Source organism: Anabrus simplex, chromosome 1, assembly GCF_040414725.1.
Source record: "Anabrus simplex isolate iqAnaSimp1 chromosome 1, ASM4041472v1, whole genome shotgun sequence".
Classification (NCBI taxonomy): Eukaryota; Metazoa; Arthropoda; class Insecta; order Orthoptera; family Tettigoniidae; genus Anabrus; species Anabrus simplex.
This window is the reverse complement of record NC_090265.1, coordinates 1,771,938,908-1,772,227,265: the sequence shown is the minus strand read 5'-3', so window position 1 is coordinate 1,772,227,265 and position 288,358 is coordinate 1,771,938,908. Positions and strand designations below refer to the sequence as shown.

Here is a 288,358-nt window from a genome sequence, read left to right as displayed (position 1 = left end):
AAAATATTTTCACCTTTTCAATACTAAATCAAGTAATGTGGGTTGCATTACGGAAGAAACATTTATTGGAACTAGTTTTGACCTACGGTATTTTTTAAGGTCATCATCAGCCAAATCACAAGTTGCACAATGTATCTGAATAGTTCATAGAAATTGTAAAAAAGACATGAAAACACAGTGGTTTGACACTATAAATGTGAAAAAGTCAAAATTGTTGCATAAATGAATGCATTTAGCTGTTGAAGGAAGAATTCAAGAAGAATAATTTGGGCATTGAAGATTCTTGAGGTTTGTACATATCACTCCTAATGAACTTCTGATATTTGCGCTGCGATGTGTTGGACGTATTGCAGGTCAGGTCTCATTGGTGATCAAAATTTCAGATTATGTTTAAAAATGCATACATCATTGCGTATCAATCAATCAATCAATCAATACTGATCTGCATTTAGGGCAGTCGCCCAGGTGGCAGATTCCCTATCTGTTGCTTTCCTAGCCTTTTCCGAAATGATTTCAAAGAAATTGGAAATTTATTGAACATCTCCCTTGGTAAGTTATTCCAATCCCTAACTCCCCTTCCTATAAATGAATATTTGCCCTAGTTGTCGTTGAAGGATAACAAAGATTCTTGAGAATTACATATCACACGATATGGAGTTCTAAAAGCTGCAAATCATCAACGGTAGTTGTAGAAGTGCTGAGAAAACAATCCATACACATGCAGTGAACAATGTAAAAAGATGGTAAATAGAAGTTATTCAAAGAGATTAGTCCTTAAAAATCTGAAAGTGAAAGTAGTGCTTGCAAGTTTAAAAAATTTTAAAATGGAGGAGAAGATTTGCAGTTCAGTGCAGAAATAAATGAAATAAATAAAGTTGCAAATAATAATAAAAGCCAAATTAGTAAAATGGTAATGGAAAAATAGAAAAATGTTTATAAAGAAAACATGTAATATGTGGCTCACCTTGCGTTGCTAAGTGTTGGACGTATTGGTTAAATTATGTGACGGGAAGCAAGATAAAGGGAGGGAAATGGGGAATGGACGGGGAAAAAGAGGAGGGGTTAATTTAAATGGAATGGAAATGGGGGAAGAAAACAAATGGAAAAGGTAATAAAATATGTAATATACGAATTAATTTGCGCTGCGAAGTGTTGGACGTATTGTATAATTTATGCGAAAGGAAGCAAGAATAAGGAAGGTAAGGAAAGAGAAAATAGGTAGGACAGTTCAGAGATAATTGGGGAAGGGAGGTGGAAAAACGAGAGAGGAGGGACTAATTAAGGTGGGGATGAGGGAATAGGAGTAAACGCTGGGGAAAGGTGCCATGAATAGAATGGAAAATTGATTTTAGATTAGTTAAATTAAAATTTTTAAAAATAATAATCAGGAGGTCAAATAGAATGTTGGTTTTCTCAGAAATGTCATTTAGGTTATAGTTTCAGTTGAAATACTGATCTAAATGTATGAAACAGTTTTCTGTTATATAAATTTCTGTATCTTGCTTTCTGTTGGTAAAATAATGGTTGTAGTCTTGCATGTGTTGACCTACTGCTGAAAATTTGTTGTATCTTAGGGCATTAATATGTTCTGAATATCTTGTGGTGAAACTCCTTCCAGTTTGTCCAATAAATGAAAAATTACAATTATTACACTTGATTCTATAACTCCTGACTTTGAGAAACTGCATTTTTGTTATTTGTTTTAAAGGCTATTTTTACATTGTATTTCTTTAAAATGTTAGTGATTTTGTAGATGTCTTTATTAAAAGTGAAAGTGGAAATGAAGGGGATGTTGGATTTTCATTTTCTTAAAGTGGTTGAGGGGTGATGTCTGTATTTGTTAATTATTCTTTCAATGAAAGAATATTGTAACCATCGGATTTTGCGATGTATTGAATGGTGTTTAATTCATTTTTTAGACATGGGTACAGTGAAGGCTCTGTGTACTAAGCTGTTGTAAGTTGCCCGTTTGTGAGTCTGTGGATGTGTTGAATCATGACGGATTGAAGCAGTTTGAGTGGGTTTTCTGAAGATTCTAGTGTGAATTTAATATGTGGATCAATGTTATTAAAATTGAGGAGAGTGGTAGTAATGTTAACTTTTTTTTTCATCTAAAATAACTAAGATATCATCTACATATCTGGCCCAAAAGAGAATATTGTTAAAGTTTTGGTTGTTGTCAATCTTATTATGTTCTAGGAAATCTAGGTATATATCAGCTAGGATACTTGAGGTAGGCGAGCCCACTGCCAGACCTTCCTGTTCGTAGGTGACTTTATCAAAAGTGAAGAAATTATTATTTACAGCTAATTTTAAAATGGACATGGAATAAAGGATTTCTAATTTACTCAAATGGCTGTATGTATTTAAATTATTTTCAATAATAGGGTAAAGTTTTGATATTTGTATACTGGGATACATATTAACAATATCGAAAGAATGAAGGCAGTGATGAGGTTGGATATTGAAGTTATTTAATTTATTAATTAGATCTGAAGTGTTTTTGATGCATTTTTTTAGACATAAATTGATAATTCCTCCTCAAAATTTTTTGGATAAATTGAGATATTATTTTATATAAAGAGCTTGGTCTAATGTTGAAGATTGGGCGAATAGGTACACCGCTTTTTCCACCTCCCTTCTCCAATTATCTCCGAACTATCCTACCTGTTTTCTCTTTCCTTACCTTCCTTCTTTTTGCTTCCTTTCACATAAATTATACAGTACGTCCAACACTTCGCACCACAAATTGATTCATATATTACATATTTTATTACCTTTTCCATTTGTTTTCTTCCCCATTTCCATTCCCTTTACATTAACCCCTCCTCTTTTTTCCCCTTCCATTCCCCTTTCTCTCCAAAATTTCCCCTCCCTTTCTTTTTCTTCCTTTATCTTGCTTCTCGTCTCATAAGTTATCCAATAACCGAGCTCGATAGCTGCAGTCGCTTAAGTGCGGCCAGTATTCAGGAGATAGTAGGTTCGAACCCAACTGTCGGCAGCCCTGAAAATGGTTTTGGTTTCCCATTTTCACACCAGGCAAATGCTGGGGCTGTACCTTAATTAAGGTCACGGCTGCTTCCTCCCACTCCTAGCCCTTTCCTGTCCCATCGTTGCCATAAGACATATATGTGTCGGTGCGACGTAAAGCAACTAGCAAAAAAAGAGTTATCCAATACGTCCAACACTTAGCAACGCAAGGTGATTCACATATTACATATTTTCTTTATAAAAATGCTTCTATTTTTCCTCTTTTCCACTAGCATTTTACTAATTTGGCTTTTATTACTATTTAAAACTTTATTCATTTAATTCATTTCCGCACTGAACTGCGAATCTTCTCCTCCATTTTAAAAATTTTAAACTTTCAAGCGCTACTTTCACTTTCAGTTTTTTAAGGACTAATCTCTTTGAATGACTTCTAGTTACCATCTTTTCACATTGTTCACTGTGTGTGCATGGATTGTTTTCTCAGCACTACTACTACTGTTGATTATTTGCGGCTTTCAGAAATCCGTATCATGTGCTATGTAATTCTCAAGAATCTTCGTTATCCTTCGATGATGATTATATGCATTGATGTATGCATTTTTAAACATAATCTGAAACTTTGATCACCAATGAGACCTTACCTGCAATGCATCCATCACATTGCAACTAACAGAACTTCATAAGGAGTGATATATATAAACCTCAAGAATCTTCAACGCCCAAATTCTTCTTCTTGAATTCTTCCTTCAACAGCTAAGTGCATTAATTTATGCATTATCCAAAACTTTTACAACAATTTTGACTTTTTCACATTTATAGTGTCAAATCACTGTTTTCACGATTATTTTTACAATTTCTATGAACTATCAGATACATTGTGCAACTCACGACTTGGCTGATGATGTAGGATGTTAAAAGATTTGTTTTGTCACCTATTCAATACATATAAATTATACAATTTATGAATTTATTATTGATTCCACTTGAGACATGTTTCGCCCTTCATTGAGGGCATCATCAGTCAAATTATCTCCTGAAGGCAAAAATCAGGTACCTGGTTAGTAGTTGACATGCACAAATTAATACATATTATTAATACACATCACAAAAATTAAGTATGAGAAACAGTTGTACAATAGTGATTGTTGAATATATAGGTTTATAGAATAAGAAGTCAGCACCAATGCGTAAAATTAAAATAGTAGAGTTCGGCAGTGGTGCTCTGGAGAACAGTTGACACAATCATAGGGAAATATAAAGTTTTAAAAATATTTACATTATAACAATCAAGGGAGAAAGGGTGTAGTGCTCGGCGTCAATGTTCGTAACCAAAAATTAATGTCAATGGTTGATAACTATACAGTATTTACATTGTCCAACTGAACAGTTGAGAATAAGATTTTAAAAATATTTACATTATAACAATCAGGGGAGAAAGGGTGTAGTGCTCGGCGTCAATGTTTGTAACCAAAAATTAATGTCAATGGTTGGTAACTATACAGTATTTACATTGTCCAATTGAACAGTTGAGAATTTTACAATTTATATACATATTTACACAAGAGCAGCTTGGTGAGCAAGGATATAAAAAATCTAGTACCAAGTGCGTCTTGTTGTTTTAAAGGTTGGAAGAAGAATGTAGCATTGACATTTCAGAAAAATGCAGTGGTTTGTCTTAGTTAAAATCACCGGGGGTAGGGAAATATTCGAGGTTTTATATGCATCAAGCTGAAAGTTGTCTGGTCGCAGCACCGAGATCGGTACGGAGACTGGTCAGTGTGGATGGAGACTCATGGGTATTCACTGCGTTTGAATGGCAACAATGATGACAGTTATTTGTAGGTAATTGCTTATTAGGATTATGTTGCGGGTTGAAACTTTCGCTTATTCTTTTAGTTGACTTCTGTAGCTTCGAATGTTATGTGAAGACATCGGTGTGAGATGCCGGTGAGACTAAATTGATATTATTCCGTGGAAAAAAGTATGACAGACCTTGGGATGAAGTTATTGTTTTTTTGTTGCTGGTCTGGTCTGCTTGTGTTGTGAACTGCAGTGGAGAGATTAGAATGTATACAGTAACTGCAGAGTCAGAGCGTTGTAGCTGGGATGAGGCATCTTCTCATTCTGACAGCGAAGAGGAGCCATATTCGTGCCGATGTGCGCTGGTTCTGGCGTGTTGTTGAAAGTTTTATTGTATGAAGTGGAAGTTATCTGATGTATCGCTGAGAGGTAATTGTTGATGAGTATTGGTGCACTATGAAGGAGGCTGATGATGACCTAAAAAAATAGGTTAAAACTAGTTCCAATAAATGTTTCTTCTGTAATGTAACCCACATTACTTGATTTTGTTTTGAAAAGGTGGAAATATTTTACTCTTAATTTTTAATTTAATTGTAATCACAGTTCAATATGGACCATTCAAAATGAAATTCATATATCTTAATCCTACATGTTGCCATCCTGCAGACTGGCATTTGAGCTCTGGTTCACACGCCCTGGCCCAAAATTCATCCGCAGTAACTATTTTGTCCAGCATTTGCTGCTTTCCAGCCCATAGACATCAGTATTTACAATTTACAATCAGCCTTGTCAATACTTAAGAGTTATGTAATGAATTATTTATTTTCACCTAGTAAACCATACATTTCAATGAACTTAATTGTCTTCTTCCTCAATGGTTTTACTCACACTGCCAATATCTCTTGGACCTATTCACTTATTAAAAACACCAATCTTATTTTTAACAAATCTTCTTGTAACTTTTACGCATATTTAGTTCCAAACATCTCTTAGTTAGAGCCTCCGTGGCTCGGGTGGCAGCGCGCCAGCCTCCCACCGCTGGGTTCCGTGGTTCAAATCCTGGTCACTCCATGTGAGATTTGTGTTGGACAAAGTGGAGGCAGGACAGGTTTTTCTCCAGGTACTCCGGTTTTCCCTGTCATCTTTCATTCCAGCAACACTCTCCAGTATCATTTCATTTCATCTAACAGTCATTAATCATGGCCCCAGAGAAGTGCGATAGGCTTCGGCAGCCAGCACAATTCCTATTCTCGCCGCTAGATGAGGGCTTCAATCATTCCATTCCTGACCTGGTCGAATGACTGGAAACAGACTGTGGATTTTCATTTTCATCTCTCAGTTAATTTTTATATGTGCACATGGGGATCCACAGCGGCAACTTTACGTACTTCTGCCTTAAGTCTGGTTTATACAACAGCTGAATACTGCTCTTCCATCTGGCTGAATAGCGCCCACACCAAAAAAAGTTGGCACTGTCCTGAATCAGACAATGCGGATCAAAACAACCCTACTGCACTGTCTTCCAGTCCTTAGCAAAATCACAATTGGCATAGTTTCGATAACAGACAAGTATTAATACAAACTTTAGCAGCAGAAACAGAGACGGCCGTACAAACCCTTCCAGTCGACATTCAGAATGACGTACGGTACGAAGCAAAGAAGAAAAAATTCCCTCCGTAATTTAAGGATTACTGACCAATTCCACAAACACTAAAATTGAGAAGGATCTTCAGCGTAAAATTAGACAAAGTGACGTAGTTATAACAAAAGCTGATAAAGGTTTAAGCTGTAATATTAAATGAAACCGAATACATCAATAAAACGGAAACCTTTTTCACTAACAACAAATTTAAGGTAATTGAGAAAGACCCCACCCTAAAAATTCAAAAGAGTTTGAAAGGGATACTGAAGCAAAGCTCTTTCCTTTTTAACGACCAAGAAATTCAAAAACTCATTAATATGAATCCAGGACTTCCCAAAGCAAGAGCTATGCCTAAATTACATAAAAAGGATGCACCTACGAGGCCTATAATTAATTTTCGGAGAAGCCCCACATACAAAATATCCCAGTTTATTCATAAGTTCTTGACCCAAAACTACGTATTTTACACCAAATCTTCGATAAAAAAAACTCCAAAGAGTTCTGCATAGCTATTAAAGATTTCAAGTTAACTTCATCTCATGTAACAAGTTCCTTCGACATCAAGGACATGTACACGAACATCCCTATTAAAAACACCATTGAGATTATAAAGACGAATTTATTACTTCACAAACGTATCAGTATACCCGAAATAGAAAACATTATAACTATCTTGGAATTCGTTTTGAACCACAATTTCTTTTCTTTAATAATAAAATATATCAGCAAGATGGACTACCAATGGGAGCGCCGGCTTCTGGAATTTTAGCTTACATATACCTCGACTATTTGGAGCACACTCAGATAGTAGGCTACATTAAAGGACGTGATCTCTGGCTTCGATATGTTGATGATACCTATGCCATAATTAATAAGGAAATCAATGACAGTCACAGTATTCTAGATACTTTGAATAATTTAGACCCAAACATTAAATTTACAGCTGAAGAAGAAGAGAAAGGCATACTCAATTTTCTAGATATCCAAACAATTCGGAAAGACAACCATTTCCAATTTAAAATATACAGGAAACCCACTTTTACACCGACCACAATCAAAAGTGATTCTTTACATCCCATCTCATAAAAGAAATCTGCTTATTATATTTCATCAACAGAGCCTTTGAAATTCCGCTAACAGAAACAGACAGAAAGAAGGAATTATCTTTCATTCGTCAACAAGCTCTACATAATGGTTTCAGTTTGAAATTCATCAATAAAATCATTACTAAATGCAAATACCAACAACAAATTAAACTTAAACAGCTTTCAGAAAAAAGAAAAAGGATATGCCAAATTCACCTTTAATAACCCGAAGATTTACGAAATCACCAACTTATTCAAGAAACACAACACCAAAGTAGCCTTCTCAACCAATAACAACACGAAACATAGGTTCTTTAGTCACAATAAAGCTAATAAACTTAAAGATGACGAATTTCAGGAATCTGGTATTTATAAGCTAACTTGTACTCAATCTAAAAAAACTTACGTGGGACAATCTGGAAGGAACTTCTTAATTAGATATCAAGAACACGTCAATGCTGAAAAATACAAAAGATTCTCTGCCATGGGATCCCATATGAAAGAGTCCAACCACAAATTCACCAATATCAGACAGGACCTTCAAATTATCTGTATGATAAATAAAGGAAATCTAATGAACAACCTGGAAAACATCCACATCGTTCTTGATAAATTATAAAACGGTGAAGAGAATCTTAACGAAAACAACGAGCAAAAAAAACATCTTATACGAGAATATTAGTAAATACTTGGAATGGGTAGACATAAAACAGGCAAGACGAACAAGAGATATAATCAAACACGACATCGCAGAAGCACAGCAAAATCTCCCTACTCTACTTCCCTTCTCTCCAGAGCTTTGCATGAACTGTCAGACTGTGTCACATCGTTGCTTCACCAGGTCGCGCTCAAAAACAGACCACCGGGCGAGTTGGCCGTGCGCGTAGAGGCGCGCGGCTGTGAGCTTGCATCTGGGAGATAGTAGGTTCGAATCCCACTATCGGCAGCCCTGAAGATGGTTTTCTGTGGTTTCCCATTTTCACACCAGGCAAATGCTGGGGCTGTACCTTAATTAAGGCCACGGCCGCTTCCTTCCAATTCCTAGGCCTTTCCTATCCCATCGTCGCCATAAGACCTATCTGTGTCGGTGCGACGTAAAGCCCCTAGCAATAAAAAACAGACCCTCTAGACAGCGCAGAATAAACATCTTTTCCAAACAAGAACGAGAGGCAAGATGTCCTGTTATGATGACCTCCATTTTTTTACAAAGGAATCTCCAAAGAATTTTTATTATCTGTGCTTATTGTCCTAATGTTTTTTCTTCTCAATTCTTTCTTTATACAGCTGAAGAGTTGTCTTGAATTCCAACTTTATCTTCATATTGTGATCTTTCCTACTTTTAAAGACACCATCCAAACTTATTCGTCTACTGATGTCTTCCCACGCCATCTCACCACTAAGTGCTCGAAACATGTCCTGTAAGTGCTAATTCATATTCAGTTTTACCTGAGGCAATAATAAAGTATCGATTAGGTGGTTATTTATACTAACTTCTTGATTATACTCATCAATACGGTCATGAAATGGACAACTTGTAAATGCACGAAAGTCAGCGATACGCCGGTGCTTTTAAAATAGGGATACCAATCAGTGAACTCGAGAAAGTGTATAAAGATAGCTTCTGGCTTTCTAATATAATCTGTCGACCATTTCGTGCCCCATGGAGATACAGAGGCCTCAGAGAGTAATGTAATACGGATTTTAACCTGGAATGTGGAAGGTTTAAGAGGAGTATTAAGCAACTCGCCAAGTGACATATTCAGGGACTTTGATATTTGTGTATTAACTGAGACTTTTGTAACTAGAGAACAGAATATTGTGGTACAAGGCTTTTACAACATACTTGCTCCAGCTAAGAAACATACCAGAGGAAGACCATCAGGGGGCATGTGTTGTCTAATCAAGCCAAATTTATCTCCGTTCCATGTGCTAACGACGGACGAGGACTTAGTGGTAGTAAGGACAAGAATAGGAGTCATCATCTGCGCATACTTTAGACCTGATTGCAGCTCAGTAGATATAATAGACAACATACAGAAAGCATTTGATAGTATTACTAACAACCCCAATGTAATTTTAGCAGGAGATTTTAACTGTCATCAAGCAGAAAAACAGATTTAGTTCTGGAATACTTAACTGAAGTAGGACTAACATTAGTGAATGACCGGAAAATGCAAACATACATCTGCCACAACGAAGGAAGCGCAAAAGATTTAGTCCTAGTAAAGGGCATAGAGGTGCAGTCCCAAACACTTCTTACATGTACTGATGGTGCACTGATAAGAAAGCACATTCCAGTGATCACAAACGTGTACTGCAGTCCAGCTCGAGAGACAAGACCTAGTAATGAAACTAAACTAAAGAGATGTCTAAACTTATCTCTCCTTCAGGAAAACTCAAATGAAACTGAGCATATGCTCCAAGAAATCAGAGCAGGAAAGATCGACGAAGCGACACTTCTCATAGAGGACTACATAAAAGAACCGACCGAATCATGGAATGGTAATCGCAAAGCCAAAGAGTGGTTCGACAGTGAGTGCTTCCAAGTAAGGCAGGCAACTTTGAAGAAAATGCGAGTAGCCAGAATATTAATCTGCTAGAAAGGCATACAAAACTCTTTTGAAGGATAAGAAAGCCAGTTACATAGAAGCTCAATATCAGAAGCTAATGAAGGAAATCACGGAAAACCCGTACAAAGCAGTGCGTCCACGCCAACCAAGATTCCCAGCAGACATACCAATGGAGATTTGGGAGGTGTACATGGAAAATATAGTATGTAAACGGGACTTAACACCTACAATGGGAAGAGAAGTTAAACCATGCAGTCCTTTCACTCAAGAAGAAGTAAGGAAAGTGATCTCAAGTCCAAAATCTAACAAGGCAGCAAGCTCAGATGGCCTCTACAACGAATATCTGAAGACATCTCTCCCTTACCTATAAACAGTATGGTTAGAACTGATGAACAAGTGTCTGGAAACAGGAAACATTCCAAATGTATGGAGAAAATCAGTCGTTAAGATGCTGTACAAAGAGAAAGGAGAAGTAAACAAACCAGAATCATATCGCGGATTGGCTCTTGAATCAGCAGCTTTTAAGATTCTCACCAAACTGATAACTCAGAGAATCAGTGGAATAGCAGACCCGCACCTCCCTTATGAACAGTTCGGATTTAGAGCTGGGAGATCGACTCTGATGGCATTGGAATGCCTACTGCAAGATAATCATGAAACAACCAGAAAAAAAGCAAGGCAAAATGTTCGTAATATTTATTGACTACTCCAAGGCTTTTGATACAGTAGATAGAGAGAAAATTGTTAGAAAACTAGAGGAAATCGTTAGTCGTACCTGGCTCACAAGGCTAGTTACCAACATACTTTCAGAGAACTATATTGAAATAAGCGACAATCTCTGCACATCAAGGTGGATCCGGCAGACAAATGGGGTATAACAGGGGGACCCACTAAGTCCTGTGCTGTTTAATATCTTCACACAGGATGCAAGAAAAGAAATTAAGAAGCAAACACGGAAGGTTAACGCGTGCGTATATGCGGACGACGTGGCTGTTGCGTCTGATAGTAAAGAGGAACTATAAGTTGCCATGGACTTTATCGTGGAATGGGCAGAAGATAATAAAATGAACTTTAATGTGAACAAAACAGAATTGGTTGTTTTTAGGAGGGGAGGAAAATTATCTAAAGATGATTACATCCTGTGTAAAGGACAAAAATTATGAATTAGTAAGTAATACAAATATCTGTGGATTACAATACAGGTAACAGGAACAACATTCACAATACACCTTAAGGAGAGAGTCATCGCAGCTATATGAAGCATTAGTGATATTAAACACCTTCCACAGCTATCTTTGGAGACTGCCATGGCTCTGTTTAATACAAAAGTTGTTCCAACAGCCATATATGGTCTAGACCTAATATGGGAACATCTCTCAAAACGACAACTGCAAAAGCTGGAAAGTTTGAAGGCTAGATTCTTGAAGAGAGTTCTATGTGTTTCTAAATATAAATCATCAAGACTAGTATACGTTCTTCCAAAAGAGACGTACTTCATTGAAGACATAAGATTTAGATTGTTACTTTCAGCGACAAGGAGTTACAGGGAGTTGCTACAAGAACTGTAAGCAAAGAGGGCTATGATATGAGATGACTTTTATTCAACTGATGTTATGTTAAGCAGGGATTGGACGCGTGGTGGATATGCTCTGAGGCATACAGTGACCAGGTTTGCCGTACATGGGTTCCACCATAAGGTGTGCAGAACCATGGAATTTCACAAGCCAGGACCGGGTTGCGTATGTGTCTTCTGTGACCAACGATGCGATATATACCATGCCATCGAATGTGTCCGTAGAAAAGGAAGCTTGACACAATTGTGTCAATAACTGATCATGTTTTTCATGCATTGATTGCATTTTATCACTATTAGTGATATATATCTAAGTGTATATATAATGGCCATTTGGTTGCAATATTATTATTATTTATATTCATCCTTCAGATAAATAATTTTAAAAACTGATAATTGTACTGTATGTAGGACTATTTATGCTTCGCCAACTATCATTGAGACTGTGACCAATAATCCTAGCGAATGGCTCTAATATGCTGTAAAATGTTTTATTAAATTTTCTACCTCAACTGCCTGTGCTTGTTTTATCTACAGGTGGGTATGTTGCATAACTTTTTGTGAAAGAACCTGTGTAATCCTTCCATCTGATGTTTGCAAAATATTCTTTAAAAACACTTTACACGCCTTAACTTCAAATCCCTCTTTATTATGAAGATGGTACATTCGTGTTGTTCCTCAATGCGACTCAGTTGTAACAGAGGCATTTGCATATGTCTTAGAGACAACCTTCACCATAGTAAAAATATATGCTAACTGCAGGTCGAAACTACCTAATGTGTAGGAAGAGTCAAATAGACCTTGCTGGTGTTGAGATGAAAAGTGTCAAAAACATTTATTCTTACACGAGCATGCTCCGAAGGTGGGACATTTCTTTGGAACTCCATTTCCTTTAAGATTTATTTATTCTTCCCCCCTTTCAATCGCTTTTCTCTTTGAATGTTCCGTGCCCACAGTTTTTCATTCTGGACTTGTTTTCTTCCTTGACGAGGTTCATTTACATTATAAGTACTACGGTCTCCCTCCAATGCATCCGTGATTTGATGTAGCTGGTGTAGTATCATTACGTGTACTGGATAGATTGGGCTCTAATAACATGATACATAACTTGTCCAATGTAATACGTGTACTCTGGCCGGGTGGGCAAGGTGTAGATTCCACTTCTGAGTTATTGATATTAGTTTCAGTTCCAAATATTTCTGCAGTGGAAATATTTTAGATGGGTACTTATCCAGAAATTTTTTATATCAAGCATGCACAGACACACGCACACACACACTCTCTCTCTCTCTCTCTCTCTCTCTCGCTCTCTCTCTCTCTCTCCTGAATAGAGTGTAGGCCACAGGCTGCCGTCACACGCTGTTTGATGTACCACCGGCCTACTCCCTATTCATAAATGGAGCAATAGTGGCCTATGTGGCATGTGTATGTTCTGTTTATTATGGACCTGCACAGTGCTTAAGAAACTATTATATTCAACCTATTACAAACCTATACTAACCTATGCAGCTGGATCGTGGACTACAACAAAATGAGAGGAGAGTAGAATACAGGCAGCAGAGATGAAATTCCTAAGAGGTATCCAGGGCAAGACCAGAAAGGATAGAATTAAAAATGAAGAGATAAAGAAAGGAATTTTGAAACTTCAAGGCAGGATAGAAACAACAAAGCTAATGTAGTATGGGCATATGATGAGAATGGGAGAAGAGAGACTGCCAAAAAAGGTTTTCTCAGAGAAGTTAACAGGAAAGAGACCACGAGGAAGACCCCAAAAGAGGTGGACAGATTCAGTGTAGGAGTGCATAGAGAAGAGGGGAGGAAAACCAGAAGATGTACTTAAAAATGGAGAAGAGTGGTGGAGAGCAGTGGCGGCGCGTGACTTTCATCACTGGGGGTTCAAAAGAAGAAAAAGTTACCTCCACCCCCCCCCCCGACCTCTCCGCTCCCCCTCTCAGCCAGCTTCTCTTCCATCGTGGGCCGTAACCTCCTAAACTAAGATGACATAAGTTCTAGAAATGTGATCAAATACGAGAGGAGTAGAAAATACGGTAGGCCTACATGCCGAGTTTTACCACATGCAAAATAAGAAATAACTGCTTCATTGAAGTCCGCAGAGTCTCGAACAAAGTTCCTTTCAATTGACAACATAGCAAGAGCAATAAGTCTATCCTCGGTCATTGTGCTGCACTAGAAAGTCTTTATTCTCTTCAGGGTAGAGAAACACCTTTCTGGTTCCGATGTCATGGGAATAGTAACAACTATATTTAAAAGTTTTCATACCTTGCCGCTCTATTCTTTGCCTCAATGATTTTTGAGTTAAGTTTCTCTCCAAAAGGTAATTATTCCAAAGAAGGCAAATGAATAGATGTTTAGTAAGTAATGATGTATTTGGGACAAGATATTAATTGGAATTTGACAGTTTAATGTGACTTTTGGTAGTAACGATGCTTTTCAACACTAGCGCTAGTTACGTGCACTATTCTCTGTTGCCTAGTCAAATTCCCGTAAGGCCAACAGATGGCAGGCACATACCCCAACCCCAACAACACGACTAGCTAGTCTTGAGACAGTGGCCTATTGCGCATGCGTAAAGAACAGAGATCCGTTTCTGCGATATCCTGGTCTTGCCTTAGTGCTGGCTTTCGTCCCCCCGCACCTCGCCGCTCCCTTCGCCTACGTACGGACGGAGAGATCGCCTTTGCAAGGGGGTTCATTCCAGACAAGTATCCAGCCACAGACCTTGCGCAGCTCATATGAATTGAAAGCCAGTACGAGTATATTACGCATAGAGGGACTTAGCAAGAGCTTCGAGATTGACAACGGAGTTATGAAAATTACGTAGTTGAGTACAATTTGATATAAACTGGAGGTTCATTGCTCCATTGCGCTATACCAGAAACCGCCACTGGTGGAGAGACAGGCAGCGATGGAGGTCCTTGATTCACAACCCGAAATGGGAAATGAAGTTGATGATGACAGTGCCTAAACAACATCCTGTGCTGCCACATTGCGCATGTTGTCCAAATATGTTTATGGCCATTGTAGAATGGGAGGGTAGGGTATAAAGAGACGCTCTGTGTGAATATTTCAATTTTTTTCCAAAATGTGGGTTAGGTCACTATTGCGATTTTAGCCTCATATGATAGGATGTGTAGTCACGGTAGAAAACTAACAGCTCTTTTCATATGCCCAACCCAATCATTCACATAATGTTCAAGTCATATGTGGTAGTAAGGTAATGTAGAGATCTTTTAATAATGTTTACAGTTTTGATAAATCGGCCTAAGATATATGATAGGATGTATATACAGTACATGACTTAAACATGGCATCATGTAAAACAAATAAGAAAAGTGAAAGAATCTTATTTGATAATGACAGCTGCTGACCCAGACTTAATCATTAACAGGGATTATTTTCCTATCTTTCTAAATATATAATTTTATTTGTCACTTGTTTATTTCCATTTCATTATAGTACTTCAATCCAGTTGTGAATAAGATAAGATAAGATAAGATCAGATAAGATAAGATAAGATAAGATAAGATAAGATAAGATAAGATAAGAAAGAAGGAATTATGAAGGAATTATAAGATTGCAGTCTAGACACCAGTCAAGCCACCATTGCCATTAATAGTGCTATAGATGTAAGTTACATGGCACAAGACAACTAAATGGAAGAATAACATTTTCATTTTTTTACAAACTGCTTTACTTTACAAATAAAGAAGTCTTATACTGTCCTTCTTTTCAATACAAAAATCCCGGTAATAATTATTAAATTAATGTTGTAAGGGTCCACCTTTTTAATACTATCATATGCAATATTTTGAATTACATTACTAATCTAGGGACTAGTTTCGACCTTGGCTGGCCATCTTCAGCCTTAATGTAATACATCTAATAACTAAACACATGCACAAACACACATAAAAACAAATGTACAAAACAACAACTGACATTAAATCTGGGAAGAACTATGTGTAAAATTTGAAAAATAAATAAATTAGGCTCTATATTCTTAGCATCTGGAGTATGCTCATCATCCAGACTCTTTCTTGCATTAATATTCATAGAACTGTTAGTTCCATCACTGCTAATCATTACAATTTAAATTGCAAAACGGGAACTGGTAAATGTTGGTTCTGTAGTCAGATGATCAATCACCAAATCTACTTGAGTGGTGTCAGCAGTATGCAAACCACTGGTCGCCACTGTAAATAACCACCAGCTGATGCAGAACTGCTAGATTAATTTATTGATTTAATTTATTTATTTATTTAATAATTATTATTGTGATCACAATTCAATACGGATCAAAACCATGAAGTTTATATCCTATGATACAAAAATCCAATTATATTAGAAGAGATAATGTCTAAACATGTTTCAGCCTATCTAAAGGATATCTTCAGTAGAAGCTAAAATGTTACATGTACCATATGCAAACAAATAAAAACACTGAAAAATGTGTGGGATTAAAAGATAATGATCATGATTCCTATTAAAAAACACGTGTGAATGTTGAGGTAGAAATATCCTCTTGTCTAAATCTCTTCTGATTAATATAAAACTTGATATTCCTTTTTAAAATTAGTTTTTTAGCATTATATCACCAATAGACATGCAAATTGTTTTACATCGCAACAACATAGGTAGGTCTTATGGTGATGATGGGATAGGAAATGGATTAGGAGTGAGAGGGAAGTGACCGTGGCCTTCATTAAGGTACAGCCTCAACATTTGCCTGATGTGAAAATGGGAAACCATGGAAAACTAACTTCAGGGCTGCTGAGAGTGGGAATCGAACCCACTATCTCCTGGATGCAAGCTCACAGCCGCGCGTCCCTAACCGCCTGGTCAAACTGCCCGGTAATAACATTTTCACAAAATATCCAAACATGATACAGTTGGTAATTATCTTCCAAGGCTAGAGAAACTACAAAGTAGGATTTTTTACTCAAGGTCACAGCTCTGATGGACCTGAGTCTACCCAGCAACCATTGCTCAGCCTGAAGGCCTGCAGATCACAAGCTGATTTACAGTCAATCTGACAAATCCTCTCGGCCATTTTCTTAGCTTTCTAGATCGAGCAAACTATCTTACTATCAGATAGCTCCTCAACAGGGGCAGATCGGGTATCATCTTTGGGAGGAACTTAGAAATGTGTAAATATAATTCTTATTATAATTATTTGAAATTTTTGTTTTAATATATATCACCTATGCCTTCGTTGGCAAGACCTAGTGTTTACAGCACACTATGTCTTCTGGTATTGGCTAGAACAATTTTATTACTTTCATTGGTCTGCAGACGTGCCAAGTCTCTGTATGTATTTTTTCTTATGTTGGTCAAACTGGCTGCTGTTTTTCAACTATATATGCAGAACATTAAAACGCCCAAAAACATAATAAATTCTCTGCGATGAGTAACCACATGAAAGAGACAGGTCAAAAATTTAATACAATAGATCAGGATTTACAAATTTTTAAAAGAATTGAATAAGGTAAGCTCATGACAGAATACGAAAACTTATACATCATCTTAGATCAACATTTTAACAAAAAAGAAAAATGATGTAATAGATAACAAAAATCCTCTTTATGAACAAATTTCAATTCTATTACAAAAACCACTCCTTCTGAATAATACGTTTTGCAAAATATTCAGCACCAAATCAGTAAACACGCCCACCAATCCAACACCCCCCCCCCCACCCTCCTCCCACTGCCGACAACTCCTCATCACGCGCAGCGAATGGGCCCTCAGACACGCCTTCTCAACTCAACCCCCTCCACCAAGACCTCACAAATACAACACACGTAGTAACAGCTCGGCGACTGACAGTTACTCTAAAACTTTTAACGTAAGCTAACATCTCAGCGGTTGATGGGGCAAGTGTCAACATTCTTCATTTAAATTCCACTATTCAGCTCCTTAAGTGCAATTATGGTTATTCATTAAATTTTTCAAAATAACGCTTTAATTACAGAACTCATCATACCTTTGGCTAACCACCGAATGACAACAACGTTCCTTTCTAATACACTCACCTCAACACGCCCAACAGCAAAGAGCCATACCCATTACAAACTCTTACCACATCAAAGAAGATGGTCTAATGACGCCTACAAAGACTTCAATATAGCCTACGGCACTAACATTTCCAACTACTATTATCTCAAAAGGAACCAGACCATATGAAAATTCTCCAATATTTAAAAGGAAATAAATGAAAATCAATATTTTATAACTTCAAGCACCAACGACCATTACCATTGCTCAACTTTCCATAAGTTTAAAACAATATGCCATCTGACAACTAAATGGAATGTGGTTTCTGATTTTTATCTCTAATGTAACATCTTTGAATATGTCATAATCATCAAATAATTATCATGTTTTTAGACTCCAATATTTTCACAAATGTTGTCAAATAACACCACACTACATTTTATATTGTAACAGTGTTTAAAAATCTCCAATACATTTTAAACGACATAGTTTTTAACAGCATTCATAAATTATTTCAATCAGGTACCTTATCTATCCTAAGGTGAAAAATGTGGCTGATGATGCCTACTATTGATAGGCGAAACATGTACCATATAATATATTAATTTCATGTCAACAACTTTGATCAGGAAAATGTCCTAATATTTAAAATTGTATTGTATTGAATAGTTGGATGAATAATAAAACATTCAAGTGTTATTTAATACAAATATCTTAAATTCACATGTAACATACCACTTAAAAGAGCAGCTCTTCTTCTTGCTCTCAATTCTTCCCAGCCCACTCTTTGCAACATTAATGTAACGCTACTCTTTTGTCGGAATTCATCCAAAACAAATCAAGCTGCTCTTTTTTGGATTTTTTCAGTTCTAGAATCAGGTAATCCTCGTGAGGGTCCCATACACTGGAACCATGCTCGAGTTGGGGTCTTACCAGAGACTTATATGCCCTCTACTTTACATCCTTACTACAACCCCTAAACACCCTCATAACCGTGTGCAGAGATCTGTACCCTTTATTTACAGTCTCATGTATGTGATTACCCCAATGAAGATATTTCCTTATATTAATGCCCAGATACTTAAAATGATCCCCAAAAGGAACTTTCACCCCCATCAAGGCGGTAATTAAAACTGAGAGGACTTCCCCTATTTGTGAAACTCACAACCTGACTTTTAACCCCGTTTATTAACATACCATTGCCCGCTGTCCATCCTACAACATTTTCGAGGTAACGTTGCAGTTGCTCACAATCTTGTAACTTATTTATTACTCTACAGAGGATAACATAAAACCATTTGTTATGCAGCCAGTCCCTGTTATGAATTGTGTGAAAATGTTGTTCATAGGGTAAGTTGGTGCATTTCAGTGGGCTTGGCAGACTGATATGTAATAGCAATTTCAGGCTCAATGTGGAGAGCAACGGGAAACTACATCACTCCTCACTTCCCTGGTACACCTCTTTAGTGACGCCTAGGCCATCTATGATAGCGAATGGTGGAACTGTAGAATAGATCTGTTCAAGATGGATGCAACCCGACTAACGAAGCAGATTTTTAATGGATTGGACAACAGACCTGAAGTCTCGGATAAATGGTCCAAGAAAGTACGTAAGGAAGGGCCTCAAGAGCGGAAAGAAATAGAGATAGAAATGGCTGTGGAAGTAAGAAGCAATTGAAGGAACTTACTAGGAAATTGAATCTAGCAAAGAAGTCAGCTAAGAATAACATGATGGCAAGAATAATTGGCGATCATACTGAATGTAGGATGCTAAAAGGTTTGTTTTTTCCACCTATTCAATACATATAAATTTTATAAATTAGGAATTTATTATTGATTCCACTTGAGACATGTTTCGCCCTTCATTGAGGGCATCATCAGTCAAATTATCACCTCAAGGTAAAAAATCAGGTAACTGGTTAGTAGTTGACGTGTACAAATTAATACATATTATTAATACACATACAAAAATTAAGTATGGGAAATAGTTGTACAAAAGTGATGGTTGAACATATAGGTTTATAGATGAAAAGTCAGCACCAATGCCTAAAATTAACATAGTAGAGTTCGGCAGTGGTGCTCTGGAGAAACAGTTGACGCAATCATAGGAAAATAAAAAGTTTAAAATTATTTACATTATAACAATGAAGGGAGAAAAGGTGCAGTGTTCGGCGTCAATGTTTGTAACCAAAAATTAATGTCAAAGGTTGGTAACTATACAGTATTTACATTGTTCAATTGAACAGTTGAGATAATGTTTTAAAAATATTTACATTTTAACATTCAGCGTAAATGTTTGTAATGAAAACTAATGTCAATGGTTGGTAACTATATAGTAATTGTGAAGTTAAGAACTGGTTTGATAGAAGGCAGTTTGGGTTTAGGAAAGGTTACTCCACTGAAGCTCAACTTGTAGGATTCCAGCAAGATATAGCAAATATCCTGAATTCAGGAGGTCAATTGGATTGTATCGCGATTGACCTGTCTAAGGCAGTTGATAGGGTAGATCATGGGAGACTAGTGGCAAAAATGAGTGCAGTTGGAATTGATAAAATAGTGACTGAATGAGTGACTTTGTTTCTAGAAAATAGAACTCAGAGAATTGGAGTAGGCGAAGCTTTATCTGTCCCTGTAATAATTAAGAGGGTAATGCCTCAAGACAGTATTATTGAACCTTCATGTTTTCTTATATATATATAATATGTGTAAAGAAGTGGAATCAGAGATGAGGCTTTTTGCAGATGATGTTATTCTGTAAGGAGTAATAAATAAGTTACAAGATTGTGAGCAACTGCAAAATGACCTCAATAATGTTGTGAGATGGATAGTATTTATTTATTTATTTATTTATTTATTTATTTATTTATTTATTTATTTATTTATTTATTTATTTATTTATTTATTTATTTGTGTCTTTATTAAGTGACGAAGTTAGGGCTCTTGGCCCTCTCTTACACTTAACCACATACAATTTTTGATTTTGATTTTTTACAGTATTAATCTAAAATATCATTGTAATCAATTTCTGTTATTGAGATATTTAAGTCAGATAAGGAATTACAATAATGCAATTAATTAAGGTTACTACTGATGAAAAGCTATAGGATAAATAGAGAGTGGATAATAAAAAATGTATCAACTTATAACCTAAAGAATATACCTACAACTAGCTTAAAGGAAAACTTATTCAAATATAAGGCTAAAATAAGTTAATTGAATATTAGTATGTTACAGTCTGAGTGTACTAAAATCGATGTTACTATGTAGTCTATTTCTACGAACAGTCTATAGCCTTAAATGAGAGTAGTAAGAACGTAAATGAGATAGCCTAAGAACTTAAATGTAGTACGCAATTTTTGGTTTCATTCACTCGTCATTCACTCTTACATTCATTCGAGTCAACTGTTTGTACCCTGGAGGAATTTACGGTAGGCTGTTTTAAATGTCCTAGACAAGCAAGACTTTTTAATATCTTCCGGGATCGTATTCCATAACCATAACAGTAGGCAATGGCATGATAATAAACGGGGTTAAAAGTCAGGTTGTGAGTTTCACAAATAGGTAAAGTCCTCTCAGTTTTAATTACTGCATTGTTGGGAGTGAAAGTTCCCTTTGGGGATCATTGTAAATACCTAGGTATTAATATAAAGAAAGATCTTCATTGAGGTAATAACATAAATATGATTGTAAATAAAGGGTACAGACCTCTGCACACGGTTTTGAGGGTATTTAGGGGTTGTAGTAAGGATTTAAATGAGAGGGCATTATAAGTCTCTGGTAAGACCCCAACTAGAGCATGGTTCCAGTGTATGGGACCCTCACCAGGATTACTTTATTCAAGAACTGGAAAAATAAAAAAACGGCTCGATTCGTCCTGGGCGATTTCCGCCAAAAGAGTAACGTTACAAAATTGTTGCAAAGTTTGGGCTGGGAAGACTTGGGCGAAATGAGATGAGCTGCTCGACTAAGTGGTATGTTACACGTTATAATTCTCATATTTTTGTCCGTATTGAATTGTACATTAAAGTCAAGGGAATATTAATGTTTATTTTATTCAACCTATTCAATAGATAAAGAGTGATTTTAATTAAGAATTAAATCTTATGAAGAAAATTATAGGGTCATGTTTCGCACTTTATTTAAGGGCATCTTCAGCCTTAATCTCAAACCTGAAAGATAATAAATCAGGATCCTGATTGTTCTTAATTGTAGTTCTTTAAAGATAAATTACAATGATAAATGTGAGAATGATGTAGGTATATGCATCGAAAGATGAGCGAGAGGGATGACAGTAGTTAAGATATTCTTATAATAAAGCCGTATAAACAGTCATAATTTATATACTTTTTCGAATGCCATTGTCTAAATATGTGGTAACAAATTGCATATTAGTAGTTCTATAGGAACACAAATTGCTGCGTCCAATCTTGTTAAACGGCGCCCTCTTGTTACAGACATTAAACCACATTTCCCTTTCGACTCTCTATATATAGGGTGCCACAGTTGCATCTTTCAGCTAATATAAACACAGCTACTTACCACTGAGCACTCTTCCTCACTCGTACGTGCTTTAAGAAGACTACAGACTTATCTATTCACACGCGATCAACAACAAACTAACAACTTTAAATTTTATTTTAAAACCCAATTGGAGTGATCAGAAAATCTTTTCATCATTATTCTAAAGTTCAAAATGTTTAAGCTCTAATTTTATTTTTTGATTAACTGTGTTCCATAGAACTTTACAGTTGTGGCTATTTGTAAACACAGCTACTTACCATCAAGCACTCTTCTTCACTACAGACTTATCTCATCTCATCTCATGAGTTTAACAACAAACTAAAAATTTGAATTTTATTTTAAACCCCACTTGGAGTGATCAGAAAATCGTATCTTCGTCATTATTCTATAGTTCAAACTGTTTAAGCTCTACTTACTATTAAGCATTTCCCTCGCTCCTACAACGAAATTTCGGAGGGCGGCAGAATTATCTCATAACAAAAGATTAACTGCCAACTAGCTTTAATATTTATTTAAACTCGACTTGGAGTACTCGGTAACATTTTTCTTTGTCATTATTATAAAGATTGAACTGTTTAGGCTCCAAATTCATTTCTCACTACCCACCGCAACCAATAACATATAAACTTAACGCCTCGCCTAATCCCCCACGTGCCGTAATCTCACATCGTTATAACACCAGTAGCACAAGTGTCAGTCATTTCAAGGCTACCATAGCAACTGATTAACACTATAACAGTCGAAAAGATAAATGAAATTACATACGTTTTTTATTTAACTCACCTTTAGGTTAACCAATTTAACATCATAATTAATGAAGAGGTAAGTGAATTTACACACATCGTTTTTTTCTTTGAACTCACCTTTCCTTCAACTTCATTCCTTAATACGTAAATCTCCTATTATTACAGACTTTAAACCAAATTTCCCTTTCGAATCTATATAAGAAGCTACCCTTTGAAGGTTGAGTCAAATGTTCCACATTTACAATACCAAGATTCTTTATTATCTAATTATTTACATATCATTTTTAAAAATATGATGGGACATGTTTCGTCTAACTTCTAGACATCATCAGCAGAAAAAGTATTTAAGAAAAAGCAACAAGGATAAAGACAAATCAACACACTAAAATAATTCGGGTAGCCGAATACGTCAATTAAAATGGCGAAGAGTGTTCAGGATTGTTCAGAGCACAACACTTAAAATATATTGTTGACATTAAAATTAAAATTGTTCATGTGGGATGATTCAGTAAAAGCTGGCGTTAAAATTCTTTTGAAGGTGCTGTGTTGACATGCAAAATTCTATTGTGTCCGTGAAAGTTTGATAATGTAGTGCACAATGTTAAATCCAGTAGCATAAAAACGATGTGTAAGGAATCCAGTGAGCGGATGTTAAGGTCGTCTTATTGGCATGATGTTGACATTTCTTGCTGAGAAGTTAGGTGGAATATTTGAACATAATAACGTGTGCGGAATGTGCAGTAAAGGGCCCTAGAACGAGAATGATAGCTGTTGTTAGTATTAAAATAGGCAAGTTTTTGTATCTTGTGATATAAAGCAATAAATGAAAAAATATATAAAGAGTGCGGCACATCTGATTACTTACGTTTTTCGCCTGTTCGAGAGCGACTAGTTCAGCGTGGATGATTGGGGCTGACTGGGGGCGAACTATAGAGGTCGTGTATGATGGGAGCTGGTATGAGGGGAAAGTAGGGGAAGGTTGGAATCAATAGGCTGGGAAAGTAGGAACCTTTAAGCAATGCCTCGAAAATTACGTTCGCAGTTTCTGAATTTTCATTCAAATTGTGAATGGGATTACGTTTTTGATCTACATTAATATAGATGTTTTCTAGAACGTTAAGTAAACTGCCCTTATTATGAAAATAAAGAATTTTTAAGTCCTGTTCTATGGAAGTAAAGAAATGACAGGACTCTGTCATATGAGTGCTTATGGCGGAGTATCTTCTGTGTTTAGCGGCATTGATATGTTCCTTATATCTAACTGAAAAGCCTCTTCCGGTTTGTCCGATATAGCTCGCGGGACATTGGTTGCAATTCAACTTATATACGCCTGATTTATTATATTTATTCATAGTGTTGTTAATTTTATGTTGGTTGTAAAAGAGATTAGTGTTACTGTTGACTGTTTTAAAAGCAATATTGATCTTATGTTCTTAAAGATGTTAGTGATATCGTAAATCTTATTATTGATATAAGTGAAAGTGGCGTGCTTATCTGTTTTTCTTTTTGCTTCTCTAAGCGGAGATGAACTGGATTTGTTAGTAACTTTATTGACTATTGTTGGGGTCAATTTTCTGGTTTTAGCATATACGTTCACGAAAATAGATAATATCTGTAGATAGATGAGATAATACAAAATGCAAAAAATCCAAGTTATAAGTCTGTGTATGTCTAGAAGCCACAGCACTGAGCCCAAGGTCACGCGTAAATGACAACACGAGCCAAGTCTTTCGCAGCACATACACAGTACTCGCAGGTATAGCAATCAAAATAAATTCCAAGGTGTCAGCAGAATAGCGCAGAGATTATTTTCTGGACCTTTACCCAGGAGGTATACCGTGGTAGGTGCATAAAAGAAAAAGTGGAGGGGAAGCAGGGATAGCAAAAACGACCCAAAGAACAAGGTTTAAATCACAAGATGTATTACAAGACCACCAGAAGGAAAGAGTTTTACAATCAAGAACACCTCTGATAAATATGGAACAAAATTAACTGTAATTACAACGTTTAGGTGCGTAAGCAAGGATTGGAAAGTTTACATGGAACTCCACAAGGGAAAGTAGATTTTGAAGTTGTAACAAGAATTCTCTAGATTATGTTGGCAATAGAAAAAGAAATTTAAAAGGGCGATGATCAGACTATGAGTAGACCTAATTATAACCCTATGAACAAGACATAATATGTACATCTGGGGAAACACATTATGGAATGACTGGAAATAGCATATCATATGGACAATACCAAAGGGATCTAACAACAATATTTTTACATTAAAAGAGAAAAAGCACCATAATTATACACCATGTGGAAAAAAGTTAACATAAGAGTATTGGCCACTATTACCATTAAGATGGACGAAAGTTTTTGAAAATAGAAAGGAAGTCAACGGAACGTAAAAAAATATGCAAGGAGAAGGGAAAGAATGCAGGATTAAAGGGAATCGCGAGGGTGAGAGAGGGTAAAAAACCAGACTGCTGTGTCTATTTCCGTGTTAATAAAATCACACACACACACAGAGCGTACACAAAGTTCCGTGTCAATGGTAGAGTTCGCCGAAGCACAAGTCCTTTTTCACAAGATTCTGACCAAGTCTGAAGAATTTGTTTAACAAGCGACATGAAGTGCCCAGAATGGGCAAAAGTTCAAAAAATTATGTATGCTAAAGCCTGAAGGACTAAGGAGTGAAGAAAAATCGAAAGTATTAGGAAACCATAAATTACAAATCTGCTCACCCTGCACTAAGATGATATGATGTGACGTAGAATAGAATGTTTAAAATCGCCACGGGCCAGCCGTGCGAAAGAGTTCTTGCTCCCACTGCTTTACATGCACAATGAATACCTGACCGCCGATGGAAAGGCAGCGGCGAGTTATATAGCGGAGCGAAGCGTAATCTGGAATATACGAGAAACAGGTGACGTGATCAAAAGCCGGTGAGGAAGGCGAGACAGCACGCAGTCGCTGGCGAGGCGGATGAGCAGACGGAGCACAGTTTGTCCAGTAGGAATGTTTACGACAGCACGACGGCGAAGTATGCAGAAGGTAAGATGAACATAGTAGCCATGATTTAGGGAGCACGTAAGACTATCCTGTCAATAAAATGCCTGCTAAAACGGCTTTTTCCCGCTATTAAGCGGATGGAGTCGAGTTCTTTTTTACGATTTTCGTTAGATAAGGGGACATGGAAAGCTCTGTGGATCAAGTTATAAAATGTTACTCTTTTTTGAGATTCCGGATGCATTGAATCTTGCCGGATGGTGTTAATAGTTTGAGTGGGCTTCATGAATATGGTATAAGAGAATTTGTTGGAGCTGTTGTTGATAGTAACATCTAAGATATTTACATAATTATTGACTTCCGCTTCGGAAGTAAACTTGATCCATGGATCGACTGCATTCAACTGTTCAAGAATGATATCGCCATTGGAGATGTTGTGGTCTATTATGGCAAATGTATCATCAACAAATCGCGTCCAGAATACAATACCTCTAATTTTATTAAGAATTTTGGAATTTTCCAAGTAGTCTAAATAAATTTCTGCCATTATTCCTGAAGCCGGGGAGCCCATAGGAAGACGGTCCTGCTTATAAATTTTTTCATTAAAAGTGAAGTAGTTGTTGGAGGTTACAAATTCTAAAATATTTAAAAATTATTCTATCTCTTGTATGCTTAATTTTCTGTGTTTTAGAAAATTGTCCTTGATGATCTTTAAAGTTTTTTGACCGGTATATTAGAATACATGTTTTTATGTAAAATGAGTACATTTCTGTTGTGGTTGTAATGCTGGGATTTTCAAATTTATAGTATATCTTCAAGAAGTTATGAATAAATTTAGAAGTTTTGTAAGTTGGACTGTTTCTGTAGTTAAATATGGGCCTTATGGGAATATCTGTTTTGTGGACTTTAGGGAATGCTTTGGCTGTGGGGATACTGGGATTCATATTGATACGTTTATGAGAATCGTGTTCAGTGAGAATAAAGGACGTCTGTTTCAATAGCTGTTTTAATTTCTTTTGAATATTGTTAGTGGGATCTTTTTTTATCAGTTTAAATGAATTCTCGGAAAAGACGGTTTCTGTTTTTTGCACGTAAGTCTCTTTGTTCATAATAACTGTAGCATTGCCTTTGTCCGCTTTTGTGACTATTAGATCATTCTCGTTGATTTTCTGTTTTAACGAGTCTATGGCTTTTTAGGAAATAAAGGAGTTGTGGATTTGTTGAATTCAATTAGATTAGAAAGTTTTTTGCGAATATTGAGTCCAATTTCTGTTTGACTGTCAATTGGCAATAGAGATAGAAGAATTTTAAATATTTTAGAATTGGTAACCTCCAACAACTACTTCGCTTTTAATGGAAAAATTTATAAGCAGTCCAGTCTTCCTATGGGCTCCCCGGCTTCAGGAATAATGGCAGAAATTTATTTAGACCACTTGGAAAATTCCAAAATTCTTAATAAAATTAGAGGTATTGTATTCTGGACGCGATTTGTTGATGATACATTTGCCATAATAGACCACAACATCTCCAATGGCGATATCGTTCTTGAACAGTTGAATGCAGTCGATACATGGATCAAGTTAACTTCCGAAGCGGAAGTCAATAATTCTGAAAATTTCTTAGATGTTACTATCGACAACAGCTCCAACAAATTCTTTTATACCATATTCATGAAGCCCACCCAAACTATTAATACCATCCGGTAAGATTCAGTGCATCCGGAATCTCAAAAAAGAGCAACTTTTTATAGTTTCATCCACAGAGCTTTTCATGTCCCTTTATCTAATGTAAATCGTAAGAAAGAACTCGACTCCATCCGCTTAATAGCGAGAAAAACGATTTTAGCAGGTATTTTATTGACGCGAATCCAGTTCAACTCTGCCTAGAGAAACAAAAAGAAAAATAGATAAGCACGCCACTTACACTTATACCAATAATAAGATTTACGATATCACTAACATCTTTAAGAAGCATAAGATCAAAATTGCTTTTAAAACAGTCAACAGTAACACTAATCTCTTTTACAACCAACATAAAATTAACAACACTATGAATAAATATAATAAATCAGGCGTATATAAGTTGAATTGCAACCAACATCCCGCGAGATATATCGGACAAACCGGAAGAGGCTGTTCAGTTAGATAATATATATATTATGTTATATTATAAGGAACATATCAACGCCGCTAAACACAGAAGATACTCCGCCATAAGCACTCATATGACAGAGTCCAGTCATTTCTTTACTTCCATAGAACAGGACTTAAAAATTCTTTATTTTCATAATAAGGGCACTTTACTTAACGTTCTAGAAAACATCTGTATTAATATAGATCAAAAACGTAATCACATTCACAATTTGAATGAAAATTCAGAAACTGCGAACGTAATTTTCGAGGCATTGCTTAAAGGTTCCTACTTTCACAAACTTACAAACAAGCTTCCACGTGGTAGCTCCCCGCCTATTGATTCCAACCTTCCCCTACTTTCCCCTCATACCAGCTCCCATCATACACGACCTCCATAGTTCGCCTCCAGTCAGCCCCAATCATCCACGCTGAACTAGTCGCTCTCGAACAGGCGAAAAACGTAAGTAATCAGATGTGCCACACTCTTTATATATTTTTTCATTTATTGCTTTATATCACAAGATACAAAGACTTGCCTATTTTAATACTAACTGTTACCGTGGTTTGGTGGATTAGCAGAGGTGAAAGAAGGTGCTGGGATGAACAGGTCTCAACTTACGAAATTAAAGTTAATTTAAAATTTAACAAGGTTATATTTTCTTTTTAAGAGCAAGAAATAACAAATATAACAGGTACACAGTAGCCTAGCCACAAATCGAGAATGTACAATTACAGTGTTACAGGTTTTGGGCTCCGAGAGCCAGACACATAATTCTTGAGCAATTAGCCCAACTTTAGCCAGATACCAGGTTTGACAAAGGGGCAGAAAACCCCAATCATGCCCAGGAGCTCTAGCTCCCTATTACTCAGTAAAGCCTGCTCGAGGCACACAGAAATCAAAATGTTAAGAAAGAGCAACCCGCTCATAACGTTCAAGCCTATCAAAGGCCACACCAAACTCCACCTTCAAGCTGACCTCCAAGCACACAAGAACAGGGGTAAAATTACCCAACCTACTGAGGCCCATTCATTAAAGAAACAGGACAATAACATGGCCCCAAAATACCAACTTGAGAGGAGGCGTAACTTGCACTCCCAATACACCCTTTATTTAAAACCTATTTGGCACTAGGCTGCATATGCAAGGGCTAATCCCATACTAAAGAGGTGACACGATAGGAAAACTTACTACATTACGAAACGAAGAAAAATGGTTGAGAAAACGTAGTCACCTCAAAAACAATATGAAAGGGAGCTCGAGAGGGTTAGGCATTCTCTATCCCAGTTTGTAGTTTAAGGAGATAGAATTTATACCAAGAGTCTATTACATTTTAGAGGAAAGTTACATGATAAAAGGTATCGAACCTGCCCCGAGAGTTAAACTGCTGAGCTAGCAAGAAAAGAAGTTATTAAAAGGCCATTACCTTATTGGTGAACCGCTGCCCGATGAAAGAGGCGCTTCCCGCCCCCTGCTACATAATTTACACAATGATTGAAGTTACTGAAGTGGCGCAGGGACCCGAAAATCAGCAGTTTATATACCCTCGCGGAACATTCGAGACCTTTCATGAATGATAACACCCGCCCACAAGCATTTTATTGGACGACCAAAAGATTACAAGTCAAAACTGAAGAAGACATCTAGGATTGGTGGAAAATTAATTACAAAAATTACTCATTGGTCGAATTCAAAACTGGCGGAAATAGAAGGGTTATACAGCCAACCTAAACAATGACTAAAAGAAATTTAACAAAGAACAAACTTATGCATACTAAAATTCTTCAAAAAAAGTTCTTTCACTTCGCACTAGGGTGCACCATTGTATTTCTTCAGTAGTGCCATCTAGAAGAGAATGTTCACACTTCTCACTACAGAGAAAACAAAAATAAATCGAAAAAGATACAGTTCAGAACTCTTCAAAATTTACAGATAGCGACATCTTCTGATAACCTTTAGAATTAACATGGTTGTTAGAGTTCAGGCTTCCTCCAGTAGAGGAGTTTCAACTGGCGCAAAGTTTGAATTAGCGGCGCGGAGGTGTACCGCCTGGTACACTAACAACAGCTATCATTCTCGTTCTAGGGCCCTTTACTGCACATTCCACACACGTTATTATGTTCAAATATTCCACCTAACTTCTCAGCAAGAAATGTCAACATCATGCCAATAAGACGACCTTAACATCTGCTCACTGGATTCCTTACACATCGTTTTTATGCTACTGGATTTAAAATTGTGCACCACATTATCAAACTTTCACGGACACAACAGAATAAGTATTGCATGCCAACACGGAACCTTCAAAAGAATTTTAACGTCAACTTTTACTGAATCATCCCACATGGACAATTTTAATTTTAATGTCAATAATATATTTTAAGTGTTGTGCTCTGAACAATCCTGAACACTCTTCATTATTTTAGTTGATGTAGGGTAATGGCACTGTATATCGAACACCCTTTAAATATCGAACAGTTCGCACATCTCGTTTCAAAATAAGGATATAGAAAAGTTTACATAACATGTGAGATTTCTAAATTCACCCTTCCAGACTTAGCTTTATATCAATCGATAGGTCGAAGTCGTTACCGTGTTGGCGAGCGCGGGAAAGTCTTAGAACTTTGGACTTGGCGGGATTTTGATGAGATTGTTGTATTGTTACTAAGGTGCAGTGTCCCTGTGATTATCTGTTTTTGTCGGTAAAGCAGTGTCTTCAGAAGGTATCCTTTAAATAATAGGTTGTGTTAACATACATACATGTTTATTATTTTCTTGTATTGTGAGTTTTCACATATCTTCATATTTATTTCTAAAATAAAATACTGTTCGATATTTGACTCCCATTTTCAAATATCGAAAGGACGTTCGATAAATGAGGTTCATTTAATACAAAAACAACCCTTAATATCGAACAGCACTGAAAATGAATGGGCTGTTTATGATTTTAATTTGTAGTACTGTTTTATTTGGCGCCGAAGTCCGGATATCTGTGGTCGTGACTGCTGAGGCGTCTATCTGTAATTTGAGAGGGCCTGAATTTTGAACTTTATCGGGTATATTTAGATTTCCTATACGAAGTCTTGTGTCTGTCTGATGCCGTACGTTGTTCTAATCACTTTATTTAACAATCCTGTCACTATCCAAGGTTTCTCGTCGTCGTCGGCAAATAAAGTGGCGTCGACAAGAGGGGGGTGTGTGGGGACAGTTATCCCGCACTAGCTATTTAAAACTAGAAAGCAGAAAATAATTATTTATTTCCTTAACTAGTGCTCAGTGACAACGTTAAACGACAAACTTTCTCGACGTCAGAAGATTCAGACTGCCCTTGGGCGGAAGCCGTTCTTGAGTCCACGAGAAGAAGAGGGCATTAGTGAATGGGTAATCAACATGGCTAAGAGAGGATTTCCGTTGAAGAAAAAGAATTTACTTGACACTGTTCAGCAAATTGTGCAGTCATCAGGAAGGAGCGCACCGTTTAAGTATGGAAGACCTGGTAAAACCTGGTTCAAATGTTTTATGGGACGGTATCCTTCCCTGTCTCAGAAGAAGGCTGAAACCATTAGTAAGGGCAGGGCTGCTGTCTCTGAAGAGAGAATACGTGGTTGGTTTGCTGGACTGTCGTGCTACCTGGAATCTGAGGATGTAAGTTCAATTATGGAAGACCCAAGCAGGATCTTCAATGCAGACGAGACAAATTTTCTGTTCCATAAGGTTTCAGGAAAGTACCTTGGAGTCAGAGGGGAACAGCTTCAAATTACGGCAACTTCTAAAGAGAAAGAAGGCATAACAGTGCTCGGAAATTTCTGTGCCGACGGGCGTTGTGCCCCAACAATGATCGTCTACAGCAACATACGACTTCAGCAACTTATCAAAGATAGTGTACCTGAAACTTGGATCTACGAGAAAACTGAAAGTGGCTGGATGAAGGCCCCAACGTTCCTGAACTACCTTCAACACTTTAGGTCATGGCTAGAGGTAAAGAAAATAACACTTCCTGTTATTTTATTTCTTGATGGACACAAGAGTCACTTATCCCTTCAAGTCAGTGAATATTGTCACGACAATTGAATAATATTGAACTGCCTTTTCTCTAACGCCACCCATCTTCTGTAACCAGCAGATGTGGGGGTATTTGTACCTCTAAAGAGAGCATGGGAAAATGCTCTTCAAGACGAGAAAATACGAACTCTCGGTGCATCAGTAACCAAGGTAAATTTTGCACCCATGTTAAAGAAAGTTTGGGATGATGCTATTAGGCCAGATATTGTGAAAAGCGCCTTTCGTAAGTGTGGTCGCTATCCTCTAGATCCCAACGCTGTGGACAACAAAAATGTGTTGCAGATATTTTGAAATCCCCGGTGGGAAGGCAACAGCAAGAGAGTGACGAAGGCAGCCCATCATCCCTTTCCACTTCCAATCAGAAGTTAAAGTTTGTGCTTGATGACCTGGAGGAATTCTTGCCTTCTCGCATTCTCGATAACTTCAATGACAAACTAAGACGTGATGGAGAAAAGCAGAATGATGGTGAACCAGATTTGTATGCTTATTGGAAAAGTGTTACAACTCGGTACAATGCACATGTGAAACAATATCTACTAATCAGAATGAAACGATGACAGACAGTTCATCAGAAGATGATGGTGATCAGGGAAGAGATGATTTCACGTGGAATGATTAACGTTTAGAGGTGTATGTACCTTCTCCCAAGAAAGATCTTCCTGGTGCCGTCATTTTGAAGAGTGGAGTAAAAGTTCACAAGCCGAAAATATTGAATGAGCATGAAATTGCTTCGGAACTCGCTTGCTCACCCACCTCAAGTAGTAGCGAAGATTCTTTCAGAGATTTTCTAGCGAAGATTCTTTCAGAGATTTTCTCAAAGTTTCTCAAGTACCAGAAAAACCTCATCAGTTTAGATTAAAGAAAACATACGCGATATCTTCAAAGGAGTACCGGGAAGAATTGAGGAGAAAGAAAAGAAACAAGGAAGTCTAAAGATATGTTCTGTTCTCTGTGGAAGGGTAGAGATAAGAAACTGTTTTTTGTGTGCGTGTGTTTCTCGGGATATTTTAATGTGTATTAATATTGCTTCCTCTACTTTTGTGGTTTATATTTAAGAATCATTCTATTTTGCTCATGTTATTACAATCATATAATGTCTAAAATAAAGTGATTAAAAATAAATATTTCTGTTCGGTATTTAAAACCTTACCGTTCGATATATAAAAATCGTGTTCGATAAATAAGACCTCACTGATCGATATATAACGCAGACCGTTCGATATATGAAGGAATACTACAGTTGCATTTAAAGGCGCCTGGAGCCTACAAATTGTACACTTTAAAAGTTTGAACAAGCCAGTTGCAACCAGGGGATGTTCCGTTAAGGTTTTATAACTATTTCAGAGGCCCTTTCTTCACTGAAAAAAAAAATACTGATCAATAATTCGTAGAGATAACCTTAAGTGTTCGATATATAGTGCCGCAACCCTATTCGGCTACCCGAATTATTTTTGTGTGTTGCTTTGTCCTTGTCCTTGTTGCTTTTTCTTAAATACTTTTGTGGCTGATGATGTCTATAAGTTACACGAAACATATCCCATCATATTTTTAAAAATGATCTGTAAATAATTAGATAATAAGAATCTTGGTATTGTAAAGATGGAACATTTGATTCAACCTTCAAAGTATACTTACGACAATACGGGCTTTATAATGAAGTTCATTTTATGTAATAAGAAGCTACAGTCACATTTTCCAGCTAACATTAACACAGCTGCTTACCATCGAGCACTCTTCCTCACTCGTACGTGTTTTAAGAAGACTGCAGACTTCTCTTCACACGAGATTAACAACCCCGCGCATTCAAAATAAGCGCCTTAATGAACTCCTCTATCGAACAAAAGTGGAGACTACTACAACAGGAACTTAGAACTTTAATTAGAAGATGTCACCACTGAAAAATTAAGTAATTGTCTTGTTGTGAATATTCCTAAAGTGAGTGAATTTCTCCTTGTTTTGTGTGCCATTCATCAAGAAGTTTGGACATTCTTCCACGGATGACACTACCGAAAAACTATGATCATGCACCCTTGTGCAAGGTGTAGGAACTTATAACTTAAAGAAGTTTTGTATTCCTAGGTTTTCCATAAGTAATCTATGTTCATTTATTTTTGGGTTGGCAATACTTCCTTTTCCTTCCACCAGTTTTGAGTCTAGCCAATCAGGAATTTTTGTAATTCATTTTCAACCAATCCCACATTTCGTGTTCAGATTGTGTTAGCCAATAAAATTTAAGAGGGTGTGTCCTGATTAGTCTTGAATGATCTCGAACCTTCCCTGAAGGTATATAAATTGCGGCTTTTCATGTTTCCTGGCCAACTGATCGTCATCTTACTGAGAGCGTGTGTTTAAGCAGGAGGCGGGCGGCCTCTTTCGTCGGCAGCAGAACATGTATAAGGTAATGGCCTCATAAATTACATCTTTCTTGTTGTAGCTACCTCCACAGCTTAATCCGAGGGGAAAGGTCCAAATCTTTAACTATGCAACCTACTTTTCTAAAATGTAAATTTTTTGGGGGGGGGGGGGGAATTAAGCTTTAACTGTTAACCGGGGATAGAGAGTCAAGTACCCTCTTGAGCTCCCCTTCATCTTGGTTTGAGGTGACTATGCTTTGTAACTGTTTTTCCTTCTGTAATGTGTTAAAGTAATTTCTATTCGAGTCACCTCAGTAGTTTGGAAATAGCCCCTGTTTCATCGGCCTAGAGCCCTGTAGATTTTTAAGTTTTCATTATCTTGGAGCGCAGTGTACGCCTCCATTCCTTTGGTGTTTGGTCCAGTTATTTAACCTGTTCTTTTTCCACGAAGGCACCATAGGTTGGGTATTAAAAGCCCCTGTATAAAATTATTTTCAAATTGTAAGTTGTGCCTTGAGAGTCCAGTGATTGTAAGTTGATGTTGCCTTGAGTAGGCTCGGAAAACTGTGAGCCGGTTAGCTCTTTTTCAAAGTTTTGTAACAGTAAAGTGTGCCTTTGGGAGGCTATATATATATATACATACATATCTGTTGTAATTCAGGGAGCACGTGCTCTTGAATTAGGGGATTTCTGCCCTTAACTACTGTAAATAATTCCACTTCCATTTGTAAAATTGGAAAACTAGGGGCTTGAAGCTCAGGATCTGTAAAAATCTCTAATCTTGGACTTTCCTAGTCTTGCGTCAAGATTGCTTTTGTACCTGACATGTTATTTGTTGAGTTGTTGTGTTTTTTGAAAAAAAATATAACCTTCCATTCAAGTTTTAAATTAATTTTGATATTGTAGATAGACCCATTCACCCTGACACCTTCTTTAACCTCTTTCTGCTCCACGGGTATCCCCGTAACAAGTGGTAGCAGAGCGTGGTTGAATGGGTCACAATTAAGCCCTTTTTGTCGGCTAAACATAGAATCCGCGTCAAACTCTAAGAATTTTCTCAGTCACTGGAAATTTTTTTTTCTAAATTTGTAAATTTTCTATAATCATGTTTTGCCCTTGTGAAGTCCTCCATCCTGGGTACTTGCGCAAGGAGGAATTGATTTATGAATTATTTATTAGGAATGTTCAATCTGGAGGCACGGTTGCGGCAGATACCACCAAACTTAAAGAGTAATTAGAATTACCTATTTGTATCCCAAATTTGGGGGAAAAATTGATAAGGCTTTATCCACTATCATCTAGCATCGGTAGTAAGTTTTTTTTGAAGTAAGCGATCCATCTCCTAACCAGCTTAAGAGAGTACAGACTTGACTTCCATTTTTATAACAGGGTTAGCGATCTATTGTCTCTAAAGTTAAAATAAGATCATGCTGAGGAGGCTAGTAATCTTGTTGAACACCTTTCAAAAATGTCTAATAGAGTCAATCAATTGTTGACTGGGCCAGCTGCTCCCGAAACCGACCAAGCCCCTGTGATAAACATTGTGAGTGAGGAAGATTCGTCCAAGATAGTAGAAAGTAGAAAATCTGTAGCAACGCAACAAACATCACCCCCATTGGAAACAGTCTGGTCATCTCAAACAAATTCCACCTTTCTTTTTGAATAATGCTGTATCGGAAGCTTCTCAACCCCCTAGGCCGTCACCAATTATGTCACCCTGTTTTAGTAGTTTGTCCCATCCACTGGCTATGTTACTTAGGGGAATTTCAAAATTTTCCGTAAATTCCACTAATGTCATTTCATTTCTAAGGTTCTTAGTTGAATTTCAGGATCATGCACTAGTGTTTTCCCTTTCTCATTCTCAAATTCTTCAAATTATGTACCCATATACGGTAGGCGTTCTGTCAGACAAGATCGTTAAGGCTATAGCTGATAGATCATCTATAGAAGATTTCCACGCCCATCTGTTGGCAAATTTCATTCCGGCTAGGGCAATGTCCTCTTTAATGAAGTACTATTTCAGGGTGCAGCGACTGGACGAAAATCTTGCAGACTTCAATCAAGATATCAAGTTTTATACCCGAGTGTTCTCTCTGCATTTTTCCGAAGACCAGATTGTGCAAACTATTGTTGAAGGTATCTCTCCACCTTATAGATCATATTTATGTTTTGAGTCTTGTCCCCAAACCTTGGCAGAATTAGAGGCTATGGCTGTCTCAGCCGAACGAGTGCGGTATGCCGACACCTTAAGAATTGCGAAGGAACCCCCTCCATCTTCTAATAATTTTCGGCCCTCACCTCGCCGACCTTTCAACACTCGTAAGTGCTACGCTTGTGGGTCTACGGAACATCTGCGTAACAAGTGCCCAGTGATAAAATCGAGTAGGACAAAGAATGAAGCAGGGTCATCTCAAAGGTGTTTCAAATGTGGTTCGTTTACCCACCTCGCCAAAAATTTCCCTAATGCCAATAGCACCCCCTCCGGCTCAACTTCTGGTGCAACCTCCGCAAACTCCAATAATGAAAAATGACTAGTGTCATCGGCTGAGTCAGCATGTTCATCTTCCCAAGACTCAGCCCCGGTTAAATCCACCGAAAGCTTGGGTCAGTGTAAAAGCTCTTTTAATCTATCATTTGAAGGTCCTAAAGAATGCCTCAGGATTGCGGCGGAGACCCCCGCAATGGTACCTTTTCTTAAAATTGAATTGAATAGTCAACCCATTACCGCTCTATTGGACTCTGGGAGTGTTTGTTCTATTATTTCGGCTGAATGGTATTTCAAATTAAATTCTGTCTGTGAGTTTCCTGATTTTTGTTCATCTTCCGTCCAATGCGTTTTGGCTAACTCCTCTCCACTGGAAATTTCATTATAAACCCCACTTGGAGTGATCAGAAATACTTTTCTTTGTTATTATTCTAAAGATCAAACTGTTTAAGCGCTAATTTGATTCCTTACGCCCTCAACCTTTACAGGGCGCCTTTTAGTAGAATTAACTGTGTTCTCATAGAACTTTATAGTTGTGGCTACTTACTATCAAACATTTTCCTCGCCGCCACAGTGTAATTTGAGAGAGCGGCAGATATGTCTCATCACTAGCTTTAAAATGTATTTAAACTCCACTTGGAGTAATCAGTAACATTTTTCTTTGTCATTATTCTAAAGTTTGAACTGTTTAGGCTCCAAACTTATTTCTAACGCCCTCAACCAATACAGGGCGCCGTTTAACAAGATTCGATGCAGCAATTTGTGTTACCACATTTTTAGACAAGGACATTCCAAAAAGTATATAAATTATGACTGTTTGTAAGACTTTATTATAAGAATATCTTAACTCCTGTCATCCCTCTTGCTCATCTTTTGATGCATATACCTACATCATCCTCACTTTTATCATTTGTAATTTATCTTAAAAAAACTACAATTGAGAAAATCAGGATCCTGATTTATTATCTTTCAGGTTTGAGATTAAGGCAGAAGATGCCCTTAAATAAAGGGCAAAACATGTCCCTATAATTTTCTTCATAAGATTTAATTCTTAATTAAAATCACTCTTTATGTACTGAATAGGTGGAATAAAATAAACATTAATATTTCTTTGACTTTAAGTGGTATGTTCCGAGCTGTCAGTGGAGAGATGGCGTGGGAGGACATCAGTTGATGAATAAGTTTGAGTGGTGTATTTAAAAGTAGGAAAAATCACGATATGAAGATAAAGTTGGAATTCAAAAGGACAAATTGGGGCAAATATTCATTTGTAGGAAGGGGAGTTAGGGATTGGAATAACTTACCAAGGGAGATGTTCAATAAATTAGCAATTTCTTTGCAATCATTTAAGAAAAAGCTACGAAAACAACAGATAAGGAATCTGCCACCTCGGCAACTGCCCTAAATGCAGATCAGTACACTCTGACAGACCTAAGCGCATCAATACAAAGAGCCTTGACAACCCCGTATTTCGAGCTCAAACAACCTTGAATCACAATGGACTGCATTAAGGAACATACTCACTGATACTCAAGAGAATGATATAGGATATTCGAACAGTTCAAAAAAACAAAAATGGATGACAGAAGATATTCTACAGCTTATGGACCAAAGACGGAAAGTGAAACATGTAAGTAAAGTCCAATACCAAGAACTAAACAGGACAGTGAGGAGGAAGTGTAGGGAAGCAAAAGAACTATGGCTCGTGGAGAGATGCAGAGAAATAGAACTTCTCCAAGAGAAACATGACTTGTTTAATCTCCACAAGAAGATCAAGGAACTTCTAGGGAAATATCACAGGCCATGTAAAGCTATACTGAGGGATGCCAATGACACCATTTTGGTAGGAGTCGAAGATAAGTTGAAATGTTGGAAAGAATATGTTGAGAAACTATTTAGCGATGTAAGGCCAGACAAACCACCTTTTATTGGCGAAGGCAGTGAAACGAGTCCAAATATAACCCAAGAGGAAGTACTGTATGCAATCCAACTCCAGAAGAATGGAAAAGCTGTAGGTCCGGAGAAGATTCATGCAGAAACTCTCCAACTCATTGCTGAAGTCCATGGCAGAGGAGTAGAGCTGCTAACTACATTATTCAACACAATATATAAATCTGGTAGAATTCCATCTGACTGGGTAAGATCTACTTTTGTCACCATACCAAAAAAGGCTAAGTGCATCACATTGTGATGATTATCGTATGATCAGCCTAATGTCCCATGTGCTAAAGGTATTTCTGCGTATTATCCACACTCGAATCTACCTCAAATGCGAACACCAAGTTGGACATACTCAGTTTGGCTTTAGGAATGGACTGAGTACTCGTGAGGCTCTTTTCTCCTTGAATGTTTTGACCCAGAGATGCCTAGATATGAATGTAGATGTGCACGCTTGTTCTATCGACTATCGAAAAACATTTGATTGCGTATCTCATGCAAAACTTATTGAGATTTTAAGATCTACTGGTGTAGATGTTGGTGATCTTCGTATCATTTCCCATCTGTACTGGAATCAAACGGCAGAGGTCAAAATAGAAGGAACTACTATTGAGGACATAGCTATACGAAGAGGTGTCCGCCAGGGATGTGTCCTGTCCCCACTCCTTTTCAACATCTACTCTGAAGCTGTGTTCAGAGAGGCTATGGAAGATGTTAATCTAGGTATCAGATCAATGGCTTTGTCATTAATAACATCCGATTTGCTGATGACACGATTGTGTTAGCCAGCAACCCTAGTGATCTTCAAATCATCATAAACAACATCGTGAGGACCAGTGAAACCTACGGTTTATCCTTGAATATTAACAAGACCAAGCTGATTGTATTCTCAAAAACACCAAAACAGGCCTCCCTTTACATCAACAACAACATCGTCCAACAAGTATCTTCTATCAAATATCTTGGAACTCTAGTTAACCAGCATTGTGATTCAAAATACGAAATCTTATCCAGAATTGGACAAGCAAAAAATATGTTCAATACCATGAGGACCTTATTCACCAGCCGAGAACTCAACCTCTAGCTCAGAGTTCGTTTGCTACGGTGTTATGTCTTTCCTGTCCTTCTGTATGGTTTCGAAGGGTGGACGCTTAGCCCTTTATTGGAGAAGCGTATTGAATCTTTTGAAATGTACTTATACAGAAGAATACTCCGAATATCTTGGGTAGTAAAGAAGACAAATGAATAAGTCCTCAACCTCTTGAACAAGAAGAAAGAGCTTCTCATAACCATCAAGGAGCGTACGCTGAGCTACCTCGGGCACATCATGAGAGGTGAACGATACGAACTTCTCCAACTGATCATTCAAGGGAAGATTGATGGGAAAAGATCTGTGGGAAGACGGAGAAATTCCTGGCTGAAAGACTTGCGGCAGTGGTATGGACATACGTCGATAGAAATCTTCCGTGCTGCCATTTCGCGTGTAATCATAATCAATTGGATTGCCAACCTTCGAAGGGAGACGGCGTCATAAGAAGAAGACTGATTGATCTGCCCCAACCAGTCTACTGGCTGAGGACTGAATGTACATACAAATGTATATACATATATCACCTTGCCTACCCCACCCTGAGTTGATTGTGGTTGTTACCTATGGTCTTGCCTTTGGAGTAGAATACCAATCATCATTGTCGTCATAAAATGTGAACAAGGTTCATCAAGGAAACGTAAATCAGAACTCAAATACATTCAGCATTTAACATATAAGCTTACCGGACAAAAAATTAGTCACCCCTGGACAAATCATTACAAGCATAATTTAATACTGTGTAACTCCACCTCTGGGCATGACACCCGCCTGCATTCGGTTAGGAAGCAAGTCCACAAGGTTGTGCAGGTAGGTCGCATCCAGGATAAGCCACTTGTCAAGGATTTGATCACGCATTTTCACCAAAATGCGGGGATGCTGATGTTGGCGTTTTACCCACTATTACAATATGTCCCAAAGATTTTCAATGAGGTTCAAGTCAGGTAATTTTGCAGGCCAATCAATATGTAATAGGGTGGAGGAGTGTTCATAAAACCAGTCACATATGCATCCAACCTGATGACCTTTGCTGTTGTCATCTTGAAAAATTGGGGTATTAATTACATACTCATCATGCAGATGTTGAATGAAAGGCAACACCTGATCATCCATAATGTTTAATTAAACATGCTGGTTCATATTAGAGGTCACCTTAGTGAGCAGACCAAATCCATGATACAAAAAACACCACCAAAACATCACAGACCCACCTCCAGCTTGAACCTGATGTTGCACACATCCAGGATGAAATGCTTCATTTGGCCTTCGGTGCACTTGACAACATGCATCATTAGAATACAGGTAAAAGTGTGATTTGTCAGACCACATGACGTTCCAACAGTCGGCTACTGTCCACGTTCCAACGATTTCTAGCCCATTGAAGATGCGCAGCTTCACGTGCCTGTGTGAGCAATGGCCTCTTGCGAGAATACCGACTCCAAATGTACATTGCATGCAGTTCCTGTCATAATGTTCTTTTGCCAACAGGTTGGGATGGACCTTCATTCACTAACTGCAGCAATTCCTGTTGAGTTTGGAAGCGATTTCGATTCACAAGCTGTGAAACGCATCTCTGATCCCTTTCGACCACAATTCTAATGTTGTGTTTCATGGCCATGTATAGTAAACCACTGTTTGTAGACATGTTGAACAGTCCACTGCGGAATACCAACAAATCCAGCAACTTTGTGCACCATTTGGCCATGTACACAGCCAAACACGATTGCCCCTTTTTTCCATTGTCTCATCCTCACATCTACCCATGTACACACACACTGTCTACTTTGAAACATCAATGCCTCACTGATCACTACTGCCTTACGCTCACATAGAGGCAGTGCATGTGCAGTTGAGCATGCGACTCATTCGCTGCGCCATCTGTCCAGGCTTAATGATCCATCTGTGCATGCTCACTAGGGGGACTAATTTTTTGTTCAGTGAGCTTAGAAATACAATGGAGCTGAACAAAACAGTAATAAGGTTATGACATTTTAGGTGTTTCCTCTATAAAAGAAGTGTTTCATCTAAAGTCTTGTACTGGACTCAACAGAGTGGGATTATAGGGCAAATGCCTGTAAAGCCTCACACCTTATTACTTTTTAACATGCTCTATTAGTGTGAAAAATAATTCTCTCATCAGGAACTTCAATCAATCACTCAATCCTGATCTGCATTTAAGGCAGTCACCCAAGTGGCAGATTCCCTATCTGTTGTTTTCCTAGCCTTTTTCTTTAATGATCGCAAATTGGAAATTTATTGAACATCTCCCTTGGTAAATTATTCCAATCCCTAACTCCCCTTCCTATAAATGAATATTTGTCCCAATTTGTCCTCTTGAATTCCAACTTTATCTTCATATGATGATCTTTCCTACTTTTAAAGATGCCACTCAAACTTATTCGTCTACCATCTCTCCGCTGACAGTTCGGAACATACCTCTTACAAGGAACTCAGTCGAGCAGCTCGTCTTCTTTCTCCCAGTTCTTCCCAGCCCAAACTTTGCAACATTTTTGTAACGCTACTCTTTTGTCAGAAATCACCCAGAACAAATCGAGCTGCTTTTCTTTGGATTTCTTCCAGTTCCTGAATCAGGATTACCATTAGGAATTGCTAGGCGGGCAATAATTCCATTGGGGAGATTTATCTCCCATATGCAGTTATCAGATTGTGCCTTCTATTAAATTCCGAATATCGGGAGTTGCAGGCGTCGATGAATGCAGAGTGGTTCTCGACCCACAAGTGGCCATAGCTGGCCCACGGTCCGACATCTTTGCACTCCGACCGAGCAGAGGTGCATTTGGGAGATGGAGAGGGACTGGTCCCCAACCGTCGGCTGTCCTGAGAATGATTTCCCATGGTTTTCCATTCTCCTGCACTAAAGCGAATGTCGGGATAAATCCCCACATCTTCTCCGAACATCCCCTTCACTGCATCACATCTTCCTGGCCTGGGAGACAACCTTATCGTCTAGGAGGCCCTTCAGGGACTGAATAACTACATTTTAGTAGTAGTAATTCCCAACTCTGGAAGATGTTGGCTTCCTTCTCAATTAGACTACGAATCTCATTGTTAAATCTATATTGACGGTTGAACTTCTTACAAAACTATTTTAATCCTCCTAGTCAATACATATATATTTTTTACATACTTACATACATTATCATTATAGACTGTTATGCCTTTCAGCGTTCGGTCTGCAAGCCTCTGTGAATTTACTAAATGTCGCCACAATCCTCGATTTGCAACTAGTGTTGTGGCCTCGTTTAGTTCTATACCTCTTATCTTTAAATCATTAGAAACCGAGTCTAGCCATCGTCGTCTTGGTCTCCCTCTACTTCTCTTACCCTCCATAGCAGAGTCCATTATTCTCCTAGGTAACCTATCCTCCTCCTTTCGCCTCACATGACCCCACCACCGAAGCTGGTTTATGTGTACAGCTTCATCCATCGATTTCATTCCTAAATTAGCCTTTATCTCCTCATTCCGAGTACCCTCCTGCCATTGTTCCCACCTGTTTGTACCAGCAATCATTCTTGCCATTTTCATGTCTGTTACTTCTAACTTATGAATAAGATATACTGAGTCCACCCAGCTTTCGCTCCCGTAAAGCAAAGTTGGTCTGAAAACAGACCGATGTAAAGATAGTTTCATCTGGGAGCTGACTTCCTTCTTACAGAATACTGCTGATTGCAACTGCGAGCTCACTGCATTAGCTTTACTACACCTTGATTCAATCTCACTTACTATATTACCATCCTGGGAAAACACACAACCTAAATACTTGAAATTATCGACCTGTTCTAGGTTTGTATCACCAATCTGACATTCAATTCTGTTGGATTTCTTACCTACTGACATCAATTTAGTCTTCGAGAGGCTAATTTTCATACCACACTCATTGCACCTATTTTCAAGTTCCAAGATATTAGACTGCAAGCATTCGGCACAGTCTGCCATTAAGGCCAAGTCGTCAGCATAGGCCAAACTGCTTACTACATTTCCACCTAACTGAATCCATCCCTGCCATTTTATACCTTTCAGCAGATGATCCATGTAAACTACGAATAGCAAAGGTGAAAGATTACAGCCTTGTTTAACCCCTGTAAGTACCCTGAACCAAGAACTCATTCTACCATTCTTCTAACTGAAGCCCAATTGTCAACATAAATGCCTTTGATTGATTTTAATAATCTACCTTTAATTCCACAGTCCCCCAGTATAGTGAACATCTTTTCCCTCGGTACCCTGTCATATGCTTTCTCTAGATCTACGAAACATAAACACAACTGCCTATTCCTCTCGTAGCATTTTTCAATTACCTGGCGCATACTGAAAATCTGGTTCTGACAGCCTCTCTGTGGTCTGAAACCACACTGGTTTTCATCCAACTTCCTCTCAACGACTGATCACACCCTCCCTTCCAAGATGCCAGTGAATACTTTGCCTGGTATACTGATCAATGAGATACCTCGATAGTTGTTGCAATTCTTCCTGTTCCCTTGCTTATAGATAGGTGCAATTACTGCTTTTGTCCAATCTGAAGGTACCTTACCAACACTCCGCGCTAATTTTACTACTCTATGAAGCCATTTTATCCCTGCCTTCCCACTATACTTCACCATTTCAGGTCTAATTTCATCTGTTCCTGCTGCTTTATGACAATGGAGTTTATTTACCATCCTTTCCGCTTCCTCAAGCATAATTTCACCAACATCATTTTCCTCCTCCCCATGAGCTTGGCTGTTTGCAACACCACCAGGATGATTTCCTTTTACATTGAGAAGATGTTCAAAATATTCCCTCCACCTCTCCAGTGATTCCCTGGGATCTATTATGAGTTCACCTGAATTACTCAAAACACTGTTCATTTCCTTTTTCCCTCCCTTCCTAAGATTCTTTATTACTGTCCAGAAAGGTTTCACTGGTGCTTGACCTAGCCTTTCCAGGTTATTACCAAAATCTTCCCATGACTTCTTTTTGGATTCAACAACTATTTCTTTCGCTCTGTTTCTTTCATCTACGTACAAATCTCTGTCTGCCTCGGCCCTTGTTTGGAGCCATTTCTGATAAGCCTTCTTTTTACGTTTACAGGCTGCTTTCACTTCATCATTCCACCAAGATGTTCGCCTTTTCCCATCTTTACACACAGTTGTTCTTAGGCATTCCCTTGCTGTTTCTACTACATTATCCTGGTATAATAATAATAATAATAATAATAATAATAATAATAATAATAATAAAAAATTAGGTTTGAGAGATTTCATTATCATATTTTATTCCATAGGCCATGTATTATGTTATGTTATTGTATTATATTGATGTCAATAAAGTAATTAATATGTAATGAGCGCATTATCATAAATATTTTTAAGTGGGAAATTATTTATGTTATTATTATATTAAAATAATTAAAATATTTTTTTTACATCCAATTAAAACTCTTTATAGGTCTTTGGGATAGTATCTTCCCACCTCGTATATATGTAACGGTTTTAGGGAGATTTTTTTCCCAGCTGTTTCAGAACATGCAGTTCTACTTGCTGGTGTAGGAGGACTGCACAGTTTCATTTCAAATTTAATAACCTGATCACTACTGCCACCTAGATCACTAGGTGGGAAGTATATATCCCAGTGGTTCCTAGCGCGCGAACAGTGGTAGTCTCATTGCGTCCAGCTGCAGTGAAACGGTGTTTGTACGAAGGTGTGGAACACTGAAGACAAAAGATTTCTAAAGGCTAGTATATACTTCAGGGATGCAGTTTATCATGTTTTATTCAAGGAGCAAATCTATTTGTGCCACAGATATAATAATGATCCATCAATTGTGTCATTCAGAATACTGATAACATTATCAATGATAATTTCATAGTTTCTCTGCAACTTAGCAAGATGCTATTTTAAAATGATTTATATATTTTTCAAACTTACTAGAATTCGGTATTCTAAAACTGTTTTAAGTTTCTCCTTACGGTGAAAGACAAAGATGTTATAGTCCTTTGAACTTAGCCTGAATTTGGGTTTTATGTAAGATCTAGCCCTAATTTTGTTTGGATGGTATTTGTGCTATTTAGTCCTCCTAATAAGTGGTTTCAAATCATAAACATAGGTAAAGCATGTTTCCTCTAATAGTAGCTTGGTGACCTTGCCGCGGTGGGGAGGCTTGCATGTCCCAATGATGCAGATAGCCAAGCCGCAGGTGCAACCACATCGGATGGGTATCTGTTGAGAGACCAGACTAACGAATGGTTCATTGAAAGGGGGGTAACAGCCTTTCGGTAGTTGCAAGGGCGGCAGTCTAGATGATGACTGATACGGCCTTGTAATAATACTCAACATGGCTTAGCTGTGTTGATACTGCTACACGGCTGAAAGCAACGGGAAACTACAGCCGTAACTACCTCCTGAGGACATGCAGCTCTCTCTGTATGAATGATGTACTGATGATGGCTTCCTCCTGGGTAAAATATTCCAGAGGTAAACTAGTCCCCCATTCAGATCTCTGGGTGGGGACTACACGAGAGGGGGCGATCATCAGGAAGATGGATACTGACATTCTGCGAGTCGGAGCGTGGAATGTTAGAAGTTTGAATCGTTATGGTAGGTTAGAGAATCTGAAAAGGGAGATGGATAGGTTAAAGTTAGATGTAGTTTGTATAAGTGAAGTACGTTGGCAGGAAGAACAAGATTTTTGGCAGGCGACTACCGAATTATCAACACAAAATCAAACAGGGGAAATGCAGGAGTTGGTTTAATAATGAATAAGAAAATAGGGCAGCGGGTAAGCTACTACGACCAGCATAGTGAAAGAATTATTGTCGTCAAGATAGACACCAAACCAATGCCCACCACAATAGTGCAGGTCTATATGCCTACTAGTTCAGCGGATGATGAAGAAATCGAAAGAATATATGAGGAGATAGAAGATTTAATACAATTTGTAAAAGGTGACGAGAATCTAATTGTGATGGGAGACTGGAATGCAGTGGTAGGCTAAGGAAGAGAAGGTAGTACAGTAGGAGAATTTGGATTGGGACAAAGGAACGAAAGAGGAAGTCGGCTGGTTGAATTCTGCACTGATCATAATTTAGTCCTTGCCAATACTTGGTTCAAACACCACAAACGACGGCTGTATACGTGGACGAGACCTGGAGACACTGGAAGGTATCAAATAGACTTCATTATGATTAGGCAGAGATTCAGAAACCAGGTGTTGGATTGCAAAACTTTCCCAGGAGCAGACGTGGACTCTGACCACAACTTGTTGGTCATGAAATGTCATCTGAAGTTGAAGAAATTGAAGAAAGAAAAGAATGCAAAAAGATGGGATCTAGATAAGTTGAAAGAAAAGAGTGTGACGGATTGTTTCAAGGAACATGTTGCAAAAGGACTAAATGAAAAGGCTGAAGGAAACACTATAGAGGAAGGATGGAGAGTCATGAAAAATGAAGTCAGTAGGGCTGCTGAAGAAATGTTAGGAAGAAAAGATCAACTAAGAATCAGTGGATAACTCAGAAGATACTAGACCTGATTGATGAATGACGAAAATACAAGAATGCTAGAAATGAAGAGGGCAGAAAAGAATACAGGCGATTAAAGAATGAAGTGGATAGAAAGTGCAAGGTAGCTAAGGAAGAATGGCTGAAGGAGAAGTGCAAGGATGTCGAAGGCTGTATGGTCCTGGGAAAGGTAGATGCTGCATACAGGAAAATCAAGGAAACCTTTGGAGAAAGGAAATCTAGGTGTATGAATATTAAGAGCTCAGATGAAAAGCCACTTCTAGGGAAAGAAGGCAAAGCAGAAAGATGGCAGGAGCATATCCAACAGTTGTATCAAGGTAAAGATATAGATAATTTGGTTCTGGAACACAAAGAGGCTGTTGATGCTGATGAAATGGGAGACCCAATTGTGAGGTCAGAGTTTGACAGAGCTGTGAGTGACCTAAATAGGAACAAGGCACCTGGAATTGATGACATTCCCTCTGAATTACTGACTGCCTTAGGAGAAACCAGCATGGCAAGGTTACTTCATTTCGTGTGCAAGATGTATGAGACAGGAGAAGTCCCATCTGATTTTCGGCAGAATGTTGTTATACCTATTCCCAAGAAAGTCGGTGCTGACAGGTGTGGAAACTACTGCACCATTAGTTTAGTATCTCATACCTGTAAAATTTTAACACGTATCATTTACAGAAGAATGGAAAAACAAGTTGAAGCTGAGTTGGAAGAAGATCAATTTGGCTTCAGAAGAAATGTAAGAACACATGAAGCAATCCTGACTTTACATCTGATCTTGGAGGATCGAATCAAGAAGGACAAGCCCACATACATGGCATTCGTAGATCTAGAAAAGGCATTCGATAATGTTGATTGGACCAAGCTATTTATGATTCTGAAGATGATAGGGATCAGATACCGAGAACGAAGAATTATCTACAATATGTATATAAATCAGTCTGCAGTGATAAGAATCGAGGGCTTTGAAAAAGAAGCAGCAATCTAGAAAGGAGTGAGGCAAGGCTGCAGTTTGTCCCCTCTCCTTTTCAATGTTTACATCGAACAGGCAGTAAAGGAAATCAAAGAGAAATTTGGAAAGGGAATCACAGTCCAAGGAGAGGAAATCAAAACCTTGAGATTTGCCGATGATATTGTTATTTTATCTGAGACTGCAGAAGATCTTGAGAAGTTGCTGAATGGTATGGATGAAGTCTTGGGTAACGAGTACAAGATGAAAATAAATCAGTCCCAAACAAAAGTAATGGAGTACAGTCGAACGAAGGCAGGTGATGTAGGAAATATTAGATTAGGAAATGAAGTCTTAAAGGAAGTAGATGAATATTGTTACTTGGGTAGTAAAATAACTAACGATGGCAGAAGTAAGGAGGACATAAAATGCAGACTAGCACAAGCAAGGAAGAGCTTTCATAAGAAAAGAAATTTGCTCACTTCAAACATTGATATCGGAATTAGAAAGATGTTTTTGAAGACTTTTGTGTGGAGCGTGGCATTGTATGGAAGTGAAACATGGACGATAACTAGCTCAGAAAGAAAGAGAATAGAAGCGAAGAATGCTAAAGGTGAGATGGATAAATCGAATCACGAATGAAGAGATAGAATGATAGGACACATCTTAAGACACATAGGACTTGTTCAGTTGGTTTTTGAAGGAAGTGTAGCTGGTAAGAACGGTAGGGGTAGACCAAGGTATGAATATGACAAGCAGATTAGAGCAGATGTAGGATGCAATATTTACGTAGAAATGAAAAGGTTAGTACAGGATAGGGTGGCACGGAGAGCTGCATCAAATCAGTCTATGGACTGATGACTCAAACAACAACAACAACAACACATTATTTTGGAACTAATTGTAGGCTAATTACTACTGCTCTGAATATGGAAGCAAAGATTGAGGTCTGGCTGGATGAAATATCCAAAGAACAAGCTGTGGACTCGGAAGGTGGAGACTCTGATGTTGAAGACCATGTCCAATACTCTGGTAAGGAAAAAAAATGGTCGACACACACAACCTTTTATGTTTGTAATTCCTATACAGAGTGTCTTATAGGTTCATGTTATCTTTTACTGGCAGGTCAACAAGTCAAGAAGATGGTGTCTCAAGAATGTTTATTACTTCCTGGACAGTATGATGGTCAATTCATACATAGTGTACAAAGAGGAAATGAAAGAGAAGAAGACAAAAGGTACGTCAAACCTGAAGTTTAGGTCACAACTAATAAATGAACTGATACGGTAATTTTTGAGCAAGAAACGCCCTGGTTATTCCCCAGCGAACGGGCGTGGAAGGAAGGGAAACGGGTCTGATGGACAAGCAATGATCGAAAATACGGTAAGATTATCAGATATCGGCAGCCATCTACCTGAGCTTATAAAAACATATCGTCGCTGTGCACAGTGTAGTACCCAGCAGAAGGAGAAAAGCAGTAACATGAAATGTAATGTTGCGTTATGTAAATCATGCTTTGAATGCTTTCACGAATCATAGTCATTACTTTCAAATTTTTCTACAAACAAAGTAAATTAGGTTTGAGAGATTTCAGTATCATATTTTATTCCATAGGCTATGTATTATGTTATGTTATTGTATTATATTGATGTCAATAAAGTAATTACAGTAATATGTAATGAGTGCATTATCATAAATATTTTTAAGTGGGAAATTATTATCCCACTGCCCATACACAAACATTACCTATCTGGAAAGGTCAGTGGGATAATAATTTCCCATCCCATATTTTATGAAATAAGGTGTAAATCCATAAACTAGTTGTACATCCCTAGTCATACATATATTTCATGTACAAATTAAACATAAAATATATATTTTTTAATAACCCCAGTCTTTTGCCCTATAAAGGGTTAAGATGAAACTTCACACATAAATAGACATGTTTCAAACCAGCACTGGGTCATCCTCAGTAAGACATATATGATGAATTAAAAACATAGGAAACACATAAAAAGAAATGTTAGTTAAGAAGATTTTTAAAAACATGATGAGAGTTAAAATACTGTGAAATGTTGATCGTTGAAACAGTCTTGAGCTGGAAGTCTTTCTGTTTCAATGCTTTTTTGTTGTCCTTTGGTGTGGTCCAACTGGTATCTGTATACTTTTGGCTTAGTTGTGTTCCGACTTAGGCTAATATACATACGCCTTATTGAAGTTGAACCGCCTGATTTTAGTGTTATGTGGTCCGCTTGTATCACCCGTGTTCTCTGACTAAGAGAGCTGGACTCCTCATCTTTATTTCACACTTGTTTGTTTCCAATAGTTATTCTTCTTCTTTAGTTTTGGCCGGCTATGGACCACATTAATTCGAATTCAGCTTCATCTGTTTCTGGGCTTTAATCCTCGTCCAGTACTTCTTCATCCTTCTGCAATCTCCTCCTTTCTTCTGTCCATGGTGCTTGGGTATGGGATCTTTTTCTTTAAACCTTTTCGTAGTTCTGATCCTTGACTTGTAAGCATCCCTGTTACTGATTTCTGTTCCTTGTATTCCCATTTCTTCCAGGTCCTTCTTCACCTCCTGATACCAGTGCACTGTAGTTTTCCTGATCTTTTCCATCTTGAGATATAATTCTTGGTTTCCTCTCTTTCTGTATGATCCATCATCTGTTCTTTGGGGTCCCAATATCTTCCTAAGAATCTCTCTCCTCTAGTTCCAACTTCTTGACCAATCCTGTTTTTATCAGGTTCAAACTTTCAGCTGCACATAAAGCCTCCAGGCGGATCACTGTCTGGTAGTGTTTGAGTTTTGCATTGATAGAGATAGTCTTCTTATTGTACGTGATCATAGTTTATATACCAAGTTCATCTTGTTGATTCTCGACAGCCTCTTTTTCTGACAGGCTATTGTCTATCCACTCCTCCGATATTTGAATTTCTCCACTTTCTGAATCATTTCTCTCTCAACTGTCGTCCATCCGGGTACTGTTTTGATGTTGGTCATGTATGTGTCTTCGCGAAGGAGATCTGTAGATCTGCCTTACTGGCTTCTTCCTGGAGTTGGGCAATTTGGTTCTGTGCCTCCTCTATTGACTGACAGAACCACAATGTCATCCACAAAGGTTAAATGTCAACTCCAACTCCTTTGTTCTTGCATATCATTCGTATACCACATACTCATTGCATTTTGCGGTGCCACTCTAGTCAATTTGCTAAGATTCCAATAGTTATATTATTCTACTGGGATCCTTCTGCGTTTGTTCTGTGTTCAATATCTTTTACCACCTGTCTTTTTCTGTATCTTACGTTTGAAACCACTTGGATGGGACATCTGCACCCACCGTACTTCCCCGACCTGGCGCCATTTGACTTTCACCTCTTTGCATCACTGGGGCATGCGCTCACAGAGCAGTACATCAGCAATTTCGAGGAAGTTCGAAAATGGCTTGAATGGTTTGCCGCAAGACAAGCAGTTTACCTGGCATGCTATTCATAACTTACCTGAAAGATGGACGAGGTGTGTAGAAGCCAATGGCCAATATTTTGAATAAACAAAAAATGAATTTCCCTTGAAAATTACGTGTTTTTTTTAACCACAAAAACTGGCAAAAACTTATGCATACACCTGGTACATGTACCTCAGCTTTCTGAAATTCAAAATAGAAAAACATTTTAAGAATGCTTTGTGAATCATCCCTTCTTTAATCGTTCTCACAGGCTGAGTAGACCTCGAATCAGCCCTCATATACAGGTAATAATCCCTGACCTGGCCAATAATCTTATTTGGAACTTCCGGGTAAGAGGTAGGCTTGCTACCTCTAGAACGCTGGGCCACAATACAAAGTAGGAAATGATGGCTGTATGTGACCTTTATATCTTGCAAGCACCTTACATGGGAGCAAAAAGAATATCAAGGATATTGATGGAACAGGAATCCAAATATTGATACATAGAATGACTTAAAACTCAGATTCCCCATTTCTTACATCTATTTTCACGACGTTCACTCACAGAAAGAAGAAAAGAGATAATATAAATTAATAACTCTTAATGAACATTTAGACCTACTGTTTTCATCAATGTGTAGTTCCACTTTATTCAGAATAATGGTGAACTGTTGGAGCCATTTTGAGGGATATATGTACCTTCTAAAAGAATGACATAAAGGTCTATCTGATGGCTTGTGCTACAAGACAAGGCCCAAGTGTTGTCAGTAATATGCTTGAATAGGTTGTTTTCTGTCTTTTGAATTTAAAGGAAAAAGTAGGACTGGCCATTAAAGAAACTGAAAGAAGAGAAATCAAGCCTGTTTAGATTTCAAGAGAATATTACAATAATCCTGTATGTGCCAAAAGATATAGTACTGCCTTCCCCTTACACATCATAATCAAGAAATTAACAGGGAAAAAGATATATATATAATTTTTTTTGCTGTGCCGAGGTTACAGATAGTGGAAGCCTTTACCTTCCACTCCTCCAAGGGCATCCATGGCTTGTACGGAGATGGCTTTGCTTTGCTATATTTTTTGCTAGTGGTTAACACCACATTAACTCAGAGTTTCAGCGACGATGGTTATGAGAGGCAGGACTGAGAAAGAAGCAGCCGTGACTATAATTAAGGTACAGCCCCAGTATTTGGTGCAAAAATGGTAAAGCACTCTTGGCGGCTTACAGTTTACAGTTACATGGCTTGCACCACATAGCCAACTAAACAGTTGCTTCGAGTGGAGTCAATTTTATTAACACTATGTAAGCAGTACATACAACTGTGAAACCAGCAAGGCAAAGACTTTTATATTTAAAAGCAAAGCTATATCCATACAAGCTTAGAAGATTCTTGGAGGAGTGGTGGGTAAAGGTTGGCACTATCCATAACCTTGGCACTAATTGGGATAGAATTTCCAGCCACTTTTGCACTCAGAAATTAACCTGGTCTTCATTTTTTATGTAGGCTGAGTAAACTTCAGGGCAATGTGCTGCTCCAGAAGTGGAAATCTCCTTTTGTACCATTTTCAGCTTCTTGACAGCTAACTATATTGTAAAACAAAAACTAAAGGTTTCCACCTTTTCAATACTATTTATTGTAACCTTAATAAAAGTTACATATATTGGACAAAACTAGTTTCAGTCTTACTAGAGAAAATCATCAGTCAGAATCAATAAAAGTTAAGACAAGACATGAATTATAGATAAAATTTATGAAGCAAGCATGTGTCGCTGAAATTCAGTGCAAGACAAGTATAAATTTGGATGTTAAACACTCATCACAATCACATGTCTTGTGTAAGTTCTCAGTTTTCTTCCAATTTGAAGAATACACTTCACAGAAGACCAGGTGAAACACCTGAAATACCAGCATTTGAAGAATCTTCTAGAATTCAGTTCGCCAAGCTCGATAGCTGCAGTCGGTTAAGTGCAGCCAGTATCCAGTATTCGGGAGATAGTGGGTTCGAACCCCACTGTCGGCAGCCCCTGAAGAGGGTTTTCCGTGGTTTCCCATTTTCACACCAGGCAAATGCTGGGGCTGTACCTTAATTAAGGCCACAGCCACTTCCTTCTCACTCCTAGCCCCTTCCTGCCCCATCGCTGTCGTAAGACCTATCTGTGTCGGTGCGATGTAAAGAGAGTTGTAAAAAAAAAAAAAAAAAAAAGTCAGTTCAGCTGAAACAAGTGTGAAGAGAATAATGTTGATGGGAATGTGTTGAGATGTTCACTTGTTTCCAATATGGATCATTGGGAAAGATGAAAGACCAAAAGCAAAGAAATAGAATAGACCTGAGTTGTAGAAGGGAGGTATAGGCTCCGTGCGTAGAGCAATGTGCTGCTTCGGGTGGAAATTACGAGAACTACTTGGAGACATCTTAATCAACAGCTCACCATACAAAGCTGGAATGTGTGTGACGTTTACATGCATTTATTCAATCATTTTACAATGCTGTCTTCAGATGGTTATTTTTAATGTCCCAAAGTTTCGGCAGAATTATGTGCTTGTTGTTGGGCGCATTAATAGATACTGTAATACAGAGATTTCCTTCACGACCTCACGAAATGTATTTGAATATACGATGGATCTTAGCAGTAAATCACAAGAAGTAATTCAGGATTAATACATTTTGCTAACTCTTTACAAAATGTATGTTAACTATTTTTTTTTAAGTTAAGAGTTACAAACAAATTCTTATAGCAATGTTATATTTGCAAAGTAAGCTGGAGTAGGACATCTTTTTTAAAGCACTCACATCATAACAGATACAATGTATTCTATTACCATAGTCTTAAAGATAGCCAGTATAATAATAATAATAATAATAATAATAATAATAATAATAATAATAATAATAATAATAATAATAATATACCGTACCGTACTACGGATCACAACCTCACGAAATGTATTTGAAAAGGTAGTAGACAATTATAATTATGGAAATAGGCCTCCATTACACAATATCAATAGCTCACAGAAATACCGCATTTTACACACGTAAACTCCTGTTCTTGCCCCTGTATTTTCAAGCACACTCCTAATGAAAATGAACTGCATGTACCGTTTTAACCACATACCAAACCTCATGTCAATCTTAAATTTCGGGAAGTATCAGGAATCAAGCCCATGCCCCCGATGAAGGTTACTAGTATCGCTAACCTTTATATTACAGAGGTGCACTTGATCATATTATAAATATAGACACATAATAATTTATTGATAACTATGAGGGATTCTGACTTTTTCTCCTCATGCAAAATTTTCGATAGTGTGCATGCGGTTTCAAAATCTGGAATTTCAAATGGTCCAACATCAGACCTGTGCTTTTTATCAGAAAAAGTTCCTCTAATCTCTTCTCGTTGTTGTATGTCTCTTTCCCCGGTTTTGAGATGCGAGGTCCAGATCATTCACAGGATTGATCAGTACGCGAGGTGACATGTTCCGAGTAAACTGCATAAATAACAACAGAAATATACTTACATTTCCTGGAAACTTTTTTTTTACCAAGGCCTCCCTAGCAGCAATAACCTACGTTAACATGATATCCTATTAGAAACAGGCCACAGATATTTTTCTGAAGACAGCATTGTTGAATGTGTACATGAAAATTAATCTCGTTATCACCACAAATAATACATTACTTAAATTACTATGTTGCCTCTATCGTGAAATGGCAGGGTGTCTTATCACATTTGCAGTTATTCACTCTGTTGCTATTTCCTGAGAACTCTTTTTGTTGTAAATTTAATACCTGACCGCTTTCTGCAAGTTTGGAATAATTTGGCCGATTGTTGTGGCATAATACACTCTGAAATCCCACTGTTATTATTTAATCGGCCATGGCAACACACAGTGAGACGACAGCAGATACGTGCGCGGTGATCGCATTAACATACAATGTTCGCCACTCCCAGCGCAACGGTGTATTTCTCCCACCAGCGCACGAAGCCTATAGTGTAGCTTAAGGTGGGGCTGAGGGATGTGGAATGGTGGGTGATTGCTGGAGAGAATTTGGAGAAAAATAAAGAAGAGGGTTTAAAGTCCTTATTTTTTAAAAACTGAAAATAGGAATTAATAGATCAAATAAAGGGTTTGGTTTTTCTAGCATTTCATTAAGGTTGAAATTGGGATTAAAGAATTGATCCCGGTGGATGGAACAATTTTCAAAGATATTAACCATTTTTTAGATTTTGATCAATATTTGTGAATTTATGGTTTGAGTCCATCATATGTTTTCCCATAGCTGAAAATAGATTATATTTACATATTCTAAGTACCTCTTGTCAAAGTTCTACCTGTTTGGCCGATATAGGTGGACAGTCAGCTACTACATTTAAGCATATAAACACCTGATCTATAGAACTTATTATTATTATTAATTGAGTTTGTGTTGTATATAACTGCTGCATTATTATTGTCTGTTTTAAAAGATATTTTTATATCATGTTTTTTGAAAATGTTAGAAATCTGGTGTATCTGTGAATTATTAAAAGTGAAAGTGGAAAATAAGGTTTTGTTAGTTTCTTCTTCTTTGGCGAGGGTAGTGGAAAGTCTATGTCTGACTTTTATTATTCCTTCAATGAAATGTTTATTATATCTGCTGGCCTTGGCTATGTTTCTGTTGGTGTTTAATTCATGTTTAAGATTTTTTTTTTTTTTTTTACATTGGGATATTGAATGCACAATGAACCATGCTGTAGTATGAAGCACATTTGTGGACTTGTGGATGTAAAGAGTCTTGATGTAACTTTTTTTAAGGTTACAATAAATAGTATTGAACAGGTGGAAACTTAGCTTTAATTTTACGTTACAGTATATTGCTCTTCAATACAGAATAATATGAAATTTATTACCAATAATAAGATTCTTGACGAGGAATGGAACCCAGGTCCTTCTGGGTTAACCAAGCACGCCTTTGTTTCCCCAGCTAGGCAGCCCCTGGCTGCTATTACTATTTTTTGTTATAAGAAATAGTGTGGTATTAACATCATGCACAATTCTTCAAAGTAAATCTTGATGACATGAAGAGGTGTGGGTTCATAAAGGTGTTAAGAAAAATGACTATGAAATCTTCTCAGGCAGAGAAAGCACAGTAAGGCTATCTGAAGACTATTTTATGGCATTTTATACTTTTATCATTATGCAATTTTAATGTACTTGTAAAATGTAATATTTCAACCATTATTGTAAAAATCAATAGTCTCACTGCGATATATGTACACTTGGACAGTTCACTATCTATGGATCAGTACCACGATATAATTTTATCTAGCATAACATTTCATGCATTTCACCATTTTATATGCACATTATCACATTACAAATATTCACAACAAAATATTGTTCCAGGATATCGACAAATAATAGTGTACCTTATTTAGGCTGATGATGACCCACACAGGGTCGAAATTAGTCCCCTAACAACTCACTGTAATGTACACATAGGCATTACAAATATTGTATTGAGTAGGTGGAATAAAACTTTATTTAAATTACTGTATATGTAATCTTAATTCAATACGGAACCAAAATGAAATTCATAACCTTGGACTATCTAATTTAAGACGCTAGACTTTTGGCTTTCAGAGGAGCAAGTAATCAAACAATTTGCTTTACGCCGCACCAACACAGATAGGTCTTATGGACCAATGGGAAGGAAGTGACCATGGCCTTAAAATAAGGTATAGCGTGGTGTGAAAATAGGAAACCATGGAAAACCATAAAAGTACTTTTGTAAGATCTGCAAATTTCATATACACCTACCCAGAGAGAATCTGGAAAACGGAATGGATGAAGAAGACCTCACAAATATGGAAATACTGTGTAAACTGTTGGAAAATGAGGAATTAATCCTGAATGTCCAGTTTTTAATGTGATATATATTTGTTATTTATTCGGACAATTATTTTTACACAATAATATTACTCAGAAAGGGAATTTCATTTATTGAATTTTTGGAAATACTTGTCACCTTTAACCTTAAATTTTGAAGTAAAATTTGTGTGCAAGTTATTATATTAAAATATAAATATTTATTGAAAGAACAGAGATCGCAAGTGAATCATTAAGAAAAGTTACGAGCATCCATTTTTCTCTTGAATCAATCATAACCAGCTTGAAAGCCAATGCTAATTTTTTCCACTCAACCACTCTCCTGTTAAGTACATTTTCATCAGTGACTGTTTTAATATTTCTATCAGTAACATAATGTATAATGAGAGATTTCATATCAGTCTAAGGAAGAAAATACTGGTACAGCCCAACCTACAGTAAATTATAAAATCATATGAGAATCAGTCAGACAACAACATCAAACAAGAAAATTTTCACCAATAGGTGACTTCTATTGTGCAGCTCGAAACCTCTGGGTGTCACATAAAATCAGCTTGTCAATCTTATGTTAATTTTAAGGACACTTCCTCTAAAGCATTACTTTGTCAATTTTATATATTTTTCATCTAAACAGTGTTATGTGGCTGAAGATGTTGATAATATACGAAACATGTACCACTTTTGACCATTAAAAATTGCCTTAAGCAATCATTGTATCGACGAGGTGGAAAATAAATTAAATACTTAATTGTGAACCTCTGGGTGTCTCGTCAGAAATTGTATTGATAACCTACGGAGAGCCTTTTAGAACAGGGTTAAATTTATATGTATATATAAACATTGAAGACAAATGAAACCCAGCTCTGCAGACCCTAGTTATATTTGTCATGTTTAGCAACCACATCAGTTCATATTCTCTAAAGTACTTCATATTCACACAAATGTTACCAATTCTCATGGCCTTAAAACACCAAGCAAAACAAAAATGAGCCTCAGTGGCTGCAACAACCCTAAAAATATTAGACAGTTTATTACAAATTGTTGCATTTTAGTTAATGTTGAAAATATATACAGTACGTTTCTTTCTTTCTATATATTCCTAAATGGAACATGAATTAGTAACATTCCTCAGTGTCCTGCACTGTCCGACACATGAACAGGAAGGTATTTCTCCAGGGTATGAAACTTGGTTACAATACTTCTTAAGATCATCAATTTCGTATATCTACAATTTCCCAATTAGAATATCATAAAACCTGAAGAATACACATACAACTAAAGCATTTTTACAAACGAGAGATAAATAATTCTATTAAGTATAATATGGCAGCTGTATACTCATAGTCTTGAAAATGTAATGTCTTGAAAATAGTTCTACTTTACAAGGAAAATAATTCTGGTGTGTCACCAAGGATTTTGTCATCACATGAACATAAAATAATGTTGTTTAGCATGTCTCTCTCTCTATATATATAAGGCAATTATTTGTATGCAACACATTTCAAAGAGAGAAAAGCAAGACACATACCTTACATTTCTTTTCAGACATGACCCTTCGTTATCTTATGTGCAGTGAATTCAAAATATTTGATATTAAAAATGAAAATAGCTTCTGTCTATCTTGGAATAATGTGCAGTTAATAGTATGGACCCATGCCAATAGACTTCATATGTACAATTTCTTAGTCCTCGTGAGAACTGCAATTATAAATATTTTAATCTGCATTAGTTTCCTGTAGATACTCATCTCTTGTACTAAACTGAATGGAAGAAACCTTGAAAAATAATTTCAAGGATAAATTTGAACACACAAATCTTCCAAATCAACAGGTATTTACTGCACTTGTTTATTAAACAAGCCGAACAACTTCAGACTGTTTGACCTCAGTTCTTTACACAGTAACACATATGGGACAGAAGTTAGTTTCTGTCTCTATCTACTCAACTCTACCCACTATTCTTATAAGACTGGCGGAAACCACTTCAAGCTATTATAAAACTTCTGACCCTTCAAATTTTTACCAAGTATGGTTATTGGGCTGGTAGAACCCAATTCTGGACCTCCAAACTATTATAAAAATTGTGGTAACATAAGAGATTTAATTTCAATAGTGGTGGTCTACATTCATTGTCATTAAACACAGCATTAGCATGGTAGAAATTTTATACAGATGATGATCGTCATTTGAAGTGGCCTAATATATAGGTCATCAGCCCAAACTTTATATATTAACATTACATCAAAAGATTACTACTATGGTACACAAGAAATGCTACCTGTAATAATCCTAAGGGTAATTTTCTCTTTACACAGGGCATAAATACTACAAGGAAGTGGCACCACATCTCAAAATCCATGGTATTTCTCATGAACTCATATTACTATAAATTTCTGTACTGTTCTAAAATAATGCTAAATTTTGTAACTCTAAATATATCGCAGGAAGTTTCTTGATGAGTTGAAACTACCTTTGTACAATATTTTACCCAATTATATTAACAAACATATGAACCACTCGCTTAGTATAGAAATCCAATTTTATAGTTATATCAAATTTTAAACAAGAAGTGGTTTTTACAATTAATCATGCTCGTATTCGTCCATATTGACTATATAACTTGAGAAAAAAATATAGAGAGATTAACCACCAAATCAATACACAATATAATCTAAAGAGATTATGTATATAATATATATGGACATGTTTTGGCTCTTTGGAGCCATCATCAGCACACAAACAAACAAACAAACAAACAAACAAACACAAGAAAAGAAATCATGAATGTATTAATGACATATGTCTTGTTCTTTTCAAATGTGTTTATTTATGTGCTATTAATCTTTTTTAAGTGTTTGTGTGCTGATGACAGCTCCGAGAGCTGAAACATGTCCACATATGTAAGATAAATAATCTTTTTAGATTATATTGTGTGCTGATTAGGTGGCTAATCTCTCTATATCTTTTTCTCAAGATTTGGTTTGTCAAAATATGTTGTCAGCAACATTACGTGAAAGGCATAAAACTTTACACTAACTATGCTGGTCCCTGGTTCTGTTCCATCCATTCATATCATGCAACTGCATTATAGTGTATGTGTAACCATCTGAGCGAGCCATTAATAACAAGACAACTCTCAGGAAGAACTTTTGTGGTAACCTTCAAAATAGGTAATTTATATAATTCTACAAGTCATAAAAGGTAAAGCCAAGATAGAACAAGAGGTAGACATTGAGAGAGAATCCTTCAGCATCATCTAATGAGACAGGACAAAAGATCGCAATGATTTAACACCTGTAGCTCCTTGGCGCATAGAAGAAAAATGCATTACAACGGGATAGCAGTAAGTATAAGTTGAGAGGCTACCAACGCATATCATATCATGTAAGACTGGTGGACTAAAAAAGAAATACAAGACAAGGGGACTGAAGCAGTGTCTGATTTACAAGTAATACAATTTGTACTAAATAGCAACATGAAGAACAACATAATTAAGAACCATTTTCCTCATTTCAGTTTCCCAAATTTGGACACTGGGAACTTGAAGCACAATACTCTATGTTACTGGCTTTACGTCCCACTCAATGTAAAATAGTAATAATCTATGAATCAAATAGCAAACATGGAAATGTTACTGGCCAAACATAAAAAACTGTTGGGTTCCATCATAATGTTGAAGAAATGATGGATGAAAAGACTGATGGTGCAAAGATGTTGTTAATAAAAATAAAGAGAGACTTATAGCAGATGGTAGCCAGAACATGAACTTGTAACTAATGCACATGCAAGGAAATGCATGAAAACTGATGGTATTTCCTGCAAGAAAAACAGAAAATCAGTCCGTATGTTGTACTAAATAATTGTTGTTCTTATCCTTATGCTAATATTGTTACTAAATAAGACTGCAGTTAATTTGTTGTACAAGCAAAAAATTCTGAATGCCTCGTTATTTCTCAGGAAATTATCAAGTAAGAATTTTTTATTTCATTCTCTACAGTGCACAGTGGTTTAATTTTGGCAATTTTAACATGAATTAGATTTTTTGCTTACACTTTTTTGTTGACAATATATTTCATTATATGATGGGAGAAATTATCTTTATGCAGTATGAAAGTACTGTACAGCTTAGAAAAACAGCCAGGCACTAAAACAAATCTCCACATGTGATCCTTTCATCTGCATTGCATCATGTTCATAAAGCGTTGTTTTTCATCACACTCATACGCAGAGCTTCTTACATGATTATTACAAACTACAAGAATCTTTGTAGTTTGTTATCAAACATCACAGTATATGCACTTGGAGAATGCCAGTAGGTTTAAGTTTGAACTTTACCCAAGAGGTACAATTGCATGGGGGATCATTAACTACTTAAGATGTTGAGCTATACATTTCAGCATCCTAAGCTTTTTGCATCTTATTAGAAGGAAGTACATCCAGTTTGAATTGGGTGGTTTCCAATTACCTTATACAAAACCAAGCAATTTTCACTTAATCTGTTTGCAAATGTTTATGTTTATGAGAAGCTAATCTTGAAATCCATTTCTAAAAAAACCTTGAATTCAGCAAGGAATTTGCAATATTTGATTAGTAATTTAGAACACTTAGGCTTAATTCATTTGAAGTTCTATAGTTATTTATAAAGCTGTTCAAAAAAGTTTAATTGCATCAGTTCTTGTAGGCAAATGATACAATAAATGTATGGAATATTTAATATATCTTGCTTAGACTTTACAAGGTCTAGTCTGTCCATATACCATGAGTAATTCTTTGCATACTGAGTGCATCTCTCCTATAAATTTGTAATGAATGTAATAAAAATGCAGTTTTTTTAAAATAGTCTGTTTGACTCTGTGGAAATCCTTAGAGGACTGGAAAAAAAGAACTGAATCAACTCTCAAAAAATAAAGGTGCATTACATTATGATCAGCATTTCTTTCTTAATTAGGTACCTACTCAAAGATTTAAAGATCACTAAAACCAATAGTATTACCATCTTTCTTTCATTTTTTCCCCTTATCGGCAAACAGTAATTACGAAGGTAAATTGAGTTTAATGGTTCCACCTTTTCAATACAATACTGTTGTACAGGATTATATTACAACTTGTGGTACCGGTTTTGACACATTTTTTAGTGTCATCATCAGCCTATCACATAAACCGAGCAAGAGGACAAAAATATATATATGTACAATATACCTACATTGATACAATTCATGTAACGAAAGTTCACACTGGTTACAACGCCTTAGCAGCGCAATAGTCTTACATCAACATTACATAAGACTATCATTACTTTTAAGTGCGAACTTTCGTTACATGAATTGTATCAATGTATGTATATTGTTGTATGTATATATATATATTTTTTTTGTCCTCTTGCTCGGATTATGTGATAGGCTGATGATGACACTAAAAAATGTGTCGAAACCAGTACCAATATAAACATGTTGTAACATAATCCTCTACAACAGAATCGTATTGTATTGACAAGGTGGAACCTTTAAACTCAATTTACCTTTGTGATTCTCAGTTCAATACAGAACAACTATGAAGTTTTCAACTCTGAAACAGTAATTAGCTTATTCGGTACATTTATAATGCAGTTTATTTAACATGGTAAATAATCCTGCATTTTCTTTCAGAATGTTCCTATATTAACATCATATTTATAACCAGCAAGTTCTATAATCCCTGATTATATCTCTAAATAGAGTCAACTATCATCCTAACAAAATTCTTATATATTCTATAAATCTCCATCACAATCACAGTGAAACTGTGAGATCATTAGAGTCATTTACAAACTAAACTATTAATATTACAGTACAACATTTGTGATGCACAATAATTAAAACAAAATATATCACAGATATTGATGGTCTGAATGAAGAGAAGTAGAAGTAACTACTGTATATAATATCCACTTATCAGCTGCCAGGCTGTCCCCTACACCCTTCCTTTCATGCATAAGAATAAAATATCCTTATGAACTAATAACCTCTCACATCAACTTTACACCCTCTGGACTGGTCTGACATTCTCCTTCTCAGCTGTAGTAACACTGCCTTTCTTCAAATGCGAAGGTGCCTGAAATTTTGAAAGAAAAACACAAGAATAAAGAAATGTACTCATAACTATGTCCTCTTAAAACAATAATTACCATTAACCATTGATAACTCTGCTCCTACACGATATGTCACGTGAAAGGACTTTGAGCTTTCATGCACCTGCCTACATGCTATACTGTACAGTTTTATGAAAGAACATGATTGTGACCATACATGACACTAGCATATTTGTTATCTAGAATCAAATTAGAAAGATTTTCTAGCAATGCAAGAGACATATATCCTTTCTTATATTAACAAACAGCAGTGAATTATCTAAGAGGAATGGCAGACAGAAAGAACGATATACTGTAATGGGTTTGTACACTACCCTCCCCAGAGAGAATAATTTTTACCAAAATATGTCAACCGAGTCTTCTACAACAGTGCTGACTGGTTTCTACAATTTACAATCTGTTCTACGTCACACCGACCAGTCTCCATTATAAATAGGGTGAAAGACTCGCTCATAGCGGGTTTGGGTGTGTACATTTCAGTGAGCTTGGGAGACAAATATAATAGGACATTGTGGCTCAGTAAGGAAAGCAACAGGAAACTATCTCAACTCTTTATATCACAAGAAGTGCATCTCTTCATCGACATGTAGGGTATCTGCGACAACTGTCAGTAACCCAACCATACCTTGGGCTGAGTACTCAACATATACACATTTCATTTCTATCCCGAATTAGGGAAACAAAATCCAAAAATAAGTGTAGTTACAATTCTGTTTGTTACAAAATAATGTGAAAATGAATATAGGTTAGATAAATAAACATGCTGAAAATTATTTGAGAAATTCAGGGTAGAGTAGTAGTCAAAACATTCATCTTAGTCCTATTGTAACATTGTACACAGGAGGTCCAACAGAAATCCATTTCTCTATCATGTGGTAGAGTAAAATGGCATATCAATATTGGCTTGCAGACACCCTACATGATGTCAAATCAAAATGCCTGCATATGGTAACTGAAGGTTTGAGAAATTGTTGGCCTGTGTACTCGCATTAAGTTACTTTCCATTTTATCTGTATAACATGTGTGATTATGATGTCTATACTGATGTAACTATTTTTAATTAATTAATTTTTCTTTTTACAAGTTGCTTTACATCACACCGACATTGATAGGTCTTTATAAGTCACCACCTTATCAATACAAAATTTATTCACATTCAGCTAGTAAATATGGTCAAGACCGGTTTCGACCCCTAGGGGGTCATCTTCAGTTGACATGCATAAAAGATATATTTTACAAAAACATCACATATAATGATTAAAACTTAAATTAAATGGAACTGATCATAAATGTTGGTATGTATGTCTTGGTTCATTCGAGCTATTGTATGTGTCAATCCTAAGTTTCCCAGCATACAGTGTCAAGGTAAGTAGTTAACTAATATACATCATCCATGAAATTACATGCTATTTTTCATGTTATCACTATCTAATTTGGGTTGTACAATGTGGAATGAGATATACATACATGTGTGTAAATTAATAGTAGTAAGTTCAGTAATATACATTAAAAATTGGTTCTTAATTTACATTAATTGATTATTGATCAGTCATATGAAAATGTAGAATTATTGGTCTGGACACTTGTGATTAAAATATTAGTATGCAATACCTTGTTGGCATGTATCTTAAATACTAAAGTATCAGTTTATAAAGCCTATTATTCTTTTTTATGTCTTGGAATAGGGTTAAACTTTTAAAAAAACTATTTGTTGAACATAGGCATTGGATAATCTTGTTAAATTGGACACATAACTAAAACAGTGGTATGTATATACCTTGTTAAAAATACATTGCATTAACATTATTAATATGTGGTGCTATATATACATTGTTTGGGGTAAAATGGGGTTAACGAGGTTTTCACAACAGTATTTGATTAGTTATGATGTTCCGATATAATGGGTCCGTAAAAATATATAACTATATACAAAATTGCGGTTAGATAAGTATTTGTATAATCTGCTTGCAATTTAGGTAATATTTGGTTGTAATGTCTGGCAATATTTTAGGCAGCTACTGTTGTTAGAGCTATTAAGAGTCTTGAATATATTGATGGAGCATGTTCTTCTTTTCGTGTGCCGTAATATGTTGAGTTGGTGACATTTGTAAGAACGCGTTGAATGTTATGCGTCCTGGTAGGGTGCACGTTGATTTTATCGTAGAAGCATATATGTTGTGAAAACAAAGTATCTGGAAGTAGAAATAATGAGTGTGAAAATGGTATGGTATGGAAGTGTAATAGTAAATCGTATGTCGTTTCACTTACGTTAGGTGTTGGAACCGTGCACTTTGTGTAGCTGCCTGTTGAGATCTGATGCGTGTTGCTCTGAGATTGTAGTTGGCGACGGTAGAGGGGAGGTTTGGGGGGCTGGGTGGAGTGTTAGTAACGGGAGTGGGGTTGGAGGGGAGGAGGTCTTGGGGCGGTTGATTTGAACGTATGGATTTTTGTTTATTAATTCTTTTAAGGTAGAAATCTTTTAGTAAGGGAATTACTACATGAAAAAGAATATTGTTTCTGTCTACGCTTTCATTTAAGTTGGAGTTCGGATTGACGTATTTGTCTAAATTTATGTAAAATTCTTCTATTATACTGAGCAAGGGACTTTTTGGATTCATATTGAGGATTTGCATGTCACTATTAATGTCCGTGAAATTGTGTTTTTGATCGTCAATGTGCTGACCCATAGCTGAGAAGTGTCTGTGTTTGACGGCATTTTCATGTTCATTATATCGTATTAAAAAACTCCTATCAGTAAGCCCTACATAGCTGGCTTGGCAGTCGTTGCATTTGAGGCGATAGACTCCTGAGTGGTTGTATTTATTTATGTTATTAACTGATTTGGAATTGTATAGTATGTTGGTGTTATTGCGTGTAGTTTTGTATACTATTTTTAGACCTTGTTTTTTGAAGATATTTGTTATGGGATGTATATGGTTATTGTTGTAAGTAAACAGTGCATATTCTTTTTTTATCTTTGGTGATTCTGGTGAGCTTGGTTTTCGGTTGGTTTTTTACTTTGTTGATGATCCGGTTTATCATTTCTCTTTTATATCCGTTTTGTTTTGCTATTTCATGGATTGTGTTTAATTTTTTATTTAGATTTTCCTTTGAAAGTGGAATGTTATATGCTCTGTGAATCATACTATAGTATGCAGCTCTCTTGTGAGTATGTTAGGTGGTTGTTATGTCTGGTTATGGATATATCCAAGTAGTTTATGGTGTTGTTATATTCAGTGTCCATGGTAAATTTAATATGGGGATCTATTTTATTTAGTTGTTCTAAGATTATGTTTTCATTAGTATGTCTATTGTCCATGATTATGAATGCATCATCGACAAACCTGCACCAATAGATGATATTTCCTATTTTTTTGATTTCTTGGTGTTCTAAATAGTCCATATATATATATATCAGCTATTATGCCTGATATTGGTGATCCCATGGGTAATCCTTTCTGTTGATAGATATAATAATTGAAATAATTGTTATTGATAGCAAATTGTAATAGTTTTATAAATTCATCTATTTCCAATTTGCTTAGCTTACTATGGTTATAAAGATTGGATTCTATGATAGTAATAGTTTTTTGTGTGGGTATATTAGGATACATGTTTGTTATATCATATGTTGCTAGCTTGTAGAAATGTTCTATTCTTATATTCTTAGTAATACTGCAAAATTCTATTGAGTTTTTTATGGTTTTATTTGCTTGAAAGACATAATGTTTTTTGAGGAATTTTTGTATGTATTTGGATAATTTATAGATAGGGCTTGGCCTGTAGTTTATTATGGGTCTCATGGGAATGTTGTCTTTACGGATTTTAGGGTAAGCTTTAGCTGTAGGTATCCCTGGATTCATGGTGATTAATTTTGTAGTTTCCTGTTCGTTCAAGAGAAAATTGATGTTTTTTAGGAGAGTTTTTAAGTTCTTTTGGATACTGTTAGTAGGATCTTTAGTCTTAATTTGAAAAGTTTCATCTTGAAAGCAGGTTTTTGTTTTTGTTATATATTCCTCTTTATCCATAATGACTGTAGTGTTTCCTTTGTCTGCCTTTGTTACTAGTAAGTTATTTTGCTGGATTTTATTTTTGAGTACCTTAATTTGTATTTGGTTTGTGATTTCTTGATTTTGAGGTTTTTGGGTGATTTTATTGATATATTGTGGTAGAGTTTTTTTAATTTCATATCTAATTTCTTTTTGTTTTTCTTGAGGTATTTTGTTTAGAGCATCTTCCGTTTCAGTAATAATAGTCATGTTTTCAAAAATTGAATTGTTTTTCCAGTTATGTTTCGGTCCCTTGCTCAGTATAGTAGTTTCTTTTTCATTGAATACTGTGTTAGTTAGGTTTTTGAGTGGCGGATGGAATATATGTTGGTTGCTTTCAGTAAGAACGGTAGTGTGTTGTCTGTTCTGTGTATGATTGGTTTGGTTTAGTGGTGTCTTAAGTGCGTTGAGTTTCTTATTCAGGGTGTTCTGTTTCTGTATGGCTATATTTTCTATCTTTTCATTAGTTATTTGTTGGAAGTTGTTCCATTATGTGTGTGGTAGTTCATGTGAGGCTTTAAGGTGTGCTTCATACATTTGTATGTTGAGGTGTTGTTTCTTTCTATACATGAATTTAATTTCTTCCTTAAGCCATATTCGGTTTGTCTTGTTTTGTGTATTTTGGGTTTGATGGGTGCTTCTATGTTTATTATTATATTTCCTAAGAAATTTAGGAGTTAGATTGTTTTGTAAACATTGTTTTAAGAAAGTGATGTTTTTGACAATATTTGTGATCTGAATTTTTAGATTTTGGTATCTGTGTGCTATTTTTCTTGCCTGGTTGGCTTTTCTACGGTTGTTTATAAGTTTTATTTCCGTATTGATGGATATTACGTTACGAAAAACAATATAAATATAAGTCACCACCTTATCAATACAAAATTTATTCACATTCAGCTAGTAAATATGGTCAAGACCGGTTTCGACCCCTAGGGGATCATCTTCAGTTGACATGCATAAAAGATATATTTTACAAAAACATCACATATAATTACATATATTACGGCACACGAAAAGAAGAACATGCTCCATCAATATATTCAAGACTCTTAATAGCTCTAACAACAGTAGCTGCCTAAAATATTGCCAGACATTACAACCAAATATTACCTAAATTGCAAGCAGATTATACAAATACTTATCTAACCGCAATTTTGTATATAGTTATATATTTTTACGGACCCATTATATCGGAACATCATAACTAATCAAATACTGTTGTGAAAACCTCGTTAACCCCATTTTACCCCAAACAATGTATACATAGCACCACATATTAATAATGTTAATGCAATGTATTTTTAACAAGGTATATACATACCACTGTTTTAGTTATGTGTCCAATTTAACAAGATTATCCAATGCCTATGCTCAACAAATAGTTTTTTTTAAAGTTTAACCCTATTCCAAGACATAAAATAAGAATAATAGGCTTTATAAACTGATACTTTAGTATTTAAGATATATGCCAACAAGGTATTGCATACTAATATTTTAATCACAAGTGTCCAAACCAATAATTCTACATTTTCATATGACTGATCAATAATCAATTAATGTAATTTAAGAACCAATTTTTAATGTATATTACTGAACTTACTACTATTAATTTACACACATGTATGTATATCTCATTCCACATTGTACAACCCAAATTAGATAGTGATAACATGAAAAATAGCATGTAATTTCATGGATGATGTATATTAGTTAACTACTTACCTTGACACTGTATGCTGGGAAACTTAGGATTGACACATACAATAGCTCAAATGTACCAAGACATACATACCAACATTTATGATCAGTTCCATTTAATTTAAGTTTTAATCATTATATGTGATGTTTTTGTAAAATATATCTTTTATGCATGTCAACTGAAGATGACCCCCTAGGGGTCGAAACCGGTCTTGACCATATTTACTAGCTGAATGTGAATAAATTTTGTATTGATAAGGTGGTGACTTATATTTATATTGTTTTTTGTAAAGTAATATCTATCAATACGGAAATGAAACTTATAAACAACAATTGATAGGTCTTACGCCAATGACAGGACAGGAAAAGGCTTAGAGTGCGGAAAAAGGCAGCTATGGCCTTGATTAAGTTACAGCCTGGTGTGAAAATGGGGAAACACGGAAAAGCATCCTCAGGCCTGCCGACAGTGGGGTTCGAACCCACTATCCCCCAAATGCAAGCTGACAGCTACATGACCCAAACCGCACAATCACTCTTTTTTTTTTTTTTTTTTTTAATTCAATTTATATGGTATTCATGTGGTTGAACAACATTTTAACAGAGCTTTATAGAACTTCAACCACACCATGGTCTTTTTTTTTTTTTTCTAGTAGTTTTACGTCGCACCGATACAGATAGGTCTTATGGCAACGGACACCATGGTCTAGGGGTAGTGAGCCTGCCTCTAACTCAAAGCCCCTGGGTTCGATTCCTGGTCAGGTCACAGATTTATCTTGAGGGCAGATTCGAGGTACACTAAACCTATATGAGAACAATCAAGGAGCTATTTGATGATGGGAGCAAGACACACATTTCACAACTTTTGTAAGAAATTTAATTTGGATTATCAATTTATTAAGGACATTGGGTTAGCAGCCCTCAAAGGCTCGTTAACAATAGTAAGAAATCACTTATACTCTTAGCTGTATCTCTGTACTATAAGGAGTTCCTCATGGATTTGAAAATTATTGACTGATACAATTTTTATTAAGTAATATGTATGTGGGTATTCAGCCCGAAGGCTGGTTTGATCCTCTACAGCTCCACCAACAGCTGTCATAGATAGCCTAGGTGTCACTGAAGCGGCATACTAGGGAAATGAGGAGCAAGGTAGTTTCCCATTGCCTTCCTCACTGAGACAGAAGTTGCTATTACATATCAGTCTGCCAAGCCCACTGAAATGCATGCACCAACCGACCCTATGAGCGATATTTTCATACCATTCATAACAGGGACTGGCTGCATAAGGAAAGGCATTACTACAATCGCTCATACCTCAGTCACTTTCATATTATCAAAGCCAAGGATAAGACTGAGACAGGTCAATGAAAGTAACAAATTTATTCTAGCCCATACCAGAAGATGTAGTGCACTGTAAACACTACATCCTGCCAGCAAAGGCATATTAAGTAATAAGTAGGCTAAAATATGGTATATCAATCATTTATAGACTTATTTTACACGACCCTTGTAGTTGTCAATAAACTTTTTATGTAAGCTTTGTCAGTTTTTGGCAGCAACCAAATGGGGGAAGAAGAAATAAATGAATTTCTCTCTCGGTGGTCCTGGTCTAGAAAGCCACGGATAACAGCCAAGAGGGCTATGCATCACCTCATAATCTGCAGACCTTCAACCTAAGCAATGTTTACTTGGTAGGTCAAGGCCTATTGGAGCTGTAGTGCCACAGGCTTTTGAACTTTATTCTCATAAAAAATAAATGGAAAAATTATCTTTAGGACATTTTCTGAAAATTTCAATTTCATACTGGGTACATAATATAATTATCGATCAAATACACATAAAGTTCCTAGGGCCCGTAAGTTCAAAATATTGGACCATCTCAACAAATCTATCAAAATGTGAATACTTATCCGAATCTCTGAAGGGACATTCGGACTATGTTACTGGACCTTAGGAAACACATGTAGCAAATGATATCCAGTTGCAAACAAGAGCTAGCAGCTGCTCTTAAATCACTCAAAATATGGGTTAGCTACTTACGTGGGCCGATGACCTTCGATGTTAGGCCCCTTTAAACAACAAGCATCATCATCATCATCATCAAGCTACTAAGTAAGGAATAACATTTGCTATTATTAGTGATATGTCACATCAATGACATTTACATGGATACGTAAATAATAAATCAAATGTTTCACGATTTAACATGCTTTTTCCTTTGAAAATCCAAGTGATCCATTAATTTGGCCAGTCAGTGTAAAAGAGACCGGAGAAGCTCTCGAGAGCATAAAACCAAGGAAAGCTGCAGGTATCGATGGAATTCGGCCCGAGTTTCTACAGCATTGTGGACCAGCTACAATCAGAAGACTTGCCAACATACAGGACTGAATTGTTTATTCTACCTCATTAAAAGTAGGACTAGTTTCAGTCCACAATTTGTACAGTGTTGATTAGGCGGGAAGTCCTAATAAAGTTCTGGTTACTGAAACTGGGAAATGAACACGGAAAATGAAAATCATAAATTATAATTACCAAATTTTTCTCAAACATTTTGGAGACAAGCATCTTACCACCAGTTTTCAAGAAAACCAAAATAATAGCGATCGCCAGGCCAAACAAAGATTTGTCAAAAGCAGAAAAGACCTTTGACTGCATTCCTCATGAACTGATTTGGCATGCACTTAGATCACACAGCATCTCTGAGCAGTATGTCTGCTGGATAAATTTTCTCTATCAAAGTTCTACCAGCGCCGTCTGATACCCTGTTGGAATTTCACTGCCATTCCCCATTCGGGTTGGTGTTCAAACAGAGATTGGCCCTGTCAGTGCTTCTCTTCATTTTGTGTATGGACACAGTCAGTCACCTTGGATGCGCTTGTGAACGGCTGGCTGTTGAGAGAGCTCTTGCATTATTGTAGTGAAAAAGTAAAAACCTACTAAAATTTAAATTTTGTGTGTGCGTGTTCCATTTAGTGCTATTTATATATTGGTGTTTAGTGCTTGTTGGTAGAAATTGGGAGTAGTATTATTTATTTGAATTTTATAATGAGTAATTCAATTGGTGTTCAGTAGATTACGTTTTCTAGGTTAAGTAGGCTAGCTAGGTGTACTTTATTTCGAATTTAGGTTTAGGAAATACTTTAGGTAATAATATTAACTTTTAAAACAATATTTTTAAATATCTGTAGGTTTTTTGGTATAATAGCCTACTTACAAAGGCAGATTATCATAAGGAATTGTAACTCACTGAAATTTCCGCCCCTACTTTTCCGATATTTCGTACAGATATCCGTTCAAACTATCACAAAGGTAATAATTTATTACATTAAATAACACGATAAGCCTGTAAACATCGATGGATAATTATGGATTGTTGACGAATGTTGCTACATGCACATGATAGTTGTGTAAATAAATACAAAGTCAGCTGATCCATTATTCCCATAATTTGTAGTCTCAGTTCCTTGCATACTTTGTACTTCCCACCTTCGTTTATTCATCGAGTAAAAGTTAATAATCAAATTACTATATCCCAATAATATTGCATTTCAAGCCCCCGGCGTGGTTTTGACAGAAATTATAGAAGACAGCCTCTTATTCTCAGCATTTAAGGACACTTTTATTCTCCGTGCCGCGTAGTAGTGAAAATAATACTAATCCACCAGCAGTAAAAGTTCATATAACCACACTTCAGCTGAAAATTGTAGTGTAGATACATTGTAGTATAGATACAGTATATTTAGATAGTGCCGTATCTTGCCTGCTATATTCGTGTGTATCTATTAGAGCGTAGTTCTAATAATAATTTGTCTAAGCATTTAGCTTTGTTGGTAATCATTGAGTACAGCAGTTCTTGCAAATTTCATTTCTGTTTGTGCTTAGTAGTGACATACGGTACCGGTATTCTAACTAGGATACATCTGAAAGTAGTTTAAAAATTACTGTGGTGTACTGTAAAGTAGTATACGAGTAGCCTAATATCCTATCAGAATTTAGTGTACTTATTATTGTAAAATATCTGTGTAGTACTGGTGTAGTAGAGGTATCTGTAGAAACTCTTACTAAAATTCTGTTGTTGTAATTAGGATAGTCTTAATTGCAGTTTGGAATTGTGTAGTTCTTATGTATTCCTTTAGATATTCAGTAATTAACAGCAGTTTTTATCCCGTTAGGGGTTGTAGGATAAAAAATAGAGCACGACTAAGTAGTATTGTAGTGTAGTCGTATATTAATTACCTTATTGTTGTGTGATCTTTGCGTACTATCCCAGACAATATATCCCTCCATTCATTTATTTTTTGCAAATAAGTTATTTTATTTTTATTTTCATTTTTTCTGTAAAGAATGGCTAAGGAGCACGAGTTTACGAACTGTGGGTGTGGCGAGGCATTGAGGGGTATGAGGGAGGAGTTGGAGAGTTTGAGGGAGATAATTAGGATTCTCACAGAAGACAGGAAGGAATATAGGACTCCCTCAAACAATGTACAGGTTACAGTAGGTGTACAAGAGGGAGGGGAAGGAAAGGGAGGAGTTGTAGAAGAGAGGTGGTCTAATGTTCTAAGGGGAAGGAGATTGCAGGCTAAGGGCTCTATTCAGGATCAGAATTCAGGACAGGTGTCTGTGCAAAATCGGTACAAGTCACTCCACGTAGAACAACAGAGGGAAGATGAGGGACAGGGAACTGTTGCTGAGATGTGTGGAAGTAGGAGGAAGGGAAAAGTTAGGAAAGGGAAATGTAGAGTAGAGGATAGGAAAAGACAGGTGGAACAGGGTCATGGGAAGGAGAAAAGGGAGGAGGAAGTAGCTTCTGCAGCTATCAGGAAAGATAGGGCTGACCAGGAGGGGAGGGGATCAAATGAGGTGGGTAGGGTTGAGGCTCTGGTCATGGGGGATTCCGTCGTTAGACACATGGAGAAAGTGTGTGGAGGAAAGGCAACCAGGATAGAATGTTATCCAGGAATTAGGTTGAGGCAGGTGTTGAGGAAAGTAGAAGAGAGGGAGGAGGGGAAGGAGAAGGTGGTAGTGTTTCACGCTGGTACCGACAACGTAAGGCAAGCTGATATATGTAACAACATAGTTAGAGATGCGCGAGATCTGGTAAATGCAGCACGGGTGAAGTTTAAGAAAGCAGAGATTGTTATTAGTGGAATACTGTGTAGGAGGGATACTGACTGGAGGGTGATTGGGGATTTAAATGAGACTATGGAGTGGGTATGTGGGGAAACTGGGAGTGAAATTTCTAGATCCTAATGGGTGGGTAGGAGATAGGAATCTGCGCTCAGGTGGCCTTCACTTCAACCGCAGTGGTACGTATAAGTTAGGAAATTTGTTTGGAAGGGTAATAGGGAGGTACATTCAGGGAAACGGGATGGCCTATGGAGCGGTGATAAGGGAACAGGGAACTGGAAATCAAGTAGGGATGACATGAAATTGTAAGTGTTGAACTGTAGAAGTATTGTAAAGAAAGGAATAGAAGTGAGTAATTTAATAGATATATACTTACCAGATATTGTAATACGAGTTGAATCATGGCTGAGAAATGATATAATGCATATCTGCCAACTTTACAAAACCAAAAATCAGGAGATTTAGATAGGAAAATCAGGAAAAATAGGGAGGAATCAGGAGATACAATTTCTAACTGCTTACTCTACATGTCTTGCGCAATACAGGAGTTCTACGGTATATTATAACACATTGTATCAAAACGTGACTGTTGCTATACGAGGCTACAAAGCTAAAAATTACACTCTCTATTCCCTCGCAGAAAGTATGTGACAGACGATTGGTCTCTGATAAGCCTTCTGAAAATGTATGAACTCATGCTCCACACGTGTGAATCAGTCATGCACTTAGTTGCCATTACTTAGCAAATGCATGGATTAATATATTGCATCACGCGCCCGCGCGATTATGCAGAGTGTAATCTTATATTTATCAAGTAATAAATTAAAATTCGCCAGAATTGTCTCCAAATGGCTCCTAAAATCTCTAGAAAAGTCCCTAGCTGCTATCTTTGATATTCTGTTACTAAATTACTTAAGAAAAGACTACAAATCTGGCGACTAGTCTCTAGAATCGACTAGACTGATGTGAACAAGCATAGCACGTGAGAACGAGAGACTGACAATCGATATATAGGTTTCAATCAAACATCGCACATTCGCGCGCATTTCTCGTTAATAAACGTCGCCATTTCATTTGAAAGCGGCCAATGAGCGAAGGACTTCCGGCCACTTGCGTACAAAGCTGAAATGGCGGGATTTGATAAGAAATTAAGTTCGTCAAAACATAAGCTAAAATCAAGAGAAATAATAGAATAATCGGGAGGCGGCAAAAATGTAGAAAATCGGGAGTCTCCAGCCTAAATCGGGAAAGTTGGCAGGTATGTATAATGGATGCAGAAATTTTCTCACGGAACTGGAGTGTGTATCGTAGAGATAGGATAGGAATGGTGGGAGGGGGAGTATTCATTCTGGTGAAAGAAGAATTTGTAAGCTACGAAAAAGTTAAAGATGAGAAACATGAAATTCTAGGTGTAAGGATCACCTCTAAAGATAATAGGCAACTTGATATATATGGAGTGTACAGACCGGTAAAGGGTAGCACTGACACGGATTCAGAATTATTTATCGAGCTCGATAGCTGCAGTCGCTTAAGTGCGGCCAGTATCCAGTATTCAGGAGATAGTAGGTTCGAGCCTCATTGAAGATGGTTTTCCGTGGTTTCCCATTTTCACACCAGGCAAATGCTGGGGCTGTACCTTAATTAAGGCCACGGCCGCTTCCTTCCCATTCGTAGCCCTTTCCTGTCCCATCGTCGCCATAAGACATAACTGTGTCGGTGCGACGTAAAGCCAATAGCATCTCTCAGAATTATTTGATAAGATAATCAGCTATGTAGGAAACGACAAGGAAAGAAATGAGATTGTAGCGGGAGATCTGAAATTACCAGATGTCAATTGGGAAGGAAATGCGAACGACAGGAAGCATGACCAACAAATGGCAAATAAGTTAATATGGGAAGGACAGCTGATTCAGAAAGTGATGGAACCAACCAGAGGGAAAAATATCCTGGATGTGGTGCAGCTCTATAAAGAAACTGAAGTAATATATGGTATTAGTGATCATGAAGCTGTTTTTGTCGTAGTTAAAAATAAATGTGATAGAAAGGAAGGTCCTAAAAGTAGGACTATTAGGCAGTACCATATGGCTGATAAAGCAGTCATGAGGCAGTTTCTAAAAAGTAACTAAGATCGGTGGAAAACGGAAAATAAAAATGTAAACAGACTCTGGGATGGGTTTAAAGAAATTGTTGAGGAATGCAAAAACAGGTTTGTACCTTTAAGGGAGGTAAGGAATGGTAAAGACCCACCTTATTATAATAGAGAAATAAAAAGAGACTAAGAAGGAGGTGCAGACTGGAAAGAGATAAGAGTTAGAAATGGCTGTGAAAGTAAGGAGAAATTGAAGGAACTTACTAGAAAATTAAATCTAGCAAAGAAGGCAGCTAAGGATAACATGATGGCAAGCATAATTGCCAGTCATACAAATTTTAGTGAAAAATGGAAGGGTATGTATAGGTATTTTAAGGCAGAAACAGGTTCCAAGAAGGACATTCCAGGAATAATTAATGAACAAGGGAAGTGTGTATGTGAGGATCTTCAAAAGGCAGAAGGATTCAGTCAGCAGTATGTAAAGATTATTGGTTACCAGGATTATGTCCAGATAGAGGAGGAGACTACGGCTAAAGAAGTATTAAAATTTACATATGATAACAATGACTTTTACAATAAGATACAAAAGTTGAAAACTAGAAAAGCGGCTGGAATTGATAAGATTTCTGGGGATATACTAAAGACAATGGGTTGGGATATAGTACCATACCTGAAGTACTTATTTGATTATTGTTTGGTCGGAGGAGCTATACCAGAGGAATGGAGAGTTGCTATAGTAGCCTCTGTGTATAAAAGAAAGGGTGATAGACATAAAGCTGAAAATTACAGGCCAGTAAGATTGACATGCATTGTATGTAAGCCTTGGGAAAGCATTCTTTCTGATTATATTAGACATCCAGCAAGATATAGCAGATATCTTGGATTCAGGAGGTCAAATGGACTGTATCGCGATTGACCTGTCTAAAGCGTTTGATAGGGTGGATCATGGGAGACTACTGGCAAAAATGAGTGCAATTGGACTAGACAACAGAGTGACTGAATGGGTTGCTATAGAAAATAGATCTCAGAAAATTAGAGTAGGTGTATAAATGATATGAGTAAAGGAGTGGAATCAGGGGTAAGGCTTTTTGCGGATGATGTTATTCTCTATAGAGTAACAAATAAGTTACAAGATTGTGAGCAACTGTAATGAGATGGACAGCAGGCAAGATAAGGAAAGATCTTCATTGGGGTAATCACATAAATGAGATTGTAAATAAAGGGTACAGATCTCTGCACATGGTTATGAGGGTGTTTAGGGGTTGTAGTAAGGATGTAAAGGAGAGGGCATATAAGTCTCTGGTAAGACCCCAACTAGAGTATGGTTTCAGTTTATGGGACCCTCACCAGGATTACCTGATTCAAGAACTGGAAAAAATCCAAAGAAAAGCAGCTCGATTTGTTCTGGATGACTTCCGACGAAAGAGTAGCGTTACAAAAATGTGCAAAGTTTGGGTAGAATTGAGAGAAAAAAGGAGAGCTGCTCGACTAAGTGGTATGTTATATTACACGTTACGAGTCTCATTATGATAGCCGTATTGGAGTACAGAATGTAAAAGTTTCAAACAAATTTATTTAAAAACCACCATTCCAATACTTTAAAATCTCTAAATCTAAGATACAAATACTACATACATGTTAAAATGGGACATGTTTCGCTTAGGTTTTGTAAGCATCTTCAGAAAAGGGTTTCTTATTAAAGTATAATAATACAAGTTAAAACAGTCATAAAATCTAGTTTATGGAAATAGCAATTCTTAAATGCAAATAAAATTCAATAACGAACTTGTCACAGTATTATATGTACATGGAATGAATACTAGTGTTCATCTAAAAAAGTACACGTTAGTTTTTTGTAGAACGAGACAGTCATAATGATCTGACATACATTTGGATTGTACAGACTGTTTGACATTAGTTAAAATTCAATGAACTTGTCATAGTTAAAATTCAATTGGCCTAATCCTAATAATACGAACGATTTAATCACTACAATTGCCAAAATTGAGTCCAATATTTCAAAACTTCCCGTTGATAAACAATATGACATCAAATACGAAATAAAAAAGAAACTCCCTTCTTTAGCAAATGAACTAAGATCCAAGTCCGATCCGATTCTTGAGAAACAGATACGCGAGATAAAGAGTAAAATTAAGAAGAATAATATAATCGTTACGAAAGTAGACAAAGGTTCCACAACCGTGTTGCTTAATAAAGATGACTACATCAAAAAACCTGAAGACTTCTTTTCTGCTAATACATATTCCATAACAAATAAAGACCCAATCCCTAGGATCCAACGAGATTTTAAGAATTTATTGAAAAATTCGTCCTTTCTTTTACAAGAACACGAATGTCACAAGCTTATTTTAATGAATCCCAAACTACCAACGGCCAAAGCCTTACCAAAAATTCATAAAAACGAAGTACCCGTATACCCTATCATAAACTGCAGAAACAGCCCCACCTACAGTGTCTCTAAATTCTTACACAGTTTCTTAAGTAAACACTTTAAATTTAATAACCTCGCCTACATCAAAAATTCCATCGATTTTTGCAAAAAACTCTCTAAATTTAAATTATAACACAATCATATAATGGTTTCATATGACATTATCAATATGTATTCCATGCGTCCAGGGCATGGAATTTGCTACCTGCGAACATTAGGGACAATCCCTCTCATCGCAAGTTTAAAGTGGCGTGCCGCGAGTATTTGTTGAGTAGATCCTGCTGACTTGCTGGATAATTGTTGAGTGAACGAAAGAATGAATGGGATGAATGAACGGATTATTGCAGTGTATTTTACTTTGTGTATTTTAAAATCAAGGATTCTTTTGTTGTCATTTTTAATATTATTACTATTGTTTTTGCTATTAATATTATTTGTTTTATTTGTATTTGTAAGTACTGTATAAGTTATGTACATGTATACTCGTCTAGTGGTTAAGTGTAAGAGAGGGCCTTGAGCCCTAACTTCGCCACCAATAAAGGCATTATCTATCTATCTATCTATCTATCTATCTATCTATCTATCTATCAATCAAATATACCTATAAACGAAACTATCAACATCATTAAAACTAATCTTTCAAAACAGAATAACTTAAGAAAATTTGAAATAGAAGAATTCATCAATCTACTGAAATTTGTTCTAAACAATAACTTTTTCAATTTTAACGACAAAATCTACCATCAAAAGGGCCTCGCAATGGGCGACCCAATTTTGGGTATTCTTGCCAATATTTTCATGGACAACCTAGAAACGAATAAGATAATTAAAAGAATCAATGGTCTTCAATTGTGGCTGAGATTTGTAGACGACACATTCGCTATCATTGACAAACACCAAAATAACAGTGATAATATATTAAAGTACCTCAATGACCTTGACAATAATATCAAATTCACTAAAGAAGACGAATCCAATAATTCTCTGAATTTCTTGGATTTAAATTTAACAAGGGCTAAGGATAAATTTATATTCCAAATTTACAGGAAACCTTCGTCCGCTCCGTTGACTATAAAGAATGATTCCTTGCATCCACATTTTCATAAGCAGGTGACTTTTTACAGTTTAATTCACAGGGCTCTAAAAATCCCACTGTCTAATGCTAACAGAAATAAAGAATTTGGTTACATTAAAGATCTAGCTGAACTGAACGGCTACAAACCAGATATGGTCAATAAAATTATAGGTAAAATCAAACTAAAAGCCGCTTCAAAATTAACTCCTGAAAAACTCGAAAAAATGAATTTTGCTGCTTTTACCTTTACTGACCCGGCTATATACCGTATAACCAATCCGCTAAAGAAATACGACGTCAAAATCACGTATAAAACTCGTAACATGAATCGTAATATATTTTTTAACTCCAATACTGTAAATTCAATACACAATAAATTTTCGAATTCCGGAATTTATAGACTCAAATGCGCCCAATGTAACTTTACGTACACAGAACAAACCGGACGCAGTTTCAAAACTAGATGTTTGGAACATTACAATGCTTCAAAACATAGAAAATATTCCGCCATGAGCAATCATATGAAGGATACTGGCCATAAATTTACCATGATTGAACAAGGCCTTCATATTATAACACACGTCAACAAAAGTAAACTGATGACCAAGTTTGAAAACGCTTACATTTTTCTAGACCAGCATTATAACATTAATAGTAATCTAAACGATGTTCTTGACACAAATAGCCCATTAATTGAACAAATCCCTAAATTACTCACAGTCTTCAACATAAATACAAATAATTTCATGAAAATATTTAATTATAAACATAAATCTATAATTCGACACAGATTAATAAACTCCAAAGACATAGTTGTAACATTTATTGACTTTAAAAAAGCTTTTTACTCTGTTGATAGGGAAACCCTAGATAAAGTAATCCGTGAATTTGGAGTTGAAACTAAATTGGCAAACCTAATTCGTGAAACACTTTTTTTTTTTTTTTGCTAGGGGCTTTACGTCGCACCGACACAGATAGGTCTTATGGCGACGATGGGATAGGAAAGGCCTAGAAGGAAGCGGCCGTGGCCTTAATTAAGGCACAGCCCCAGCATTTGTCTGGTGTGAAAATGGTAAACACTTACAGACACTATCTCGAAAGTAAAATTTATGGGTGAAGTATCTCGACCTTTCAAAATAAATACAGGTGTCAGGCAGGGCGATGGTCTATCTCCACTCCTTTTCAATTGTGTCATGGAGAAAATTGTAAGAATTTGGAATGAAAAACTGAAAGAATCCAAAATATTGCCACTCATGCTGGGGAAGAAGAACAAAGGTGTTGCAATAAATTGCCTAACATTTGCAGATGACTTTGCCATACTTTCAGAAAGCCTTACAGATGCAGCAATGCAAGTCAATCTCCTTGAAAAGATAGCCAACATGACAGGCTTGAGAATCTCTGCTGAGAAAACAAAATTTTTGACGAATATAAAAAGTGCCCCAAAGTTTTTAGTAATGGATATTGGTCAAATAGAAAAGGTAAAGAAATTCAAATATTTGGGTGAGACAATTCAAGAAAATGGTTTAGAAAAATCTGCTATAGAGGAGAGGATACAAAAGATGGAAAGAGCATACGGTATAACTAAGAATACTTACAACAAAAAGTACTTATCAAGAAAACTTAAAATAAAGCACTACAACACAGTAGTGAAACCAGAATGCCTTTATGCCAGCGAATGTCTAGCACTGAACTACAAGCTTGATAAATTAGAAATATTAGAAAGAAGAATTACAAGGAAAATATTAGGTCCTCTAAGAATTGCAGTTTTGAAAATTAAGAAGTAACAATGAAATTTACCAGAACGTAGAAAACATATCAGAAACAATAAGAAAAAGGAGATTGCTATTTCTTGGACACATTTACAGAATGGATCACAATAGACTAACTAAACGAATCTTCAAGTACCTTTGGGAAAAGAAATCAACTACCATCTGGATTCAAGAAGTCAAGAAAGACCTGGAAAGGAACAACATACGGGAAGAAGAATTATTAGAAAGAAAGATTTTTAGGAAGAAAGTCTTACAAATGGAAGGATTCCAAGGGAGGAAGGAAAAGAAAACAGGCACAAAGTGGACTGAAGACAGGAAAAAGAAACATAGTGAAACAATGAAAGAATACTGGAAGAAAAGGAAAGAACAACTAAGGAGGAACAACTGAAATTGTAACGTGGTCCTTAGAAGGCCGGAACGCAAGAATAATAATAAACATGTCAGCAATTTCCATATCGCAATAGTAGCCACTCCCAAGTCACCGATTCATGCCACACCCCCTCCACCTACTCCTAATGTCCTCAATGCTCCGCCTACCTCCCCTCTCCTGACTCATTCTCCGCCTTCAAAGACACACCCCTACAATATATGTAGCAGTAGAATAACAACTGCCAGATCGTTTCAAACAACCAACAAGACTAGTCACCTCACTGTCAACACTAGGGGTAAGCGTTGTTAAACTTCCACTCATTAATAGAATGTTCTCTATGCTTCAAAACTTATACTTATTTTCTTACACATTTCAGTTTTCAACACGCGCTACTTTGCGAATTCTCCCATATCTAAGGCTTTAGTGAACACCCTATTGGTTGAATCTACGCTAGACAGCTCGCGACTATAATCTATTACAAAGATTATTCTAGAAGAAGACAACACTTCTATACTGATGCTTCAAGTGCCTTTTGACCTTATTACGCAACCACTTGGAGTCAACAACTCTACTGTATTCTATGTACCTGATTCTCAGTCAACAACGCTCGAAGATTTATTTTTCAACATTTTTAATTAATCCACGCTTCATTAATGTCAAACAATCTGTACAATCCAAATGTATGTCAGATCATTATGACTGTCTCGTTCTACAAATAACTAACGTGTACTTTTTTAGATGAACACTAGTATTCATTTCATGTACATATAATACTATGACAAGTTCATTATTGAATTTTATTTGCATTTAAGTATTGCTTTTTCCACAAACTAGACTTTATGACTGTTTTATCTTGTATTATTATACTTTAATGAGAAAACCATTTCAGGGCCTTGACTTAGCTTTAGATTAAGTATGGCTGAAGATGCTTACAAAGCCTAAGCGAAACATGTCCCATTTTAACATGTATGTAGTATTTGTATCTTAGATTTAGAGATTTTAAAGTATTGGAATGGTGGTTTTTAAATAAATTTGTCTGAAACTTTTACATAAGTGGTATGTTCCGAGCTGTCAGTGGAGAGATGGTGTGAAATTACATTAGTAGACGAATAAGTTTGAGTGGCGTTTATAAAAGTAGGAAAGATCACAATATGAAGATAAAGTTGGAATTCAAGAGGACAAACTGGGGCAAATATTCATTTATAGGAAGGGGAGTTAGGGACTGGAATAACTTACCAAGGGAGATGTTCAATAAATTTCCAATTTCTTTGAAATCATTTAGGAAAAGGCTAGGAAAACAACAGATAGGGAATCTGCCACCTGGGCGACTGCCCTAAATGCAGGTCAGTATTGATTGATATCCAGTCATCACCGCCATGGTCACTCGTGTATGCCGATGATGTCCTACTGGTTGCTGAGAAGCATCAACAGATTCAAGAGTAGGTTCAGAAGTGGAATGAAAAACTAACAACCCGTGGACTTCGACCGAATACCAAGAAAACTGAATACATGGAGTGCGCTCTGCAAACGAGTGGAACCATTTAGATAGATGGCCAAGATCTCAATAAAGTAGAACAGTTTAAGTACCTTGGTTCTTTCATCAATGCTGAGTGTCCAGATGCCCATGCACGAGTAAATGCGGCCTGGTTGAAGTAGCAGCAAACTACTGGTGTTCTCTGCAATCGTCGGATACCAATCCACCTGACGTCCACAGTTTACAAGACTTGTTTGCCCAGTCGCTCTGTATGGCTCTGAATTCTGACGAGGAAGAGTCAAGCACGAACAAGCACTTCATGTTGTGGAGATGCGCATGCTTTACTGGTCACTTTACCTGACCCGGCTAGATCATGTCACCAACACAGAAATCCAGCAAATTATGGGAGTTGCCCTGTTTGTAGATAAGATGTGTACGACTCAACTTCGGTGGTATGGCCATATAATACATAGAGAAGGTACATCTATTACACAGATGGCACTTCGCATTATGCCATCTGGAAATAGGCCATGTGGTTGGCCCAAGAAACACTGGCTTGATCGCCTTCAAGAAGACGTGCGCTATGTTATCTTTTTCCAAACAAAGTGCTTCATAGAACAAAGTGGAGATTGGCTTACAAAACAGCAGACCCTTCTCTGATGATGAGCCCTCCTAAGTGTCACAATGAAGCTACTAGGAGGACTATTATTTATAACAGAATTTCTGATAACATCTACAAGCATGCTAGCTTCAGACCTGGGAGAGGATGTTATGAACAAGTTCTTGCACTAGCAACCCATACATTTTTTAGACAAAACACGTTAACATGGCTGCTTTTTTAAATTTTTGTATTGACCTCTCAGCTGCTTATGGCAGTCTGGCGTGAATTCTTCTCAAATTCATCGCTGTCATTCCGTTTTTGAAGCTAACTAATCTTATACATAACATGCTGATGATTCAATGAGCAAAGCACACAAGCTAAACGATGAGCTTCCTCAAGGGTCTGTATTAGCTCCCACTCTCTTCAATTTGTACAGAATCTGGGAGATAGTGGGTTCGAACCCCACTGTCGGCAGCCCTGAAGATGGTTTTCCGTGGTTTCCCATTTTCACACCAGGCAAATGCTGGGGCTGTATGTTAATAAAGGCCACGGCCGCTTCCTTCCCATTCCTAGGCCTTTCCTGTCCCATTGTCGCCATAAGACCTATCTGTGTCAGTGTGACGTAAAGCAACTAGGAAAAAAAAAATTGTACAGACATAACTTACCAGAAACCAAGTCTAGGAAATCCATTTATACAGATGACATTGTCTTGGTATGTCAAGATCAAAGTTTCCCTCAAACAGAATCAACACTTACGTACGTCAGATCTGAAGAAGGTGGATAGTTACTTCCAACCATGCTATCTCCGACTTGACTCTCAAGAAACACTTGTATCTACGTTCCACCTCCGCAATAGACATGTAGATTTTAAGTCAACCATCACACTCAGAGGACAGATCCTCCAATACCACAGCACACCCAAATACTTAGGACTAACATTAGACAGATCATTAACATACAAGACCCACATTTCAAATATTGCTGCCAAGATTAAAACATGGAATAACATACTCCAGAAACTAACAGGCACCTCTTGGGGACCTAATGCTTCCATCCTTCGATCCACTGCTCTGGCTCTTTGTTATTTCATTGCTGAATACTGCTTCTGAACCTGGCTAACACCAAAATTATAGATACCCGATGAAATCAGACAATGCGCCTCATTATTGGTTGTATTTGTCCTACCAACACAAAACTGGCTACTTTTCTTAAGCTACATATCATCACCATCACTAAGATCAGAATACTACTGAAGACATAAAAGAAGATTATAATCAAGGCATGCTTTTCAATCCACGCAGATATGTTAAGAACTAAATAGACTGAAATCTCAGCAACCTTCATGGCACAGGGCAGACAACCTTCTTTGGAGCTCTTCTAGGATTTGGATTAGTAATTAATATTCCAATCTTGTGATCTCTCAGTATATCTCTTTTATTATGTGCATAACTTGTATATACAATTAAATATAAATAAATAAAAAATAAATCAATAAATAAATATACTGAATTTCTTACCTGGAGTCCTAGTTTGATTGAAGGCACTGATTTTCCTGTACGACAATTCTTAGTTAATGATTTCAATGGACTTGACACCTGCTGTGAATTATTCTTATTATTCTTAGAAAGAGCAGCTTGTGTAAGTGTAGCAGGTTTATTAATTTGCGGCAGGTTTCTAGCAGATTTCAACTGTCGCTGATCTTTTACTTGCTGCAGAAAGTCTGCCATAGCAGGTGAGGTGATCTTCACACCATAATCCACAGATCTGGATCTCTCTTGGGCACCAGACAATTTTGTCTGCGGTGACTGCAACGTTACTGAAGGAGATGTCAAAGATGGAATACCATTTACATCTTGTAATGAGACTGCAGCTTTGAGACCGGGTTTTGGTATACCTGAGCTGAAAGCATGTAAAAGAAAACACACTAAATATTAACGAATATGATTTACGCTTTCACAGATCTCAATATTGGAGATGGTACTGGTTTGAATTTATGCTGCGTGCACATCGTTTAACATGGCATAAACCCAAAAGACCAGATGTGTATAATGTCTGAGGCAGAACACTCAGACTCTGGAAACGTCCTCAGCTGATTAGTTAGTTAATCATGTTTCAAGGTTATAAACTTCATAGTTGGTTCCGTATTGAGTTAATATTATACATAAAATAAAATAAAAAATTTCATCCACCTTCTCAATACTTGACAATCATGCCATGTTTACAAAAACATTACAATGTGCTATTAGAAGGTACTAGTTTCGGTCCTATGAGGACCATCATCAGCCTAGCCAAGATACATAAGTGTATACCATAGTCCTAAAACAGAGTTATGCGGTGAGATGAGAGATGAAAAAATGGACTGGAGATGTGGTGGAATGATATACATATAAAATAGTTAAAATATGCACTGTTTTAGATGTAGCAAAGTTATGTTGAACAGTGACAAATAAAATCTTTTGGTATATGTCTCGTAAAATTACAATATTAAACACCAATTATCTCAAAATTGAATAAAATAATCTCTAGTTGATGAATAGTCTAAGGTTGCACATTTAAAAATTGGTTTATGTCTGATTTTAAACAATGTCCAATGTATCTCTTAAGTTCTAGAAGATAGGAAGTTCAACATTGGCGCAGAAGGAATTATTTTGTTCAATAAATCCACAACAGAGGTTAAATGTTGACAAAACTGTGGACATATCTTGTGGTAGATTGAAATCTTGCTGTGTTACAAAGGAGCAATCCCAATTCAATAGGAACCAAATGAACCAGGAGAAAAGAAAGTTTGAGTTAACGCAAGAAAGAATTGAATTGAGGGGACGAGACTGGCGAAAAAAAAAGGAACAAACATTAAGGGCTCACCTTGTGCAATGTGAAACAAGCTTGCCGGTTAAGTGCAACTAACAGAGTGAGAAAGCGTAAAGCAGAAGGGAAGGAAGTTAGTGAGGGGAGGAGCATATAATGACGTACCGGTAAGTGGGGAGGGGCGGGGAAATGGGAAGTGGCTTAAGGCAGGTAGGCGGGAGGGAATATGGTGATGTTTGTGTTGGCGGGGGACCTTTAATTGACTTGAAGAAAGAATTTTGGTCTACTGACTTGCTTTTTCTGAAATAAGTGATGAAAAGATCAAATAAAATATTAGGTTTCTCGGTTATTTCATTGAGATTGTAGTTAGCGTTAAAGTATTGGTCCAAATGTATATAAAAATTCTCGATTAAAATAAGTAGAGGGCCTTAATTAGCTATTTCAAGGATATCCAGGTCTAATTCGATGTTCGTAAATTTGTTATTATAGTCGACCATATGTTGGCTTATAGCCGAAAATTTGTTATATTTGACTGCATTGAAGTGTTCCGAGTATCTTATATTAAAGCTTCTACCAGTTTGCCATACATAACAAATATTAGAACAGGAGTTACATTTAAGCCTGTAAACACCTGATTTTGCGTACTTGTTAACTTTATTAATGTGTTATGTATTATGTAGAATGTGTGTATTGTTGTTGTTATTGGTTTTAAAAGCTATTTTTACACCTTTTTTCTTTAAAATATTAGTGATCTTATGAATTTCGTTGGTGTAAGTGAAAGTAGAAAAGGATTCGTATTTACACTAGGTAGTTCTTTTTTAAGTGTGGTTTTGGGACGGAATTTGTTTATTGATAATACTTTCTATGAAATGGCTGCTGAAGCCATTGAATCTTGCTATGCTACGGATAGTATTCAGTTCAGTATAAAGATCTTTCTTAGTCATGGCTACATTGAATGCTCTGTGAACAAGGCTGTTTTATGTTGCTTTTTTGTGAGGGTGGGGGTGAGCTGAATCTTGTCGAATTGTAACAGCCGATTGGGTGGGTTTTCTATAAATTTTATAGGTTAAAGATTCCGGATGTCTAATAATGGTAAGGTCTAGAAAATTGATCTTTTGATCTGTTTCTAACTCCAAGGTAAATTTAATATGAGAGTCAATGTTGTTTAGAGCTTGAAGAGTGGTATGGGCGTCATCTAAGTTCTCATTTATAACTACCACGACATCATCGACATACCTAGCCAAAAAAAAAGGATATTATCAAAATTGTTGTTGATTTTAGTGTTATCAAGAAAATCCAGATAAATTTCTGCGAGAATACCTGAGGCCGGTGAACCCATTGCCAGACCGTTCTGTTGATAGATGGAGCCATTAAACGTGAAAAAGTTATTGTTTACAACCAATTTAAGCAATGTAATAAAATCTTGAATTTCTAATTTACTCAAATGACTAATTTTATTTAGGTTATTTTCAATGATGGGAATTAAATTGGAAATTTGGATGCTGGGGTACATATTTACAATATCAAAAGAGTGAAGTGAGTATTCAGGTTGCATGCTGAAGTTGTTTAGTTTGTCTAATTCGTATGTGTTTTTAATGGACTTCTTAGATAAGAATTGGTTGTTTTACTTCCAACTAGTTGAAGACAAATTATTTAAAGATTTAGCTAGGAAACAACATAATTTGGAGAATAAATTGGAAAAATTAAAGAGATCAAAATTGTACGGCAATCAAATCAGACACTTTAGCAGACCAGTGGATGATTGTAATCAGTTCCATCCACCTGTAATCAATTTATCCAAAACACCCTTAAGTGAAAATGAAGAAATAATTTTAGCCAAGGGACCCAAGCACAACTGGCCCAATTCGAATACAATAAGTTCAACTGTTACAATGATAACACAATCAGAACTAGCCATCTCAAAAATACTATTAGATACACAAGATGAATTACGATATGAGATAAAAAAGAAGCTCAACAACATTCTTTTTCATAATAATTCACCTAATTTGCCCGCTAACACTAGTAATAAGAAAGTACAAGCTGATCAGAAACTTCTACATGCCCTAAATAAGAAAATAAAAGACAACGATTTAATTGTGACTAAAGCCGACAAAGGCAACACGACAGTAATTATCGATAAGAATGAATATATCAGTAAAACTTCAGATTTTTTCAAAGATGTTTCTTTTTCCGTAATCAAAAAATATCCCACGCAAAAAGTTCAAAGACTCCTCAAACAAACTTTAAAAAACACTTCTTTCCTGCTTACCGAACATGAAAAAAAGTCAGCTCATAAGTATGAACTCTGGGCTTCCTACGGCCAGAGCTCTTCCTAAGATACATAAGGCCGGTGTTCCCATTTGACCAATCATTAATTTTAGACCGAGTAATTTGTACAAAACTTTACAATTCATCCAAAAGTTCCTAAGGAAAAACTACCAATTCTTATCTAAGAAGTCCATTAAAAACACATACGAATTATTAGACAAACTAAACAACTTCAGCATGCAACCTGAATACTCACTTCACTCTTTTGATATTGTAAATATGTACCCCAGCATCCAAATTTCCAAATTAATTCCCATAATTGAAAATAACCTAAATAAAAATAGTCATTTGAGTAAATTAGAAATTCAAGATTTTATTACATTGTTTAAACTGGTTGTAAACAATAACATTTTCACGTTTAATGGCACCATCTATCAACAGAACGGTCTGGCAATGGGTTCATCGGCCTCAGGTATTCTCCCAGATATTTATCTGGACTTTCTTGAAAACACTAAAATCAACAAAAATTTTGATAATATCATTTTTTGGGCTAGGTATGTCGTTGATGTCTTGGTAGTTATAAATGAGAACTTAGACGATGCCCATACCACTCTTCAAGCTCTAAACAATATTGACTCTCATATTAAATTTACCTTGGAGTTAGAAACAGATCAAAAGATCAATTTTCTAGACCTTACCATTATTAGACATCCGGAATCTTTAACCTATAAAATTTATAGAAAACCCACCCAATCGGCTGTTACAATTCGACAAGATTCAGCTCACCCCCACCCTCACAAAAAAGCAACATAAAACAGCCTTGTTCACAGAGCATTCAATGTAGCCATGACTAAGAAAGATCTTTATACTGAACTGAATACTATCCGTAGCATAGCAAGATTCAATGGCTTCAGCAGCCATTTCATAGAAAGTATTATCAATAAACAAATTCCGTCCCAAAACCACACTTAAAAAAGAACTACCTAAATACGAATCCTTTTCTACTTTCACTTACACCAACGAAATTCATAAGATCACTAATATTTTAAAGGAAAAAAAGGCGTAAAAATAGCTTTTAAAACCAACAACAATACACATATTCTACATAATACATAACACATTAATAAAGTTAACAAGTACGCAAAATCAGGTGTTTACAGGCTTAAATGTAACTCCTGTTCTAATATTTCTTATGTAGGGCAAACCGGTAGAAGCTTTAATATAAGATACTCGGAACACTTCAATGCAGTCAAATATAACAAATTTTCGGCTATCAGCCAACTTATGGTAGACTATAATCATAAATTTACGAACATCGAATTAGACATGGATATCCTTGAAAGAGCTAATAAAGGCCCTCTACTTAATATAATCGAGAATTTTTATCGAAACACTTTCAATGTATTAGGTCGTGTTACGTACATGTAGTACGTGTTGAAGAGATGTTAAGTACAGAAGAAAAATGGCCAGCCGGACACCAGTGGGATCCGAACCCACAACCTCCCGATTTCGCGTCGGTTGCTCTACCAATTGAGCTATGGTGGCCTAGGCCATCTTTGTTCTGTTTGAAAGGATCTGAGCTACAGGTCTGGCACTGCTGCTAGCAAACTATAGAGTGCGTTTAATTCGCCCGTTGTGGGGCAATGTCAATGAATATTGAATTTTCACGAACGCATCGTAATCGAAACACACTTTCAACATATTAGGTCATGTTACGTACATGTAGTACGTGTTGAAGAGATGTTAAGTACAGAACAAAAATGGCCAGCCAGACACCAGTGGGATCCGAACCCACAACCTCCCGATTTCACGTCGGTTGCTCTACCAATTGAGCAGAGGTAGTCGGATTTTTGAAGGGCGGAAGAAAGTCCATTCGACACTCCATGTCGTACGATGTCGGCATGTAAAAGATCTCTGGTGATACATTTGGTATTTACCCGACAAAATTAATTAAATCTCAGCCATAGACGCCCAAGAGAGATCCGGTTTACTCTGTCTGCCATCTAGCGGACCTAGAGTAAAACGGAACGTCGAAATTGACGAGCAGACAGCCAGATGGCGTCAAATCGAAATGTCTGCAAACGGTAGCTGAGGCCATACGATTATTATTATTATTATTATTATTATTATTATTATTATTATTATTATTATTATCACTTATTTCAGAAAAAGCAAGTCAGTAGACCAAAATTCTTTCTTCAAGTCAATTAAAGGTCCCCCGCCAACACAAACATCACCATATTCCCTCCCGCCTACCTCGCCTTAAGCCACTTCCCATTTCCCCGCCCCTCCCCACTTACCGGTACGTCATTATATGCTCCTCCCCTCACTAACTTCCTTCCCTTCTGCTTTACGCTGTTCTCACTCTGTTAGCTGCACTCAACCGGCAAGCTTGTTCCACATTGCGCAAGGTGAGCCCTTAATGTTTGTTCCTTTTTTTTTTTTCGCCAGTCTCGTCCCCTCAATTCAATTCTTTCTTGCGTTAACTCAAACTTTCTTTTCTCCTGGTTCATTTGGTTCCTATTGAATTGGGATTGCTCCTTTGTAACACAGCAAGATTTCAATCTACCACAAGATATGTCCACAGTTTTGTCAACATTTAACCTCTGTTGTGGATTTATTGAACAAAATAATTCCTTCTGCGCCAATGTTGAACTTCCTATCTTCTAGAACTTAACAGATACATTGGACATTGTTTAAAATCCGACATAAACCAATTTTTTAATGTGCAACCTTAGACTATTCATCAACTAGAGATTATTTTATTCAATTTTGAGATAATTGGTGTTCAATATTGTAATTTTACAAGACATATACCAAAAGATTTTATTTGTCACTGTTCAACATAACTTTGCTACATCTACAACAGTGCATATTTTCACCATTTTATATGTATATCATTCCACCACATCTCCAGTCCATTTTTTCATCTCTCATCTCACCGCATAACTCTGTTTTAGGACTATGGTATACACTTATGTATCTTGGCTAGGCTGATAATGGTCCTCATAGGACCGAAACTAGTACCTTCTAATAGCATATTGTAATGTTTTTGTAAACATGGCATGATTGTCAAGTATTGAGAAGATGGATTAAAAATTTTGTATTTCTTTTATGTGTAGTTAATCATGTGTTTATTATTTTTTTTTTTTTCCTAGGGGCTTGAAGTCGCACTGACACAGATAGGTCTTATGGCGATGATGATATAGGAAAGGCCTAGGAGTTGGAAGGAAGCGGCCGTGGCCTTAATTATGGTACAGCCCCAGCATTTGCCTGGTGTGAAAATGGGAAACCACGGAAAACCATCTTCAAGGCTGCCGACAGTGGGATTCGAACCCAGCTGTGTTGATAATGCTACACGGCTGAAAGAAACGGGAAACTACAGTCGTAACTAACTCCCGAGGACATGCAGCTCTAACTGTATGAATGATGTACTGATGATGGCTTCCTCCCAGATAAAATATTCCGGAGGTAAAATAGTCCCCCATTAGGATCTCTGGGTGGGGACTACACGAGAGGGGGCAATCTTCAGGAAGATGGATTCTGACATTCTGTGAGTTGGAGCGTGGGATGTTAGAATTGGGAAATGGATGAACTAAAGTTAGATGTAGTTGGTATAAATGAAATACGCTGGCAGGAAGAGCAGGATTTTTGGTCAGGCGACTAAAGAAATATCAACACAAAATCGAACAGGGGAAATGCAGGATTTGGTTTAATAATAAATAAGAAACAGCGGGTAAGCTACTATGACCAGCATAGTGAAACAATAATTGTTGTCAAGATAGACACCAAGCACAGCACAATAATGCAGGTCTATATGCCTACCAATTCAGTGGATGATGAAGAAATCAAAACAATATATAAAGAGATAGAAGATGTAATAATATGCAAAAGGTGTGTAGCCGTTGGTGAGCAGAAATCAGTGAAGCAATCAAAGTCCTTATTATGTAATATATGTAAATTTTTGTCTTGTCATCATTTTAGGTAAACAAAAATATTTAAAAAACTGAAGAATTTGTGCAAAGCAAATTATTGTATGAAGCTTTCTTATTTGAAAATTATTACATATTTAGGCATATGAAGAAATGGACTATGAAGAAGATTTATGTTCAAAGAGACCGGGGTATTTACATTTCCTGATTTAAATTGTAATTTTCTGTAAATTATAGAAAGGGATGTGGAAGTTTTATACATGACATGTGAGGCAGGGTGTGCCACATGTAAGTGGCCCGTCCTGTCGTTTTGTAATATCCACGAAGATGCAAATTCTGCAGAAAGCATAATTCTAGAACATCACTGTCATTGGTCAAAAGTACAAGTATTTTATTGGTGAATGTGGCAAGCTGGAGTGTTGCTATTGGTCATTTATTATCACTCTATTTCCTGTTTGTGGCGCCTCGCGTGTGCGAGTGACTTTGTCGGCGTCTTTGAATTTGGATCACTACAGCGGGCGGGCGTGTTTAGCGCCCGTCCCGCAATGGGTCGTCAGCCGCCAAAGGTAAGCGCATTTTTGCCTTATGCTATTTAAATGCATTCATATGTTTCGGACTATTCCCACTTAATGTGAATTCAGTAATTATGTAGAAGTCCATCTCGTGTGCCGGAATTTCCTCTAGTTCTCCACATTTTCCAAAACAGAGCATTTATATGACTTAGCATTTATGCTAGTCCGCAACGTTGTTTTATGAGGCAGACCTTCCTTTCTAACTCTAGTTGTAATTGTAGTAAAGGATAACACTGTCTTGAATTGTTTAGCCTAATTAATTTTGTTTCGTTCGAGGTTGCCTCCCTTCATTCTGTAAATTCTAAATCTCTATGTCAAAGTTTGTTCATGATCAAAGACCTTAATTGTCTCACACATCTTTTGTTTTGGTATCTCAAGTATCAGTTAATCCGCAGTTCATTTATTTGTTCATTTATAATTGTATGTTCATTACCTTAATAATTATTTGTCTGTTGGGTGTATTATTATAAGTCTTTTCTCCCCCATAACGTCATACGTTCCCATGGACCTCATTAGGGCTTCCCGCACCTTCCACCATCCTGTCTTAGTTGTCATTTTAGGCCTGTAAGTGTTCCCTGTATTTGCTTTAATTTTGCGTATTTAAAAGATACTCGTCACGCTTCTATGTTCTGATATGAACACTCCGCCTCTGCATTATTTACAACAATTTCCTTAGTCATATTATTAAGTATAATATTATTTACTACTGGTATTATTTCATTATTATTATTTCGCATTATATATATATAATTCGCTGGGGCCATCAAGGACTACGTTAAGTCTTGTTGCATTTGACACTGAACTTGGCCTTCTTCAGAGCGAAAATTTCCCTCATTCTTTGTGAGTGGGCCTGCTTACGCTCCTCTGTCCAAGGGGCACCGTGTCTTCTCTTGGGTTGCTCGTCTCGGTTTAGCCCGTTTGTCAATATTTTCTTGCGAAAGAGATCTCTGTTAAGGGCGTCTTCAGCAGAGATATGTAGCATTTGCAGGTCTTCTTTGGTATTTCTAAACCAGGGAATTGTGGTTTTGGGGTTTGAATCAAAAAAGTGAAATATTTCTTTAGTTAACTTTCTTTCGTCCATTCTTTTCAGATGACCGTAAAATCGTGCCTGTCTTTTTCTGATTGTGTTGGTAATTTTCTCTATTTTGCTGTAGACTTCCTTGTTGGATCTCTTTTGATGGATTCCATTTCTGTACTTTGATCCGAAGATTCCTCTCACAATTTTGCGTTCTCTTTTCTCCAGTTCTTCAAGGAGTCCTTTGTTGGCATTTAGAGACAGGGTTTCGGCTGCATATAGAACTACTGGCTTCAGAACTGTTTCATAGTGACGTATCTTGGTGTTTTGGGAAAGGCATTTTTTGTTGTAGATTGTGCGGGATGTTTGGTAGGCTATTTCCAGTTTGCGTACTCGCTCCTGAAGTGCTTCTTTGTCCTGTCCATTTTTCATGATGATCTCACCCAGGTATTTGAATTTGTCTACTCGGGTGATGTCCCCGTATTTTGTATGGAGTTTTGGTGGAGCCTCTTTGATGTTAGTCATTACTTCTGTTTTCTCAGACGATATCTGCAAACCAGTTTGTTCGGCAATTTCCTTGAGCTCTAGCGGTTTCTATGTCGTTTGAGAGAACAGCAATATCATCGGCAAATGCTAAGCAGTCTGTTGCGATCCCCTTGGATTTGGTTCCTATTCTCAATGGACTGTAGTTGGTTTCCTGTAATCTCACCCGCCAGGTTCTGATGATCTTTTCAAGAACACAGCTGAAAAGTATCGGGGATAGCCCATCACCTTGTCGGACTCCTGTTTTGATGTCAAAGGAATGCGAGAGACATCCGTGGAACTTCACCTTGGATTTTGTATCGGTCAGGGTGGCTCTAATTAATGCCAGCAGTTTCAAATCAACTCCAAATTCATTTAAGATGTTTAGCAGGACTTCCCGGTCAATGGAGTCGTACGGTTTCTTAAAGTCCACAAAGACAGACACATACTGCTTGGACCTTAGTGTACAATAACTGATGATCGTCTTGAGATTTTGGATCTGTTCAGCTGTTGAGCGACCTTTTCTGAACCCTCCTTGGTATTCACCTATTTGATATTCGACTTGTGCTTCCAAACGCTCCAGGATGGCAAGTGATAGAATTTTGTAAGTCACGGGTAGCAAAGATATTCCTCTGTAGTTGTTGATGTCCTTCATGCTGCCTTTTTTGTGTAATGGATGGATCAAAGCTATTTTCCAATCTTCGGGTAGGGTCTCCTTGCTCCAAATTTCTTCTATTTGCTTTTGCAAGATATCAAGTGATTCCTCTGGGACATATTTCCATAGTTCTGCTACTAGTGAGTCTTATTTTTGAGATGTGCAATGTGGCGCTTGATTTCATCCCTGTCGGGTGGTCTGGAATCTGGGTACCTGAGTAAGGGTTCCTTGGTCTCAATGGCGCTTTGCGGTTTAGAGCAATTGAGTAAATTCTTGAAGTAATCCGCCAGAATGCTGCAATTTTCTTCATTTGACGTCGCCAGTGTGCCGTCCTTTCGCTCAAAGCATAGAGATGGTGGTCCATAGCCAGCGAGTTTGCGTTTGAAGGCTCTGTAGTACTCTCTGCTTTCATTCTTCCTAAAGTTTTGTTCTTATCTTTTCTATGAGAGATTTTTTGTATTTACGTTTCTCAGTTCTGAACACCCTAGCTGCTTGGGCACGTTGGGTTTTGTTGGTTTCCCAATCATTTTCTGATTTCGTAGAGTAGTACTGTTTCCACGCATTGAGTCTTTCTTGGAGGACTGATTCGCAGGTACCATTCCACCAGGCATGTTTTTGCTTCTCTTGATTTCTGCAACGTCTTTGGCGGCTTCAACAAGGAGACTTTTGGCGTTGTTAAAGTCACAGTCATTTGGTCTAGCCTTCTCCTGGAACTCCTTGACAATTTGCAGAAGTTTATCATTGTCGAAGCGTATGATCTGTTTGGTTGTCTTCCTTGTGTTTGCGGGAATTGGTTTGAATTTGATAAGAGACATATAATGATCTGAGGCCACAATGATGCCTTTCTTTACCTTGACATTCATAATCTCAGGGCTGTTTCTCCTGGAGATTGCAACATGATCAATTTGGAACTCTCCGAGAGCTTGGACAGGAGAATGCCAAGTCATTTGCTTTCTGGGTAGATGGCGAAAGTGGGTCGACATGACCTGCAGGTTGTGATTTTCGCAAATGGACACCAGTCTTTTGCCGTTGGGATTGGTTCTTTTGTGAGCAGGGTAATTTCCTATAACTTTCTTGTACTTCTGTTCACGACCTAGTTGGGCACTGAAGTCACCCAAAAGAAGCTTGACGTGGTGCTTGGGGATTTTGTTTAACTTTTCATACAGTAGGTCCCAGAAATTATCAACTTCATCTGGATCCGACTTGTTCTTATCGTTTGTAGGAGCATGTGCGTTAACTAGGGCGTAGGTTTTGTTCGCGCATTTAATTGTGAGTATAGACAATCTGTCATTCACAGGTTCGAAATTTGAAACCGATTTAAGGATCTTGGTTCTAACAGCAAACGCAGTTCCAAGCATTACAGCTCCATTGATGATTCCTCTTTGCGCTTTGCTCTTGAAATATTGGTAGCCTTCGGATTCAAAAATCTCTTCATCTGGGTACCTTGTTTCCTGTAGGGCCATTATGGATATCTGATTTTCGTGAAGAGCTTTGGTGAGGGTTTTCAGCTTGCCAGTTTGTGTAAGTGAATTTATGTTGAAAGTTGCTAGAAAGGTTTTAGATTTTGGCCTAAGTTTTTGACTCTTTGGGGTACACCGAGACGCTCCGACTCCTCTCTTGCATGATGTCGAGTCTCCCCCAGAATCCAAATGAGACTCGTGCGCCGTGGCGTTCACGACGAGGGATTTATCCGAAGACTTACCCCCTGGGGTATGTTTCTTGAAATGTTGTGCCATCATGCTTTTTGACTTGACTTTGCTTTGGACGGGTACCCATCCTTTTACAACAATGGTTGTTAGCCCTAGAGGTTGCCTCAAGATGTTTTCTGACTTCTGGTCATTTACCAGTCTTCGCCGTAACCCTGGCAAGGGACCAGTTTTTTTTTTTCACGTTGGTATTTTATTTCCCTACTACCCTCTGACTCTGCTGGCGGCAGAGCCAGCGAGCTTCCCCAATTCCAATGGGACGCGCCCGATGGAGGTAACCGGTAAATCCCCACACGGGATTTCGCATTATTATTATTATTATTATTATTATTATTATTATTATTATTATTATTATTATTATTATTATTATTATTCCTTTTCATTTGAATCTCACAACAGTTAGTCTGAAGCACACTCAACAATAGACCACACACCTCATGCTATATTGAGAGGTAAGTCTCATATAACCTATGCCATCTAACTAACACATTCTCTCATTCAATACATTAATTTAATTTTATCTAATTTATCAGGTTAACTTCATGGGCACTGCAATGAATCACAAAAATTTTATACCAGACACAATGTATCTGTGTTAACCACATCTTCATGTGCTGTCCTGACAATGTCCAACAACATTTTCAGCAAGATTTAACAAGCACCATGAGAGCATCTCATTTATTATTTTGATTGAGGATGAAACAACATCTAACAGTTCCCCGTCAGCTGGTGGTTATTTACAGCAGTGTCCAATGGATTACATATAGCTAACACCACACAAATAGATTTGATGACAAACTACAGGATCAACATTTACCAGTTCCCAGCAGATTAGAACTAACAGTTCTGTATATATAAATTAATACTTGAAATTATTCTCAATGATGAACATACTCAAGATGTTAGAACCTAGTTCATTTTCAGATTTATTCATAATTCCATCCCAGTTTTTAATGTCACTTTGTATATATTTGTTTTCATTTGTTTTATGTCAACTGTGTGCATGTACATTTGTTTAGTTATTAGGTGTTTTACATTAAGGCTGAAGATGGCCAGCCCTGGCCGAAACTAGTCCCTAATTAATGTAATTTAGAATATTACCTATTATAGTATTGAAAGGTGGACCATTACTACATTAATTTAATAATTACATTGTACTTGCAATTCAATACGGATCAGAACCATGAAGTTTATAACCTATGATTATTATGGTAACTGTATTCGTCCCGGAGCGGTTACAGGTGACAGGAATCTAATTGTGATGGGGGAATGGAATGCAGTGGAAGGCCAAAGAAAAGAAGATAACAGAGTAGGAGAATTCGGACTGGAACACAGGAATGAAAGAGGAAGTCGGCTGGTTAAATTTTGCACTGAGAAATGTAAAGAAAGGGTTTCAGATTAGGGCTGCCTTTTGCAGAGTGGAGAAACCTCATGGGTGAAGGTACAATGTTAGATCATAGGGCAGAGTGTTTTCAGGAATTGTTGAACCCAGACCTGCAGACCTGAGAAGTGAATATACAGGGTGTATCTGCGATGATGTTACAGACTTTCAGGGATGATGGAGGACGGTAAGTGGATCAATTTGAGATAAGGAACAATATTCCAGAAACGATCGAGTCAAAAGTTAAGCAAAATTCTACTCATTTAAGTCCGTTTACCTGCACAAGTTTCACAAGCTGCTCCATTTACAACAAAAGTTTGAAATGGCGTCCCCTTGCATCAATGCAGGCATGGAAACATCGCACAAAGTTCTCTAATCTATCAGCTTCATTGTCCGTATTGATAATTTAAGCACACAAGTATGAAGGATGAGTTTTCCACATAATCAATACTTTATTTTACAAAATGTTTGGAATTATTTACATTAAAACAGTACCGGTTTCGACCCATAAATAGGTCATCATCAGCTGTTGGTGAACCTGCTTAATAGCGATTTTACATAATAAAACACCACTGAATACTAATTAAAGAAGAATGCCTTATTCTAATACAATACTAATGTTAAGATATATACATATGGTACAATTATAGGGCTTTGACTTGTTGGAGTCCCATTCAAATATCTATGCTGTTGCCAACACTATGTCAATCAAGATATATACATACGGTACAATGAAGGGCTTTGGCATGCTGGAGTCCCACGAATGCCACTATACCCTATTTTTAACCTCAGCTATACAATTTTTGGAATAGTATTATTTCAGGGATGATGGAGGACGGCATTATTTGGAATTAGTATTATATTAGAATAAGGCATTCTTCTTTAATTAGTTTTTTAGTAATGTTGTATTATGTAAAATCGCTATTAAGCAGGTTCACCAACAGCTGATGATGACCTATTTATGGGTCGAAACCGATACTGTTTTAATGTTTATAATTCTAAACATTTTGTAAAATAAAGTATTGATTAGGTGGAAAACTCATCCTTCATACTTGTGTGCACAAAGTTCTGTTGTACCTGTTCTAATAACCCCGATGTCGTTTCAACAGCGTTGCAGGCAGCGAGAATTCTTGCCAAGAGATCCTCTTCAGTCTCGACAGGTGTCACATACACACGGCTTTTCACATTGCCCCACAAGAAGAAATCAAGTACGGTGAGATAAGGTGAACAAGCAGGCCAGGAAACAGGATCTCCTATTCCTATCCACTTTAAAGAGAATGTCTGATCCAAGCGTTCATGAACCCTCAGTCCAAAATGAGGTGGGACTCCATCATGTTGGACGAAGGGCAGGTGGGACGTGTTCCAGGAAGTGGGTAGTTCATCTCTGAACACCACTGTGTACACTGATGCTGTTAAGAATGGGCGGATGTTTAACAACTTGAATTATTAATAACTTTTGACTCAAACATTTCTGGACTACGGTTCCTTATCTCAAATTGATCCATTTGCCGTCCTCCATCATCCCTGAAAGTTTCTAACATAATCACGGATACACCCTATAGAATGAGGTAGAATACTTAGATGATGAAGTGCAGGTATGGAGCAGAGAAGAAATGAACAATGGAAAAGTCCCAGATCCTACAATGGAGGTAATTAACTCATTCAAGAACTCAAAAACAATAAAGCTCCAAGTAAAGACCATCATCATCATCATCACCACCATCATTATTTTTCCAATTCCAGTTTCCCGGGTGAGGTATATAAGCGCTCACCATCTCTTCCTGTCTGCATACATCTTCTGTTCCAGGCCATCTTCCCATTTGAGACCTCTCTCCACCACATCTGATTTCACTGCGTCTATCCAGCATTTCCTTGGCCTTCCCCTTGGCCTTTTCCTTGGACAGCAAGGTCAAGTATTTTCTGCCAGTCTCTCGCTCTTCATCCTCATAATGTCCACATACCACTGAAGTCTACGCTTCTTTATTACAATGGTAACAGGGACCTCAATGCCAGCTGCCTTCCTGTTTACTTTATTCCTGATTTTGCCCCAAGTAGATAAGTTTCATGTTCCGTATTGATGATAGACAACTGTGGTATGGGGTTAGATCCACCTAATCAATACAAATTTGTTTTCTAAATTACTGTATTATTTACACACACGTATATATATAGGGCCTATACACATAGATATGAGACGTTTCAACCCGAGTTGGGGTTATCATCAGCCTTATAAGTTAACCTAGAAATTGGTATAGTACATATTAACGTGTTATATTTACATTCTGATGTTTAGTGTTGGCCAACTTTGTGAACATGCTAGCATATCCAAAATATCATCATCATCATCCTCGTCATTGTACAGTTCCAGTTTCCTAGGTACTGTTAATGAGCCTCTTCCACTTCTTCCTGTCAATAACAACTTGTCATAGAGAACATCATCTACTGTCCATCCCCTGGTAACTAGATCAACCTTGATCATGTCCATCCATCGGATTTTAGGTCTTCCTGCAGGTCTTTTCCCCTCCACCTGTCTTTCCAAATTTATTCTGGCTGTTCTTGTAGGCTGCATCCTCATCACATGCCCGTACCACCATAGTCTGGATGTGCCGATTCGGTCTAATAGGGATGTCTTTATTCCGGCTTCTTTTCTCACCTCCTTATTTCTTAATTTGTCCATCTTGGTCTTCTGGATGGAGGATCTAAGAAATTTCATCTCTGATGCTTGCAGTCTTGATGAATCTCTTTCTTGCTCGTTCTAACTCGATTGAGTTTTATTTCTGGAATTGTGGAATGGCTACAGCAGAATTTAGACAGCAGAAATGAGATTCATTAGAACTATGAATCAAACTACTCAAAAGGACAAAATCAGCTGTGGTATTAGGTTAGATCCACCTAATCAATACAAATTTGTTTACTAAATCAATGTATTATTTACATATATGCATACATATGGGACTGGTTTTGACCCGAGTTAGGGCCATCATCAGCCTTATAACTTAACCTAAAAATCAAATTGATGTTGTATGATATGTTAAAGGGACCCACAAACAATGTAACAGTTAGAACGAGTTAGAACGAGCGTGATTACTGACAACAAAATTAATCATAATGAATAACATTATAAAATGTCATGAAAGTTCAGAATAACGCAATGTTGAAATATATAGGATCGTAATGGCAGTGATAAAGACAAAATAAGAATTTGAATTATTAAAAGAACCAACACTGTACAAGAAACACAAATGAAAAGACAAGCTTAGGAAGCAGACGTATTGCGACTGAGAAGCAAAATATCGAGAAAGAAGATAATTTAAGAAGAAATTATTAACATTGGTAAAATAACAAGATGACGCAAAACATATAAGAATATTAATATAAAACGCGTTTTATTTATATATATATATATCTAAAATACGTGACAAGACTTGGTTATTAGCCATACTACAGACAGCAAGAACAAGGCCTTGATCAGAGAAGCAAACGGTCGATATAACGATATATCATCATTAGAGCCCGGATTTCCATGCACTATCAAATCTCAAAATATGCATGCATTAATGCACTATAATATGGCAAAACAAGCACAATAAACCGGAAAATATGCACTATCAAAATTCAGTTTCTCTTGAAACATTGTACAACTACCGTAATTTCTGCCAATGGTCTTAATTGAAGCTCATCCTCTTATCTGTCAGCATATTCTTAAACACAAAAAATGATCTTTCTACGCCAGCAAAAGTGACAGGTTCAAACTTAAATGAAAACATTGGGGACAAACTGTGGTCAAATTGTACGTATTTTGCATTTTTACCACAATATGTCTATATTCCATGATCACAACAGAAGAGGGTTCTGTGCAAAATGAAGGTTTGTGAGCTGCTACCTCAGTATCGTAACGCGAAGTCATAGAAGTGTGATACAAGAGATACAACACATGAGCCGTCAATGAGTAGTGCACAATTTAAGGTTCAGTTTATAGCAGTGTATAACTGGGACACCTTTATTCCTAAGAATTACAAAGATCGACGTAGGGACTTCCGTCTTACGTCAATGTTTACTCAAGCAACAGATTATTATTATTATTATTATTATTATTATTATTATTATTATTATTATTATTATTATTATTATTATTCTCGTATCAGAAACATACATGTTGTACACAGTTATAATTACTATATTACATTTGCCCAAAATTTGGCCACTTCCAATGCATTTTTTGATGCTTGATATAGTTCATCTTCTGTGCAGGAGGCTGGACATAGACAACACTGGAGCTTTGGTAATTGGATTATAGGACCTCTGCCATATGTACTGATTCTGGTTGTCAGATAGGATGCCAGGAATACATTCTCCCCGTCTCTCAGTAATAGACATACTGTATAATGTAGAAAAATGGTCCCAAATTCTGCAAACCATCATTCATGAAAGGCATAATCATGCAACTTAACATTATATATGCGCCAAAGTCAGAAGAAATCCCATACTATGCAATACAAACGTCCAAATATTCGCTATTATATCCCAAATCTTCAAAATATGCATTATGCATGACTTTTCTTCTAAAAAGGCCAAAACATGCAAACATGCACGAAAAAAGAACGGTTATTTGGAATCGTTAAGCCATAAAAAGAATATTTGCAAAGACTGAGAAGTGTAGCTAGTTTATTTAAAAACATATATTTGCATGGAAATCCGGGCTCTAATCATCATTGTATGAATTCATAAAGCAATTCTTTACAACATATAAACTGAGATAATTGCAGACATCTTGGAGGTCTGATAGAGATTAGAATGATGCAAAGCAATTTTAAACTAAATATAATTGTTAAAGTTCGTTAGAAGACTTTGATATCAATCATATGCTACAGCTGATTTCATCAATGTATTTTATCTTTGTAATTGAGCAAGTCAAGATCGTCATGGCTCTTTAAGAAGACATGAGGCAGGCTACCTGGGCTGGACCCACCGCAGATGACATCTAGATGACCAGCCACTCAAGATGACCATCATCCACGATTATGGAGGATGAACGAGCAATGATAACATTCCGGAAGTGAAGGAAAAAGAGATAAGTTTCTTAAATAAAATGTATATAGATCGGTAGATATTAACAAGAATTGACGATTTGTAGTTAAAGCCTAATATGTTTTATCGTTATTGTCCTCAAAATAACCTAAATTGTGTTAGATTCTCGCGAGTGATTAATTACTAGCTGATGTACCCGTGCTTCGTTACAGGATTCTCAGAAAGACTGACTTGATGGTTTTCCTAACTGAATTCAACATAGGTCATTACAAAAACGTCAGTAGGAATGTAGCAATTGAAAGCAATGTTATCATAAAAAAATACTCGATCAAATGAAAAACCGCACACTTTCTCACTTTCAACGAACAATACTGCTGATCTAACAGTCCAAAGTTCCAGAGCTGGAATAACAATAATAATAATAATAATAATAATAATAATAATAATAATAATAATAATAATAATAATAATAATAATAATAATAATAATAATAATGTTATTGGCTTTACGTCCCATTAAATACTCTTTTACGGTTTTCGGAGACACCGAGGTGCCGGAATTTTGTCCTGCAGGAGTTCTTTTACGTGCCAGTAAATCTACCAACACGAGGCTGACGTATTTGAGCACCTTCTAATACCACCGGACTGAGCCAGGATCGAACCTGCCAAGTTGGGGTCAGAAGGCCAGTGCCTCAACCGTCTGATCCACTCAGCCCGGTGAGCTGGAATAACCAGGTCGCAGACTGCCGTGAACACTCCTCTGTCATTATTACGTTAAATATGCACACTACTCATTCCAATCAGTGCCTCAGAGTAGGGATTAAATAGCTTGAATGCTATGATGAACCAGTGTGTTACGTGCCAGTAATATCAGAAAATGTATGAACCAGAGGAATGGCATGCTAAAGAAGAAAGTTATCTAACTCCACAGCTACTTCCCGCCAATTTACAGGCAGGCTGTTACACTCGGTATGACCAGGCGAGTTGGCCGCGTGGTTAGGGACGCACAGCTGTGAGCTTGCATCCGAGAGACAGTGTATTTGAACCCCACTGCCGACATCCCTGAAGATGGTATTCTGTGGTTTCCCATTTTCACAGCAGTCACACCAGGCTGTACCTTAATTAAAGCCAAGGCTGCTTCCTTCACAACCCTATTCCTTTCCTATCCCATCGTCGCCATAAGACCTACCTGTGTCGGTGCGACGTAAAGCAAATTTTAAAAAAACCTCGGTACGCTGCAGTAATCCTATCTATTGGGGATGAGTGGAAACAGAAGACAAAAAGCACATCACAACATTGGTCAATGTAATGTTATTGTTGATAAAGTTTATGAGCTTTCTATATTGCAGGCTTTCACATTAGTTTTCTTTCGACTCTGTAATATTAGGGCATCTTACAAAATTATTTATACAATAGACTGTAGTTTCTTATTCTCAGACTTTACATACCGATTTTCATTAAATTCTGTTAACCCATTGTCTCGTGACTCGGCGCTGATATGAACTTAGTAACAAAAATCCAAATTCATTAATATCTCTGTGATTACATGCGGTACGGTAACAATATATAAGACATAAGTAATTGGAAATTTAATAACTTCTTACATAACTACTACTGGGAGCCTCCATGGCTCAGACGGCAGCGCATCAGCCTCTCACCGCTGGATACCGTGGTTCAAATCCCGGTTACTCCATGAGAGATTTGTGCTGGACAAAGCGGAGGCGGGACAGGTTTTTCTCCGGGTACTCCGGTTTTCCCTGTCATGTTTCATTCCAGCAACACTCTCCATTCTCATTTCATAGCATCTGTCTGTTAGGTCATCAGCCCAGAGGCTGGTTGGATCCTCAAATAGCACCAAAGGTTATGCGCCTATAAGGAAACCGCAAAAACCAATGGCAGCACCAAAATGAGGCATACTAGGCAAGACAAGGAGTGAGGTAGTTTGCCATTGCTTTCCTCACTGGGTCAGAAAGTGCTATTGCAGCACGACTGACCCTATGAGCAACACCTTTCATAACACTCAGATGCACTAGTCGTGCTCTGAATGTCATTACTCAGCACCACCCATACCCCAGCAGCTTCCATATTGTCACAGCCATGGATGAACTGGGACTTCGGTGGAAGCTACACTTTACTCTGGCCTGTGCCAAGAGATGGATACAAAAGTACTGTATCCATCAAGAAATGGCAGCAGGCAAATCATAGCATCTATCAGTCATTAATAAATCACTTTGGGAGTGGCGACCCCATCATACTAATAGCCTATATCTGCTTCATTCATTCCATTCCTGACCCGGTCAATGACTGGAAAACAGGTTGTAGGTTTTCATTTTTCATAACTACTACTAACTTACGACATAACTAAAGTTATGTTCGTTATGTAGTATTTATCGATATGACCACTAATAACATAAATAACTTATTTGAGAATTACATTCCAGGCCTTCCCCTAAACTATCATCTCGCTCAGCGTGAATGAAATAATTTGTAGCCTAGATAGTAGTGGTTCATCACCCGACTTTACATACCGATTTTCATTAAATTCTCTTCAGCCGTTTTCTCGTGATGCGTGTACAGACAGACAGACAGACAGGCAGGCAGGCAGGCAGGCAGGCAGACAGACAGACAGACAGACAGACAGACAGACAGACAGACAGACAGACAGACATTACAGAAAAGGAAAAAATGCATTTCCTTGTTACTGTGGACATGACCGATACAGAAATACCATTCTTTTCAAATTCTGAGCAACGTACAGACAAAACTCTTATTTTATATACATAGATGACAATATAAAGGGAATAGGTAGTCTTAAGAAACATAACTAACCCCAGTTAAGAAATACGATATAGTAATGTTATAAAAGTATTTCACTGAAAGCAAAGAATCCAAACATATTATGCCATATCGTATTTGAAGTTCTTATGAGGAGAATATTTTAAGGATTTAATAATATACCAAGTGATGTGTAAATGTGTATATAGGTGATACGTTATCATGCTGAATTAGGATAGCACTAGATATGGAAATAACAGCAGACAGAAGAAATGTTGATATTATTTAAGAAGATAGTGATCCGATGATATGAATACGAGGATAAGGTTATTTATGTGTCAAGAGAGGTAAATATGGAGGTAAATACGTGAAATATTTGGAATAATAATAATAAGAGATATGATAAGATATGAGTAGTGAAGAGGATGTAATGTTATTATATGAAAGAAAGGAAAGACAAATTGAAGTAATATGTGTTGCTACGATGATATAATAGGTGGAAATGGAATATTTAAGAGAGAGATGAAATGATTGACGCAAATTAGGATCATATGTTCATGATTTAATGATATTATACTTCATTGAAAATCAATATATTATGATAATGACGACGTGTTCTGACTTTCACTGAATATTGTGATAGGATAAGATCATCAAAAGGTATTCCTATAAGACTGTGTATTCGTTCACTTGGATATTTTTAACTTAGAATAATTTCTGAAAAATCACATACTCTCAAATTAATTATGTCATATTTAGGTTAATAAGGATGATGGCAACTTTGCATAGAAATGTAACTGAAATGATATCGCACAATGTCTTTGAGAATGATGTTCCCTAGATATTTTAATTGATTCATGCAAGGTCACATATTGATATTTATGCTCACTTATGGATCTGAATACCTTGTTATACTCAATGATTAATTTATGTTGTAAAAGGGAAGTTACTGAATAATTAGTAACTTTAATTGATTAGAAGCAAACTTCTGCTAATAAATAAGAAACTTATCACTTTTCTGGATGCTTATAGCGGGAAATCCTAACCATGTCTTGAGATAATCCAACCGGAGATTAATAAATCTTATTTTAATAGCTTGTCCTAAGAACAGCTGAGAACATTAACAGAAAATGATATGTAATACATTAACGTAACCATCAATTTCCCATGCAGATTTTGCATCTTTTAGCAGTTTTCTTTTTGACTGTTGTATAAAGGTAAGATAATAGCACATTTCAATTATGATGACCTGAAAGGGTGAGAAATGATAATAGTGATCATTAACAAATAATTTAAGCTACCAGGTCAAATGTTAATTAATCACATTTTTTGAATTTCAACTTCATGATTACGTTTTCCTTTACCGATATTTCTATTTTTGAATAAATAATAGTCGTCAAGATTTACATGAAGTGTGATTTAAAATTTTCTGCAATGGTGTAAGATAACTTAGAATTAAGACGTCGAATTATTGAGTATTCTTGCGACCCAATGATACGTCGGATGGAGACGTCCATTAATTCAGCTGATAGATCAAATATTACTTGGCACATTGGTATGTCTTTGATCCCAAGTAAAAAAAAATTCATTTCTTTTATGTGACCCATCCTGGATGCGGGAAGGGCGTACATTCGAACCTCGATATCTCGAACCCCCCTTACTCGAATTTTCAGTATTTCGAAATAACTTGAATTTCCTGGCCGTTTGTCCTATTCTTCACGTGTATTTATTTCTCTATTACTTGAAATTCGGTTACATGAATTTCTCGAAGCAAAGATATCCTCCCTTTAAGTAAAAAATTCTCTGTAACTTGAATTTTGTGCAACACTAACTGTGCAATACGGTATTTGTGGTTTGTGAAGAACTGTTAACAAGTAAAGAAAGGGTTAACATGATGCTGTGAGCTAATATGACAGGAACAGAAAAACTAAAACTTCTAAGGATCGGAAAATCGGCGAAGCCTCGCTGTTTCTCGGGTGTGAATTAATTGAAAAGTTGATACATTAATAAAAACCACCTTTCCAATACAAAGTAATCCTTTATATTTAGGATTTTCCTGTTCTGTACTTTTGGCACATAGAAGTTTATCAGGTCCGCTACTAATAGACGGGATCACCATCAAGGCTCTCGCTGGGTATTACTCTGCAATCTGTTATCATTCTGCTCCTTTCTTCATCTGAGGTAACATAATCAATTACAGTCTTCTGTAGTCCATCCCAACTGTATCGTGTTATGGCTATGTCTCTTCTTGAACCAACTATTTTTCATCACCAACCCATTCCTCATACAGAAGTCAAGGAGATGTTCACCTTCTATATTTCTTCCACCATATCCATGAGGTCCCATTACGTTCTCATATCCTGTTCTACCTGTCCTAGTCTGCGCATTCAAATCTCCTATAATAATTACTCTCTCTTTACTAATAATTTTTTCCAAATCATCAAGAAACTGGTTCTTATGCTCTTGACAACATTCAGTTTGAGGTGCATACACCTGTACCAAAGTTAGTTTTTCTTTCCCTAAATGCACAGTCAGCTTTATTATTCTCCCACTAACATACTGAATGACAGCGACTCCTCCTAGATCTTTACCCATGATGAAACCAACACTATTCCCCATCTCTTTATTATTCCCAAGCCAATACAGTGTATACTGTTTTCTTAATTTCTTCATTCCTTTCCCTCTCCATTTGGTTTCATTCAGCCCCAGTATCATTAATTGCCGGGCTGAGTGGCTCTAACGGTTGAGGTGCTGGCCTTCTGACCCCACCTTGGCAGGTTCGATCTTGGCTCAGTCCGGTGGTATTTGAAGGTGCTCAAATACGTCAGCCTCATGTCGGTAGATTTACTGGCATGTAAAAGAACTCCTGCAGGACAAAATTCCAGCACCTCGGCATCTCCAAAAACCGTAAAAGTAGTTCGTGGGGCGTAAAGCAAGTAACATTATTATTAGTATCATTAATTTCCTCCTTTCCATGAGGTCCACTAGTTCTTCACATTTTCCTGTGAGACTCAGTAAGTTGATGGTCCCAGTCCGTGTTAGTCTCTTCGGGGATTTTTGCATTTTTGCAAGACCCTGTCTATCATCAGGCCATAAACCATCATCCCTGACATGAGTCTGCTCATGTTGGCATCTTAAATTTAGTTGATAAGTGCGTTCTGAGGCTCTTATGTGGTTTGAAAGCAACTAGAAATAAGCTCTTTTACTGGCTTGCTAGGCCTAACGTAATTGAGGATTTTCTTTCGGGGTTTACTCCCTTAGCGTTTGAGGATCCCTCCTCATCCCACAAGGCAGTGGGTTCCATCTGTACTACCCCCACAGGAATGGGTTGCCAGCTCCACCGTACCAAATCATATTCTCCACTTTTGCTGCCATTGAGGTCTTCACTCGTTACAATGAGCAGGGGTCCTTTACCAGATGTTGCACACCGGATCAGTGGGACTCATATAGGCAGGGGCACCACTCCCTGACAGGGCTGCCTCTAAGAGGGTCCCCTACCTGTTACCTTGTAAAAGTTACTATAATAAGGTTTATAATTAAAGTGATGCCATAAAATAGAGTGTTTGTATATTTTTTAATGCTCTTAAAAATAATGTATTCAGAATAAGCCCGTAGATACAATTATTTGCTATACGTGCACAATAACGGCAATCTCTATATCTCAAAATTTCGACAACTCAAAATAAAATTTAGCTCCCAAGGTGATTCGAGATATCGAGGATTCACTGTACATGTCTCTAAACCATATGTGAGAGGATCATACAACAGAAAAAAATGATAAAATTAGATGAGAGTGGCTTGCAGATTATCTATACGAGCTTATTAAAGGAAGAAAGGCCAAAACAGTGGAATACAGTAATACTACGTCCCATACATAAGAGATATGACAAAGCAGACTGTGGGAATTAGAGGGGCAGAGTACTATTGCTTATGCTCCCTGCAGCTTTACTTTTAAATTGACAATTCGCAAAACAAGTAAGCATCACCTTACCTATGTTGCCAGCACTCTACTGCTGCAAGAACAGCTGATGCAATACGACCACACCACACAGCCCACGTAAAATGTAATATCATACTAATGAAATACAAGTGAAAAAAAAAAAAAATCAAAGAGGCTGTATGCACCTCGTGAACCAAGAAATAGCAACAGCCAGAATCTATATAAATTTATTTACCTAGTACGCTTGGAGCTTGGAATTTCATCTGTCTTATCATGAGGGATAGGTGAACACATCTTCAGAGCTTGGAGTATGGAAGTACCTTTCCTGAAATGTGAAAGAAAATGGAATCGATTAAATATGGATAAAGATAAATAAATACATTCTTGGCCAGTAAATTGGGATATTTTCTACAACTAAATAATTCATGGTTAGAAAAATGCAGAAAAACAGTTCTCTTTACAAATTAAAAAAAAATTACAATGATTTTTCCTGCATCAAACTGGTGCATGTTGCGTCACAGTGATAGATAATTCCCTCAAACACGCTCAGTGTAGTGATGTAGGAAAATTGAAGCACCGAAGTGGGATCTGCAGCAGCCCTTTCAACGAGTCTTTCCTGTCTGTTTTGCTCAGCTTATTATATAAGCCCCATGGCACAACAGCCCTAACGGGCCTTAGTCTGCTAAGTTGCAGCTGCTCAGCCCAAAAGCTTGCAAGATTACAAAGTGTTGTGTGGCCAGCATGACGTATCATGTCAGGAGTTATTCTTGGCTTTCAAGACTGGGGCCGATACCTCACCTCATCAGTTGTAATCACATAGGCTAAGTGGACCTCAAACCTGCCCTCAGAAACATCCTCTTACGGTAGTAGCACCCCTATCATAACAAACCTGGCGAAGTCTTTCTCCAACCACAATATCGTGAACAGGTTACCATTTATGCGTACACAATCTTTTAAAAAATCCTTAATATGACAAGTCTTCAGTTCAGAGGGTCCCAGGTTCAATTCTTGGTTAGGGATTTTCATTATGTCTAATTTAATTCCTCTAATTTGGGGACTGGGTGTTTAGTGTTTGTCCCAACACACTACATTACCAACCCCCACAAAAACATGTAATAGTGAATAAATCGTTATCAGGAAGGACATCCAATTGTAAAACAGGTCTAAGTCCACATGCGCAACACCAATTGCACCCGTGACCTCACAGGGTATGGTAAAAGCAGTACACGAAAAAGAAGATTCTTTTAAAAAATTAGTACATATTTACTTCACATTAGATCAAAATGTTTCATTATTAGGATGAAGAAGGAGAAATTAAGAATTACCTCTCTTAGAAGGAAGGGTTATTTCACTGCAACTACTGGGCGAGTTCACCATGTGGTTAGGGGTGTGCAGCTGTGAGCTCGCATCCAGGAGATAGTGGGTTCGAATCCCACTGTCGGCAGCCCTTAAGATGGTTTCCCATTGTTTCCCATTTTCACAAAACGTCCGACTCGTTGGCTGAACGATCAGCGTACTGACCTTCGGTTCAGAGGGTCCCGGGTTCGATTCCCGGCCGGGTCGGGGATTTTAACCTTAATTGGTTAATTCCTACGGCACGGAGGCTGGATGTATGTGTTGTTTTCATCATCATTTCATCCTCATCACGACGTGCAGGTTGCCTACAGGCGTCAAATAGAAAGACCTGCACCTGGCGACCCGAACCCGTCCTGGGATATCCCGGCACTAAAAGCCATACGACATTTCATTTCACCAGGCAAATGCTGGGGCTGTACCTTAATTAAGGTCACGGCCGCTTCCTTCCCATTCCTAGGTCGTTCCTGTCCCATCGTCGCATTCACTGCAACTGCTTCACTGATAGTGTGTTAAGTATCTCCTATCAGAATTAGATTAGTTTTTTCTGGCAAGATTAGAGCCATTTGGCCCTCTCTTCCACCTAAACACACAATGAGATACAATGTAAGGCCCCCTTCTCACACATGTGCAGGTTGCCTATAGGTCGTCTACTTAAAAAAGACCTGTACAAGGCATCTCCATATGCCATTATTATTATTATTATTATTATTATTATTATTTAGTTTTAAAACAAGGAGACTGCTTATCACCTTTACTATTTAATTGTGCATTAGAATATATGATGAGGTAATGGTACAAAGTCAACCCAATGAACAAACAAATTGGAAATTCCAAACAAAATTTAAGTTTAAACTGTTTAGGATTTGTTGATGACCTTGCTCTATTGTCCAATAATATTCAGGAAACTTGCACCAAATTCAATCTCTACAAGAAATAGATCACCAATTAGGTCTTAAAATATCCTTTGAAAAACTGAGATCATGTTTACAGATCCACAGCTGGTAAATAAAATAACAATTAACTGAAGGACAAGAAATCAAAATTGTTCATAAATTTAAGTATTTAGAGAAATGATAACTTATAAGATAATGATAAGCCAGCTTGGCATAACAGAATAAATAAATTAAACAAAGAAAATTATATTACCAAGACTGCATACAACAACAAAAAAGCTTATCAATAGCAGCAAAATTAAGACTATAAAATAGTCACACAGCCAGAAATAACTTATGCTAGTGAAACCATTTTTAAAACTACTAGTACAGGTGAAATGGATAAAAGATAGCAAGAATATATTAGGACATGCATAAATAAACAGTGTAAAGTTAATGGAAAATAGAAAATAGCATCAAATAAAACAGTTTATAAAGAAACTGAATCAGCACAATTAGGAAAAAGATATATATATCATTCTTTGGACATTTTATCAGAACACCTGACACCAGAATTAGCAAAAGAATAAGTGAAAAATGATGGAAGAGCAAGACCAAGTTGAAATGGATTACAGAAATTAAGGATGATAATAAAGACCTACAAATAACAATGATCTTAAAAACAAAACAGACTTTAAAGAAAAAAACACACACACCAGGCTACAGACCAACATCAATAAAAGGTCTAACAAGAGGGTGTTTTCAATTGAGAAAGGAAGGCAGCATCTGTCAGAATGAGGAAATATTGGGCTGGAAGGGAATCAAAAATTTCTTTGTATAATTGACTAGTGGTCCAATGTACACCACAAAATGTAAAATAAATTATTATTATTACTATGAGATACATAAGATGTGATAAAATAATGCATAATAAATGATGCATAGAAGGCCTGTAGTGATTTCAGATGAATTAAGAACACTGCGAGCAGAAGGAATGAAGAAATACTGGCAGATAAGAAGAATCAAACAGTACAACCTGCAAAGAAAAAGTGTACATGGAAGACTCAAGTGGTCCAATGTGGCCAATAAAGTTAGTAATAATAATAATAATAATAATAATAATAATAATAATAATAATAATAATAATAATAATAATAGTACCGGGCGGTACACCTCCACGCCGCTAATTTAAAATGTGCGCCAGTTGAAACTCCTTTGCTGGAGGAAGTCTGAACTTTATCTACGGTATTAATTTTCTACTTTCTCAGAAGATGTCACTACCTGGAAATTTTGGAGTTTTTGAACTGTGTCATTTTCGACGTATTTTTGTTTTGCTTGTAGTAAGAAGTGTGAACTTTCTCTTCTAGAGGACACTACTGAAGATCAACAATAGTGCACCCTAGTGCGGAGTGAAAGAACTGGTTTTTTTTTTTTGGAGAAAATTTAATTTCAAAAGTTTGTTCTTTGCTAAATTTCTTTCAGTCATTGTTTAAGTTGGCAATATTAACCCTTTCTTTCCCCTTGTTTTGAATTTAGCCAATCCCGAATTTCTTAAATTAATTTTCCACCAATGATGTGTTTCTTCTTCATCTTGTGTAGGGGTTTTCTTTAACCACCAATAAAAGATTGTGGGCGGGTGTCTTCCTTCCTAAAACGCCTCGAACTTTCCGCGAGAGTATATAAACTGCTGATTTTAGGGTCTCTGCGCCACTTCTGTTCCATCTTTCAGTGTGTAAAGTACATAGCAGGGGGCGGGAAGCGCCTCTTTCGTCGGCAGCGGTCAACAACAAGGTAATGGCCGATTAATAACTTCTTTCTTTGCTAGCTCAGCAGTTTAACTCTCGGGGCGGGTCCGAAGTGTTTCCATAATTTAACCTTCCTTAAAAGGTATCTATTCTATCTTTAAACTGCATATCGGGATAGAGAGTGCTTAACCCTCTCGAGCTCCCAATCATAATGTTTTGAGGTGAACTTATTTTTCTCAACCTATTCTTCGTTAACGTAAAGCAAATTGTTCTTTTCTAAAGTCACCTCTGTAGTATGGGATTAGCCCTTGCATTAGTGGCCTAGAGCCAGATTAGGTTTTAAAAACAAATGCATTAGGAGTGCAGATCGCCTCCTCTCTCTAATTGTTATTTTAGAGGTCATGTAATTAACCTTCTTCTCATTTTATAGACCTCAGTAGGTTGGGTATTTTACCCCTGTGTATATGTCCTTGGAGGACAGCTTGAAGGTGGAATTAGGTGTGGCCTTTTACAGGCCTGAATTTTGAGAGCAAGTTGCTCTTTTCCCGAAAATTTTGTTTTCTGAGCGCCTCAAGGAGGCCTTTCTGTGTATTTTGGAGCAAGTGCTCCTAGGCATGAATGGGGTTTTCTGCCTCTTTGTTGAAACTTGTGTTTGGGGTAAAACTGGGCTAATTGCTCAAGAAGTGTGAGGCTGGGGCTCGAAGCCCAAATCCTGTACATATTGTAATTGTATTTTTATTGCCTTGCTACTCTGTACCTGCTATGATTGTTATTTCTTTATTTGGAAAAGAAAATATAACCTTGTTAATTTTACATGCACTATAATTTCATAGCTTGAGACCCGTTCACACCCGCACCTTCTTTCACGCATAACTACCGCAAAAACACGGTAACAAGGGGTAGCAGAACGTGGTTGAATGGGTCTCAATTTAGCCCCTTTTGACGGCTAAACATTGCTTTGATTCAAACTCTAACAATTTTCTCAGTTGCTGGAATTTTCTGATTTTTTCAAAATTGTTCTGTCATCATGCCCGGCCCTCGCGATGTTCTCCATCTTAACTATTTGCGCAAGGAGGAGTTGATCTATGAGTTAACTATCAGAAATGTGCAATCTGGAGGCACGGTTGCGATAGACACCAACAAGCTTAGAGAGTCCTTTGATTTGCCCATTTCCATCCCCAATTTGGGAGAGAAAGAAATTGACGACTCTCTTTCCACGATCACCGAGAATACTACTGGGCTAGCATCGGTAGTTAGTTTTTTTGACGAAAATGATCCTTCTCCTAATCAAATTAAGCATGTGCAAGCCAGGCTATATCATTTTTCAAACAGAGTTAACGATCTGTTGTCTCTGAAGTTGAATGACGTTCAGAGGAAGGAAGCTAGTACGTTGCTTGAAAGTATTTCTGAATTATCTAGCAAGGTCACTCAATTGTTAACTGGGGAAGTTCCTCCCAAAATTGATCAACCCACCACGATGAATGTAGGTAGCGAGGAAGAGCCTCCTAAGGGAGAAGCCAATCGGATAACCGTTGCCGCTCAAACTATCTCTGCCCCATTGGACAACGAGTCTGAACGCCGTGCATCGTTGAATAATATACGTTCTGAATTAACTTCCTTGCCATTGAAACCTTTACCTACTATGTCGCCCGGGTTTAGCAGCTTGCCTCATCCATTGGCAATGTTGCTCAGAGGTATTTCTAAGTTTTCCGTTAATACCACCAGTGACGTAATTTCACTTTTAAGATTTTTAGTTGAATTTCAGGATCATGCTCTTGTGTTTTCTCTTTCTCCATGTCAAATTTTGCAAATTATCTATCCCTATGCAATAGGTATTCTCTCGGACAAAATAGTTAGAGCCATTGCCGAGCAATCATCGATTGAAGACTTCCACGCCCACTTGCTAGCTAACTTCATCCCGGCCAGGGCAAGGTCCTCCCTTATTCAGAAGTACTATTATCGGGTACAGCGCTTGGATGAAAACTTGGCAGATTTCATCCAAGATATTAAGTTCTATACTAGGGTGTTTGCTCTTCACTTCCCTGAGGATCAGATTGTACAAGCTATTGTGGAAGGAATTTCACCATCCTATAGGTCATATTTGTGTTTCGCGGCGTGCCCGCAAACCTTCTCTGAACTTGAAGCATTGGCGGAAGGAGTTATATACGCCGACTCTTTGCGTGTCGCGAAAGAACCCCCTCCCTCTTTTAGTAATCTTCGGCCTCCACCTCGCCGACCAGTCTCACCCCGTAAATGTTATGCTTGCGGGTCGCCCGACCATCTGCGCAATAAGTGTCCACTGATCAAGTCGAGTGGGACAAGGAATGGGGCTGGTTCATCACAAGGCTGTTTTAAATGTGGGGCTTTCTCACATATCGCCAAAAATTGCCCAAATTCAAATAGCACCCCCTCCTGCTCAACTTCTGGTGCAAACTCCACCTATGACAATAATAATAAAAAATGACTAGTGGCTTCGGCTGAGTCGACTAATCCCTCTTCCCGAGGCTCAGCCCCTGGTAAACAGGTCGAAAATTCAGGGAATGTTCTATCTTCAAATTCATCTTTCGAATGCCCCAAAGAATGTCTTAGGATTGCGGCGGATACCCCCGCACCTGTTCCTTTTCTTAAGATTGAGTTAAATAACGAGCCTATAACAGCTCTATTAGATTCAGGCAGTGTTTGTTCAATTATTTCGGACCAATGGTATTCAAAATTGAAATCTGTTTGTAAACTACCTGACTATGTCTCATCTCCTGTTCAATATGTTTCGGCTAATTCATCTCCATTGGAAATCCTAGGTTCTGTAAATGTCAAAATTCGTATTTTTAAATTTACATGGAAAATCAAATTGTTTGTGGCTAAGCACTTGTCTTACCCCATTATATTGGGAGCTGACTTCATTTCTTACACTGGTCTTGTGCTCGATCTCCAGAGTAGGTCGTGCACATTCAAATTTGCGTCCAATTGTAAAATTCCCTTGTTAAAGTGTAATTCTGTATCATGTTCATCTATTTCGCCTACCCAGGATGAGATGTTGTTAGACCTTAGACATCTACCTGAGGAGCAGGCTGATAGTATTCGTAAATTATGTCAGTCATTTCCAGAGGTGTTCTCTGATACTCTTGGTGTTACTGACCTTATTGAATACAAAATTGAGGTCACGGATTCGATTCCTGTCCGTTTTCCACCATATAGGCTATCTCCACCTAAAATGAAGGCATTGAAAGAAATCATCGATCAAATGTTGAAGGATGGTATTATTAGGCCCTCTAAGTCGGCGCATTCTTCGCCTATTTTTCTAGTCCCGAAACCCCAAGGAGGCTTCAGGCCTGTCATTGATTATAGGGCTCTCAATCGGAAGGTGGTGTTGCAATCCGTGCCCCTTCCTGATCTTCATTCTTGTTTTTCATGGTTTCGTAAGGCCAAGTTCTTTACTATCTTGGACTTGAATCAGGCTTATAATCAAATTCCCCTTGCCGAAGAGTCTAAACATCTTACAGCGTTTGCCACGGACTGGAACTTATACGAATACAACCGCGTGCCTTTCGGGCTCCCCACAGGAGCAGCTGTACTCACTAGGCTGCTAGATAGGGTCTTCTCCGACATCAAATTTGAGTACTTGTATCACTACTTGGATGATGTCGTCGTATTTTCGGAGACCTTTGAAGAACATCTAGATCATCTGCGAGAAGTTCTCAATCGCCTTCGTAAGGCTGGGTTAACTGTCAAGTTGTCCAAGGTGGCCTTTGCTAAGCCCTCTATGTCATTCCTAGGGCATATTGTGTCACCTGATGGTGTTGCCGTCGATCATTCCAGAACACAAGCCATCCGTGATTTTAAACCTCCCAAGGACGTTAAAGGTATCGCCAGATTCATTGGTATGGTCAATTTCTTCAGGAAGTTTATTCCTAACTTCGCTAATAGAGCGGCGCCCTAAAACCTTCTTCGTAGGAAAGGCATCAAATTCGAGTGGGGACCTTCTCAACAAGCCGCTTTTGAAGATCTTAAATTAGCTCTCTGTAACGCCCCTGTACTTGCTATGCCTGATTTCTCGAAGAAATTCATCGTCCAAACCGACACGTCGTCGTCAGCAGTAGCTGCAGTCCTTCTTCAAGAGACTGAACTAGGGAGGCGACCCATCGCCTATGCATCTAGGACTCTATCGGCTCAAGAAGCCAAGTATTCTATCTATGAGCTCGAAGGGTTGGCAGTCTTATTTGCCTTAGAGAAGTTCCGTCTCTATCTGGAACATGTCAAATTCGACCTGGAGACAGATAATCAAGCCTTAAGCTGGGTCTTAGGTAGGCCGCGTCGTACTGGTCGTATAGCCCGTTGGGCCATCCGTATTTCTGCCTTCCAATTCGATGTCCGGCATATCAGAGGTACCGAAAATGTTGTTGCTGATGGACTCAGCCGTATGTTTTCCAACGACGTCGAGACCCATGAACCGGTCGACAGTTCATCACCTTCCGAGTCCATACTATCTGATGTTAATGCCATCTTAACAGATGCTCCCATGCTCTTTAGGGATATCGAGAAATACCAACGTGAAGATCCGACGCTGGCTCCGATAATGGAAACCCTTTCTTCTGGGGAACATGTGGTCCCTTATGTTCTGAGGAATGGTGTTTTATGTTGCCCATCGAGGCACGATAAGATGATGAAAGTTGTCGTTCCAGCTGTTCTTGTACCTATGATCTTCAAGTATTATCATGAGACCCCATTAGGAGGGCATCTTGGTATCTTTAAAACTTGTGAGAAGATTCGTGAAATGTTCATCTGGAAAGGTATGGACGGTGAAATCCGTGAACTAGTGAAGGCTTGTAAATCCTGTTTGCTTAGTAAACCAACCATGTCCACCAAGGTAGGCCTTTTGTCTTCTCATCAAGCGTCGCGCCCCATGGAACGCCTGTATATTGATTATGTAGGACCCTTCCCCCAGTCTAAGGGAAATGCTAACAAGTTTATCTTTGTATGCGTAGATGGCTTTACTAGATTTTCCTGGTTATTTCCGACTAAGCTGGCTACCGCTCAGTCCACCATTACTTGCCTAAATTCTATTTTTGCTTCTTTTGGTCCGTGCCAATATATTGTGTCTGATAATGCTAAGGCGTTCACATCAAATCTTTTTCGTAAATTCTGTTTTGACTTGTCCATCTCTCATGTAACTACTTCTGCTTATTACCCTCAACCATCTCTGGCTGAACGGGTTAATCGTAATCTCAGGTCCGCGCTTATTGCCTATCATCATGAAGATCATTCCAGGTGGGACACGTCCCTGCATTGGTTAGCTTTTGCTTTGAATTCGGCGGTTCATGAATCACATAAATTTACTCCAGCCTCTTTGATGTTCAAGTTTGTTCCCAACACGCCGCTCCCTAACCTCTGGTCCCTGAGTGACATTCTACCTGAGACAATAGATCCGGACAACATTAAAGATCTTTCGAAGAAGGCTAAAGCCAATCTTAAAGTGTCTCATGAAAAGGTTAGGGAAAGGTATGATCGTGGACGGAGACCCACCCCTTTGAAGGTAGGTGACCAAGTAATGGTCAAGAATTTTGTTCCCGCGGGCAAGCTTGCCCCCAGATTCCATGGGCCGTGTGTCATTCTCGATTTCCTTACGCCGGTTACGTTGTTATTAAGCAATCCAGCCACCGAGAGGATATTTAGGGTTCACTTGTCGCAGGTGAAACCTGTATAATTTCTGTGCTAACTTGCCTCATATTCTCTTGAAAAGAATATGAAGGTTATATTTTTTTTTTTGAGTTTCACTTTTAAGGCTTTCTGCCCCTTCTATAGTATTTTGTTTTATATGTAAGCATTTTTGTGAAACCTGCCCCGAACCATTAAACTGCCATCCTGTCCTTGCCACGGCCATTACCACGCTCCCGTCTCCTGCTCCACTCTACACAGTGGCTTAATTAATGCCATGGATATCTGCACGCCGCTGGCCCCTCAACCTCTCCACAAAGCCTGTGCCCTCAAAAAATGATGATGGTTCAACAATTCTGCCGCCTAGCTTTAATGTTTCAGTGCCCCCGCAGCCGCGCGGCGCCGTGACTGGGATAGAGGAAGGGCCCCCTCGACCCCAGCGAGGACGACATGTGCACGGCGAGCCGGAGCTCTCCTCCCGGCCAAGGCTGATGTGCGGCGCACGACCTGCTACTTGCCCGCAGCCTGTATATGTTCACCGCGGGCGCGGCGTGCTTCAACACCACTGCTCCCCTCATAGTGCGGGCGAGCGGTATCTCAGGGTACTTGTGGGGTCCGAGCGGCCGCCTTTGGACGCAAGCTGCAACGGCCGGTCTGGCCATCCAACTTAATCAACATCAACTACATGGACAGTTACTATCAGCAATTACTACACTTGGGAATTCAATAGCAATATTTGGTGGACCTTGCAAAATTTTTCTTCACTTTCAAGTATTAAAAGTTTATCTTCTGAATTCAACTTCTACAAACATAAAGACTTTACTTCACCAGCCACAACAAAATTTTGAAACTGAATCAAACCACATTAAGAAAATCTTATAAATACTTCTGCAATTAATCTCCATATCAACATCAAAACTTGGACCTTGTTTCCAAACAAATTGCATGTGTCACCCCTGGAGGAACTTTTGGGGGGGGGAGGTCTGTACCGGGCGGTACACCTCCACGCCGCTAATTTAAAATGTGCGCCAGTTGAAAACTCTTCTGCTGGAGGAAGTCTGAACTTTATCTACGGTATTAATTTTCTACTTTCTCAGAAGATGTCACTACCTGGAAATTTTGGAGTTTTTGAACTGTGTCATTTTCGACGTATTTTTGTTTTGCTTGTAGTAAGAAGTGTGAACTTTCTCTTCTAGAGGACACTACTGAAGATCAACAATAGTGCACCCTAGTGCGGAGTGAAAGAACTGTTTTTTTTTGGAGAAAATTTAATTTCAAAAGTTTGTTCTTTGCTAAATTTCTTTCAGTCATTGTTTAAGTTGGCAATATTAACCCTTTCTTTCCCCTTGTTTTGAATTTAGCCAATCCCGAATTTCTTAAATTAATTTTCCACCAATGATGTGTTTCTTCTTCATCTTGTGTAGGGGTTTTCTTTAACCACCAATAAAAGATTGTGGGCGGGTGTTTTTTCCTTCCTAAAACGCCTCGAACTTTCCGCGAGAGTATATAAACTGCTGATTTTAGGGTCTCTGCGCCACTTCTGTTCCATCTTTCAGTGTGTAAAGTACATAGCAGGGGGCGGGAAGCGCCTCTTTCGTCGGCAGCGGTCAACAACAAGGTAATGGCCGATTAATAACTTCTTTCTTTGCTAGCTCAGCAGTTTAACTCTCGGGGCGGGTCCGAAGTTTTTCCATAATGTAACCTTCCTTAAAATGTATCTATTCTATCTTTAAACTGCATATCGGGATAGAGAGTGCTTAACCCTCTCGAGCTCCCAATCATAATGTTTTGAGGTGAACTTATTTTTCTCAACCTATTCTTCGTTAACGTAAAGCAAATTGTTCTTTTCTAAAGTCACCTCTGTAGTATGGGATTAGCCCTTGCATTAGTGGCCTAGAGCCAGATTAGGTTTTAAAAACAAATGCATTAGGAGTGCAGATCGCCTCCTCTCTCTAATTGTTATTTTAGAGGTCATGTAATTAACCTTCTTCTCATTTTATAGACCTCAGTAGGTTGGGTATTTTACCCCTGTGTATATGTCCTTGGAGGACAGCTTGAAGGTGGAATTAGGTGTGGCCTTTTACAGGCCTGAATTTTGAGAGCAAGTTGCTCTTTTCCCGAAAATTTTGTTTTCTGCGCGCCTCAAGGAGGCCTTTCTGTGTATTTTGGAGCAAGTGCTCCTAGGCATGAATGGGGTTTTCTGCCTCTTTGTTGAAACTTGTGTTTGGGGTAAAACTGGGCTAATTGCTCAAGAAGTGTGAGGCTGGGGCTCGAAGCCCAAATCCTGTACATATTGTAATTGTATTTTTATTGCCTTGCTACTCTGTACCTGCTATGATTGTTATTTCTTTATTTGGAAAAGAAAATATAACCTTGTTAATTTTACATGCACTATAATTTCGTAGCTTGAGACCCGTTCACACCCGCACCTTCTTTCACGCATAACTACCGCAAAAACACGGTAACAATAATAATAATAATAGTAAGTGGGATTCAGAAAGGGGAGATCCTGTCCGGAACAAATCCTGAACCTTAAAAATCTCATGGCATACCAGAAATCTAGGGCAAAAACATACGTCATCACCTTTATTGACTTCCAAAAGGCGTATGACTCACTAGACAGGGAAAGTCTCCTTTCTGTACTCAAAGAATTCGGTCTAGACAACAAAACAACAAACCTCATCAGGGAAACTCTCACCAATACATTTTCCAAAGTCAAATTCATGGGAGAATAGTCAGCTCCTTTTGAGATCAAAACTGGTGTCCGACAGGGTGACGGACTGTCCCCCATACTGTTCAATTGTGCCTTGGAGAAGGTAGTCAGAGAGTGGGATAAGACAACTAGTGGTGGAATTCGATTGGGATCGGTAAACAAGGGTATCAAGATCAAATGTTTAGCTTTCGCAGACGACATGGCCTTACTAGCTGAGACGTGGGAGGAAGCCAAGGAGCAGTCCTTCGAACTGCTGAAGCAAGCAGAGAAGATAGGTCTCAAAATCGCCTTTGGAAAGACCAAAATAATAACCAACATTAAGAATCCTCCAAAATATTTGAAAGTGGGGGAACAAAAAATAGAGATCGTCACAGATTTCAAATACCTTGGTGAATGGATCAGTTGGAATGGTCTTGAGAAGAAAGCAATGGAATCTCGGCGAACCAAAATAGAAACAGCCTTCCAGCTTACGAAAGACACTTATAACAAAAAATCCCTCTCCTGGAATTCCAAGATCAGACATTATAATACAGTAGTCAAGCCTGAAGCCCTGTATGCTGCAGAAACTCTATCTATAACTATGCATGGTCCAATGGAAAAGTTAGAGATAAAGGAAAGGAAAATTCTACGAAAAATTCTAGGCCCCAAATAACGAACTTTCACACATCCGCAATGAAACTCTGTATAGGAAATCAGAAAGGATTTCCGACACAATAAGGAAAAGGAGAATTGACTTCTATGGCCACATCCTAAGAATGGATCCGAAAAGGATAACTAAAAGAATCTTCGACTATTTCCGTAATAAGAAAACCAAGCCGAACTGGTTTAAGGAAACTGAGAAGGACCTACGAGAATTCCAAATTACAGAAGAGATGCTTGTAGATGGATCTGCAAAGAAAATAACCAAAGATAAAATGAGGTTTCAGGACAGGGTGAAGCCCAAGCGACTATACAGAATTTCTGAAGAAGAGAGGAAGGCAAGATCTGAAAGAATGAAAAAGTACTGGGAGGACAGGAAAACACAACTCACTAACCATTGATTGATCTATCGTACCCCAAAGAGGGTGAAACGGACAAGAATAATAATAATAATAATAATAATAATAATAATAATAATAATAATAATAATAATGAGATACAATGTATATACAAGAATAATGAGAAATAAAAATTACAACTAATAACTTAATGGAAGAGCCTTCATGGCTCAGGTGGTGGTGGTGGTGGTGAATTTTTGTTTTAAGAGAAAGTACAATGAGGTAATCATCCTCTCTGAACATATTAGTGGAAAATAAATTTAAAATAAAAACAAAATTACTTATTCAACAAAGGAATTTGGAAACGCAGTACAAAATAAAACAATATATAATTTAATTAGGCCAAAAATTACTAACGAATCAAAAGGGAACGTGCGTTACCTGAGTAGCAGTACACTCATAATTTATATACCCCTGATTAGTCCACTGTCGCACATAAAGCGGATGACAAGATCAGCAGTAGTCGCGTCATCGGCTAGTATGCGTTTGAGTGTTTCCTGCAGGCCGAGGCTCCGTCTTAGGCCAGAGAGATCAGTGCACTCTGTGAGGATGTGGGCCACGGTGAAGTCGGCACCACAAGAACACACTGGGGGGGGGGGGGGTCGGGTCTTCCCCCTTTAGGAGATAAGAGTGGCTAGATCGTAAATGACCTATCCTCAGCCTACACAATACTATAGCCTCTCTCTGTGAAGGCCGCAAAGAGGACCGCCACACGGTAGTTGTCTTCTTAATTGATCTCAGCTTGTTAGGAGTTCGGATAGCTAGCCACTCCGATTCCCAGGACGCCAAGATGGTTCGACATAGCTGAGAACAAATATCCTTAATAGGTACGTTGATAGGTCTTGGCAGTAAAAGTACCGCTTCCTTTGCTGCTTCATCCGCAAGTTCGTTTCCCACAATCTCAACGTGGCTTGGAAGCCATGCGAAAGTGATTCTGGTGCCAGCACCACTTAACCTGGCTAGAAGGTCATGAATCTGCTGCACCAGTGAGTGTTGCGAGAAACAGGCTTCAACTGACTGCAGAGAGCTTAACCAGTTGGTACTCATAAGAGAGTGGCTTTTTTCATCACGCAGTGCAAACTGCAGAGCCTATAAGATGGCGTAAAGCTCCGCAGTAAACACGCTACATACATTAGGAAGCGAGATCTTTGTGCTCATATCATCGGTGACGAAAGAGCAAACAGCATTATCTCCGATTTTAGAACCACCCGTGAAAATATGCTTTGTTGCTAGATATTGGTGAACGAAGTCTTGGAAATACCTCCGATAAACAGAGAAATCCGCATTCACCTTGGGTCCACGGAGAAGATCTATACGTATATCTGGTCGCGGAACTAACCACGGAGGTACCTCGCTGAATGTTTGTTCAAGACAACCACCGATATAGAAATTCAGATCACGACACAAGCTATCAATTCGAAACCCAACCGGCCAGTTTTGGTACCTCTGCTGACGCATTGATAGCCTGGATGTAGCGGCATTTCACGAATTTTGGCAGCGTACATGAGCACTAACTGCTGCCTTCTTATCTGTAAAGATGGACCTCCCGCTTCAGCGAGTAGGCTGGGAATGGGGCTAGTACGGAAAGCTCCCGTTGCCAGCCTAACTCCACTATGGTGAATACTGTCTAAAAGGTTCAGCGTAGATTTTGATGCTCAGCCATAAGCCGCACTTCCATAGTCAATTCGGGAGAGGACCATTACCGTGTAAAATCGTAGCAGCACCGCACGGTCAGCCCCCACGAAGTGCCGCTGAGAAACTTAAGCATGTTAAGTCTCTTCATGCAGGCAACCTTCAACTGACGGATGTGGGGCTACCACGTTCGTCACTTATCAAAAGGGAGACCCAGGAATCTGCAGGCGTCTACCACTTGTAAGACACTGTTTCGGAAGCGCTGAAAATCGAAAACCATGTAGCAGGGCCCATCTGTCGACTCAGTTAATAGCTTGCTGTAGCTGTCCCTCAGCAAACGCCACCCCTCTGGAGCTAAGTCGTCTACATACAGCAATGGAACGACTGCGGGCCCAGCAGCAGCAACTATACCGTTGATGGTGATTGCGAACAGCATGACATTCAGTACAAATCCCTGAGGTACTCCATTTTCCTGAACGTAATATTGAGAAAATGCATCCCTACTCGGACTCATAAGAGCCAGAGAGACATGAAGTTCTCAATAAACGTTGCCAAATTTTCCCGAAATCCCCACTGGTGTAGAGTGGAGAGAATTCCATATCACCAGGTAGTATCGTAAGCTTCCTCCAGGTCAAAAAACACGGCGACTAGGTGTTCCTTCCGAAGAAAGGCCTCTTGAATGGTGCTCTCCAGTCTGACCAGATGTTCAGTGGCAGACCGGTGACAGCGAAACCCACACTGGTAGTTAGACAAGAGACCTTCCTTTTCCATGGCCCACACAAGACACCGGTTAACCATCCTTTCAAATAGCTTACAAATGGACATACTGGCCTATTACTATCCAGGAGTTTTGGATTTTTACCTGGCTTGGGAATTGGTACCACAATTCCCTCACGCCATTGAGATGGAAACACTCCCTCACTCCATATTCTGTTGAATACGGTGAGGATATCCTTGAGACATCTGCCACTCAAGCATTTGATTATATGGATTTTGTCCGGTCCAGGAGCCGTATCTCTGCATAGCATGAGTGCACTTCGCAACTCCCACTCCATGAAGGGCACGTTGTAAGGATGTGAAACACTAGAGGCGAAAGAGAGATGGTGTGCCTCTGCTTCGCGCTTAATTGGTAGAAATGTAGGGTCGTATCTCCTGGAGCTGGATGTATCTGTAAAATGTGATGCGATGTGGTCGGCAATGACTGAAGGAATCGTAACAAGATCTCCATTAATGGAGAACTGGGGACTGAGGGCACATTCTGTACGCCGATAATATGGCGGAGTTTTGTTCACACTTGTGATAACGGAGTATGTGCCGTCATGGAAGACACATACTTTTCCCACGTAGCTTTCTTACTTTCTTGAAACAAAAAATGGGCCTTCGCGCACAGACGCTTAAATGTGATATGACTGGTCATCATTGGATTCCGACAATAGTGCTTAAAAGCCCATCAGCGATCACGTATGGCTGCTGCAATTTCGTCCTTGCACCATGGGACCTGTTTCCGGTGACGAATACCGGACGAGAATGGAATTGTTTCCTCTGCAGCAGTCAAAATTCCAGTAGTAATGGAAGAAACGTGATCGTCAACAGACTCCAGCATATCTTTGACCATCGCTGCACGTTTCGAAAATTCTGGCCAATTTGCCTGCTGAAGTAACCAGCCCTTGGATTCTTCGGACTGTCTTTGATTCAAGAGAGATAAAATTATCAGGAAGTGGTCACTTTCGCAGAGGTCGTCGTGTACTTGCCACTGTAGCAGGGGAACTAGCGCACAGCTGCACAAAGTGACATCCAGGTGTGAGAAAGTGCCATGTGCGCTGCTGAAATGTGTCGGTTCCCCTGTATTAATACACGCATAGATCAAACAGGTTGATCAGTCGCTCGAGCATCCTCCCCTAGCATAGGAAGACGGAGAACCCCATAGTGTGTTACGGGCGTTCACGTCTTCCAGCATGAGGAAAGGAGGAGGCAACTGAGCGATCAAATATTGTACTACAGGCATTTCAAGATCGTAGTCCGGTGGAAAGTACACGTTGCACACCATTGTCATTACTGGTAACGGAGTGCGAACTGCAACTGCATCTAGCCGAGTACAGAGCGGTACTTCTTCGCTGAAGATGTCGGAGCGAACTAGTGTACAAACGCCCCTAGTTGCCGCGCCATCCACAGCTACTCTGTCTTTGGAATAAAGACGATATCTTCTCATAGTTGTGTCATGTCCAGGTCTCAAACGAGATTCCTGTAGGCAGACTATGGAGGCCACATAGACAGATATCAACTGGTAACTCAGCTAAGAGGCAGTGATAACTGCTGCAGTTCCATTGCAATAGTACCATTGTGTGGATAGGTAAAACTTCAAATTCAGAGCAAATTCTTGCCCTTCGTTCAGTTCAATACCTGCCAGGTTCCGCCATCTTTGTCGGTATCTTTTTTGTCATCACCACCATCCATGACAATGAGTGGTTCAGTCTCCATTGTCTTCTCAGAAGAAGGAGACACGGTGACTGGGCACTCCGCAGACGGTGATCTCATGGATCGGGAACAGAGGGCCTTCTTCCTGGGAAAACTAGGTTCCCCAGAAAGTGATCAAACAAGAGGGCGTCAGGGCCTCTCACTCTTGCCCACTGTTTCTGTCTTTTTTGGAGGAGAACCGCCAGATGGCTTGCTGAAATTCTTCGGGGATCCTGTGACCCTCGATTGAGTTGGAGAAGGCTGCTTCTCCAATTTCTTAAGAGAGCTCTGTGGCTTCACCTTCTCCTCCTTTGTGTTCTGGGCATTGGAAGGAGGGCTGGACTTTCTAGGCCTATTTGGGGAAGTCTTTTTCCCCGCCCTGTTAGGGAGGACTTCCCAGCTGAATGTTCCTGGGAAGGGTCCTTCCCAGGCAACGTCGGCAGTAACGCTCTTTTCGATGCTTCAAGTAGTGAAACTCCAGTTTCTTTAGTTATTACATTTTGTTGCTGGCTTTGACTTTTCGGTACATTTTCAGTACTGGTGTTCTGTACAAAACTCGGTGGAGTGATCCGCACATTTGCGACCTTTTCAGCAAAGGAGATGGAGAACTCCGGAGCAGCCATGAACTTGAATTTCCTCCGGGCATCTGGATAAGATAGATTATCCAGCGTTTTTATCTCCTGGATCTTCTTCTCCTGCTTGAACGTGGGGCACTCCTTGGAGATTGGAGCATGTGCACCCGGGCAGTTGACGCACACAGGTGGTGGTGTGCAGTCAACCCCAGCATGCTCGTACTTCCCACACATTTTGCAGGTCGTCGAACCTGAACATCGCAATGTGGTGTGGCCAAACTTTTGACAGTTTCTGTGTCGAAGGTAAGGATGAAAGCACCCGTATTGAGTAGCTTATCACTAGGGCCCGGATTCTTATGCACTAAAAACTCCAAAAATATGCATGCACATATGCTCTAAAAATGTTGAAAATATGCACTAAAAATAAAACAAAATACACTTACCAAATGCATTATTTAATTTCAATTCATTGTTAAATTGATAAACATGTTTCATTCCTTGCAAAATTATGCATAGCAGTAGATTTTCTACAGTTTTTTCAATGTTTTCAGGGATCAACGTCTTTCTGTTGTCTGTTGTCGGACAGAATTAATTTATACACTGAAAGTGATTGATCTACGTCGACAGACATAACTGAGCAGTACATGTACACTGGCACTGACTGCTCGGAATATTCTTCTGGCAAAGACTGCCTGATTCCACTTATGTAGTTGCTTATGGATTGAATCTTCTTCAGTCCTGCGTTTGAGTCCAATACCTCACTGAGTTTCCTTTTAACTTTTTCTTCAGTTTCACCACGGACACCATTTAAAGAACTAATGGGTGTTTTGAATTAACAGAAGGGATTCGTGTAGGGGTGCACCGTGAGTTTCTAGGCCCTTAGTCGCCTTCGAAAGTGACGAGTAATGCACATGGACGAAACTGATATCTTTATATACAGTTTCAGATACAAATGCACACTTTGCTTCAAGAACACACGCAGTATGATTATCATCAATACTTTTAACTACATCTTTCACTTGATTAAAGTTCTCCTGGTAGAACGATATTGCAGATACCCATGTTCCCCATCTTGTGAGAACAGGTTCCGGTGGAAGAGAAACCTGAGGCAGATGAGTTTTGTTCAACTGTACACGAGCCGGTGCTTTTAGAAACAGATTTTTACCACTTGACATTACTTTGTTGACAGATGGAAAGAGGATACGTATTTTTTCTGCAATATGATGTCATCCATGGGCCAAACATGTGACATTGATATGATTTGGAAAAAAGTACTCAAAGAGACTGACCAGCTTTCATCATATATGAAGTTTCATCTAGGACACAGAAGTCGCAGGGAATCGCTTACAAATCTTGCAACTGTAGCGTGGTTGGATTTTTTTAGCACTTTGTACAAAAGTAAATGAGATTTGCCAGGATCTTCTGGACCCACTATGAATTTCACATTGTATCGACCACATGAATTGGTTGTTTCATCTACCGATGTTCAGACACAGTTCTCTCCTATGTCAGATCATATCGAATCTACGACAGAAACGTGCACTGAAAGTAAATAGTTCTTCCTAAGGGTAGATTCATTTGGTATCCTTTGATTGGCACAATACTTTTCAAGAAACGAGGGTATAGGTGGATTATTCAACCTTCATACACAAGTTTTTCAAATATCAGCGGAAAATTTACTAACTTCATGCCGTGTTTTCACGTCGGTTAAAAGTAGTGTTGCGTATTCCTGCTGTGTTCTTTTGATCTTAGATGTGAAGTTATTTTTGAATGCTGTTCAGTTTGAAATATTTTATTGCATTTTTTCACTCTTGTCGCATACTTGACAGTACACTACATCACAGTCACTTGTATAGTCACTATTGCCTGATATCCACAGTTTAATTAAAAAAGACCTAGAGCTCTTATCTTCAGGTATTTTTACATTTTAATTTGGTAAAAACTTTGCAATAGACGAAGAGCAAGTTAACAGATGAAAGCACTTGTTTAAGCAAACCTTGGGAGACTACTGTAAGGAGGAAGGAATGTCAGAAAGAAGGAAATACCTGTTGTGAAAAGGATCATTATCCAGATACCTGCTTGTATTGTTACACTGAAAGCATTTTCCTTGATCAGGGAAAGCTTCTCGTGTTGCCAAGGGATGTACAACATATAGAGTCCATTACATTTTCATTTCATTCAGAAATCTTAGATAATTGATCACACATAAGAAAAATATATCTGTATATGCACTAATGTTCAAAATATGCATTTGCATAGGCGCATATGCATTTTTAAATTATCCGGCCCCTACTTATCACCCACACGCCTCTTCAACCTCTTCATGTTGGTTACACCCCGACGTGCTAGGTATCGGATCATTGTATCATCGGAAGACTTAACCAAATCCCAGTGGAAAATAACTTCCTTGCATGAGTTAAGGCTTTGGTGCTTCTCGATTTTCACCTCTACCTTTCCGAATAACTTGGTTTTAAGTAGCCGTCTGGACTGTTCAGCCGTAGATGTCTCGATAAGAACGGATCGATCGCGGAGCTTCCACATGTTGTTGTTGTTGTTTGAGTCATCAGTCCATAGACTGGTTTGATGCAGCTCTCCATGCCACCCTATCATGTGCTAACCTTTTCATTTCTACGTAACTATTGCATCCTACATCTGCTCTAATCTGTTTGTCATATTCATACCTTGGTCTACCCCTACCGTTCTTGCCACCTACACTTCCTTCAAAAACTAACTGAACAAGTCCTGGGTGTCTTAAGATGTGTCCTATCATTCTATCTCTTCTTCTCGTCAAATTTAGCCAAATCGATCTCCTCTCACCAATTCGATTCAGTATCTCTTCATTCGTGATTCGATCTATCCATCTCACCTTCAGCATTCTTCTGTAACACCACATTTCAAAAGCTTCTATTCTCTTTCTTTCTGAGCTAGTTATCGTCCATGTTTCACTTCCATACAATGCCACGCTCCACACAAAAGTCTTCAAAAACATCTTTCTAATTCCGATATCAATGTTTGAAGTGAGCAAATTTCTTTTCTTAAGAAAGCTCTTCCTTGCTTGTGCTAGTCTGCATTTTATGTCCTCCTTACTTCTGCCATCGTTGGTTATTTTACTACCCAAGTAACAATATTCATCTACTTCCTTTAAGACTTCGTTTCCTAATCTAATATTTCCTACATCACCTGCCTTCATTCGACTGCACTCCATTACTTTTGTTTTGGACTTATTTATTTTCATCTTGTACTCCTTACCTAAGACTTCATCCATACCATTCAGCAACTTCTCGAGATCTTCTGCAGTCTCAGATAAAATAACAATATCATCCGCAAATCTCAAGGTTTTGATTTTCTCTCCTTGGACTGTGATTCCCTTTCCAAATTTCTCTTTGATTTCCTTTACTGCCTGTTCTATGTAAACATTGAAAAGGAGAGGGGACAAACTGCAGCCTTGCCTCACTCCTTTCCGGATTGCTGCTTCTTTTTCAAAGCCCTCGATTCTTATCACTGCAGACTGATTTTTATACAGGTTGTAGATAATTCTTCGTTCTCGGTATCTGATCCCTATCATCTTCAGAATCATAAACAGCCTGGTCCAATCAACATTATCGAATGCCTTTTCTAGATCTACGAATGCCATGTACGTGGGCTTGTCCTTCTTGATTCGATCCTCTAAGATCAGACGTAAAGTCAGGATTGCTTCACGTGTTCCTACATTTCTTCTGAAGCCAAATTGATCTTCCCCCAACTCAGCTTCAACTTGTTTTTCCATTCTTCTGTAAATAATACGTGTTAAAATTTTGCAGGCATGAGATACTAAACTAATAGTGCGGTAGTTTTCACACCTGTCAGCACCGGCTTTCTTGGGAATAGGTATAACAACATTCTGCCGAAAATCGGATGGGACTTCTCCTGTCTCATACATCTTGCACACTAAATGAAATAACCTTACCATGCTGGTTTCTCCTAAGGCAGTCAGTAATTCAGAGGGAATATCATCAATTCCAGGTGCCTTGTTCCTATTTAGGTCACTCACAGCTCTGTCAAACTCTGACCTCAAAATTGGGTCTCCCATTTCATCAGCATCAACAGCCCCTTCATGTTCCAGAACGAAATTATCTACATCGTTACCTTGATACAACTGTTGGATATGCTCCTGCCATCTTTCTGCTTTGTCTTCTTTCCCTAGAAGTGGCTTTCCATCTGAGCTCTTAATATTCATGCAACTAGATTTCCTTTCTCCAAAGGTTTCCTTGATTTTCCTGTATGCAGCATCTACCTTTCCCAGGACCATACAGCCTTCGACATCCTTGCACTTCTCCTTCAGCCATTCTTCCTTAGCTACCTTGCACTTTCTATCCACTTCATTCTTTAATCGCCTGTATTCTTTTCTGCCCTCTTCATTTCTAGCATTCTTGTATTTTCGTCGTTCATCAATCAGGTCTAGTATCTCCTGAGTTATCCACTGATTCTTAGTTGATCTTTTCTTCCTTCGTAACATTTCTTCAGCAGCCCTACTGACTTCATTTTTCATGACTCTCCACTCTTCCTCTACTGTGTTTCCTTCGGCCTTTTCATTTAGTCCTTGTGCAACATGTTCCTTGAAACAATCCATCACACTCTTTTCTTTCAACTTGTCTAGATCCCATCTTTTTGCATTCTTTCCTTTCTTCAATTTCTTCAACTTCAGATGGCATTTCATGACCAACAAGTTGTGGTCAGAGTCCACGTCTGCTCCTGGGAAAGTTTTGCAATCCAACACCTGGTTTCTGAATCTCTGCCTAATCATAATGAAGTCTATTTGATACCTTCCAGTGTCTCCAGGTCTCGTCCACGTATACAGCCGTCGTTTGTGGTGTTTGAACCAAGTATTGGCGAGGACTAAATTATGGTCAGTGCAGAATTCAACCAGCCGACTTCCTCTTTCGTTCCTTTGTCCCAATCCAAATTCTCCTACTGTGCTACCTTCTCTTCCTTGGCCTACCACTGCGTTCCAGTCTCCCATCACAATTAGATTCTCGTCACCTTTAACACATTGTATTAAATCTTCTATCTCCTCATATATTCTTTCAATTTCCTCATCATCCGCTGAACTAGTAGGCATATAGACCTGCACTATTGTGGTGGGCATTGGTTTGGTGTCTATCTTGGCGACAATAATTCTTTCACTATGCTGGTCGTAGTAGCTTATCCGCTGCAGTATTTTCTTATTCATTATTAAACCAACTCCTGCATTACCCCTGTTTGATTTCGTGTTGATAATTCGGTAGTCGCCTGACCAAAAATCCTGTTCTTCCTGCCAACGTACTTCACTTATACCAACTACATCTAACTTTAGCCTATCCATCTCCCTTTTCAGATTCTCTAACCTACCACAACGATTCAAACTTCTAACATTCCACGCTCCGACTCGCAGAATGTCAGTATCCATCTTCCTGATGATTGCCCCCTCTCGTGTAGTCCCCACCCGGAGATCCGAATGGGGGACTAGTTTACCTCCGGAATATTTTACCCGGGAGGAAGCCATCATCAGTACATCATTCATACAGAGAGAGCTGCATGTCCTCGGGAGGTGGTTACGGCTGTAGTTTCCCGTTGCTTTCAGCCGTGTAGCAGTATCAACACAGCTAAGCCATGTTGAGTATTATTACAAGGCCGTCTCAGTCAATCATCTAGACTGCCGCCCTTGTAACTACCGAAAGGCTGCTACCCCCCTTTCGTTGAACCATTCGTTAGTCTGGTCTCTCAACAGATACCCATCCGATATGGTTGCACCTGCGGCTCGGCTATCTGCATCATTGGGACACGCAAGCCTCCCCACCGCGGCAAGGTCACATGGTTCGTAGAGGAGGAGCTTCCACATAATAACAATATAAATGGTCATCTCATCAACTTCACCAGCAACAATTTCTTTGATTGAATTGCTTATCATAAAAGGACATTCATCAAGGAAAGTTTTACCATCGACCCTGGAAGCAACCAGGAATCGAGGAAGACGTTCACCACTTATATAATCTACTGTAACTGGAGTATACCGCTTACGTTTTTTACCTATCCTGGACGCTGTTTTTTGAAGGGTGCCATTCTTTGAAAAGGAAGGAAGAGAATAGAGAGGTTCCGTTTTTGGTCCCATGAGTACTCGGAAATATGAAGTCGATCTTCAGCAGAGCCAAGGAGTTGTACTGAAGGCAAGGCTATATACTCCAGAGAGCGCCCGGTATCTGGCAAGACAGGAAGAGGAATAAAATTTAAGAAGGTGAGAATAGAAGGGTAGAAATAGTGATGAAGAATAAAGAGTACAGACACCTCCCAGGCAACTCGGGGGACACCTTGTTATTCTCGCCCCACGCCGAGGCCAATCCAGCATGGGTAACCCTGAGCTGGCACAGCCCTCGGGATCAACAAGCACATAAGCCCCAACACCGACATCAAGGTCATGGTGACCCTAGAGGGGGCATGGTTCAGGCGGCAGCACGTCGGCCTCTCACCGCTGGATACCGTGGTTCTAATCCCAGTCACCCCATGCAAGATTTGTGCTGAAAAAAGCGGAGGCGGGACAGGTTTTTCTCCAAGTACTCTGGTTTTTCCTGTCATCTTTCATTCCACCAACACTCTCCACTATCATTTCATCTGTCAGTCATTAATCATTGCCCCAGAGGAGTGCAACAGGCCTCGGCAGCCGGCACAATTCCTATCCTTGCCGCAAGTTGGAGACTTCATTCATCCCATCCCTGACCCGGTCATTGACTGGAAAACAGGTTGTAGGTTTATATTCAACTAAATGGAATAACCTGAGCATACATAAAGTCCTCATAAACAATCAAAAAATTAAATAAGTTCTACAATTATTTAAATACTAGTTGATATGCCTTTGATTGTGGCACCATACACAAACATTAATTCAGCTCAAGGGAGATAGGGTCACCATCCCTATTCCTCCACTCGAGGAATTCCTGTCTGGCGCGTCCACATCGTGGGGGTGGGCACCCTACATTTCAGTAGGCCGGAGTGATAGGATGGCTGAGTTCAGTCGGGGATCCAGTCCCGTGGGATATAACATGGAACCCATGCCCAGGGATACGGGTGAAGACCTCAACGGCAGTGAAAATCACTGATATGGTGGATCTGGCAGAAGAGGCAATATCTGATCCCTGAAAACTGACTCAGGGCCTGCTGTCTTGCAGGTTGATAGGGGACTATTAAAGGCTAAGGGAGACAACCCTGACAGAAAAATCTTTGGAAGTGATAGGCCCAGCAAGTCAACTTCTGAATAATTTGGAATTGCTTTCAAAACTAAACAAGGCCTCGGATGGAAATATTGTAATCACTAGAATAATGACTCTACAGTAGTTCCCTCCCTGGTAATGATATTAATGACGGTTCAATACCCGATGCTCCATCACAACCAAAGAAAACACACAAAACTCGATATGAGACTGTAATCATAATTGCCATGCTAAACATTCTGACACTAACTGGCGAAATAGAGGAATGTGTAGACTTAATGAAAACAAGGAACATAAACATACTGGGCTTCAGTGAAACCAAGTGGAAGGGAAAAGGATCAAAGGAACTCAGAGAGGGTTATCATCTATTCTGGTCAGGTGGAGATCAAACAAAAAATGGAGTTGGTGTTGTTATGGAACATCAAATGAAAGATCATGTAGTAGAAGTAAAATATGTTTCTGATCGGATTCTTCACATGATGCTACAATTGGATTCTTCCCAGAACATCAACATCATTCAGTGCTATGCACCACAGACTGGTTGTGAAGATGAAGAAAAGAATATTTTGAAGAAGACATAGAGGAGATGGAATGATTATCATAGGGGATATGAATGCTCAAGTAGAGACTGTGAGAGATGGATATTAAAAGTACTCTAGGAGCAAATGGATGGGGTCCATGAAACCCAGAAGGAACTAGACTCCTTGATCTCTGTCTGAGGAACAACCTTGTAATAGGGAACTCATGGTATCAAAAACAAAAAAGCCATAAGGTCACAAGATATGGATGGGATGGAAAAAGTTAATCTCTTATAGACTATTTTTTGATCCAGAAAAAACTACAAAATAGACTGTTAAACGTAAAAGTGATTCCTAGTGTCTCCCTGGAAAGTGATCATAGACTCCTCATTGGATACTTCAAGTTTAACAAGTTAAAAGAAGTAAGAACCACACAGGTAAAGAAACTCAAGATATGGAAGTTGAAAGAAATGACAGAATAATAGAGTTCCAAGAAAACTTCAAAGCAGTACTACCAAAGTCACATGAAAGAACAGTTGAGGAGGAATGGAAGGATCTGAAAGAAAATCTAGTAATGATATCTGAGAAGGAATGTGGACGAACCAGTGGCACTAGAAGATGGAAGGAAACTCCATGGTGGAATGACAGAACAAGAGCTGCTGTCCTGAACAAGAACAACATGTTTAGAAAATATTTCAAGGACCAGACTGACCATAATAAGGAACTATACAGGGTTGCTAAAAAACAAGCAAAACAAGTTGTTACAGAAGAACGAGAGTAGTGGTCGAACAAGTGGAGTGATGATTTGAAAGAGGATGTTAATGGTAATAAGAAAATGTTATATGGGATGATGAAAAATAGAAAAAGAGATAAAGAACACTCCAAAGACAAGAGATGATAATGAAAATCTGATCACTGAAAGATGATAAGAGACTTGGAGGACTTACTTTGATGAATTGCTAAATGTGAATTGCATATCAGAGAAATCATCACACACAACTTAAACGAAAAAGAAACATGGATAAATAGAACTAACTAAATGAAAAAAGCCCAATTCCTAAACTGGTCAGCATATAATAAATGACTGTCAATAGATACTAAGATCCAGCACTGTAAAACCATAACTCTCCCGAAAGCCACTTATGCTTGTGAAGCCCTGTTCACTGGGTTACTGTAGTCACGTCCTAGTTCGTGAACCATGGGCAACGGCTGAGTGGCATACTAATGGTCCTGAGAGTTGGGATACCAGCTGCTATGGAATGGGAGTGGGCATCTCGGACATATTCCGAGTCATGACCCTCATCGTGCTGAGGCGGCTAGGGCTATACAATCCACCGGTGCTCCACAACCCGTTAGAGGAGAGATCCTCACTTGGACTATGTGTAGGTAGGATAGCTTCCTGCTTCATGAATTTACCGAGCTCAGAACATTTTAAGCAAGTCTCGGACCTATGGGAGTAACGGAGTCCCACTCCCATTTGACAGGCGAGGGCCTCCGTGGAAACAACTTGGCGAACGAAATGGAATTCGATGGGGAGCTATCAATATTAATGGGGCTTACGGAAGAAAGTAGAACTGGCTGATTCAGCAAAGAGGATAGATCAGGATGTGCTAGGAGTAAGTGATATTCGGGTAAGGGGAGAAGATTATAAAGTGTACTTGATGGGTGTTAGAAAGGAAAGGGCAGAGTATCGGGTAAATGGCACGTAAATGAGTGGATGATGTGGGTAGATTTGGCAGCTGGAGGAATTAGGACGAGAATTCTCTCAGTGTATTCACCTTGTGAGGGTGCAGATGAGGATGAAGTTGACAAGTTTTATGAAGCATTGAGTGACATCGTAGTCAAAGTTAACAGCAAGTATAGGATAGTGCTAATGGGCGATTTCAATGCGAGAGTCAGAAATAGAACTGAAGAATACGAAAGGGTGATTGGTAAATGTGGGGAAGATATGGAAGTTAATGAGAATGGGAAGCGTTAGCTGGATTTCTGTGCTAGTATGGGTTTAGTAGTTACGAATACATTCTTCAAGCATAAGGCTATTCACCGCTACACATGGCAGGCTAGGGGGTACCAGATCCATAGTAGACTATATCTTAACCGACTTTGAATTCAGGAAATCTGTTAGGAATGTAAGAGTTTTCCGGGGATTTTTCGATGGTACAGACCACTATATGATCTGTAGTGAACTAAGTATCTCTAGGCCTAGGATAGAGAAAGTGAAACATGTCTGCAAACGAATAAGGGTAGAAAATCTCCAAGACGAGGAAATTAGACAGAAGTACATGGATATGATTAGTGAGAAGTTCCAAACAGTAGGCAGTAAGCAGGTTCAGGATATAGAAAGAGAATGGGTGGCATATGGGGATGCTGTAGTAGAAACAGCAAGGGAATGCCTAGAAACAACTGTGTGTAAAGATGGGAAAAAACAAACATCTTGGTGGAATGATGAAGCGAGAGCAGCTTGTAAACGTAAAAAGAAGGATTATCAGAAATTGCTTCAAACAGGGGCCAACGCAGACAGGGAATTGTACGTAGATGAAAGAAACAGAGTGAAACAAATAGTTGTTGAATCCTGAAAGAAGTCGTGGGAAGATTTTGGTAATAACCTGGAAAGGCTAGGTCAAGCAGCAGGGAAACCTTTCTGGACAGTAATAAAGAATCTTAGGAATGCAGGGGAGAAAGGAAATGAACAGTGTTTTGAGTAATTCAGGTGAACTCATAATAGATCCCACGCAAACACTGGAGAGGTTGAGGGAATATTTTGAACATCTTCTCAACGTAAAAGGAAATCTTCCTGAAGGTGTTGCGAACAGCCAAGCTCATGGGGAGGAGGAAAACAATGTTGGTGAAATTACGCTTGAGGAAGTGGAAAGGATGGTAAATAAACTCCATTGTCATAAGGCAGCAGGAATAGATGAAATTAGACCTGAAATGGTGAAGTATAGTGGGCAGGCAGGGATGAAATGGCTTCATAGAGTAGTAAAATTACCGTGGAGTGTTGGTAAGGTACCTTCAGATTGGACAAAAGCAGTAACTGCACCTGTCTATGAGGAAGGATTGCAACAACTATTGAGGTATCTCATTGATTAGTATACCAGGCAAAGTATTTTGGAAGGGAGAGTGCGATCAGTAGTTGAGAGGAAGTTGGATGAAAACCAGTGTGGTTTCAGATCACAGAGGAGCTGTCAGGATCAGATCAGTATGCACCAGGTAATTGAAAAATGTTATGAGAGGAACAGGCAGTTGTGTTTATGGTTTGTAGATCTAGAGAAGGCATATGACAGGATACCGAGGGAAAAGATGTTCGCCATACAGGGGGACAATGGAATTAAAGTTAGATTATTAAAATCAATCAAAGGCATTTATGTTGACAATTGGGCTTCAGTGAGAATTGATGGTAGAATGAGTTCTTGGTTCAGGGTACTTTCAGGGGTTAGACAAGGGTGTAATCTTTCACCTTTGTTGTTCATAGTTTACATGGATCATCTGCTGGAAGGTATAAAATGGCAGGGAGGGATTCAGTTAGGTGGAAATGTAGTAAGTAGTCTGGCCTACGCTGACGACTTGGTCTTAATAGCAGATTGTGCCGGAAGCCGCAGTCTAATATCTTGGAAACTTGAAAATAGGTGCAATGTGTATGGTATGAAAATTAGCCTTTCGAAGACTTAAATTGATGTCAGTAGGTAAGAAATTCAACAGAAATGAATGTCAGATTGATGATACAAAGCTAGAACAGGTAGATAATTTCAAGTATTTAGGTTGTGTGTTCTCTCTGGATGGTAATATAGTGAGATTGAATCAAGGTGTAGTAAAGCTAATGCAGTGAGCTCGCAGTTGCAATCAACAGTATTCTGTAAGAAGAAAGTCAGCTCCCGGACGAAACTGATGACGATGATGATGCTAGTTGTTTAAAGGGGCCTAACATCGGCCCCTAATGGTACGAGATGGACGACATGAGATGATACGGCGCAGATCGACCAGGTCCATGCACTCTGTAAGGACGTGTACCAAGGTAAGATGATCGCCGCAAGTACACACCGGAGGGGGTTCTTTCAATAAATGGGAGTGCGTCAGGATACCGTGGCCGATCCGAAGACGGCATAATACTACTGCTTCCCTCCCAGAGGTCCGAAGGGAAAACCTCCATACCTTCAAGTACCTTTTATCGGTGTCAGCTTATTTGGAAGAGGAGTGACCTGCCACTCCATCTCCCAATAAGACATAACCAGATGTCTCAGCTGAGAGCGAATATCATTTGCTGGAACCTCGAACAGCAACGGGGGCAGTGTTACTGCCTCCTTGGCAGCCTGATCTGCTAACATGAATGTGCCTTGGGAGCCACATAAACGTGATTCTGGTGCCAGCATCCGAACACCCGGCCAGCAGGTTCTGGATCCGCTGCACCAGATGGTGCAAACTCAAGGAGTCAGTGCACACAAGAAAGTGTCGGCGCTCATCGGACAGTGCGTACCGCAGAGCTACACAGATAGCATAGAGCTCTGCTGTGTACACACTACAGGTTTCCGGGAGAGAAAAAAGAAACCTATCAGTGTCGACAACGAACGCACAGCCCACTTTAAGGCCTGTTTTCACAAGTAGGACTGTGCTGCGACTGTGCTTCGACCGTGCTGTGTCACCCGCAATCGCCAAACAGTATAAACTATTCCATTTACATTGAACAGCAGTTGAGTATTTTCACATATAGGACTATGTCCCTACCGTGTTGGTACCGTGCTGTCTTGGATCGCCATGCAGAGCGATTACGGCCCACACAGACGTCGCCTGGTCTCAGCACAGTACCACATGTGAAAATTAGAAACGGTCGCCCTAGTGTCGCCAAGCTGGACTTCCGTCTTATTTCGGTGGTAATCGGAAGCACTCGGTCGTACGTGATCCAGTGACCAACGAGCACAGAATAACATAGAGTGCACAATGCGCTGTCTGAGTACTGTGCTCGTTGGTTGAGATACATTGTGTGACAGTTTGCAGTAGTAGGTGTGGCGCAGTTGTCTTCCTTAAAGATGGACGAACAAGTGATAATTTTAGTTCAACAACATGAATGCCTTTATAATTCTTATTTTTCTTCTTCTTTTGTTGTAAAACAATGTACGCTGCGCAGGCAATAACTACGTTTTCTTCGTTCGGATCCATGTCTCCAACCTGTGAGCACAGAAGCAATGAACAAGGACCACATGACCACAGCACAGTCGCAGCACAGTCCTACATGTGAAAAGACAGAGTAGGCGACACCGCCCTAGCACGGTCGAAGCACAGTCCCACATGCGAAAACAGGCCTTAGGTGTCTGTTCTTGAGCCATCCGTGTAAACGATGACTGAGCCTGGATACTGGCAACAGTGGACAGAAAGAGCCTACGATAAGGGTCCGTGTTTTCCTTCGAGCCAGTGTGCAGATCCAGGATTATTTTAGGACATTGTACTACTCACGGAGGTATCCCACTTGATTGTCTGACAAGGCAAGGAACCGAAGGTATGTAAAACAAACTGCGACTGCTATCCAAGCGTATTCCAACCAGCTGCGTTGCTCGAGGAAGAACAGCGTACAGCAAACGGTTGCCATTGTTGAATACGCAAGGATAGCTTGGATGAAGTGGCATCTGTCGCAAATCAGCAGCATACGAAAGAAGCATTTGCTGGCGCCTCAGGTGTAAAGGCGGCACACCAGACTCAGCGAGCAGGCTAGCTATGGGGTGTGCCGAACCAAGTCTGCCTTGGTGGTGCACTTCCTTTATTCCTACTTCTCCTTGACTGACGTTGTCGCCATTAGCGATAACATTACCCGAATGTGACGTGAAACTTATAGTTTCTCATTGAAGATGGCGCACTAGCCATCTGTGTTTTTACACAGTCTCTTTGACACAGTCTGTCTCTCGCTCTCCGTGTGTTAAGTTGGTCTGCTCGCGATGCCAACAATGGTCGGATCGAACGTGATAAGCAGACTGGAATTTAATATGTGCTTCTTGATCTGCGAACTGCTATTATCATGGATTTATTTGTTTCAAGGCTCGGTTCTCTGCTTGAAGTTATTATATTGATTGAGATATATTTCAGACTCCTGATTGCTGCTCCCAGGTATTCATTCATTTTATTTCATTTACATGCCAGTTACAAAAACTGTTTTGTGTGATTGTATTTCGGTAGTCTTTTATCACCTGTCTTTGCAGGCTCTTAATTACTTCATTTTATGTGTGTGTTTTAATTTTTTCTTTCTTTGTGTGCACACGCGTGGGAACGGAGAGTGGTATTTACCTATCTGTTTGTTTGGGCCTGTGTGTGTTTGTGGGTTTTGAGACCATGCATTTTTGTTTACTCATCATTTGAAATCATGGCTGAGCATTGGTGTATTGTGTGATTTGACGCTACGGGGTTTAATCCATGTTTGTCCACGTGAGACAATTTGGATGCCCCGTGTAGCAGGTCGAAGAGTGTTGTGATTGCTACGATTATATTTGGATCTGCCTTGCCTATATTTTGCGGCGGTCCGGCATTGCATCTACGGTGTTCGAACCATGCTCGTGAGCCCATGATATCCTTCGCTATCCTGTGCGATAGTATACGTCGCGTGCCTTTACACTCCGGCCTGATCTGGGTCGATTTTATATTGGGTCTCTCTTCTTGTTCATACGTGTGTGTGTGTGTGTGTGTGTGTGCGTGCGTGCCTGTGCTGTCTGCTTGTGTACGGTCTATAGTACTCTCCGTATCTCGTAATTTTAATTTTTCTATACTTCATTTTATTTTTCGTTTTAGTTGGCCGGTTTGGGCCATGTGTAGTATGCTATTTTATATTTCTTAGCCGTTATTTGGTCCATTGTCGGCGATTAGTTTTTGTTTTTGTAACTCTGGCAACATCTTCTTCTCCTTCTCTTATGCTCCTTTTTGGGAGGCTGTGCTTTGCTTTGTTGGAACGCGCTAGCATCGTTTGGACGCTCGCTGGGAGCGCGGATGCAAACTGTTGATGTGTGCGCGGCCCGTATTTCTGCGACTGTATCATTCCTTTAGTGGTTCCACTTTCTGATTCCCTCGATAATGTGTTTCACGTCACATTATTTTTCTCAAAGCAATTTGTAAGTTCTATGTTGTCATACGTAAGTGTATAGTGCGATCGTGTGTGCTGGCGGCCTGTTACACGAATCTTACTATGTCATTGGACGGGATACTACTTGATGTTTCAATTTTCTACAGTTATGTAAGTAACTTTTAATGCAGCCTCACATTTCTGTTTTCATTCTTATATTAAGTGTGTTTATAATAAACTCCAGTTTCCTTGATCCATTCTTTTATTCATGGGGATTACGGGTTCATGCCTTTCTGTCCTTTCGCTTCCCTTTGTCTACGCACGGATCCAGCTCCGAGTTGTTTTAGCTCGTTCCAGTCCATCCACGGCAATTTACGAAGTGAAGTATTTTTTTTTGCTAGGGGTTTACGTCGCACCGACACAGATAGGTCTTATGGCGACGATGGGATAGGAAAGGCCTAGGAGTTGGAAGGAAGCGGCCGTGGCCTTAATTAAGGTACAGCACCAGCATTTGCCTGGTGTGAAAATGGGAAACCACAGAAAACCATCTTCAGGGCTGCCGATAGTGGGATTCGAACCTACTATCTCCCGGATGCAAGCTCACAGCCGCGCGCCTCTACGCGCACGGCCAACTCGCCCGGTCGAAGTGAAGTAAGCGAGGTAAGTATCTGCGCGTGTTTGTCGTGTACTGTATTGATGTGTAACGATAGCAGGGTAAGGGGCGCGGTGCAGGGGCTTGTACGAAAAGCTCCCGTCGCCAACCTGTTCAGCTTCACAAGCACGCTTGGTCTTGCTGAGCCATACGCTGCACTGCCGTAGTCGAGCCGGGATAAAATATGTGCCCTATAGAATTGTAGGAGCACCCTGCGGTCAGCACCCCAATTAGTGCTGCTAAGAAACTTCATGATATTCAGCTTCTTAGTGCATTGCACTTTTAACTGCCGCACGTGTGACTCCCACGATAATTTGCTATTGAAAAGGAGCCCAAGTAATCGGTAAGTGTCATCAACGGGAAGAACAACATTTCCTACGTATAGCTCAGGTTGTGGGTGAAGAGTACGGAGCTGACAAAAGTGGACAACAGAGGACTTTGCGGTGGAAAACCGAAAACCATGTTCTAAGGCCCACTGTTCCACTCTTCTAATAGCTTGCTGTAATTGTAGTTCTGCGACTGCCATATTACGCGAGCTATAGTGCAGAGCAAAATCTTCCACACATAGCGACGGTATTACTGCTGAAACAGCAGCAGCAACAATACCGTTCATGGCAAACGCAAACAGAGTGACAATAAGGACCGATCCCTGTGGAGCCCCATTTTCCTGAACGTGGTATTGCGAATATGTCCTCCCTACTCGGACACGGAACAGATGGAGGGACAAAAAATTGCAATAAATACCGGCAAGTGACCTCGGAATCTCCACTGATGCAGGACTGAAAGGATACCATATCGCCATGTGGTATCATAGGCCTTTTCTAAGTCGAAGAAAATAGCTACCAAATGCTGTTTGCGGAGAAATGCATCCTGCATAGAGATCTCCAGGCGTACCAAGTGGTCAGTGGTCGAGCGAGCGTCTCGAAAACCACATTGGTTCTCCGGCATCAGGCATTTTAGCTAACACAGACTTCTTAGAGTACACAAAAATTGAAAAAGACAAGCAATTTAACAACATAGTTGTATGGTCCAGGTTTGTAGACGATATGTTTATTATCATGGACCAACGTATTACTGACACACCTACTATCTTCACATACTTCAATAATATTGATACAGACACCAAGTTCACAATAGAATCTGAAACCAATAAGGCCCTTAATTTTCTGGATTTATCTATCACTAAACTTCCATATTCATTTAAATATAAAATTTATAGGAAACCAACACACACAGCTACGATAATTAAGCAAGATTCCGTACACCGTCCTAGCCACAAAAGAGCCACCTATAAAGTTTAATACATCGTGCCTTCAATATACCCATGTCTAAATCAGAGCTAAATAAAGAACTCAACACTATACGTAGTATTGCATTCCATAATGGCTATAATCAAAGTTTTATAGAACGTATAATACACAAATTTAAACACCGACCCAGGTCTAATTTGCAAAAAGAAATAACCAAACCAAAAACCTATGCAACCTTTACGTTCAACCCTGTCATTTTCCGACTAACAAACATTTTTAAAAAGAGAAATACAAAAATTTCCTTCAGGACCAACAACAGAAATCTCCACATTTTACATAACTCTAAATTGGTCAATGCGTCTGACCCCTTTGATAAATCAGGTGTTTACAGGTTTCACTGTAACGACTGCTCCAGCGTATACATTGGGCAAACAAGGAGATCTTTCAAAATCAGATATAACGAGCATGTAAATGCCATTAAATACAGGAGATTTTCGGTAATAGGTCAGCATATACAGGACTATAAACATGGCTTTAATGGCATCAGTAACAATTTGGACATCACTGAAACAATGAACAAAGGTCTACTACTTGACCTTACTGAGCAAAGTTTTATTTTATTGGATCAGTATTACAACCCCAACTACAATCTCAATGATCTGTCCGAGAAACCCACAATTTTATTTGATAAGCTTATTTTGGTTATAAATAATTTAAAAATACCTAGAGATCAATTGGTTCACAAAACAATACATAACACGCTGGCTTACTACCCCCATCAGAATCCACGCCCTCCTGACCTATATTCTCCTGCTACAGCAACCTTCCATCCCCCCACCTAAACCGCCATGCCTAACAGCTGATGCATGCGGGCTGCCTCTTGACACTTTGCATCGCAGTTCCTTACTAACTTTATGCCTGTCAACTTGGTGCTTGAGGTGAGTTTCCTTCCTTACTAGTCTTTTTACGAATCACTTTCTCTGTCTCCGATTTTGCAATGCTAACATATAGTTCACAAATTCATCTCTACTTTTAGGTCCGTGTTGGTTCGAGATCGCTCTAAACTTATTCAAATCCACCTGAAAATTGAAATTTTCTAGATATCTCGTCAATCAATGTACGGCCTCAGCCCTACACTAATATTGGATCAACACTGAAATGCAGAGCTAATTTTATAACAAATTATCACATTAAGCTGTTTTATAGCAACCAAAAAAAGACTGTGACATTCGATTTGTTATTCATACGGAAGAAAGTCTGTACATTATAGTTGGTTCTTAGATCATATATTTAGAGGAAATGTTTCATGCCTGAAAAATGGACAATGATAAATTTTTCTATCCACATGAAGAGAACAATATTCTAGAAATCAGATGTTGGTTTAGTATTTTAAAAAGTGCCTAAGTACACAAACTTTCAAAGGAAAGCTTTTTACTCTTTAAGGCCAACGTACACACTGGATAACTGTATGAGTTTTGTCCTACAAGAAAGATTTTATCAAAACTGGGTCTTACAGTAGTTTTATAATACACTGAAGAAAATGGAAATTGCAACACCCAGAAGGAGTGGTGCTACATTGCTGCAATTCAGGATGAGTGTTCGGTTGTGATTCGATGATTACACTTTCAGGTCCCTCTGACTGCAAGTTTGGAGAAAAATCAATACAGGATGTGCCCACCACGAGCTGCAATACATTGATGAATTCAAGTGATAAAAATCATTGCTATCCGTATTGAAGATACTGAATGTAGGATGCTAAAAGGTTAGTTTTTTCCACCTATTCAATACATATAAATTTTATAAATTAGGAATTTATTATTGATTCCACTTGAGACATGTTTCGCCCTTCATTGAGGGCATCATCAGTCAAAATATCACCTCAAGGTAAAAAATCAGGTAACTGGTTGGTAGTTGACATGTACAAATTAATACATATTATTAATACAATTACAAAAATTAAGTATGGGAAATAGTTGTACAAAAGTGATGGTTGAACATATAGGTTTATAGATGAAAAGTCGGCACCAATGCCTAAAATTAACATAGTAGAGTTCGGCAGTGGTGCTCTGGAGAAACAGTTGACGCAATCATAGGAAAATAAAAAGTTAAAAAATATTTACATTAAAACAATTAAGGGAGAAAAGGTGTAGTGTTCGGCGTCAATGTTTGTAACCAAAAATTAATGTCAAAGGTTGGTAACTATACAGTATTTACATTATTCAATTGAATAGTTGAGATAAATTTTTAAAAATATTTACATTATAACATTCTGCGTAAATGTTTGTAATAAAAACTAATGTCAATAGTTGGTAACTATATAGTAATTACATTATCTAATTGAATAGTTGAGAATTTACAAATATGTACATAATTACACAAGAGCAGCTGGTGTGCAAGGGTAAAAATTTTTTTTTTTTTTTTTTTTTTTTTTTTTTTTTTTTTTAGTACCAAGTGCGTCCTGATGTTTTAGAGGTTGGAAGAAGGAATAGTATTGACATTTCGGAAATATGTAGAGCAGTTTATTTTAGTTAAAATCACCGGGGGTAGGGAAATATTTCATAGGCAAATGAGGTTTTATAGGCATCAAGCTGGAAGTTTTTCAGTTGCAGTGCCGAGATCGGTACGGAGACTGGTCAGCGTGGATGGAGGTTCATGGGTATTCCGTGCGTTTGAACGGCAACAATGGTGACAGTTATTAGTGGGTAATTGCTAGTTATATGAGTAATTGCTAATTAGGAAAATGTTGCGGGTTGAAACTTTCGCTTATTCTTTTAGTTGACTTCTGTAGCATCGAATGTGATGAGAAGACATCGGTGTGAAATGCCGATGAGAACAAATTGATATTGTTCCATGGAATAAAGTATGGCGGACTTCAGGATGAAGTTATTGTTCTTTTCTGGTCTGGTGAGATAGAATAGAGTTGCTTGTGTTGTGAACTGCTGTGGAGAAATTAGAATGTATACGGCAACTGCAGAGTCAGAGCTTTAAAGCTGGGGTGAGGCATCTTCTCATTCTGACTGCGAAGAGGAGCCGTAGTGGCACGCCATATTTGTGCCGATGTGCGCTGGGTTCCGGCGTGTTGTTGAAAGTTGTATTGTATGCAGTGGAAGTTATCTGTAATTGAGATGTTAATAGTAATAGTTAGTGTGTAAGAAAGGTTTATGGTAAGTAATGAAGAGTGAATGTTATGTTACATACCTGATGTGTCGCTGAGAGGTAATTGATGATGAGTATTGGTGGACTAAGAAGGAGGCTCAGTCGGTAATACGCACATGCGGTTAGCAATGGCGGCCGACCCTTGCACACCAGCTGCTCTTGTGTAATTATGTACATATTTGTAAATTCTCAACTATTCAATTAGATAATGTAATTACTATATAGTTACCAACTATTGACATTAGTTTTTATTACAAACATTTACACAGAAAGTTATAATGTAAATATTTTTAAAACTTTATCTCAACTATTCAATTGAACAATGTAAATACTGTATAGTTACCAACCTTTGACATTAATTTTTGGTTACAAACATTGACGCCGAACACTACACCTTTTCTCCCTTAATTGTTTTAATGTAAATATTTTTTAACTTTTTATTTTCCTATGATTGCGTCAACTGTTTCTCCAGAGCACCACTGCCGAACTCTACTATGTTAATTTTAGGCATTGGTGCCGACTTTTCATCTATAAACCTATATGTTCAACCATCACTTTTGTACAACTATTTCCCATACTTAGTTTTTGTAATTGTATTAATAATATGTATTAATTTGTACATGTCAACTACCAACCAGTTACCTGATTTTTTACCTTGAGGTGATATTTTGACTGATGATGCCCTCAATGAAGGGCGAAACATGTCTCAAGTGGAATCAATAATAAATTCCTAATTTATAAAATTTATATGTATTGAATAGGTGGAAAAAACTAACCTTTTAGCATCCTACATTGATGAATTCGTCGAGGCATGGAGTCAATTAGGCCCTGGATCGCTTCCTGAGGAATTGTGGCCCATGCTTGCTGCACTGCACGGGTCAGTTGTTCCAGAGTTGTGGGTGGCTAAGGATGGTTGGCCAGTTGTCGACCCATCATGTCCCACACATACTCAATAGGACTGAGGTCCAGGGATCTGGCGGGCCATTCTAAGGTTGTGATGTCGTGAAGAGTTTCTCTGAAGATGCGTGGAGTGTGAACCCGGGCACTGTCCTGCTGAAACATCCCATTAGCAATGTTCGCCATCATAGGGACAACCACTGGATTGAGTACCCTATCAACGAACTGTCGAGCAATCATAGTGCCCTCAACAAGCACTTATTGTGATTTCACATTAAAGCCAATAGCTCCCCAGACCATAATGCTTGGTGTTGGCCCTGTGTGCCTCTCGACAATAAGATATGGGCGGCCCCTCTCCCCGGTATGTCGGCGCACACAATTCCGGCGATCACTGCGGGCAAGACAGAAGCGCGATTCATCACTAAAGATGACCCTACGCCATTCGTCAACCCACGTCGATCTTTCTCGACACCAGGCCAGCCTTACATGTTGCTGTTGTGGGGTCAATGGAACACCTTCTGCAGGGACACGGGCTCGTAAGCCAGCTGCACGCAGGCGATTACCAATTGTTTGTTGTGTAACGTGGAGTGCCACAGCTGCTCGAATTTGCGCTGCTGTTGCATGGGGTTTCATCCGGGCCATCCGAATGATGCAGCGATTCTCTCTCACAGTTGTCCATCGCGCTGGACCTGTGCCAGGTCTACGAGTGTGGGTACCTTCATTTGACCACTGCTGCCAAACACGTTGTACCGTAGATGTCTGTCGGCCAACACGTGCAGCGACAGTCCTTAGCGATAATCCAGCCTCACACAGCCCAATTATCCGAGCCCTCTCAAACGGCAACAATTGTTGATAGAGTGCTCTTCTCTGTCGTCGAGGCATGATTGACGGGAAACACTTCACTGCACAGACTGCAAGTCAACTACTCTACACCAGAGTCCATATACTGGAGTTGATTCCTCCGCAACCAATCACGTGGGGAGACCTGTAGCAACAATCCAATGGGTCTGAGACTTTGATCGTTTACATACCTACATGGCATCATTCCATATCTTGAAAATCAACACAAACGACCAATGCCTTCATGGTGTTGCAATTTCCATTTTCTTAAGTGTAGTTATGCTGAATTGATAACGCAAAGAGCTCTAAATTTAAAAATGTATATAAATGTCTCATGACGTGTCTACAGCATTTTTTTTTTTTTTTTGCTAGGGTCTTTACGTCGCACCGACACAGATAGGTCTTATGGCGACGATGGGATAGGAATGGCCTAGGAGTTGGAAGAAAGCAGCCGTGGTCTTAATTAAGGTACAGCCCCAGCATTTGCCTGGTGTGAAAATGGTAAACCACGGAAAACCATCTTCAGGGTTGCCGACAGTGGGATTCGAACCCCCTATCTCCCGGATGCAAGCTCACAGCCGCGCGCCTCTACGCGCACGGCCAACTCGCCCGGTCTACAGCATTACCCCACAAAGATTAATCTAGTCTCTGTTATGTAATCACATAGATTTAAAGTCACATATGTAATGGTAAAAACTTACAACTTAGTTTAGAATGCTCTCTTCATGTTCTTACACAGGTATAAATATTTCATGTAACTATTTAAAAAGCCTTGCAAAGTTTCCTACGCTGATGATGGCACAGGAAGGTGCCGAAACCGGTCCCTAAATGACAGATAATAAATATGCGATATTATTTTCATTTCACTATTTTATTGTATTGAATAGGTGGAAACATTTATCCTTATCTGAAACCGTAAACCACCCTGGAACTCGGACAAGAGTCCTCGTTTCTCCAGACACCACACAAGTCGGCGATTTACCATCCTCTCAAATAGCTTACACAGGCAATTCGTAAGACAAATTGGTCTGTAACTTCCTGCATACTTAGGATCTTCGTCACGCTCGAGTATAGGAATGACTATGCCCTCTCGCCACTGAGACGGAAAATCACCCTCTATCCAGATTCGGCTGAACACACGAAGGAGATATCGTAGACTATCCTCACTAAGGTGTTTCAACTTCTGGTTATGGATATTGTCTAGTCCAGGAGACGTGTCCTTGCAAAACGCTAAGTTGCTGCAAGTTCCCACTCCGTAAAGGGCACGTTGTAGTCCTCTGAAGGTTGAGTGGCAAAACTAAGTTGATGACATTCTGCCTCCCGCTTCAGAGCGAGGAAATCACGATGGTAATTCCCGGAGCCAGATACATCTGCGAAATGACTAGCTAGATGGTTAGCAATCAAGAGGGATTCAGTGACGACACTGCCTGCAATGGAAATTCCCGGTACAGAAGAGGATCCTGGGATACCCAAAATACGTCGAACTTTAGTCCACACTTGAGATGATGGAGTATGTGACGTCACAGACGACACATATCTCTCCCACGAAGCTTTCTTACTTTGGCGAATAAGAACTCACTCCTTAGCGCGGAGTTTCTTAAATGTTACCAAGTTGGCCACAGTAGGCTGTCTACGGTAACGTTTATGTATGCAATGGTGTTCTTTGATAGCTGCTGCTATTTCTTCGTTCCACCAAGGAACGAGTTTTCGGCGAGGAGTCCCCGAGAAGGATGGAATGAACTCCTCAGCAGCAGCTAGAATAACTTGGGTGATGTAAGTTATTTTCTCGCCGACAGTCCGCCTGATATCGTCGTTAAAGACAGCTAATGATGTGTACTTTGGCCAATCAGCATGTTTAAGAATCCATCGAGGGGGAGCCTTGACGGATTTTTGTTTCAACACAGTAAGGATGATGGGAAAATGGTCACTGTCACAGAGACCATCGTGTGTATTCCACCGAAAAAGCGGAACCAATGTTTGGCTGCATAGACTTATGTCTATGCGAGAATATGTGCCGTAACGTAAACTGAAGTGAGTTGGTTCCCCTGTGTTCAAAACACAAAAATCCAGCTCTGTTACTAATCTTTCCAGCTATCGTCCCCGCGGGCAAGGCGTCTCAGAGCCCCATATGGGGTGATGGGCATTAAAATCACCCAATAAGAAGAAGGGAGGTGGAAGCTGATCTATAAGATTGGTGACATCATTTATGTTAAGAGGCTGGCCTGGTGAAAAATAAACGTCACACACTGTTGCTATGACAGGGAGCGGTACCTGCACCGCAGTTGCTTCCAGTGGGGTCCTTAGAGGAACCTCTTCGCTATAAGTATCAGAACGGACAAAAATACCCATGCCACCAGACGCCCGGTGGGCATAATATTGTTCTGTCGAGTATAGTCTGAAATTTTTCAAGACCGTATGATGACCGGGTCTGAAGTTTGTCTCCTGAATACGGACTATACTCGCTGCGTACTCACTAATGAGCTGACGTAGCTCAGCAAGATGCCTGTCATAACTGTTACAATTCCACTGTAACAGGGCCATAGTGTTGGTGTGGACTTCTGAGGTGTAGGTTAGAAGCAGCGTAATGCTACTTAACCTACACTCACATCCCCATCCGAAGATGGAGATAAATGCGCTATGTGCAAGACGAAGTGATGCATGCCTTGAATTTCTTCGACATAGTCCGGGGGTGGGGTTTCTTCCTACGAGGGGAGCGTGCTGGTTTCCCAGGGGGAAAACCTGCTGGCGCAGAATCAGACCCTATGGGGGAGGGCGTGAGGCCCCATTCGTAGGAGATGTTGACGAACGCCTGGTAAGGGCGCTCTTCTTCCCCGCCGTCGATTCTTGTTTCGACGGGCTGGGAGGAGATTTCCCAGCCCTGGTCGATGATGCCACCCCCTGCTGTGCGGCATAGGTTTTTTTGCCGGCACAGGCTTATTGGTGGTCGAAGGTCGGGATGGACCCACCTTGGACTTCATTCTCTTTGCGGCGTTGTTCACAAGAGCAACTGCCGCCTTGGGCGCAGCGATCTTCTGGATAGGTGTTCCAGTTAAAAATGAGGAACCTGGGAGAGACTGTGCTATCAAGCTGAAGTCTAGTGTCTTGGCCGGTGTATTCAGAGAATTGAACTTACGGTGTGCTTCCTGGTAGGAAAGACCATCCAGGGTCTTAATCTCCTGGATCTTCTTCTCACTCAGATAGGTCGTACAGTTCCGATCTCGAGGAGAATGAAGACCAAGGCAGTTAGTGCACTTGTACGGAGTTGTGCACTCCTCCGTGCTGTGAGCTACTTTTTCACATGTACCACATACAGACTGATTCGAACAATGAGATACCATGTGTCCGAAACTCTGGCATTGATAGCATCGCATAGGAGGTAGGATGTACGGCCTCACATTGCAACGATACGTTTTAACCTTGACTTTCTCTGGCAACACTGAAAATTTGAAGGAGACTATGAAGACACCCGTGGCAATGTCTTCACCGTTGACTTTGCGTGTGATACGCCGGACGTCTGTCACGCCACGGTGCTTCATGTCTTCCGTCAATTCATCGTCAGTGTTCAGAACGAAATCATGGTGGAAAATAACTCCACGGACCAGATTCAAGGTTTAGGGCTCTTCCACTTTGACGGGGATTTCGCCAAAGTGGTCGCACTTAGGCAACCGATCTGCCTGGAGTGCAGTGCTCGTCTTCAGAAGCAAATCACCATTGCACATTTTCTTCATATCCTCAAGTTCACCGTATACACCTTCAATGTGTCAACTGAAGAGAATCGATTTCACCAGCTTGAAATCGTGCCCAACGGTTCTGGTAGCAACCAGGAACCTAAGGAAGGTGGAACCCAGACTGATACCCTGTGCTTGTTCCCAAGGGGTTGCCCCCATAGAGAATCAAAAGTTAAGGACTTGGGTAGCAAACTACCCGAGGTGGCAGGCGGAAGTTGTTTCGATGCCATGCCTGAAATCATCCTCCCCGAATGCCACCCACTCTAATCAGGGGTCTCTGTAGGCAAACCAAGCAGCCAAGGCAATACCTACCCGGTCATAGCAGGTACTGCCCAAAGTCAGATGTTGGACGATGCCTAATGCGGGAAGACTGAGGCAATGAGCACAAGGACTCCCTTCCTACAGTCACCCACAATAGCATGTACCCCAGTGTGTACAGAGCACTAAATATACAAGGTAAAAATAATAAAAAATAATAAGAGTATGTCCTTCTGGCATTCGGCTGTGCGGGGACCTGTGTTGTCAGGCGGATACTACTGCCCGGGTACACGACACTCCCACCCGCCTATTCCTGGGTGGTTACTGACACGGGCTTTTGAGCGTAGTCGCACACGTAGGAGGTCCATCTCCGAGCAGCATGCACATCAAAAATTTTGAAATGGCCTACAACTAACCCTAAAAAAAAAATTTTAAAAAATTAAAGAGGGGACCATGGCCACATGACCCTTTTAGTCACTTCCTACGACAGGCAGGGATTACCTGTGAATGTATTCAACCCCTCCCATCCACAGGAGGTCCAAAACATTATACCAAACCGCAATCCATGTCCGCGCCTAGGTCGCCCCTTTTAGTCGCCTCTTACGACAGGCAGGGGATACCGCGGGTGTATTCTACATATGCGTCCCCCACCCACAGGGGGTCGAGACTAAACTATCTTTACATCGGTCTGTTTTCAGACCAACTTTGCTTTATGGGAGCGAAAGCTGGGTGGACTCAGGATATCTTATTCATAAGTTAGAAGTAACAGACATGAAAGTAGCGAGAATGATTGCTGGTTAAGCATAAGGAATTTCATGTTTCTATCCGTATTGAACTGAGATCACAATTAAATTAGCATATAGCGGGTTCAACCTTTTCAATACATATGCAATGTTTGTTGGATGATATTTACAACATTATTTATTACAAATTACAGAACATGTTTTGGTGTACAATTTTTAACACCATCATCAGCTGAATGGAAAGTGTGTAGAAACTTGGCGGTCAAAACAATGAACAGCATATTGTCATATTTAACTCCATATCTACAGACAATAGAATGTTGTTATAATTAAATATTAACATCTTATTATGCTAGATTAAAACTATAATGAGTGACAAGGAAACTCTTGCAAGTCAAAATCTAAAATTCCTCATTTGGTATATGAGTGGTCTTTAATTCCTTAATGTCTATGATTTTATGCACTCATAATATTAGCTTCACATGAGATCCTAAAATTAAAGGATTGAAGTTGAATGCAGTCCATTTGATATTAAGATATTCATTTTTTGTATATGTTACTTTGTTGGATTAAAAGTTGAACAGCTGAATAATAATAATAATAATAATAATAATAATAATAATAATAATAATAATAATAATAATAATAATAATAAGGTAGTTATCCCTAAAGATTCTTTCAAGGAAAGGAAACAAATACTTGAAATAAAAAATAAAATAAAAAATGAAGAGCTTGTTGTCACTAAAGCTGATAAAGGCAACGTAACCGTTATTATCCCATTTATGCCCAGAACTTTTTTTATTTGCTATTTTGATAATTTTTACAAATTTGACTACTTGGTTAAGAATAAACATAAATAACTCAAAATTACACAGTAATAAAGCTCTATGTGTTCAAAATTACATGTTGCGAAAACGCAACACTGGGCAGATCCAGAACCTCAATGTGAAGTCCATGTACGGAATACGATATTTACCGTTTAGATGAAATCTACTATTAGTAAAACTGACATTTTCGGTATAATTGATAAAAAAATGTCTGTGTGAAGATTTTCCCCAACAATGAACATGTATATTCACGAATAAATACAAACAATACAGAAACTTTGCTGGAAGGAAGCGTCAATTTTTACTGTCCCTTCCGGAAGTGAAATTCCCTGAAACATTTATTGCGAAGAACTACTGTGCATTTCACACATCGATTGTTAGTAGTTGACTTGCAAAAGGCACACCGCGTTCTCTTGCACTGAGTTTCAGGTAAGTGTCCGATGTTATCGAAACGAAGCTCAGTCGACACTCTAGCACCGGTATGAGTAGCAACTGGACCATGTCTCACTCTGGGCGTTCCATGCGTGTGTAGTAATGTTAATGCTATGAAACGTCGAAATTCTAGGAGATCCATAGAACTAACTTCAGTAGATTTCGTTGAAATCCTGTGCAAAATCCAGGCATTCTGGATTGACACATCAATACCCCAAAGAAATATGGGCCACCACCACTTCTTTGAGCGTATGTTTACTCTGTAAGTACTAACGTTTACGTTCCCGCTCACAGCACTAGTATTACTGTACGACAAATTGAGCACACTCTCCTTGCACTCATCACCTATAACAACGGCCTCATCTGCACCTCTACGAACAGTTTCGGTCTCTGCAGCTAGCTGTCTTCCAGTAAGATTATCGCATGTCCCACCAAAGTCTTCGTCACCGCTATCTTCATCGGTATCTTCATTTACATCAGGTGCAGCAATGAACATATCAATGCTATGAGCCTTGTCAACATCTTCATTTTCTTCCTATAGGGAGAGAATTTCATGGACACTCAAGTTTCTGTAAAATAAAAGAAATATATACTGTAGTTTTGAATAGGTATCGTATCTGCCCAGTGTTGCGAAAACGCAACGCTCGTGTTCTAAGCCAATTTGTGAGCAGAAGAATATAAATACAAATCTCACGAACTGTATACTTGTAAACTTAAGTATTATTATTCACTGTTTGTGAACTTCAACGAATTACATACATTTATAAGGTGATAACTTATCGTTTTTGTAACAGCGCGCGCTTATTACCTTCCATTTCCATAGACACAAGTTTACAACAGTGCACTGCCACTTCGATTGTTACACTGGATTCTCAAATCACTGCCTGCGAAGTTGATTCGACATTCAAATTGTAGTTGGAACTGATAGATCCTGTTGTTCTTTATTATAATATTAGCTAAATGCTGTTAAACGGACAGAAAACAAATGTTGCGAAAACGCAACACTGGGCATAAATGGGATCTGATTACATCCAAAAAACAAAAAACTTTTTCAACAATAACTCTTTTTCTATTATTAAGAAAGACCCAACTCAGTCTTTAGAGAAGCAATTGAAACAAACATTGAAAACATCTTCATTCCTTTTTAACGAATACGAGAAGCAGAAATTAATTAGTATGAACTCCGACCTTCCTACCGCTAAAGCGCTGCCAAAAATCCACAAGGCTGGAGTCCCCATTAGGCCAATTATTAATTACAGACCTAGCCCCCTTTACAAATTAGTGCAGTATATTCAAAAATTCCTTAAACAACATTACAGATTCTCAGCAAACAAATCCATAAAAAATTTCGTAGATTTCACTAAAGAATTAATTAAATTCCGATTACAGGATTATCACACTATACATTCTTTTGATATAGTAAATATGTTTCCTAACATCAAAACCAATAAATTGCTTCCCATCATTGCCAAAAATCTGAAAAAATACAGTCACTTAAGCAAGCTGGAAATCGATGAATTCATGGCTGTTTTAAAATTGCTGATCAATAACAACTATTTCATTTTCGACCAGATTATTTATAAACAGAATGGCCTTGCAATGGGGTCTCCGGCCTCAAGAATTTTGGCAGAAATATATTTAGATTTTTTAGACGACACGCAAATAATTAACAATGAAAAATTCAAGAATGTTCTATTTTGGTCTAGATTTGTAGACAATGCGTTTGTTATCCTAGATGAACGCATAACCAACGCCTCTACAACTCTTAATACTCTTAACACTATAGATACGGATATAAAATTTACTCTAGAATCTGAAATAGAAAACTCTATTAATTACCTGGACCTAAAGATTAATAGACACACCTCTTCATTTTCTTTTAGTATTTACAGAAAACCCACATAAACTTCAGTTACAATACGAATGATTCAACCCACCCCTTAACTCACAAATGCGCAACCTATAACAGCTTAGTGAATCATGCTTTTAGCATACCAATGTCCAAACGAAACTTGGACAAGGAACTGAACATCATCCGAGCTATGGCTAAAGCTAACGGTATTAAAGGGAATTTTATAGAACGAATAATAAGCAAATTCAAATATCGCCCTCATACGACAGGCATAATGCTTCAACTGTCAACAAAGTCAATCCCTATTCTAAATCAGGCGTATATATATTCGAATGTAGAGACTGTGGAAGCGGATACATAGGGCAAACTGGACGTAGCTTTAATGTCAGGTATCAGGAACACCTCAACGCTGTAAAATATCGTAGATTCTCAGCGGTAGGCCAGCATATCCATGAATACAAACATAAATTCATAGACAAAGATAAAGACCTTGAGATAATGGAAACACTGGCTAAAGGACAGAGGCTTGACATTACAGAAGCATGTTTAATACATCTAGATCAATATTAAAACGCTAACTTTAATCTGAATGAAATCTCGAAAAAACCTAAGGTATTATTTGATTGTTTGATTCTATTACTCAACAACTTAAAAATTCCAGAAAATTCAAACGTCTTTCGAAGTCTACGTAATAACTTTGCGTACTTCTGTCTACGTCCACAATGCCCCCCGGACCTTCTCCTAAACAGTCAATGTTCTGGAAACACCCCCTTTACCGCTCCTACTTCTCCTTCCCTAGCGCTTCATACACAGTACAAGATACAAGCAGACACACTTGTTGTGCTGCAGCCGTCAAGCGAGGTACACAGCTTTAGAGGTGAGTCAGCCGTATCAACATTTAGATTCAATCAGTTTCTCTATCAATTTTCTCGCTTTTCTTTCTTTTAACATAGGGATTCATCATTACAGGTTTCCAGTGAACTGAGAATCCATGTCCGCTTAACAACTGTAGGACAAATAAACATTACAGTTCAACCACTACGCATACAGCATTAAAAATACTACGTTTTTAAACTCAACAAAGAAAAGAAGACTGCTCAGTTTTAATAATCCTATTGTATATAACGAACTTTTAATCCAACAAAGTAACATAATACAAAAAATGAATATCTTAATATCAAATGGACTGCATTCAACTTCAATCCTTTAATTTTAGGATCTCATGTGAAGCTAATATTATGAGTGTATAAAATCATAGACATTAAGGAATTAAAGACCACTCATATACCAAATGAGGAATTTTAGATTTTGACTTGCAAGAGTTTCCTTGTCACTCATTATAGTTTTAATCTAGCATAAAAAGATGTTAATATTTAATTATAACAACATTCTATTGTCTGTAGATATGGAGTTAAATATGACAATATGCTATTCATTGTTTTGACCGCCAAGTTTCTACACATTTTTCATGCAGCTGATGATGGTGTCAAAAATTGTACACCGAAACATGTTCTGTAATTTGTAATAAATAATGTTGTAAATATCATCCAACAACATTGCATATGTATTGAAAAGGTGGAACCCGCTATATGCTAATTTTGATTGCTGGTACAAACAGGTTTTTTTTTTTTTTTTTAAATCGTATGGCCTCAGCTACAGTGTGCAGACATTTCAATCTGATGCCATCTGGCTGTCTGCTCGTCAATTTCGACGTTCCGTTTTACTCTAGGCCCCCACTAGATGGCAGACCGAGTAAACCGAAACTCTCTTGGGCGTCTATGGCTGAGATTTAATGAATTTTGTCGGGTAAACACCAAGTGTGTCACCAGAGATCTTTTACATGCCAACATCGTACAACATGGAGTGTCGAATGGACTTTTTTCCGCCCTTCAAAAATCCGACTACCTCTGCCGGGTTTGAACCCACTATCTTGGGATCCGGAGGCTGACACTCTACCGCTGATCCACAGAGGCAGCTGATACAAACAGGTGAGAACAATGGCAGGAGGGTGCTCGGAATAAGGAGATAAAGGCTCATTTAGGAATGAACTCGATGGATGAAGCTGTACGCATAAACCGGCTTCCGTGGTGGGGTCATGTGAGGCGAATGGAGGAGGATAGGTTACCTAGGAGAATAATGGACTCTGTTATGGAGGGTAAGAGAAGTAGAGGGAGACCAAGACGATGATGGTTAGACTCAGTTTCTAAAGATTTAAAGATAAGAGGTATAGAACTACATGAGGGCACAGCACTAGTTGCAAATAAAAGATTGTGGCGACGTTTAGTAAATTCACAGAGGCTTGCAGACTGAACGCTGAAAGGCATAACAGTCTATAATGATAATGTATGTATGTATGTATGTATGTATGTGTGTATGTATGTATGTATGTACGAAGAGTTGATCAGCTCCTCAAAACTGAAAGAGGAAGAAATATCAGAGTTTGCATGAATAAAAAATACCAGGTTGAAAGGGTCTGGAGAATCCTTCCTAATGAGACTGCCTATCGAGAAATTGACCCAATCACCAGCACAATGAAGAAGAAAAGAATCTTGTATTTTTTCCACTTCTTGTGACTGCCAAGAAACCAGGTTTTCTGCAACTAGTGATGGGAAATCTTGGAAAGAAGACAGGAGGACAATGGATCCATGAAATTCAGGAAGATGTCAAAGCAGTTGGACTCAAGATAGCAAATGCAGAGAACAAAATAAAATTAACACCCTTCTTAAGACTCTCACATTTTCAGCAGAAATTACGCATAGAAGGGCTACAGCAATTTCAGACAAATTGAGAAAACTATGATTGGAACGAATGAAAAAGTACTGGGCAGATCACCAAAAAAAAAAAAAAAAATAAATAAATAAAACCTTCAAAGAGAAAGTGAATGTGGAACAGCTCAAGTGGTCCAGTGTGGCCAATAAAGTTAATAATAAATAATGATGGAATACCAATACAGACAATGATAGTAATGAAGTGATGTACGATGATGAGGAGAAAGATGATAATCATGAAGCAATAACAAATCTACAATAAGTATTAATGTATACAACTGAATCTTTACTATATATTTAGCTACAAATAATCAAATAACTACTGAGAATTGCTACTGCTAACAATTTACAATTTAGGAAATTTGGTTGTTGTTGAGGAGATATTGTTGGCACTGTTCCCTGAAACTAGCAGGATGGTTTCTCCGACAGAGCTAGGTAGCTTATTCCATAGCTGCACTGTAGAAATGCCAAAAAGAGTTTGTCTAATGTGCTGTACGATGGGGATGGTATACAAATGATAAACTTCACAAGCTTCCATACTGAAGAAACACTCCAGTTCTAACACAAGCAAAGAGGATTATGTCACAACTCATGTCTTTGAACACACAAACACTTGAAAATTATTTTACACATATAATCATTTAGCATTATTATATTTTAAATGTTTTTTACAAGTTGCTTTACGTTGCACCGACACAGATAGGTCTTATGGCGATGATGGGACAGGAAAGGGCTATGAGTGGGAAGGAAGCAGCCGTGGCATTAATTAAGGTACAGCTCCAGCATTTGCCTGGTGTGAAAGTTGGGAAATACTACATAACTGTAAAATACTCTTACTTTAGAGCTCACATGAAAACTTAATTTTTAGAATTTTTTTTTACAATTTATTTTACGTTACACTCACACAGATAGGTCTTATGGCGATGATGGGACAGGAAAGGCCTAGGAGTGGGAAGGAAGCAGCCATAGCCGTAATTAATGTACAGCCCCAGCAGCATTTGCCTGGTGTGAAAATGGGAAACCACAGAAAACCATCTTCAGGGCTGCCAACAGTGGGGTTCGAACAAGAGTCGTCTATATTTTACAAGCCGGAGTCATGTAAGTTTGGCAACGTCCAGCGGAGGCGGAAACGAAAGCGCGGGAGCTATCTGTGTATGCTGATGTGTAGTGAACTTCGTGTTGTGTTTATTTGTATTTTTCATGGATATGTTCGAGTATATGTAACAAGGTAGGTGACTGAGTGACATACGTAGAACCTATTATCGAAATACGTGAAGGCATGCCCGAATTTGGGTTATTAATAACTCGTTTCGTGTATTTGCAGATGCCCAGAAAATGTTGTGTTCCTATGTGTCGTAGCAACTATGACATCAAAAAGGATGGTTATGTTACCTCATTTAGGTTTCCTTCTGATGAGGAATTAAAACAAAAATGGATTCGTCAAGTTAAGCGGGATAATTGGGAACCTGGGAAGGATTCAGTCGTGTGTATAAAACATTTCACAGATGATAGTTTTTCAAAAGGGGAAAAGTTTTGTGATAGTAAAGGAAATATAACTGTACAACCACCTAAACCTAATGAACTTCTTCCTAATGCATGTCCAACTATTTTCCCAAATTGGTCCAAATATTTGTCATCAAAGAGTGTAAAAAGAAAAGATCCTGAAGATAGGAGACTGGAAATTAAGAGTAGGGAAAATAAGAGGAAAACAGATTTGGAGGAATCAAAGCTTCAAGATGACTTAATAGCTGACTTAAATCATTTAAGATCCCTTCTTCATACCAAAATTGACATGTCAGTATGGCAGATCAGTATCTGTAATGAATTTCTTTGCATATACAGATTAAATCTGGATGATTTGCCAAATGTAAGTAATTTACTAAAAATTCACCAGGATATGCATGTGACTGTATATGTTAATAGTTATCAGGTGTCAGTCAAAGAAATTAAATGTTTAGCTGATGGTAAAATCTCCAAGTGGTCTCAGCTAAATGAATATTTATTAAATTATACAGGAGCCACTGCTAGTAGTGTTAGTGTTGAATGTGTACAAAGTAATGTACTTAAAATGCTTGACAAGCTCATAGTGTTTTGTTTTGTGAGGTTAGCAGTGAAAGCACAGACTTCTCATCTAACCTTGTTTTCTTAAGGGAACAATTCGACAACAATAGGATAAATAAGAATATGTTTAGCAGTATGTGTTCATTGTTAGGAAGTGAATGTCCATATTGTGTACCAAATCCCCAACACAAGAATTTACAGATATTTCTCATGTTTGATCCTGTACATATATTTAAGAACATCAGAAATAACTGGCTGAATCAGAAAGACAGAGACAAAACTTTTATTTTCCCTGATTTTGAAGTAGATCAGATTATCCGTAAGGCGTGCTTTAATGATTTAAGGAACCTTTATGTGTACCACAGTCATGCATCCAACCTGATTGCTACAGCTTTTAAACTTAATTATAAAACGGTGTATCCCAAAAATCTTGATAGGCAGAAAGTGTTACTTGTTGATAATCTGTTCCATGACACCACCATAGCTGCTTTAAAAACCAGTCAACTAGATTCTAATGCCACTGCAATTTTTTTAGAAATTGTTACTAAGTGGTGGCGTATTGTAAACGTCAAAAGTGTAAATAAAGGAATTTGCAAGAGGGACCACAATCAAATGCCTTTTACTGAACTAGATGATGACCACATTCAATTTCTTCAACATTTCTGTGAGTGGGTAAGCAGTTGGGATGATTTAAATTTGGTTCATTGTCACTTAACAACTGACACTTCAAGAGCTTTGGTACATACCACAACTGTCCTGTTAAAAATTATCCAATTTTCATTTGAAGCTGTGAAACCAAATTATTTACTGTTAGGGAAGTTTCAGAGTGACAATCTGGTAAGAAGGTTTGGTCAGTACAGACAGCTTAGTGAATGTAACTACAATGTTACTGCACTTCAAGTTATAGAAAGTGAGAAGAAAATTAGGATTAAGAGTGTTCTGGGCTTGCACTCATCTAGGTATGGAAAAGTGCAGTTTGACTGTAGCCAGTTAGAAATGTCCCATTCCACCAAGACAGATGATATTAGGCTAAATATGGCAGTGATAAAAAAGTTCGACTCACTTTTATCATGTGACATTTCTGATGGGCATTTTGAGATGTCAGGTGTAATATACATTTCTGGGTATGCAGTAAGGGCAATATCCAAAAGGATAAGCTGTGACACATGTTTAGGTCACCTGCAGTGCAATGAAACAGATGGCCCCTATTTTGAAGAACTTCAGAGAGGTGGGTTAGTGGTGCCATCAGATTGTGTTGTGTGTGTTTGTAACAGTGACAGGAATGTGTACCTTGTTGCTGTCTGAAGACTACAAGGAAGACTACCTGGATTGTGGAAATCACAAAGATCTTCCCTCTATCCAGAGCTGCTTTAGGGAGAGATGAAAATCAACAGTTCTGGTTTGAACAGGGTAACTGTGGGCATGACAATAATAGTCTAATAGACTGTTTATTGTCCACATTTTGCAATGTCATGTTGAATAATTATAGAAAGCAGATTAAGAACAAGAGTTATGCCAGCAGTGACGATAAAATCAGTAAACGAAGGAAGCTGTCAACACTCCATAAATATTCAGCTTGCGAGTACTGTTCTTTAAAGGGTTTTGTTTTTATGCATATAAAATGTGTATTTCTAACTTTACTGAGTGCATTTCTTGATGCGTGTGTTTCTTAGTGTCATTTTTCACAGTGTGTATATTTTTGATAACCATCATGTTGGTCTAAGTGCGCTAAATATCATTGAAGTCAATTCAAAGTCGGACACGCCCCCTTTTCTCTCGGCCTCTGCTTGACAGATAGATACAGCGCTGCCAAGCGTACCTTCCGGCTTTAACTGTAGATGGCTCTGGTTCGAACCCACTATCTCCCGGATGCAAGCTCAAAGCTGTGCACCCCTAACCACAGGGCTAACTCGCCCGGTGAAAACTTTTAAAACTGAAGAGATATTTATAAGGATATTATAGAAAAGCTAGAACATTTCTCTTTTCTTTCTTTTTCTTTCCTGGATTATAATGTATATCATAGGCCTTACCTGTTAACATCAGGAGTTGATTGTGCCATAGGCATCAGCTTTACACCAGACATACTGATTCTAGATTTGACCTGAGAAAAAAAAGAAAAGAAAGATTATCCTACATTTCTCTTGAAACAGTAAATATTATTCACATTAAAGTAATTCTTACCAAATTGGATTTCGAAGATGGGTCTCTACCTCCAGGCTGACTCACTGTAAAAGACAACCAAAACAAATATAATAAAAACCGGAGCAGATTAGATCAGAGAAATAGACACTAACATTTCCTTTTATTTAAATAATGTAACTATTTATGGTTTGTAACAGTTCTTAAAACCAAGTTCCAGTTCATAAACCATGAGCTAGGGCTGAGAGTGAGTGAGTCAGTCGGTCAGTACTGATCTGCATTTAGGGCAGTTGCCTAGGTGGCAGATTCCCTATCTGTTGTTTTCCTAGACTTTTCTTAAAAGATTTCAAAGAAATTGGAAATTTATTGAACATCTCCCTTGGTAAGTTATCCAATCCCTAATCCCCCCCCCCCCCACCCTATAAATGAACATTTGCCCAAATTTGTCCTCCTGAATTCCAACTTTATCTACACATCGTGATCTTCCCTATTTTTAAAGACGCCACTCAAACTTATTCGTCTACTAATGTCATTCCACGCCATATCTCCGCTGACAGCTCGGAACATACCCCTTACGCGTCATAAACTTAATGTTTTATCCATATTGAAAGTTGCTATTAACTTAAAATCCAATGAAAGTATTTATTAATACATCTATTCAATACTTTTTATCCACTTACGTAGGTGGTTTGAAAAGTTCTCAGAATGTACTAGAATTAATTATCTTACCTCGGTGGAACTGCTTTTATTTTTCAACATAGTCCCCCTGTAGACTAATGCATTTGTCCAGCGATGTTCCAATGCCTTGATCCCATCTCGAAAATGAGATTCCTCCAGGCCTGCAAAATACCTCTCCAATTCAGCTGTCAGTTCTTCCCTTGTAGAAAATCTCCGTCCCCCGAGGAAAATTTTCAGCTTGGGGGATAGATGAAAGTCTGATGGTGCCAAATCAGGTGAATAAGGTGGATGTGGCAACAATTCGTACCCCAGTTCATGAACTTTTGCCATGGCAATAACACTTGTGTGCGGCGGAGCATTGTCCTGATGAAGGATGACCTTTTTCCTTGCCAAACCAGGCCTTGTTTCGCGTATCTTTTCCTGTAGTTGGTCTAGGAGATTTGCATAGTATCGCCCCGTAATTGTTTGGCCAGTAGGAAGATAATCTATCAGCAGAATGCCTTTTGCATCCCAGAAAACTCAGGCCATGACCTTTCTGGCCGAATGCACTGCCTTTGCTTTCTTTGGTGGTGGTGAATCAGCATGTTTCCACTGCTTTGACTGGTGTTTTGTCTCTGGGGTATAGTAGTGGACCCAAGTTTCATCTGTAGTCACAAACCGGCGCAAAAAATATTGTTGGTTGCACTGAAAATGGGCCAGACTTTGTTCGGACATTTCCAATCTGGTGCGTTTATTGTCCAATGTCAAGAGCCGCGGTACCCATCTTGTGGATAATTTTTTCATACCCAATTCTTCGGTTAAAATATAATATACCCATTCAGAAGACATCCCTACAGCTTCAGCAATCTCCCACACTTTCAGTCGACGATCCTCCATGACCATTTTATGCACTTTAGCGATAAATTCTGGGGTCGTAACACTTTTTGGCCGTCCACTACGTGGATCATCATCCAAGCTCTCCCGACCAAATTTAAACTCGCTGGTCCACTTGGCAACAGTTGAAAATGAAGGAGCAGAGACCCCCCAGTGTGTTCTGAAAGTCGGCATGAATTTCCTTTGCTTTCATACCTTTCTTTACAAAGTATTTAATCACTGCTCGAATCTCAGTTTTTTCCATTGTCACAAATCACTACGCGGGAACAACAACAAAGAGTAGTCACTACCATACTCCTGCAGCTAAAGCACTGATGCGTCACGTGTTCACTCACAAAGGATGTGTGATTATTGCGCGGGAACCTCGTTGCTCTAGCAATGACATCTAGCGCTGATTCCGAGAACTTTTCAAACTGTCCTCGTATATGTGGTTAAAAATGCAAACAATAATTTATCACTTTCGGGACATGTTTCGTCCCACTTAAGGGCATCTTCAGCCTTGAATAGAATCTTAAAATAATACACATGAACACTAAAAAAGAAGCTAGAAAAATTAGCCTTGTAACCTGATTATCTAAAATACTGGTACATATATTGTGAAATGGATAACATTTGATAAATTCATGATAAAATGCCCAAGGAACACTACCTATGGTCATTTTAAAATAATGTAGTCTGAGATTAAAACTAGATCTTCTTCTTGGATAAAATTTAAAGTTCTAATAAAATGATTCAATAAATTATGTACTATTTCTCCAAGGCAATAGTATGTATGTGCATTATAAACAAGCAATGAGACAAACACAGAGCAAAATGTCTGTCAAAAGACGTGGTCACATATAAGTGGATAAGAAGTAATGAATAGGTGTATTAATAAACACTTTCATTGGAGCACTTAGTCGAGCAGCTCGTCTTCTTTCTCTCAATTCTTCCCAGCCCACTCTTTGCAACATTATTGTAACGCTACTCTTTTGTCGGAATTCATCCAGAACAAATCAAGCTGCCTTTCTTTGGATTTTTTCCATACACTGGAACCATACTCTAGTTGGGGTCTTACCAGAGACTTATATGCCCTCTCCTTTACAACATTACTACAACCCCTAAATACCCTCATAACCATGTGCAGAGATCTGTACCCTTTATTTACAGTCCCGTTTATATGATTACCCCTGTGAAGATCTTTCCTTATATTAATACCTAGATACTTACTATGATCCCCAAAAGGAACTTTCACCCCATCAACACAGTAATTAAAACTGAGAGGACTTTTCCTATTTGTGAAACTCACAACCTGACTTTTAACCCTGTTTATCATCATACCATTGCCTACTGTCCATCTCACAACATTATCGAGGTCATTTTGCAGTTGCTCACAATCTTGTAACTTATTTATTACTCTGTACAGAATAACATCATCCGCAAAGAACCTTACCTCTGATTCCATTTGTTTACTCATATCATTTATATATATAAGAAAACATAAAGGTCCAATAACACTGCCTTGAGGAATTCCCCTCTTAATTATTACAGGGTCAGATAAAGCTTCACCTAATCTAATTATCTGAGTTCTATTTTCTAGAAATATAGCAACCCATTCAGTCACTCTTTTGTCTAATCCAATTGCACTCATTTTTGCTAGTAGCCTCCCACGATCCACCCTATCAAATGCTTTAGACAGGTCAATCGTGATACAGTCCATTTGACCACCTGAATCCAAGATATCTGCTATATCTTACTGGAATCCTACAAGTTGAGCTTCAGTGGAATAACCTTTCCTAAAACCGAATTGCCTTCTATCGAACCAGTTATTAATTTCACAAACATGTCTAATATAATCAGAAAGAATGCCTTCCCAAAGCTTACATGTCAGACTTACTGGCCTGTAATTTTCAGCTTTATGTCTACCACCCTTTCCTTTCCTTTATACACAGGGGCCACTATAGCAACTCTCCAATCATTTGGTATAGCTCCTTCAACCAAACAATAATCAAATAAGTACTTTAAATATGGTACTATATCCCAACCCATTGTCTTTAGTACATTGTCAGAATTCTTATCAATTCCAGCTGCTTTTCTAGTTTTCAACTTTTGTATCTTATTGCAAATGTCATTGTCGTCATATGTAAATTGTAATACTTCTTCAGCATTAGTCTCCTCCTCTATCTGGACATTATCCTTGTAACCAACAATCTTTACATACTGCTGACTGAATACTTCTGCCTTTTGAAGACTGTCGCATACACACTCACCTTGTTCTTTATTTATTCCTGAAATGTCCTTCTTGGAACATGTTTTTGTCTTAAAGTACCTACACTACCGGTCAAAAGTTTTCGATCACCTATGCACAAAACGAGAAACTTTATTTCAATGTACAAACACATCGTAAAAACTAAATAGACCAACAAAATATATATTTTCTCTCTCTATCATTAAGTAGAATACAATATGGTTTATATTTTAGCCTCTTCAAAATATCCACCCTTTGCTCTCCGAACAGCTGCACAAACTCTTGGCATTCTGGAAATTAGATTTTGTAGTGTTTGTGTAGGTATTGCAGCCCAAAAGCTCTGTAAATTATTCCATAGCTCTTCAACATTAGTTGACCTCAGTTTTCGGACCTCCCTGTCAAGTTCATCCCATAACAGTGGGATTTAAGTCTGGTGACTGTTTGTTTGTCCAACCCTTGTCCCGTTTCCCTACGGGGTCGGGTATGAGGTGAGATGAATTTGTCGTGGCGGTTTTTTATGACCGGATGCCCTTCCTGACGTCAACCTCATCAGAGGAGTTAATGAGAGATGAAATGAATGACGTGATATATGATAGTAGGGAGAGGGTGAAACCCGGTGCCAGCACATAGCCTACTCCTGTCGAATAGCACCAAGGGGTCTGCTCAAGGCTTAACGTCCCCATCCGACGGACGAATCACCATCAACAGCGTCATATGCCCTCACTCCATATGAGCACTGCGGAGAGGTTTGGAATTTAATCCAGGCTTTTGGCACGCAATCTAGTGATTAGAAATTGTATACCACCACCTCCCCTACCCTGCCGGCCAACATTCTGATGGTGAAATTTTTTTCGACCAACGGGACTCGAACCGGCTAACCTCGGTGTTAGACCGTTTTTAGACTTCAGCGCCTTAACGATCATGGCCACCAGGCGGGCTGGATTTAAGTCTGGTTACTGACTTGGCCAAATCATATTTTTCAGTTCCCCACATTTCTCTTTTCTATTGACATACCCTCTACACAATTTAGAAGAATGTTTGGGGTCATTGTCCTGCTGCAGAACAAACCCACGACGAATACACCTCTTGCCAGATGGAACTGCAATGTTGATCAGTATCCTGTGATATCCTTCCTTCTTTAATGTTCCATTAATTCGCACTAGATCACCGACTTACCCGCAAAACATCCCCACACCATAACCGACCCTCCACCATGCTTCACCATAGGTATCACACACTGACTCTTCATACGTTCTCCACGAAGTCGACGAACAAACATTCGACAATGGCTCCCAAATACATCAAACTTAGATTCATCCGTGAATAACACCTTGGACCATTGCTGCACGCTCCAGTTTTTATGTTGCTGTGGCCATTGCATTCTTTTCACCTTATTTTGTGTCTGTAATAAAGGTTTTTTGGCTGCTACGCACTCCTTTAAACCTTGTTCACGAAGACGGTGTTGCACTGTTGAGACGGAGATTGGAGCACCTTGCACATTATTAACTTCCTCGCAAATTTCAGGTGCCGTACGAGTCCTCTGACGTTTACTCTGCACACATATGAACTGATCTTCCCTGTATGATGTTACACGGGGTCTTCCAGATCGCGAAACACTTGCATTGGCACCGGTTTGCTTGAATCGCTGCAATGTATACACCACTGTAGATTGGGCTACGCCAACTTTTGTTGCTATTGTCCTACTAGAATACCGTTCGTGATGCAGATCTAAAATTACAGCTCGTTTTTCAGTTCCAATCTCCTGCTTCCGTCCTATTTGGAGGTAATATGGTATGTACCTGATCAGATACACAAACACACTGCTAGCTGCAAACAATGTACTCAAAACTAATGTGAACTGCTTGCTACACAGACAGCTGAAGGAATGAGGCCTATTCGAGTGGACACGTCTTGGGTAAAGACACGTCAGTGTTGTGGTTACTCATCAGTGACCCTCCATGTGGAGAACCAGTCAAATACACAACAGAGTCATTCCGTCTTTACATGTTTATGCTTGTTTTATTATCAGAACAGGGCTATGATAGATTATTTAAAACTACATCTCTGTTTTAACCACAAATCCATAGTTGTGATAGGTGATCGAAACTTTTGACCGGTTGTGTATACATACCATTCCATTTTACACTAAAATTTTTATGACTGCCAATTATGCTTGCCATCATATTATCCTTAGCTGACTTCTTTGCTAGATTCAATTTCCTAGAAAGTTCCTTCAATTTCTCCTTACTTCCACAGCCATTTCTAACTCCATATCTTTCCAATCTGCACCTCCATCTTAGACTCTTTATTTCCCTATTATAATAAGGTGGATCTTTACCATTCCTTACCACCTTTAAAGGTACAAACTTGTTTTCACATTCCTCAACAATTTCTTTAAACCCATCCCAGAATCTGTTTACATTTTTATTTACTCTTTTCCACCAATCATAGTTACTTTTTAAAAACTGCCTCATGCCTGCTTTATCAGCTATATGGTCTGCCCAATAGTCCAACTTTTAAGACCTTCCTTTCTATCACATTTATCTTTAACTACGACAAAAACTGCTCCATGATCACTAATACCATCTATTACTTTGGTTTCTCTATGGAGCTCATCTGATTTTACTAGCACCACATCCAGGATATTTTTCCCTCTAGTTGGTTCCATTACTCTCTGAATCAGATGTCCTTCCCATATTAACTTATTTGCCATTTGTTGGTCATGCTTCCTGTTGTTCGCATTTCCTTCCCAATTGACATCTTGTAAATTCAGATCTCCTGCTACAATCACATTCCTCTCCATGCCGTTTCCGACATAGCTGATTATGTTATCAAATAATTCTGAATCCGTCCCTACCCTTTCCCGGCCTGTACACTCCAAAGATATCAAGTTGCCTATTATCTTTAGAAATGAGCCTTACACCTAGAATTTCATGTTTGTCATCTTTTTTTCATAGCTTACAAATTCTTCTTTCACCAGAATGAATACTCCCCCTCCCACCCCATTCCTATCTCTACGATACACACTCCAGTTTAAAGATAAAATTTTCATTGTTCCGTATTGAAAGTATTAACGTTAAAAATTAAATGATTGAAAAAGAGGTTCAACCTATTCAATACATAAGAGAAAGAAATGTAGTGATTACATTCTTATTTAATAGTAACTATAAATGGGACCGGTTTCGTCCCTAGTCCAGGTCATCGTCAGCTGTAAAAACATGTAAAACAATGCATATGAAAAAGATAAAGAAAAAGATTAAGTGAACTCTGGATCGGTATAAGATGAAACATAAATTAACGATGGGGGTAGAAATTGTGAGTCACTTAAAAGAAAACAGTACGTAATATTAAGAATGGTAGTATGGCACACGCAATGATAAGCGAAGTCTCACAATGTTTATGAATATTGGAGAACGGTCAAATGGGTCAAAAGTGATGGGTAGGCAGCCTGTTGTTATATCTGTTGCAGAATCTACATTACTTCAGCATGAATTTACAGATTTAAAAATCTTAATATTTATTAGATGATAGGAAAATTAGGATATATGTACATGGTGGAGTAATGATGTACACTAATTGCAAGAGGTTTTCTGTAAATTTGACCGTTCTCCAATATTCATAAACATTGTGAGACTTTGCCTATCATTGCGTGTGCCATACTACCATTCTTAATATTACATACTGTTTTCTTTTAAGTGACTCTCAATTTCTACCCCCATCGTTAATTTATGTTTCATCTTATACCGATCCAGAGTTCACTTAATCTTTTTCTTTTTCATATGCATTGTTTTACATGTTTTTACGGCTGACGATGACCTGGACTAGGGTCGAAACCGGTCCCATTTATAGTTACTATTAAATAAGAATGTAATCACTACATTTCTTTCTCTTATGTATTGAACAGGTTGAACCTCTTTTTCAATTATTTAATTTTTAACACACTCCAGTTCCATGAGAAAATGTCTACATCCATTATATCACTTCTCAGCCATGATTCATCTTCTATTACAATATCTGGTGACTATATATCTATTAAATTACTTAATTATATTCCTTTCTTCACAATACTTCTACAGTTCAGCACTAACATTTTTATGTCACCCTACTGACTTCCAGGTCTTTGTACCCTTATCACTGCTCTCTAGACCACCCCGTTTCCCTGAATGTACCTCCCTATTACCCTTCCAAACAAGTGGTATGGATGTGGGTCACAATGGAATAAGGGTATTTTGGTATAGGTATTTGATGTCACGATCCTCCTAAAGCTGGGCTGGATAGTTCTAACACATACCACTGTCATGAATTAAAAGACATGTACTACTATGATACAACTGTACGTCACATACATTGTTAGTCAATAACACTTTCACTAAGTTGAGTCTCAGACATACAGGAGTGATGGAGTATGACTTTTATTTGATACACCAATGAGTTGTTAGAAATTACTTGACAAATGAAATGACATTCACTGGGATGCCATCAATATCACCAGGATTTTTATGAATGAAAATAGTAGAGTTTGTCGAGTCAAAAAGCAGGATAAGACTGGATATGTTAGAAGCTTGTGATGTCTGGATAAAAGGCAGAGGTATGAAATTACCAGTTTAAGATTATATCACTGTATTCACTACCTGGCATTAATAGCTGGATTTTTGAAGGACGGAAAAAAAAAGTCCATTCGACACTCTATGTCATATGATGTCGACGAGTAAAATCTCTCGTGACCAGTTTAGTGTTCATCCAACAAAATTAAAACTCAATTACAGGTCATCCAAGAGAGATCTGTGTTACTCCACCAAATGGTAGAGGATAATGGAATGTCAAAATTGATGGGTAGGCAGCCTGTTGTTATATCTGTTGCAGAATCTACATTACTTCAGCATGAATTTACAGATTTAAAAATCTTAATATTTATTAGGTGATAGGAAAATTAGGATATATGTACATGGTGGAGTAATGATGGACACTAATTGCAAGAGGTTTTCTGTAAATTTTCAGCATATCAAATTTTACATTGTTCCAGTACACTATGTTCTGGACTACATGTTTTGAAAAAGTCTGATTTTCTTCTGAACACTCCCATACACAAAAGAACATTCAGGTTTGAACACCACTGTTGGCAGCCCTGAAGATAGTTTTCCATGGTTTCCCATTTTCACACCGGGCAAATGCTGGGGATGTACTGTACCTTAATTAAGCCCTTGGTCCCTTCCTTCCCTCTCCCAGCCCTGTCTTCTCCCATCGTCGCCATTAGACCTATCTGTGTCGGTGCGACATAAAGCAAATTGTAAAATAAAAAGAGAGAGCATTTAATATAGTCGACAATCACTGCACATAAATTTCAGGCAGATTCTGGCACATCACTTCGTAACAGAAGAAAATCTTGGAGACATCTGTTGTCTGTATAAGAGTCAAATTCTGTCCAACACTTCAAGGCACATGTTCGTCTTCCCCTTCATCATCACATGAATTTCTGTCTCATAATGTTTGCCAAAATTTCATCATCGGTGATTTCTTTTTGCACCAACACATAGTTCACATTGACGTAGCCAGCAAAGATTCACACTTATAGGTACATCCAATTTTTCACACAGCGCTTCCAGTATTCTTCTGTCTCTGCATCATCAAGCACTTCAATTTGTTATATTGTATTCTGCATCAGCCACTCCAGCTTTTCTTAACCAGTTTGCAAGGATTTCTTCTTTCAGTGATCTCCATGTAGCACTGAAAATCTGCACTGATATTAATGTCTCTCTTAGAACCAATATTACACAGGAAATTGGTTTTAATTTGTGTTTTACTTACACGAATTTAATCCTACAGAAGGATGTATTCCATAACCGAATAAAAGAAAAATTTGTTTTAAGAAACACATCATAATTTTCACATGCTCGTTGGTAGGCAACCTGCTGATCAGACTTTTTTTTTTAAATTTGCTTACTTTCCCCTGATATTTGTAATTGGTTAGTTTTGCCTATGTGTTGTAATGAGCTGCACAAGAACGTGTTGTGCGAAATACTCTGCAATTAAAGCAGAATGTATGTCCAACTCCTGTCCTGTTGTTGAACGGGGACGGGTATGAAGGAAAATGAATCTTCGTACGGAGATTTTACGACCGGATGCCCTTCCTGACGTCAACCTCATCAGAGGAGTTAATGAGATGAACTGAATGACTTGATATGATAGTAGGAAGGGAGAGGGTGAAACTTGGTGCCAGTACATAGCCTATTCCTGTTGAATAGCACCAAGGGATTTGCTCAAGGTTTTACGTCGCCATCAGACAGATGAATCACCATCAACAGCGTAATATGCCTTCTCGCCATATGAACACTGCTGAGGGGCTTGGAATTTAATCCAGGTCTTTAGCACGCAGTCTAGTGATTAGAATTTGTATACCACCACCTCTCCTACCCTGCTGGCCAACATTCTGATGGTGATTTTTTTTACCAATAGGATTCGAACCAGCTAATCACAGCATCAGAACGTATAGACTTCATGCCTTAACAATCATGGCCACCAGGCGGGCTTCCTCTATTAACACTAATCAGAAGGAACAATGGAAGGGGTCCAACGTTTCAAAAAATGAAGGTATTCACAATTATAAAGATGGGAATCTTCCACCTAATAAATATTTTATTGATATATGACTTATCAAACATGCCTATATCACATTAGTATACAGGACCGGTTTCGACCCCTATTCAGATCATCTTCAGCTGATCATAGTTGAACCTAATATTAACATAATGTACAATTCTAAGCATCACTAAATTCATTAATGAATATCACATATGTAATATTATCATAGTGTTAAAATGTGTTTTGGTGTTTTTCTCTTAGTCTAAAATGTTTGTCAATGTTCATATGACTTGCAATGTGCATCTCTAAAACTCCACTTAATCTATTCCTAAATGCCACATGATTCGTTAAAATAATGATATGTAATGTTCTAATAACGTAAAATTGTTCAATAGCGTTCTTATAGCACACATCAAAAACTTTATGATCTGTGTTGATAAAACATTTCATTAATTACGCAGGTAAGTTGTAGTTTGAAGAATATTCTAGTACGTTCACTGGTATGGGCTGTTGATCTTGATGAGTACACACATTCAGTATTTGTTATTATGCTACTTAATTTACATTTAAACATCATAATATGTTATCTTATTTCATTTTGTGGTGTCAGCCTCATTGTCTGGTTTAATACGTGCAAGTGCTCCCCTCTTCATAGTTGTGTTCCATTGTACATGTAAGTTGATCTGTGTGAACAGAAAGACAAAAGCCGAGTGTAAAAAATTTTCACTTTGCCGTTAAGAATGTCTATTGAACATGTTGAATGAGTGTGTGTTGTACTATAAGTCATAAAAGTCATAAAATAAAATTAAAATTAAAAAAAAAATGAAATTTATCAATCAAGATGTGTGTGTACTTACATGCCGTTCTTAGCTTGTCGGTATGTGTTGTTCGGGAGCATGTCGTGTACTACTCTGTGTACATCTGGAGCTGGTTCTTGCGGCAGAGGAGGGGAGGGGTGGAGGGACAAGAAGAGCGGCTTGTGGGGAAGATGGAGTAGAGCGAGGTGTGTCTTCTGGAGTTTCCTTAATGTGTATTGGGTTTTGTTTATTAACTCTTTTTAGGTAAGTGTTTAAAAAAAAAAAAAAAAAAGGGATAACTGTATTGAAAAGGATGTTTACTTTGTCTGTAATTTTGTTCAGGTTGAAGTTTGGATTGGCGTACTGGTCCATACTGAAGTAAAATTTTTCCAATATATTGTGACAGTTTCAATAGGCCGGATGGCTTGAATATGTGAACTGAGTGGCATATCTTCGAGTTAGTACTCTTTGGAGTCTCATTGAATTCACCTATGGGCGTAATACTCTTTGAATTAATGGTTTAAGCCGTGAAACTGTATCCTGGTGTCGACGATTAGGAGTAAACCCGTCCAAGAAAGAAAGAAAAGAAGAAAGAAAAGAAAAGAATGAAAGACAGAGCGCGACTCGCTAGCGTATGATAAGCTTGCAGACTAACACCGGTCATAACCAACCGTATGAACGACTTGTGATACTATCGAAATAGCGTGATAGAAAGTCAATGTGTATTTCAATAATAACGATTATAATAATTATGATAATAACAATGTTTCTGAATATTATTTTACAAGTAAAACTAGTGTGGAAAATTATTACTGTTGTTAACTTGACTAGATTTCCGGTCCGAATGCACGTGCGCAGTGCATCAAGGACTCCAGCCTGCCAGCTGAGGAGAAAAGAAGTAGGTTACTATGTTAATGTGTTAGTGTGTCAGTCGCCGGACTGGAGTAGAGTTCGACACGCTGTTGAAATAAGTACTTGGTTCGAGAGCGGATGGCGATACTCGAAGATTGATTTGAGGAAGTTGAACTGTGTTAACATAGTCGGTTATCCTACAAATATACTATTTAGAATATTACGCTTGTCAACGCACGTAACACAGCAGACGTCAAGTTAAGTTGAGCTGCCTACAGTGTTTAATATTTGAACGATATTTCCAGGAAGTGTTGTGTGGCAAATTTACTAATCTTTGTTGTGCTAGTTTCAGCCTGAAATTCAAGAGGATAGTTATGAATATCATCATGGTGATGTTACATACCGCTATATGTGTTGGTACTGAAATGGAAGCTTAAACCCATGTGACCAGCTGACAGCGATGGGATGAGAGAAAGGCACCTATGACTGTATTATTATTGAGGACGACCGGTCGTTCAACATCATGAAGATATCGCAAAGCTAAGTCGATGCAATTGTATAAAATAATCTGTTCAGTAGAAGAGTAGTTACGTAGCAGTAGTTGGTAAATGGTCTGGCAGTATGTTTTAGTTATGTAGTCGTAGTACTTTGCCATATTATAATGACAGTGGAAGATCCTCACATATTTATTCTTGTTAGATAATCATGTGATATTGGAACGGCGTACATGACTTATGAATTATACTAGGTGTATCAGGCAGTGATAATTCAAATCAAAATCTCTTTATTTGCAAATAAGGTGTCTACCTTAGTGGCAAATGGTACACTAAAATACATTATTGTCAAACACTAAATATTAAATTAACAAGAGAACAAAATTTTCCTATAATACAATATTATACAATTTACACTAACAATGTTTTCTATTAACCACACAGCTCATCCTTAATAAATTTATATTGTTTACAAAATTCTACTTATAATATCTCCTGTACTACTTACAAATATAGTCAACTGATATACAGTATGTGGAATTACTTCAAATGATACTATACAACTGGTATAAGATTAATATTTACATTGCATTTATTTACTTATTTTTTTTTTACCTGTTCTGGAACCTAAGTAGCATAATGACCCGCTGCGTCTTAACCAGAGCCCCTTTTGCCACCACTTTTCAGAGTTCCTGAAGGGCCATCACAGCTACCGTGGTGGTCCAAGGGCACTCGAAGTCCCCACTGTACTTCACCCCTACAGGCAGTCCCCTACTTTGGCTGTCCAAACTCCTTAGACCAAGGGATGGAATTAATTTATTCACACACATTTTTTTATTTACAATAACCTGCACTGGTCAAATGCCCTCTAACACTTCATTTATTTTCTCTGTTGCTGTTTATTCTCTTCTTGAATATCTGTACAGATTTTGGAAAAGGATCAAACACTACCCCTGGTAAACTGTTCCACTCCTTCACCCCCTTCCCAATGATGAAAATTTACCCCAATCTCTTCTGCTAAAATTTCTTCAGAAGGATGATAATTTGAGAATATTTTTGTTGTTAATAAACCAAGCCATATATTAATTTTATTCCGTATTTTATTTATTATATGCCACAATTTAAGTTCATATTTCCTATGCATGCCACATTCTTGGATATTTCATCTGTGCGTCCTATTTACGAACTGAGCACATCCCATAACTAACATTTTTAGGGGCTGATGACCTCAATGTTAGGTCCCTTTAAACAACAAACATCAATCAATCAATCAATCAATCAATCAATCAATCAATCAATCAATCAATCAATCAATCAATCAATCAATCAATCAATCAATCAATCAATCAATAACTAACATTTTTAAAAGACGCAACTTAAAAATAACCTACAAAACCACACATAACAATGCTAACATTTTACACAACACTAAATCTGTCAATGAAAACAATAAATATAGTCATTCAGGAGTATATCGAATAAAATGTGATAATTTTGAAGCCAGTTATGTAGGACGTACCAGAATAAATTTTCTTATCCGTTACAATGAGCACCTTAATTCTATAAAACAACCATTTTCCATCCATAGGGCGACATGTCGAGGACTATAAACATAAATTTACCAGTATTGAAAATGATACGCAAATTTTAAGTATGAATCCCAAGGGTCCATTGCTCAATATATTGGAAAAATTTTACATCAGTATGGACCAGTACGCCAATCCAAACTTCAACCTGAACGAAATTACAGACGAAGTAAACATCCTTTTCAATACAGTTATCCCTTTTTTTAAAAACACTTACCCAAAAAGAGTTTATAAACAAAACCCAATATACATTAAGGAACCTCCAGAAGACACGCCCTGCTCTACTCCGTCTCCCCCACAAGCCGCTCCTCTTGTCCTTCCACCACTCCCCTCCTCTGCCGCAAGAACCAGCTCCAGACGTACACGGAGCATTGCACGACGTGCTCCCGAACAACACATACCGACAAGCTAAGAATGGCACATAAGTACACACACACACTCATTCAACACGTTCAATAGACATTCTTAACTGGCAAAGTGAAAATTTTTACACTCGGCTTTTGTCTTTCTGTTCACGCAGATCAACTTACATGTCCAATGGAACACAACTATGAAGAGAGGAGCACTTGTACTTATTAAACCAGACAATGAAGCTGACACCACAAAATGAAATAAGGTAACATATTATGATGTTTTAATGTAAATTAAGTAGCATAATAACAAATACTGAATGTGTGAACTCATCAAGATCAACAGCCCTTACCAGTGAACATACCAGTATATTCTTCAAACTACAACTTACCTGCATAATTAATGAAATGTTTTATCAACACAGATCAAAAAGTCTTTAATGTGTGCTATAAGAATGCTATAGAACAATTTTAAGTTATAAGAACATTACACATAATTATTTTAGCGAATCATGTGACATTTAGGAATAGATTAAGTGGAGTTTTAGAGATGCACATTGCAAGTCATATGAACATTGACGAACATTTTAGACTAAGAGAAAAACACAACACATTTTAACACTACAATATTATTACATATGTGATATTCATTAATGAATTCAGTGATGCTTAGAATTGTACACTAAGTGAATATTAGGTTCTATGATCAGCTGAAGATGACCTGAATAGGGGTTGAAACTGGGCCTATATACTAATGTGATACTAATATGTTTTAGAAGCCATTTATCAATAAAGTATTGATTAGGTGGAAGATTCCCATCTTTATAACTGTGTATACGAAACCATCAATACGGACATGAAACTAATAGATTATAATAAAAATGAAGGTATTGGCCGAAGAAAGACAAAGCCCACCAAGGGCGTGAAACAGACTCCCTAGGCCTCCACACGTAATACCGCCGGGGTCAGAAAAGAAAAAGAGTTGACCAAGACGGGTCGGATAGGGTAGATGAAAGTGAGGAGCCTGACACAAGTAGTGGAAGCAGTGCCAGGACTCTGCTAAGGGCCCCATGGTCGCCAACTCACAATCCCAAGTTAAGATCCCTTCAGGTTCCTTTCAGTCACCTTTTTAAGGACAAGCAGCAGATACCATGGGTGTTACCCTACAGGGCGATTGTACATGAGGGGTGGGATATTTGTTGACAGAATGACTTCGCTCAGAGAGCAATGGTAAATGATCTGATTGTATGTTGTTTGTTAATGAATGGAACAGGGGCGTTATAATAACTATGAATTGGTGAACATGCTGAAAGTACACTGAAGATACATAGAACACCCTCTCCATAATATTTTGTCCTTGTCCTAAATGTATTGTATTTCGATTAATCAGATCCTCAAATAAGTACCAAAAAAAAAACTACATATTTTATTGTTTAATCTAATTTTAATTACAGAATGCTTCATTTAATGGAGCTTTTGGATTTCTGTAATACCAAACTCTACATATTTTGAAACTATTATCCTTACCTGAATCAAATCTTACACAAGAATCTTCATGCCTAATTCGAAAGGAAGTTTTGAAGATGGATGATACAAAAGCTGTAAGGCATCCTGGAGGAGGGGAGAGAAAAGGAGAAGTGAACAAGTTGGTAAAAGGGAAAATTGGATTCTCTAAGCACATATTATTTTCATATAATATTTACTAAGATTCTACTTAGAAAAGTCACCTGTCCTAACCACCAGAATTCTAATAAATTCAACCCAGATTCCTTCAGTGTTATTTGTTATGTTAGCCCAACAAAAGAAACAAATCAACCTGCTGGGGTTTTATAATTTTGTTCCAATAATGGAATAGAAACTGAATTTCAACTAAAATAATTATAACTGCAATATTTGCATGTTCCTTTGTGGCTACACACTTCATACTAACAAACATAAAGCACGTGAGAATGAAATATTTATTGCAGCAAGGTAACGTCCCTACACCTGCCCACACCTCATACACATACAGTCTTCACACAGCTGATAAAAATGCATTGTTTTGCAGTTTGCTATATGAAATTTGTGTACAACTATCCTTGTCATTGTATGTTGTACAGTAGAGTCTCGATTATCCGACTTAAACGGGACCTGGAGTACGTCGGATGAGCGAAAATGTCGGATAATACGGAATAACTTTGAAAATGAACTGAAACAAACAGGAAGGCTATACTGTATTACGTACTATGTTTTACGGGACTCTATTTATTGTCTTATTAATTCAATTATACAGTAGATGCAGTACTCTTTCCTTACTACGCCTGTAGCCATGTGCAGACGTCTTGGCTTGGGCTGCAAGAGTTTTGATGTCAGCATCTTGAAATTCAGCCCAGTCTCATCACAATTAAAAATCTGATCACCGGATAATCCTTCAGCAAGAATTATTTCTTGAAATTGTCTTTTAAATTTCACAACCTCATCGGATTTAGCTGACAGTTTTTCTCCACAGATATTAAGCTGCCCAATGCTGTACCGTTTCTTCCACCGATCAAGCCACCTAGCACTGGCAGTAAAATTAGGGTCCCTTTATTAAACTCCTTCTGGATATACACCGCCATTTCTTGCAGAATGGGGCCAGATATTGACAAGCCCTTTTTCTGGTTTTTAGTGAAGCAAAGAAATAGTGCTTCACTTACTTTTTCGTACTCACATTTTTCATTGTTTTTTTCTAATTGTCAGTGCATCACTTGTTGCTCTGGCAGAGCACCACTTTTCAATTTATTCCCCCGTATGTTTCCAGTCTCCCACTGTAACACGTCCAACACCATATTCTGAAGCCATTTTTTGAAGCGTTTCCCCTTTGTCCAGTCTCTTTAACCCACTCCACTTGTCTTCCACAGAAACAATCACTTTCTTACGTTTACTCGCCATACTCACAGAGGATATGAAAACTATAACATCCGCACCCAACCAATACTACATTGTACAATCCTACCGCATGACTGCCAGGGCTTGTCCCACAGTCGCACCCTCCACACCTCGTGTCCCAGAATTGCATCCACCTAAAGTTCAAATTAAGACTACCAGTGTCGGATAACACGGAGTGTCGGATAAGCGAAGGTCGGTTGAGCGAGACTCTACTGTAGTTCATAATCTGATCGATCCCATCCACAATCTATCATGGTGTTGGTGGAATACAAATTGTCCCTGATATCGGGTTTCTTCAGATACAACTCTCTCAAGCACTGCTTGTAGGTGCCAGTAGAGACAAAAGAGTACTTTACAGAAAGCTCTCCCAGATAAAACTGTTCCCCAGCTAATTCGTACGTCAGTAAAGATGGAGAGTACTCCAAGGTGTATGCAACCTTCTTTAGAAAGGTTGCCTTGACCATCTCTATTCTGTGCAACTGTTTAGGTTTCAAATATGGCCATATGATTTCCAGTCTGTAGGTTGCTAAGGTGAAATTTTGAAACCAAAAAGTCTCACGGCAGTTTTAAGGGACAGTTTCTGAAGGTTTCTGTTCCTGTTCATAGCCCATATAGATACATTTACACGGACATCTATATACTTGGAGAAGGTGGCTCCAGAAGTTTGAAGGGTCATGTCTAGATAAGCAAAGGCTGGCGCCGCTGTTATAGGCTTATCTCCTAAATGAATGGTTGCTATCTTCCCGCCTTTCCATGAAATCATGAATATGATTTTGTCTTTGTTGACCTGAAGTTCGTTGCGTCTTGCCCACGACATTACTTTATCCATTGTAATCTGTATGTCCGGATGATGATGATGCTTGTTTAAAGGGGCCTAACATCTAGATCATCGGCCCCTTATGGTACAAATAGAGACGAAATGAAATGACAAATTAAAAGCCCAAAAGCATCCACTGACCACAATTCAAAATGTGAGGACGAAGAATGAATGGATGGATATGAATTTTTAAAAATCAGTGGAATCGACCCACAGTGCCTCACATGCACAGAAGCTGGCATAGAACAATAGTATTACTGACCAAGGGACTGCTTCTATAGCACAATACTGAATCGATGATACTTGTAGTCGAAAGGGGGCCAAAATCTAAGTCAGCGGCCCCTCACAATGGTACTTATCGCTAGGAAAGTAGAACCATGGTATGCGTCATGTTGCGTAGAGTAGCGTAGACTCACGGTATTCCAAGCGTTATGGTACTACTCACAGGTAATAAAATTCGCACATGTATTACAGACCTATGCTGTTTCGCACATTGCGGTGCCATTTACAGGCAATGCAAACCTATAGTGTTCATCATATAAGGGTGCTAACCACAGGGATTCGTACTATCCCGTGGTGTTCCTCAGATAGTGGGTACTAATCATAGGCAAGCCAGGACCATGGGTTCCCTCATCCCATAGTCTCACTCAGATAGTGCTACTAATCATAGGTAAAGCCGTCGCGCTCTCGTTTGCTACTAATCACAAATCTATTTGGTACCCAACATAGTGGTACTACACGCAAGTAAAAGCGACCCATGGTGTTCCCCGCATGGTGGTACTAATCACAATCATATTGGAAAGAGAAAAAAATATTATTAACACTTCCAAAATTACGGTTATTTGTGACCTTAAGCTCAGATGGAAAGCACGCTCGCTGTACAAGACGGTACGAGTGCGAAATGATACAAGTTTTTAAATGCAACGTGTGCAAATAAAACGACTGTGGTTTTTGTAACATTGTAACACAAACACGTGAAATTCCCAGTCTAATATTAGGACCAAAACAGTAACAGGCAATCCCAAAACCTCCCATGCCTTTATATAAGGTGCAACATCTGTTCTGGTTTCGATAACATAATCGTATACGATAATATTGAAATACTAAATTTGTGTTGCTTAAGAAGGAGCAGTTTCGATTCCTGCCTGAAAGCCCAGTGACTATACAGTGCCCTGAGGGAAGTACCGAAAATCTGTTCGGCGATACACTAAAAAAAAAGTCAAAAAATAAACATCTAACCCTGGACATAATGTAGACGTTTTGCCAGTAAGAAACTTGTTCTGTCTTCTAGTAGGTTAGTCTCTTGCAATTCTAGTAGAGCTGCCAAAATGCTCTCTGTGTCCTTCCAATTGTTGTGGACACTCTCTGCTTTATGATTTCTGAGGATTCTCTAAACAGTACCGTCCGAATGCGATGCTAAAATGGTCCCTTATGCAAGTTCTCCGCTGATCGCTTTGCTAGTAAAAATTACTGCAATAACGGGACATTAATATCATGATCTGTTAGTATGATGTAGCCGTCCTTTCGTCAGATACAGTTTCTTGAAAAACGAGTGATCGAGGATTTTGCGTTGATGGGACTGAAATTTCTGGACGGTTGATCTGGGAAATAGTTTCTTCGAGGAACGGATAATGCAGGATTTTTACAACGTGATTTAATTAGGAAGGTCGCGGGACCATGTAATTTGACAACGTGATTTAATTAGGATGCTCGCGGGACCACGTAATTTGAACGAATAATACGGGAAAACGTAGTTTCCGGGAAGGTATCACCAAGGTTCTACTGTATAAGCACTGATTATTACGCAGACTCTAGATCTAATCCCTCCGACAAGATCTGTCTTATACACTAACTTCAGTGGTTGGTATTTCCTTTTTCACTTCAGAACAAAAATCAAAGCCTGAAAGCACTTTTTGAATGTGATGTAGATAACACTGATTTACCCTTTTCGTCTATAACATACTTCCGGTTTTTACTGACCACATTATCAATTGAATATTAGCCGACATAAAGGAAAATTTATAAACACCAGAAATGAATATGTCATTCTTAATCAAGGATGACACATTCTGTTGTTCAAAACTTTCTTAACCCACTTAAGTCACACCAAATAGTCACATTGTTGACTGTGGAAACAGATTTAATTTGCTGGCCAGTTGTTTGAGCATACCTGTGACACAAAAATCATAAAATACTAACTAATGAAGATAATTAGCTCAAATTTCACATTCATGCCAATAAGTTATGACTTACCCATACTTCATTCCTTGAATGACTGCTGGTTGTGGTACAAATGTTTTATTTGAAATAATTTCAAAAAAGAGCAGATCCATGTACATCACAACATCAGACGGTGCGTGGACTCTAAATCTTTTGTTTGTCTGCATTTTGAGTAACTTACGCAGTTGCTATCACAACCCTCGAACTCAGATTCACTTTCGCAAAACACTGTTTTTACCAAAAATCGCCATCTAAAACGTTGTCTGCAAGCACTTTTAAACTCTTGAGGTCATTACCATGATGCTGGTTCTACTGCATAATGAATACTGAATACTGATGAAAATAAAACTCTTGTTCAACAATCGCAGTCTCACAGAAATACATACAGCATTGTTTACCAACAGTACACACCTCTAGTTCCTTACAGTATGTATTGTGAGAACTTATATTTCAAAGGGAATCTAATATACGAAAATAAGTGAGGCACTGCGTCATTGTGAGGCGAGTTTGTCATTTGATTCATGTGCCAAAAGATTGTGCGCAATCACAGCTTGTCAAACGATGTAAATGGGTTAACACACTTTCAACTGATGTAAAAGTGCATCTTGAAAATGAAATTTAATTTGGTAAAAATGACTCAGTGTCATTACATGTCCGTTCCACCGAAGTCTGTTTTCTCACATCAGCAATGCATATTTGGCTTTTATTCCGTTTACTATACTTCTAATTTTATTTCTGCTTGTCTTCTGATTCATAGTTCTATCATTTTCATTTCTACTCCCAGAATTTTGCTACTGTCCTTGTCTAGTAAGGTACAAGTTTTCAGAACATTAGTAAGAAGTACTACAAAGTAAGAGATAAGGATAATTAATTTTCCTTTCTAGGATATTTTGTTACCCACAGCAGATTTCTGACATTTGTGCCTTGAGATGATGCCTCCCAGGTACTTGCAGCCAGAAACTAATTTTACTTTAGTTCCCTCCAAAAAGTAGTTAGAATCATGTTCTCTCTTTGTTTACTCTATTCAGAAGCAACAAATGAAGTGACATTTTCACTCTAATTTTAATAATTCTGTGATGAACAGCTGTATTATGGTTAGTTCTGAACTGTGAAATCTAGCTATAATATGATGGCTCAACAGCAATAATTTCACAAATTATAATATATAATACTATAAACAATTTGCATTGCTGTGAATTTCTTTTTTAGGGAAGTGGACACTTTTGATTAATCCAGAAAGCATTCCTATCAGCGGATAAATTGCCCAAAAGGCTGAGTGCAACAGTGGTCTAATCCTGTTGTTGTTTTTTTTTAAACTGAGATATTTTACATGGTTCATGGTGTAGGTTACTATAGTCATGTCCTAGTTCGTGAACCATGGGCAATGGCTGAGTGGCCTAGTAAGTGGTCCTGAGAGTTGGGATACCAGTTGCTATGGAATGGGAGTGGGCATCTCGGACATATTCTGAGTCATGGCCCTCCTTGTGCTCAGGCGGCTAGGACTATACAATTCACCGGTGGTCCATAACCCGTTAGAGGAGAGATCCTCACTTGGAAATGTGCAAGTAGGGTAGCATCCTGCTTCGTGAATTTACCGAGCTCAGAACATTTTAAGCAAGCCTCGGACCTATCGGAGTAACGGAGTCCCACTCCCAATTCACAGGCGAGGGACTCCTTGGAAACAACTTGGCGAACAAAATGAAATTCGATGGGGAGCTATCAATATTAATGGGGCTTATGAAGAAAGAAAGAAAAACTAGCTGAGTCAGCAAAGAGGATGCACATTGATGTGCTCGGAGTAAGTGATATTCGGGTAAGCGGAGATAATGAGGAAGAGATAGGAGATTATAAAGTGGTACTCGACGGGTGTTAGGACTAGAATTGTGTCCGTGTATTCACCATGTGAGGGTGCAGATGAGGATGAAGTTGACAAGTTTTATGCAGCATTGAGTGACATCGTGGTCAGGGTCAACAGCAAGGATAGAATAGTGCTAATGGACGATTTCAATGCGAGAGTTGGGAACAGAACTGAAGGATACGAAATGGTGATTGGTAAATGTGGGGAAGATATGGAAGCTAATGGGAATGGGAAGTGTTTGCTGGACTTCTGTGCTAGTATGGGTTTAGCAGTTATGAATATATTCTTCAAGCATAAGGCTATTCACCGCTACACATGGGAGGCTACGGGTACCAGATCTATAATAGACTATATCTTAACCGACTTTGAATTCAAGAAATATGTTAGGAATGTACGAGTTTTCCGGGGATTTTTTGATGATACAGACCATTATCTGATATGCAGTGAACTAAGTTAGGCCTAGGGTAGAGAAAGTGAAATCTGTCTGCAAACGAATAAGGGTAGAAAATCTCCAGGATGAGGAAATTAGACAGAAGTACATGGATATGATTAGTGAGAAGTTTCGAACAGTAGACAGTAAGCAGGTTCAGGATATAGAAAGTGAATAGGTGGCATACAGGGATGTTGTAGTAGAAACAGCAAGGGAATGCCAAGGAATAACTGTGTGTAAAGATGGGAACAGGCGAACATCTTGGTGGAATGATAAAGTGAGAGCAGCTTGTGAACGTAAAATGAAGGCTTATCAGAAATGGCTCCAAACAAGGGCCAAGGCAGACAGCGCTTTGTGCGTAGATGAAAGAAACAGGTATTAAGGAATACGTATTTTATATTCTTGTCGAGCTGAAACCGGACCTGTGAAGATTACAAGATTATTTTGTGCATCTACAGAATGGTGTGTTAATGAAGCTATGTAATATAGAGAGAGACTTTCAAAGGTGGTTAAATGAAGAAGTTATATCATGTTCAAGATCATGCTTCCACATCTCTGCACAGTATTTAAAATACAATTTACCGTTGGTCTTTTATAGCTATTGTTGAGAGTTAAGGAGAATTTCCTGTTGTGTATGTTTATCAGGAACTCAAGGGAGACTTCATTAGTTAGTCGGAACATAGAAAGAATGATGAACTCTTCTCAGAAGAACTCTTAAGGTTTCACCTTACTTTTTCCTGCCTGCTGGCTCTTTAGAAATGTGTGCGCGTGCGTCTTGTATTCAGGAATCATTCAAGGCAAATATTTTCGCACTGCAAGTTGTGTGGTTAAGCTTATTTTTAATATGTATAATTTTTGCTTTCTCAACGATGCATTTGTTTCTACATTCGTCCCTGTTTTTATCTCATCGTAAGATGTGTATTGTTTAATGTAACACCTTGTGTAAAAAAATTGGGTTAAATGAAGGAGTTATATTATATTCAAGATCATGCTTTCACGTCTCTGCACAATATTTAAAATGAAATTTACCGTTGGTCTTTATAGCTATTGTTGAGAGTGAAGCAGAATTTCCTGTTGTGTATGTTTATCAGGAACTCAAGGGAGACTGCATTTTGCAAAGCGAAATCTCCTAGTCTCCAAAACCTTTCATAAATTCCCTTTCTGTCGTTCTCACTGATCCCTTCATAGCACTTATTTACACAGTTGCATGGTGGACCCTGTTGTCTCTTGGCAATTGCCTTTCCTGTACGACTGACATATTGTTCTCCAGTGTTTCTTTTTTTCTTCCTCATATTTCTAGCCCACATTTCCTCGTTTCTTGTCCTCTTTCAACTTCTTATACTGTCCTTTTCCACTGAATTTTCATCAGAACTATCACTTACATCAAAGACAACACTAACACCTTCAGCCATTATGTTTGTTTGTGCACGTGACCACATATACCATTTCTGGTAGGCAGAAGTGGCTTAGACCACAGTTGCACTAAATATTCATTGCATTATTTCGAGGGCAAACAATAACATAGCTGCCAACACATGAAAAACGACTTTATTTAGTATATATCGATTCTACTATGTAGTTCAAAGCTAATAACAACAGGTGACGCAATTAACTTAATTTCGACATTGGGGAGACTTAGACCACTGTTGCGCTCAGCCTTTCAATTATTGATGATTTCTGGGTAACTAAGGTGATAAGGATGCTAGATGGAATAGGAATGGTAGACTGCTGGGAGAGAGATACTCAGAATGAAAGAAAGGAGTGGAATAAGAAAGTAACTATTTGATTGAAAGGTAGTGAAAAGCAGATGATCAGAATATAGGACCAAAAGAACATACTGGAATTCTATGAAATTAAAAAAAATTGTCAATAACAAAAGAAAGACAATTAGAGAGGTAAAAGGTACAGTGGTGGTGAATGGGTATTTATATTTTTTTTTGCTAGGGGCTTTACTTCGCACCGACACAGATAGGTCTTATGGCGACGATGGGATGGGAAAGGCTTAGGAGTTGGAAGGAAGCGGCCGTGGCCTTAATTAAGGTACAGCCGCAGCATTTGCCTGGTGTGAAAATGGGAAACCACGGAAAACCATTTTCAGGGCTGCCGATAGTGGGATTCGAACCTACTATCTCCCGGATGCAAGCTCACAGCCGCGCGCCTCTACGCACACGGCCAACTCGCCTGGTGGGTATTTATAAAGAGAGAAACATGAAGAGAATTGTTTGTTACGTGGAGAAATAATGGAAGAGGGTTCACTTAGAGTCAAATTCAAAAGGAAAAGAAAGAGAAAGAATTTCAGTGAATTGAAAAATTATTAAGTAAAGAGTGGATCTCAGTGGATAGTACAGCAATAAGTAAGCACTATATAACATTTGGATATGGACTTCAAACGTATCCCTTTCACAGGCAGGTCTGGTTACAAAGCCACCACAAGGTAACCAACCTAAGACTGCGCTTGAATTTTGTCAGTTATTCATGCCTGATCAAGTGTTGACTGATATTGCACAGGACACTATAACCAATTTGCAAAGGTAAACATTCCAAAGGTTATGCCCCTCAGGCAAGAATCTATTTGGAAGTCATAGACAGATTTCACTCTTCCTGAAATCACAGTCTTTTTAGGCAAGCTACTAAATATGGCAATGAATAGGAAGCCAGAATTACAGGACTATTTTTCCAAGGATAAGCTGAAACTGTGTTTCCCTGTAACGCATGCACAAAAGAGCCTGGATTACATCCTGGTGATCGCTTTGAAAAGTTCTTCAATCAGTATAATTACCACTGAAAGAGAGTGAATCTTGGTGATTACTAGTGTTCAAAATATTAAACACTGTCCTTAAATAATGTACTTTATTTTGATGGTAAACTGTAGGTAAATTTTCTATAGATTATTTGTGAGTTCTACTTCCCTGTTCAGTGAAGGTATTAAATTGGACCTAGAGTCGCCGGCTAGTTCTCAGTAAAATGAGGGCTAAGAGTTTGGCTAGCTGATTCCAGACACATGCAGAGTTCTGTGTGCAATACTGTCAACAAAATACATGAAGGTTTGTGGTCCAAACATTTTGAATCTTATGTTTTGTATCAGCTACAGTACAACATTTTTCAAACTTTTTCCCATTTTCAACTAATTTTTCAGAAGCTATGCATTTGAGGTTTTTATTAGTTGCTTCAAACCTAAAAATTAACTGACTTACCTCATGGAATCTTGCCAAACTAATTAATAACACACTAACAGACAGATTTATCTACCAATTTTGACACCCTTATGGACAAATGACTCACATCAGCCAATGTATCACCTCATATTTAAACACCTGTTGTTGCTGCAGGTAACTTAATCATTTAAACCACGGCCTCTCAAATGCCCAAAATCTCACGCATGCAGAGCGAGGCGCAAGAGCTCCATGCACTGTGCATCGGTGCCGCTCGGCATGACTCGGATCAACGCTTCGTCTCTGGGCTACTCGGCTAAGCTCGGCTCTACTCGGCTCAACTCAGCCCGGATTTGGAGCGCTACGGCGCAAGTGGGGCAGAGGGAGACAGGCAGAGCGAGCGAGACAGGCGTGAGGAAAGAGAGAGTAAGCGCTATTGCTCCAAATCGAGGAGTGGGGGGGTCTGCACTCTGGTCAACCAAGCCAAGTCGTCTTTTGCATCGTGCACAGTGCATGCACCTGAGAGGCCCTGATTTAAACACACAAAAAAGTATGGTACAAACATGGAGAGGATATAATTTTAACTGAGAAAATTTGACGACACATTTGTTGAATGTCCAAGAACTTACCTTTCTTACCAGGGTTACGCATCATATTTCCAACTGGAATCACAGCTTTCATAGGACCTCTTCTTACTGGCTCTGTGTTTGCTTGAGGTTTTAATGGTTTCAGTCTTTTATCTGATACATTCCTGGTTCCCACTATTGGAACAGGTGGCGGTGGTACAAGAACAGGTAATTGGATCTTCTTGGAACCGTGACCTGATTGCGTTTTCAATGGGAGTTTTTGAATTTTTTCTTGAGACAGCTCAGGTACAGAGGTCACCTTTGCAACAGCACTAGAAGAACTATCTGATTTGGAATAGCTTAGTACCTTTTGGTTATCATCACTCGATCCCTAGGGAAAAACAAAAACAAAATAACTAATAGAAAATTGTATAAATATGGTTGCAGGATTAAAACATAGAATAATTAGCTTAACATAATTAACAATACATTCTACCAGAATGTAAGGAAGCTGGTGTGAAACAGAGAAGTTCCTATGAAATGTAAAGAGATAATGTACAATATGTACTATAGACTTGGACTTTGACAGCAAGAAATGAGAGTAAAATTCAGGCCAGGGAGGAGTATGGTAGGGAAGACAAGGAGAAACAGAGTAAGAAATTTTGAGGACAGAAAAGAGATAGGGGTAGAAAAACTGAGTCATTCGATGAAGAAGAATAAATTGAGATGGCTTGAGAAAATGAAAAGCCATGTTACCTTAGAAGAAAGAACTAAAATGTAATGATTCTATGATAACATGATGAAATGAGAAGCCATGTTGCCTTAGAATCATTACATTTTAGGTCTTTCTTTTTCTTAGACAAAGAAAGTCCAATTTAACCTCGCAGGCTTGATCTCAAAAAAAAAAAAAAACGTATTTACTAATGTATTAGACCCCCTCGCGTATTACACCCGCCTTGGCTTTTCGAGACGAAGAAAATGAAAAAAATAAAACTCGCATATAATCCCCCCCAACGTAATTCATCAAAGAACGATTCTGGTCTGAAGCTGCTACAAGCCTTATGCAGCTCTGATGACATCACACGAATTTGCAAATAGTTTGGTCCATATGACTCACACAATGAAAACATGCGTCAAAGTCATGCAGTACATCTGTGTTTCGTAGTTAAGAAATGTCTGCCTCCGTAGCATAGGCCTACTGCAGCTCTGATGACGTCGCACAAATAGGTGAACAGTTTCGTGTCTGACCAACGCATTACAAGCACACATCGGTCATGTATATATGTCTGTTTTTTGTAGTTAAGAATGTCCACCAGCGTAATGGTTAGTACAATTAGCTGCCCTTCTCGAGAGTCTGAGTTCAATTCCCCGTACTGTACTGCCAGAGATTTACGAATGGTAGGAAGGTTGATTTGTGGTAAAAATGGTACATGCAACTCCCTTCCACTGGGGGCCTGTCTAAAAAAGAGCTGCACCACCTTGGTATAAGGAAACGAGTTTACTTTAGTTAAGAAATATTCACGGTTGTTGCTACGCCTGTTAATACAGGCAGGCGAGATCATTAACAAAGTGATCGTTTAATATCTCGTAACTCCGGCCAATATAGGGTTTTCTGGGAGAGAAGTAGGTTTAAAACATGATAAAAACAATCAAATGACAATTGTTTTACTCGCCAATGTACCTAACAAATAATAATAATATTAACTTTTTTTATGTCCCCACTTACTTTCAATGATTTTTGGAGACACCAAACAAAACATACTAGGGTATGCGTTAATAAAAAAATGGGAGACAACGAACTACGGAGAAGGTAGACTTTGGTATGGCGTAAGTGGTGGAGGAGGCAACCTAGTACTCGGGATTAATAGAGTGCGGTTACCAAAACAACAACAACTACTACTACTACTACTACTACTACTACTACTACTACTACTACTACTACTACTACTACTACTACGACTACTACTAATAATAATGTTAATTGCTTTACACCCCACTAACTACTCTTATGGTTTTCAGAGGCGCCAAAGTGCCGGAATGTAGTCCCGCATGAGTTCTTTTACGTGCCAGTAAATCTACCGACACGAAGCTGACGTATTTGAGCACCTTCAAATACCACCGGACTGAACCTGGATCGAACCTGCCAAGTTGAGGTCAGAAGGCCAGCGCCTCAACCATCTGAGCCACTCAGCCCGGCCTACCAAAACTATTCTGAGTGTCTGAACCCATAATGGGCGGCTCAGGGGCAGCGTCTGATCTCCATGTTAGGAGCGGCTGTGAACCTAAATACTCTGAGGCTAACAACCTCAGTTGTATCTCTTGTCGATGTCTAGGCATCGGCCCCAAGCAAAAATCATTCGACTCAGCATGATGGAAAAATCTAGCATAGGCACTGCCCCAGGTGGTAATCAATCAACCGTTGTCAAGAACAATGTCAGCAAGCCTTTGGATTCTGGGGAGCTCGCACTAGCATGCAAGAAATTAAAGAGCAAGAAAGTAACTCATTTTGCAATTTTCAACGTCAATTCACTCCTTAAAGTTGGAAAACTCAAACATCTGACCAATACCATGTCCAAACAAGACATCATGATAACAGAATTACAGGAGACCAGATTCACAGACGAGTCAGCTTTTGAATCACAAGGGTACAGGATTTTGAAAGGAAAACCAGGCAAGAGAGTAATGAAAAATGTCCCTCATCTGGGAACGGGTTTTATAATCAATAAACGAATCCTAGGAGCAAGCACAGACTTCACTTCCAGGAACGGCAGGATTTCCACCCTTTCCTTCAAAGGAGCAAATAAACTCTATACGCTAGTCAACGCACATGCACCTACAAATGAGAAGAGCAACAAGAAAGACCCAGAGAAAGTAGAGGAATTCTGGGAAGACTTGGAGGAAACTATATCCAAGGTACCAAACAACAATGTGGTTATACTCCCTGGAGATTTCAATGCACAACTGGGGAAAGAAAGGAGATTCAGAGCCATCATTGGAGACTATCCAGCCCACAAAAGGACTAATCAAAATGGAGAGCGATTGATAGAGTTATGTAGGACCTTCAATCTGGTCATGAAACCTACAGCATTCAGACACCTCCCAAGAAAACAGAAAACATGGATTTAGAAATGTAAATTAGTACTCACCTTGCCACAGGGAAGGGAAACTGATGAAGAAATAAAGGAAGCTATCTCAGAAAATAAGAAGTCATGTGAGGAGCTGAAGAAAAAGATCGACGAGATGGGTAACATGCTCATGACTAAAATGACTCTCGTCCTAGAAGCACAACTCCAACAAGTGGACTATCTCGAAAGCAACAGGGAACTACTAAATTATGCCAGAGCAGTCTCTCAAACTTCAACTTCAACAACAAGCGAAGACACAATGAACACACATTCAACAGCCATTCAGAATCCCATACAAATTAAAGAATATGAAAGAACAAACACATAGGAACCCAATACAAATTAAGGAATCTGAAAGGACCGAAACACCTAAAGACAAACACCAAAGAGAAGGAACTAGACAGCGAAAAGATGGACCAGTCATCAGAGGGACCAGAACCGATGAGGACTTCGATTTAAAATCAGGACAAGCATGGCTATATGTAGGAAGCATTCACCACAGCGCGGAAGAAGAAACTCTCGTAAACTTTCTGAGGAAAAATGGGATAACCAGCGACATTCAATGTGAAATGCTGGAAACAAAAGGGAGAAATAAGTCGTTTAAACTTGGTCTCTCCTCTGGGGAACTCGACAAAGTAAAATCACCAGGTTTCTGGCCAAAAGGAGTAATAGTCAGAAGGTTCAATTTTCGCCGAGAAAGGCGAGTTGGGGTCGAACTTTGACATGTCGATCAGTGCAGAAGATGAACCAGCAAAGACTAAGGACACGAACCTTCTTGAAATAAACGTCATGCTATGGAACGTAGAAGGCTTACGGAAACTAATCGAAACAACACCCGATGATCTATGGAACGGACTAGATGTAATAATTACCACAGAAACAATGATCACAGAAAATTTAGACATACCTCACTACTACAGCAAACATGCACTAGCAATCCAAAAGAGCCGGGGAAGACCAGAAGGAGGCGTATCCTGCTTCTATAATGATAAAACAGGAGTGATCAAAGAAATCAATATTGAAGAAAATACAATTGTTGTGAAAACAGCCTACATATCTTTCGTAGGAATTTATATCAGCCCTGCAAAAGCTATGGATGGCGCGATGGAACAAGTCATTAGAGCAATAACATATGTAGCAAAGGAAGAAAATGTTATAATCACCGGCGACCTGAACTGCAGACTCGACAAACCGAACAGCAAGACGGATCTCTTTTTGGAAATCTTAGCAGCTGAAGGATACAATCTGACTAATAAAAAAGAGGAAGTTACATACATTGCACCGAATGGATCTCATCTTCTTCCGAGGCAGAGGGATCACCTTTATGGATCACCAAATAGCAAAACGACAAACATCTCAGTACTCAAGAAACATTTACCAATCTATGCGACTTTCAGAGTAAGAAAGAACTGCCAAGACAAAGTAAAACTGACACAAACAGGATCAAGGAAACTAGACATTGATAATCTACAGGCAAACCAAACAAAGGTACAATTAGCATCACAGCTCATTGAAGCAGACCAAACAGATTCTGCTCTAGAAATTATCAACCACTACATTAAAAACGCCATGATACCCAAAACAGAACGGACCTCAAAAATTTGGTTTGATCATGAGTGTTATGAAGAACGAAGGAAAACACTTCATCTACTGCGCCAAGCCAGACAACAATCGAATAAATCAAACCTTCAAATGTACGCTCGTCAAAGAAAACTCTATAAGCATCCGTTAGCTCTCAAGAAATCAGCATATATGGAAGATCATGCAAAGATACAAGCTAAGGAAGCTCTTAAAGACCCCTACATAGCCTTGAAGAAAAAATTACAACATCAGTCTAATCATATATCCATTGAATCTTGGAAAACCCACTTCACAACAATTCTCAACAAAGGAAACAGAACCCGGGCTCTCGACATCAGAAAACAGAACAATACAACAATATCTGCAATAACCCTTACAGAAGTAAAAGAGATAGTATTTACCATGAAAAAGCGGAAGGCTGCAGGGCCAGACGGGATATATACTGAAAATCTACAAGACTCCCTGGAAATACTAGGTCCCGTATGGACAAAACTCTTCAATAGAAGTCTTGAAAGCGGATTTATTCCAGATAGCTGGAGGCAATCACGAATGAAAATCTTCTATAAAGGAAAAGGAGAAGCCAATGATGAAAACTCATACAGAGGAATAGCGTTAGAGAACAACTCCTTCAAGATTTACACAAGAATTCTCGCCCGGCGACTTGAGAGGGAAATTGAAATCCACATTCCGGAGGAGCAATTTGGATTCAGGAAAGGGAGAGGGACCCTGCACGCAATTGCAAATCTACTAAACGACATACATGAGGCACTAAGGCACAGAGGAGGAAAATTTCACATTGTCTTCATTGATTATACGAAAGCCTTCGATTTCCTGAACAGAGCCAAGTTAATGAAGAAGCTAGAACATATGATTGGACAAAACAACCCTCTGGTCACTGCAATAAATAATTTGCTAGCATTCAATTTCGTTGAAATCGAAGACGGTGTATCAACCTCGTCCCCCATCATACAAACCAATGGGGTCCTCCAGGGTGATCCATTAAGCCCAATCTTATTCAATATCGCCACAGCAGATGTTACGAAGATAATACAGAATTCTCCAGTCGCGCTATACGCCTATGCTGATGATATGATACTAGGCTCAAGAAACAGGGAGGTCCTGCAGGAAGCAATGGACAAGTTACATATCTGGGCTGACGAAAATGACCTACAACTAAATAAAGACAAAACTGTTTACATGACATTTCGAAAAGGAGGAAGAGTTGCGGCACAAGACGCAATCACGTTTTCAGGACAGACCTTGAAAAGAGTAGGTCATTTCCGATACCTCGGCATCACTCTTCAATCTAATGGTACCTCTTACAGAATACACATAAGAGAAAGAACGGCAGCAGCCATACGAGGGATCTACGACATTGAAAACCCCACCATGATCTCGCTAGAAACAGCAATGCTTCTCTTCCGCAGCAAAATTCTCTCTACTCTCACCTATGGTATTCATCTCATTTGGGACCACCTTACTAAGACCGACTTAGAAACCCTAGAAAGAGTAAAAGCCAGATTCCTGAAAAGAATACTGGGGATAGCAAAAACAGAGCCATCAAGACTAGCGTATATGCTTGCAAAAGAACGCTTTTTCATAGAAGATATGAGGTACATCCTACAGCTACCATCTACACCACAAGCAGAAGCAGTCCTTAGGAAAAGAAAGGAAAAACAAGAAGAAATATGGCCGGAATTTTTCACGACAGAAGCCATGCTAGACCGAAGATGGAGTGGACCAAACCAGGTTTCGCGTAGTGCCATTACTAGACTAGCCGTACATGGATTTCACCATAAATTGTGCATGAAAACATACTTCCATGACCCAGATGAAGGCGGCTTATGCAAACTATGCAACAAAGTGTGTGAGCGTTATCATTTTACAATTTGTACACAGAGACACAAGACTCTAAAGGAATACAGCAAAGAATAGTGTATTTTGTATTTATTTGTTCAGTGTATACTAATTTTACGCACGTTTGTGCGCTCTTTTCTTAATAATAATAAAACATACGGAAAAGGAAATCCAAAATGTCAAAGTCCTGAGGGGTGCAAATTTAGAATCAGATCACTTCCTCTCCAAGATCAAAGTTAAGATCATGCCAAGATCCCAGAAAAACAGGAACACAACTCGAACAACAAAGTCTAACAGAGAAAATCTCAGAATGCACAATGATTTTGCATCAGAATTAAACAAAATACAGTACCAGGGATGGGAACAGTTGAAAGAGGCTATGATTGATGCTGCAAGAGTCACAGTTCCTCTAGAGAAAAAGAGGAAACATGCATGGTGGTCATCTGAATGTGATAATGCAATCGAAGAACGCTGAAAGGCGTGGGTGAATTGCTGTTCTCGGAAAATTTTCAATACGGACCAAAAATGAGATTTATAACCTGTAATAAACACCAGAGAACCAGAAGAAGTTACAGGAAACAAGAAAAAGAACATTCAAGACCGTCAGGAATCTGAAGAGAAAGAATGAAAAGGAATGCTTGATTTAGATCGAACAGGATTTAAAAAAAACACTCGGAAATTTTATAAAACATTCAAGAACACCTTGAGCAGATATGATCCACCAAGCCTCAACTTCAGAAACCAAGAAGGAAAAGTAGCTCACAGTGATGTGGAGAATTACCAGATTCTGGCAGACTACTTCGCAAAACTCCCCAATTCTGAACCACCATCTCAAAAATTCAACTACAGTCACAAGGAACCAAACCCACACTCGGACTCTCCAACTGTGGACGAAGTAATACCAATATAAATGGTCCGTTATTGGGTATTATAAAATTTCCAGCTAACTCATTCCTGGTTGCCAGCATTTCGCCCTCGTGTGCTAGGTTGGGCTCATCAGTTGGTACCTAGCACACCTACCAAGACGCTGGCTAGTGCATACCGTGGAGGCCACTGTGTAGGCTACTTGGAGCCAGCGGCAGTGCCAATGCACTATGAGAGAGTTTGTCTCAATACCAAAAATGAGCCCAACCTAGCACACGAGGGCGAAATGTTGGCAACTAGGAATGATTTGCAAGTAATCAGCTTCATTTTCCGTATCAAAATCTAATCACAGAGTGTTACAATAATTGAAAATCTTCCACCTTTTTGATACTTTTTATTTGCTAACTCTCTGTAACCAGGAATGAGTTAGCTGGAAAATTTATAATGCCCAATAACGGACCATTTATTTTGGTATTATAAATTTACTCATTCGGGACAAATATTTCAGATTCCCCATGGGAATCAACATCTATATCATCTGATAGTAGTTGTTTTGTGAGAGTTCTGGAGCCTCCTCCTCAGCAGGCTGCCCTTTCCGACGTCACACCATTAGAATTAATGTTATTGGGACCACGTAACAGGTATTCAACCAGAAGGCTGCACTTTTTCTACACCAAACTATTGGGACTAATGGGCAAGGGAGCGTTTAACAACCGTTATACTAGCAGGCTTCCCTTCCCTATACCAGGCCTTTAGGATTAATGACATAGGAGCATTTAACAGGCGTTCAATTAGCAGGCTGCCCTTCCCTACGCCAGACCGTTACGATTACACAATCAGAGGTATTTAACAGGTGTTCATTTAGCAGGCTGCCCTTCCCTGCGCCAGACCGTTAGGATGAACGCAATAGGGAACATTCAACAGGTGATTAAGGAGGTATTCAACAGATATTCAATGAGGTGTTCAAAGGAGATGGAATTCGGTATATAAATAAGAGAGATTTTTCTTAATATGTTTATTAAAAATACATATAAATCAATAAAAAGAATATTGTGCAGCATAATCTTATGTACTACATTATTAATCACTTTACATTATTGATAACACGGTATCTACAACAATGTTGTAAAAGTACACCTCATCTAACAAAACAAAATTACATAAACTAAATGTAAACCTATGTGAAGTAATAATGGTCAATGAGACTATTACCCCAGGCTAGAGTATCTGTTGAGTTAGGTATAATAAATATCTTATTATCATCATTACTTAGAGCAACTTTGTTAAGCTGATGATTTATGCTTTTAAACACATACATTTTCTTCATTAATACTGGTGAACTATTGGTAATACAGTTCTAGTTCTTATAATCATCCACACTCAGATCATTCTCAGCAACATTCTTCTTAATGCCTTTCAGTTTCTTAATTACTTTATCATTTTCAGGTATAATGCTGTATGATTTAGCTTTAGTGCCTACAAAACTGTTAACGAGTTTTCTTTTGAATTCATCTTTCATTTTCCCAAGAACTTTTTTATTAACCCGTGGGAGGTTATAAACATTATTTTCTGGGTAGTCACTTGTATCAAACCTGTCTAGATCTGGTTTTATATCATTACAAATGTCATTTGTTTTAATCTCGTATATAAAAGAATCAGTGTCTGTGTAGAGCAGTTTTACATTTTCAGCGTACTTCTTCTTCATATATTCATAGTGAAAATCATACATGAGTGTTTTGGATAATTCAAGAACTGTAAAGCCTACATAGATTGGTTTGTCATAGGTTGCTTTTAATCGATTCATTTGTATTACAACTAAATCTTCATGAATAATTGCACAGCTATGGAAGTTTGGTTTACTTACTAAGTTGTTAGCACCATATCTTCTACAAACATTCTCCCATTTTGTAACTAATTTTACGTCTACTCTTTTATCAACATTTTCAATAGTTTTTCCGAAGACTGAATTAATCATGAGCTTGTAGAAGTCTTTCTCAAAAGCATTTTTAGACATCATTCTTAAATTAGTATTGAAATCGATGTAGGGTCTTAGCCATGGTGACTGGTGAAATTCAAGAACTCGATGAATTTTGGTGAGCTTCAACCCATTTTGCGAACATTGTTTCAAGTTACGGTAGTGTATTACATACTTAAATTTATCATTTAAGTTTGCAATTAACATGTTCGTTTTTGATGTGATATATGGAGATTTTATATTCTCAGGGCAAAATGGATAATCATTATGAAATTCAGGCAGCTCTTTCGGGTATTGGAGACTAACTTCAAGAATGTAAGCTTTGTCAGCCTCGTCATCTATGTTTTGAACCTCTAAATTCTCAATTTCACTTTTTGATAGCCAGCGGAAACTATTTAGTGGTAGATATTGACTCATAGCCCATCCGTACTGATTATTTGCATCTAGATAAACGATATACTTCGACTGTTTAACTAGATCATAATTAGACATATATTTGTTGTTGGCAGCAGAAAATCGCATAGAGCACTGACTTAAACCACCGCGAATATTTGATTTTATGAAATGTACCATGTCAAGATCAGTTAGTAATTCCATATTCAACCTGTGTGTATTTCAACATAGCACCCCAACTTAAACCCGGTGCCGTATAATGCTGACAAGGATCAAGGTTGTATGTTTTGATGCAAACTTCACGAAACTTTTCGAAAACATCTGCTAATAATAGAACATCTGTTTTTAGATAAAAATCAGAGTATTCGCCTAGCGTTTGAATGTGAAACTGTTCTCAGATTCGTTGTGCATGAAAATAGTCTTCATCAGTAATTTCAGTTAAATTTAGAGAGCTGTAAAATGACTCTTTTGATGGCAAAGAGCGTTCTTCAAGACGCTCTACACTATCAATAAATTCGTAAGGAAATACACCTTTACACCTAATTAAATTAAACTCGTCATCGTTCGGAAAGAAGCGCTGAATTTTTGTGAATTGTTCTGAATGCAAATTACTGGAAAGCTGATCAAGACTAAATGGCATGAAGCGTAATGAGTCAATGAATTTTAGTTTGGTAGTACATTTATCATTTACCTTTAAGAATTTTGTAAATGAAATATACTGCTCTTTGTTCTGAGGGATTAGGTCAATTCTCTCATCTGAAGCTCCAAATTCTTTAATAATGAAGTGTGAGTCGTAACTGGATAAGTTATGTAGTATAACGGAGGAATTTAGGAATTTTATACTTCAAATTACAGCTAGTATGGGCAGGAAATCTATAAAATTCAGCCAAATGGTCGTGATCAAAAACTTCGGATCATTTTCTAAAAACTCTTTCCCGCAAATACTACACTTCGTAGCACTTTCATGTTGTTGTAACTCAGTCTCAGTAAGAGGTTTCATGGGAATTTCAGTATTTAAAATATGACCAAGACGAACTACATCTCTCTCAAGCATTTTCATAAACATTTCAGAAGCATTTTGTCCTCTGTATTGCTCAAACTTATTTAGTGAGCTATCGTAACTACACTTGATATAATACGCAAAGCTATATGGTCCATGTATGTGAGTAGTGTTGGTAAAGGATATGCTTGGATCTGGTGAACTTTTCTTCGGTGAACATGGCTTCAATACAGCCTCAAAATTGGTGTATATAACAAACAGCACCTCCATTTGCTTATTATAATTTTCAAATTTTAGAATTGTTTTCTCTGGAGTAGGTAAGAATGTACGCACTTTATTACAGTCTTGTTTGGAGTGTCTATTTAACAGGTCCTCATTTTGGAAATACTGCAAGCATCCATCACATAACCACTTTTTACCATTATGCTTTGATAACTGATTACAAACAAGCCTACTTAAATTTTTAATCCAACAATAATGAGACATTTCACCATCTTCTATGTACAGTAGATTGATATGCGTACCTTTTCTTTCATTCATAAAATACAAAGGACCAACTATACTGCTTTTTTCTATTCCATACACATTAATACTAATATTATTTAGCTTTTCAAAGAGTCTAATGTCTTTTAACTGCATTGGAAATTCTAATCCCTCAAGATTTAGCCGTGATGAATAGTGGGGATACGATGATGTTCTAGCAGATGAAGATTTTGCTGGGTGTAATCCTGATAACACTGCCCATGCGAAACATGCCTGGTCATTATTCTGGACATTTACTACTGCTTTTTTCTGCTTTATCCATGTCGGTAATTCAATGTACGATGATCCTCGCAAAGGACTGTATTTATTAATGTTGATCTCTAGATATAACACATTAGCTAATGACCATCCTGAGTCTCTTTCTTGAAAGTCCTCACTTTTGGAAATAATAACACTTATTAAATGTTGGTAAACTGTGGAGAAAGTTGCTGATTCACTAATAATTTTATTTTCACTATTGAAGGATTTAATATCTGTAATTTCACCCTCGCTATTGCCTTTGACATATGATCCAAACAGCTCGAAATTTACTTTGAAGGTTTTGTGCTTCGCTTGCGCATTTTGTAGTATGCAAAGTACTTTAGGCTGAACACGTTTAAAGAATGTTTCAATACTCTGAGTTCTTTCACTACTGCGAAGCCTGTAACTTGCGATTCGACATTTAAAAGCACTATTAATTTCTTCTATGTTTTTATCATGTTGCACTACATGCATTCTTTTTATGCATATTGCTCTGTAAATGACCATGAAGGTTGGAGATAACTACATCTACATCACACACGTTACAGTGTGTCATTACAGGCTCAACACCTTCATCATGAAATTGTTTTATCTTCTTTGGAGTACTACTTTCTTCACACAATTCAGAACTGGTATATTTCTGCTTATTAGTTTGCTGAGATTTACTCTCAGTTTGTGTAGATTCTTTCTTACTCGATGATTCTGAAGTATTACATAACCACTCCTGTTGATGTACGTCTGCTATGTGAGACTGAAGCTGTTTCGTATCATGGAAGAATTGTATACAGGTTTCACATTGTACAGATGTTGACTGCAAACTTAAATGATAAATTTAAGTATGTAATACACTACCGTAACTTGAAACAATGTTTGCAAAATGGGTTGAAGCTTACCAAAATTCATCGGGTTCTTGAATTTCACCACTCACCATGGCTAAGACCCTACATCGATTTCAATACTAATTTAAGAATGATGTCTAAAAATGCTTTTGAGAAAGACTTCTACAAGCTCATGATTAATTCAGTCTTCGGAAAAACTATTGAAAATATTGATAAAAGAGTAGACGTAAAATTAGTTACAAAATGGGAGAATGTTTGTAGAAGATATGGTGCTAACAACTTAGTAAGTAAACCAAACTTCCATAGCTGTGCAATTATTCATGAAGATTTAGTTGTAATACAAATGAATCGATTAAAAGCAACCTATGACAAACCAATATATGTAGGTTTTACAGTTCTTGAATTATCCAAAACGCTCATGTATGATTTTCACTATGAATATATGAAGAAGTACGCTGAAAATGCAAAGCTGCTCTACACAGACACTGATTCTTTTATATACGAGATTAAAACAAATGACATTTGTAATGATATAAAACCAGATCTAGACAGGTTTGATACAAGTGACTACCCAGAAAATAATGTTTATAACCTCCCACGGGTTAATAAAAAAGTTCTTGGGAAAATGAAAGATGAATTCAAAGGAAAACTCGTTAACAGTTTTGTAGGCACTAAAGCTAAATCATACAGCATTATACCTGAAAATGATAAAGTAATTAAGAAACTGAAAGGCATTAAGAAGAATGTTGCTGAGAATGATCTGAGTGTGGATGATTATAAGAACTAGAACTGTATTACCAATAGTTCACCAGTATTAATGAAGAAAATGTATGTGTTTAAAAGCATAAATCATCAGCTTAACAAAGTTGCTCTAAGTAATGATGATAATAAGATATTTATTATACCTAACTCAACAGATACTCTAGCCTGGGGTAATAGTCTCATTGACCATTATTACTTCACATAGGTTTACATTTCGTTTATGTAATTTTGTTTTGTTATATGAGGTGTACTTTTACAACATTGTTGTAGATACTGTGTTATCAATAATGTAAAGTGATTAATAATGTAGTACATAAGATTATGCTGCACAATATGCTTTTTACTGATTTATATGTATTTTTAATAAACATATTAAGAAAAATCTCTCTTATTTATATACCGAATTCCATCTCCTTTGAACACCTCATTGAATATCTGTTGAATACCTCCTTAATCACCTGCTGAATGTTCCCTATTGCGTTCATCTTAACGGTCTGGCGTAGGGAAGGGCAGCCTGCTAAATGAACACCTGTTAAATACCTCTGATTGTGTAATCGTAACGGTCTGGCGTAGGGAAGGGCAGCCTGCTAATTGAACGCCTGTTAAATGCTCCTATGTCATTAATCCTAAAGGCCTGGTATAGGGAAGGGAAGCCTGCTAGTATAACGGTTGTTAAACGCTCCCTTGCCCATTAGTCCCAATAGTTTGGTGTAGAAAAAGTGCAGCCTTCTGGTTGAATACCTGTTACGTGCTCCCAATAACATTAATTCTAATGGTGTGACGTCCGAAAGGGCAGCCTGCTGAGGAGGAGGCTCCAGAACTCTCACAAAACAACTACTTCTGATAGCCAAGCATAGCTCTCATAGTGCATTGGCACTGCTGGTGGCTTCAAGTAGCCTATGCAGTGGCCTCCACTGTATGCACTAGCCTTGCGTCTTGGGTGGTGTGCTAAGTCCCAACTGACGAGCCTAACTTAGCACACGAGGGCGAAACGCAGGCAACCAAGAATGAGTTAGCTGGAAAATTTATAATGTCCAATAACGGACCATTATATTGGTATTATAAATTCACTCATTCGGGACAAATATTTTAGGTTCCCTATGGGAATCAACATCTGCATCATTGATGGCCAGGCAGGCATCAATTTTTGAAAATGAGACATAGCTCTCATAGTGCATTGGCACTGCTGGTGGCTTCAAGTAGCCTATGCAGTGGCCTCCACGGTATGCACACTAGCCTTGCGTCTTGGGTTGTGTGCTAAGTCCCAACTGACGAGCCTAACTTAGCACACGAGGGCGAAACGCAGGCAACCAAGAATGAGTTAGCTGGAAAATTTATAATGTCCAATAACGGACCATTATATTGGTATTATAAATTCACTCATTCGGGACAAATATTTTAGGTTCCATATGGGAATCAACATCTGCATCATTGATGGCCAGGCAGGCATCAATTTTTGAAAATGAGACATAGCTCTCATAGTGCATTGGCACTGCTGGTGGCTTCAAGTAGCCTATGCAGTGGCCTCCACGGTATGCACTAGCCTTGCGTCTTGGGTGGTGTGCTAAGTCCCAACTGACGAGCCTAACTTAGCACACGAGGGCGAAACGCAGGCAACCAAGAATGAGTTAGCTGGAAAATTTATAATGTCCAATAACGGACCATTATATTGGTATTATAAATTCACTCATTCGGGACAAATATTTTAGGTTCCCTATGGGAATCAACATCTGCATCATTGATGGCCAGGCAGGCATCAATTTTTGAAAATGAGACATAGCTCTCATAGTGCACTGGCACTGCTGGTGGCTTCAAGTAGCCTATGCAGTGGCCTCCACGGTATGCACTAGCCTTGCGTCTTGGGTGGTGTGCTAAGTCCCAACTGACGAGCCTAACTTAGCACACGAGGGCGAAACGCAGGCAACCAAGAATGAGTTAGCTGGAAAATTTATAATGTCCAATAACGGACCATTATATTGGTATTATAAATTCACTCATTCGGGACAAATATTTTAGGTTCCCTATGGGAATCAACATCTGCATCAATGGTGCTGGTCACAATGTCAAAAATGACAATGGCAGCAGATGGAATTTACCGCAATTAGCGGTGTTGCATCTTGCTGTGGGGTCCAGAACATCTATAATAATAATAATAATAATAATAATAATAATAATAATAATAATAATAATAATAATAATAATAATAATAATAATATTCTGGACCGTCGTCAAATGTGCGGACCGCGCTGGAAACGGGTCTGGATGGGTAATGACTACAAATGCAGTCCGGCCGCGGGTTCAAGGCACCCAAGAAGTCACCACGCCGAATCTCCTCACGAAGTTGATCCATATTAAAAATGCTTATAGGAAAAGATGGCAAACATTTAGGGACCGAACTGACCGGGTGGAATACATGGTCCTAGCCCGGGAAGTACGAAATCGATTGCTGGAAAGAAAGATTGAAAAATGGGAGGGAAGTTGCCGTAATCTCTCAGAAAACGAGTCAGATCTCGAATTTTGACGGATTATATATAAATCGATATCCATTCAATTCTAAATTTCAGTAAAATACTGTAGCGAAGCACGGGTATCTTGCTAGTTACTTATAAATTGTATAATTTTTAATTTATAAATTGACCTTTTTTCATGAATTATTAAGAAAAGAATATTCATTAGGACATATTCTTTATGGAATATTGTACAAGTGTTTCCTTGACGACTGCTTTCAATTGTAGAAAAAATTTATATATTTTCTCTTGAGATTTTTGTTTGTTTTAATGTTGCCAATCTTATGTTAATTTTAAGGACACTTCCTCTAAAGCATTAGGCCTACTTTGTCAATTTATGTATTTTTCATCTAAACAGTGTTAGGTGGCTGAAGATGTTGGTAATATACGAAACATGTACCACTTTTAACCATTAAATTACCTTAACCCTTTGGCACTCAGCCTACATGCAGGTGTTTGCTCGAAGACACTCAGACTAATTTTTGTGATTTTCCAAAGCAAATTACAAAAATTCAACACATAAAGAGTTTAACACACATTAAAATAAAATTAATCACACTAATACAGGAAACTATGAGCATTTCAGAAATAAATATACCTTGGACGTATTGTTATTGGTTAAGCCCAAAACAATTATTAAATTTCAAAAATAAATTTAAAAAAATAAATTATTGTTTTCAATGACAGAGAAATTAGACATTGTTGTGTCTTCCTTCTTTACTCTTAGACGTGAATGAAAGAACATTTAATTTTGAATAATTTGATATCAATATGATGTGTGTGCTGCAATTCACTTATGAAGCATTGCACAAAGTTATTCAGTGTAACGGTCATCGATGTCAGGGCCTCGCGGTCCGATGAACGGTGAGCAGTTACGACCGTGTCACTTCCCACATAACGGGAATCACTTTTGGTAAAAGAAGGTCATTATTACTGTCTAAATCATCTGAAAATTCAAGGATATCGGCCTCATTCGGCCTTGAATATGGCCTAGCCATTACTATAAAAAGATGACGCAAGCACGTGCAACAACGGAGTTATGAAAAGGAGTAAAATTATAGTTTACGAAGTACATTGAACACACGATATACCAAAGAAACCAAATAAACTATAAACAAAACTCATAGCAAGATCAACTTGCTGTATTCATAAGCCAATCAAAACAGATCCACTCAATAAAACTTCTAATAACCACAACATAAACATTCACGATCAACAGATTTCATTTATCGAAAATAAAAATATTTTGTAGGGCTGGTGGATACATCTGTTGAGTTAAACGCAAATTCAACGCTTTAATGTACCGTCACCATCAACTGTTACGATTTAACAGCTACGCAATGACCAAAATCCGTAAATAAGACAGAGCCGATGTATCGGCGCCCTGAGCGTTTTCGCCATAACCTCTCGCGCCGATAGATCGGCGCGCTGAGTGCGAAAGGGTTAAGCAATCATTGTATCGAATAGGTGGAAAATAAATAAATACTTGGTTGTGAAGATATTGATATGGTTAAAAAGGTCCCAAGGCTTGACCTAAAGATTGTCCGCAGGCTGAAGATGCCCAAACAATGGGTGAAACATGTACCTGATCTGATAAGTCTACATAAATTCATGTAGATTCAAACCACATCAAACGGAAAGTATTGAATAGGTGGTTTTATTAAATTATCCTTGAGATTCTATGCCTAGCGTTATCTTCAATACGGAACAATAATGAGAGTTGTAACTTGTAAGTGGATGTTCCAAGCCGCCAGCAGAGAGCTTGCGTGGAATGATTAGTAGACGAATAAGTTTGAGTGGTGTCTTTAAAAGTAGGAAAGATCACAATATGAAGATGAAGTTGGAATTCAAGAGGACAGATCTGTGGCTTGGTTCTAAGAGGGCCAATGTCAAAAAACCTGTTTTTGAGCTATGAGCATTTGAAGTTTTGCTTATAGTTTTCCAATTATTTTTTTCAACAACTAACTTTAAATAACTTTATAGTTTCTTTGTGGAAGTCACCTTATTAAACGCTAATTTTTTTCTATCGTATTCTTTAAAAATTGCCAGGTCTCTAAACTTTTTTGGTAATCTTACATTATTGGCAAGGGCTTATTTAATTAAACGTTGACTGTTTGTTTAATACTTAACAGAGACATTGGCCCTTTTAACATGTTGTGACCAAGGATAAAACGCGTTTGTATCAGTTAATATCTCAATTTCGATAAAAAATGACATTGGCCCTTTTACAACCAAGCCACAGAAATTAGGGCAAATATTCATTTATAGGAAGGGGAGTTAGGGATTGGAATAACTTACCAAGGGAGATGTTCAATAAATTTCCAATTTCTTTAAAATCATTTAAGAAAAGGCTAGGAAAACAACAGATAGGGAATCTGCCACCTGGGTGACTGCCCTAAATGCAGATCAGCAGTGACCGATTGTATTCTGTTAGGACATGACACCAAGTGCCCCCTATCGGTCAACTCAACACAGTTAAACAGAGTTGAACGCTGCAACACATCGCACGGAGTCAGTGTGAGGACTCGTGTCATTGCACAATGGAGAGCAAAACAGAGCAACACGTTAAAATGAAGTTTTGCTTCCACCTAGGCAAAAGGGCAACAGAAACACACGTAATGTTTGTGCAAGTTTACCACGTTCAAGCAGTCAGTAAAAAGTGCGTTTTTGACTGGTTTAAACACTTTCGAGATGGAAAGGAAGGTGTTGAGGACGAGGCGCATTCGGGTCGACCAACCACAAGCACATCTCCCAACAACATCGAATGAGTGCGACAGATGCTTGAGAATGATCGGCGACTGTCCTTACGAATCATAGCAGATGAAGTGGGTGTAGGCAAGGACAGTGTAAGGACCATTGTTCACTAACATTTGAAAAAACAGATTTGTGCCCAGTTTGTACCGCACAACCTGACAGATGAGCAGAAGCAAACTCGGATGGAAACGTTGGAAGATTTCATTGATGTTTATGACGAAAATCCGGAGGTGTTGAAAACCATCATTACAGGAGACGATTCGTGGTGCTACTAGTATGATCCGGAGACCAAGAGACAGTCAATGGCGTGGTGTTCAGCGTCTTCTCCGCCTCCCAAGAAAAGTCGGCGCACAAAGTCCAAGATTAAGATAATGCTGATCGCCTTTTTCGACAGCAGTGGTGTCATTCATCATGAATTTGTAACCCTGTACACCTGTCAATGCGGAATTCTACGAGGGAGTTTTGAAACGGCTACTGCAACGCATCAGACGGGTTTGGCCTGAACTGTACCGGAGTGGACAGTGGAAGCTCCTCCACGACAATGCCCGTCCACACACCGCGATCCGCGTGACCCAGTTTCTCGCTGAACGCTAGGTGACTGTTCTTCCACACCCTCCATATTCTCAGATTTGGCGCCAGTAGATTTTTTTGTTCCCCCGTCTTAAATTAGTCCTGAAAGGCCACCAGTTCAACAGTGTAGCAGGTATCCAACAACTCATGATAAGAGTTCTCCGGGAGATTCTAATAGAAGCATTTGCTGCCAGCTTCCAGCAGCTTTACAGTCGATGTCAAAAGTGTGTTGTAGCTAACGGAGATTACTTTGAAAACCAGTAAAGGACTTGTGTGTAACTTACGTTGTCTTTATTTCATGAGACCATTCACCAAACTTTTCAGACACAGGTTGTATATATATATATATATATTTGATGGTTTAATATATACACTAGATTTTGAATTGTACTGACAAGGCGGACCTTGACATAATTCACAACAGTAATTCAATATGGACCATTGGTGGCCATCATGCTCAAGCTAATAGACACTGAGAGTTTAACATTCTGTCTTGCACCGAATATCAACAATACACACTTGCTTCATAAATTTTATCTGTCTATAATTCATGTCTTGCCTTAACTTTAATAATCTTGACTGATGATGGTCTCCAGCAAGACCAAAACTAGTTTCATCCAATATTTATAACTTTTTTCTTTACGTTACACTAAATATTATTGGATAAGTGGAATCCTTTAAACTTCTGTTTTATATTACAGTGGTTCCAAAGGCAACAATTTTTGTGATAACAAAACAGTGTAGGCCTATGAAAAAATTCTGTTATGAATGATGATAATTTCCCCCTCAAAATCTTTAGGACATATTTTTAAATCTTGTTATTTTTGCATTTTTCGTGTGCCATATAATCTCCACTAGCATCTTTGGTAAGAAACTGGACACACCTTGCACCTAACAAGCCTGTTTCCTGGATTCCAAGCACTATATAAATGTAACTGCGAACAGAAAGTCCAAGGACAATAACCATCCCTTCCAATTACCTGCTACCCTGACCTGCCTCCATGCGGGACCAGAGACAAGGAAATAAACAGCAGCAAGACGGGTTGTTAAGTGATGTACAAAATGAGATGAAAGAATAGTAGTTATACCGTGCAGTTTAAACTTACAGTTGTTGATTTTGCAGAAAATAACAGAATCAAGTGTGCGGTAAGAGAGTTTGGTGTAGAACCAAAAGTAATTCGCTACTGGCAGGGCTTAGAAAAAAGAATTAAAGAGAACTAAATCCATGTATCAATTGTTTCGTGGCCCCAAGTGCAAAAAATCTCCCGAGGTTGAGAAAGAAGTTTGTGACTATACAGTGGAACTGAGAAATGACAGCACTGCTATATCATATGAAATGACGCAGATCAAAGCGAAAGACGTAGCGAAAAAAACATGGCATTAGAACTGTGCGTGGGATGAGCCTTTATTTTTCTATTGGTTTTATGTCGCACCGACAGAGATAGGTCTTATGGCGACAATGGGATAGGAAATGGCTAAGAGTTGGAAGGAAGCGGCTGTGGCCTTAATTGAGGTACAGGCCCAGAATTTGCCTGGTGTGAAAATGGGAAACCACGGTAAACCATCTTCAGGGCTGCCGACAATGGGCTCGAACCCACTATCTCCCAGATGCAAGCTCATAGTTGCGCGCCCCTAACTGCACGGCCATTTGTTTTATGCGAGGACATGGATTTAGTCTCCAAAGACAAACCATACTGCTCAGCACATAATCAACTTGTATGAATGTTAGTGTGTATGAGTGCAAGTATGATTTAGAGCTATTGTTAGGTGATGTAGATAGGCTAGTTAATATTAATCATTAAAAAACAAATGTAATCTGTTATAATATTACTCCATCAATTTAGGTAGTTCGTAAAGACTGTTAATGTTACTTTTCCAAGTTATGTGACTATGTATTGTATGTTGTGGTTAAGTGTAAGAGAGGGCCGTGAGCCCTAACTTCGCCACATACAAAGGCAATAAATAAATAAATAATAAATAATTATACGGACAAAAGTAATCTAATTTCATAAGTTCATCATCTAACTTAGATAAGAAAATTATTTTCTTCTTTCTCCAATTGGAAACTCAGAATAAACTCTTGTTTATTTCGATAAGTCATGAAGTACGACAGTGCCTATGAAATGTGCATCCAGCGTATTGATTAGTACAACAGGCGAAGAGAAATTATGGGGTACTATGTTGTGCGTCCTCTGCCTGGGAGCTCCGCAAACCGCTCCCGTGTGGAATCTACTCGATGCTAAGAGGTGTGGACAGCAGTATGCTGACGTAACTGTGTGACGTCAGCCAGCATGTATATATTGGGACGACGTTTTCACCGCTTCAGGCATACAGCTGTGTCCAGCGATCAGACGACACCGTATGTCAGACACGGAGGTACCCTCTTAAAAACGTGAACTGAATAGGTGGACTACCTCTGGTCGGGAGGTTTCACCACCTCAGGACCCTGCACTTCAAGACACTCGCCTTCCGTGTCCCTGACATACACCTACCTAGCATTCCGCTAACATGAACATGAACAGTAAGATTCTCAAACTCCAGATAGCCATCTGCTATCGAAAACTTTCACTTCTTTGGACATCCTATCTCATCAAGATAGATTTCGTTGTACATATAAATTCAGATTGTATATATGTATACATTTTTTTTGACAAACTGTCACTTAACATTTTAAGCAAGCCTCGGACCTATGGGAGTAACAGAGTCCCACTCCCATTTGACAGGCGAGGGACTCCTTGGAAACAACTTGGCGAACGAAATGGAATTCGATGGGGAGCTATCAATATTAATGGGGCTTATGGAAGAAAGAAAGTAGAACTGGCTGAGTCAGCAAAGAGGATACATCTGGATGTGCTAGGAGTAAGTGATATTCGGGTAAAGGGAGATAACGAGGAAGAGATAGGAGATTAAAAAAGTGTACTTGACGGGTGTTGGAAAGGGAAGGGCAGATTCTGGGGTAGGGCTCTTTATCAGGGGAAGGAAAGGGAGGAGTTGTAGAAGAGAGGTGGTCTAATGTTCTAAGGGGAAGGAGATTGCAGGCCAAGGGCTCTATTCAGGATCAGAATTCAGGACAGGTGTCTGTGCGAAATCGGTATGAGTCACTCCAGGTAGAACAACAGAGGGAAGATGAGGGACAGGGAACTGTTGCTGAGATGCGTGGAAGTAGGAGGAAGGGAAAAGGTAGGAAAGGGAAATGTAGAGTAGAGGATAGGAAAAGACAGGTGGAACAGGGTCATGGGAAGGAGAAAAGGGAGGAGGAAGTAGCTTCTGCAGCTATCAGGAAAGACAGGGCTGAGCAGGAGGGGAGGGGATCAAATGAGGTGGGTAGGGTTGAGGCTCTGGTCATGGGGGATTCCATCGTTAGACACGTGGGGAAAGTGTGTGGAGGAAAGGGAACCAGGGTAGAATGTTATCCAGGAATTAGATTGAGGCAGATGTTGAGGAAAGTAGAAGAGAGGGAGGAGGGGAAGGAGAAGGTGGTAGTGTTTCACATTGGTACCAACAACGTAAGGCAAGCTGATATAAGTACCAACATAGTTGGAGATGTGTGGGATCTGGTAAATGCAGCACGGGTGAAGTTTAAGAAAGCGGAGATTGTTATTAGTGTAATACTGTGTAGGAGGGATACTGACTGGAGGGTGATTGAGGATTTAAATGAGACTATGGAGTGGGTATGTGGGAAACTGGGAGTGAAATTTCTAGATCCTAATGGGTGGGTAGGAGATAGGGATCTACACTCGGATGGCCTTCATTTAAACCGCAGTGGTACGTATAAGTTAGGAAATTTGTTTGGAAGGGTAATAGGGAGGTACATTCAGGGAAACGGGATGGCCTAGGGAGCGGTGATAAGGGAACAGGGAACTGGAAATCAAGTAGGGATGACATAAAATTGTTAGTGTTGAACTGTAGAAGTATTGTAAAGAAAGGAATAGAATTAAGTAATTTAATAGATATATATTTACCATATATTGTAATAGGAGTTGAATCATGGCTGAGAAATGATATAATGGATGCAGAAATTTTCTCACGGCACTGGAGTGTGTATCGTAGGGATAGGATAGGAAAGGTGGGAGGGGGAGTTTTCATTCTGGTGAAAGAAGAATTTGTAAGCTACGAAAAAGTTAAAGATGAGACACATGAAATTCTAGGTGTAAGGCTCATTTCTAAAGATAATAGGCAACTTGATATATTTGGAGTGTACAGATCGGGAAAGGGTAGCACTGATGCGGATTCGGAATTATTTGATAGGATAGTCAGCTATGTGGGAAATGACATGGAAAGAAATGTGATTGTAGCGGGAGATCTGAATTTGCCAGATGTCAATTGGGAAGGAAATGCGAACGACAGGAAGCATGACCAACAAATGGCAAATAAGTTAATATGGTAAGGACAGCTGATTCAGAAAGTGATGGAACCAACCAGAGGGAAAAATATTTTGGATGTGGTGCTGATAAAACAAGATGAGCTCTATAGGGAAACTGAAGTAATAGATGGTATTAGTGATCATGAAGCTGTTTTTGTGGTAGTTAAAAATAAATGTGATAGAAAGGAAGGTCTTAAAAGTAGGACTGTTAGGCAGTACCATATGGCTGATAATGCAGGTATGAGGCAGTTTCTAAAAAGTAACTATGATCGGTGGAAAACGGTAAATAAAAATGTAAACAGACTCTGGGATGGGTTTAAAGAAATTGTTGAGGAATGCGAAAACAGGTTTGTACCTTTAAGGGTGGTAAGGAATGGTAAAGACCCACCTTATTATAACAGAGAAATAAAGAGACTAAGGAGGAGGTGCAGACTGGAAAGGAATAGAGTTAGAAATGGCTGTGGAAGTAAGGAGAAATTGAAGGAACTTACTAGAAAATTGAATGTAGCAAAGAAGGCAGCTAAGGATAACATGATGGCAAGCATAATTGGCAGTCATACAAATTTTAGTGAAAAATGGAAGGGTATGTATAGGTATTTTAAGGCAGAAACAGGTTCCAAGAAAGACATTCCAGGAATAATTAATGAACAAGGGGAGTGTGTATGTGAGGATCTTCAAAAGGCAGAAGTATTCAGTCAGCAGTATGTAAAGATTGTTGGTTACAAGGATAATGTCGAGATAGAGGAAGAGACTAAGGCCAAAGAAGTAATAAAATTTACATATGATAACAATGACATTTACAATAAGATACAAAAGTTGAAAACTAGAAAAGCAGCTGGAATTGATCAGATTTCTGGGGATATACTAAAGACAATGGGTTGGGATATAGTACCATATCTGAAGTACTTATTTGATTATTGTTTGACCGAAGGAGCTCTACCAGATGAATGGAGAGTTGCTATAGTAGCTCCTGTGTATAAAGGAAAGGGTGATAGACATAAAGCTGAAAATTACAGGCCAGTAAGTTTGACATGCATTGTATGTAAGCTTTGGGAAGGCATTCTTTCTGATTATATATATATATATTTTTTTTTTTTTTGCTAGGGGCTTTACGTCGCACCGACACAGATAGGTCTTATGGCGACGATGGGATAGGAAACGCCTAGGAGTTGGAAGGAAGCGTCCGTGGCCTTAATTAAGGTACAGCCACAGCATTTGCCTGGTGTGAAAATGGGAAACCACGGAAAACCATTTTCAGGGCTGCCGATAGTGGGATTCGAACCTACTATCTCCCGGATGCCAGCTCACAGCCGCGCGCCTCTACACGCACGGCCAACTCGCCCGGTCTGATTATATTAGACATGTTTGTGAAATTAATAACTGGTTCGATAGAAGGCAATTCGGTTTTAGGAAAGGTTATTCCACTGAAGCTCAACTTGTAGGATTCCAGCAAGATATAGCAGATATCTTGGATTCTGGAGGTCAAATGGACTGTATCGCGATTGACATGTCTAAAGCATTTGATAGGGTGGATCATGGGAGACTACTGGCAAAAATGAGTGCAATTGGACTAGACAAAAGAGTGACTAAATGGGTTGCTATATTTCTAGAAAATAGATCTCAGAGTGTTAGAGTAGGTGAAGCTTTGTCTGACCCTGTAATAGTTGAGAGGGGAGTTCTTCAGGGCAGTGTTATCGGACCTTTATGTTTTCTTATATATATAAATGATATGAGTAAAGGAGTGGAATCGGAGGTAAGGCTTTTTGCGGATGATGTTATTCTCTATAGAGTGATAAATAAGTTACAAGATTGTGAGCAACTGCAACGTGACCTCGAAAATATTGTGAGATGGACAGCAGGCAATGGTATGTTGATAAACGGGGCTAAAAGTCAGGTTGTGAGTTTCACAAATAGGAAAAGTCCTCTCAGTTTTAATTACTGCGTTGATGGGGTGAAAGTTCCTTTTGGGGATCATTGTAAGTATCTAGGTGTTAATATAAGGAAAGGTCTTCACTGGGGTAATCACATAAATGGGATTGTAAATAAAGGGTACCGATCTCTGCACATGGTTATGAGGGTGTTTAGGGGTTGTAGTAAAGATGTAAAGGAGAGGGCATATACTGTAAGTCTCTGGTAAGACCCCAACTAGAGTATGGTTCCAGAGTATGGGACCCTCACCAGGATTACCTGATTCAAGAATTGGAAAAAATCCAAAGAAAAGCAGCTCGATTTGTTCTGGGTGATTTCCGACAAAAGAGTAGCGTTACAAAAATGTTGCAATGTTTGGGTTGGGAAGAATTGAGAGAAAGAAGAAGAGCTGCTCGACTAAGTGGTATGTAAATACAAAGTATGTTACAAGTGTTTATTTATATATCCACCTATTCAATACAAAGAGATCTTTTTAGAAATTAAATATTAATATAAAATGTTAAGGGACATGTTTCGCCCATATTAAGGGCATCATCAGCCTCAAATTCAAACCTGTATGGTGAAAAATCAGGATCCTGATTGCTCTTACAAGCCATAAAAAGAGGATATCATTATAGGTGTCAGTCTAAACATGCAAAATATTAGAATGTCCTTGGCTAAAATCGCAGTATCAAGCTGCATGTCATAAGTTCACATGAATATACTTTCCGGAGCGTTGAAAAACTTGTTGGGGTAGGGCAGTAAACAGCTCAGTCTTTATAATGAAACAGAAATGTGCCTCCTTGAAGATGATAAGAAAAAGCAAAGCTGATACACTGTTACAGATGTCAATATCGTATGTTGTGATAAGACAACAGATCTCTTAAATGGCTGTTCAGCTGCCTATAGTCTATTTAACTGGCTGAAGGAGTGAAAGTCGAATGTGTTATGATAAGATAACAGTCTTCCTTACGTAATTGTGGGAGCAAGGAAAAAGCATTCGATTGTCTATAGATGTATTTATCTTATTTGAAGGACGAATGAATTATAACATGTAAGTGGTATGTTCCGAGCTGTCAGCGGAGAGATGGCGTGGAATGACATTAGTAGACGAATAGGTTTGAATGGCGTCTATAAAAGTAGGAAAGATCACAATATGAAGATAATGTTGGAATTCAAGAGGACAAACTGGGGCAAATATTCATTTATAGGAAGGGGAGTTAGGGATTGGAATAACTTACCAAGGGAGATGTTCAATAAATTTCCAATTTCTTTGAAATCATTTCGGAAAAGGCTAGGAAAGCAACAGATAGGGAATCTGCCACCTGGGCGACTGCCCTAAATGCAGATCAGTATTGATTGATTGATTGACCATTGCACGCAACATAGTTTCTGTTAGGCACATAAATGAGCGAATGATGTGGGTAGATTTGTCAGTTGGAGGAATCAGGACTAGAATTGTCTCCGTGTATTCACCATGTGAGGGTGCAGATGAGGATGAAGTTGACAAGTTTTATGAAGCATTGAGTGACATCGTGGTCAGGGTCAAGAGAAGGGATAAAATAGTGCTAATAGGCGATTTCAATGTGAGAGTTGGGAATAGAACTGAAGGATATGAAAGGGTGTTTGGTAAATGTGGGGAAGATATTGAAGCTAATGGGAATGGGAAGCATTTGCTGGACTTCTGTGCTAGTTTGGGTTTAGCAGTTACGAATACATTCTTCAAGCATAAGGCTATTCACCGCTACACATGGGAGGCTAGGGGTACCAGATCCATAATAGACTATATCTTAACCGACTTCGAATTCAGGAAATCTGTTAGGAATGTACAAGTTTTCCAGGGATTTTTCGATGATACAGATCACTATCTGATCTGTAGTGAACTGAGTATCTCTAGGCGTAGGGTAGAGAAAGTAACATTTTTGTAATTTTGTCCTATGACTGTAAATTTGTGTGCTAGCTGATGATGGCCAAGATAGGTCGAAACCGGTACTAGTGCAATAATCCATTCACAATAAATGTATTGATCGGTGGAACATTTTTCTTGTCTATTACATTGAATCCAATCAATACGGATTATGAAACTTATAAATAATAATAGAGAGAGCAGTTTATCAACGTAAAAAGAAGGCTTATCAGAAACGGCTCCAAACAAGGGCCGAGGCAGACAGGGATTTGTACGTAGATGAAAGAAACAGAGCGAAACAAATAGCTGTTGAATCCTAAAAGAAGTCGTGGGGAGATTTTGGTAATAACCTGGAAAGGATAGGTCAAGCAGCAGGGAAACTTTTCTGGACAGTAATAAAGGATCTTAGGAAAGGAGGGAAAAAAGAAATGAACAGTATTTTGAGTAATTCAGGTGAACTCATAATAGATCCCAAGGAATCACTGGAGAGATGGAGGGAATATTTTGAACATCTTCTCAATGTAAAAGGAAATCATCCTGGTGGTGTTGTGAACAGCCAAGCTCATGGGGAGAAAGAAAATTTTGGTGAAATTAAGCTTGAGGAAGTGGAAAGGATGGTAAATAAACTCCATTGCCATAAAGCAGCAGGAATAGATGAAATTAGACCTGAAATGGTGAAGTATAGTGGGAAGGCAGGGATGAAATGGCTTCATAGAGTAGTAAAATTAGCATGGAGTGTTAGTAAGGTACCTTTAGATTGGACAAAAGCAGTAATTGCACCTACCTATAAGCAAGGGAATAGGAAGGATTGCAACAACTATCGAGGTATCTCGTTGATTTGTATACCAGGCAAAGTGTCCACTGGCATCTTGGAAGGGAGGATGCGATCAGTCATTGAGAGGAAGTTGGATGAAAACCAGTGTGGTTTCAGACCACAGAGAGGCTGTCGGGACCAGATTTTCAGTATGCGCCAAGTAATTGAAAAATGCTACGAGAGGAATAGGCAGTTGCGTTTATGTTTAGTAGATCTAGAGAAAGCATATGACAGCGTACTGAGGGAAAAAATGTTCGCTATACTGGGGGACTATGGAATTAAAGGTAGATTATTAAAATCAATCAAAGACATTTATGTTGACAATTGGGCTTCAGTGAGAATTGATGGTAGAATGAGTTCTTGGTTTGGGGTACTTACAGGGGTTAGACAAGGCTGTAATCTTTCACCTTTGCTGTTCGTAGTTTACATGGATCATCTGCTGAAAGGTATAAATTGGCAGGGAGGGATTCAGTTAGGTGGAAATGTAGTAAGCAGTCTGGCCTATGCTGACGACTTGGTCTTAACTGCAGATTGTGCCGAAAGCCTGCAGTCTAATATCTTGGAACTTGAAAATAGGTGCAATGAGTATGGTATGAAAATTTGCCTCTCGAAGAATAAATTGATGTCAGTAGGTAAGAAATTCAACAGAACTAAATGTCGGATTGGTAATACAAAGCTACAACAGGTCAATAATTTCAAGTATGTAGGTTGTATGTTCTCATACCAATATAATGGTGCGTTATTGGACATTATAAATTTTCCATTCTCATTCTTGGTTGCCTGCGTTTCGCCCTCATGTTGGGCTCAACAGTTGGTCCTTAGCACACCTACCAAGACGCAAGGCGTTTGCATACTGTGGAGGCCACTGCATAGGCTACTTGAAGCGACCAGCAGTGCCAATGCACTATGAGAGACTATGTCTCACTTCCAAAAATTGATGCCTGCATGGCCATCAGATGATATAGATGTTGATTCCCATAGGGAACATGAAATATTTGTCCTGAATGAGTAAATTAATAATACCAATATAATGGTCCGTTATTGGACATTATAAATTTTCCAGCTAACTCATTCTTGGTTTCCTGCATTCTCCCAGGATGGTAATATAGTAAGTGAGATTGAATCAAGGTGTCGTAAAGCTAATGCAGTGAGCTCGCTGTTGCGATCAACAGTATTCTGTAAGAAGGAAGTCAGCTCTCAGACGAAACTAACTTTACATCGGTCTGTTTTCAGACCAACTTTGCTTTACGGGAGCGAAAGCTGGGTGGACTCAGGATATCTTTTTCATAATTTAGAAGTAACAGACATGAAAGTAGCAAGAATGATTGCTGGTACAAACAGGTGGGAACTCGGAATGAGGAGATAAAGTCTAATTTAGGAATGAACTCGATGAATGAAGCTGTGCGCATAAACCGGCTTTGATGGTGGGGTCATGTGAGGCGAATGGAGGAGGATAGGTTACCTAGGAGAATAACGGACTCTGTTATGGAGGGTAAGAGAAGTAGAGGTAGACCAAGACGACGATGGTTAGACTCAGTTTCTAACGATTTAAAGATAAGAGATATAGAACTAAATGAGGCCACAACACTAGTTGCAAATCAAGGATTGTGGCGACGTTTAGTAAAGTCACAGATGTCTGCAGACTGAACGCTGAAAGGCATATCAGTCTATAATGATTATATATGTATGTATGCCACTTATGTGTTATCTAGCGTGCACCACATTCCAAGAAGCAAGTCTCAATTCCTTTCATTTTGTACATATTGTAGAAAAGACTACGAACTAATAAACTTTTATGTTGTGTTTTGTATATAGTGCTTCTTGTGTACAACATACTGTCATGCTGGCAGTTACGGCAAACAGTAGAAAGCTACCACCCTTCAACATTTTTTAAAAGAAAAACTCTGTTGAAGTGCAATCTTCCAGCTGGCATTGTCATTCCAAGTGTAGGAACAAGAATGGATGTCAACTGATGTAATAAAAAGACTGGCTGAAAGTTGTGTGAAATCGATGCCTTGAAGCTTTACTTCAGAAAAACTCCATGCTTGTTCTGGACAGTTTTCATGGCCATTTAGTGGAGCCTGTTAAAAAATGAGTCCCATCTCAACATTTTCACATCATAATACCAGGTGGCCTAACATCAATTTTACAGCCGCTAGATGTCTCAGTGAATAAACCATTCCAAAGATTATCTCCACTGGTTTTATGGGGAATGGATGGCATCTGGTTCCTTTGAACTGAGAAAAATGAGCAGCATTAAGAGACCCAGCATCGAACAATTGTGCTCTTGGATTCTTTGAGCTTGGAATCTGATCATAAAAGACATGGTCGCAAACAGCTTCAAGAAGAATGGAATGGATGGCTCAGAGGGTGAAGTCATGTAGGATGACGCAATGGATATGAACAGCTCCGTCGACGAAGATTATCTATCTACCGGTACATCTTCTGAAGAAAGCTGTTAAGAGTAAAGTACAGGTACTGTACCCGAAGAGCCTACAGCCTGGCACATTGTATTTTTAATTTGTAATTCATTTGTGACATGAAGGCGCTAGCACTTGCAGTCAACCTGCAAAGCGAATGTCTAAACGTAGCTGCAAGCTATGTGAGTGAGAGAAAGAGCGCTATGTTACAGGCAGGGAGCATGCCGGATGACGTAATGTCCACGTGCTGCCAGCTCACCAGTATAGAAATTGCTGGAACATATTTATATCTGCTAAACTCTTTTAGCTACAAAATAATGAAGTACACCATCGTGAAGCCTGTATTTTGAATGTAAACTGGCCAAAGTTTCAAGAAAATCAACCTACAGATTTCCAAGATATTGAGGTGGAAAGGAAACATATTTTTTTCGCGAGAAGCAGAGAGCCAGCCTCGCTTCAAGAATATAAGAGCCTCGATAAGTGGGATATAATCAGTTGCTATCTACAACTCAACTATGACGGATAGTACGGTTGCCGTGTGCAGGTGTCGAACCTGAAACTTTGTCGCGTTACGTGAAGTTAGTCGTCGAACTCATAAAATTTCTGTAGTGCTGCGGACTTGGAAAAATCCAGCGTGTGCTAAGTCGAACTCTAATATTTTCAGTGACATCTCCGCACTTAGTAAAATTTCAGCGTGTGCGAGAATGAGTGTTTGACACTGGACAGTGACTTATCAGAACTCAGAATATTTCAAGAACTCGGAATTTAGCGTTTGTCATAGCCGAGTGGGGACAATTTTCTGAAATATTACTTATATTTGAACAGTGATACCAAATAACTTAGTAAACCTTAAGAACATTTTATGGCATTTCCATAAGATATGAACCCAAGTGAAATAAAATAATGGTTGTGTTTTACGGTATTGATGTGTTCATTGTATCTGATAGCAAAATTCCTACCGGTACGTCCATTTTTCTGCGACAGGTCAACATATGGACGAATACAAACATAGTTTTACGAATATAGATAACGATATGAAAATATTAAACACAAACCCCAAAGGCCCCTTGCTCAATATAACAGAAAAATTATACATAACACTGGATCAATACACTAACCCCAATTATAATATTAATAAAATAACTGAAAAAACCAATATATTATTCAACAAAATTATCCCTATTGTAAAAAATTACTATCTTAAAATAGTCAACAAACAACGTCAGACGCGAACCACAGCGCAAACGACTGACACGCCCAACTCCGCCCCTACACACACGACAACTCCCCCCACCCATCCCTCCATTCCCCTTACAGCAACAGATACGAACACCAGAAGAACTCGGTACAGTACACGTCAAGCAGCCAGGTTGTACGCTTCTCAACCACTCAACAACAGTAAGCAACTATTACAAAACACACACACAAGCAGACACTTTCAGAACACTATTTTTTAAAACCTCTAATTTTTATTTTTACTTTTCGCCTTTTACAGAGAATTATCAATAGTCAAAGACAAGGAAAGAGCCACCACCAACAACTGATTTTACACACTAATGTGATCTGCATTTAACGCTTTCAAGACTATCAACAACTTCAGCTGATGCCTTGTACCTCAATAAAATTGCTTGGCATTCACATCTGCAGCAATTTAAAATGGAATAAGCATGTTGAGGAAATAAGGTGCAAAGCATACAGAGTCCTGGGATTCATCCGCAGATCTCTACTGGGAGCCAGGAAGAAAGCCGTTCAGACAGCCTATTTGTCGTTAGTACGGCCAATACTGTTGTACGGGCTTCCTTCCTGGCACCCTACTACAGTGGAGAACATGACGAAACTAGAGGGAGTTCAACGCCAAGCAGAACGACTAATTACTCAACACGGTCACTTAAATACAGCCAGGTCACTGCCCTCCATAACAACCCTCTGTAAACAAATAGATATTGCTTTTCTGAGAAAATCCCTCGCAGGTAACATTCATATAAACCCTTTCAACCGCTTACAGCTGAACTATCGTTCCGCTCAAAGAGGTCGAGGTGTGTCCCTTTTCCCTCCATTTGCAAGAACAGCATCATATCAAAATGGCTTCTTTAGTCGTTCTGCTCGGTTGTGGAATGAACTCCCACCGCAGATAAAAGAACTACCAACAGAAAAATTTTGCAAAGACGTAAAAAGGATGTATATATAATGAAACCCTCTGAACAAAACATAATTTATCTACTGTGTGAATGTTCAGTATGAGTGGGAGGATGGACGGAAGTTATGGGATCCCGAGTGATTGAGACAGTAAATGGGTATGAGTGAGCCGGCCTAGCTAAAATATATGTGGGGTTTCTAGAGAGAGAGAGAGAGAGAGAGTGTGAGTGTGAGTGTGAGTGTGTGTGTGTGTGTGTGTGTGTGTGTGTGTGTGTGTGTGTGTGTCGAATTACTTGAATGTTGAACAGGTCTTGTGAGTATTATGTAAATATGCCTATGTAAATACGGTAACTGTATATAAGAACACTATGTAGCATGTAATTGTATATTTGTATATTATAATTTTAAGTGGTGATGGAGGCACTTATGTGTATGTAGGGCTATGCCCTTTCTCCATTCACACCCCTAAATTGTAACTACAATTAGTGGAAAATAAATAAATAATAATAATAATAATAATAATAATAATAATAATAATAACAACAACAACAACAACAATAATAATAATAATAATAATAATAATAATATCTACCTTCAAATGTACACGTATTTAATAATATTAGAAAATTTGCAAGCTAACTAGTGGTTGAACTTTGTATAAAATATAGTGGTACAAAGTACCCCATACGAACTCAAGCATATAACCTCTCATGTTAGACGACTCGTAAACAACGCAAGAACTTGTTTTTACCTGCTATTTTGGACTGTAACAAGACATGTGCATCTTAAAATGTATTTTACCATGTGTTGTGAAGATTTCAGTGTGTTTATGTAGTTAATATTTTAATAGGTTATTTAACACGAGTTTCAGGTCATCAGACATACCTATAATTATGAGCATAATACTAACCACTTTGAAATAAGTCAATTTAATGTCTGTCACACACAATCTTTTCAATTGACAAGGTATAATGCCTAAATGAAACTATTGTAAGGGTATAGTACAGCTGAGCTCAAGCACATAATCTTTTCATACCAGACGATTTAACAAAAAACGAAAGATGACAAATTTATTTCAAGAATGTGTTTTTACCCGCAAACTTGGACTGTAACAAGATATATGTATACTGAGATGTATTTTATCATGTATTGTGAACATTTTAGTGTGTTTATATAGTTAACATTTTAATAAGTTTCAACACTTCAGACATACTTAAGTTTATGAGCATAGGACTAACCACTTTGAAATATGTCAATTCAACATCTGTCACACACAATCTTTTCACTTGGCAAGGCACAACACCTAAAATTGTACTAATGTAAGAGTATAATACAGCTGAAGATGATTTTGTTAAGAGTCGAAACCGGTTCTGTTATATAAGGAGTTAAAAATAAAATTAGTATTGATCAGGTGGATCTTTTCTTTTCTATGATATATTACGTGAACTATGCTTAAGAAGTGTGACTACTAAAAAACTGTGGAAACTTTGAATTGTGATGTGTGTTTCAAAATCATAAATGTTTTTTTTTTTTTTGCTAGGGGCTTTACGTCGCGCAGACACAGATAGGTCTTATGGCGACGATGGGATAGGAAAGGCCTAGGAGTTGGAAGGAAGCGGCCATGGCCTTAATTAAGGTACAGCCCCAGCATTTGCCTGATGTGAAAATGGGAAACCACAGAAAACCATTTTCAGGGCTGCCGATAGTGGGATTCGAACCTACTATCTCCCAGATGCAAGCTCATAGCCGCGCGCCTCTACACGCACGGCCAACTCGCCCGGTCATAAATGTTTCAGACTGCGCTTTAATTCATTCAAAAGCCATAATTATGTCTAAGTGTGATTATTGCTTTGAAGTAGACAGTGATTCAAAGTGCACGCAACAGACAGCGAATCAAAATGCATGTAACAAACTGCGATTCAAAGTGCAATTCTGAGCAGTGTTTACCAGTGACTTGCTAATATTCAATTAATCAGGTAGTGCTATTTTTAACACTCACAATCAATCGTCTTTTGATTTTTCTCGAGTGGCTTCACAATTAAGTGACACCAGAAATCCTCATATCAACTTAACACCTGACTCGACGTGGGAGATGATACGTGGTACAACGTGGGAGATGGTACGTGGTACAACGTGGGATATGATACGTGGTACAACCTGGTGCTGACAACATTGATAGAGTTCCAGATGCTGTTCATAGAACCACATTCAACAGTTACAGCGTCATACACATTCAGGTGATATCAGTGCATTTAGCATTAAACTTTTAAAAACAGTGATTATTTTGAAACCATTCATAGCACTAGATATTTACAAACTTCCTGAACAGGCACTTTATTATTTTCAAGTCATTCTTTTCAAGTGCTACTTTAACTACAAATGTTAATCTAATTACAAGTGCCGATTTACTTTCAAGAGACAATTAATTTCAAGTGACAATTAATTTCAAGTGACAATTAATTTCAAGTGATAATGAATTTAATGTGATAATTTAAACAGACATTAGGTGCTTTAAAGTACTTCATCTTAGAGTCACTCAAATAACATTGTGAAGTGCATAACTTAGAAAAGACTGTAGGCATTATCAGTGAATGATTTAAAGAAACTGCAGGTCTTATATGAGAATGATCTATAAAGACTACAAGTGTTTATTCCAGAAAATTCTAGAGACTCATGAAACGATATTTAATTTCGAATTTTATGAAATTTCATTTACTGCAAGAATTTTCAGAATTCAAATTTTGGTTGAAATATTCAAGAATACCTCCCCTGCGAACCATGTGACCTTAGATGTAATTAATCTCATAATAGAATCGTATTGAGGACAATATATTAAAATTATAAAATCCTTTTAATAACAACCACCTACTCAATACATTATATTACTCATTGAATTACTCACCAGTTTGATTCGCGCAGCCAACCTTAGCGAACACCTCACACTAGTCCCAAGGGTAAGCCTCCTTCTAACTTTTACTAACTTTTTTTCATTATAACATAATTTTATTTTTCCTCCCTTTTCTTTCTTTTCAGATTTCTAACTCCAATTGTGCCATAATCTGCTCCATCCATTCTGGTTTGCTGGAACTCTCCCTACTTTCAAGTTATAGTTACTTAACGAGTCCACATTGGTGTCCTACGTTGTATAAGTTTAATTCTACTGCTAGCGTGTAAATACGGACTAGTTCAACCTGTATTTCCTTCTGGCATTATGTTGGCTCTCCTACAGAATTCCTAACTACTGAAGTTTACGTCATTTCAACCTTAGCTTCGTCGCCATGCGCCTTCTAACTGACTCAGCTTGACTCGCACTATTCAATAAACTATTTTAACTTTTGTTTTGCTCAATTAAGAACTCCATAGTCAACAATTAATCCATGCTTCACGCATTGACATATAATTTAAGATCTACTATATCTATATCTTTTTACTTTTACAACCTCATGTTTGTTTTAACTTTATAGACTACCATCATTCAAAGTATTCCTCTGCATACTTGCTGTTAATCTGTACATATTGTTATAATTTCATGTTTAATGTTATCATTTTACTTTTTATTATGGTATTGTCACTCTTTTAATAATTTTTATCATTCAGCTCAGGGCCCTCACCTAATCCTTGTAAATTAAGGCTGATGATGTTCGCTATGTCGAACGAAACATGTTCCTTTATTTAAGACACCTCATGATTATTTTATAATTCAATGAGTAATATAATGTATTGAGTAGGTGGTTGTTATTAAAAGGATTTTATAATTTTAATATATTGTCCTCAATACGATTCTATTATGAGATTAATTACATGTAACTTAGCTGCCTACCAGGCTACGAAAAGGAATAGATATCTTAATCTCAAAGTCAAGGTCAGCAAAATATCTAGAGATATTCAATTTTTAAAAGAATGTATGAAGCATGGACTAATTCCCAAATTTCTAAAACACCTTCAAAGAAAAAACTTTTCGACTTCTGATTTACGTAAAACTCAAACGAAAGTTAATGAATTTCGGTTAAAAAACAAAATCAAGGCGCATTACAAAAAGAAATCTTTCCTAAACCTACAGCTTTATAAGACGCATCTTGAAATATCCTCTAGTATGTCCCCATTAGAATGGAGTTCATACTCCATGTTTGTCAATGAAAAGGTACATGACATAGTGAAGACGAAACAAACAACATTAGACAATAAACTGATACAATTGCAAAACACTAAGAATAAACAGAGTAGTGTCAACAGTAAAACTAACCTCCCTTCCGCCGACTTAAATCGTTTTCCTACTACGGCGAACTTATCTAATACTGACTTTTCAGATAATGAACTATCCCTCCTTGATAAAGGCCTGAAATTTAATTGGCCTAACCCGAAAAAAAACGACGATCTGATTACTACAGTCGCGGAAATTGAATCTAACATTCAAAAACTCCCCGTAGAAGTGCATAAAGACATTAAATACGAAATAAAGAAAAAGCTTCCTTTTCTGGCGAAAGAACTGAAAACTACCTCGAATCCGACCCTTAGCAAACAAATACATGATGTAAGAAATAAAATTAATAATAATAATATCATCGTCACTAAAGCTGATAAAGGTCCCACCATAGTATTACTACATAAAGATGACTACATTTAAAAAAACGAAGATTTCTTTGCTAATGGCAGTTTTACTATTATTAATAAAGATCCCACCCCCAAAATCCAACGAAGTTTGAAGAACCTATTGAAGAATCTGCCGTTCTTACTACAAGAGCACGAGTATCAGAGGCTTATAATAATGAACCCGAAACTTCCAACTGCAAAAGCTTTGCCAAAAATCCATAAAAAAGACGTACCTATACGCCCTATCATCAACTGCATGAACAGCCCTTCTTACAAAGTTTCAAAATTTTTGCATAATTTTCTCAGTAAACACTTTAAATTCAATAATACAGCCTATATAAGAAATTCCGTTGAATTTTGTGAAAAATTATCGAAATTCAATCTTGAGCATAATCATATAATGGTATCCTACGATATTACCAATATGTATTCCAATATTCCGGTAAGCAAAACTGTCAAGATTATTAAATCAAACCTTTTAAAACACAGTAACCTTAGAAAATGCGAAATAGATAATTTCATCAGTCTGTTAGAATTTGTACTTAATAACAACTATTTCACCTTCAATAATAGAATATATCATCAAAAGGGCCAAGCAATGGGTGACCCGATCTCGGGCATTCTAGCTAATATCTTTATGGATGATTTGGAAAATAACAAAATAATCAATAATATTAATGGTCTTCAATTATGGTTAAGGTATGTTGATGACACTTTTGCCATTATAGATACACAGAAAAACGATAGTCATAGTGTGCTAACATCCCTTAATGAGCTTGACAATGATGTCAAATTCACTAAGGAAGATGAGATCAATGGTTCTCTAAACTTTTTGGATTTAAACATTTCAAGAGAGAATAATAAGTTCATTTTTCAAATATTTAGAAAGCCTTTTTGTGCCCCCATCACTATAAGAAACGATTCCTTACATCCGCAATCTCATAAACAGGCTGCATTTTTTAGTCTTGTCTATAGAGCATTAAAAATCCCGCTGACAACTGAAAATCACAAAAAAGAACTAAACTATATTAAGGATTTAGCCAGAATTAACGGCTATAACCCCTTAATGATTAATAAAATCATTAACAAGATAAAATTAAAAACTGCAACAAAATTGATTCCAGACAAGCCTAAAAAAACGAAATATGCTCCCTTCACCTACACAAATCCAGGCCTATTTCAAGTTACTAACCCTCTAAAGAAATACGATATTAATATCGCTTATAGAACCCGATATACGAACCGTAATATATTCTTCAATTCAAATATAGTTAACATTAATCACAATAAATTCTCGAACTCTGGTATCTATAGGCTTAAATGCACCCATTGTGGATTCTCCTACATCGGACAGACTGGACGTAGCTTTTTGACCAGATACCTTGAACATTACAACGCTTCGAAACATAAAAAGTATTCCGCCATGAGCACCCATATGGAAGAGACTGGCCACAGTTTTACTACAATTGAAAAAGACCTTCAAATCTTGAAATACGTCAATAAAAGTAAACTTATGACAGAGTTCGAGAACATTTACATATTCCTAGATCAGCATTTCAACGGGCATCAAAATTTAAATGATACTTCAGAAATTAAAAGTCCAATAATCGAGAAAATTCCAGAACTACTCTCTCTTTTCAATATAAATAATAATAACTTTACGAGAATCTTTAATTATACAACTGTTAATAATACAACAACTACTACTCTACTGCCCTCTCATGCGACACCCCCTCCACGACTACCCGACCCGCCTAAGGAATCGGTCACCCCTCCTCCTCACATGACTCACTCCCCGCCTCTACGTATACATACATACAATACTAGAAGCAGCAATAAGGTTACTCGCCAGTTTGATTCGCGCAGCCAACGTCAGCGAACACCTCACACTAGTCCCAAGGGTAAGCCGCCTTCTAACTTTTACTAACTTTTTTTCATTATAACATAATTTTATTTTTCCTCCCTTTTCTTTCTTTTCAGATTTCTAACTCCAATTGTGCCATAATCTGCTCCATCCATTCTGGTTTGCTGGAACTCTCCCTACTTTCAAGTTATAGTTACTTAACGAGTCCACATTGGTGTCCTACGTTGTATAAGTTTAATTCTACTGCTAGCATGTAAATACGGACTAGTTCAACCTGTATTTCCTTCTGGCATTATGTTGGCTCTCCTACAGAATTCCTAACTACTGAAGTTTACGTCATTTCAACCTTAGCTTCGTCGCCATGCGCCTTCTAACTGACTCAGCTTGACTCGCACTATTCAATAAACTATTTTAACTTTTGTTTTGCTCAATTAAGAACTCCATAGTCAACAATTAATCCACGCTTCACGCATTGACACATAATTTAAGATCTACTATATCTATATCTTTTTACTTTTACAACCTCATGTTTGTTTTAACTTTATAGACTACCATCATTCAAAGTATTCCTCTGCATACTTGCTGTTAATCTGTACATATTGTTATAATTTCATGTTTAATGTTATCATTTTACTTTTTATTATGGTATTGTCACTCTTTTAATAATTTTTATCATTCAGCTCAGGGCCCTCACCTAATCCTTGTAAATTAAGGCTGATGATGTTCGCTATGTCGAACGAAACATGTTCCTTTATTTAAGACACCTCATGATTATTTTATAATTCAATAAGTAATATAATGTATTGACCATGTGACCTTGCCGCGGTGGGGAGGCTTGCGTTTCCCAATGAAGCAGACAACCAAGCTGCAGGTGCAACCATATTGGAGGGGTATCTGTTGAGAGACCAGACTAAGGAATGATTCATCGAAAGGGGGGTAGCAGCCTTTCAGTAGTTGCAAGGGCGGCAGTCTAGATGATTGACTGTTACGGCCTTGTAATAATACTCAACATGGCTTAGCCGTGATGATACTGCTACACAGCTGAAAGCAACGGGAAACTACAGCCATAACTAACTCCCGAGGACATTTGGCTCTCTCTGTATGAATGATGTACTGATGATGGCTTCCTCCCGGGTAAAATATTCCGGAGGTAAACTAGTCCCCCATTCGGATCTCCAGGTGTAGACTACACGAGATGAAGCGATCATCAGGAAGATGGATACTGACATTTTGCGAGTCGGAGCATGAAATGTTAGAAGTTTGAATCGTTGTAGTAGGTTAGAGAATATGAAAAGGGAGATGGATAGACTAAAGTTAGATGTAGTTGGTATAAGTGAAGTACGCTGCAGGAAGAACAGGATTTTTGGTCAGGCGACTACCGAATTATCAACACAAAATCAAACGGGAAATGCAGGAGTTGGTTTAATAATGAATAAGAAAATAGGGCAGCGGGTAAGCTACTACGACCAGCATAGTGAAAGAATTATTGTCGTCAAGATAGACACCAAACCAAAGCCCACCACAATAGTGAAGATCTATATGCCTACTAGCTCAGCGGATGATGAGGAAATCGAAAGAACATATGAAGAGATAGAAGATTTAATACAATATGTAAAAGGTGACAAGAATAATTGTGTTGGGAGACTGGAATGCAGTGGTAGGCCAAGGAAGAGAAAGTAATACAGTAGGAGAATTTGGATTGGGACAAAGGAACAAAAGAGGAAGTCGGCTGGTTGAATTCTGCGCTGATCATAATTTAGTAATTGCTAATACTTGGTTCAAACACCACAAACGACGGCTGTATACGTGGACGAGACCTGGAGACACTGGAAGGTATCAAATAGACTTCATTATGATTAGGCAGAGATTCAAAAACCAGGTGTTGGATTGCAAAACTTTCCCAGGAGCAGACGTGGACTCTGACCACAACTTGGTCATAAAATGCCACCTGAAGTTGAAGAAATTGAAGAAAGGAAAGAATGCAAAAGGATGGGATCTAGACAAGTTGAAAGAAAAGAGTGTGAGGGATTGTTTCAAGGAACATGTTGCACAAGGGCTAAATGAAAAATGCTGAAGGAAACACGAGAGAAAGAGTGGATAATCATGAAAAATGAAGTCAATAAGGCTGCTGAAGAAATGTTAGGAAGGAAGAAAAGATCATCTGAGAATCAGTGGATAACTCAGCAGATACTAGACCTGATTGATGAACGACGAAAATACAAGAATGCTAGAAATGAAGAGGGCAGGAAAGAATACAGGTGATTAAAGAATCAAGTGGATAGAAAGTGCAAGGTAGCTAAGGAAGAATGGCTGAAGGAGAAGTGTAAGGATGTCGAAGGTTGTATGGTCCTGGGAAAGGTAGATGCTGCATACAGGAAAATCAAGGAAACCTTTGGAGAAAGGAAATCTAGGTGTATGAATATTAAGAGATCAGATGGAAAGCCACTTCTAGGGAAAGAAGACAAAGCAGAAAGATGGCAGGAGCATATCCAACAGTTGTATCAACGTAAAGATGTAGATAATTTGGTTCTGGAACATGAAGAGGCTGTTAATGCTGATGAAATGGGAGACCCAATTGTGAGGTCAGAGTTTGACAGAGCTGTGAGTGCAATAGAGTAAATTAATGTATTATTTGGGTCCACCTTTTCAATACAAAATGTAAAGAGTTTAAATTACATAAATGATTAGGGACTAGTTTCGACCTAGTACTAGGTCATCGTCAGCCTAAAGCAAAATTAAAACACAAATACTGAAGAAATTAAACAATGTAAAGACACGTAAGGTCTCATAAAAGTACATACAATGTGAGATATTGTGCAGCACTATGTTAAAAAATAACTCTCTGAAAGAGCTTCATAATAAGTCCAGTGCACATTAAAAAGATGTTATAGATAGGAATCCTTGAGTTGCTGGATAAGGAGATTACAATATGCTGGCTCCTTTAAGGTGCAGGTATCCAATTGAAGAACCACTGAGCCGAAGTTACGTCGTTAATTTATGAATAAAGTCCAGTGCGCCGTATAGCATTAAAAAGTCCAGTGCGCACTAAGAAGATGTTATAGAAAAGAATTCTGGAGTTGCTGGATAAGGAGATTAGAATAAGCTGGCTCCTTTAAGATACTGGTATCCAATTGAAGAACCACTGAGCCGAAGTCACGTAGTTTATTTACGATTAAAGACCAGTGCGCCGTTGTTGTTGTTTGAGTCATCAGACCGTAGACTGGTTTGATGCAGCTCTCCATGCCACTCTATCCTGTGCTAACCTTTTCATTTCTACGTAACTATTGCATCCTACATCGGCTCTAATCTGCTTGTCATATTCATACCTTGGTCTACCCCTACTGTTCTTACCACCTACACTTCCTTCAAAACCCAACTGAACAAGTCCTGGGTGTCTTAAGATGTGTCCTATCATTCTATCTCTTCTTCTCGTCAAATTTAGCCAAATCGATCTCCTCTCACCAATTCGATTCAGTATCTCTTAATTCATGATTCGATCTATCCATCTCACCTTCAGCATTCTTCTGTAACACCACATTTCACAAGCTTCTATTCTCTTTCTTTCTGAGCTAGTTATCATCCATGTTCACTTGCATACAATGCCACGCTCCACACGAAAGTCTTCAAAAACATCTTTCTAATCCCGATATCAATGTTTGAAGTGAGCAAATTTCTTTTCTTAAGAAAGCTCTTCCTTGCTTGTGCTAGACTGCATTTTATGTCCTCCTTAGTTCTGCCATCATTAGTTATTTTACTACCCAAGTAACAATATTCATCTACTTCCTTTAAGACTTCATTTCCTAATCTAATATTTCCTACATCACCTGCCTTTGTTCGACTTATAGCATTAAAACGTTGATAGCTGTGAGTGACCTAAATAGGAACAAGGCACCTGGAATTGATGACATTCCCTCTGAATTACTGACTGCCTTAGGAGAAACCAGCATGGCAAGTTTATTCCATTTAGTGTGTAAGATGTATGAGACAGAAGAAGTTCCATCCGATTTTCAGCAGAATGTTGTTATAGCTATTCCCAAGAAAGCCGGTGCTGACAGGTGTAAAAACTACCGCACCATTAGTTTAGTATCTCATGAATGCAAAATTTTAACACATATTATTTACAGAAGAATGGAAAAACAAGTTGAAGCTGAGTTGGGAGATCAATTTGGCTTCAGAAGAAATGTAGGAACACGTGAAGCAATCCTGACTTTACGTCTGATCTTAGAGGATCGAATCAAGAAGGACAAGCCCATGTACATGGCATTCGTACATCTAGAAAATGCATTCGATAATGTTGATTGGACCAAGCTATTTGAGATTCTGAAGATGACTGGGATCAGATACCGAGAACGAAGAATTATCTACAATCTGTATAAAAATCAGTTTGCAGTGATAAGAATCGAGGGCTTTGAAAAAGAAGCAGCAATCCAGAATGGAGTGAGGCAAGGCTGCAGTTTGACCCCCCTCCTATTCAATGTTTACACAGAACAGGCAGTAAAGGAAATCAAAGAGGAATTTGGAAAGGGAATCACAATCCAAGGAGAGGAAATCAAGACCTTGAGATTTGCCGATGATATTGTTATTTTATCTGAGACTGCAGAAGATCTAGAGAAGCTGCTGAATGGTATGGACAAAGTCTTGGATAAGGAGTACATAATGAAAATAAATAAGTCCAAAACAAAAGTAATGGAGTGCAGTCGAACGAAGGCTGGTGATGCAGGAAATATTAGATTAGGAAATGAAGTCTTAAAGGAAGTAGATGAATATTGTTACTTGGTAGTAAAATAACTAACGATGGCAGAAGTAAGGAGGACATAAAATGCAGACTAGCACAAGCAAGGAAGAGCTTTCTTAAGCAAAGAAATTTGCTCACTTCAAACAATGATATAGGAAATAGAAAGATGTTTTTGAAGACTTTCGTGTGGAGCGTGGCATTGTATGAAAGTGAAACATGGATGATAACTAGCTCAGAAAGAAAGAGAATAGAAGCTTTTGAAATGTGGTGTTACAGAAGAATGCTGAAGGTGAGATGGATAGATCGAATCACGAATTAAGAGATACTGAATCAAATTGGTGAGAGGAGATCGATTTGGCTAAATTTGACGAGAAGAAGAGATAGAATGATAGGACAAATCTTAAGACACCCAGGACTTCTTCCGTTGGTTTTTGAAGGAAGTGTAGGTGGTAAGAACAGCAGGGGTAGACCAAGGAATATGACAAGCAGATTAGAGCCAATGTAGTATGCAATAGTTATGTAGAAATGAAAAGGTTGGCACAGGGTAGGGTGGCATGGAGAGCTGCATCAAACCAGTCTATGGACTGATGACTCAAACAACAACACATTCAAGAATAGACAGAAGACATTTCCAATTAATTTATACTTTTCAATGCAAGATAATAAGGAAGTTATTTATGCGTTCGGTCATTTGAATAAATTTTAATTTGCAAATTAATAAATATCAGGCATAAAAAGTGTGTGAATCAGAATTAGCTCATTAACTGCATAAATAAAATCAACAAACATACTGTACCAGAAAAAGTTGTTGGGATAAGAAGCATGAGAAAGGTCTCAGGTAGTGATCGATTCTCAGGAGCTGGTACAGAGAAAGGAGTTCGCAGAGCGAAATAATAGATGTTATCCCGTTCGGTCACTATGTACATTATAATGCACATCGATATTACAGTATCCGTTTAGGAAATATTTGATGCAGTGCGACCGTTGAATCACAATGTGCATTGAGATGTACATAATGTTATTTGGGTATATTCTTATTTATAATCTTTGGTATATAGTTCTGGAACTTATTTTATGACCAATTTACATACTATTTACTTGGATAGATTGAATAAAACTGTATAAATAATATTAACTGTGTCTTGTACTCTGCAACCTTCGAGTCACAATGTACATTACAATGCGAATTAAAAATCTTGAAAACTGCTCGACATAGGTGTTCCAAGCTAACATATAATTAATCACAAGGTTTCATTTAGCAAGCGTACCAAATTTTAGAATGTTTGGCTGATTAGAAAAAATTCATGACTGAAAGGGTTATGCAATGTTTTTGTTGCTAGAGTTAACCCCAAAATCAAGTTCACCTGTATTGCTGCCGCTTTTGAATTTGAACATGGCACGGTGTTTGAAGAAAAGTCTCACAACTCTTCAAATTTTGTGTTATATTAGTTATTTGCTTTTAAAGGAAGTTTATATCAATTTCACGTGTTTCTTTCTTTTGTAGTCATCATGTATTATTCACATATTTCCCCTCCTCTTTTGAGTTTTGACCTCTAAATTTTGAGGGGGAAAAAAAGAGAAAATTATGTGAGTAAATACGGTATAAAACACGCCTGGTACATGCCTCTAAAAGACCCCCTCTTATGTTACCAATCACTGTCACTCAATAATGCTAATAATGAAAGTGAGGGGCCGATGACCTAGATGTTAGGCCCCATTAAACAACAAATATCATCATCAATGAAAGTGAAATATCGTAATATTGTCCTAAATTAGTGAATTATATAGTTTTAAAATGAATGAAACTTGATTGGCTGACATGGACGATGCATGGAATGTAGTAAATGATTACTGCTGGAACTCTGAGGCTGGTTTTCGGCTAACCCCAAGGCTTGATTAATAAATGACATTCTATGACATTCTATGACATAACCCCAAGGCCTCGGACTCTGTTTTACTTGGGTAAAATGACATGCTGGAACTGTTGGAAATAACAGGACAGGCATGTCAGCAAGATTCCCAACTCAATGGGATACGGATTTCAGCTTCCGTATCTAATGTGAAGAAGATATTAAGAAGTGAAATAGAAGAGAGTTGGAACTCTGTATGGACGAATAGCATGAAGCAACATGCAGGCGGGAGTTGTTCTTTCCAACCGTTCATCAACATTTAACTTCAAAATTCTCCAAACCCACTGTTATACTTGCATAGTTTATTACTAGACATGGTAAATTTAGAGGAATACCTTTGTAAGTGCCAATCAGAACAAACAGTAGTCATTTACTTTTCTATTGTCCACTACATGCTATCAAGAGGAACAATTTGTTAGGATACCTGAGTTACTGCAATATAAACTTTCCCCCGGCGGTTTCTGTTACCTATGTGAAAAGGTGTTGCACTTCAGCTTTTAGCTGTTTCCTAGATAATGTTTAAAACTCACTGTAATACTCTTTGCAGTATTTTTTTCTACTAGGTTATGCATTAATAATATTTAATATTTTATTCTCATAAACTATAGCCGTAACATACTTTGGGTAAAATAGGGCTAACTTCCTTGGAGATAATAACAATATGCCAGGAACCTTATAAATCCGAATCCCTCTCCTATCAAGCCAAATTCAGACACTATAATACCGTGGTGAAACCTGAATGTCTCTCTGCAGCAGAGACAATTGTCAGAAAGGGGTTTACCGAAATAGAAAAGAAAGAGCGTAAATTTCTGAGGAAAATTCTGGGACCCAAGAAAGCAACAGGAAATGAGTTTACTTTCCGTTTGAGATCAAATCAAGAGCTGTATGAAAATTGTGAGAACATTTCAACCTTGATAAGAAAAAAGCGACTGACTTTCTATGGATCGCTGAGAAGAATGGGACCGAAACGCCTAGCAAATAAGATCCTCATCTTCCAGGAAAGAAGAAAGGCCCAAGTACCATGGCTGAAAGAAGTTCATCAAGATCTTTAAAAAATGTGGCATTGAGGAGGAAGATATTACAAACAGAACAGTGTTCAGAAGGAAAATTGCGGAGGTGATGGATCTGTTTATAGAGAAACCCAGGAGAACAAGAAGGGTGTTCTCGGATGAGGAAAAGTGAGCCAGAGAAGGAGTATTGGCGTAAAAAGAAAGAACATCAACAGCCAAGGAAGTTGTGTAATCGTAACCCATAGGAGGTTGAAACAATCCTAAATAATAATAATAATAATAATAATAATAATAATAATAATAATAATAATAATAATAATAATAATAATAATAATAATAATAATAACAATAATAATAATAATAATAATAATAATAATAATAATAATAATAATAATAATAATAATAATAATAATAATAATTTTTAAAAATTAATGAAACTGTTTTTCCAAGCAAATACCAGTATATATACCTTACCTCAGCTGAAACTGCTGCACTATATGAAGCATTACCCACGAGTTTGTCTGAGAAGTGATTCGTCATTTTATCCCCCAAAGCAGACATTTCTTGAAGACCTCCAAAATATGTTTTTGGTTCATCAACCTCTGATGAGTCAGATGTTGTAGAACATAATGATGGGATGTCCAATCTTCCACAGAGGAAGTTATCCTCTTCATCACTTGCTGAAATTACAATTGCAATTATTAAACAGAGAGGATAGTGAACAAATATCTGACTACTCAAAGTTGTTGATTAATTTAAAATACCAGAATAAATATGTAGGATATTCAGAATACAAGTTCCATTTGAAAATTACCAGGTGAATGCATAAGTCTGTTCTGGTTTCACTAAGAACGCAGCATATGAATTTGACACATGTCTGTTTGTTCGTCTGACATTAACCTACCAACACACACAAGTTGAGTCTGCCCAACACTAGCATCTATGTTGTATCGTTCAGTGATCACGTCGATGTTTGTGCCTGAAAAAGAACATCTGCGGCATGCATTGCTTTTTTTCTTTAATCAAAAGAAAAAGGTTGTGAAAAGTCATAGTTTGTTGGTAGAAACATATGGTGAACACGCTCCTTCGATTAAAACATGTGAGACATGGTTTCAACAACTGAAGAGCTCAGTCCAAGAAGGAGACTAGTCCACTATTTTACGGTATCTGAGTTAAGAGTTGTGTGGTTTATACCAGTGCATTCTGCATTATTTAATGTAAAAATGAGACATCTTGCACACTTGATACCTAGGAAAATTCATGCGTTAAGTTGGAAAAGGGGACTTGTTAAATGACAAGTCCTCTTCTTGCACGAATCTGTCTGCTGCTTGATGGAAACAGTGCCGCGCACGCTCTTTCATTTGTTTGGAGTGGTGATAAAATGGCGGACACTAGCAGTGATAGTGACAATCAATGCTCTGAATTCGTTCTAAAAAACTGGAGACTTGCACTTCGGAAAATAAATATTTTGAAAATGAAGAATGTAGACACGATGCTGTATAGGCTTTTGGGCTTATGACGTGTCAAGAAAATAAGGTGAAATTCATAACATTTCACAGAAAACTGTGCTCTGCGTCCTCAGAAGAAATCTCGACTGACCACGAGAAAGGCTTCTTAAACAATGACACTTTGAAATTTGGACGTTATAATAGAAGTAGAAATGGTACGTTCATTCGCCACCAGATGGCCCCCAGGATGTGGCACACCGCTAACGTTCGAAGCGGAAGCTGACCGAACCATCACAATCAGACTAAGCGGTTCGCATAACGTGTTTTGGTTGAGATGAATATTACGTTCATGTTCTTTGATACGGGTACCAATGGACAGGCATGTTTGGCCGCTGTATACCTTACTGCACGCACAGGAAGTTTCGTATACCCAGGATGTAAAAGGGAGACAATTTTTCCTTGGTTTTACTCAGACTGTGAGGAATTTTAGTGGCAGTGCTAAACATGGTTTTTATATTGTTTTTGCGGAGGACCTTGGCAATTCGATCTGTGGTGTTGTGAATGTAAGGCAAGTAGGCAGTTCCCTTCACTTCTTCCTTCTGTGAGCTTTGCTTGGTCGTTTCTCTGAGATGTAGGGCTCTATGAATCTGCAAATCACTGTAACCATTACCCTTGAACGCGACTTTGAGCGTGTCCATCTCCACCTGGATATGTGATGGCTCACAAATTCGTCTCGCCCTCTAAGCGAGTGTCGTGAGAATGCCTTGTTTTTGTGCTGGATGGTGGAGAGAATCTGCATGAAGATAGCGATTTGTGTGGGTGTGAAAGCATAAATGGCAATATGAAGAATCTAAGTGGTGAAGAACATGAAAATTCGAAAGGAGGACGTGTTCCAGCAAGATAAACTGGTGCAGACTGCAGGTAAATACTTTTAATTATAAGCTAGGTATTCATTTATAATCACAATAGCAAATGCACAGTGGAATGTTTATCAAATGTTCCCTTAAAAGATCAATATTAAATAGTGATTGCCCTGTTTTTTTCTACTTACAGATGAAAAAAGAAATGTTTCAATAAGATATCTCACAATTCGAAGATCCTATTATTGAATGAGTTTAATAGAATGAAAAGCAAGGATGCACAGGACACTTATCTATGTTCCCTCATTCTGCCTTACATACCTACGACCAGAAAACCATGGGAAAATAGTTTCTAACACCGACCAATGTCAGCGAACTACTACTATAAGGTGGGCAAGCTATTATTATAAGCTATAACAGAAAAGTGGAATGGTAATACATTAATACATTTTATTCTCTCTTAAGTTAAAGTTGGTTTCCAAGTCGCTGTTGTATGCAAAAAGGTATTTGTAGCACTTCACGGCATTACCAAGCGACGATTAGAAAGGATATGTCGACTTGTCCAGAAGGGTGCGTGTTCGCCAATAGATGATCAAGGAAGGCACAATCAACAGCACAAGATTTCGGAGGATACCAATATGTTAATACAGGAGTTCATTCGTTCATTTCCGTATAGGGTTGTGCATTATGAAAAAACTGGTAGAAAAAATAAGTATTTATCATGTAAACTATCGGTTCAGAAATTATGGGAGCTTTTCATGGAGAAGTATGATCAAGAAATGAACGTGATTTATCAAGATATAAAATCCAATGGAGGTGACAAAAATGTATTCATTCCCAAAGTGAAATACCACTATTTCTATGACTATTTCAAAGACAATTTTAACTATGAATTTGGTCGTCCTAGAGTGGGATATATGTGGGATTTGTGAACAAATTAAATGTAAAATCAACAATGAAACAAACATGGCGTTAAGGATACAAGCAGAAAATGAACATAAACTTCATAAGTTAAGAGCAAAATAATTTTATGATAGCATGAAATGGTGTGAGGAACTAGTTAAGGGGGATGAGAAAGGAACAGCAGAAATTATTACTTTCAATTATATGCAGAACATTCCAGTTCCACATATACCTGTTGGGGACATGTTTTATTACAGGCAACCACGGGTTTTTGTTTTTGGGATACACAGGTTCTCCGATGATAAAGCCTTCACGTATGTGTATGATGAGACAACTGCTAGGAAAGGCCCAAATGAAGTTGTTTCACTGCTAATGAGTTTTATTAAAAATCATGTAGCTAGTACTGCGTCCAACTCGTTGGCTGAATGGTCAACGTACTGGCCTTCGGTTCAAAGAGTCCCGGGTTTGATTCCCTGCCGGGTAGGGGATTTTAATCACTTCTGATTAATTCTTCTGGCTTGGGGACTGGGTGTATGTGTCTGTCCCAACACTCAACACTCTCCTCATCATATTCACGCAACATACCACACTACCAACCGCCACAGATATACGCAATAGTGCTTACATAGCTCATACAGGGTTGGCGTCAAAAAGGGCAACCGGCCGTAAAACAGGGCCGAATCCACATGTACGGCGCAGTTCGTACCCGCGACCCCACAGGTGTGGAGAATAAGCAGTAGGAAAAGAAGAAAAAGATGTAGCTAGTACTGTAAGAAAACTGTATGTTTTCTCAGATGCCTGTACGGGCCAAAATAGGAATCGTACAGTTGTTCATTTTTGGTACACTTTGGTGCAAAACATTAGGTTTTCTGTAGTACACCATATGTTTCCTTCACGTTGCCATTCTTACATGGCATGTGACCAAGACTTCTCTGCAATAGAACTCAAAAAAAGAAAACAAGACACAGTGTACACTCCTTCACAATGGTATGACATATTAAGTACTAGTCTGAAAAAGTTGGTGTTCCAAATGTGTCCTCAAAGTATGTTTTTTGATTTTTCTACACATTTTGATTCCTTTTTCAAAAAATCTGTTACAGTGACAGGGAATAAATAGTCTGTGACTTCACATAAGATATCTGAGTTCTCATCAACATCAAAATGTGTAACAGTATCTCCTCATTTCAGTGGCCTAGCTACATACGATTTCTCACTTGTAAAACCTGGTAGGCATCCTACTATGTCAAGTGTGCCCTCAGACTACTTTGACCTAGTACCAATAAAAGCTGCCAAGGCCAATGATGTTGCTTAAAAGATTGAAATAACTCCCTCAGAACATCGGGATTATTTTAGGATCATTGCTGAGCGATTTTCTGACAAAGGAAAACAACCAGCAGAGCAAGATTCAGAAAGTGAAGTATGGAACATGGATTGATTTCAAATTTGCTTGTAATATCCATTTGAAAACTGCTTCAATGAAACTAATTTTGTTCAGTAATGTTTACTTCAGTGTGTCAGTGCATTAAGAGATTAAATATATAGATAATTTTTACATTGTGTACTTATTCAATATAAAGCCTCTCCGTTCCGTGCAAAAAGAGGACTTGTTTGCAGTTTTTAAACTCATTTTAATGAATGAAAAACTTCCTAAAATTCAATAATTTCTTCTAAATATGTACCTAATGACATAAGAAACCCGAATGTACAAAACAAATTAAGCCTACTGCAAAATTATGCAATTTATAAACTTTTTGTTGTTTTTCACAAAATGATTGCTGATGGACTAGTTCCCTTCTTGAACTCAATGCTTCAGTTTAAACGTGGTGATTTCAATGTGAATGACAGTGCGTACTCTGGTAGACCACAAAAGTGCAAAGACGAGCAATTGCAGGCATTACTGGATGATAACCCAACTCAAACTCAACAGCAATTGGCACAAGCATTAAATCTGTCATAAGAAACAATCAGCAGACGTTTCCGAGCATTGGAGAAGATCAGTAAACTCAGTAAATGGGTACCACACAATCTGAATGAACGGCAAATGGAAAATCGTAAAGTCACTTGTGAAATGCTGCTTCAAGACCACGAAAGAAAATCATTTCTGTACTGAATTGAGACGGGCGACGAAAAATGGATTAATTTTGAAAACCCGAAGCGGAAAAATCGTGGCTGTAACCTGGCGAAGCTGGGTCCTTCCAACACCAAGGCCAAATTGCTTTGGCAAGAAGACTGTGCTTTGTGTCTGGTAAGACCAGAGCAGTATTGTGTATTATGAACTCTTGAAGCCTGGCAAAACCATTAATGCACAACGCACCAACAAATGATTAATTTAAATCATGCATTGATCGAAAGACGACCGGAATAGGCCAGAAGACATGGCAAGGTGATTTTGTTACACAACAATGTGCTATCTCACACAGCAAAACCAGTAAAAGACGCCTTGAAATCGCTTGGATGGGACATCCTTCCGAACCTGCCGCACTGCTCTGACCTGGCGCCATCTGACTATCACCTCTTTGCATCAATGGGGCACGCGCTCGCAGAGCAGCACTTCAGCAATTTTGAGGAATTTGGACAATGGCTCGACGAATGGTTTGCCGCAAAAGACAAACAGTTTTTCCGGTATGGTATTCATAACTTACCTGAAAGATGGATGAAGTGTGTAGAAGCCCATGGCCAATATTTTGAAAAAATTAAAAATGGATTTACCTTGAAAATTACATGTTTTCTCTACCAAAAGAACCAGCAAAAACTTATGCATACACCTGGTATATCACCATACCACTGTGGATACATTTGTGAATGTGTATGCTGAATTCCTTTATCCACTGAAAGATACTATTTTATGGTAAATGGATCATGGCTGAGTATAGTTCTGAGTGTTTAGCATGCTCAAGAGAATTGAGCAGCCCCTCATATTGGAGATGTGATCTGTGTGTCTTTCCCAATGCAAAAAAGTTTGAAATTGACACACACACACATTGTCAACCTTGTTAGGTGTATGAAGAATGATGTGCAACTGCATACTAGCACCTTGACTCAAGATGTGAAAGACTTATTATGGGATGATTTGAGCATTAAATCAGGCAAATTTGCATTTTAAAAATTACAATATTTAATGATCAGATAAAAAAAAAGTAGCTAAATAATAAATTAAAAAAATGTATGACCTTAGCTACCAAGTAGAAGACCATCTGAAGTGGTGCCATCTAGGCAGCCTCTCTGCCAATTTGAATATCTTATTCCAATTGTGCTGCAGTCTAGCAATAAGAGCTGAATTCTACTGGGTGGATACTACAGCAAAGTTAATTTATTTTTGTTGGGTGGCCTTGAATGCACCACCAGCACTCTTTAACATGCCAATGACATGGCACACTAAGATCTTTGACGGCCTTTCAAAACGGCATGTGTTCCAACATAGCCCTGGAACGCAAGGAGGAATTTCAACCAAACTACGTACACATATGGTTTGCTATCTGAGATTGGAATAACTTAGCAAGAGAGATATTCAATAAATATCCAATTTCTTTGAAATAATTTAAGAAAAGGCTAGGAAAACAACAGATAGGAAATCTGCCACCTGAGCGACTGTCCTAAATGCAGATAAGTATTGATTGAATAATTGATTGACTGAACAGACTAACTTATCTCGGCCAGGAACAAACCCACAAACTTGGGATATTGAGTTGGACACCTGACAACTGATCCAGCATTCAACTTAAAACAAGTACAGTAAAACCCCATTTATCCTAAATAAAGGGGGCGGAGCCACTTCGGTTGACGTGTTTTTACGGATGACACATGGTAAATATTTTCGGAAGTTAAATGTAAAAATAAAAATGCACAAACTCTGTTGAGGAAAGGTACATACTGTATATTAACATTATAATGTTTACATAATGTTACTCATTGAATAAAATCAGTGATTTCCTTCCGAATTTTCTTGGTGCAGCTATGTCGTGCCCCCGTTTAATGAACAATACATCAGCAGGTGTAGATTCATTGCTTTGTTCAACAAAGCGCAAATCAATCTGAAATAATGAAACAATTTCTTTTGCAATGGGGTAAGAAAAAAATTGGAACTACAGTATAAAACCGCAAGGCCTGTGGTTGCGTGAAATAAAATATATGAATGGAGAAGGGTTGCTGGACTTCCCTGTTTTCCTAACAGAAGCTGCAGTATAGTCCGAGCAGTAAACAAGATGAAACTCCCACTACTGAAATAACGTTGACCAGTCTATATAATCTTCATGATGAATAATAATAATAATAATTCATGCTTGTTGAAGAAAAAAAGTATCATGGAACGAACTAGATGGTAAAAAACTGTATTGTTTTAAGCTACATGTGCATTCTGGTATAAGTCACGATATAACAATGGGGTTTGCCTAGTAGCTTCAGCACATATAGCAAGAGAATTATTTATATCGACGGCTAAGACCATGAGGGTAAAAACAAAATATTAAAATACAATTTTGCCAGAGCATTTTGGTTAAACTAGGTTTCGGTTAAGCAAAGTTCTACTATAAATAAAAAATACATTTAAATGATTAATACCAAAAATTTACCGAGGATCAGTGGTAGATTTTTGGCCTCGGGTTTCCAACATCGTGTGTTTAAGCCTGACAGAGATAGTCAGATTTTTTTAAGGGCGCAAAAGGTCCGTTTGGCACTTGGGAAGTCTTTACCCAAGTTAAATTAGTTTTTTAATAATCTTCAGCAGGGTCCAGGAAAATGGCAGTAGGCCAGTTGTTTCAGTGCAATTGTTTAGGTACATTTAGGCCTGGTAAACGACCAATAATAAAATTTTAATGTTGAATTAATTTTACGTAAATTTTTATTGTAGTGGATTGTGATCAGTCAAGATTAACCTGCAATAGAGAGAACAAATTTATTTTCAAATTCCAGGCTTGGTATATCTCTTTTAAATAATTCTATTAAGTAAGGCTCCTTTATATCGAGAGGAGAGGTCGCATGTGTTAAATGTTACAGCTATGGAGCCAAGCTCTGCATTTGGGAGATACGTTCAAACTCCACAATCCGTTGTCCTGAGAATGGTTTTCTATGGTTTCCCAGCCCACCCAGTGGCCATGATCGTTAAGGTGTTGAAGTCTATATGGTCTGACACCATGGTTAGCCAGTTTGAGTCCTGCTGGTCGAAAAAATTTCACCATCAGAATGTTGGCCGGCAGGGAAGGGGAGGTGGTGGTATACAATTTCTAATCACTAGATTACGTTGTCATAAGCCTGGATTAAATTCCAAACCTCTCTGCAGTGTTCGTACAGACTGAAGGCATATGACACTGTTGATGGTAATTTGTCCGTCGGATGGGGACATAAAGCTTTGAGCAAACCCATTAGTGCTATTAGACATGAGCAGGGTATGTGCCGGCACCAGGCTTCACCCTCTCCCTACCTCATCATCATCATCCCACATCCAGGCGCACAGGTTGCCTACGGATGTGAAATAAAAAGTCCTGCACCAGGCAAGCTGAACATTTCCTTGGACACTCTTGGCACTAAAAGCCACACGAGATATATATACGGTTTCCCATTTTCACTTCCAGGCAAATGCTAGGACAGTTCCTATTCATAGGCCACAGCAGATTCCTTCCACCTCTTCACCCAATTTCATTCACCATCATTTATTTTACCTTCATTACCTCCTCAACAGAGGTTGGCATTAAGAAGAGCAACAGGCCATGAAAACAAGACATGCAAATTCATCTCACCTCATCCTCGACCCCATATCAAGAAACGGGACGAAAGGTTAGACATACACGTAAGGCTCCTTCATGTTTTTGTTCACTTTAGATTCTCAATCTTAATTGCCATTTAACTACGACGTAGTATTCACATTTTTTATTTTGTGCAACCTTAGTACCGTTTCTCTACAGGGTCGGGTCTGAGGTGAGATGAATCTGTTGTGGCGGGTTTTTATGAGCGGATGCCCTTTCTGATATCAAACTCATCACAGGAGTCAATGAGATGAAATGAATGACGAGATATATGTGAAAGTAGGAAGGGAGAGGGTGAAACCCTGTGCCGGCACATAGCCTACTCCTGTTGAATAGCATCAAGGTGTCTGCCCCAAGGCTTAACGTCTCCATCCGACGGACAAATCACTATCAACAGCATCATATGCCCTCACTCCATATGAGCACTACGGAGAGGTTTGGAATATAATTCAGGCTTTGGCACGCAATCTAGTGATCATAAACTGTATACCACCATCTCCCCTCCCTGCCAGCCAACATTCTGATGATGAAATTTTTTTCGACTAACAGGACTCAAACCAGCTAACAGTGTCAGAGCCGGGCTGAGTGGCTCGGGCGGTTAAGGCGCTGGCCTTCTGACCCCAACGTGGCAGGTTCGATCCTGGCTCAGTCCGGTGGTATTTGAAGGTGCTCAAATACGTCAGCCTCGTGTCGGTAGACTTACTGACATGTAAAAGAACTCCCGCTGGACTAAATTCCGGCACCTCGGCGTCTCCGAAGACCGAAAAAGTAGTTAGTGGGACGTAAAGCAAATAACACCACCAGGCGGACTACTTCTATCGTTTTTTTCCCTTGCCACAAACATAAAACCCACACAATTGCCATACTTTACTTTTATCTTTTATCCCTTTCTTTCTGGTGTGGTCTCTTAAGACCTACAGTTGGAGGCATGAGAGGCTACACTAGGTAGGAACCCATCCTCACAGATCGGCCACGGACATCAACTCGAACGACCTGCACTACAGCCCATCAGGTCACACACCATTATAACTGACAGAGTAAAAGAGAACATCAAAATTGATGAGCAGGCAGCCTAGATGACATCAAATTAAAATGCCTGTACATGGCAGCTGAAGCCAATACAATGATTATTACTGAAACGATTGGTACTTACAATTTCCTTGCTCACCAGCATCAAAGCTAGCTGCCTTGTGCTTGAAAAGACAAGACAAAGATTTTGCTTCCAAAAACACAGAGTCATTCAGCTCGTCCTTAAAAGAGAAACAAGTCATGTACTTCATAAGCCAGGAGGAAAGAATAGATCAAAATAGAAATACTTTAAGAACAATTTTAAACTTAAATTTCTCACATTGCAATTACAAAAACATTTTCAACTCTTTCACCTGTATGAACAAGCCAAGATTTCAAAAGCCTTGAACCTTAATGAAACCGGTAAAACTCTCGAACAATGAGTGCAAATTTTATACATATATACAGGGTGTATATCGTCACTGCCGGGACAAAACCTCCTATGTGAAATATTTTAGCTCAGAACTTTGGCCGGTAAGGTTCTGTCATCTAAGGTGCAATATTATGTGCATATTGTCAAAGCATCCTCGCTCTTCATAATGTATATGCTGCGTGTCAGTATATCTCCAAAAATATTGTCACATACAAAGTTTTGCCCTGGCAACGACAATACACACACCTGAATGGAAGTCTTATTTCTTTTGTCAAGTGAATGGTGATAAATTAATACACGTACCTGACTGAACTCTAATCCCTTAAGTTATAAACACTCCAATGACGGTAAATTAACACACACACCTAAATATCTAACCCCGTATATCAACCTTTGCACTGCATATATACTGAAAGGAAGCAAATAATTTGACATTTCACACGAATATTCAGTCAGTCATCAAAAATCAAAATCTCTTTATTTGCAAATGAGGTGCCTACCTCGGTGGCAAATTGTACACTAAAATACATTATTGTCAAGCACTAAATATTAAATTAACAAGAGAACAAAATTTTCCTATAATACAATATTATACAATTTACGCTAACAATTTTTTCTATTAAACACACAGCTCATCCTTAGTAAATTTATATTGTTTACAAAATTCTACTAATAATATCTCCTGTACTACTTACAAATATAGTCAACTGATCTACAGTATGTGGAATTACTTCAAATGATACTGTACAACTGGTATAAGATTAAAATTTACATTGCATTTATTTACTTTTTTTTTTTTTTCCTTTACACATTCTGGAACCGAAGTAGCATAACGACCTGCTGCGTCTTAACCAGAGCCCCTTTTGCCACCACTTTTCAGAGTTCCTGAAGGGCCTTCACAGCTACCATAGCGGTCCCAGGGCCCTCGAAGTCCCCACTGTACTTCACCCCTACAGGCAGTCCCCTACTTTGGCTGTCCAAACTCCTTAGACTAGGGGATGGAATTAATTTATTCACACACATTTTTTATTTACATTAACCTGCACTGGTCGAATGCCCTCTAACATTTCATTTATTTTCTCTGTTGCTGTTTATTCTCTTCTTGAATATCTGTACAGATTTTGGAAAAGGATCAAACACTACCCCTGGTAAACTGTTCCACTCCTTCACACCCTTCCCAATGAATGAGAATTTACCCCAATCGCTTCTACTAAAATTTCTTCTAATTTTACATTTGTGGTCAGTCCTGCCGATATAATTATTTTCCAACTGAAGCCTCTCACGGATATCTCACCATGCTGCTTCTCCAGTATAGGCTCTACATAACCCTACAAGTCTAGTTTTCTCCCTTCTCTTACTTAAAGTTTCCCACCCTAATTCCTTTAACATTTCTGATACACTACTCTTTCTCCTGAAATCCCCTGTTACAAACCTTGCTGCTTTCCTCTGCACACTGTCTATTTCTTTTATTAGGTATTCTTGGTGAGGATCCCAAACACTGTTTGCATATTTCAATAATGGACGAACCGAGCTGTCAGCGGAGAGATGGCGTGGAATGACATTAGTAGACGAATAGGTTTGAATGGCGTCTATAAAAGTAGGAAAGATCACAATATGAAGATAAAGATGGAATTCAAGAGGACAAACTGGGGCAAATATTCATTTATAGGAAGGGGAGTTAGGGATTGGAATAACTTACCAAGGGAGATGTTCAATAAATTTCCAATTTCTTTGAAATCATTTAGGAAAAGGCTAGGAAAGCAACAGATAGGGAATCTGCCACCTGGGCGACTGCCCTAAATGCAGATCAGTATTGATTGATTGAAATGGTCATACTTAGGTAACTTTTCTCTTTTAATTCTTTGTTGCATCCTTTAAGTAGCCTCATTATGACATGTAATGATCTGTATGCTTTCCCAACAATGTCATCCCCATGACCCTTCCAGTGCAAATTACTTTCAAATTTTACACCTAAGTATTTGCACTTGCCATCTTTTGGGATAACTACCACATCCAAAGTATATTCAAATTCAGTTTTAAAACTCCTGTATGTAAATGTTGTAACAGTTGATTTGCCTCCATTAACCTTCATATTATTCTCTTCAACCCATTGTTGGATACTCTCAAGGTCCCTTTGTAATTCTGAGCAATCCTCAATGGTATTTATTTCCCTATAAACAATTATGTCATCTGCATACAACCTTATTTTTGATGTTATATTATTCCCTAAATCATTTACGTATATTAAGAAAAGTAACGGACCGATTATACTAAACTGTGCAATTCCCTTCTAAACTTTCTCTTCCTGCGATACGTTATTTCCTACTTTGACTTTCTGAACCCTTGAATTTAGAAATGTTTTCACCCAACGTGTAACCCTTACGTCCAGTCCTATTCTCTCCAATTTCTTTAATAATATTCCATGTTCCACTCTATCAAAGGCTTTGGAAAGATCTATGGCTATGCAATCTAACTGGCCTCCTGAATCCAACTGATCTGATATGTCCTGCTGAAATCCCACCAGTTGTGCCTCACAAGAAAATTTCTTTCTAAATCCATACTGGCTCCTCATGAACCAATTTTTATCATCACATATCCCTCTGATGTACTTCGATATTAAACTCTCCAGTATTTTACAAACTATACTGGTCAGGCTGATTGGCCTGTAGTTCTCTGGTTTCCTTTTATCACTCTTTCCTTTATAAATTGGTATTATTATAGATTCCTTCCATTCCTTTGGTATTACACTATTATTTATGACATAGTCAAAGAGAAATTTTAAATAAGGCACTATGTACCACCCCATTGTCTTTAACACCTCATCACGACACTGTCCGAGAGTTTCACCATGAGATATTCACTCCGCCACACAGTTTATTCATCTTAAGCGATGACTTTCAACTGATCTCCTAGTCCTGTAGTACCTCTCTTACGACCATTACTTTTCCAGCAAGCAACAAATACAAACCGCTACTTAAAATATTTATTACAATATACAGTTTTTCTCAACTACAAACTTGTTGATATCTTAAAAAACATCAGTTGTATAAAGAATCCTAAACTCAGGGATACGAACCACCCATCATATTGACCATTCTAAACAAACCAACATATCGAATACTAACAAGAAAGGCTTGCATTATATTTAACCCGCGAGTGGTTGCTATACGAGACTTTCTCTCACATTATTTTGTATTGTGAGTTTACCTCCAAGTGATGCAAGGAGGTGACTGTTCCCTCTTCTAGCTGAGTTGATAACTGTTGTGAGTAAGGCATTTGAAATTTGAAAGGTAAACATCCCCTCCCCTAGTCCAAACAAAGATTCGTATGAGTCTGTGCGCCTTGTGTGAGAGGTTCCCTCATCGCGCGACCAGTGGCATTGGTGTTATGTTGAAGTTGAAAGGGAAACTTTCTCCTGCTGTAGGTGTTAGTATTTGACATAAGTCGCGCATGAAACGTTCTCCATTTGCAGTTACTGACAAATGAGTCTTCAAAAATTATGAGTCAAAGAAGAATGAGGGGTAATAAGCGCTGTTACAAACTCCAGCTAACTCAAATGTTACAGAGAAGACCTATTGTACTTTATTCTTGCATTCCTACTGCGTCTGTCAGAATGTTCTATATTATTAACAATGTTTTGGGTTTTACGTCTCAATAACTACTTTTTACGGTTTTTGCAGATGCCGAGGTGCTGGAATTTTGTCCCACAGGAGTTCATTTACATGCCAGTAAATCTACGCCTGACATATCTGAGCACCTTCAAATACCACCGGAGTGAGCCAGGATCGAACCTGCCAACTTGGGCTCAGAGAGCTAGTGCCTTACCCGTCTGAGCCATTCAGTCCGGCACTCTTGTGAATATTACGAGCTGACATGTGAATGAACTAATGACTAATTTCCATTGAGTAGTAATTTGTTTCTGTAATATACTGTTAATCAATTTTTTTATCTAAAATATATAACGCAGACTTCGCGTCTCACTTCACTAATTCATTTCACTCATACGCAAGATTGTGAAAGATATATTAATTTCAAATGACGTTTACTGTGAAAGTCTCACGTGCAACCACTGGTGTTGCAATACGGCTAGCGACCACTCGCGGGTTAAAGAAGGCACTGGAAATTTTCACTATTCCTTCATATGCATGCATATTTACACACGAAAGGTTTGATTCACCTTTTTGAAACCCCCAAAAACATTCCTATTCTTACATTCCTTAATTCTTTTAAATTATATATCACAGTGCTAAATGGCACAGAAGCAACATTAACATCACATGCTGCTTCCACTCCTCCCCCAAGACATCCTACGGCATGGACTGTCAACAAGTGGCGATACCCTGTCACTGACAATGCTTTCCAGTGAACCGGAATTAACCTGCCAATAACAATTACCACCAGCCATGTAAAACCATCATCCATCTGCACGCCCGGCAGACAACAGCAAAGTGAGGAGAGAGAGGGCAGGGGGAGATGGGAGAGTGTTTGGGATCCTCACCAAGAATACCTAATAAAAGAACTAAATGGTGTGCAGAGGAAAGCAGCAAGGTTTGTAACAGGGGATTTCAGGAGAAAGAGTAGTGTATCAGAAATGTTAAAGGAACTTGGGTGGGAAACTTTAAGTAAGAGAAGGGAGAAAACTAGACTTATAGGATTATATAGAGCCTATACAGGAGAAGAAGCATGGGGAGATATCCGTGAGAGGCTTCGGATGGAAAATAATTATATTGGTAGAACTGACCACAAGTACAAAATTAGAAGGAATTTTAGCAGAAGCGATTGGGGTAAATTTTCTTTCATTGGGAAGGGCGTGAAGGAGTGGAACAGTTTACCAGGGGTAGTTATTTATTTATTTATCGTATGATGTACACAGAAAGATTGTATAAATAAGTATGCAATATATACACAATGTATACAAACAGAAGCCTATAGTTCCAAATCAAGTCCATTGATCCATTTTAAGGCCTCCTCAGTTGCATTATGAATGTCCTCCAAAGGACCTTGAAATGCTCTCTGTGGACACTCGACAATTACATGGTGGATGGTCTGTGAGGTAGCTCCACAATCACACCCAGGAGACTTCTGCCAGCCCCATTTATAAAGAGTAAAGAGTAGTAGTGTTTGATCCTTTTCCAAAATCTGTTCAGATATTCAAGAAGAGAATAAACAACAACAGAGATAATAAATTAAATGTTAGAGGGCATTCGACCAGTGCAGGATATTGTAAATAATAAATGTGTGTGATTAAATTAATTCCATCCCCTGGTCTAAGGAGTTTGGACAGCCCAAGTAGGGGACTGCCTGTAGGGGTGAAGTACAGTGGGGACTTCGAGGGCCCTGGGACCGCTACGGTAGCTGTGAAGGCCCTTCAGGAACTCTGAAAAGTGGTGGCAAAAGGGGCTCTGGTTAAGACGCAGCAGGTCGTTATGCTACTTAGGTTCCAAAATGGGTAAAATATAAATAGGTAAATAAATTCAGTGTTAATTTTTTTCTTATACCAGTTGTATAGTATTATTAGAAGTAATTTCACATACCGTACTGTATATGAGTTGACTATGTTTGTAAGATATTATAAGTAGAATTTTGTAAACAATATAAATTTATTAAGGATGATGTGTGTGTTTAATAGAAAAAATTATTAGCGTAAATTGTATAATATTGTATTCTAGGAAAATTTTCTTCGTCTCCTGTTAATTTAAAATTTAGTGCTTGACAATAATGTATTTTAGTGTACCATTTGCCACCGAGGTAGACACCTCATTTGCAAATAAAGAGATTTTGATTTGATTTTGAGATGGTGCGACATCAATGTTTACTACTACTACTATTACCACCTGGGCCAACCAAGACCCAAATTTAGGATTCTGGACTGCTATCCCTATGCAAATAAAAATCTGGGATTGATTTTGTACTTACATGTCAATGCCAGAGTTTAAATCCATGTGATATGTTGAGTGATACACTGACTCACACCAACTTCGATCAAGACACAATAGTGAACCACATCTCCTCTTGAAAAACTGAAGCAATTTCAACCAAACTTGGTATATGCATGACCCTACTATCTGGAAATAAACACTGAGGAGGTATGATAACCCTAGCATCCCTAGGTGTGGGAGGTGATGTAAATATAATTAAAAATAGGGTCGAATCCATAGTTTTTTGGGTCGCTGAGATCAAGTCACAATCTGAATGTCATTTAAGTCGAAGTTCAGCCCCCATTGGCATGGGAGCTGAGAAAGGCTGAAAAACTCACAATCTGCGTTACGTCACATCTACACAGATAGGTCTTATGGCGACGATGGGATAGGAAAGGCCTAGGAGTGCAAAGGAAGCGGCCGTGGCCTTAATTAAGGCCTGGAGTGAAAATGGGAAACCACGGAAAACTATCTTCAGGGCTGCCGACCATAGGGCTCGAACCCACTATCTCCCACATGCATACCTGCCAACTTTACAAAACCAAAAATCAGGAGATTTTTATATGAAAATCAGGAAAAATCAAGAGATACCCATTACTTAGCAAATACACAGATTAATATATTGCATCACGCACCCGCTCGATTATGCAAAGCACAATGCTATTTTCATCAAGTAATAAATTAAAATTCACCCGAATTGTCTCCAAATGGCTCCTAAAATCTGTAGAAAAGTCACTAGTAGCTATATTTGAGTCAATAAATTACTAAAATAGACTCCAAATCTAGCGACTAGTCTCTAGAATCGACTAGACAGATGTGAACAAACACGAACATAGGGTGCGAAAACGAGAGATTTCAATTGATATACGCGTCACGATATACAGGTTTCAATAAACATTGCATATTCGCCTGCATTTCTCATATTAATAAACGTCGATATTTCATTTGAAAGCAGCCAACCACATGGCTGATAAAGCAGGCATGAGGCAGTTTCTAAAAACTAGCTATGATCGGTGGAAAACGGTAAATATAAATGTAAACAGACTCTGGGATGGGTTTAAAGAAATTGTTGAGGAATGCGAAAACAGGTTTGTACCATAAAGGGTGGTAAGGAATCGTAAAGACCCACCTTATTATAATAGAGAAATAAAGAGACTAAGAAGGAGGTGCAGACTGGAAAGAAATAGAGTTAGAAATGGCTGTGGAAGTAAGGAGAAATTGAAGGAACTTACTACAAAATTTAATCTAGCAAAGAAGGCAGCTAAGGATAATATGATGGCAAGCATAATTGGCAGTCATACGAATTTTAGTGAAAAATGGAAGGGTATGTATAGGTATTTTAAGGCAGAAACAGGTTCCAAGAAGGACATTCCAGGAATAATAAATGAACAAGGGGAGTGTGTATGTGAGGAACTTCAAAAGGCAGAAGTATTCAGTCAGCAGTATGTAAAGATTGTTGGTTACAAGGATAATGTCGAGATAGAGGAGGAGACTAAGGCCAAAGAAGTAATAAAATTTACATATGATAACAATGACATTTACAATAAGATACAAAAGTTAAAAACTAGAAAAGCAACTGGAATTGATCAGATTTCTGGGGATATACTAAAGACAATGGGTTGGGATATAGTACCATATCTGAAGTACTTATTTGATTATTGTTTGGTCGGAGGAGCTATACCAGATGAATGGAGAGTTGCTATAGTTGCCCCTGTGTATAAAGGAAAGGGTGATAGACATAAAGCTGAAAATTACAGGCCAGTAAGTTTGACATGCATTGTATGTAAGCTTTGGGAAGGCATTCTTTCTGAATATATTAGACATGTTTGTGAAATGAATAACTGGTTCGATAGAAGGCAATTCGGTTTTAGGAAAGGTTATTCTACTGAAACTCAACTTGTAGGATTCCAGCAAGATATAGCAGATATCTTGGATTCAGGAGGTCAAATGGACTGTATCGCGATTGACCTGTCTAAAGCATTTGATAGGGTGGATCATGGGAGACTACTGGCAAAAATGAGTGCAATTGGACTAGACAAAAGAGTGACTGAATGGGTTGCTATATTTCTAGAAAATAGATCTCAGAGAATTAGAGTAGGCGAAGCTTTATCTGACCCTGTAATAATTAAGAGGGGAATTCCTCAAGGCAGTATTATCGGACCTTTATGTTTTCTTATATATATAAATGATATGAGTAAAGGAGTGGAATCGGAGGTAAGGCTTTTTGCGGATGATGTTATTCTCTATAGAGTGATAAATAAGTTACAAGATTGTGAGCAACTGCAACGTGACCTCGAAAATGTTGTGAGATGGACAGCAGGCAATGGTATGTTGATAAACGGGGTTAAAAGTCAGGTTGTGAGTTTTACAAGTAGGAAAAGTCCTCTCAGTTTTAATTACTGCGTTGATGGGGTGAAAGTTCCTTTTGGGGATCATTGTAAGTATCTAGGTGTTAATATAAGGAAAGATCTTCATTGGAGTAATCACATAAATGGGATTGTAAATAAAGGGTACAGATCTCTGCACATGGTTATGAGGGTGTTTAGGGGTTGTAGTAAGGATGTAAAGGAGAGGGCATATAAGTCTCTGGTAAGACCCCAACTAGAGTATGGTTCCAGTGTATGGGACCCTCACCAGGATTACCTGATTCAAGAACTGGAAAAAATCCAAAGAAAAGCGGCTCGATTTGTTCTGGGCGATTTCCGACAAAAGAGTAGCGTTACAAAAATGTTGCAATGTTTGGGTTGGGAAGAATTGAGAGAAAGAAAAAGAGCTGCTCGACTAAGTGGTATGTATATAGGATAATATTTTTTGTTTATTTCCACCTATTCAATACATTACAAGATGTTGGCATTTACTTTAAAACATTATTCAGATGAGACATGTTTCGCCTCCTACTGTGAGGCATCCTCAGTCATTATCAGAAACATTATTTTACCAGGCATCTGGTTAAAGATATTCAAAAATGTGTTTGATGATTATAAGAGAGGTAAGATTTACGTTTGTTATAAACATGTTCATGAAGTAACTAAAAATCTAATATATTGATAAAAACATGTGTAGTTCTTTGTTGAATAGGACTTGTTTGATTGTACTATAGTAAAAGAAGGTGGCTTGAAGCCGTAGTCATTAATAGATGTCTAATACATAGTGGAAGGCATAAAATATCAGTTCTATGAGAATATACATTACATTCAATTGATACTCAAAACTAGTGGATTCATAGGTAGTACATATAAAATGTTCAATGAAATAACTAAAGATCTAATAAAATGATAAACACATATGTAGTTCTTTGTTGATTAGGACGTTGTATGATTGTGCGGCTTAAAGCCGTAGTCATTAATAGATGTCTAATAAATAGTGGAAGGCATATGAAATCAGTTCAATGAGAATATATAATACAATCAATTGATACATAAAAACTGGTAGATTCATAAGCAGTACATTTAAAAATGAAGGCGTCATGTGACTATAAATGACAGTTGATGGCTTAAAGCCGTAGTCAAAGTTTAAAGTATAGGTCAATAACTGCTAATATATGGTAAAAAGATATAAGTCAAAATATAAAGCTTAGTATAAAAAATATGAAGGAAAAACATTCCAATTGTTTGACAAAAGTTACTTGACGTTGGCATGCATTTGTCCGTGATATTTATTGGTCAACAGTTCGTAGGTTATTTTAGATTTATTCGGCAAGATTGCGTTGACAAGAAGTTCACCAGATGTTTATAGTTGGCCTAATTTGTATTAAGTCATCAAGAAAGTTGCAGAGATGACGATGGGTGGAAATTCTCAACGTTGATTTGGTTTTTTGACGTGAAGGTTGGAGAGCTGTTGTGTTCTTCTTCGATGACAATATATTTTTTATAAAACGTTGATTTTAATAATTTATACTATTGAAGAGTATTATGGAAGTTTGAAGAGGCTGTTGAATTATTGTTGTTATAGATTGGCTTTAAGCCATCAACTGTCATTTATAGTCACATGACGCCTTCATTTTAAAATGTACTGCTTATGAATCTACCAGTTTTTATGTATCAATTGATTGTATTTATATTCTCATTGAACTGATTTCATATGCCTTCCACTATTTATTAGACATCTATTAATGACTACGGCTTTAAGCCGTACAATCATACGACGTCCTAATCAACAAAGAACTACATATGTGTTTATCATTTTATTAGATCTTTAGTTATTTCATTGAACATTTTATATGTACTACCTATGAATCCACTAGTTTTGAGTATCAATTGAATGTAATGTATATTCTCATAGAACTGATATTTTATGCCTTCCACTATGTATTAGACATCTATTAATGACTACGGCTTCAAGCCACCTTCTTTTACTATAGTACAATCAAACAAGTCCTATTCAACAAAGAACTACACATGTTTTTATCAATATATTAGATTTTTAGTTACTTCATGAACATGTTTATAACAAACGTAAATCTTACCTCTCTTATAATCATCAAACACATTTTTGAATATCTTTAACCAGATGCCTGGTAAAATAATGTTTCTGATAATGACTGAGGATGCCTCACAGTAGGAGGCGAAACATGTCTCATCTGAATAATGTTTTAAAGTAAATGCCAACATCTTGTAATGTATTGAATAGGTGGAAATAAACAAAAAATATTATCCTATATACAGTTTATGAAACTTTCAATACGGACGAAAAATGATTTTCATCATTTGTAATAAGTGGTATGTTCCGGGCTGTCAGCGGAGAGATGGCGTGGAATGACATTAGTAGACGAATAAGTTTGAATGGCGTTTATAAAAGTAGGAAAGATCACAATATGAAGATAAAGTTGGAATTCAAGAGGACAAACTGGGGCAAATATTCATTTATAGGAAGGGGAGTTAGGGATTGGAATAACTTACCAAGAGAGATGTTCAATAAATTTCCAATTTCTTTGAAATCATTTAGGAAAAGGCTAGGAAAACAACAAATAGGGAATCTGCCACTTGGGCGACTGCCCTAAATGCAGATCAGTATTGATTGATTGATGATCAATGTGCGAAGGACTACCGGCCACTGGCGTACAATGCTGAAATGGTGCGATTTGAAAACAACTGTTGAAGTTCACCAAAAAATAACATAAAATCGTGAGAATAATAGAATAGTCAGGAGGCAAGAAAAACTGTTGAAAATCGGGAGTCTCCCACCTAAATCGGGAAAGTTGGCAGGTATGCACATGCAAGCTCACAGCTGCATGGCCCTAACCATATGGCCAACTCGCCCGATAAGGGGTGAAAAATGAGTAGGTCCAAATGACTGAGATTATGGATGTATGTGTGTATGTTCCAGCATAGTTCTCATCCAAACTTGGTACACATATGACTTACTATCTGGAAAGAAATACTGTGGGGGCAAGACACCCCTTACACCCACAGGAGAGGGGTTGAAATGTAAGAATAACCTAAAAAGACTGATTTTAGTGTCAAATCCAGTTTTTGGGATCGCCGAGATGAATTTTGACATTACGGATGATGTTTAAGTCAAATTTCAGCCCCAGTCGGATTGGGGCTTAGAATGGATGGAAAAGAATGTCCAAAAGGCCAAGATTATGGATGTATGTTCCGGCATGGCAAAAACCAAATTCGTTATGCATATGACTATCTGAAAGAGAAAAAAAACTGAGGTGGAAAAGGGTTGAAAAATATAAAACCACCATATTGATGTGGAATCCACAGTTTTGGGGTTTGCCAAGATAGAAGGCCTTAATACTGCAATTGAGCAACACCACCTTTACAATACCATACAATATGATTCCTTTTTATTTTATTTTTATAGTATTGTAAAGGTGGAGTTACTCAATTATTAAGACTTTCTATCTTGTTGAGGTTGACAATACGTATTAATTATGAAATTTATCTCTTGTGGTTACCAAGATAAATAGTGACACTCTGGATGTCGTTCAAGACTAAGTTCAGCCCCCATTGGCATGGGGTTGAGAAGGGGTGATAAAGAAAATGTCCAAAATTAGAGAGACTAGAGAGGTACTGGTACGTGTGTATGTTCCAGCATAGCTCTCAACCAAGCTTTGTACACATATGACTTAATAATACTGTGGGGGCACAAGCCTAGTTAACACACTCCACTTATTTCCACTTATTACACACGGAGACTCGACAGAGGGTAATGCTCTTTTATTTCTGTTCTCTGCTTAGTTCTCAGGATTGCCGAGAGGAGCGTCTTTATGTGCTACAAACTGCTCCAGATGATAAAATGCTTACATGCCAACTGTTACGAAATTATACATCCAGATTTAAGGTCTGCAAAGATAGGTTAGAACCCTGCTGTCAGCAGCCTTGAAGATGGTCTTCCGTTGTTCCCTATTTTCCACACCAGGCAAATCCTGGGGCTGCACCTTAATTAAGGCCACAGTTGCTTTCTCCCCATTCCAAGCCAGTTCCTATCCCATTGTCGCCATTAAGACCTAGCTTATACGTGTCGGTGTAACATAAAAGGAAATTGTTTTAAAATTGCATCTCTGATAAAGTACCATGCTATACAGAACATATTTTATGCACACTCAATCAAAATATAAAATGTTAACAACTTACCTCATTGATAAAAGATGCAAAACCATTTTCAGTATCATGTGTCCCCCATATTTTACTGGGCATCGGCATCTTGCCATTCGGACCTAAAGCAAAGCCCATAAGAGTAAAAAATCAGAAAACAACCAGAAAACTAAAAGCAACATTACCTAATACCTACTTACCACTGGAGCAGCTGAAACGATTTGAAAATAGGCAAGAATTTGAGCCCTTATTCTTCATATGTTCACTACTTGATCGTTTAAGTTGCAATAAAGTGTTTTCTAAACAGTCAAAGTCTGAAAAGCTATCCCTCTTCAAAATCAAACTCCTGTGTCTCTTATGCATCTTTGTTTCATACAGATTTGAACCAATTAAATTCAAGTCCTCTTTCACCACATCTCTGTTATTATGAACCATAATTTGTTGAGAAACTTCAGAAAAAGATCTACAAAGTTTGGAACCTGGTGCACTCTCATTATTCTTCCCTAACCCATTTTTCAAAGCATTGAATTTGTCAAGCAACTTGGCATCAAGGCCTGAAAATGAAGAGTTCTTTTTCTCAACTGCTTGGTATAAATCAATAGACCTGGTGCAGTTCTTAACCAAAAGAGGAGACTCAAACAACTCAAATGAAGAAACTGCTCCTCTTTTAAAATTTAAACCAGTTGCACATGAAACAGCAGCAAGAAGTGAGACATTGTTATCATATTCAATAAGCGGTGAAGAAAACGACCGATTATGTTTAGTATCAGCTAACTTAGTGCGAGAATCATTTAACCCTCGTTGAATGCATTTATTTATTCGATCAGCTATCACAGCCTTAACATTTCCTCTTATAGGAGTTTGCAGCCTTCCAACTGAATTAGTGCAAGGACTCCTATGTGCAACAGAATTAAGTGGCTCTTCTAAGCATACAGCCTGGTCTCCCATCAACTCAATGGTCCTGTTCAGTTCCTCCTCAACCTTTTCTCCAACTCTCCTCTCTTCATCCATCACATACGAATCACCAAGTTTGTCATCTATCTGTCCAGATGATAAAATGCTTACATTCAAAATTGAATCTGATATATTATCAAGGCAAGAAGCACTTTCGTCAAGAACAGATAATTTCTTTTCCATAAATAACAAACATGGTGTTACATTTTTCAAATACTCTTTCCTGCATTCACTCTGGAAAGATTTACTGGACAGACGTTTCCTAATTTCTTCAATATTCAAATCATCTGCAATATCTGATACCTTACCTACACTAACTACTGCAGGATGTTCAACATCCACATTCGGTTTCACTTCATGTGAAAGGTCAACAGAAGCACCAATTCCACTATCTATATTCCCACCACATTCGCGGTTTGCTTTCACACTTTCAGCGCTGTTAAGGTTTGGACAAGACGTAGGACCATTTACTGCATTCCTTTGGTTTGACTGACGTGCTTCCTGGAACACTAATTCAAAGGGATCATCTCCATTATCATTATTTATCTGCTCTACAACAAAATCAAACGGATTTTCACCAGCGCTGGCTACAAGTTCATTATTTTCAAGCAAGGTTTTCGGTATGGGAACGAGTGGGGTGTGAAATTCGACACATCCTCTTTCAGGACTGTTAAAATCAATTAACGCCTCCTCTCCGGAAACTGTAAACAAAAAAAGTAACATTAAATACAAAGGTATATTTTTCTGCTACAATGATCCACAATAAACTTAGCTACCTATTGATCCTAATATTTGTAAATGCAAAGATTAAGGACACTGTCATTAGAGCATTTTACTTACAAGCCATTGTACATGAAACAGTAATGCACGATTGTATTTCGACCAAGAATAATCACAAATATTAACAACAATCTATATTACTGGATATCAATCTCATATTCACTTCCCTCCCAATATTTACGTATATCTCTCCCTGGTCCTTCAAGCATTTAAAACCGACATTTCAAATCCTCAAAACAAACGTCAGGTGTAAACTAACAGAAATAAAAGAAAAATGTAAACTCCAATGCCACCAACAGACAATAACAGATGTACCTGAGAGTGCCAAAGACTGTACGGAATTTCCCAACGTAAAATATATTATCAAAATATCAAATACTAAAATTTGCTATGATCAAATACGCTATGCTTAAGGAAGATGTAGAGAGCAGCGTTTTTCTATCCGTACTCGGGACTTGGTGGATTTTTTTTTTCTTTACGTCGCACCGACACAGATAGGTCTTATGGCGACGATGGGACAGGGAAGGGCTAGGAGTGGGAAGGAAGCGGCCGTGGCCTTAATTAAGGTACAGCCCCAGCATTCGCCTGGTGTGAAAATGGGAAACCACGGAAAACCACCTTCAGGGCTGCCGACAGTGGGATTCGAACCTGGACTTGGTGGATTTGGAATTTTTATAAAGTAATGGAAAGTAGAAGGGCAGGAAAGGAGTAATGAAAAATGGTAACAGCAAGGTAACAGGACGAATAAAATTAAAAATAAAATGAATATAACGAATCCTTCTCGTTGATATGCACGAGGCGTAAGAACAATCAATTGGAACACAGATGACCGAGAACATGTACAGTATTATAAACTGGAATATAAAGTGATTCAATAGGAATGACTGGAAAGGACTACCCAATTGCAAGGATAACAGAAGATCTCTTAAAGTATAACTACATATGTATAAATAACAACGTGGAAACATCGAAACGGATTATTCAAACAAATGGGGTATTACAGGGGGCCCTATCCCTTTCAATCCCTGACCACACAATTGTGTGGGTGCGTATTTTTATTTTTATTTCTTAGTAGAGATCGCTTGTAGGCCCCAGACCGGTCCGAATCGATTGTGCGGGTAACTGGCTACATGGAACTCTAATATGAAGTTCTCGTTCTATTCCATGAAGTTGTGAGATCTGTTAACTTATAGAGATGGGGAATCTGATCCTTTTAGAAGAACCGATTCATTAAAATGATTCGTTCATTTGATTCGTTCATTCCAATACCACGTGACGGAGAGCCGAAAGCGAAACCATGGACACAGATGAACCATTCCATTATGTTCTTTATAACTGCTACTGCTTTACATGTTTACAGGTTACAAGAAGTGAAATGTTCAAGGTATAATAATAATAATAATAATAATAATAATAATAATAATAATAATAATAATAATAATAATAATAATAATAATAATAAATGATAGCATTTCAACAAGAGTAATATCCTTTTCAGCGGTTACAGTCGAGATATGCTACACAACTGTCTGACTAATCCTTTCGAAACTTAAGTAGGTACCATTCGAAACTATACGAGAATCGAATTTGAAATTTATAGTAGGAACATTTTTGTGGCCATGTTTCACGCGTTAGTACACGAGAACAAGAAAGTGAACGGGAACCTTGAAGTAAAACTTAACCTAACATTTCGCAACGAACTGGAAGTTGACTGTGTATTAAAGTTCCAAGAAGTGTTTGACTTGAAACTACGTAATAATTTCTTACTAAAAAAAAAAACTTTTTTCCCCTGTAAGGTTATGTTAGGAGTATTTGACTTGTGGACCGGACATTTAGTTCAGGTTAAATAAAAAATAACACAGTTGTTCTTCACAAGTATAATAGTAATTGATTCAAAAATGGTGGATACCCGATTTGGCGATATGAATCAGAACGAACGAGGAACCAAGGAACGAGTTGCGGCGTTGCGGTTGCCACCTCTTGACTCAGATTTCGATTCGCAAACGAGTCGATTCATTTCGTTCACTGAATCATGATTCATTTGTTCAGTGCAATGATTCGTTCGTTTTGAATCACTCGTTCAGAATCTCCCCATCCCTACTTTTCATCTATGGACAACATGGCTGCCAGCAACCACCGACCTCGAGCTAAATTTTAATTCGTTCGTGTTTGTTCGCCGTGCAGTACGATAGCTCGTGGGTGAGTCTTATACGTGTACGACGTTGGTGACTAGTTTTCCTTTTGTGTGTGTGTAGAGAGTGGACGGCAGGCCATGGCTGCCTCCAGTGGAGGGACATCGCCAGTGTCGGGTGATAAGCTATTAGTGGAGAGTGAAATTGAAGTTCAAATGGAGGAGGATTCCATCCCTGATAAATCTTCCGATTCTGAGTAACCTCCGCTACTCAATTCAATCAATAGTGATCAACGAAGTCCAGCTATAGGAACTCAACTTCGTTCTACTGAAGGCCAGCCCGATCAACAATCAACAGTACAGCAAGTGGTTAATGCACCTGAGTATTATAATAAATTCCACCATGGTCCATATATAGTTTTCGTAGAATCCACTGTAGATAAAAATGTCGGAAGATTACACCCCATGGCCCTTAGCCGCCGGTTTTATGAACAGCACTTAAACGTCAAATCAATTCAATGAAAGGGCAGAAACAGGATCCAAGTGACCTTTCATACTGCCATACAATCTAATGCTTTTTTGCGTAACTCTATATTAGAAACATTAAAAATCAAGGCGTATATTCTCTCGTCACAGGTATTACGAGTGGGAATAATACGTAGTGTTGATAAGGACTTTTCACATGAGGAAATCCTCAACCATCTGGATACTGTAGTACCGGTTAAGTCCGTTCAGAGGCTTAATCGCAAAGTCGTGCAGGATGGCGTAACAACGTATCTTCCTACCGGATCGGTTAAGATTATTTTTCGTTCACAAACACTTCCTCAGCAGGTGGCTTTGTATAAAGTATATATGGATGAAGAACCTTTCATCTTTTCACCTATTCGTTGCAGAAAGTGTCAACGATACGGCCACACCGACAAGCAATGTCAAGCAAAAAATTCCCGATGTGGTAAATGTTCACAGTTACACGCAACTAACGAGTGTACTGAACAATTTATTCAATGTGCCTATTGCAAAAAAAGACCATCTCACGGGATCACTAGACTGTCCCGAGCATAAATACCAAGTTCGAATTAAAAAACTCATGAGTATGGAATACCTTTCATTTCCTGAGGCAAAAGCTCGGGTAGCACTTGCGGTTTATTACCCAGACCAACAACCGAATCAGTTTCCCCCATTATCGCAAGAAAATAGATCACCTCCGATTGAAAATCCACGGAAGCGAAAGTTTACTCAGGTTGTTCTGCAATCTCAGCCCTGAGCGCTCGAGCCAGGTTATGACAAACAGGGTTATTTAGCCATTCTCCGTAACGAAAACGTACCTTCAGAGCGAATAACTCCGCTACCGAGTACATCAGCGGCAGCTGAATCAGTGTTTCATACTCAACCTACGCCCCAACACCGAGGGCAGAGAAATATTCCAGCATCTCAGGCCCGAAATTACACTCCAACGAAGGAATATATTCACCAAGAAATCCAACGCATCCTGGCAATGTTAATACAACACTTGGGTCACGAACCCCAACTTAGTAATGTACTTTATAAATTAAGGGATCATATCATGACTATCAGTTCATGATCAGACTACTTCAACGGAACAGTAGAAGTGTCATTTCTAAGCGACATGAATTACAACTACTAATACACGAGACTCAGGCTAATCTCATATTTTTACAAGAAACGTGGTTTAAACAATATCGCAAGTCATAAGTCTTGTTTTTCAGTGGCTAACTTTCCATGGCCTTCACCTTTCACTTCATAAGTGTGCAGCAGTGGTTTTCACTACCAAGCCCGTGTTTGATAAAAGTCCTATCAATTTTGATGGCCCACAACACTCGTATTTAGGTATTTGTATGGATCAAAATCTTAATTGGAATTTTCAGCTTCAGCTGTTATATCGAAAGTCAGAAGGTTATCTTAACATCCTGAAAACAGTAACTAGGCGTAATTGGGGTGCTGACCCTTCCTCGGCTTGACAGTTGTATCGAGCTACAATTCGATTTGCATTCGATTACAGTGCGCATATAATTGACTTAGCACCTAAGCAAACTCTCTTAAACATAGATAGAATACGTACGTATAAGTATTGGTCCTCTCAAAACTACACCTACCAACGCTCTGTTAGTTGAAGCCACAGAACCTCCTCTTCAGATTCGTAGGTTAAAACTAGCAAAAAGATTTATTATCAAACATATAGCTCGATCGAATTCCATTATAATTCCTAAACTGAAATTATTGTACGAATATTACCAGCAGCGACCACCAACAAATAGACGATACCCATCGATATATATGGCATATGTTGACATGCAGAATATTCAGGACTCGATTCTACGTACACCTCGCTTAATTATGTATTTATACAATTATGATATTCTCACTTTCAAACCGTCAATCATTATACCTTCTTCCTTCCCATCAGCCCAATCTTCCCGAGAGACAGAATCTACTAAGCTCATTCACAAAAAATTAAAAGATCATTAAACCCACAAGATTATAATATATTTAGCGATGGGGCAAAATCTCCTAATGGAGTAGGAGCAGCTTTCTTTGATTTTCAGGCACACATAAGTTTTAAATATCCTCTACCAAATATTATAACTATATTCACAGCAGAACTATATGCGATCTATCAAGCACTATTATACGTCCAACGTCTTGGTTTCCGGAAGATAAATATTTTTACAGATTCTCAGAGTGTCCTCCAGGCTTTACAGTCCTTTTCACAATCCCACAATACGTATTTATACGAGGTTAAATACTTGCTTTATCAACTTGAGAAGTCAGGTGTCTATATTACGTTGATCTGGATAAAAGGGCGTACTAATCATTTCGGTAATGATCAAGCCGATTCTGCAGCCAAGGAGGCAAGTCACGATACCTCAAACCCATTACAAATCAAAAATTCCTATTTCTGATCTCTTTTCTCGCATTAAGCAAGACGCTAATCAAGCTTCGCAAACATTATGGCAACTTTCTGCAGGTAAGAAGGGAAAATACTATTATCAATTACAGCCCAATATCCCGATACAACCATGGTTTTTCGAAGGTACGTACACGCGCCGGCACATTATCAATATAATATGTTTACGTTTTAATCACCCCTTAACCCAAGCCTACAAATATAGGTTTCATATTTCTAATCATCCATCTTGTACTTGTGGCCACAGAAATGGCGATAGTGATCACTTATTTTTCCAGTGTCCTTAATATGCCGTCCAACAACGATTACTAATTCAGAAATTAATACGTCTCCACGTACCTCTGCCAGAAGAGGAGCCTCCCCAGAATAAAATCAAGTACTCAGCACTACCACCATTAGATGGCTGCCTGTCCGAAGCGGTAAAGGCGTGCTCGGTTCGCCCAGAAGGACGTGGGTTCGAATCCCCGTCAGAAAGTCGTAAAATTTAAGAAACGAGATTTCCACTTCCGGAGGTGCATATGGCCCTGAGGTTCACTTATCCTACACCAAAAATGAGTACCAGGTTAATTCCTGGGGGCAAAGGCGGCCGGGAGTAGAGCTAACCACTCTACCCCATCACGTGCCGAGGTTAACAATGGTGGAAGCCTTTACCTTCCGTACTCCAAGGGCCTTTATTGTCTGTACGGAGGTGACTTTGCGTTTACCACCATTAGATAAACGGATGGATAGGTATGACCATTGGCCAATAGTAGATGATCTGAAGGAAGCCAGAATGTGTCGGTTGAAGGAGTGCGCAATTCGAACACGATCCCGTTGTGAGAAGTGCCATGTGTACTTATGTATAAGTAAGAAAAACACTGTTTCAAAGTATTCCATACTCAGAAGTAAAAATGATCCTTGGACTGGGTTTTAGGTAGTAAGCTAGTGTACCCAAATTTTAAGAAATGAATTCTTAACATAATTATTATTTATTAATTATACATTCTAATACATGCAAATGCAACAAAACAGTTAATTGAAACCTTATTTTAATAAGTAACAAACACAATACTAGAAATTCTTTGTTTACTAAATAATAATACTGGTTGCCATAGAGAGATTGTGTATTATTGTTTACTGAATGAAATCCTAGACCACACAATTGTGTGGGTCCTATTCTGAGAGAATGATAGTCATGCGAATTTTTTTACCATTTTTATGTAGCTTTTTGATCATATTAGCCTATTAATTTATGTGATCCATTTATTTTGGCTCAAGAAAATTGCTCAGGATTGAAAGGGCTATCAGTCCTACATCATTTCACATCTATACAGCAGACATAATGAAAATCATTAAGGACAACTCGAATACAACTATAATTCTATATCCAGATGACATGGTGAACGGGTCTCCTATAAGGACAGAAGTACAAGAAGCAATTAACAAGCTGGAGAATTGGGCCAGGGAAAACGATGTCACTATAAACCAAGAGAAAACTGTACAGTTGACGTTTAGGAAGGGTGGAAAAGCAGCAGCGACTGACAAAATTGTGTTTTCAGGCAATGCACTAGAGAAAGTTAACAAATTCAAGTACCTAGGGGTTACACCGCAAACAACAGCATCATCATACAATCTTCACGTAGAAGAAAAGACAGCGGCAGCAATCAGGGCAATATACTACATAAAGAATATCAGGAACCTATCTATCAGCACGGCGATGGAACTATTTAGAAGTGCAATAGCCCCGATCATCACCTACGCCATACATATCATCTGGGAAAGTTAAAAATAGGTGAATTGACCAAAATTGAAAAGGTGAAGGCGATGTACATGAAAATAGCAATGGGAGTAGGGAAGGCAGCCTCCTCACAACTTCTATACGAGATGATGGGAGAAACCTACTTCATAGAGGACATCAGGACCCAACGCCACTTACCATCAACAGAACCATATCAAGAGCTACTAAGGAACCGAAATAAGAAGAGAGAAGAAATACAGCTGGAATTCTACAACTCGCCTGCTATGGTGGGGAAGTCCTGGACCAGAGAAAACCAGAAGCAAAGACGTGATAGCCAGACTTTCAGTACACGGTTTTCACTACAAGCTATGTATTAACGAGCGATTTCACAAACCAGACGTAGATTGCATGTGTGTGCTGTGCGGCAAAAATTGTAACAATCATACTAAAGTGCACGAAAAGAACGAAGTCGATTACAGAGTACACTAAGGACTAAGATGCTCAAATGAGCGCACTTTCTTCTTATTATTATTGAAACACTACCAACAGACAGATGCCTCAGGAGTTGTAAACGGTATGCGCGTGTCGATAGTCCTTTTGTTATTCATGTTTTTGATGGAAATTGCCTAGTTAATTGATGAACTTAAAGTTTTAAAATATCGCAATGGCAGAAAAGGAAGCAATGAAAATGTTTTTCCTGAATATTGCACTATTCCAACGTTCCAAAATCAAGGTCAATCGTATTCATACCATTAATTTCCTAAAGGCAGGGCTCCACTGATTAACATTTAACGAAAACATGTTAAATGTTAAAAGTGCTAAATGTTAGCTGTTGACACCATAAACATGTTAAATGTTAAATGTTGAATACTGTTTCATTTAACGTTGTGTCCACACTTAATAAACATGTTAAACTTGACTTTCTTTGTTTATATATGGGAAGTTCATCATATCAATTTGTGGTAAAACGTTTAGGTGGTGTCTGGTATTTTCAAACAAGGACAATGGACTCAGATGAAGAGGATTTGTCCTTTGTTATAGCCATTGTTGCTTCTAGTTACGATTTAGAAGTGCAGTTCTATTAGACACATTGCTTCCCCTCATCGTGCTCACGTCCTCAAAAGCAAACCACTTTGAAGTATAAATTTTATCCGCTCTCACCCCCCGCCCCGCCGAATTTACTGATCTTTTGCAATACTCGACTGTACTGGGAGCGGAGGGGCGGTAGATTTTTTCGATGGACTCGTGGGAACAATTACAGATAATTAGAGTTCCTGAACAATGTCGGCTTTCTTCGCTTTATCCCTGCATTCCTTTGATGAGACATCCCACAAACGAGGCCTTTCTATTATATAATTAAGTCCAAAGTAATTTGCTCCACTCCATTTCTGACTATAAATTTTAGTATAGTGCAGAGAGAAAGACACACGTGCGCGAATTGGTACAGGTACCAGTACTGTATTTGTAGCTTATAACAAAGAGAATGAGTGTTGCAGAGTGTTGTAACTATAATCCTACTTCACGAGAAGCACGTCGTTTGCGTCGTTTGGCTATCTGTTGACATGGAAACGGAAAGGAAGTTGCCGAAGCTGTGACAACATCTCACGAACAACGAATTGACTTGACATGTTTTCCACTTGAAGCGGAAAACACGCCAACATGTTAAAAGTGTTAACCTCAACATTAAGAGTTAACATGCAAAGTCAATTGGAGGACACAATCACAATATGCATGTCAATTGTAACATGTTAAATTTAACATGTTGGTGTTAAATGTTAATCAGTAGAGACCGGCCTTAAGGAGGAGCCCTTTCGTAAAAGGTGAAGCATGCGCTTCGTAGACAGGACCAAAGAAATAAAATTGTAACTCACAATATCAATGTCTGCTCGAAGCATTTTGCAGTTGACGATTATGTCATTACGGAAATAAGTGAATGAGATCATTAATTCTATTTTGAACAGAAATAAATGAAAAATTGAACAGATATACTTGATACTGAAATCCTAACCACAAAGACAACAGACAACTGGATTAGCAAAATAATCGAAACACAACAATATGAGATTTTTTACAAAGCCTGCATATTTCTGATGTTAGTCTGTATCTAACAATGAGAAAATCGACTGGAGATGAATAGGACAACTTGACTTTGAAACGGTCACACTTCAAACAAAGTCATGGCTTTTCACACGATCGCCATCTCCCACAGACATAAAGCGTTTGAATCCCCTGGAAGGTAGCTTCTAAATAACTTCCTCTGTTAGGAAGCCTGCTTTCTGGCAACGATCCACAAATCTTTCAAGCACTGTATAGGTCAATGGCACATCTAGGCATATGTCAGACATGTCTTGATACACACGCATAAAGCCCCGCTCCATTTGATTATTAGTGAAAATGACTGCTGTAAACAGCGCCTTCAGTAGCTTGCACATCATTTCTTCAGTGTGGCCAATGATAGCTTCAATGGTCATCACAACAGCTTGGCATGTTCACAGTCAACCATGACCTTGTAGCACTGAACAAACTTAGGTGGCAAGCAGTCATCGGCTACAGCACGAGCAATAAGTTCCCCAGTACTGTGGGCGCGTCGGGAGTGTCAAAGATTAGGTCGGGCAAGTTCTTCAGGAGGAAGTCAAAGGCTTTGGTAATGTCTCCCCGATTGACGAAGCGCCCATACAGATCAGACAAGAAGACAGAAGTTATTTCGCGATGTGACAGTTTGTGGTCCAGGGAAATCTCGACGATCAGACAGACGACTTTACGACGGGTATGGTGATCGGGCTGAGAAGGGCAGGTTGGTCGCTTCGTCACATCGCAGCCGATACCCATAGGGATGTGTCCACGGTGCAGCGCCTGTGGCGAAGATGGTTGGCGCAGGGACATGTGGCACGTGCGAGGGATCCAGGCGCAGCCCGAGTGACGTCAGCACGCGAGGATCGGCGCATCCGCCGCCAAGCGGTGGCAGCCCCGCACGCCACGTCAACCGCCATTCTTCAGCATGTGCAAGACACCCTGGCTGTTCCAATATCGACCAGAACAATTTCCCGTCGATTGGTTGAAGGAGGCCTGCACTCCCGGCGTCCGCTCAGAAGACTACCATTGACTCCACAGCATAGACGTGCACGCCTGGCATGGTGCCGGGCTAGAGCGACTTGGATGAGGGAATGGCGGAACGTCGTGTTCTCCGATGAGTCACGCTTCTGTTCTGTCAGTGATAGTCACCGCAGACGAGTGTGGCGTCGGCGTGGAGAAAGGTCAAATCCGGCAGTAACTGTGGAGCGCCCTACCGCTAGACAACGCGGCATCATGGTTTGGGGCGCTATTGCGTGTATGATTCCACCTCACCTCTAGTGCGTATTCAAGGCACGTTAAATGCCCACCACTACGTGCAGCATGTGCTGTGGCCGGTGGAACTCCCGTACCTTCAGGGGCTGCCCAATGCTCTGTTTCAGCAGGATAATGCCCGCCCACACACAGCTCGCGTCTCCCAACAGGCTCTACGAGGTGTACAGATGCTTCCGTGGCCAGAGTACTCTCCGGATCTCTCACCAATCGAACACGTGTGGGATCTCATTGGACGCCGTTTGCAAACTCTGCCCCAGCCTCGTACGGACGACCAACTGTGGAAAATGGTTGACAGAGAATGGAGAACCATCCCTCAGGACACCATCCGCACTCTTATTGACTCTGTACCTCGACGTGTTTCTGCGTGCATCGCCGCTCGCGGTGGTCCTACATCCTACTGAGTCGATGCCGTGCGCATTGTATAACCTGCATATCGGTTTGAAATAAACATCAATTATTCTTCCGTGCCGACTCTGTTTTTTCCCCAACTTTCATCCCTTTCGAACCACTCCTCCTTGGTGTTGCATTTGCTCTGTCAGTCAGTGTATATCCCCAGAAATGCGATCAATTCCAGCCGCTTTTCTAGCTTTCAACTTTTGTATCTTATTGTAAATGTCATTGTTATCATATGTAAATTTTATTACTTCTTTGGCCTTAGTATCCTCCTCTATCTCGACATCATCCTTGTAACCAACAATCTTTACATACTGCTGACTGAATACTTCTGCCTGTTGAAGATCCTCACATACACACTCCCCTTGTTCATTAATTATTCCTGGAATGTCCTTCTTGGAACCTGTTTCTGCCTTAAAATACCTATACATACCCTTCCATTTTTCACTAAAATTCGTATGACTGCCAATTATGCTTGCCATCATGTTATCCTTAGCTGCCTTCTTTGTTAGATTCAATTTTCTAGTAAGTTCCTTCAATTTCTCCTTACTTCCACAACCACTTCTAACTCTATTTCTTTCCAGTCTGCACCCCCTTCTTAGTCTCTTTATTTCTCTATTATAATAAGGTGGGTCTTTACCATTCCTTACCACCCTTAATGGTACAAACCTGTTTTCGCATTCCTCAACAATTTCTTTAAACCCATCCCATAGTCTGTTTACATTTTTATTTACCGTTTTCCACCGATCATAGTTACTTTTTAGAAACTGCCTCATGCCTGCTTTATCAGCCATATGGTACTGCCTAACAGTCCTACTTTTAAGACCTTTCTATCACATTTATTTTAACTACGACAAAAAAAAGCTTCATGATCACTAATACCATCTATTACTTCAGTTTCCCTATAGAGCTCATCTGGTTTTATCAGCACGACATCCAGTATATTTTTCCCTCTGGTTGGTTCCATCACTTTCTGAATCAGCTGTCCTTCCCATATTAACTTATTTGCCATTTGTTGGTCATGCTTCCTGTCGTTCGCTTTTCCTTCCCAATTGACATCTGGCAAATTCAGATCTCCCGCTACAATCACATTTCTTTCCATGTCGTTTCTCACATAGCTGACTATCCTATCAAATAATTCCGAATCCGTATCAGTGCTACCCTTTCCCGATCTGTACACTCCAAATATATCAAGTTGCCTATTATCTTTAGAGATGAGCCTTACGCCTAGAATTTCATGTATCTCATCTTTAACTTTTTCGTAGCTTACAAATTCTTCTTTCACCAGGATGAACCCTCCCCCTCCCGCCCTTCCTATCCTGTCTCTACGATACACACTCCAGTGCCGTGAGGAAATTTCTGCATCCATTGGGATGTCTTTACCTGTTGTTCGTTCACATCCTAAACCAAGATGGAACTTCAAGAAAGCCAATTGGACTGAGTTTTCAAAGCAAACGTGCTCCAATATAAGATGGATCAAACCAACATACAACAACTACAGCAGATTTGTAGGGTTCATAAATGGTGCAGCGAGACGATGCATCCCTAGAGGATATCGTAAGGAGTATATCCCTGGCTGGAGTTCAGAGAGTGAGGAATTACTACGAGAATATGAAGAACATCCTAATACCGACAATGCAGCTGGTCTCCTCCAATCGTTGGATGAGAGTCGAAGAAGGATCTGGCATGAAACATTGGAATCCCTAGATTACACCCATTCTAGTAGAAAGGCCTGGTCTATAACTAGGAAACTGGATTCTTCAAACCCTGCAACTAAGAGATCAACAACAGACATCAATCCGAATGATTTTGATAATCATCTAATAGCAGTTTCTAAAAACACAAAAGACAAGCGAACCGAAAAGGATATCAAATTAAAGTTCAACATCAAGAAAAGGGCAGTGCCGCAGTTTTCCGAATTCTCTACTCCATTCAAAGAAGGGGAAACTGAAGCCGCAATAAAAGGTATGAAACTTGGGAAAGCTGCAGGATTTGATGGAATTTATCCTGAATTTTTGGCTCATTGCGGACCAGCCACAATAAAATGGTTAACCAACTTCTTCACTAATATTCTGCAAACTGGAAACATATCACCTCTGATGAAGAAAACAAAGATAATAGCCATACTGAAACCAAATAAAGATCCATCTAAAGTGGAAAGCTACCATCCAATAGCACTTCGAATTGTTACATATAAACTCCTTGAGCGACTGATCTACAATGGAATTTATGAAACAATCAACAGCTACATTCCTATAGAGCAAGCAGGATTTAGACCTGGAAGAAGTTGTAATGATCAAGTACTGTATCTCACCACGTATATAGAAAATGGATATGAGGGGAAATCAGTAAGCGTGGCTGCCTTTTAGATCTATCAGCTGCCTATGATTCTGTCTGGCGAGAAGGACTCCTTCTAAAATTTTTGAGTGTGATCCCATGTCGTAAACTTACGGCCTTACTTAGCAATATTCTCAGTAATAGGTACTTCCAAATCTACGCTGATAAAGACAGAAGAGGAGTGTTCAAATTAAATGGTTTACCTCAAGGATCAGTCCTTTCCCCCTTCTTTTCAGTCTGTACAAATATGACCTCCCAGACATATCATCAAGAAAATTCATTTATGCTGATGACATTTGTTTGGTGACTCAGTGCTCCAACTTTTATGATGCTGAAACTACTTTAGCCACTGATCCGGAAGAAATGGTGCCTTCTCCTAAATCCTCAAAAAACAGTTATATCTACATTCCACTTACGCAACAGACAGTCTAATTACAAACCAACAGTTAGATACCGAGGTGAAGTGTTGCCGTTCTGCAGTACACTAAAATACTTGGGAATAACACTTGATAGAACTTTGACTTTCAAGCAACATCTTTCAAACGTAGCTGCTAAAGTAAAAACTAGAAATAATATTCTTCAGAAACTTGCTGGTACATCATGGGGAGCCAATACTCATGTTCTAAGATCAACAGCATTAGCCTTATCATATTTTCGATGTACAACTCAATCAGGCAATGCGCATAATCTCGGGTTGCATTCGGAGCACGAACACACTATGGCTTCCTGTTCTCAGCAATATTGCACCTCCAGCCCTAAGACGATCAGAAGCTCTCCTAAAGGTTTGGAAGAACATTCAGCAGAACCCCCAACTACCCATCCATCAAGATATTACGCACACTGAACATCAACGACTGAAATCAAGGAAACCACCCTGGCGTACAGCAATGGATCTTGAAAGAACCTCCTTTCATGTTAACAGTTCATGGAAAGCCCAGTGGGATCAGTCTTCGGTAGTGAACAAACATCTGGTTGAGAATCCTTCTAAACGAGTACAAGGATTTGATCTTCCAAGACGACAGTGGAGAATCATCAATCGGATAAGAACTGGACAAGGCAGATATGGTTATCTGTTGTGCAAATGGGGTTGGACTAGGTCTGCAGATTGTGATTGTGGTGCATCTTCTCAGTCAATCCACCACATTGTTGCTGACTGCCCAATTCGAGCTTTCAAAGGAACGCTGATGGACATTCACCGCACATCGGATGAAGCAGTTGATTGGGTCAAAATGCTAGACCTAGAGTTATAGTATTGTACGGACTTGTGACTACGCACATTTACCCTGATCTATATACATGTGTGTACATAGATTCATCATACGATAAATAAATAAATAAATAAATAAATAAATAAATAAATAAATAAATAAATAAATAAATAAATAAATAAATAAATAAATAAATAAATAAATAAATAAATAAATAAATAAATAAATAAATAAATTGTTCACAAGATGAAAGAATCTCAAGATCAATTGGAATCTGTTTTTTGAGAACATATTTCCAAACCACGGGATATAACGGGAGTTTTTGACCCAATAAGAAAGTACGCTCGGCCTTGTAGTTATACACATTTCCAACAAAACGCAATGAAAGCCTTCATTTCAGTCAATGTAACCGGGCGCCGTTGCTGTGCTCTGGCATGTGGTGACAAGATATGATTTCTCATATCTGCTTGTCTCTGTAGTTATGAGATTCAATAATTGAGGCGTGAAAAATAAAATAAAAATACGCTATAGGTTTGCGTCTGACGAAGGGGCGTGTCTCGGGCTAGGAATATCATAATAATCAGATTAGGGTCGGTATTTTTCATAGTGACCTGATTGAATTTCACGGAAAACAGCAAATTTTTGCTGTTGGATATTGTTACAGACATCATCAACATCAGTACTGTCACTTAGACGGTTATTACCACTTTCAATGTTTACATTCGGACATTGAGCACGTGGATGAGTGTTTACAGAAAACTCGCCGTTATCAGTCCCAATAACACTTTCATTTTACCATTCCACACTTGTTGGAGGAATTAATTCCTCATCAGAGTCTACATCATCCTCTTCTTCACTAAAAAGTATTAAGATATACAGCCGGTTCATCATCGTTAACAAAATAACTTCTCCCGCTAGTCGCCATTTTACTCACGCGGCATGGAGATCATACGTCGTAGATGAACACGGAATTTAGAAATTAAAACATGATACCGAATGAATTTACGCACTATCTAGCGGCGTAGTTAAAATCTAATGACAATTATCTATGGACTCGACACATAAGATGTTGCAATCTGACACCCCAAGTTGTACTAACTCGTATAGAATTGCGCGCTACCGAAACAACGATACATCGTGGTTGGCACTTTACGGGTTAAATACTTTATACTAAAATTTTCACCAGGTCTCACAAAAAAAAACCACGGGGCAGGTTAAAAAGGTTTACTTAATAAATAACATAACAAAAAACAAATAATTTAGCCCAGTGAAAGGAACGTTGGTATTAACTCCCGTTGAAATTACAATTACAATTGAATTTATTTTACAATTGGCTTTACGTCCGCCTCTGTGGTGTAGTGGATAGTGTGATTAGCTGCCACCCTCGGAGGCCCGGGTTCGATTCCCGGCTCTGCCGCGATGTTCTGAAAAGTGGTACGAGGGCTGGAACGGGGTCTACTTAGCCTCGGGAGGTCGACTGGGTAGAGGTGGGTTGGATTGCCCTCCTCGAAGAGGTTTTCCGTGGTTTCCCACTTCTCCTCCAGGCAAACGCCGGGATGGTCCCTAACTTAAGGCCACGGCCATTTCCTTCCCTCTTAGTTGTCTAACCCTTCCAAACTGTCCATTCCCCACCAAGGCCCCGGTTCAGCATAGCAGGTGAGGCCGCCTGGGCGGGGTACTGGTCATCCTCCCCACATGTATACCGACCCAATGGCTCACCCGCCAGTACACTGGCCTTGAGGAAGTAGAGATGGGATCCCTTGCTGAGTCCGAGGAAAAATCAACCTTGGAGGGTAAGAAGTTAAGAAGAAGAAGAATTGGCTTTACGTCGCACCTCCACAGATACGAATTATTGCGACGATGAGACAGGAAAGGGCTACGCGTGGAAAGGAAGAGGCCGTGGCCTTAATTAAGGTACAGCCCTAGCACTTGCCTGGTGGGCAAATGGGAAACCACGCAAAACCATCTTCAGGCCTGCCGACAGTAGGATTCGAAACCACTATCTCCCGCGTGCAAGCACACGGCTGCGCGCCTCTAACCCCACGGCCTGCTCGCCCCGTGCAATTAAATAGAAGTACGGAATGATTATGCATTTAAAATCATTTAGTATTTGAATACACACTAAGAAACTAACAGACACTAAACGAGACTGCCAGACTGACTGATGCGCGCGGTAAGCGGGTGAATTATAACTCAGTGTCCACGACCATGTCAAAAAAAAATGTACTCCTACTACCCTTCCTCACAGCACAAGCAAAGTCTCCACTACCTGCCGCGGCGCTATACAAATCGGTTAGCCGCGACGAACAGCATTTTGTGTGTATTTCCACCAATAATTATGTTAATAATTAAAGAAAATAAAGGAAAGAATTAGCAGATAAGACAACAAGGCTTGTACAAATAGCTTTTTTTAATAATTCCTAGTTCCAGCTGGCTAAAGTGGAAAAAATATAATGTTTACTCCAAAAAGTTGAAGGAGGGTGCCACTGTCTCTCCTCGCCGTACCCCCTAATCACCGCTACTGTTTGTAAACACGCCAAAGATGCAGAAAAGGAAATGTAATAACTTATTAATTTATAAACGAGTAAACATTCCACTCGATAATAGAGTTACTTGTATGAAACAAAAACTAATACTGTTCGGTGAAATACGTGTGTAGGGGGCATTGGCTTACGTCTGTTTGGAGCTTCGGCTGCATTCCGACCAGGGGTGCTATTCCGTACATGCCAACCGACGAAGTTCGGGTCGGCAAGTCACCGAGTATTATAGGTTGCAGGGCCGATAGTTCTGACGCCGAGCTATTCTGTACTTTGTCGAATCGTTGCAAGCGAGAGCTGTGTGACGTCACTCAACTCGGTCGGTAAAAATAGTTTCTTTGGAACACCCCGGTCGAAGGCTAGAATTTTTGACCAATAAGAAGTGATAATCTCTTACAGAAGAGTGAGTAGAGCTGTTAATGAAACGCATTAAGCGCGGTGGTCTTCAAAACCCATTCAGCGCCCACTTGAACGTCTAGAGCCGTAAGCTTATACATTGTTCTTTAAAGGTTTTTGCTATTGAAATGGATACGTCTTCAAGAAACTATTCGAGGTAAGTGTTAATACAGTTTTATGAACAGCATAATATTATAGGAATTACTAGAATGTTAGGATTAACAAGAGTATCGAATTCCCATTTTAGGCCTATAGGACCACGTGGCATACAATATTCTTTTTTTTAAAATTGTAGTTTTGGATGTGGTATTCTAGTGCTTGATTTTAGTATTTATTTGTGTTATATGAGGCAGAATAGAAGAATATCCGTTTGGTTTAAAACAGCGAAACCGATATGCACATTCAAATGAAACAGTCGCTCAAACACACTGCCGTGAATAATTCTGTCTTTACTATCACACAACAAAACGTCGCTCTTAGTTTATACAGACGAATAAGGTTAAGCACTCAAAATCATGTATTAAATTAATGCATGTACGATGCTCTTGACTGGTACCGAATTTAGTGTTGTGTCATAAGTCCATAGACTGGTTCGATGCTGCTCTCCATGCAACCCTACCAGTTTCATTTCCTTTCTATATAACTACTACATCCTGGCGAATGAATTAGTGTTATTTGTGAGTGGTACCTTAAATATTCTTCCATTCATTTTTATGTGATTATACCAATACACTATTTCTTACTCCACTGTGGGATGGTAACAGTACCGGTATGTAGATATTATAAATTGTAATTGTAATAGGTTTTGGGTACCGGTATCTATAGCTGATAAGATAGGATTTTGAAAGTCCGTTTTGATGTAGATTTGTCTTTTATTGCTGTTAAATTTATTAAAATTTCTGGTACCAGTAATATATTTATGCTCCTTCTGAGATCATGTAATTATTTTATTCTTCAGGTAAACGAACAAGGTTAGCTTGCCTAGAAAAATAATAGACTCGGTTGTTTACGAGTAGAGGTAGACTGAAGCGATGATGGTTAGGTTCAGTTTTTTATAGGAACGAAACGACGCTACAGAGTTAGTTGCAAACTAACAAGTATGGAGGTGCTTAGTTAATTCACAGAGGTTTGCAAATTACATACGTAGTCATGACAGTCGACAGTCTAATGAAAATATGTGTAATTTTCAGGCCACAATGGTATGCTTACTGGAAAGAAGTGTAGAATTTCTCTACAATATCTCTTTGTTGACAAGAATGAGATATTAATAAATATTGCAGTATAAACTATGATGAATAAACAATGTAGGATATTACTTTCAGCTTTAAAACTCCAAGAGCTGGAAGAGCTACGGAAAGCCAGATAGATGAACTGGTGACTTACATGAAGAACCACAATCTTTTTGCTCGTGGAAAATTTCTAGGGAAAGATGGGAAACGAGGCCTAAGTGAAAGGTGGAAGGCTTTAACGGACATACTGAACAGTGTTCCCAGAGGAACTGTCAAGGACAGTAAACAGTGGCAAGTTGTACGTTGAATTATATTTATAAGTAATATTAGTGTATTTGTGTGTAATCATTATCTAATACTGTTTCATGTACAGGTTTGGAGGGATCTTAAGTTCTCTGCTCCTAAGAAAGCAGCCAATATCAGGCGCCAGAGAAATGCAACAGGAAATAAGCCCATCACTGCAACACCTCTTACAGCTATTGAGCTAAGGGTATTGGAAGTGATTGGCTTTGTGTATGTAGAGGGATCTGCATGCCCTGATAGCTTGCCAGAAGAAGAGGTAACTATTTACAATAGATGTAATAACCATTTTTGTATAGTCTTCTTAAAAGATTTTAAATATAGATTGTATTTCAGAGCCTACAGATTCAACTCGAGGCAGGGGATGTGTCAGTCCTACAGGCTCTTCCTCAAACACATATCTTGAAAGATGTGATGACTCCTACAGTGCTATCACTGGAAGTAGTAGATACTGAGATTGGCAAGTATTTCACAAACTGCAATATCATTCTTATTCTGGGTATTATTTGAAACTTGCAATAATAATAATAATAATAATAATAATAATAATAATAATAATAATAATAATAATAATAATAATAATAATAATAATAATAATAATAATAATAATAATAATAATAATAAGTGATTTATTTGTAGGTAAGCATGAAAAGAAGTTAAAGGTGCCTCCTGAATTGGAAAATTCAATTGAAGGAAGGGTATGTTTAGAAATACCTTCACCACAAACTCCTACTCAAAGCTCAGGGTCACGGCAATATTGTAAGTACCAGTATGCTTTAGTTTGGTGATAATGAGCACTCAAATGACAATGAGTTTTATTGAAAATTCACTCTGCTATATTCAGTCAGTGACTTCTGTCTGCTTTTACACTTTTGGAGGTGATACGGTAGCGATTGCACAAGTTATTACACAGGTGGGCCTACAAACACAGTCATCGGTTGCTTCTGTTCAGAATACTTGTTAGAAACATTAAATTTTGTTTACTTGGATTTAATTAGTCTTATGTTTCAGCTGTGAAGAAATGCAAGACTCCTAGTAGGGAGAGAATTGGAGTTCAGTTGTTGGAGGCACGTGAGAAATTTACAGTCTTACAGGAAGACAGTAATAGAACTCAGATGGTAAGTGCCATTTACAAGAGTTTTTTAAAGAATGAAACCATGACTCAGTTAATGTAACTTAAAAGTTTTCACTTTGTTATCCACAAATTACAACACCTAATATACATGTAAAACCATTGGGTGTTTTTTTTCAGGTATGTTATAGTGTTGTAGGTGTTCAACAGCCTGGAAAAGCCTTTAAGTTATATTTACAAGAGTGCCAAAATAAAGAGAACTTTCCTGTTTGGGAATCAGTGACATGTTGGGTTGTGGTCCATCTAAAATGACCATCAGTAAGAGGGGGGAAAATATGCTTTCATTATGTCCTTATAAAATTTGCTGCTCGTTTACACTTTGATTTCAAGTAATTGCTTATGCTACGTACATATTAATGATGTAATATATATGATAGAGTTGGCTCGTGCTCTATTACATATGCCATTCATTCTTGGCAAGTGAACACAAGGATAGCACGACAGTTCATTATAAATATAAATTTTTTACAAAGAGAAGTTTGACTAAAGAATTCAAGTAATGTTTCTTTTTGTTTTGGTTACAAATATACCTGCAAAGCATACATACTGAAATACTTATTGTCTGCACATCTGATGCGATTGGCTATAAGAAAGTCTAATATAGGCTACCCTTCAAAAGGAAATAACTGGCTATATCTGCAAAACAAGTTGAATTTATAAATAACCAATAATGTCTACAGCAGATTTCTCCTATTTAAATATTGTGACCAATGCCTATTACTCCAGCTGTCCACAAACCTGCAGTATGCATGAATTGTATGACACACTTTATCCTTTTCTTCACCAATTGGATTTCCTTGGCAAATGCTTAATATATTTCATCTTTTAAGTTTACTGACAAGTAAGCAATGGTATGTGGGTATTTTTTGTTATTTGTTTCACTTTATACTGACACAGGCAGGTCTTACGGTAACAATGGGATAGGGTACAGACCTCTGCACATGGTAAGAGGGTGCTTAGGGGTTGTAGTAAGGATGTAAAGGAGAGGGCATATAAGTCTCTGGTTAGACCCCAACTAGAGTATTGTTCCAGTGTATGGGACCCTCACCAGGATTACTTGATTCAAGAACTGGAAAAAATCCAAAGAAAAGCAGCTCGATTTGTTCTGGGTGATTTCCGACAAAAGAGTGGCGTTACAAAAATGTTGCAAAGTTTGGGCTGGGAAGAACAGGCAGAAAGAAGATGAGCTGCTCGACTAAGTGGTATGTTATGCTTACAATATTGTGATTTTTTATTCCACCAATTGTATTGAAAATGTGGAATAAAAAATCACAGTATTATAAGCATATTATAGCAAATTCAGTACGAGTCTAATCATGAGATTAGTTACATGTAAGTAGTATGTTCCGAGCTGTCAGCGGAGATATGGCGTTGAATTACATTAGTAGACGAATAAGTTTGAGTGGCGTCTTTAAAAGTAGTAAAGATCACAATATGAAGATTAAGTTGGATTTCAAGAGGACAAAACGGGGCAAATATTCATTTATAGGAAGGGGAGATAGGGATTGGAATAACATACCAAGGGGGATGTTCAATAAATTTCCAATTTCTGTGCAATCATTTAAGAAAAGGCTAGGAAAACAACAGATAGGGAATCTGCCACCTGGGTGACTGCCCTAAATGCAGATCAGTATTGATTGACCGAGTCTGTGCGACATAAAACCAGTAGCGAGAAAGATTTTTAACATTAAAATATTAATCTTACACTGTTCTCTTTCTATGCAGATGATTGGTGAAGCAGCAGGATGAGGCAGCAATGCTTATTGCCAAGGCTGTGCTACAACAGGCTGAAAATGGACGTCTGCAAAACGAAACGACAGAGACGCTTATTGGAGTGATTGGAAATCAGTCTATAGATATGGAGCGATTCCTGACTTTAATTGAAAAAAATTAATAAATATCTTGACTAAAGAGATTATTACTCTTTCTCCATTATTTTTGTACCCTCATTCAGTAGGACGTGGCACCTCGTAGTCTCTACTCAGAACTTTCTAAGGATTGCGATATGTGGTATGTCTGTCAGACTACCTAAGTTTTCGCACTCTCTGTGAACTTGGCATTCGGGAGATAACAAGTTCAAAACCTACTATCGGCAACCCTAAAGATTGTTCTCTCATAATCCACACAAGGCAGCCGTAGCTGTATCTTAATTAAGGCCACGGTTGCTTCCTTCCCAGACCTAGTCCTGTCCTATCCCATCATCATTGCCATCTGTGTCGATGCAATGTAAAAAGCGTAGCATTTCAGACTCTTGTGCCTTTGAATACTGAGTTGGTAAAAGCATACAAAACTTCTTGTCATCAGAGGTTACCAAATGACGAAGCATGTAAAAATGTGGTGATAGGTATTTATTATTTTTTTAAATGATTTACATCTGTCTGAGTGGTCAGGTGGTAGAGCACTGGCCTCTTGAACTCAAGTTGGCAGGATTGATCCTGAATCAGTCCAGTGGTATTTGAAGGTTTTTGAATATGTCAGTGTCACATTGTTACATATTGGCACATAAAAGAGCATCTATCGGACAAAATTCCAGCAACTCCGAAAGCCTCGAAAGTAGTTGGTGGGACAACAAAAGGCATTATTATAAAATTGTGTATAATATACCTTATTATAGTTGGACAAAAGAAGTTTATTATAGTTTATCTCTAACCCTAATTGCAGAAGAAATATATAAACTGAAGGTAGTGAGTAATTACCTATCCCTTTGCAATATCTCTACTGAATGTAGTTCCGAGCACAGTTTCATCATGTGTATTTATCCTAACCTAGCCTGTGTCCTTTCATGAATACCCTACTGTGTAAGAAACTGAGTAAAAGTTATGAAGATTCGTTTATTGAATTATGCTTTATTTGATTGTACGGTAATCACAAAGAATGGATAAAAATACAAAACTACACTAGGTCAACATCTGATAGCATCAGAAGTGAGATTGAACAGGTTGTTAGGGCTTCCAAAGTAAGAACACCGATGACAGCACTGAACAAGATGTCCGGTACTCTGCTTCTCTACACCAATCTCACACTGCTGAGCTGATCTTGTGCTGGAAGTAGTTGCAGCAGCCGTGTCTAGCCCAAATTATGTTGAGGGAGCACCAAAGATTTGTTTTTAAAATTACAATTTGCTTTACGTCACGCGCACACACATGTCTTATGGCAACAATGGGATAGGAGTGGGAATGAAGCAACCATGGCCTTAAGCCCCAGCATTTGCCTGGTGTGAAAATGGGAAACCACGGAAAACAATCTTCAGGGCTGTCAACAACAGGGTTTAAACTCACTATCTCCGAAATGCAAGCTGACAGCTATGTGGCCCAAATTGTGCAGCCACGCGCTCGGTACCAATTATTTCTTTCGAGATCAAAACCCTTTGGTTTCTTTGCACGATCCAATGTACCGGGCGATTTGGCCGTGCAACTGTGAGCTTGCATGCGGGAGATAGTGGGTTCGAATCCCACTGTCGGCAGCCTTGAGGATGGTTTTCCGTGGTTTCCCATTTTCACACCAGGCAAGTGCTGGGGCTGCACCTTAATTAAGGCCACGGCCATTTCCTTCCCACTCCTAGGCGCTTTCCTATCCCACTGTTGCCGCAAGACCTATTTGTGTCAGTGCGACGTAAATCAAATTATAAAAAATATACATATATCTTATGTTTTCATAGATGACTCATCCTTCCAGCTTTGATTTAATCAAACCCATCCCCATATCTGTTGAATAGGACAATCCCATCTCTTAGTTTAATCTTTTGATCCAATTCTTTAGCTAGAAGCTGTCAGAGGTGCATCATTCATTAACTTCCCAAAGATATATCTTCTAGATTATGCACAGCCTTGTTCGTTATTACTTAAATATCTCAATATCAGTTTGGCCCCCCTATGCTGTTACTTTTTTTTGCTAGGGGCTTTACGTCGCACCGACACAGATAGGTCTTATGACGACGATGGGATAGGAAAGGCCTAGGAGTTGGAAGGAAGCGGCCGTGGCCTTAATTAAGGTACAGCCCCAGCATTTGCCGGGTGTTAAAATGGGAAACCACGGAAAACCATCTTCAGGGCTGCCGATAGTGGGATTCGAACCTACTATCTCCCGGATGCAAGCTCACAGCCGCGCGCCTCTACGCGCACGGCCAACTCGCCCGGTATATGTCGCTACTGAGGAAACGTCAAACAAGTCTAAAATGTTTGGAGTTTTGCAGTTACCATATAAGAAGTGGGATATATTTCCTAAGTAATTTAATTTTTTAAACTGTGTTTTTTTACTATTTGAAAAATAATTTGAAGTTGATTACATCATTAATACATGGAGAACGCAAGTTCTGTACTAAAGATACACTAGGCTTGAAATATTACCACACAATATGGAAATTACAGAAAAATGGGAGCAAGATGTCCAAGACTCCATCTTAAACTTCAATGCCCTAAGCCTATCAGTAATTCTCGGAAAATGAGATTACAACACATTCATTGAAAAGATATTAGGTTATAGCATAGTTGTCAAGAGAGGGATAATGCCAAGGAAGTAAGTGAAAATAAAATACCTTATTATCATTTGTGTTATAGTATTTTTTATTTAATTTGAAAACCAGGTAATATGAGGGATGGGTCATAAATCATGGCAACTGTGTTTCCTCACATTTCCACAGGGCTACCATACAAAGATCATGTCTGGGAAAGTAAGACACTCATAACACAGGGTCTCTCATATAAACTCAGACCAAACACATGGTGGTCGTGCTCTGCGCTACAGCAGCTGCTTCAGCTGAACTTGTGTCACGCGTGGCCGCCCTGCCTTAAGTGTGTATACAATCTTATACGAAATCTTACCTTACAAAAGATGCTGGAAGTGTTGTCCTTCCTGGGTTATACAGGCACTGTATCTGATAACCACATTCTGCCTTACACAAGTGAGTTCTGGCACTGTAATGTTTGTGATTTCATTTCCTCCAATGTACGAGGATTTGTTCAATACACTTTTTCTTTCAGTTTACCCCACAAATAAACATCACACACAGATCTGGAGAACGAGGAGGAAAGAGACCAGCACTGATCTCTATGTCTGCAAACACTTCCAAGATTGTATGAGCAGGGGCTGAATCTTGTGTAAACCACCCACGCAAATTTTCTTCTTCCATTAAGTGATGGAAGAATGGCCTCTAAAAGTCATCTTGGTACCTCTCTGCATTTATTGTTGGGAGATAAGAAGAATGCATATGCTCGGTGAGGCACGGGGTAAAGGGATTTTCACTAGCACAGCCAGTGATGCAATGGTTAGCATAGCAACTCCGCTACTACCCAGGCGACTTTATGTTGTCTTCTATTGGCAGCTCTTCGCTCTTGTCAGTTGTAATCCAGCAAACTGTAAGGTGTGAGTCAATATTTTCGTATAGCAGTTAAAAGCAGATAAGAGCCGAACTGTCTGGGCAAAACAGGAAGTTCGTGCTTGCAGGCCACATTCCTCA

General features: G+C 38.5%; 1 protein-coding gene across 1 annotated transcript; it reads right to left on the bottom strand.

The window, feature by feature from the left end:
* Window positions 1–63,191: 63,191 nt before the first annotated feature.
* On the bottom strand, window positions 63,192–263,446 carry LOC136864567 (uncharacterized). Its single transcript, XM_067141729.2, has 11 exons — window positions 263,313–263,446; window positions 261,719–263,173; window positions 261,558–261,640; window positions 248,768–248,864; window positions 239,140–239,345; window positions 192,063–192,390; window positions 165,656–165,699; window positions 165,505–165,575; window positions 111,442–111,531; window positions 86,123–86,504; window positions 63,192–63,864 (listed from the first exon to the last, which is right to left on the bottom strand). The coding sequence occupies exons 1-11, from the start codon at window positions 263,317–263,319 to the stop codon at window positions 63,790–63,792; spliced, it is 2,838 nt and encodes a 945-aa protein (XP_066997830.2). The 5' UTR covers window positions 263,320–263,446; the 3' UTR covers window positions 63,192–63,789.
* Window positions 263,447–288,358: the final 24,912 nt, after the last annotated feature.

Excerpts from the sequence above, each read along its gene's own strand:
- LOC136864567 (XM_067141729.2), bottom strand. Across the intron at positions 165,576-165,655 it reads CATCTTCGAAATCCAATTTG|GTCAAATCTAGAATCAGTAT; the intron begins GTAAGAATTACT and ends TTTTTTTCTCAG. Across the intron at positions 111,532-165,504 it reads TCAACTCCTGATGTTAACAG|GAAAGGTACTTCCATACTCC; the intron begins GTAAGGCCTATG and ends TTCACATTTCAG.